At 40.0% G+C, this 288,358-nt stretch overlaps 1 protein-coding gene across 1 annotated transcript; it reads right to left on the bottom strand.

Annotated features, from left to right (window-relative positions):
- Positions 1-324: 324 nt before the first annotated feature.
- On the bottom strand, positions 325-149,663 carry ARHGAP28 (Rho GTPase activating protein 28). The gene is made up of 18 exons (XM_082667716.1): positions 149,527-149,663; positions 65,796-65,998; positions 61,368-61,585; positions 50,706-50,798; positions 43,738-43,827; positions 35,788-35,872; positions 33,617-33,759; positions 31,179-31,344; positions 30,960-31,051; positions 28,585-28,662; positions 23,592-23,754; positions 18,747-18,829; positions 15,800-15,997; positions 15,363-15,476; positions 8,380-8,436; positions 5,859-5,983; positions 2,800-2,864; positions 325-720 (listed from the first exon to the last, which is right to left on the bottom strand). The coding sequence occupies exons 1-18, from the start codon at positions 149,646-149,648 to the stop codon at positions 626-628; spliced, it is 2,190 nt and encodes a 729-aa protein (XP_082523842.1). The 5' UTR covers positions 149,649-149,663; the 3' UTR covers positions 325-625.
- Positions 149,664-288,358: the final 138,695 nt, after the last annotated feature.

The raw sequence follows: 288,358 nt of genomic DNA on the forward strand, positions 1-288,358 counted from the left end.
TGCAGACAGCCACAATACAGTACAGCATACATAACAACACAGTGGTTTTTAAATAGAAGGTTCTCCTCCTCCAATTCAGAAGCAAGTCAGAGCATAAACATTGTTTGTGTGACTCTGGAAACTGATTCTCTTTGGTAAGTAGATCTAAATTATTTTTCAGAGCAGAAATTTTTGTTATTTCTGGCATCCTTGTTCAAAAATGTCTATATATATATAACATAAGTATATAAAAAAAAGTCTTTTCCACCTCTTGTGTTTGGTAGCATTTGCTACATCAAGAAGTGCTTCTTATCCCCAGGTAGAGGACCAAATTCATTTCTGCTGTGAAGTCAAAGTATTAGAAACGATTAGAGTTCCATATTCTATATTGGCCTTTCTTCTGGAAGGATCACATCCTCTTTACTTCACTCTTATCAAAGAACCATCATGAGAAAGCTTCAGCTCAAATGGTCAACCAGTTCCTCTTCCACAATTCGTGTTGACACCAGTGGGAGACACCAGTTGGGCTGAGAAACACCAAGAGGGTTCTAGGAACAAACATGTCAAAAGCAGTCTTGTTTTTTCCCTACCAAATGTAGGACTTCTTGGCAGGTAATGCACGATAGCTGCCATCTTGGGGGGTATTTCAAACACTTGATTGGGGTTTAATCACCCATTCTGCCTGGGGATTTACATGATATACATCCAATATATAAGCCTCTGGATCCAAGCAGTGCTGTCCTAAAAGAAAGAAAAATCAGAGTATGTTTTCAAAAGTGCACACTTCCGTGCGTGTGTGTGCATGTGTGCATGTATGTGTGTTTGCAAGGCTCAAATAAGGCCAGTATAGTTCCCTCAGCCAAAAATGAATACATTTTAAAGTTTCCTAGCAAAGCCAGCCTTCCTCCCCTCTTTTCTTTGCTTCTGACTATGAAGTACTTCAAATAAATCCCATGTGACACTGGGGAGCAAACAGACACGCTAATCACAAGCAAATTGTTCCCTAGACTCACTACATCAATTAGAAAAATATGACAAGAACCTGTTTCAGGTATCAATTCATTTATATGATAATGAGCACTAATGATCATTTAGATGACAATACATATCCTCTAACGGTTTTATTGATAGAAACTTGACCAGGACTAGACACTAATATCAAGTTCATTTTAGGGAAGGTCATTTCATTTTTCCTGTGGGCAGGAGATCTGGAATTGATAACAACAAAAAGATCATTCCATGGGGGCAAATACATTTGAAAATTCTTATGTACAGTGTGTTCGAAATGTATACTAAAGTCTCAAACAAAAGTAGCAATATTTAATTGCTTGCCTGATTCATTCATTCATTTCTCAAATATTTCTTGAGTTATTACGTGCCAGGCACTATTGTACGGGCTGAGGCTACAGCAATGCATCAGACAGTCAAAAATACTTGCCCTCGGGGTGCTTACGTTCTAAAAGTGGTAAAAGGCAACTAGCAAATAAGCAAGTATGATAGAAAGTAAGTCTGATGGTGATAAGAACATGAGAGAACAAGAAATTGGAGAAGGCGCAGAAAGAGGGTCCAATCCAGGAAGGTCTCACTGAGAAGCTGATACAGCGGCCAACACCTGACAGAGGTAAGGGAGTGAGGAGGGAACCATCCAATGGAAAGCATCCAGGGCAAAAGTCAAAGCGGATGTGAAGGCCCAGGGCAAGATGTGCTGGGGACTGGATATGAAAGCTGGTGTCCAGGGGAGTCTGCACATGATGTTGAGAGATGGCAGCATCCAGGTGCCTTCAGAGCAATGAGGTGCACTAAGTTCACCATGGCAGGTAAGTGCAGACGGAAGTTCCAGTGCTCCGAGGTTGAGAGGGTGAGAAGTAACAGGCCGAAGAGACTCAGAAGGAGCAGCCTGTGAAGTGGGGGGAAAGCCAGGAGCTTAGGGGGTCCTTGAAACCAGGTGAAGAGAGTGTTTTCTTAAAGAAGGGAAAGATCAACCCAGGCAGTTGTAAAGACAAAATGAAGCACTGGATTTCACAACAGAAGAGTCCTCCGGTGACCTCGACCAAAGAGCAATTCTGAAGTGTTGAGGGGTAAAGCTTGACTGGAGTGCCTTCAAGAGAGAAGGAGAGGAAGAAACTGGAGTATATACACAAATGATCCAAGGAGTTTTTGCTATAAGTGGAGCAGAGAAATGGGAGTAGACTTGAAGGGGGTCAAGAGAGAGTTTTGTGGAGATGAGAAAAATTACAAAACTGTTTATGCAGAGAGAAATGGTGTGGTTGGGAGGGAAAAGCTGATGACAGAGGAGAGGATGGGAGACTGACCAAGCCCTCGTCCACAGGAGGGAGGCGCCGCCCTAAACAGGAGCACGGGTATTTCGTCCCAACTGTGAAGGGGGGCAAGAGGAAGGTAAGGACACAGAGGCACGTGGACGGAATTTTCTTTTTACTCCTTTCTGTCCCCCTTCAGGGGAATAGGAAGAATGAATCTGGACTGAGAGTTGAGCAGGAAGTTCAACACAAAGGATGTCGAGATGATGAAAGTGCCACAATTTCTCCTTTCGTTTGCATGAATCTCCAGACTCTCCAACTTTCAGAGTCACATTTAAAAGACGCAAAAATCTACTCCACATCGACTAAACTATTTACATTTAAATTCTGAAAATATTTTCGGAAAGTCATACTGTTCTTATGTGAGATTTAAAAAATCTGACACAGTGATTTTGATTTTCTATCTAAAGAAATTTGTAAAGTACACTTTTACAATAAGAGCAGCATATTTCTTTTAGAGTCATCAGAGAATGTAGGAGTAAAAACATTAAAGAATGCTTACCTATATTACCTCCAATTTCATATAATCTTTGGTTCTGGATCTTAATGCCTTCCGATGAACCATGACTGAGAAAAGAAGAAAGCAATATAATTTAAACCCTCCTCTGTGATCTGGGGTAAACCTGTGGATTAAATAATCATGGCAACAAACAATCATTCTGCCTTGGGTGAAATACACCACACAAATCATTATTATGACTGAAGTGATGATAAAATCTTTTTTTTTTTTTGCTTGACACAGACAAGCATCTGAGGCAGAGAGGAAGCTGGACGCCGCCAGGCTTCACGGCCACCCCAGCCCTTCCATCCACCACTGTCAGCTCCTCTTAAGAGAGGACACCTTACTGACACATCAAGGCTGGCCAAGGAGCAGCTGGATGTTTAATATTGCCTTGTCATGGGCCACATTACTGTCAGTTCAAAAGCCATCAGGTTCCATTTCTGTATTTGCCAAAAATTGAATGAGATTCTTTCCTCAGCCCATGGCACATTTCTAAGCTTGCCCAGTGCTTTGTAAACTAACGTTGACTTTGTTGCATGTCTCTGCCCTTTGTTGCATGTCTCTGCAAGTCAGAGAAAATAATTGTCCAATTTTAATCTTCCATCCCAGACTAGGCTGCCGGGGCAGAAGAGTCTGGAAAGACCATCGCTGAGCTCCTGTCCTGCCCACTAGAACTGTCAGCTTGGTTACTCAAAAAGATGGTCTTTGGCTCTCTGCTGTGAGGGAGAAGGACGTGCACCCTCTTTGTTTAATTAAACATTTTATTTGAGATAGTTGTAGATTTGCATGTGGTTATAAGAAAATATACAGACACATCCTTGTGTACTCTTTACCTAGTTTCCCCAATAGTAAAATCTTCCAATACCCTAGTGTGATGTCACAACCAGAAGCGCCACATGGATTCTGTCAAGGTACAGAACATTTCCTTCCCCACAAGACTCTTCTTGTTCTCCTTATAGCCACACCCACCTCCCTCCCCCTGTCCCCATCCTCCACCCCTTATCCCTGGATTCTACATTTCTATAAACTTGTCATTTATAGAAACGTTATATAAATGGAAACACACAGTATGGAACATTTTTGTAGTGGCTTTTTTTTTTTTCAGTCAGCATAGATCCCGGGAGATTCACCCAGGCTGCTGCATTTCTACTGCTGCGTAGCACATGTGATATGGATGGACCACGGCCTGTTTAGTCATTTACCTGTTGAAGGACATGGGTTTTTTCTTTTCCAGTTTTTGACTATTATAAATAAAGCTGCTATAAGAATTTGTGTACAGGTTTCTGTGTAAACATAATCTTCATTTCTTTGGGATAAATGCCCAGGAGTGTGAATGCCACATCACACGACAGTTGCATATTCAATTTTATAAGAAACTGTCAAACTGTTCTACAGAGTGACTAGACCATTTTACATTCCCACCACCGATGTATGAGTAATTCAGTTTTTTTGTATCTTCACCTGTACTTGGTGTTGTCATTATTATTACTTTTTAGCCATTTTCATAGGTGTTTAATATGTCATTGTGGTTTTGTATTTCCCTAATGGTTAAAAATACTGAACATCTTTCCATGTGCATATTTGTCATTTGTATATCTTCTTCTGTTCATGTCTTTTGCCCATTTTCAAATTGGATTGTTTGTTTCTGCACTGTTGAGATTTGAGTGTCCTTTATACATTCTAGATACTAGTCCTTCATTTGATATGTACTTTATAAATATTTTCTCCAAGTCTTTAGCTTGTCTTTTCATCTTTTAAACAGGGTCTTTCAGTGTACAAGTTTTCAATCTTGATGAAGTCCAATTTACCAATTTTTGTTTCATATGAGTCATACAATGTCAAGTTTAAGAAATTCTTCACTAGTCCTCTATCACAAAGGTTTTCTCCTATGTTATTTTCTAAAAGTTTTATCCAGTTGCAGAAGATCTCCTCTTCCTAAATTTGCTGAGTTTTTATCATGAATTGGTGATGGATTTTGTCAAATGCTTTTTCTGTATCATTTAACATGATCACATGATTTTTCTCCAATTGATATGATGGATTACAGTAATTGATTTTTGAATGTTAAACTAATCTTGCATACCTGAACTAAATCCCACTTGTTCTAGGTATAATTCTTTTAATATACTTCGGATTAGATTTGTTGAGGGCTTTTGTATCTAAGTTCATGACAGCTATTAGTCTGTAGTGTTTGTTTTGTATTATTTTGGTCTGGTTTTGGTATCGAGGCAATACCAGTTTCCATGATCACTCTCCTCAACCTCTGGCAATCACTCACCTACCCTGCATTTCTAAAATTTTGTCATTTCAAAAATGTTATATAAATGAAGTCTTGCAATATGTAACCTTTTTTTGCTCAACATGGCTACTCCTTTTCAATATGATTGGAAAGTTGCTTTTAAAGGATATCCATCAGTTGTACTAGAGACCATCAAACTGTACCTGCTTTATCATGGTTAGATTTAAACTAGTGCTTCTCGTCTTTTAAAAAAACCTGAGGGCAAATGTTTATCCCTGAATAAGTATGCCTGTACAAAAATTATCATGATTTATGCTCTTTAACGTGACTTAAGGCAGATATGCAAAAAATATTTTGTCAACATCACTCTGATCCTAAGGTTTATTGGTAGTAGGTTTTAGGGAGACCAACAGCTATGATGTTCACTCAACTACATAAACTCTACTTGATATAGTCATGTTAAAGCCCAGTGGAGCCTGGAATAATGATATTCCTAGAAATCTATCAAGATATCTACAAAACTAACTTGCTAATTTTTTTATTCAAATAAAAAGTAAAACCAATTGAGTAAATGAAGACACCGGGACAGAAGATACCTATTTTAGAATCCCAATTGTAGAAATTCCTTGAAAAAAAACTTTTGTTACTGATAATTCTATGGTCTACTTCTTTCTCTACTTCTGATTCTTCATTTACTGGTGAAGTCCTTAAAGTAACAGGTTCTAAGTTTTCAAAAAGGTCAAGTTTTCAAATGCCTGGAGTTTCTCATCAGATAAAAGTTCATCTTCCTGTACAGAGACTCATATTCACTTCTACTCACCTGTTCTCATATTGAAATTTCGCCAATATGTCTTTGGCTTTGGTTTGACTGTTGAGTTGAATGGCCATGGACACCTTGGAGAGAAGGGGCGCGTGGATCCTTATGACTCCCTCCGGCACGTCAGACTGCCAAGGAGGAAACATGCGGTACATTCTGTTAAACTCAATGATTACACTTAAGAGACATGAAAATCAGTGGCATTCCAAATTAGGGAAACATGTAAACATGACCAGGATTTAACCAGAATGAAACATTGCTTTCTTCCTAACAGGAGATTTACTAATGACTAAACTTAATCTGTGATTTTACTTTTGTTACAGGCTTAGGTCTCACTATAATGCCTTAAAATCATGAGGGAAGAAAACTGGGTTGTGTTCATTGCAGCACTACTTACAATAGCCAGGACATGGAAACAACCTAAGTGTCCATCGACAGATGAATGGATAAACAAGATGTGGCACATATATACAATGGAATATTATTCAGCCATAAAAAGAAACGAAATTGAGTTATTTGTAGTGAGGTGGATGGACTTAGAGTCTGTCATACAGGGTGAAGTAAGTCAGAAGGAGAAAAACAAATACCGTATGCTAACACAAATATATGGAATCTAAAAAAAAAAAATGGTTCTGATGAACCTAGGGGCAGGACAGGAATAAAGTCACAGACGTAGAGAATGGACTTGACATGGGGATAGGGAAGGGTAAGCTGGGACGAAGTGAGAGAGTGGCATGGACATATATACACTACCAAATGTAAAATAGATAGCTAGTGGGAAGCAGCTGCATAGCATAGGGAGATCAGCTCAGTACTTTGTGACCACCTAGAGGGGTGGGATAGGGAGGGTGGGAGGGAGACGCAAGAGGGAGGGGGTATGGGGATATATGTATGCATACAGCTGATTCATTTTGTTACACAGCAGAAACTAACACACCATTGTAAAAAAAATTATACTCCAATAAAGATGTTAAAAAAAAAATCTGGGTCGCAACAAAAATCTAATGTTTTTATCAGTGCATTTTCTTGAACAATGTCCTAAATAAGCCTACTTGAAGCAGAATTCTGTATTTCAATTTATTTTAAGAAGATCAACCTTCTGAAAAATTTAAGGATCTAATTGAAAAATGTGGCTTTTCAAATATCCTTTTTCTTTAGTCAGTAGCAATGAATGGTCACTCCAAATTGAATTCCAGATGGGCACCAAACTTGATCCTTCAAAGTGTCCTATTAACACTGTGAAGAATGGAGTGTGGGCAGCTGTTGGGGAAGAGTGTCCCTGCTTTCAGGTGCTCTGATTGGCTTGGGGACCTCAGAGCTCTCCTCTAAATGAAATATTCAAAGAATGGTGCTGTCTAATTAACAATAAAGTCTCTTTTGTTAGAATTGAATGGAAAATTCCTTTTGTTTCAAAATCTTGAATGTTTTAAAAATTAATTCTCTATTTGGAGATAAGCAGAAATAAATTTCTATTTGAGGATCTGGCTACTCTTCAGGTAATTGTTTTAAATCTGTGTTCTCAAGGGACAATACTGTTGGTGTAGTTTTATGTGAATTGACTCAGTATATCCCCTAGAAAAAATGTGTTATGGATTGAATTGTGTCCTCCCTCCCGCCCCCAACCAAATATGTTGAAGTCCTAAGCCCAGGACCTCAGAATATGACCTTTTTTGGAAATAGGGTCATTGCAAATGTAATTAGCTAAGACGAGGTTCAAATTGGAGCACGGCGGGCCCTTAATCCAATGTGATTGGTGTCCGTATAACAGGACACACACACACACACAAACAGGGTGAATGCCATACAAAGATGGAGGCAGAGATTGGAGTGATGCATCATCTGTAGGCTAAGGAAGGCTAAGGACTCCTGGCGTCACCCAAAGTTAAGAATGATGTCAGAAACACGTCCTCCTTTCACGACCTTCAGAAGGAACCAACTGAATCAACACCTTGATTTCGGAGTTTTAGCCTCCAGAACTGTGAGAGAGTAAATTTCTATTGTTTTAATCCACCCTGGTATTGTTACTGCAGCACTAGGAAACTACTTTTTAAGGGTCAGTTCTAACAGTACTTTTCTACTATTACCTGTGAGAAGCAGGAGAGCATGCCAGGGAATGGCAGTGAGTGGTTTAGAGCTGGGAGGGGGCAGGGAGCCCCTGGTTCACTGCAGTCAAAAGCACCCTCCCAAAACACTCCTGTGGGCATCTCACGTCCGTCCCCTGCCAGCTCCACAGAAGCCTCTTAAGATAAATTTCACACTCCTGATATCATTGAGCCAGTTATAATGATCACATTTTCCCTCTAACTTTCTAGAGTATTCACTCTTGTGAACAGAATGTCTAACCACAAATTCTGAGTCATCAATTAGTTGAGTCCTTATACATTCCTTCATGTGCTACACTGGAAATGTCAAGTTTGAAGGTGTATCATAAGCAAAATTATACACAGATGAGGTGGATATAGCCAAAGAATACTGTGTAAGGAGTTAATAATTAGGGAGGAAAGGAAATGATTTGTTTTCTTACCATTCTTCTTGTAGAGGGTGATTTTTGTAGTACCTTTGAAGTCTTGGGGCTTATAACCTAAATAAAAAACAGTTAGTCTTTAGGATTAACGTTGAGAAAACAAGCATATGCTGCTGTTGGAAGTGTAAACTGGTACAATCTTTATGGATAACATTTTGGCAATATTTATCAAATTATAAAATGCATATGCACTCTGACCCAACAATTCCACATCTATAACTTTATCCTTCAAATAGACTTCATTTGTGAGAAATGACATATGAACATGTTTATTCACCAATGCATAAACTTTAATAGCAAAATATTGGACACAATCTAGCTGTTCAGTGATACGGGAATACTTAAATAAGTTTCAGTGTGTCTATGGAATACCATGCAAAAGAAGCAAAGAAGAAGGCTGTGGACTGATGTGGAATAATCACCATGATTTCATAAGTCATTAAAGAAGATGCAGGACAGTGTTTCAAGTATGTTATCATTCATGTAAAAAAAAGGGGGAAGACCATATATTCGTATTTGCTTGTATGTCATAGTGTCTCTCTGGACATATATGTACCTGTGTGTTCCTGTGCACACACATGCTGTCATTGGTTGTCGACATTACTTGTGTTCAGGAGGGGAAGTCAGAGATGGTCAACTTTTATTCTATAGTTTTTCCCCTTCCAATATTTTGAATTTTGTAAACTGTCAATGAATTGTCTATTCCAATCAAAGTCAGGAAGTAAAAACATAGTATAGTACAACAGAACTGAAGAAAGACTATTTCTTCATCTGTAAGCGCTTGCTTTCATGGTACTTATAGCCTTTTAAAATTTTACTTAGTTCTATTTATAATTAAAACATTAAAGCAACTGACATTCATATAGCATTATACAGTTGACCCAGTGCTTTACACCCACATTATGTGAGTTGATGCTAATGACAACTCTGTGAAATAGATATCATTACTTTTTTCCCCAAATTGAAAATGTTTTTTAAAAATTTTGTTGGAGTATAGTTACTTTACAATGTTGTGTTAGTTTCTACTGTACAGCAAAGTGAATCAGCTATATGTATACCCATATCCCCTTTTTTTTTTATTTCTTCCCCATTTAGGTCACCACAGAGCATTGAGCTCCCTGTGCTATACAGTAGGTTCTCACTAGTTATCTATTTTACACATAGTATCAATAGTGTATATATGTCAATCCCAATCTTCCAATTCATCACAACCCCCCATCCCCCTTGGTATCCATACGTTTGTTCTCTGCATCTGTGTCTCTATTTCTGCTTTGTAAATAAGATCTTCTATACCAATTTTTTCATATTCCACATATATGCGTAAATATATGATATTTGTTTCTCTCTTTCTGACTTACTTCACTCTGCATGACAGAATATTGAGGCTCTGAGAAAGAATTTAATTTGCCCTGGCTCACAAAGACTGACCTGACCCCAGCTTCAGCTCCACACACATCATACTTAGGCCGTTGAAGTTTTCCAGAATGAAAATGGCAGAGTAAGGACTCCAAAAGTCTGTCCCTCCATAAAAGTAATGAACAAACTGCCAAAAACTGTCATTGTCAACTTCTTCAGAACTCTGGAAACTAACCCAAAAGTTGCAGCCTGGGGAGTGCTTACGTAAGAAAAACAGTTGAATCTTGATAAGAGTGAAATTTGTGGCATTTTAACTTACACTTTCCCATCTCAGCTCCACAGTTCAGCGACAGCCTTAAAAATAACAGCCTGCGTTCCTGGTATAGGTACTGAAGGGAGCAGAATGGACCTCATTCACAAAAAATTCTAATTATTTGTTCCCTGGAAGACTGGCTTGCCTTTAACTTGCCTAACTTGGAACTTGACCAGTGCTAAAGCGGTGTAATGTTGAAAACATTTACAGGCAAATGTTTTAATCACTGCTGCCTGATGTAGTGGGTAAGAGTTGGGCGAAAAAATAACTAACGAAAAAATCTTGGGAGGCAAGCCTAGAGAATGAGATGCTTTGGGGAATAAGGTCTTTGAACAGCTCCAACATATACCTGAGAATCTAGAAGGACATGGGCATGCCCAGGGCTGTACACATATTCAGGAAAGACCTGAAAAGAACTTAAGCTCTCACCTCTGGCTGACCTTTAAGCTCTGTCCAAACAGGAACTGAAGGTTCAGGTCAAGTTGTAAACTGCCTGGCTGAATACTGAAGGTGTGTCAAGCACACAAACACACAGAGCTCGTCTGCAAAGACTGGGAGATTTTTTTGGTTTCAGATATTTAAGATAATCTCTGTGCAAACATCAGCTAACCACTAGGCTAATGGAACAGAGACTTCAGTAGCCACACTAAACAAAGAATATAGACATAACAAAATTAGTTCAGCAGAAAAGTCATGAACACATAAATAACAGCTATAACAAGCAGCAACCAGGGGGAGGGGGAAGAATCCAAAGCTGCCACATTTTAACATTCAAAATGTCCATTCTTCAATAAAAATTATGAGACAGGCAAAAAAAATGGCAAGAAAATATGGCCCGGACTTCCCTGGTGGTACAGTGGTTAAGAATCCGCCCGCCAATGCAGGGGACACAGGTTTGAGCCCTGGTCCAGGATGATCCCACATGTCGCAGAGCAACTAAGCCCGTGTGCCACAACTACTGAGCCTGCATGCCACAACTACTGAAGCCTAGAGCCCGTGCTCCGCAACAAGAGAAGCCACTGCAATGAGAAGCCCGCACAGTGCGACAAAGAGTAGCTCCCGCTCGTCGCAACTAGAGAAAGCCCTCGTGCAGCAACGAAGACCCAACGCAGCCAAAAATAAATAAATTAAATAAATTAATTTTAAAAAAAAGAAAATATGGCCCATACACAGGAAAAAAAAAGTTAGTGTCAATAGTTTCAAAAGAAACTCCTTAAGGAAGCCTAGACATTGGACGTACTTGAAAAAGCTATTTTAAATACTTTAAAAGAACTAATGGAAACTGTGTCTAAAGAACTAAAGAAAACCATGAGACTGATATCTCACCAAATAGAGAATATCAAATAAAGAGAATACATCATAAAAAGAAACCAAAAAGAAATTATGGAGCTAAAAAAAGTCCAATTGAAATGAAAAGCCTACTACAGAGGTTCAACAGCAGATTTAAGAAAGCAGAAGAGGGAATTCCCTGGTGGTCCAGTGGTTAGGACTCTGCGCTTTCACTGTTGAGGATCTGGGTTCAATCCCTGGTCAGGAACTAAGATCCCACAAGCTGCACGATGTGGTCAAAAAAAAAGCAGAAGGAAAAAATCAGCAAATCTGAAGATAGGTCATTTGAGGTTATCCAGTCTTGAAACAGGAAGAAAAAAAAATGAAGAAAAATGAACAGAACCTAGAGGAACTGTGGAACAACACCAGCACACCAACGTACACACAGTTAGAGTTCCAGAAGGAGTAGAGAGAAAGGAACAGAAAGAACGTTTGAAGGAACAATGGCTGAAAACTCCCCAAATTTGCTGAAAGACAATGATCTATGTATCCAAATAGCTCAACAAACTCCAAATAGGATAAAATCAAAGAGATCCACACCAAGAAACATCATGATCACACTGTCAAAAGACAGACATAAAGAGAGACCCTTGAAAGCATTAAGAGAAAAATCAATTCAAGTACAAGAGCTCCTCAATAATAATAGCTGATCTCCCAGCAGAAACCATGGAAGCCAGAGGACACTGGGGTGACATATTAAAATTGTGAAAGAAAAAAAAAATACTGACAAGCAAAATTCCATCTGGCAAAACAGTCCTTAAAAAATGAAGACTGGGAGTTTGGGGTTGGTAGATGCAAACTATAACATTTAGACACTCCCTTGATAAGCAAAAGCTGAGAGAGTTCACTGCTAGCAGACCTACCTTAAGAGAAATGCTAAAGAGAGTCCTTCAAACTGAAATGAAAGGACACTAGACAGTAACTCGAATCCACATGAAGAAATAAAGAATATCAGTAAAGGAAATTACTTAGGAGAATATAAAAGGCAATATAATGTATTTTTTGTTTATAACCTCACTTTTCCCTTATCTAATGTAAAAGACAAGTACATGACAATTATAAATTTATGTCGATGGGCACACAATTTATAAAGCTGTAATATGCAGCAATAACAGCATAATGTGGGGGGACAGAAGAATATAGGTAGAAAGTTTTTATATACTTAAGGTATATTAATATGAACTAGATTGTTATAAATTAAGATGTTACTTATAATCCCCAGGGCAACCACTAAAAAGATGATTCAAAAATATATAGTAAAAAACAACAACAAAAGAATTAAAGTGGTACACAAGAAAATATCTATTTTACACAAATGAAGGCAGTAATGGAGAAACTGAGGATTAAAACATGTAAGACATATAGTCCAAAATTAAATAACTGAAGGGAAAAATAGAAAGTTCTACAATAGTTGGAGACTTCAATACTTCACTTTCAATAATGGATAGAAGAAGTAGGTAGAAGATCAGAAAGAAAACAGAAGACTTAGACAACACTATCAACCAACTAGATCTAACAGACATATATAGGACAATGACAGCAGAATCCATTCTGAAGTACACATAAAACACTGTCCAGGATAGACATATGTTGGACCACAAAACAAGTCTCAGTGAAGTTTAAAATATCAAAATAATACAAAGTATGTTACATAACCACAATGGAATAAAATTAGAAATCAGTAACAAAAGGAAACTTAGAAAATTTACAAATATGGAAATCAAACAACACATACCTAAATAACCAATGGACCTAAGGGAAATTAGAAAAGACCTTGAAATGAACAAAAATGAAACACAACACACCAAAACTTACTGGATGGAGGAGAAGTAGTCCTCAGAGGAAAATTTATAGATGTAAATGCCTATGTTAAAAAGAAAGATCTCAAATTAATAGCCTAACCTTCCGCCTTAAGAAACTAAAAAAGCCAGCTAAACTCAAAACAAGCATAAGGAAGGAAACAATACAGACCTGAGTTTTAATAAGGACTAGAGAATAACAAAAAACTAGAGAAAATAATGAAACAAAAGTTGGCTCTTCAAAAAGACCAATGAAATGGACAAACCCTTGGTTAGACTGACCAAGAAAAGAGAGAGGATTCAAATTATTCATCAAGAGTATAACTGGGGACATTACTACAAACCTTATACAAATAAAAAGGATTATAAGAGAATACTATGAACAATTTGTATTTCAACAAATTAGATAATCTAGCTAAAACAGATAAAATCCTAGAAACACACAAACTGTCAATACTAACTCAAGAAGAAATAGAAAATCTGAATAGAGCTATAACAAGTAAAGAACTTAAGTCAGTAATCCCAAAAAAAAAAAAAAAATTCCTACAGAGAAAAGTCCAGGACCAGATGGTTTCACTGGTGAATTTTACCACACATTTAAAGAAGAAGTAACACTAATCTTTCTTAAACTTTTCCAAAAAATTGAAGAGGAAGGAGCACTTCCCAACTCATTCTATAAGGCCAGTATTACCCTGATACCAAAGCCAGACAAAGACATAGCAAGAAATGAAAAACTACAGACCAGTGTCCCTTATAAAAGTTGATGCAAAAATTCTCAACAAAATACTAGAAAGTCAACATAGAGTTGCCATATGACCCAACATATGCCCAAGAGAAATGCAACACAAATGAAAAATAAGAAGTGAAATACTGATACATGCTACAACATGGATGAACCTTGAAAACATTATGCTAAGTGAAAGATGTCAGACATAACAAGCCACATACTACATGCTTCCATTTATATGAAATGTCCAGATAGGTAAATTCATAGAGCTAGAAAGTAGATAAGAATGTGTCAGGGATTGTGGGGAGGGGGTAATGGGGAGTGAATGCTTAATTGGTATGGGGTTTCTCTTGGGGGGTGGTAAAGATAGTCTGGAATTAGATAGTGGTGATGGTTGCACAACTTTGTGAATATACTAAAAGTATATACTAAATTTTATACATTTTGAAATAGTTAAAATGGTAACTTTTATATTATGTGAATTTTTTCTCAAAACAAAATTTTTTTCCCAAATTTAATGTGCTGGTTCTAGTTGATCTGAAGTCACTTTGCCTATAATCAATGAGGGAACACAGCCATTCAGCCTGTTTGTGATAAATCAATTAGCAATACTCCTACCTTACTGCCTTGGGATTTACTACTCCTTTCCCTGAATGAACTTTCCCCTCCTTTCTCCCTTCCAAATGCTACTACCCATCCTTGAAGATGCAGCTCAAATGCCACTTCCTCCGTGAAGTCTGCACACTTTCCACGTTGGAGCACATTTCTTTCTCCTCTGCATGATTCCCAGCACACTGTCTGTACGACACGTTTCACACTGAATGCATATTCATGGCTCTTGTGTACATTTCTCTACCAGATATTTCTCTACTAGATATACGTTCCTTTAAGGACAAAGTGAGTTTCCTGTATCTCTACATCCTCCTCAAGGCCAAATGCTATGCCTCACGATCATCCTCAAATTAAAGCAATAAAGATAATTCTAAAGCCTGTTTCCATTATCCATCTCCACACAGACAACTGCGCTAAGGCAAACATTCTTTGAAATGTAATGAATTTACACAAAACAACTTGAGGATTACATATTCTTTTAGTATCCAATCACTACAGAAATCTCTATCTCTACTTATTAGATATATTGACTACTGGATTGCCCTTAAATCCAGTTCACAGGGACTGAAATGTTGACTTTCAGCATTTGTAAGAATCATTTTGCCCTTAAGTAATCTTCATGACAGAGATAATTCAAAAACTTCAACTGCAAATCACATAATTCAACAAAATGTAAAGACCACAGTACTCTGTCATGAACGCAATTTCCACAGTGTTTATAGTTATAAGACTGACACTTTATGAGAATATAACAATTTTGGTTCTAAATTACAAGCTACTTTGTGCATCACTGTGAGAAATAAGAGCCTGGGTGGCCATGATATTTGTGCATTTATTTAGTTATTACCCCTCGTTCTATGGTCTTCCTCCTTAGCAGCTTTTTGACACTTGGAAGCTGTTTCTTTAACAACATCGTGGCTTCATTCATTCTTCTGACTTGAGCGATTAAGAAAGATGGAACCTGGAGAAGAAACAGAGCTTGACTAGAAGGAAAACACTTGAGTTAAACCTCCCTGGTAGAGTCTGTCTTCTGGCCACTCAGTATCCAGGAACCAGGAACTGTGGTTCTGTCCTCATAAAGATTAGGAAAATCTATGAGGATTCCTGTTTAAAGGAAAATGTGTTCGGGAGCAGCCTTAAGGAATGATAAAGATGCCACCAGCAACCTGGGATTACTGTCTCCCACCTCTCCCTGTGCCTGAGGGCAGTGCTTGCTCATGAGTCTTTACATCTCCTGGGCGCTAGCAGACATGAGAACATCCTAGTCGTCACATTGTCACTCACCTTCCACAACATCTCCTGGTACTTTAGCATCAAGCGGATGATGTGGGCAGCGGTGTTTGCTAAGAGTAATTCTTCACAGTCAGAATGTTTGCTTCTACTGAAGAAAAGATTTGGTGCCATTATAGTAGAAATGTTCCATATACTCATCCGGTTTTTTGATTCGTTGGCAATGACTTTATTGAAGAATGTCATGAGGGCCTGATAGGAAACAGCACAGTGTCACTCTAGTCATTGTAAATTAGGAAGAGGCATCACTGATTACTATCACTCATTTCCATACCCGTTCACTGGGCCTCTGGAAAATTGTCGGAGCTACAGAATGGCTGAATGTGTCACGTGTCCCCTCTAACTGCTTAAAAGTACTAATGAGAAATGTGAAGAGTTTTTTCATTTCTCTGCTTCATAAAAGTAGCTCCATTTTTATGGAATTTGTTATGTTGGGATCTCTATAAATAATAGTTTGCATTTTCTTATTTTCTTTTATCTTAAACAAGCTTGACAAATATTAAAATTAAACAGTAAACAAGGGAGAGAAAGCACTACAGCTCAAATAAACATGAAATGCAGTTTTGTCGTGAAGGTAGAAAAGTAATTCACTCTTAATTTAAGGCATTACTGTTAAAAATTATTTTGTTTCCTTGGGAATGGAAAGTCCATTGAAAAAAATGAGTTTTAAAATAAATAAGTTATGAAATAAATGTCACGGGGATATAACATACAGCATGGTGACTATAGTCAATACTACGGTATTGCATATTTGAAAGTTACAAAGAGTAAATCTTAAAAGTTCTCTCAAGAAAAAAATTTTTGTAATGGTGATGGAGGATAACAAGATTTCCTATGGTGATCATGTTGCAGCGTATACAAATATCAGAACATTATGTTGCTTACTTGAAATTAATATGTTATATGTCAATGACACCTCAATAAAAAATTTAAAAATAAAGTAAAGAAAAAAATTAAAGAATAAAAACAACAAAATAAGTATCTCATTCCTCACTTCAAAAATATCTCAGTCAAAAAGCTGAAAACTTTCACTTTTTGGGTGTCATTTTTGTACTGCTTTTCAATTTTGGAATCTTCAGCAGACCAAAGGGAAATGATTACATGCACCTGTGCTCAGCATTAAAAAAATTGAGAAAGCTTAATAAAAGTTTGGCTGAGCCACCAAAGTATAAATGCCTATCAGAACTTTCTAAAATTCACCAAGAGGGCTGAAATCCTAAAAGGAGATGCTCTTTGGTTTTCCAAGTTTGAATTCTGCTATAGTATGTGTAATGAGAAAATGGACAGCACATACTAGTGATAACAGCTAACATTTATTTGAGGGTTTACTGTGAGCCAGGCATTATTCTTAGTACTTTATATACTTCTACTCATTTTATCATCATTCCAAACCCTGTGAGGTAGGTACTATTATTGTTTTACAGATGAGGAAACTAAGATGGGGAGGGATTAAGTAGCTGTGCCCAGCGTCACTTAATTAAGTGGCAGAGCCAGGATCTGATCCAAGGAAGCCTAATTCTTGAGCCAGACATCTTGATCTCTACAACACACTAGCTTCAATCTTCATTCCAGTCACAATTCAGAATGGAAGAGGGAGGGAGAGAGAGAGAGACAGAGAGGATCTTCTGTTAGGAATGTACTAAATTCTTTGATAATTGCTACATTCTTAGTTATATGAAAGGGGAAATGACACTTTGACTCAGATATCTGATACTAGATTCATTCCTTTGGATAAAAAAAAAAAAAAAGCATTGTTCAGACAAAGCCAAACAAACAAACAAAAAAAAGCTAGTAAATTTCCAGCTTTTGAAAAATACCAAATTGTATTAAAACAGACATTCTTATGCCTTTGCCAGTCCCCATTCTTGGGTGGAGGATATAATATAATTGACATAGATGGTTTCACTTGGTAGGAGGAAAGGTCCTCACCAAACTGAAATGTCTGACAAGAGGTAGCACGAAGACTCATCTTTGTTTTCAGCATCATGTTTACTGGCCTCAAAATTATAACTCTTTCCAACTCATCCTCACCTCAATTTCATTTTAAAGATTCCAAGCACCTGGGGCTTCCCTGGTGGCGCGGTGGCTGAGAGTCCGCCTGCCGATGCAGGGGATGTGGGTTCATGCCCCGGTCCGGGAAGATCCCACATGCCGCGGAGCGGCTGGGCCCGTGATCTGGGGCTGCTGAGCCTGCGCGTCCGGAGCCTGTGCTCCGCAACGGGAGAGGCCGCAACAGTGAGAGGTCCGCATACCGCAAAAAAAAAAAAAAAAAAAAAGATTCCAAGCACTTGTTGTACTTATAACAGATTTCCTATTGTATACAGAATCATTATCAAAACAGCAACAGAAACTTTGATTTTTACAAACATAAAGCAGAGAAATGAATTTGAAATAAAAGGAGGGATATTTGGGATGGAGAACTATGGAATACAATTCTATCAAATGTTCTATTTTATATTAATGGAGAAATCACTTTTCTGAGCTTAATTTTCTTAATCTGGAAAATGGCAAGGTCCTATCAGGTGATCTGTAAACTTCTGGGATTCTATAATTCTTTAAATTGGATTATGGTAAGACATGAACATTCTAGAAATTTTATTTAAAGCAGGGGTTTCATTCACTTCTGACATTATTCCATTTAAGTCTTCCATCTTTGCTTCTTCTTCCTACTCCTAACCCTCGCCCAGTGCCTGGCACACTGTAGATGCTCAACATCTCTTAACAGGTTGAATGAACGAAACAAATGTTCAAAGAAGATTCCAGGATTCACATTCTTTCCTGGCTTCCTCAGGAGAACAGCGGTGGGAACAAGGAAAGGCAGCGGGTTTGCTGCAGGCTCAGCTGGTTGGTAAGTTGTCCTCTCAGTTTTCATTTTTCCACCTGAGCCATTTCCTCTGACCAATAAGAGTCAATGACAGACCATGAGGTCGATACAACATACCTGGGCTGTGTCCCTGTTGGCCTCAGGCAGTGCCATGATCATGAGGTGTAAGGCTTGAAACTGTACTTTGATGTGAGGCCCTCCTAACAAGAAAACAGAAATAACCACACATTTTGAACAACGCTCATGCATTCTGACAGCATTTCTTGCTAACATCTGGTGGCATACGAGGACCCTGACAGCTTTCAGTGGTAAAGACTCAGGTTTTGTGACTGACAATGTAAGTCTGTTCACTTGGACAGGAGCCTCAGTCTATCAACTCCTTTTTAGCATCCTAGGATGCCACTGTAGGGGCAGGTGGCCAACGAGATCCTCAAAATTATTCTGGATCTGTATAACATTTCTCTTTTCAAAGTACTTTCATAGATCTTTACTTTTATGCTATAAACAGTTGGTTTGAAGTTCAATTCAAGAGAAAATAAATTTTATTTCCGTACAATGAGGCAGCCAAGCATAATAATTAGGAGCAGAGATTCTAGAACCAGATTCAAATTCTGCACGTACTATTTAGTCACTGAGTGACCTTGGGCAGGCTATCTAACCCCTGTTGCTTCTATTTTATCATCCATAAAATGGGAATCGTCATCATACCTACCTCACTGGGCCATTATGAAGGTTAAATGAGCTAATGTACAGAGTGTTTACACCAGTACCTGTACATAGCTACCTCCATAGGTGTTTGCTCTTGTTATGATCAGTGACGTTTATTTTAGCTCTTAAATGGACATGAAAGGGAAGGTAACCACAGTTGGATCTTTGGAGATCCAGAAGATGGCACCAGAGAGTTGGCATTCTACTACTGTGTGTTCTCAATATTGGCTCTTTTCCCATTTTAGGGAAAGGATTTTAGGAAATCTATCCACAACTGGATAATTCACAGCCAGCTGTGCTGAAAACGTAGGGTATTCCAGAGCATCCAGGCTTTGCCTGTTCTTTCTGTATTCTCCCCAAAATAGTCTCTTGGTAGGGAGGTCCTGCAGGGAAGCATGACGTTCTGTAACCCCCGGGGAGCTCTCAAGTTGAAGGAAAATCTATCCATTTATGACTCAGTGGATAAAGGCAGTCAGCTGCCTATAGAGTTACTTAGCTTTACAGTAGTGGAAACACTCTCGTGACAAACTACTAGGTCACAGGAGGTCGTGTGCATCCGAGTTAGGAGTACATGATTATTGTGTGTAACCACGTAATGAAGGAACAGTTGGGAGGAGTATTTATAGGCTCATATCATATTGTCTCAGCACAATCCCCATGTGGATTTTTAAAAATTTATGTCAAATTTGTAAACAAAAATGACACAGGTCCAGGTTGTTTTTGAAAATGGCTAATGCACACTGATGTGAGTTTGCCTGAATAACAGGCACTAGCAGGAGTATATCTCAGTACAAAGCATTTGGGGACAGATAAGACATTATTTTAGTGCATAAATTGCAGGCTAAGGGCTGTCTATAATTTTCCAATGCAACCCAAAAAAACCTCTGGGGGGAAACAATAGATGCAGATGCAGGCTCTCTATTTCCATTAATTCCAGATAAATTACAAAGTCCCCTTTAAGATTAAAAATCTAAACTGGCAAATAATCCATTTTCATTTTGCTTAGAAAACCCAGCCCTACACTGTTTTGTGGTTAATAGTTTTGTAGTTAATTCGTTTATTGCACCCTGGTTAAGAGTCATTTTTTTCACTCCTGAGGTCATTATTTTCTCAGAAAGTTATTCAACTTTTCATGAAAGTATCTAAGGTTTGATTGATGAACTATTAGTCTTTTAATTTTATGGGCAATTTTTGGACCAAGTTTGAAAAGAGAAAAGAGAAAGTAATTACACTAGTGGAAAAGACTACATTCTCTGACCTCCGTTTTAGAGTAAATACAGGGGCAGCTTAAACACACAGATGTCCACAGTTCTTCCCTTCAGAAAATCTCATTACAACGAGAGCTTACTCCAGGTGGCAAAAAGGCCATTCTTCCCGATGGCAGCAGCCCAGAACGCTGGGCTTCCTGTGGGGTTGGCTAGTTATCAAATCAATCACGACAATATACTATTTTTCACTTTCAAAGTCATACAAATAAATGCGGATCGTCCTGTGAAACTTTTCAGGATATTTTCCAGATTCTCTCCCTTCATTGAAGTGCGCTGGCTTCAACATCTGAATAATGATATTAAGAAAAACTTAATATGATTTAATTAATATGATTTCCTTCTTAAATATGATTCTCCAAACAGGTTTTACATGGTGATTGACTCTTCCTTGTATAATTCCATAAGACCAAAAAAAGAAAAACTAAAACAAAAAAATCCTCTGTGGCACCATTTGTTTTGATGAATTGTTCAGTATATAAACTGCAGATCAAAGTGAAGTTAAGACTTCTGCAGCCTGTTTTCCAGGACAGCAAACTTTACAGAAGATCCTGTGTTTCTCTGACTTAGAAACAGAGGGAGGGAGTTCTGTTTCTGGTATGGCTGAGTAAGCTCCTACCCAATCAACCCTCCTTAAGACAACTGTACACTCTGGACAATGTACAAAAAACAACTACCTGAGGCAGTGGAGAATGAACAAAAGCAGGCAGATTTAGGAGGGCATTGGACACTTGGCATTAGGGAATGGCACAGGGAGACTGTCCAATTTCCTGGCTTTTAGTTTGAGGTCAGGCCATAGACAGTAATGGCATGAGGTGGCTGAAATTCCAAAAGAAAATCCCAATCTTTCTGGCCTGAACAAAGAGAGGGCAGGGTTCAGGAGGACCACAGACACTGGGAAGTTATGGGGAATCCCAGAAAGGGAAGGTCAAGATATAGAAGGCCCTAATTCTGGTGTAAAATCCACCCAAATGATGGCTCACCCCATAAACCATGCATATGTGGAGTAGCACAGGTAAGTATTAAATAGCAAATTGTCTGCTTAAATACAAACAAGACACAAAACTAACCAAAAAAACCCCACTCCTTGGAGAAATATTACAGAACACAGAGTTTCCAAAAAAATATTCACAAGGTTCTGGATACAGTTTAAACTTACTTGACATAAACAGTGACCCATTTTCAAGGGAAGAGATAGTCAACAGAGACCAACCCTCAGATGACCCAGATGTTGGAACTAGTTATGAAGCAGCTATCATAACTATGCTCAATGATATGAAGGTAAATATGCTTACAATGAATGAAAAGATAGGGAATGTCAGCAGATAAATAGAAAATAGTTTTAAAGTAGCAACTGGAGATTCTAGAACTGAAAATATACAATATCTGAAATAAAAAAGAATGAAGATTCGAGTCCTGGTCTGGGAAGATCCCACATGCCACAGAGCAACTGGGCCCATGAGCCACAACTACTGAGCCTGCACGTCTGGAGCTTGTGCTCCACAACAAGAGAGGCCGTGATAGTGAGAGGCCCGCACACTGCGATGAAGAGTGGCCCCTGCTTGCCACAACTAGAGAAAGCCCTTGCACAGAAACGAAGACCCAACACAGCAAAAATAAATAAATAAATAAATAAACTCCTACCCCCAACATCTTCTTTAAAAAAAAAAAATAAATAAATAAATTAAATAAAATAAAGAATGAAGAGAACTAGTTCTTTCTTTCATAAAACAAAAATACTACATCATACAAAGAAAAGAGATACTGGTCACAGCATGTCAATTAAAGCTTAGAAAAGGACTGCCTTGTCTTATATTCTTTTCTCTGAAGACACAGTGGATTATTTTATGAATCTGGTTTAGTTAAAAATTTTAAAGATTTAGAACCAACTAATTTTTAGGACAAATTTTGTCATACAACTTAGGATGTGACTATTATTTTCTCTGATTGTGATTTTAAGGATTTTATACTTCTGGTCAACCTGCAGAAGGTTGTAAACTGGCAGATACGGGCAATACTTGCTACGCTCATGTAGTGTTTTAAAATTTGAATTTGTGGCTGACATTTTCAAATGAAGAGTTTCGTCATTAAAGCCTGGATTTTGGCTTTCACTCCTGCATGGTAACCATCATCCAGAGCTGAGCAGTGGCCAACCTCTCTATATGGGATATGTCCTCTCAATCTGGCCACAGTCCCTTTCTGTCCATATAGAATCACTTACTTGGCATGCTTATACATATTTAGACTTGTGACTCCTGAATTCTTCAGGTTGGTAGTCAAAGCCCACACTATGTAGCCTCATCCTACTTTTCTAAATTTCTCTCATCACACCTTCTTCAATATTCAACCTTTAGGATGAAATTACTTTCTGACTGCCAAATACAACACACACTGTCTAGTTTCTATACTTTTTATCCAAGTACCTCAGTTAAGGTCTCATCTATGTGACTTTTTAAGTTTCAGAAACACTGTGTGATACTGTAATTTTCAGAGACAAAACACCTTCTTACTGCATGCTACATCGTCAGACCCAGGACCTCGGATTTAAAGAAGGGAGAGATCTTATATTTTTTGAAGGACTATTATACACCAGGCACTATCCTAGATGTCTTCATTCAATACCCACAACAACCCTGACAAGTAATTATTATCTGTAATTTACAGGTGCAGCAGTGAAGCTTAGAAAGGTTGACTGCATAGTTAACAGATGGTTGAGCAAGAATTCAAATCTCAAGAGCCAGGTCCTTCTGTAACCCTCGCTGCCTTTTAATGATTATAAAACCCTCTAAATCATATCAACCAGACTCAGAAATATAAACATGTGAAGAGATGACAGTTTACCATCAAACTCAATAGCTCATCAAGCAGTACCAGGAAATAGCAAATCTATACATTTATGATCACATCTGATTATGCATATTTCTTCTGCTCTGTGCCACTTTATTGACCTTGTAACTTAGTCCATTCACACTTAACTTCTTCCACCTACTTTCCATTAGAGTGATGAAAGCAGGTATATATTCCACAGGGAAGAGAGAGGTGGGTAGTTCTCTGAAAAATGCTTTCAACATTACTGCAGCTTCTCTGTGGCACATTTTCTCCCATTTAAACTTATCAGCATTAAACTTGGCATCCAGTTCTTCACGGTATTGCTGAAAATCAAGGAAAATAGTGAGTTTTACCACCTGATCCTCCCCCTTTAAAAACTGTCATTACATAAACTATTTTTGTAATTAGATTGAAAAGCTAATATCTACTAAGCTTATCTTTTTTCAACATGATTAAAGAACTGAAATGGCTATTTCTGAATATATCTTTTTAAAGTTTTCTAAAATCCTTTTAGAATAATGTTAATCTTAAAATAATTTGCCATCTATACAAATACAGAAGTTCTTTACTCAGATCATAGTTTCATTTATATGGTTTTGGCAGAACACTGCCTATGCCCACATCATAAATGCACTGCTACATTTTGACAAAGCCTCCACTTCCCCCTTTTCTTCAATGATGCCTTACTTCTGCCACCCCGTCTTCTGTTTCTAAATTAGATCAAGAATGTATGCCTCTTGGCTAGTTCACATACAGAATGAGAAATATCCCAGCAAAGGAACTTTGACCTCACTGCAACATGCACACCAATGATATCTTCCTGGAGCAGTTACAGCAAAGTTTTATGCCAAGACGTACACATGTCTTCCACATGTCTGCATGTTTGCCCAATCTTTCGTAAGGTTGGGAACACTGTGTAAATACTTTTTAAAACAATCACTAATCGTCCTTAAGTTTTACTTGAGTTATACATTTTACATTATTAATTCATTTGATGACCAGTGCCCCCCATTCTACTGCTCCCTTGAATTAGAGTTTACCAGTAATACCAGGCAGTTATAGTCAGTTTCCCAACTGACAATAACTGCTTCAAAAAGGATTCTTAAAAAAAAAGTGAAAACTCTGAAAATCCTTAAGGCCTTTGCTTTATTCTCATGAGATGCCTAAGTCTTCCAGCCTTGAACATGTAAGAGAAGCTAGAGAACGACAAGGTGAGATCTATCTTTCCTGACAGGTAGGCGGAAAAGTGATTTGGGGGAGCTCAGAGATCGGCACTGGCTGGGAAGCAGGCCAGAGATGCAGAAAGCAGTTATCGGGCTAGGGCACCATTTCTGGTGATGGATCATCGAGGACTTAACCTGGATAAGCAGTTGTAGGATAGAAAGAAGAGGTGGCATTTAAGAAACGCCTAGGAGGGAAAATTCTCAAGAATCAGTAATGGATTGAACATGAGACTCAGAGGGAGAAATAACAGTCCAGGATGATTCTCAGATCGCTAGCTGGAGTAATGGGCAGATGAAGGTGTTGTTAACAAGAAATAGAGGGGGAGGAGTAAATGTTTTCCGTCCACTGCCTGGTACCACTGCCATAAGGCAAAGGGGAAACTGTTTTGCAAGTGGGCAGGAAGTATTGGCAAGAGCAGAATAATTCAAATCCACTGCCCACAGACCTGTGCCACAGGAAGCTACCTGAAACACTAAGGTGATTCTAACCTCTCACTACTTCCCTGCCACCTAAGAGGCAACATGGCACCAGGGTCAAGGGCAGGCTCTATAACCACATTCTTTAGGTGTTTATCCTAATTCCACAACTGCCTAGTTGTACGCCTGTGAGGTTTCTTGCTCCATAAGAGGGATATTAGGGATTTCCCCAGTGATCCAGTGGTTAAGACTCCAAGCTTCCAATGCAGGGGGCGTGGGTTCGATCCCTGGTCGGGGACCTAAGATCCCACATGTCGTGTGGTGCAGCCAAAATTTTAAAAAATAAATAAATAAAATAAAGTCAAGAGCAATCATATTTTTTTTAAAAGATGGATATTAGAACAACCTCACAGAGATTAAATTGGATACTACAATGTAGAGCTCAGGGGGCAGGGCCTGCATGCAGAGAGCGCTCAGGAAATGCTGGCTGCACTTACCCTCCCCTCGTCTGGGTCTGCTACAACCTCTAGTATTATTACTACAGGAAACCCATGTGTATGTGGTGTGGATATTCTGGTAATAACAGCACCTCGTCTTTTCTAGACGGCCAGCGTGAGACAAATGGAGAAGTTTGGACCAGAGCACAGTGGAAGTAGGAGCAGAGCTGACATGTCCACGGTGGTCCTAAACATGAAGCCCTATGAACCAGGGGCTGAGTCTTCCTTGCCAGAGACGTGTACATGTTAAAAAAAAGTCATGCTTTCTGTCCACTGTTAATGAGAACACCAGGCAAGGGTCAGGAGCCATGTCCTTCAATCTCCTCTGAGCAAATATATAACCTGCTTCCAATTTTGAGGTAACTTTATAAAAATGCAAATAACCTGCTTTCAGCTTCAAAAACCAGTTCAGGAAGGGAAACCAGCAGACCAGGTAACATCACTATAAAACATTTAGAGCAGCCTCCGAATAACTGACACGAGTCAAAAAAGAAAACCGTGCATGTCAAACCAGTCTGCCTTCTTCCATGAAATATATTCCCCGGTGTTTGGCTCAAATTTCTGTCATTTTTGGAAAAGAAAATCACTGCAAACACCAAAGCATTAAATTGGTTCCAAATGATCTGAGGCCTCACATCCAGGAATGGGCTGGGCAGTTACGTGCCCCGTGCAGCTAAAACCAGCAGCGTCCCCCAGGGCTACTCCCCTGTGAGTCTAACCGGGACTTGAAAGCACAACCCAGGCTGGCTTCTTCATAATGATACCTTAGTGTTAGCGTCATCCACTTGGCACAATTTGAGGATAATTACAATGTTTTTTTTTTTTAACTTTCTTTCCCCAAGCACATTCATAGACGAAAAATTTTTTTAAAGTTTAAAGTTTGAACAAAGAAGAGAAATAAAGGCCCCTTTACTATATCACGTTACAATGCCTTTCTAACTGCAATACCCCCGTTTCTGTTCACTGGCCCGGAGTTCTTTCACATTGGCTTTCTTGGAGCTCAAACCACGAAAACATCTGGATTACATTTTTCGGACTAATAAGAGATGGAATAAATAGGCTAAAACTACATAAAACCTATTAAGGGCCAAAAGGGACTTTTACCTAAATGTGGTTCAGGAATGCATGTGCCTATTAGAACACGTTAAATGAATTATTGGCCTTTGATAAGTATTTTTCAGTCAAAGATTAGCTAAAGAAAAGCAACTTGTGCTATGATGTTAAAATTCATACACACAAGAAATGTTGTGTAATGTTGTCTCCTTTTGATTATTTTCAAAAATAGAATTTTAAGTCATATCCATTATGTTCCCCCTACACACACACACACACACACACACACACACACAGAGTCAGTAAGAATATGTGCGAATACAACTTTCCTATTATAGAGGGAGGTTTAGAGGGATGGAGTCTAATTCTGTTTAGGAAATTCATTTTCCTGACTTCATTTTGGTTCTCTGACTCTACAGATATAACCACAAAGACTTAACCAAAACTAGTAACAGCTTTTGTCCTCAGATTTAGGATACATTTATTTAGAAGTATATATAAAAACCATACCTGTGAGAACCTGAAACAAAAAGTAGATCCCATTCAGAGAGGACAAACCTTAAGGATCCACTAGGAATTTTCCTGCCTTCCAAACGAACTTGTGCCAGTATTTAGTAATTTCTACTCCCAGGGAAGTCACAGCCCCCCCAAATGTGCTGATCCCTCTGTCACTGGCAAAGTGCAGAGCACTGCTCAGGTCTCCCTTCAAAAAAGAACTGGCTGTTCATCAGCAAAAATGCAGGTAGCTGACTCCCCAGGTGCTGGCACCTTCTGACTGGCCTCAGGCCCTTCCCTGCAGGCAGCCCCAGCAGTGACAGTGCAGCGTGGGGCTGACAGGGCACAGGGAGAGAGTCCCAACTGCACCCGGTCTGACGCTCAGCCCGCCCAAGCCCACCTCCTCCCCCTTGATCCTTGAGAAGCACGGTCCCCCGATAACCATCTTCTACTCCTAACTCTGTCCCAGCACCTGCTTTCTGGAGCTTCCAATAGACACAGCCTATTTACTCTCAGTTTCCCCTTTGAAAAATATCTCGTCATACGTCTATACAAAAACTCTGAGACTTCTGATACAACTAGAATTTCCCAAAACATGTGCCCAAATGAATTAGTAAAGAGATGCTTTCCTGCCCCTACACAATTCCTTTTACTAGTTCAAACAGAACCAAGTTCACTTTTCCCTCTCCCTGAGATTTTTTTTCTCAAGGATTCATTATTGAGAACTGCTCATGTTTCCACGCCCACCCACCAGGGGAATGTACAAGGCAGGGAGGGACGCTTCATTGTGGATGCGCACCGGCACACAAAGTGGGATATCTTACTTGAAATTTATGAGAAAAGTTTTTCTTTTCTAACAATTCTTTTTTTTTTTTTTTTGCTGTACTTGAAGAGTTTCCCACCATACAGAAGTAGGAATGTAAAGGAATTCACATTGCATGGGTGGTTTTATATGTAGAAACTAACATTACCTTAAATGGAATTGGGTTTTAGAACTGCTGAGTGAGTGTTCTAGTGGTTACAGCCATTCCTACAAATTCTTATAAGGACTTCCATTAAAAGGAAAGCCAAAGAATGTTTCTAAGTTTGAAGCAATTGACAATGGAAATCAGGGATCATCTAATACTGGCTTAATGAATTCCATGACTGAGAGGAACACAAAAAAGCTAAAGTGTTTAACACAAAAAACAATGATGGGACATTTCAACTTTACCAAATTAAAGACAAGCAGCAGTTTTTGATAGTGAATTGATGTGTTCTTTCACTGTTGTTGGCTTTTTATTGTTGTTGTTTTAGTCTGAAGGAATACACAACTCAGGATCATGGAACACAGGTATTGAGGAAAGCTCTATAGGGCCAAGTGGTAGTATCAAAAAAACAACAAACAACTAGACACACCTGATGCCTGTGTGAACTCGGGTCTAGCTAGCTGAGATCTCTAACGAGGAAGAGAGAAAATGTTTGGTACCTTGACTTTGGCAGTACATCCTGAAAGTCGAAAAATCCCTTCAGATTCCAGACCCGATTCTTCAACTTTCTGAAAGAACTGGAAAGCAATGATACATTACAAAAATAAATACCTCCATATGATTACAAACATTTGAAATAATAATGATGATGAAAACAATCGATACATTACCAAGCATATATACATGCCTGGTACTTGAATGCCTAGTTAAATGTTCACACTCTCCCAGGAGGTCAACATTAGCCTCCAATTTGCAAATGAGGAAATGGAGACTTAGAGCTGTTTTCCACTTTCCCCAGGGTCAACCTCAAAAGTAATGGCACCAACTCTCTCAAGCTTGTGCTCTTAACCAAGAAACTACACTGCCACTTAACTATTTTAAGATCTGATTACTGTATCTCTTTCTGCAGATTGACCAATAAGAAAAGATCCTAAATTTACTATCATTAGTTGCACTATTCTGGCTAAGAAACTATAGGGATTCTCGAAATCTGACCAAGGGATTACATACTGTAAAGGCTTATAGGTCTCATGAGCTCTCATGGTAATGATGATGGTTTATTATTAAATAATAATAAACACTAACACTGATTGTGCACTTACTGTGTGTCAGATAATATTCTCAGCACTTTACGTACATTAACTTACTTAACCCTCAAAATAATCCTATGAGGCGGGTACTAGTGGAATCCCCATTCTACTGTTGAGGAGACTGAGGCATGGAAAGGAGAAAGGATCTGCCCACGTTCACACAGCAAGAGCAGGATCCAGAGTCTCTGCCATTTTCCCTTCATGAAATGATGGTGCCTGGAGCTAAGGTAGCTCCTGTAGGTATGAAGAGAAGTAGATATTTAGGAAGAAGAAACACGTTCATAAGAAAAGACTCTCCCACAGGAGGAGAAGAGCAATGCCTCAAGCTGTCTTAAATGAGGAGCGTAACTAGAGCTAGCACCTACTGAGATGCTAATACGAGATAAACCCAGATTTAGTTTTAACTAGCATTTACTGTGCACCTTCCATGTGCTAGGATTTTGCACCTACTTAACAATATAAATTCTTGTGTTGAATCTTCTCAGTCTTAGATTTTTATGCATTTTCTTCAGACTCTGTCCTTTCACTAGAGGACAAAGGGCATTATTCTGGTTCTAATTCAAGGAACGAAAGGAAATCTTAGAGTCACCATGGACTTGGCCTTGGATATACATACTGTGTTCCTTTTTGCATCTACCTCTTATGTGTTCTTGGGCAAGTTACCTCACCCTACGATGCCTCCGTTGCCTCACCAGTAGAAGGGAGATGATAACACCGACCTCCTGGGGCTGCTCGGTGCTGTCCAGACATGACAAGTACAGACGGCCGGGTGCAGGGGAGGTGCCCTACAGACACGCACACTGGGTGTCGCCCGCATCCTCTGGCCCCCTGGTTGCCATCCTCCCTGCTCCTATTGGCAGCCAATCAATCACCTGATTTGAGGAGCAGCTCAATTTGAGGTATTGGTAGCAAAATTAAGGAAGATAGTAAAGAGACATAGAATTGTTATTGTGAATAAAGTAAGTATGTTTCCTCACTCAGTATTTTCACATATCATTTAAAAACTGAATTGAAAATTCAACAAGATTTGTGTTTAGGGCTTGGAATTTTACTTGTGCCACCGGATGTCACTGTTGAATAAATGCATAATTAAACCAGTGTAAATTGTTGGCTATAAAAAAACGTGACACAAAAGCAAATGAGCCATTAACCAGTGATGGTCACAGAGACAACCACATATGATAGTTCAGGTAATATCAGTTTCAAAACCTCCCAAACCAAAATTCTTCTTTGTCTAAATGGATCATACCTTCTCAGTCATGCCTCAAACACCACCAGAATAAGCTGATTTTTAGACTTTATTTAGCTTTGTCTGGAAAATTCTAAACAATTATACATACACATTTAAAAACACCCGACCTGTGATATACCTCAGCAAATACTTGTATGATTAGTAAATGGACTGCTAGTCATCTCTTATACAGGACAGAATAATCAAATACACACACACACACAAACACAAACATACACACAAATAACATTTTTTAAATATTCAAAGAAATATAACTGAAGGAAGCCATGTGACAGAGCATCTGCACTCATCACCTGATGCTTTATGATCAGACAATGAAACAGGCTCCAGAAGTTCTCAGCAAGGCAGACATGCCCAAGTGTTTGTGGATGTCATGTGGATGTATGGAGGAAACCTGGAAATCACCAAGGCCCAAGTCCTAATAGGGCTTTAGTGTCTTTAAATCTAGAGGAAAATTCATTAGTGGGTTTACAAATAGCACATTGCAAGCACAGGGCTCTATTAACTCCTCCTTTATTTATATTGAACTCACTTTTTGTAACACAAGGGGAACTTTCACTCCAGCATCTTTCCTTCGGTCATTTTCCAGCAGGACTGTAAGAGGAACTCCAAAAATCCCACTGTCTTCATTATAAAATAGGCGAGAAAGAAAAAAGAATCAGAAAAGCACCGTCTTATTCCCATGTATCAAAGTGTTAAAGCCAGAAAAAGTCTTTTTGTTTTGTTTTGTTTTCAGAATAAGTCTTAATACCTCGTCCTTTTACTTTCTCCGTTTTGTTTCTTTTTAGTTGAATACGAAAGGCATCAAAAAAGGCCGTCAATTCAATCAGAGAGAGATGGCGGATTTTCTTCATGTCGTCAGCAGACAGATCTCCTGCTTCAGTTAGGCCAAATCTGGTTTTCTGAACAATAAATTTCTAAAATACATATTGAGGATATTTATTTTTTATGGCAAAGGAAAATTATTATACCTTCATTCAAATGCCACCTGGACATTCTAAATCTGTACAGCAAGACATGCTATTCATAAAAAAAATCTCTGAGGAGCATGCTGCATCACAGAAAGATTATGAATATGATTTTTAGAACATCTGCAGATCACTACTACACTAAATTGAAACAAAACAGTGATCTGAAGTATACCATAACGTCATCATCACAACTGTGATGTAAAGAATGTAGGTAATTTCTCAACTGAAACTGATTGCGCCTGCTTGCTGAGACAATAGTTATTCTACCTTAAAAATCAAATTTAGGTAATTCAGAATATTCTTAAAAAGGAAAAATGCACAGAAAGTGCCAAATAATTCTACTATCATTTTGAAGCCAATTATATTGTTATATTCTCCATTTCCACACTAGGAAACAAAATACACTAAAAGAACAAAAAAAAACCCTTCAACAGTCCAGAAATATTGTGAAGACTGTAAGAAGTAAGACCTTTAAAAAAACAAGAGATTGTTCTTGTAATAAATAACAGAAATATTACATATAAGTAATAATAATAAAATATAAGTATTATACAAGTTAATATATAATTACATAATAAGTAAAATATAAATTTTATATTTAAGTATATATATAAAATCTATAACAAATACTTTGCTCTCAGAAAACCTGGTATTGAAAGAAAATGGCTAAAGTAGAAATATACAATAGTTATTTAAATTACAAAGTTGTAAGTATACATTCTCCATAGGAGTTCCCTAAACTAGAGCTTCCTTGGGATTTTTAAAGCATCTTCCAATTCATTCATTCATTCATTCATTCATTCATTCATTCATTCAACAACTGTTCTTTGAAATTCCAAGTATTTAAAAGCTAAACAACAAAACATAGGGTGTGGTCTGAGGTATACCTTGTGCTATTAAACACTTGGTTATTTTACCTTCTTTCTGAGACCAAGGCCCCACATGACAACAATACATAACAAGAACAGCAACACAACAAGAACTGCCATCATTACTGAGCAATTATTGACACTACGTGCTATACCCTATGCAGAGCTCTTCATGGGAGGCTGCCCTGCACCCCAGGTGAGCCCAAACTCAGGAGGAGACAGACATGATGAGGAGACTGGGGGTCAGCATCCTCTCTTGGACAATTCTCTCCAAAGATTCAGAGGGACTTCCCCTGCAACCAGAGTCCCAGAGCTGGGTTCCCTCTTTTGTCCCAGAATGCCACTGTGCCCTCCGACATAGAGGCTGCATAGGGTCCAGGAGGGGTTCTGAAGATGGACACGTGTAGGTTTAAATTCTGTTTCTGCCTCCTATTAGCTGTGAAGATTTGGATATGTTACTTAGCTTGTTTGGGCCTCAGTTTCCTCAACTGTAAAATGGGAGCAATCACTAGGATGATGAGAACTAGAATACCTACTGCAGTGTCTGGCCTATAGAAGGCGCCTGGTGGGTCTTACAGTTCTTGCCCTGTCCTCTTCCCCTCCTTCACAGGAATGGTCCAGGCCACCTGGGGCAAAGCCTCTGCCTGATTCTAGATGACTCATTCCTCTAGCCCTGAAACTGCCTGAGCCCTGCTCATCATGCCGCCAGCCCTGATCAGCACAGAATATTCAGGACTCCACATCTTGAACTCTTCACAAATGCATTGAATGAGTAGCAAATAGATCAGCGTAGCATATTTCCTGTATTGGGCTTTCAGAATATAATTATCCTGGATATATATAATGAGGCTTTCAGGCTAATGAAGTATGTCGCTCTACTTTACCATCCCATAATAATATTACAAATTCTTGAAGTTATTTTTGATGAGTTTTTAGTGTCTGCCCTATAAGCTCTCACTTCTTATTGTTAATGACTGTGACTTTCTGACATGTGGCTTCTAATGCACAAGTAGGTATACAGTTACAGTTAGAACTGGCATCAACCTATAAGTAAAGTAAGGATAGAAAGTGCATGAAAGCACACAAGCCAAGTGGAAAACCTATTTCATCTATAAAGCAGTACTCAAGCATATATCCTAGCAACTCTTCCTCAACCCAGGGCTGCCAGGTACAGCCAGGCAGGCTGTGTACTGCACAACAAATAATGTCCCTGGTGTGATGCAACACTGATGCCTGGCCTCTCCCCATGCCCTTGTGCACACACAAAGAAATTTTTTTAAAAATCCTAGTCTGTCCCACAGAGAAGTCACAGGAAGCTAGTGGAATAATCATGAAAGGTTTTTACTTACAGGTAAAACATAGTCTTCTTTCTTAAAATCTGACTTCTTCAATTTATTTCTTTTTGGAGCCTCTGTAACCATTTCTGAATAAGATTCTTCAAAGGACAGCTCTTCAGCTTGTAGTGGAATGTCCTTTTCCAGATATTCATCATCTAAAGAACAGAGGATGTGGAATATTTAATATGCCATTTAATCAATCAATACCATTTACTGTAAAGTAAGCACAAAATGTTTACAAGTTAATCCATAAGCACATTAGAATGTTTACATCCAGGAAAAGCATTAGACTCACCCAGAATGATTTCAGTTAAGCAATTAATGTAGTGTCATCAGATTTCCACATGAACAAACTTCTATAATCATTATCCAAGCAAACTTTCTATTTAATCTGATGTTTTTAATTTTAGACGTTTATGTCTCATGAAAAGCATTGAAGATTAATTAGAAAGACAAAAATGAAATATTTCTATATATTCTCATGATATTAAAATTAAGTCCATCCAGACCCAACGTTGCTGCTATTGGGGAAGCAAAAGCTTAAAGCAGAGGGAGAAAGGGTGGAGGCCCCACAGGAAATTCCTGCCTACTTTCATTCCTCTTGGGTTTTTCCCAAACTGTGGAACTGTGCCTCTTAAGATTTGTTCAAATTCAGTTTGCCCTTCACTACTAGATTTGTTCAGGTGAATTAATTCTAATTCTTGTGATTTTGTATCGTTACCTGACCTTGTATGATGCACATTACAAAGCTAAATGGGTGACAAGTACTGTCCCGTATCCATGTTTCTCTCAAGTCTGAAATTAAGACAATAGATTCCTTACCAAAAACAAGTGAAATCATTTGAGTAAATCTAAATCTGATTTTTGACTAAGAGTTTGGCTTGCCATCTTGTTTCATTGCCTGGCAAAACTGTTCATATGTCATGAAAAGAATTATTTGATTACAAAAAAAAGAGCTCATCTCTTTTACCCTCTTCTATAGACAGTGACTAAATGACAACCAAACAGAACAAAAGGAACAAAAGATAGAAATGACAGAAGACCTAGTTAATCTCAATTAAAAGTTTAACAGAGAAATTTGTAAATCAACAAATTTAAAATTCTAAACAGTTATACTGAATTAAAACACAATAAATGGATACAGTAAAAACTTAGAAAATAATGAGGGCACAGTTAAGATTTTCACTCATCATACAGAGGCTTGCATGCAAATCAGAGTAAGATTGTTAAATAAAATGCTAATTTCTTAAGGACCTATGGACAGATTCTTTGGACAGTGTTGATTATACAGGCCGATACTCCAAATCACCAGACTACTCCAGGTAGACTTTTATCTTTTAGTGGTATGAGTTGAACTGAATAACAATATGGCAGCAAATAGAATGATGTGGAATAATTTACAGCAAATCCATTCTCTTCGATTTTTCTTTTTTTTTTGGAAACAGCTGTATTAAAATGTAATCCACATGCCTAGAATTCACTTATTTGAAGTGTATAGTCAACGGTTTTTAGGATATTTGCAGAGTTGTACAACCATCGATCAATTTTAGAACATTTTCATCACCCCAACTTATTTGAGTTTTGAAGCTAATGCTGCAAGTATAGGGTTCTGCTGTATCTGAGAAGACGGTGCATTACTTAGGGAAAATTTTGAGGAATCACTAAAGTGTGGCCTAAAGGGGCCTATTTCTAACAAGGAGGATTTGAGATTCCATACTGAGTCCATGCAGAGTATCCAATGCTCAAGTGGAAGAGGCCCATTTAAAAGCTAACCCTGCTACTCTGTACATCACAAGCTGCTCTGCTGCTGCATTTACTTGAGCATAATTAGAGGTTCTTGGAAGTGGTCTGCTTCCTGGTCTGCTTGATACTGTTAAGCAGATCCAGATTACCTGTGAGAGAGGCCCCAAATCAAAGACACTGCCTAAGTGAGTAGTTTCTAAATGATGCCATGGGAGTAAAGGTGGAAAAGATTCTGCTTCCCATGTGGTTCAATTAGTTTCGTCTGGTATAATAGATGGGCTGTTTGGAGGTGATGGGAGGAGAGGCCCGGGTGACAGAATCAAAAAGGGGAGAAAACACACTTACATTTTGCTTTCAGAAATTCACTTCTCACTGAATTGAGTGCCAGCACAAAAGCAAAAAGACACAGCTTGAGTTAAGTAGGAGTTTGTGTCACTCACCACTCACTGCGTTCTGCACCGACTGTCCAGGGTCTGCTGAGCCATTGGGATGAGCTGGCACATCTGGAATAGTCTCCAGGATAGACTGTGAAACAAGGGAAGACGAACACAAAACAGCTTATCATAAATACAGTCTACCCTACGTTTCAACCTGATTTATGTTCTGCTGTATATTTGAATTCTTTTCACAAAAAGCAATTCTTGATTCCATGAAGGGCTTGCATCTGATTTCCTTTTTCTCACTCAGTTCAGACCTGTACAGCTCACACAGTTTTCTCAAAAGAGAACTAAGTCAAGGTCAAAATAACCACATCTTCTTAAATGTTTGTTGTCATACAGTTCCTAACGTAAAAATTACAATGCTTGATGTCACATAGTTTGATGATTATTATATTTGTTATTCTTGATGCAGCTGGTCACACATTTTGGTCGTAAACTCTAAGTCATGACATAGCTAGATGGTTAGTAACAGGGATGCTGGAGCCAGATTGCTTGGATTCTAATCCTGGTTCTTCCACTTCGTGTGACTTCAAGCAAGTTACAGGACTCTCTATTGCTTAATCTCCTGATCTGTAAAATGAAGATGATAATAGAACATATTTCAACAAGTTATTATGAATTTTAAATGACTATAAATCACATGGAACAATATCTGGCACATAGTGAGTACTGCACGAGGGCTAGCTACTATTAATATACTCATACATTAACTTCTTTGCTAGGAAATACAGAGTGATAATAACTACCAACAATTTAAGTACGTTTTCTAGTTCAGTGTCCTCTCTTAATTAATTTCCTACTTTCTTCACTGCAATCCTGCCAAAGCACTGCACTCCCCTGCAATGTTATCAGAAGTTGAGTAATTAACTCTGTAGAGCTCTGTAGAGCTTTGTAGAACTCTAACTCAGGTTGGATGGGTACTAGTAAAAACTTACACACAAATTCTACCATTTCTACCAATATAAATTTTAACGTGGAAGTTATCAGCTGTATGTGTGAGGGTGAAAATCTGCTATTCCATCAAGAACCTTTTTTATGCTCTTCACACATAAATCTGTTCTTTTTCCCCCAGAGCCTGATGTCGCTCATATTTATTTAGCAATATGAACTGAACACCTGCTTCATGAAAGATCCTTTATTATGTACTACAAATTGCACAAGGGAATCTCGAATGCTGAGCTTTGCGTTCTCTCTTTCCTATTTTACTCCAAAGGAGATAACATATCTTATTGTGTAAACAGAATGTGAATATATTGCCAACTATTAAAACACAGATGCTCAATTATGTAATTGGTGGCTCTAAAAACTAACACTACAGATTAAAGATTACCTATACACTGAAATCCTTAAAAAGATGTGGAACACTTTTCAGTGGTTTCCTTACGTTTTTCTAGAAAGAAATGTTTTATTAAACTTTGTAATAACTCATCTATAGAAGAGAACACTCCTGAAAATTGAGAAACACTCATGTAAGGCTTGAAGCTGATGGCTTGGGATCCTTGAATGGACTAAATGTCAATTTCGTAATCCGTAAAGTGGAGAAGTGCCATCTGCTGTCTGGTTTAACTGGCCTCCAGCCAGTCTATAGTATTGAATGAGGTCCCACTTTTTGTAATATAAATTATTCTGGGACTTTCCTGGGGGAAGCAGAAACTTAAATCGTTACCCTTGCTCTTTAGTTATTTATAATGAGGAGAAGAGAGTAACATTTATGGAACATTATTAAAAGACAATCCACTCTTAAGAGCTAATTTCTACACTACTAGTGTTTACTGGAGAGTAAAGGAGAGGAAGGAGGTGCCACCCAAAAGGTTTCACTGAAGAGGCGGCTGACCTTGCACTGAAACTCAAGGAATGATGAAAAGGACTTACAAAGGCAGGGAGGAGGGCAAAGCATTCAGGCCAGACGTGGAATCATAAATTTCAGGTATGGAAATTTGAAGCATTTTGGCTTCATGAGAGGATCAAGGAGAGCCTGATTTGTCAGGAGTTGAGACAAGGTATTAGAAAAATATGAGAAATATGTTAGTCAAGAAGGTTTTGAAAGCCAGGTAGAGGTTCTCAGACTTAGACTCATAACGGTTAAAACACAACAGAACAAACAAAAGAACATTCATGTGTTAAAGCAGGGGGATGATTTGGTGAAAATGAAAAGGAAGATCGCTCTGCCAATAAAGGGACCATGAGTTTTGAAACAGGTTGAATGAAAAGGCTCAGTGCTTGGTATTCATAATTTTAAAACATCCACTTACTCATTAAACATATTAATATTAGAATCTTTAAAATATTTTCACTAGTGATTTTAATGTATTTCAAACATAAATGACACTCCCCTTTAAAACAAACTTCCCTAGCTTGTCCATAATGGATCCTACCATTTCCCTACATGCCCAACCACTAGAGTTCCCCACTGGGGCCTCAGCTGCTTTAGGAGAGGCAAAGCTTCCTAGCTACCAACGCTTGCTCTGCTGCCCAAATCCTACTGCACTGGGATTGGAGAGTAAGGGTTGAAGGATTATTATTTTAAATTCCAACATTTAGAAGGTTAGCACTATCTGCTTGAGTTCTCTTAAAACTAGACTTCGACTATCTGATATTTCTTTCACATTAAAGAAACACCATACCAAATATTTTCCGTGTTCATTACTTACAGGAGAAACTCACCGACTCAAAAGATGTTTCTGACCTTCCTGACTGGTTGCTTGGTTTTTTCTCATGGTTTCAATCTATGTGCTATAACTCTATACACTAAATCTGCCTGTGCTTCAGTCATTACAGACAATAAGGCTCCCCATATTCCTCTTCTGCATCTGAGATCAGAACTGATAAATCCACCTCTTGAATCCACTGTGCCAAATTCCCCAGAGATGAACGTAAATAAGCCACATTCACTGACAAATACGTAACCAATTTTGAAATAAAAAATAAAATAAAAATTACAAAATCTATCCAAATGTGAATTTAAAGGCATTCCGATGCCATCTATGACATCTGAAATTATAAATTAAATATTAAAGACAATGAGAGTAATAAATTCCAAAAATCCATGTGAATAGCCGAAGTATTATTCAGATTACTTCTTAACCTTAAACACAAATAATAAAGTTTAAAAATAAATGGACACCAAGGGGGGAAAGCGGCAGGAGGCTGGGGGTGGTGGTGTGATGAACTGGGCGATTGGGATTGACATGTATACACTGATGTGTATAAAATTGATGACTAATAAGAACCTGCTGTATAAAAAAATAAATAAAATAAAATTCAGGGAAAAAAAAAAGTTGCTGATGTAATGGATAAGTTCCGAGCAAATTCTTCTAAAAAGGGATATTCTGAAATTTTTGTATCTGACATTAAAATGAGTATATATTTCAAAAAAAAGAAGAAAAATGTTTATAATCCAAGAGACTAGGAAAAATTATCCAAGTATACCCAAGAATGAATGAAAAAAATTAATAAGGATTAAATAAATTAATATGATAGAAAAAGTAGGCTTAATTAATTAAAGGTAGTGACTTTAAAAAAAAATACTGCCAACACAGGCAAGTATTTACATTCTGACAGACATAAATTTTAGGAAGAAAAAAGGAGTAACAGCTACCTTCACAGAAAATTTTAAAATTATGCACCTAAACAAATGTGTGTATGTACATATATATATTTGTGTACATATGTGTTTACACACACACACCCCCCAACATATATTGAAATTTTAAATGAACTTGATGTTTTGCTAGAACAAATACACATTACCAAATTCATACAAGTTGGGATTGAAAGGAATATAATCCCTAAACCATATCCATTGAAAAATTAATCAAAGCATTAGGTCTACAGTGATGCCAGACCTTGGCATAAAATTGTATACAATAGTTTTTACAGATTATATGTGTTTACACCAAAGTTTAATAAATAGCTCCAAAATACTCAAAAAGATTCAAAGTTCTCAACATGTTTGTACCAAGATTAGCATAACTCTGGTAATAACAAAAAGAAATGATATATCATAGGCTAACCCCACTTACTAGAATAGTGGTTAAAAATGCTAAAATGGTAGCAAATCATATTCAGTAGCATAAGAAAAGAATAATATAACACAAGTAGGGTTTAACTAAGCAATGAAATTATAGTTCAACATTAGAAAAACCTATCAATGTAATTTCCTAAAGTAATTGCCTTTTAAAGAAGAAAAACAATACATTCATTTTAATAGATGATACAATCATTTGATATAACTCAATCTCTACTCCTGATAAAAGTAACTACAAGGCTCAGAAACCCAGAACAAATATTCTTCTTAATAGTGAAACTTAGAAGAATTCATGAGAAAATCAAAAATGTATCAAAAGATCTCCATAATTATTATTCAATGTTATAAGTGCTTGAGGTTGGTTCAATAAGATAAGAAAAGTAAATAAGATGAATAACTACAATCGTCCCTTGGTATTTATGGGGGATTGGTTCCAGGACCCCCAAGGACACCAAAATCCTCAAATGCTCAAGTCCCTTATACAAAACGTTGTGGCGTTTGCATATAACCTATGCATATCCTTCCATATACTTTAAATCATTTCTAGATTACTTATAACACCTAATACAATGTAAATGCTATGTAAATAGGTGCTGGTGCACAGCAAATTCAAGTTTTGCTTTTTGGAACTTTCTGGGATTTTTTTTTTTCTGAATATTTTCAACCTGCAGTTGGTTGAATCCTAGAATGCAGAACCTAAAAATAAAGAGGGCTAACTGTATTTTAAAGATTGGGCAAATAAAACTTTCAGTATTTCAGACGATGTCTGCACAAATTATAAAATCAAATGAAAAATTCTAAGAAATAAAAAAGAATTTTCAGAAAGGAAACTATAAGAGAGACTTTTGTGAGTAACAAAAATACTTTCCTTGTATATCCACAAAAACAGACAAGAAGATACCATGAAAAACCCCTATCATTTAAAATACCAATGAAAGCCATTAAGTTCCTAGTAACTAACAAATGAAAAAATGTGTAGGAAAAAATATGAGAGGAAATCATGAAATTTTACTGAAGGATAGAAGATACAAATGAATGGAAAGACACAATTTTTTCTCAGTGGGAAGATTCAATATTTTAAGATGTGAATTCTCTCCAACAATCTTTAAATTCAATGAAATTCTTAGTGGAGTACTAACAAGATTTTTATTTAATGGGTAGTGATAGCCTCAATGTAAGTTCATCTGAAAGAAAAAAACTTCTGAGAAGAGGAAAGAAAATTTTGATTCTAAACAATGATGGCAAACTTGTAACAAATTTAAATAAACAAAACATAGAGTCACAGTAATTAGGATAGATCCTGTATACGCAGAGAATTCACTTATCATAAAGGTGCAAATCAAACAAGTAAAAAAGATGAAAGAATGAAAAAACAAGATGTTGGTCAAGCCAAGGTTATCCCCTTGGAAAAGATAAAGTTAGGTTACCTACTTTATCCCATTCCACAACATAAATGCCAATAGTGAAAGTTGTCAAGAGCCTCTGGAGTCTTGGAGATAACAGTAAACAGTCAGTGAGATTTTCCCTGACAGGCCTTATAGGCATCATGGCCAGGACCCCTGAAGCCCTTGCCTCCACTGCACTGAATCACTGGAAATCCCACCATGTAGAAGAAACTGGGGAACCAAACCGGGGTGCCCATGGCTCCTTATAATCAAGAAGCAGGGAAGTCAAAAATGTGTTTATGTCACGGTGAGAAGTTCTAGAATGATTTTCAGTACAGATGCAGAAAGAGTGAAGTTGGCATCTGTGGGCTACTTTAGCAACTAACCAATTTGTTTAACATTTCAAAGTAAAGATATTATGAGTAACAAACAATCCAAAGTAAGTCACACTAGAGACAGGTTCCAATGAAATTTTTTTGAGTGTCATTACTGCTGAAACTTTTACTTATGTCATTATTGACATTCAATCAGTTTTCAGAAAAACAAAATGAAAACAAAAACGAAATCTGAGTGACTAACTTACCCCAGGAAGCTCTATCTATAACTGCCATGCAAGATCATTTTCTTTCTCTTACACTGTCAAACTTTCAAGGATCCTATCTGTAGACAACACGTGTTCAATAAAGATTTGGTGAATGAATAAATCAATGAATCAGCAAAGAATGAAGAAATAGAAAAACGTCACAAGCATTGTGGTCACAGAGCTGCCATGGAAAAGCCTAGAAAACAGGCCTACCCAACCTCCTCTTCTTTAGCAACTCAACGGTGCAAACACCATGCTTCAAGTTCTGCTTGGTGTGTGCACGGAACTACACACAGTACTTTCTTGTTGGCTTATAGAACAGGTGAGGTCAGCTAGCGGACAGACGAGAGGTCAGAGACAGAAGCTTTCTAACTACCTAACACTAACACTAACTAGAAAGTGGGGAGAACTGCTGCAGGCATGGAGCAAGACTTGCATTTTAGACCGATGACTTGCAGCCACGGCGAGGATGAGATGGAGGGTATAAGCTAAAGTCCGGGAGATCACTTAGGCGGCTGCTTCAGTAACACAGAAAGATGATGAGTTTCTGTACTAAGGAAGTAGTTGTAGGAAAAGAGGGGAGTAGACATATTCTAGAACTGTGTACAAGATAAAATCAACAGGTGTCAGAGAAGACAAGTAGAGGTGAGGCTAAGACTTGGGGCTGAGTCTTGGGCACATGGGTATCTCCAGCTGAGACTGAAAATGAAATATCCTGGGCAAGGCCTTACTTAGAAGAGGAATCCTCGGTCACGGGGTGGGGTGGGGGTGGACAGCACACCATGTAAGGTCTACTGTAGGAAACTCCTCATTTCTAGGAGTTACCAGTTTGCAAATGACTTACTTTGTTTTCATCGCTAAGTGGGGTGAACTGGAGATTATCTCTGAAGTAGAGATATTCTCACTTATTTGCATTCCAATGCATGGTCTTAAATGGGAAAGTAACAGCTGAATTTAAAGCCAGTAGGTCAGAAACTGTGGGTAACCCTTAGCCTATCGGTGCTATAACCTGTAGTGAGTGCTACTGATAAAAATCACTCACATTACTTTATGCTTCTTAAATGATCACTATGAAACAAAACAAAACAACCTCATAACCAAAAATCTAAAAACACAACAGAAAAACTCATTCACATGGGGCTAACAGCATTATCTCCCTGAACAATGGGGGTGCCCTGGGAGTGCGTTGTGCATATCAACTACCCGGTATATCAAACTCGACAACAGACAAGAAACTACTGCCCAGGAGGACGTTGAATGTGCCCCCTCCATCTGCCCATCTTGTCATGCTCTTTTGCCTTCCATCACCTTGCCAGTGGAGAACCACTACCCTATCTAACAGGGTCTCTCACTTCTGGTCCATTATGCCACACCCTGCCAGGGCTCCTGCACAGAAACACCAACTGGGGGTTCCCAGTGGAGGTGGGGCGGGGGGATGAATGACGAGAGTTTGAGACAAAGAAAAGTAGAAGTTCTACTACTCAAGGCCACGTGAGTGAATCTGTCGTAAGTGGAGGGTTTGTTTGGATGAGTCCTGAGATCCAACGCTGGATACAAAGGCAACAGTGGGGAGCCTTCAATATCAGGAGGAGGAAATTTTAATTTATCCTGCAGGTAAAAGGACTTCTGAGTTAAGATGGCAGAGTTAGGACAGATCATCTGTATGAACTCAGACAAGGGGACAAAAGTTAACAAATCGCTCCATGCTTGATGCTCCTAAAGAACACTGCATCAGTATTAATTTATGGAGTCCTCTTTCAAACTGATCTATTCATTCCTCAGTTTTGAGTCTCTTTCTTCCTAATTGTTATAAGGTTGATGGGTCTATTGGCAGCTGTGGTTTCCTCACAGTGTTAGTTCAAGTTTTTCTCATCTGTTTGAAAAAAATTCTTCTTCTTGCCTTGAATTTGCAATTTTGCCCTGACATGCAATCATCTGAGCATGTGATGACTTACCATGGAGCCACTCCTGGGAACTGCAAAACTCCCTTCTTCATCTTGGGACCCATCTGACAGGGTAGTAATGTTGAAAGATGCATCATCTGGCTAAATGGAGAAATGAAAGCACCATTCTTATTCAGGCAAATACTTTCTAACATGTTTGTGTATTCCACTATGCGTACGTATTTAGATATGTGTGGCAATACACAGAGTTATGACTGCCAGGGCATGGGCAATTGCACCAGCCCTTCAGGGCTCATCACTGCGAACCAGCTAAATGCCTGGCCCTCTGACAGACCCTGGCCCTGTGGCAGACACTGCTCTTGTCTGCCACAAATTCCATTTTCCTTAACAATATCTTGGTTTTGTTCCAGGGAGTGAGGTGTGAAACCAGAGAACTTGATTTCCAGGCTTCTTTGCAGCTAAAAGTGATCATGTGACAAGTGTGGTCAATGAGGTGTAAGTGTAATATTAAGAAGAGTGCCTCCAGAAAAGTTAAGGCTTTCCTGACCAAAAAGAGTAGGGTCAGCTGCTACATGCTCATGACAGCACTCTAGGTGACAGCCTGGAGTTGCCAGGCATCTTGCTCCAATGAGGATGATGGATGGCAGAGATGGCTGGGTCTGTGCTAAGGGGCATCACATGGCTGCCCTGTCACACTTGGACCACCCCCTCTTAAGCATCTCCACGTGGAGCAAAGCAACTCCGACTTTCCTATTACATGCAGCCAAACACAAACTTGTCTAATCTTATTTATTTTAAACAGACCCTAGGACTATCTTTCACAGTGATTAGAATTCAATAGCAATAGTACCAAATTGTTTTTTCATTTATAAAGCTTGAAGTAGATTTTTGCTTTAGTGTACAAGGGCATTACTGAAATTTAAGAAATGAATATTCTTTTCTTTACTGAAGGAAACTTATGGCAAAATCGAATATATTCGATACTTATAAAAACATACGATATTTTGTTTTTTAAAAAACTGTCACTCATCTTTCTTGACCACATTTTCTAAATTTTCTATAGATGGTATGTGTTACTTTATAAAATAAACATAGGACTCTTGGGCTTCCCTGGTGGCGCAATGGTTGAGAGTCCGCCTGCCGATGCAGGGGACACGGGTTCATGCCCCAGTCCAGGAAGATCCCACATGCCGCAGAGCGGCTGGGCCCGTGAACCATGGCCGCTGAGCCTGCGCGTCTGGAACCTGTGCTCCGCAACGGGAGAGGCCACAACAGTGAGAGGCCCACGTACCGCAAAAAAAAACATAGGACTCTTTTTTCTTTAAAGGAACAAATAGAACAAAAGATCTAGCTCAAGAAATTTAAGTCAAGATGGCAAGCTGACAATCACCTAACTCCCCTCACCCCAAATCACTAAAAATGGCAGAAAACATATATATATATATATATATATATATATATATATATATTTTAAAGAAACAGATTGTTAACAGCAATGGAAACCAGCAAAGAATTCCATAGCTGATAGAAATTTCTAGAAGAAAAGCTAATAGAATTGATTTGGTAAAATAAAAACCTCTACTTGAAAACAGCATAAAAGAAAATTTTTTAGAGAGGGAAGAGAAAAATAACAGAATGTACAAAGAGTAGGAAATCCAGTAATCAATCAAAATTAATAAAGGCTTGCATTATGATTGCAGACTTTAGGGGCCCAGGGATGGTAGTTCCACCTGAAAATGTGCTGGTGTCTTCTGCCTTGTTGAACACTTTCAGCCCTGATGGAGGCTTTGGTGGGTCATCCCACCCTCTTGCTGTGACAGGATTCTGATAGACAGGGGTACAGTGGAGGAACTGCGGAGCTGGACTTGAAAAAACATTCAGGATCCATAGTCTTGGTGAGAAGCTCTCCCTGCACTGTAAGCTTGGGGACACTTGCTGTCACCCGACAGGAGATGTGCACTTCCCTAATCAGATGGTGCTTGCACATGGGCAGGACTCCACTGCTTGTATCACTTACTGCTATGCATTCCAAAAGCTAGCATGTTCTCCACACAAGATGTTTACGTTTGGAAAATAACTGGGAAAAACTAAATTTTTGTTTCTTAGTTGATACTGAAAATAATGAAAAACAATTTACATGGTAATCTGTTATTTTTCCATATGAGCTCACCCACAAGGACCAAGCTTTAGTTGACAACATCCTCCACTTAGGATATAAGTTTAAAAAATTAGTTTCTGTTGTTGTTGTTTCTGCCTGTAGATGCTTTCTTTAAAGGATAGAATTTAGTTATTTTTGATTTATTGAATTATTCCTAGCTGAGTTTAAGGGTTATGGGTGATGGGGCTGAGGGTGGCTTGTTTGCCAACAATCTGAATTATGTTGCATCTTTACGGAAGACAAATGAGAATATACATCCTTTAAACTAAATGAATGTATTGGCGGCATTATTCATAATAGCGCAAAACTGGAAACAGTCCACATGTCCATCATCAGGTGAATAGCTACACCAATAATAGTATATTTACACAATGGATTATTGTTAGTAATAAAAGGACTAAATTTCTAATACACGCAACAAATGGATAAATCTAAAAATTATTCTGAGTGAAAGAAGCCAGACACAAGAGTGCATATTAATCTCAATAGGGTTTGCCGCTGCAGGAAAAGGAGGACAACTGACTGGAAAAGGCCTGAGAGAAATTTCTTTGGTGATGGAAATGTTTTCTATTTTGACTGACTGTAGTTATATGAGTGAAAACACTTCTTCAAACTGAATTATATACCTAAAATGCATGCACTTTAAAAAATATATATATATCAATAAAAAAGACAGAAATAATCTCATTCCTTACAAATAATATAATTCTTATCTTCAAGGGGCTATTGCTGCTATGAATCAAGAACCTACAGCTACCATAATGGGTAAATCAGAAAGAAAAAAGTTGTTCTTGGGAAATAAGAATATGTTTGCTGAAATGTACAAGGAGTAAGACAAGCTTAAAAAAAAAAAAAAACAGAATCATGACCAAGAAAAAAATTACTAATCTGGAAGATAAAGATGAAGAAATCAGAGCAAACAGACTAACAGGAGAGAAAATTTAGGAGATACTGAAATTCAATTCAAGCAAAGCAGGAACCATCTAATATGTGTTCTAGAAGGGAGAAACATAGAAAATGCAGAGAAAAAAATAACTTAAGACATAATAGAAGACAATGTCCAGAAACTGAAGAAAGAAATCAGTTCTCAGAAAGAACTCACTGAGCAGTCACCAAGATGAATGAAATAAGGGGCTGATTCTTGTGAAAGTTCAGAATTCCAGCAATAAATTCAAAATTCAAAAAAGTTGTAGAGAGGGCAAACACAAAAAGCTTATTTATAAAGGAATAAGGTTCAGGCAACCAAAGAAGAGAAAAGAAACCCAGATTGTCATGTAAGAGTGCAAGAGTAGGTCAATGAGCAATATGAGAAATGTCACTGTGCGGGTTCTCCAGGAGAGCTAAGGTTTTCTGTTAACAATGAACACTCAGTTGGCACATGTTCCTAATGGGATCCAGAGTTTGCTAACCATCTTGTAAGTTTAAGGATTAAATCCACATGTTATGGTGGCAGCATGAAAGGAAAAAGTTAGAAGTTTCGGGCTAAGGTTGGCAGTGCATTGCACTGCAGTTGTACTAGCCTTGGTTTATCCACCATTACTTGCTCATTTTGTGATTAAAACAAACTCCTACTTGTTTAAACCAAGGTTCCTTAGATTTTCTTTACTACAAAGCAAACACAGATGCAATTGATCATTTTTAACAGAAGGTATGATTGTATTTTGCAGTGAATTATAAATCAATAGCAAATGTAGCTATTTTAATTTGACTTAAGACATTGCAAATAAACTAGATGGAAAAAAACTAGATCGACTACTTCGCCTTTGAGTTAACTAACACCTCTAATGACTAATTCATTTATGTTGACTACACATAAGGAAAATGTTTCTTTTATCTATACAAGTGATTTGTAGACTAGTTTGTAAGGACTGTAGACTGGGTTGTAAGCCTTCTGTACAGGTTGTAAATCTTTTGTAAATCTTTTGTAAATGCCCAGATTTAGTGGCATTTGTGATCCAGAGTCAAGATTCAACCATGTATAATATATAGACAATAGACAATCATCTGTATTATAATAGACAATTCCTTTATTGTAAGTAGCTTATTGCAAAATAAATGTGTTGGATATTAAAGAAATCATAAAATATTATATGGACTCTTTTGTAAAGGTTTCTTGAGATAGATTATTAAGTATACAATTTGATGAGTTCTGACAAATATATAGACCTATGAAACCATCACCACAGTCAAGACAATGAACAAAACCAGCACTCCCCAAATGTCCTCATGCCCCTTTGTCATCCCTCCTTCCCTCTCCTCCTCACCAACCCCTAGGCAATCACTGATCTTCTTTCCCTCACTATAGGTTATTTACATTTTCTGTAATTTCATATAAATTGAATCTTTTTTGTCTGGCTTCTTTCACATGGCATAATTATTTTAAGATCCATCCATGCTTTGTATATCAAATGTTCATTGCTTTTTATTGCTGAGAAATATTCTATTGTATGGATATATCACAATTTGTTCATGTATTTAGCTGCAGGTAAAACTGGGTTCTTTCCAGTTTGGGGCTATTAAGCTATAAACTTCTGTGGATAAGTCTTCGTATGAATATATATTACCTATGAGTAGAACGGCTGGGTCTATATGGAAGGCATGTGCTTAATATTTTAAGAAACTACCAAATTATTTTCCAAAGTGGATGGACCATTTTACATTCCTACCAGTAATGTATGAGAGTTCCAGTTGCTCTGCATCCTTAGCACCAGTCGATACGGTCAACTTTTTAAATTTCAGCCATTCTACAGGGTATGTAGAGCTATCTCATCATGGCTTTATGTGCATTTCCATAATCACTAATGATACTGAGCACTTTTCATAAGATGATTCACCATCCAAATCTCTTTCTTGGAGAGGTGTCTATTCAAATCTTTTGCCCATTTGAAAAGATGAGAAAAGACCAAACAAAATTTTATCACTGGAAAGCTCCAACTATGTTCCTGAAACAGAAAGTTGATTTGTTTTCAAAAGTAGAGGATTTCTGTGATAAAGTCGAAGGAACTAGGACTTCCCTGGTGGCCCAGTGGCTAAGACTCTGCACTCCCAATGCAGGGGGCCTGGGTTCAATCCCTGTTCAGGGAACTGGATCCCACATACATGCCGCAACTAAGAGTTCGCATGCTGCAACTAAAAGATCCTGCATGCCGCAAAGAAGATCCCACGTGCCACAAGTAAGACCCGGCACAGCCAAATAAATAAATATACAAACAAATAAATAAATGTTATTAAAAAAAAAAAGGCGAGGGAACTAAAGCTTGGAAATACCAGCAGAGAAAAAACTGTGGATAATTTTAATATAAAAAGAAAGAGTTGGGGCTTCCCTGGTGGCGTAGTGGTTAGGAATCCACCTGCCAATGCAGGGAACATGGGTTCGAGCCGTGGTCTGGGAAGATCCCACATGCCAGGGAGCAACTAAGCCCGTGCGCCACAACTACTAAGCCTGCGCTCTAGAGCCCACGAGCCACAACTACTGAGCCTGTGAGCCACAACTACTGAGCCCATGAGCCACAACTACTGAAGCCTGCGTGCCTAGATCCTGTGCTCCACAACAAGAGGAGCCACTGCAATGAGAAACCCGCGCAACGCAATGAAGAGTAGCCCCCGCTCGCCACAACTAGAGAAAGCCTGCGCGCAGTAACAAAGACCCAACACAGACAAAAATAAATAAATAAAATAAATTAATTTTAAAAAAAGAGTTATGTATTATTTCTGTAAACAATAGGGATTATATTCTGGAATAAAATGGGAGAGTTAAGTCAATGACCAAGGCTTTCTCTCCTAAAACCTAGTAGAGTCAACAAAACATAATGAAAAAAAGAAAAAAGAATCCCAGCAACATTCACACGAGTGGTGGTCAGAGAGAAATATTCCAGGAATAATGTAAATTCTTTTCCAAAATCCACCTCCCTCCTAATCAAACGGAGACACTTTTGAAATAGACAACTACTATCTCCTCCAAATCATGAGGGAAAACAACTGAAGGTGTGAGTAACCACATCTGGGGTCAACATGAGCAGAGCCCTTGAAACTCAGTCTCTCCCCAACACCATCTCAGTAGGGAGGAGGGAACCTATTGGATTCACCATTTTGCTCTTTTCTACCTGGGAGGAAGTTAGGTGAGGGAATATGAAGATGGAAAAATTAAAGGAAAGGTAGAGTACATAAGCTCCACCAAGGGAGAGAAAAGATAGCTTAGGATAGAAGTGCAAGTAAAAACAGACGTGAGAACAGGCTCTGGCTAAACCATAAATAAAGCAATCTTTCCCGTTTGTAAACTGACAGAAGCTGGATCTTTCTCCCAACGTTTGCCTGACTTTGCCCTCCTCTGGGTAAGTGGGGAGTGGAAGTGGCTCTGGGGAAAAGCAGGGGGATGGGGAAGGGGAGGGCACTAGACACCTAGGGTGAAGAGTGTGGTCAGAACTAAGATGCCTGGTGTTCGCCCTGCACCAGGGAAGCAGTGGACAACCTGAGGACACCTACTGCTGTCCTGTGACCTGACGTCCATAGCTGGTGGAGCTGTGACTCAATGGAACCAACACTCTTATGAGAATTTTTCAAAATAAACGAAAAATGGAAAGGAACTAAATCTGTCATAAAGAAATGCCTACCATCGTTGGTTTTCTGGGTTTGTATCTGTTTTAATAGAGCATGTAGTTGTTTGTGGCTTTAACTATTAAACTCGGGTTCATTTACTGCTGAATGGCTTCCTACAAATCAAATAAAAGTAGATAGGCACGTTGACAGCTGGAGTTGTCCAGCCACCTGAATTATGTTGCGTTGTTTTGAAGTTTTGCATGATTGTCTTGAAGGAACGGCTTCTTTTTTCATCCCTAACCCCAGTTCTCCTGCTATCACTTACCAAGGAACCACTTGTTTTGATAACTCCCAGCAGCTCTTTTTCCTCCTGGGTGTCGTCCAACTGACTAGGATGGTTGTCACAGGTATCGCCTGGCTAATGAAAGAAACGAAAGTCATTTTTATCCAGGCGTATCTTTCACTATGTGATTGTTTATTCAATTATACATCACACTAGAATCTGTATAAATGCACAGCCATGTGGACATACACAGAGTTAATGACTACAGTGCAACTGGTAGCATTCACCAATTCCTCCAAAAGGATGTTGAGCCTCCTAAACGTCATGCACTGCAATAGAAATGAGTCTCAAAAGCAGACACTGCTGCCTGCCTGCCAAAACCCACTTTTCTTTTCTTCTTTAACATATGAATATCATGATCTTGCTCTAAGATGCTGCGTGTCTATCTAAAAGGACTAAGTGTGATCATGTGATGGCTCCGTCCAAAGAGATTCGAGTGAAACCCTACTTGGTAGAGCACCCAGGAAGGCTAATGTTTTCTTGTTGAAGTGCATGGAATCAGCTTCTCCCAGAACATGGGCATGGTACCTGTGATGCCCAGACATCCTGTAAGCATTAAATACTAGCCTGTATGCTGAGTGGAACAGAATGGAAAGATAAAAATTTGGTAGGTCCATGAGAGGGATATTAGTCAAACCAGCCGCAGACTTCTTATTTTGTAAGGAAAATAAACCTCTAATTGTCTAAGTCAGGAAGCTTACTGATTAAACTATGCTACTTAAAAATCAGACTTTATGACTGTATTTTGGAGTGATTTACAAATCAAAAGCAAGAGTATTCAGGGTTTTTTTTCATTTTGAAACTGGAAAAACATTAGACTGATTATCTCACAAACACATATGACTGAACCAAATATTTCATTCCCATCACTGAGTATTGGAAAAGCTCTGATTTTCACTATGCAGCAAATGGATTTGAGACTATTCTAATTGCGATGTGCTGCACTGTAGGCCTTGTGCATATGCTCTAAGATTTTTAGCAGCATTTGTGATATAATGGCATTTCCCAAAATAAGATGTAAATATTCTACTCCATGATTAAAGCAACTTTTTGCAAAATTAAGCATACTGGATATTAATGAAATAAACTTTTACACGAGAACTTAGAAACATTTTTCATTTGACTTTTCCATATTTTCTAACTTTCCCCCAATGTGTATGTATTATATTGCTATGAAGAACACACATCTCTTTGGAAGGGGAAACAATGCTGAAAAGGCAGTACAAGAAAACTTAGGTCAGGATGGAGGTCAGAGAGTGTACCACTCTCAATCACTCAGAATTAGAGAAAGGGCGTATTTTTAAGTATAGCTCCAAGGGCACTGAAAACCAACAAAGTGTTCTAATAACAGATTAAAAATTGTTAGAAATTCCTGGAAAATAAAAAATAAGTAATTTATTTCATAATTGTAAAGAAATTCTCAGCCTAAGGATAGCATAAGACAAAGAAAGGGCAAATCCACAAAAAAGCAAACAGACAAATAACCAAGCTTAGAGTGAAAACCACACAGGACAAGAAGGGGTCCCAGGGCAATGGCTAGGATAATTTATTGTAAAGTGTTTCCTTAATGGAAGGGCCCGACCGAACTCCCAACAGTTCCCTTTACATTGAACAGCAGACGGCAGCCACGTATGGACCCAAGGAAAGCACTCTGAATGAAGTGAACTACCTGCCTTGGGAAGATGCCCAGGGTTGGGACCAAAACAGACCTCAATATCAGGTCACTCTGGACCTTCATGAAAGACATGGATGGGAGAATAAAAGGAGAACATGAGTTTTGTCTGGGAATGATGTCATTTGCCACTCTCCCTTTGGCATTGAAGGTATGTGCATGCGTGTATTTGTGTGTGTACGTGTGTATGTACGTGTGTCTACATATGCACACATGCACGGACTCACCCATGTGTGCTGTTAAAATAACGTCCATTCACAGACTGCTCACATACCTTACTGCTTACACAGGACCCAAAGTCAGCCCTCTTATTCAATAAAGAGCCCTTTGGGAAAATATCTATATAATGGCAAAGAAATCATACAGCAATGACATATCCTAAAAGTTGTTAACTAGTCAATCCAGACCATCACTAAGGATCATCAGCCACTGGAGAAAAATCAACACTATAAAAAAGTCAGCTGTGGAGAAAATCAACATCCTGAAAAAAAAGTATATTGGTATACATTCTGGGAGAAAGAGATAAGTGAGGGAAGAGAAAAAGGCTTATAATGATTTAATAATTTCAGAGAGATCTGAGAGACTATTGCAATCATAAATCAGGACTAACTATAACAATAAAGGGTAAATCAGTGAAAAAAGGAGGAGTTCTTATGAATTAACAGTATGATTGCTGAATTTAAAAATCAACAGGGACCCAATTATAACCACTCATGACAAAAATGAGAATTAGGTTCCCACAAAATGATGTAGACAAAACCTGCTAGCATACAGAACAAACGGAAAACAAAGACATGGGAAATATAAGAGACAACTTAAGAGCTGTGTGAGTTTAATGTAAGAAATGAAAAGAAGAAGAGAGAAAAATGGAGATAATGAAGTAAAAGAAATAATGGGAAAAGAATGTTCAGAACTGAAAGGAAACATGTTTCAGAAACAAAAAGCTGAGTGCTGGATCATGATAAAAAAAAAAAAAAAGATTTCATATCCTGATGGCAGTTCAGGCCTCTCACAACAAAGATAAACCTAAAAGCTTCCAGAAATATAAAAATGAGAGTAGGATGCAAATAAAGGAATGATTTAGAGAGGCATCAGGCTTCTCAACATTAACACTATATGAAAAGCAAATAGATTAATATTTACAAATTTCTGAAAGAAAATGATCAACAGCCTAGCACACTGATACTAACCAGTTTAGGATTTAAGTCTTTTAGTTATTAAAATTTAGTATTCAGAGATATTTCTTGCCAGATTTGCTCAAAGGATAAAAGATGCAATCTGCTAAGAAGATGTAACAGTTTGTAATATATGTGATTATGGAAATTAGTATTTCTACTCTTCTCTGTGGTCATTCTGGCGGGCTAGCCCTCATCCTCCTCCAGGGATAAGAGCAGTACTGTTTTCTCATTCTATAAACTAGTGAGTAGTTCAGGGGTGTGTCTGGAATAAAACTTAATCATTCTTGTTCACCTCAGTGGGAGATTTCTTCATGTGTTTCGTCACCACACTTGCCTTTAACCTTTAAAAGATGACAAGACCACCAAAGAATTGAAATAAAAGGGATAGTGCTAAAAGAGAAAAGAAACAAAATAAGCACAGACTCATCATGAGAGTCCACGGCTGGATGTGGAGTGTCAATGAGGCAACAAGATCTAAAATAAGACTCACTCTTACACGTTGCCTTGACATCCGGTAAAAGTGGGAGGGCCCTAAGTGGTCTAAGCCCAAGTTCCCCTCCCACTTTGCTCCCTCAGATAAGGTCCCCTAGTAAGACAACACTTCTTACCCAGGGGGCCAGACACAGTTCTTGCTTATCCCTGAGTAGTGGGTTTCAGTTTCCTGTCCACCCATGGAATTATTCAAACAAGCCAATCCATCCTCTGTGAGAACCAAGGGGGCACTCCCCCTCTTGATACTACAAAGCTTGTTCACTCTGTTCCCAAGTGCACCCCACATGTGGCTCTGTATGGTGTGCGGTGTCCTCCCTCCCTGGGCTGTGAGAACATGTAATAAATTGCTGTTGTCTCATCTTTCCAGTGTCAGGGGTCATGTGCTGAGCCATCCCTATAACCCCAGGGTGAAGAGGAGGCAATCAAAACAGTAGGTAGAGGTAGGTGGGGTGAAAAGCTCATAGAAATCGTTCTTTGAAAACACCCCGTGTCTACTCTGACTTGCCCCTCCTCTAGCTGAGAGAAGAGGTAGTGGCTGCTGTGAAGGGGAGCAGGCGGGCAGAGAGGAACAAATGCCTGGATCAAGTGTCCTGGCTGGAAGGATGGTATAGAAGACTCCCTGAGCCGAGGGAAAAATCTTCCAACTCAACAGAAAATGTAAAGACCTCTGACTAGACAGAGTTCACACTCTTATGAGAAATGCAATGAAATTAGAAAAAAATTGAGACAAATATCTGAATACAGGATTGCTCACAGCCCCAGCTGACCACCCTCCACCTCCAGACCTTGACCTACCCTCAGGCAACAGAAGAGCAGCCAGAACACAAACTGGCCACATCCAAACCCTTGAGTAGAATTTTGGAAGGGACCAGGGGCTAGCCTGTATCGAGACAATTGCAAGATGTGGACAGAGTGCCCCACATAAAATATATGCAAGATGAAAGTAAACTGTAGAGAATCTAAACATCATCATCATCATCATCATCATCAATCAGATCAAGAATGGTACAGGGGTTACTCTTAGAACAACAAAGAATCCCTTTTCCTCTGCTAGGAAAGAAAATAAAGAGCTAAAGAGAAGGAAACACATAGAAGCATGATAGAGGAAGGTCTCTTACTGTAAATTTTCTGCTGCCATGAGTCCAGGTGGAGGAAGATGTCAGGAACCCATGTCCTTCTCAGGGTGAAGGGTCACCACTTCAGTAAGAGGACCCAGGCCTCATGCCAGGAGGTACAGATCACAGCATGAGATTCATCTCTTTCACTGAAATAGCTTCACTGACAGTTTGGAACTCAGATCATCACTCTTTGAAATTTGCACTAAACTGGGTGAGGTGGGCTCTAAATAAAACGTGTTTACCTCCTGTGCAAGATTGTGCACTTTTTCCACTTATTGTTACAGGTTCAAGATACTATAGTGCTGCGTCCCACAATATATTTACATTTAGAAAGTAACTTAAATGTCAAAATATTTCTTACAGTGACAAATTAATTTTGAAAGATTTATAGAAGGTAGCATAAAATTTTCCACTATGCACTCAGCAAAGAGAACAATAGTTTAGCTGATGACCTCCCACATGTACTGACTTCTGGCTGTGGCTGCAGCTGCAGCTGTGATTGTTTTTGTTATTGTACGTACAAGCAGGCCCCATAGAATTTGTGGATTTAACTATTTAATTATTCATTCCTGAGTCTGAGTCCCCTTTTTTCTTCATTGTTACAAGGTAAGTAGGCTTTTTTTTAAAACTTTCCAGGCTGCCTTGAATTAACCACTTCTCCTGATCCCCTTGCTCTGTCTTACCAGTTGACCATTTCTGCAGGGAACTGCTGGCATCCCTTCTTCATCTGGGTTCACATCCAAAAGAGGAGCTGGGATACAACAAAAATCATCTGGCTATTGAGAAAAATGAAAGTGCATTTTTATTCAGGCATGTTCTCCCAAGGGTAACTGCATTTAATCACGTGTTACGCATACGATGTGCACATTCATACAGACATGTTGAGACACCCACAGATATGACTGCCTATGCACTGATCACTACATTTGGCCACTTAGCAGCCAGTCCTGGGAGCTCACCACACACCAGGCCCAGTGACAGACACTGGTACGTGTGGAAGATCCTGTCAACCGCCTGCCCCAAACCCAGTCACCTGTCTTCCTTAACAGGATCCTGATTTTTTTTTTCAGGAACTTCTGTGTACAATGAAAAAATATCAACTTCCCAGGCTCTCTTGCAGCTAAGGATGATTGTATAACATTTCTAGGCAATGAGAGGTAACTGGAATTCTACCAAGTAAGATTTCTGGGAAACTGAAGTCAGAGAGATAGAGTCAGTTGGTACAAGCTCCAGGAACCACCAGGAACACGGGCATGCTGGCAGGAGTGGCCCAGCCCCCTTGGCAAGCAAAAGAATGGAGGCCACATGTGAAAGATAAAATAGAAAGATGGAAGGAAGCTGGATCTACGCTAAAGCAAAGATCAGTTTCCTCTGAAAGAGAGAAAAAACAAATTCATATTTGTATAAACTCATGATTTCTTGGGTTTTCTGGGCCATGCAGTCAAATGTATATGTGTGATATAACATTTTTTTTAAGGACTGTATGCCTATATTTATACAGTTAATTATGAGTTAGTCCCACCTTTAACTGTTTATCAATTATGAAATTAGATTGACTATTTTGCTCAATTAAATGTGTTACTGAAGGTAATAATTGATTCACATCTTCTGAATATTAGAAAAAATCTGTTTGAGCACTGAACTTCTGCTCATGATGAAATGGATTGTAGACCTTGCATTATGTATCCAAAGGGTGATTTAATATCTGTGATTTAGTGTATAAGAGCTCTACCAAAACAAGGGTTAAATATTCTATTCTTTTATGGTTAGAATTTCACTGAAAATTACATTCATTGGATATTTAATTAAATCATAAAATTTTATTTGGGCCCATAGAAATACTCATTTTTTACCTCGCTTGTCCATATTTTCTAAATTTCCATTAAAGACGCTGTATTACTTTTATAATAAGGAAAAAAACACATTTTTTGAAAGCAACCAATACTACTGAAAAATCAACGTAGGAAAATTGGATCAAGATATCACAATGCACATACCACATTCTCCTCCCCCTGCAAATCACTCAAAATGTCAAAGAGATACCTTTCTCAAAGAGTAGATCTAGAAACCACTAAACATTTCCATTAGCAGAACAGAAATTGTTGGATGCTTCTGGAAGATAAAAAGCAAGCAAGAGCGGTTTGATAAGGGTAGAGAAAAACTTCGGCCTGAAAAAAGGTATAAGAGAAAAATGTGTGGACGGTAAATGCTGATCCAGAAAAAGCACATATCCAGAGTGAAAATAAAAACAGCAGGAAGGCATCGCCCAATTCAGAAGGCAACAGCTGTTTAGAAGAACAGCAGGCAGCAGCTAAATGTAATTCCAGGATAAAACCCAAGTGTCCCCTCGGTGACAGAGTGACCACCTGCCTTGGGAGTGGTAGTGGCTGTCCTAGTATGGGTGCGGTGGTCCCGGATAGAAAGAATGTTGAATTGCACTTTATTGGGGCCTTCTAAAAGGATATAGACAGGAGTATAAAAAGGAAAGTTGGGTTTGCCTGAAAAGGAAACCAATTATGATTCTGCAGGATCTTGTTACTTTGGCATTGATACCATATTTATTTCTTAAAGTGAAGTGTGACAGTTGACGTTGCCACACTTCACCACTCACACAGGCCCAGACTCCTGTTCTGGGGGAGAGTTTTTGGGAGAAAATGGGTCTACATAACTGCATAAGAAATATATGACCACTACCTATACTAATCAATCAGTCAATCTAGTTCTCCATTAATGAATATAAATCAATATCCAAAGATTAAAGTTAAATGAACAATAGCAATGTAATGATGCCAAAAATAAACAGATGCCCCTGAAGGAAAGAGATAATTCAAGGAAAAAAGAGAACCTTGGAATTTAAGGTTTAATTTAGTACCTTCAGAGTGCTGAGAGGCTACTGCGGCTGAGAAACAGGAACAGATCACAAAATAAAGGAAACATTAGGGGAAAGGAGGGGCTTCAGTAAGTTCATAAGAGGACTATTAAAGTTTTAAAAATTAATGAAAGGTAAAAGTGTTAATACAACCAAGGCCAAATTAATGATATAAAAGATGAAGTTGAAGGGACAGCCAAGAATGTAGAGCAAACATACACAAAAACAAAGCTTGGAAAATAGGACATTTAAGAGATATTGAGATTCAATCCAAACAATGAAACAATCATCTAACAACAATCATCTAACAACAATCATCTAATATCCAGAAGGAGACAGTGAGAAAATGAAGGGAATAAATACTTGTTTTAAACATTAGAAGAAAATATGCAGAATGAACAAGATGAAGAATGAAAGAGCTCACTTGGTAGTGACCAGGATGAATTTTTTTAAAAAGGAAAACTGCTAAAATTTCAAGGTTCCAACAATAAAAAGTGAAATTCACAAAGCTTCCACATTTGTATATAAAGGAATGAAGTTGACGTAGATATTGTGCTTCCCCACAGCAATGGTGCGTGAGAGAAGATAACGGACAAATATTTTCAAAATTCTGAAGAAAAATGATTTTGAACCTGGGATTCTATATGCAAAAAATTAAGAAAAAAACATTTATTTTTAAAATTATTTATATCTTCATTTGGTGAGTATAGTGAGTCAGATTCATAATTCTAAGATTAATGCAAAATTACCTAATGCAACTTGTAATGTTAAAACTTCAAGAAAATGGAATGGAAACTTTATGTAATTGTTCTATTAATGTAGGTAAATGATGACAAAGACAGAAATAAAGAATAGAAGAGAATAAGGAAGGGAGAGTGGGGAAGAGAAGAAGGAGGAGGAGGGAGGAACTGGTATTCATGACGTCAAATTCAAATCGGAAACTTAAAAGTTTAACTTAACTTAAAAGTTTAGGTACATTTCTAAGAACCTCCAAGTCTATTTACCTGCAGAAGCAGATGCTGAAGTTTTTAGGAAAAAACAATCTTGTGGGAATGTTTATTAGGACTTACACATTGTAAATATATCATATTTTTAAAAGGCTGCCTTTATATGGCTTTTTACATTTTTGACAAAGAACAATGTGAATTTTTCAGCAGCATAATACAATGCCAGGCTTTCCCTGACTTCCAGGTGCCCCACTTCTCAGGACAGCACAAGACCTCTACTCCCTGGAATATATGGTCATTCTTTTACCTGTGACCACTTCCCCTGCCTCATTCCCCATTCTCTCTAGAACTGGGGCTTCCGCAGCAAGACTGGGGGGGTATGTGGGAGAAGAGGAAGGCAGACTGGAGGAAGAGCCCCCGGGGCTACTCCCCTTGCCCACCAAGAATGCGGCCCTCTCTCTGCCTTTGCTGGAGTTAAACACCAAACAGTTTATTGCACTTACATGTTACGGAAAAGTAAGACTCTTCATTTCATTTTATACTTAAGCCCTAATGTGTTTACGATTCCCTTCGGGGTCCAAGTGAAAGAAATGGGAGAAGCACTGCTTCTATGTGACTATAGCGCAACGTTTTGGGAAACCTAGAGAGGCTAGTTATGCATTTTCTTGAGTAACTGGAGGATTCAGGAGAAGCTATAGACCCATATTTTGCAGTTTGCTAGGGAAGAGGAAAAATATTAGTCTGAAGTAGCTGGAAACAGAAATGGGGAAAGGACGCATGTAGGCCAAGTTCTTAGGATTCTCTCAAGATGATCTGGGAGATAACTGGAAAATGACCCAGGGAATTTAAACCTGCAGGGTAAACCTTTTCTTTGATAGGCATCTTGTCCAGGACTCATGTGGCTGGAGCCCTAGCCTCAAGCTGTGGGCATCACCTTTACTCAGTTACAGCTTGAGACAATCTCACCTTCCAAGAAGACCCAGGTTTCAACTAGGCTGAAAGTTCAAACAGCGTAGAACTCAAAATGGCTTACCTTGAGTATATATCATTATATACAGCAGAGGATTCTACAACTGTGTTCATTATACTGGCTACAAGCCACATGTGACATTTTAGATTCAAATCAATTACAATTAAATACAATTAAAATTTTAGTTCCTTACTTACACTAGCTACGTTTCAAGTGCTAATGCCACATGTGATGGGGGCTTCCATATTGGACAGCACATACATAGATCATTTCCATCGCCGTAGAAAGTTCTAAAGGACAGCGCTCTTCTAGGACATTGTAAACACAAATACAAAGCTTAACTTTGTATATGTGAGCTGCCCTGGCAACACCCCGCTGTGATTAATGTATCTAAGAGAAGATTTGACTTACAGACAACCTAAACTAACTCAAATTAGAGACTGTCTTCAGTTATGCCAGCTACCCAAGATCCTTGAAGTTTTAATTTATGTCACTATTGATATTACAATTAAACAGATGAGAAACCTAAATCAAAGTGATTAACCAACTTGCCCCAGGCAACTTTACCTGTGACTGCAGCAGAATATCAAGTTCCCCTTTTCCTATATATGAATTACCCCAAAGTTCCAAGAATCCTATCCGCATAGAACCTGATATAAGAATTGCACAGAGAATGTATCCAGTAATTATCTGTTGCATCAATGACGCAATTATTTCAATGCAACACTGCAATGATGCAATAAATGGATGAATGAGTGAACTGTAAAGCAGAGCTACCAGTAAAACAACCACAGAAATAGGAGGACGTGACTCAGCCTCAGAAGTAAAACTGTGGCCGTGGAATAGCCAAGGGTACGCTGGCATTTCAACCAGCCATTTCTCAGAAAACATGTGATGCTTCCCTCATGGTTTTTTGAATCATTCTCTGGCCCATTTGATTAATGCTGCATCTTTCACTTTTCATCATTTTAATTTCTTTGAACATAAAGGGTACCCTAACCACTCTCCCATCCCCACCCCCAATTAAAACAAACTACACAGACTTGCACATAATACTTGGGCCCACTTCTCTGGGACTCCTTTGCCTGTCCACAGAGTTTCCATTCAGTGCTGAGGTTTAAGTAAAGGCTCCGTGTATCTCATCCACAAAGACTTGCTCCATTACCAAAGAAGTGATCAACTTCAAAAAAGGGAATAAATTTTGTGTGTGGGGAGACTGCTGTATGGGGAGTAAGAAATAATCACTTAAGTTTCAAATTTGCGAAATTTTGCAGTTTGCTGTCTGCTTTACTTTTCTCTTAAAGCTAAAAGATGATTGACCTTTTCTGATAATTTTTCCACATTCCCCTTCCCTCCCCTCAAGCAAACCAAACCTTTTGAGCCCTGTTCACTACTTACAGGAGATTCGCTGACTCCAAAGATGTCTCTGACATCCCTGATGGATTGCTTGTTCTTTTTTCTCATGGTTTGAGTGTAAGTATTATATCTCTTCTTCACTGCAGCTGCTTGGGTTCGAGTCAAAGTCGAGAGCAAGGCTTTGCCACCCTCCTCTTCATCACCCGAGATCAGGGTTGATAAACCTACATCTTGCAACCACTCTGCTTCAAGTTCTCCTTCTGTAAGATGAAGTTACCAAGAGAAGGTTAGAATATTCTGAGATTGGAAGCCATGCATATCTGTAAGTCTGTACACATCAGCAAGTAAGAAATAATCACTAGACAATATATTAAGACCATCCTGGACGTTGAGGACATTATGCCAAATGAAATAAGTCAGACAGAGAAAGAAAAACACCAAACACCATATGATCTCATTATACGTGGAGTTTAAAAACAAAACAAAGCAAAATGTCCAAGCTCATAAATATAGGGAACGGATTGGTGCTTACCAGAGGCCAGGGGTGGAGGGTGCGCGAAATGGGTAAAGGTGGTCAAAAGGTACAAACTTCCAGTTATAAAATAAAATAAATAAGTCATGGGGATGTCATGTACAGCATGGTAACTATAGTTGATAATGCTCTATTGCATATTTGAAAATTGTTAAGAGAGTAGGATCTTCAAAGTTCTTACCACAAGAAAAAACATTTTGTAACTATGTGTGACGATGGGTATTAACTACACTTATTTTGGTGACTGTTTCACAATGTATTCAAATATCTAATCATTATGTTTATACCTGAAACTAATATAATATTGTATATAAATTAAACCTCAAAAAACTTTAAAAGACCATTCTTTTTCCCATAGTAATTGTGGGAACGGCCTATAGGAATGAATAAAAGGTCTGTATTGTATTTTTTTAAGTAAGTCAAATTTTTAAAGTATCTTCTAGTAGAGTAAGGTTATTTGGCAGATTTGGGAAGGTAATTTTCCTTACCAGAGAGTTAAATATAAGCCATATCTGAACAGCCAATTTCAAAAAATGATAAAATATTAATATCTAAACTAAAACCATGACAGAAAAAATGTTGTTTAATGGCACACAAAAGAATTTTTTAATCACACAAATTCAGGTTCAAATCCCAACCACCATTTACTAACTGAATAACTTTGGAGAGTTGTAAGTATCTCTAGATCTTCTGTCCTCTTGGCAAAACGGAGGTAATAATCACCAAAGTATTAGGTGGCTATGAGGATTATTTTATCAATGAATTTGTGACAGATGGCAAAAATCTAGAACAGAGTATGTGTTCAATAGATATTCGTTCTCTTACTTTTCTCCTTATTTTGAACATTAGGTAATCTTTCCTTTTCTCAGAAGGCAGCTAAAAAACTTAAAATTCATCATGATGAAGATCAATCGCTATTATAAATTAGATGTGCGGAAATACTAAAGAATTCAGAATAACAACATCATGTAACAGAAAAACCACTGTACACACTATAACATTCTGGGAACTATGCTAAACAGGCATTACCTGAATAAGGTTTCTTTTAAAGAGCAGAATTGACTGGTTTGCAAGTACACTATCAAATCATCAGTCCAGAGGCGTTGGACTCTGCTTATGTTATTCTATCACTGGTACATGAACAAAAGCCTTCCCACGTGCTTTACAAGAAAATGAGAAAACTTTTTAAACTGAATAATAATGAAAATATGAAATATCAAAATTTGTGGGACGGAGTGAAGTCACAAAGGAAAAAGTAAAACTGTCTCTATTCACAAATGATCTCTTTGTTTATGTAGAAAATTCTAAGAAATCTAGTAGTAGACAACTCCTGGTAAGTCAATTTAGAAAGGTAATGAAATATAAGGTCAAGTACAAAAATCAATTGTACTGCACACCAGTTGCAAACAATTAAAAAATGAGAGAGGTGAGAGAACAAGAGAGAGAGACCCAATTAAAAGAAATAGTCAAAAGATTTCACAAAGCAAGATATATGAATGGACAATAAGCACAGGAAAAAGCGTTTGACATCATTAGTCATCGGTGAAGTATAATTACAACCACAATGAGATACCTCCACACATCCCTAGAATCATTCATGTTAATAAGTCTTAAAACATCAAATGTTGCAAGGATGTGAAGCCACTAGACTTGTCTGTCAGATACCGCTGGGAGGAGTGTGAAGTGGTACAACTACTTTGGAAAAATGCTGGCAGTTTCTTATGTAATTTCACATATTCTATGAAAAATACATATATCCAAGAGAAATAAAAATATGTCTCCACCGAAAGACTTCTACAAGATTGTTCACAGCAGCCTTATTCATAATGGCCAAAACTGCAAACAACCATTAACAGTTAAATGTATAGACAAATTATGGCATATTCATACAACAGAATACTGCTGTCATGGGTTGAATTGGGTCCCCAAAAAGATACACTGAAGTTCTAACCACCAATACAGGTGAATGTAACCTTATTTGGAAACAGGGTCTTGGCAGGTATAATTAGGATTTAAGTTGAGGTGAGGTCATACTGGAGTAGAGAGGGCCCTTGATCCGATATAGCTAGTGTCCTTATAAGAAGAGGAGGTGAGACACAGACAACAACACAGGGAGTAGGCTACGTGACTACAGAGGTAGAGAATGGCAAGTGTTGTCTACAAGCCAAGGAACAGCTAGGATTGCTGGCAACACCAGAAGCTAAGAGAAAGACATGGAACAGATTCTTCCCTACCACCTTCAGAGAGAGGAGGGCCCTGCTGACCCCTTGATTTTGGACTTCTAGTCTCCAGAACCACAAGAGAACAGATTTCTGTTGTTTTAAGCCACCTAGTTCTGTGGTACTTTGTTACAGCACCGCTAGGAAACTAATACAAACTATCCCATAATAAAAAGCAATGAAATAGTAATACACCAAATGAATCTCAAAAATATTATGTTCAGTGAAAGAAGCCAAACCCAAAACTATATGCTGCAAAAACATCAGAACCTTGGTTGTCTCTGGCTAGGGACAGCAAGTCACGGGGATGATGAGATTGGGAAAAACCATGAGGAAATTCTGAGTTGACTGAAATGTTATGTCGATTTGTGTGAGGTTACAGGGTTAGTATTTGTCAAACGTCACTGAATTGCACACTTAAGATCTAGGCATATGCTTCAAGGAAAATAATATCAGTCAAATAAATTTTGAACTCCAGTTAGTAGGTATGCTTTTTGTAGAAGTTTATGTTAGCACGCCTGAGAATGTTTTCTGTATACTCTAGGCTTGAGCAAATGAAAAAGTACATTGAGGAACAGGTTTGTCATTATTAGAGAAGGGGGTTAGAAATACAGAAAAATGGAAGACAACAAACTTTGTGGTGTTGGATTGGAATTGGAGGTTATCAGTACGAACTTATGATTTTTAATATAGATAGCTAGCTAGCTAGTAAGAAAAAAGAAGTGGAGAATAAGAGGTATTTTCCTTTATGTGTCTTTCTGGATCTGAAAAGGCAAAATGTAAGTATGTAAGGAAAAGGAATAAAAATATCCTTCTCTGATGCAGGACAGTTCCCTTGAATGGATTTTCATTAAATCTGTGGTGGGACTTTTTATTTCTAATGCTAAGTGAAATATACTAATTGTGGTACATCTGAACTATTGTTTTTCAGATCTAAGAAGGATAGGCTTGTAGAAAGGGAATAAAGAAAAAAAAGTTTTTTAAAGTTTCAGTTTATCTTGATAGTTGTCTTGAGGTTAATCACTGGCTAATGAAAACATTCTTAGATACTTGCTAAACTACCTTCAGTCTTTCTTATGCATTTACTTGTCCATAGGTAGTACCTGGAGAAGATAACCTATGCTTTTAATCTCAGGTGAGTAATTTTGTACTTTTTGACAATTACGGACAATTATACTTTTTGGGTCCTCAACCTTCTTGTCTAATTTCACTGGAAACTAGTATAATTGACATATCTGACACGGCTCTTATTTGGTGAAGTACTAGATTATCCGTTCTCTAAATACATTAATGCTAGTACATGCTTCATAGCTAAATATTTTTAATCCAGAGTTATGTTGGTAAATTTTTTTTCTGTCTGTCTCTCTCTTTTGGTAATTAATGGTCAAGTATACAAATATAAAAGCCATCAAAATGAGAATACTCAATCTGCTAGATGATTATGAATCAAGTCAACAGACGGGTACAGCATCCCTAAGTGGTGATACGTAAAGGATCAATTTGCATTGTGTTGACAGCCCTCCTTCAGGTCATGTCACCTTACACAGAAGCCACCCTGAGCCAGACCAGCAGATATAAATTGGTGGGAGCAGGCAGCTGATTTGCCAAATTCTACTGGTTCACTTGTTAAACTACTAGTGGAATGATTTCTACCTGCCAACAGAATAAGAGAGCATACAAAGAAAGACAGCACAGGGGAAGACCAATCTAGCACCTCACCATCCAGGGGCTTGGCCTCAGCTGGCGTCTGCTCTTCCTGAACTCCCAGGCTGTTCTCTTTGATACTTTCTATTTCCCGCCAGAAATCCTCCATGGAGGCGCTGTCTATGGAGGCTTGAGAGTTGGAGCGGCTGAATGCCGGGGATTGTAAGGATTCATTGGAGAGCATCCTGCTAATTCTTCGGCAGCGAGAAATGGATTTTCTGAGAAAAGAATAGTATCTGTTAACGAAAATCAGTGTCTCATGTTACAAATCACAAAATTAAATTTAGGTGTGATATCAAGGGAGAGATGGAGTTAGTGTGAAAGAGAGGTTTGAGGGAATAACCTCCAGTCTGTGGTGGCCCCGTCCTTTTCATTCTCTATAATTCATAATGACTTTGTGGCCATGTGGAAATTACCACAAAAATACTTTTTATACCTTTCACACACTCATAAAGTGGGAAGCTGTTCATGTTAGTCAAAACATATATAGTAAAAGTTAGCCCCTGTAAGTATCTAAGGTGATGTCAGAGAAGAGTGAAAAAAGCTGGCTGCTCACATCCAGTGGGGTGGGTACTATTAAGCAAACAAAATAAGCATTGGCGAGGATGTAGAGAAACTGGAACCCTTGTTCATTGTTGGTGGAAATGTAAAATGGTACAGCCTCTGTGGAAAACAGCATGGCAATCCCTCAAAAAATCTAACAGAACTACTGTGATATCCAGCAATTCCACTGACTCTACGTACAAAAGAACTGAAAGCAGAGTCTTGAAGAGATACATGTACATCCACGTTCATAACAGTGATTCACGACAGCCACAAGGCAGAAGCAACTTAAACATCCACTGACAGACCAACGGATAAGCAAAATGTGGTCTATTCATACAACGAAATATTATTGAGCCTTAAAAAGAAAGGAAATTCTGACACATGCTACAACATGGATGAGCCTTGAGGACATCAGGCTAAGTGGAATAAGCCAGTCACAGAAAAACAAATGCTGTATGATTCCACTTATGTGAGGGACCTAAAGGAGTCAAACGCCTAGAGACAGAAAGTAGAATGGTGGTTGTAAGGGTCTGCGGGGAAGGAGGCATGGCGAGTTATTGTTTAACAGGTAGAGAGTTTCAGTTTTACAAGATGAACGAGTTCTGGAGCTGGAAGGTGGAGACGGTTGCACAACAGTGTGAATGTGCTTCATGCCACTGAGTTGTAGGCTTAAAGGGGTTAATACGGTCAATTTTATGTCGCACATTGTACCAGAATTTAAAAACAAATATTTCTAAATTTAAAGATACATTTTTTAAAAGTTGGCTGTTGAGAAAATGAGCTAATGAGAGGAAATAATCCATGACATTAAACGGAAAAACTCTGTATTAGGATGGGGAAGTGGGGCACTGACTCAGTTCAGGGAGAACCAGATCACCACCAAGGGAAAGGCCCAAATGCTTAGGGGGGCAGCGAAGCTCCAGGTATCGCCACCCAGCAGGACCACTGCTAGCCTAGCAGACAACAGCTGAACAAGGCACAGAGCAGCTCCATGGGGTGCTTTCCTCGTGGGATTGCTGCGAGGACTAAGTGAGTTAGCACACGTAAAGCATTTAGGACATAAAACATCCAACAGATGTTAGTCTAAAAAACAAGAGACACAGTAGGGGAGACAGATGCCAAAATGCTGGAATTCTGAGAGAGTTTGGAGATTTACATAAAAATAAAATATTTTATGTGAGGTGGTGGATGCATTAACTAACCTTATTGTGGTAATCATATAGCAATATATACATATATCAAATCTTCAGGTCGTACTCCTGAAATTTACCCCATGTTATATGTCAATTCTATCTCAATAAAGCTGGAAAAATTTTTAAATGTTTGACTCTATGATATATGATTGACAAATATTACACTTCTTAGGAACAGAATGTTTGATTACATATAACACTTCAGTCCTCAACCAGGAAGAATGACTGAATTAGTCTATGCAGTATGATCTTCTGTTCTTATTCTTACATGATTTTTTTTTCTTTTTAGTTTTCCACTTGGAGTGTATATGCAACTCCTGTCAAAGAACTCCTCCACACTTGCTTTCTTCTCCTTGGGTCCAGGTGGAATTGAACCAAAAAGTTGAGACTACTTAACCAATGTGTGGTCAGAGCTGTTTTATCCAAAACAAGAAACCCAGATAGAAAGAGCAAGGACATAGTAATGTCCAACCGTGGCATTCTGACTCGCTTAGGACAATTCAATTTTGACATTCAGAGCAGCAGTGAATTACTACCAAACTTAGCGGTGTCCTAGAGCATATGTAAAGCACACTGATATGTATAACAGTACAAAAAGAAAGGGGAATAAGAAAAAAGTTCCATGTGCTCATATGGTCTATACCTCTAGGAATCCTAGATTTCTCAATCATCTTTAGTATAAATTTCTAGAATTTGATCACTGATCCTGAGACTGTACCAGACTGTAAGTAGTTCTAGTTTTGCAGTGAGTTAGCCAACTTATTTTTAAAACTCAGAGCATTTCAGGAAAATATTAGATATCCACTTTTATTTTTTTTATTCTTTGCTGATAAAAATAATTTTATGACGCTTTGATAATTGGGTGATGAGAGTTCTTCACTGAATTCTTTACAGTTTGACAAGACAGACACATTCTAGTGGTTGAAATACATAGGAAATCAACACAGGTCATGAAGGCAGTTACTGCTCCCTTTACTATTTTTAGGCTCTTCAGCCTTTTCTCTTTCGAAAACCACTAATGAATTCATAGAATTATAGTATATAAACATCTACTTCTGTGAAACTGTAATCAATTACCACTGCTCACACAGCCTACTGCCCTCCGTGTACCATATTCAGGAAAAAGTATATAGATGCCCAAAACTTTCTCTAGTTCCAGTTTGGGGTTTTTTTTTTAGGTTTATTCTTTGAAAATGAATGTAACTTATAAAAAATTAACAGTCTTAACAGAAGACATGGACTAAGTTTTTAAAAATTATAAGGCGGTATATTATAAGCATAAAAGTTTAAGTAATACACAATTTATAAAGCAGAAGCTGAAGGTTTCTTCCTATCTGTATCATATCATATTGTTCGATAAGCTGCTTTGCTTTCCCCACTCAAAAACATGTCATAGGGCTTCCCTGGTAGCACAGTGGTTGAGAGTCCGCCTAACGATGCAGGGGACACGGGTTCGTGCCCCAGTCCGGGAAGATCCCACATGCCGTGGAGCGGCTGGGCCCGTGAGCCATGGCCGCTGAGCTTGTGCGTCCGGAGCCTGTGCTCTGCTCTGCAATGGGAGAGGCCACAACAGTGAGAGGCCCGCATACCGCAAAAAACAAAAACAAAAACAAAAACATGTCATAGGTATCTCTTCCATGCCAATACAGAGATAACACCTCAATGGCTGCATGGAAAAGCACCATTTCTCTTAGAAATTAAGAAAACATGCAGATATACCTAAGCACTGAAAATGTTTGAAAAAGTGAAAAATTTGGGAAATAGTAAGTGAATCTTAGAAGATGAGGGGCATATATATTTAGGGCTAATAATGATCCTTTTAGTTACAGCACGGTTTCTTACTCATGCAAAGGGAATACTGGTAGAATCTCAGAGAAGAGATCTTCATAAACTTCTGCTGGGAACGGGAGGATTGGAGGTGAAATACAGGTCATGAACATCTGCGTAACACACTGGTTTCATCTGAGACAATCCACCCAAAGAATCCTTTAATTGCAATGGTCAACTATTTTTTTTGGCAAGTAAGTCAAACAGCATTTTTGGGATAAGCGCATTTGGAAGAGTTCTCACTTCTTTAGTTAGGGATCCAAATATTTCCCCCTTCACCCCAGGGTAGAGTAGGGACCGTGACCTTCCAGTCTTAAAGTATTACATAATTGTGATGCTTGGGCTCATCCACCACTTTGATGAGCCTCACAGCTTCAAACCTCACCATATTAGGATAAACAGAGCTTCAGCTTCATCAGCTGTTTGTTATTTTTTATTCCAAAACAATACCAGGAAAACACTACATGAAAAACAGAATGCAACTGTTACACAGCATTATATAGCAACTTTTGTTGGGAAAACACCATTAGGTTTGTGGGGTTTTTTTAGCCACGCCATGCGGCATGCAGGATCTTAGTTCCCGAGACCAGGGATTGAACCCGGGTCCCCTGCAGTGGAGGCACGGAGTCTTAACCACTGGACCTCCAGGGAAGTTCCAAAACACCATTAGGTTTAAAATTAGATTTAAGTGGATGATAATTACCATAAATTCAAAGTGGCATTAATAAAAAAATTTTTTAAAAAGATTTTACTATTCCATTTTCCCCTCCATAATGTTTTTAGAAATACCTTATATTTTAATGATTACTGGAGATGCTACAACTTCAGAACAATGCAAATAACGTATAAGAGTTTAATGCTCCCTCCACCCCTTATTATATTACTATTGTCATACATGTTGCTTCTTCACATGTTTACACCCCACAATGGTTATTATTTTTGTTTCTTTTAAAAAGTCAATAATCTTTTTAAAAATTAAATAAGTAGTCTTTTATGTTTATCCTTTCTGGTGCTCTTCATCCTTCCTGCATGTCCATGCATCCATAACAGATCATTCTAATCGGTTTTGAGAACCTCCTTTGGTATTTCCTCTCTTTTTCTTTAGCATTTCTTGTACTATGGATGTGCTGGCAACAAATCCCCTCATATTTCTTTCTGAATATGTCTTTAATTCACCTTCATCTTTGATGAATATATTTCCTGGGCATAGGACTCTAGGCTGGCAGATTTATTGTTGTTTTTATAATCCTTTTAAAGACAGCATTCCATTGTCTTTTGTATTCTTGATTCTGATGAAAACTCAATTATAACTCTTACTGACATGCTTCTAAATATAATGTTCTTCCTCTCTAACTGCTTTTAATAGATTTTTCCCCTTATCTTTTGATTTTAGAAGCTTAATTATAAAATGCCTAGATTGTTTTATTTGTATTTATTCTACTTAAGGTTTACTGAGCTTCTTGAATCTGTAGGTAGATGTATTTCATCACCTTTAGGGTAGTCATTCATTTTCTCTTCAAGTATTTCTTCTGTCCAACTCTCTCTCTCCTCTTCTTCTGGAACTCCAATAACACAACCAATATTGTCCCAAATGTCCTTCACGATATGTTTGTTTCCCCTCCAACCCTCACCCCTTGTACTTCAGTTTAGGGAATTTCTACTACCCTGTCTTCAGGTTCACTTTTCTTTTCTTCTATGTGCCCAGTGCTAGTTAAGACCATCCAATGAATGCTTCAATTCTGATACCATGTTTTTTCAAATCAAGAATGTCCTATTAGTTCTTTTTAAAGATTCTATCTCTCTGTTGACATTACTCATCTTTTATCCCTTTTCTCTGTCTTTTTAACATACTTATTATTGTTATTTAAAAGTTCTTGTCTCAGTGCCAACATCTGTGCTGTCAGTGCATCTGCTAATATTGATTAAAAAAAACAGCCAATTGTCTATGGATCATATTCTCCTTTTCTTTTACAAATCTCACAATTTTTTGTTGATTTTGTTTTTAAAAGAACTCTAGAAAACTGGAGTAAATAGTAATTTCCCCAAGAAGGGTAAGCTTTCTGTCTGGTAGTTGAAATGAGGTACAGATCACTTCAACCCATTTAAGGAGCTGAGGTGGGTCTGGGCTGAGTTGCAACTTTGATCAGTTTTAGGTTACCTCTGATTCCAAATGTTTTGAGGGGGTTGATCTGTCCTGTGTGTATTATAGGTCCCTCCCTCAACAGGGCTTTCGGATAAACGCCACAGGACTACAGAAATTGCTCTCTACTTTAGAGCCTAGCTGCGAGCCTCCTGTGTTGTTGGGCTCTCAGCAAAATCCCAAGGGGTAGAGTTGTCAGACTTGGAGAACTAGCTCTGCATTTGGGGCTTCGACAGATTCCAACCTTTTGTGCCAGTGCAGGCAGCCCCATGGGTGTCTCCTCTCCCCATACAGTCCTTCTGCCAAGGGAGGTGTGATCTTCTGCCCAGCAGTACACAGACTCAGGGAGAGACACACACTGAAGTGACTGCTGGGCTCTGGCCACCTAGAAAGAGCTCTTCCCTCCCTGGAACTGAGTTCCTTTAGACTTCTTTGTGTCCACAGCTCTCCATTATAAACAGCTTTAAAACATATGATTTTACATGCATCGTCTCTTCTCTAGTTGCAACAGTGAGAAAGATAATCGGCTGCAACCTAGTCTGTGTTCTAACTGGAAATGGAACTCCCACAGAACACTGTATACACATCAGATATTTTTAAAATGCTGCATCTACTAATGAACTGCTTGCTCTGTCTAACCACAAGTTCAATTGTTCTGAGTATATTCCACAGAATATTTCAAAAAAACATACTTCCTGCTATGAAATATTCTGTGGCCTTTATTATTTCTTATTTTATAAAGAATTTCACATGAAACAATTTACTATCATACACATTCCATCATTTGATTCTTACCTTAACCTCCTGAAGTAGTCCAAGCAAGTATTATACATCTCAGTATACAGTAAGGGAAACAGTTACAGAAAGTAAAGACACATTAACTTCCCACCACAATTACAATAAAATGCATATTCTTTTCTATGACCTCATAGCCCAGCATGTTCTGTCCTCAAACGTCTTATCCAGTCTCACCTTATATCACTCTCCCCTAGCACTAGCACCAGGCCTGCTAATCTTTTCTCAGTTTATCTAAAAAGTCAAGCTCTTCCTTCCCTTTCTCTTACCGTTTTTTTCTGCCTGGAACATTCTGTCTATTTCCATGGCAAGATGCTTCTCATCATTCAGCTCCTAATGTAAATGTCGCCTCCTCAGGGGATCTTTTCCCTGCCACCCTAACATAGCATTCCTCCAATTACCCACCATCTCAGCTTTCTGCATTTCCTTCTTCTCACTCATCAACAACATAACTTTATCTATTCACCTACTTCATTTTGGGGAACTATTTTCCCCACTAGAATATAGAGGAACCGTGTCTGTCTTATTTACACAGTATCTGGCCAATAGCAGGAACTCAGAAATATTTGCTGAAAGAATGACTAGGGACAGTGAAGCCAGGATATGAATTCACACGTTTTCAATTCTTTCCAAATGCTTTCCCTACAGTAATTCTTCTTAATTTCAAATGTCTCCTCAGGTATTTGCGTATCTGTGTATAGCTCTACATATTTTTATACCAGGAATATAGTATCGTGATTTAGAGAAAAACTCTGAAGACAGCTGGTCCAGATTTGAATGTGGGCTCTGCCACTTCCTAGATCTACAACCTTGAGAAAGGAATTAAACCCTTGGGCCTCCATTTCCTAATCTGTAAAATGGGAACATTAATCACATACATGCCCTGGGTTATTATGAGGATTAACTGAGTAAATATATGTAAAATGCATGGCACATAGTAATCCCATCTGTTATTACTATAATTTAACTAATTTGTTGGCATGCCTATGGCTAGGTTTAGGGTCAGACTAAAACGGGTGGTAAAATATCACAGCAGCACTAAAATTTACTAGGAATATAATGAGATAAATAAAACTGCATTTATCAGAACTCATCTCTGATCCAACCCCATTCCCAAGCCTTGTTTCTCCAACTCCCTTAGGCCAGAAGTGACCATCTGACACAATTCTGGCCAAGTCACATAAGAAAAACCCCTCTCCATAGTTTCAGTGTAATCTTTTATTTTCCTCATATAGGTGCTACCCCTTTCTCTTCCTACCTCTCCCTTACTGGAATGTAGACAAGATGACTGGTGCCTCAGCAGTCATCTTGCAACTATGAGAAAAAAGCCATGAAAATTGTAGTGATCAGCCTTGATATTATGGAGTCTCAGAAATAACATCAGATGCTGCCTATTCTCTGGACTTCCAGAAACGTGAGAAAAATAAACTCCTATTTTTAAAAACTACAGTAATCTCTGTTGCTGTTGTTATTGCTACTTGCAGTCCAAACGATTCCTAAGTGATATACCTAGAAGAAATACTTTAATAAGTCATTTGGGGTGGGGTAAGATGAGACACCATCTCCACCCCACTAAGGAGACTATTCAAGTAAGATTAGACAGTCAGTAACCTGCCTCCTAAAGGAAGGTGGGATCTAATGTAATGATTTTCCACTTTAAAGGTGACCAAATTATTCGCCTAATCCCAGTCTTGGTATGGTCTTGATCAGTACACTATGGAGTTAAACTTCATTCCTGCTAAAGATCTCCCTGCCTGAATATGCAGGGAATATATTCACACTGCTCTCAAATCAAACATATTCCAAACATTTTAGGAAGAATATATCAAAATCAAAGATTTCCCCTTCTCTTTCTGAAAGAATAAGACTGCATTCCCCACTGTCATTATCACTGAATGAGGCACAGCATGACCATCTAGAGAAATCATCTTGGACCCTGACCGCAGTGGGCCTGTGCAGCAGGGTTCTTGCAAGAGAAACCTCCGGCTCTCTGGGACAGACGCTGGGTACAGTCCCAGTAATGCTGCTGTCTGCCCTCTTCGCTTCCTGGGGAGGCCATTCAGCATGAGAAAGAAAGAGGACAAATCCCTTGTTTTCAGGCTCTGGCTTCTCAATATCTTTGGATTCTAACATGCTTATAAACAAGCTCAACTTGGATGTCTTGGAAAAAGCACTTGAAAGGCAATGGTGATAAAAAAAAGAAGCTATGGTTTCAGATTAATAGACGCAAGAACACAGAGGAGGTTCCCGCTCTTTCTCAGGCTCCCTGACTCAGTCTTTCACTATCATTCTGGCATCCTCTCCTTCGCATCCTGCCAGCCCAGTTTTCTCTTCTGTTCCTGGCCTTCCTCAGCCCTCCTAGGGGAATGAGGAGAAAGCTGATGAAGCTTTTCCTTCAAAAGGTAAACAGGTCTGCCTGAACCTCTCTGTTGGCAGAAAAAGATACAGAAAAATGTGTTTGTAGATTAAGGGGAGGCTTAAAACAGCAAACAAACCTCAGTCACTCAGCAGGGAATATCTGAAATGGTTTTGAAAGCTAGAATTCTTTTTAACCAATTGAGGTTCACAGCAGCAATTAAATCCTTATGCAGCCGTGTATCACCTCTGAGTACAGGCACTGGGCTAGAAATGGGAAAAGTGAGAATGAGGAAATAATAACTTCCAACTATTATACACTGAACTCCAGTATTTACAAAGGAGGGGGCTCAAATGGGGCCACAAGCTCTTCTGTAAGAGAATGACAGAACCTCTTCCTGGAGGTGGGAGGAGGACAGCAGGTTTTTCTGTACTTCTACTTCTTCTGCAAAGCAACTCCACATGCTTGACTTTGAAGGAACGTAACCTGTTATGTTCTGTCTACTGCTCTACCAAGAAAAGCCACTAACTAAAATCAATGCTTGTAACAGTTACCACTTAAGTATAATACATCACTTATATGGATACATGCAAACATACACATGACAAAACCAAAACAGAATGGTTCTCAAATTTCCCCTACTTTGGCTGAGGGGAGGGAGGGGTAGAGAGTGATTGCTAATGGGTGAGGGGTTTCTTTTTGGAATGATGAACATGTTCTGGAATTAGTGGTGATGGTATCACAACTTGTGAATATACTAAAAACCACTGAACTGTACACTTTAGAAGGGTGAATTTTATGTTATATAAATTATATCTCAATTTTTTAATTGTATGAGAAAAAGATCACCTTTCTTCTTTTTTTATTTTATTTTATTTTTTTTTGTGGTACGCAGGCCTCTCAGTGCTGTGGCCTCTCCCGTTGTGGAGCACAGGCTCTGGACGCGCAGGCTCAGCGGCCATGGCTCACGGGCCCAGCCGCTCCGCGGCATGTGGGATCTTCCCAGACCGGGGCACGAATGCGTGTCCCCTGCATCAGCAGGCAGACTCTCAACCACTGCGCCACCAGGGAAGCCCCACCTTTCTTTTTTTTAATTTTGATAATTACAAGTGCTTTGAAACTGACAATACAAAACCCTGGCGAGGATGTGGAGCAGGAAGAATTCTCATTCACTGCGGGTGGGAATGCAAAACGGTGCAGCCACTTTGGAAGACAGCTTGGTGGTTTCTTAAAACTAAGCACACTCTTACTGTAAATCCAGCAATCGCTCTCTCCTCAGTATTTACCCAAAGGAGTTGAAAACTTATGTTTACACAAAAAGCTGCACATGGATATTCATAGGAGTTCTATGTTCATAACTGACAAAATGTGGAAGCCACCAAGATGTCCTTTAGTAAGCAAATGGATAAACAGTGGTATATCCAGATAATGGAATATTATTCAATGCTAAAAAGAAATGAGCTGTCAAGCCATGTAAAGACATGAGAGAATCTTAAATGCATATTACTAAGTGAAAGAAGATAATCTGTGAAGACTACATACATACTGTATGATTCCAGCTACATGACATTCTGGAAAAGGCAAAACTATGAAGACAGTAAAAAGATCAGTGGTTACCAGGGCTTGGGGGCAGCAGGGTAAGTGGGAGGGGGAAAGGAAGGATGAACACGTGGAACATAGAGGATTTTTAGGGCAGTGAAACTTTTCTGTATGATACCACACGTTTGTCCAAACCCCCAGAATGTAAACTATGGACTTTGGGTGATTATGATGTGTCAATATAGGTTCATCAATTGTAACAAACGTACCACTCTGGTAGAGGGGTGTTGTTAATGGAAGAGGCTGTGCATGTGTGGGGCTGGGGGCATATGGGAAATCTCTGGTCCTTCCCCTCAATTTTGCTGTGAACCCAAAACTTCTTTAAAAAGATAAAGTCTTTTTTTTTTTTTTTCAAAGAAAAGTACTTTGGAATTTCAAAGTAAAGGCAAACTTAGGAAAATGCAAAAAAGAATCAAATTTGCAAAAATACCCAGGGGGTTAGAAAGAAAGGAAAGATACTTCTATGAAAAGCTACTGGCTGCTTTGAGCAAAGAATAACAATCACAGATGGGAAATGGTCCTATCTGCTCAAATAATAATCATCTAAACAAGAGACAGGATGAAATGCCTGCTATGTAGGCAAAGGAAATCACCGAGTGTGAATGTTTTATGTTCTGTTTTAAAACTAGTATGCAGTTTATGAGCTTGAAGTATATATTGATTTTGGTGAAGCTCAGTCAATCCCACAAGTGACTCTTGTCACATTATCCTTAAGGATAAGTTAAAATTATGAGTGGAAGACTAGTTTGGTGACACCTAATTATTGCTCAGAGGCTCATATTTTTATTTAAATTAGGAGATGCCCAGGAAAGAATCTATAAAACAGAATACGAGCAAAAAGCAGCTTTCCCTTACTCTTTAATAGAATTCTATCCTTTATCCATTCAGCGATACATGTCACTATAAGAGTCTTGGTGATCTATGTTTTGTGCTTCTGAGATTACTCTTCTCCACGTAACCTGGATAAGTAATTTTTAAAGGATGTCTTTTAATATCAAATGTAAGCTACATATTCCCTCTATTTTTCAGTACCAAATAGCAGTATATATATATATATATATATTTTTTTTTTTTTTTTGCGGTACGTGGGCCTCTCACTGCTGTGGCCTCTCCCGTTGCGGAGCACAGGCTCAACGGCCATGGCTCATGGGCCCAGCCGCTCCGCAGCATGTGGGATCCTCCTGGACTGGGGCACGAACCCGCGTCCCCCGCATCGGCCGGCGGACCCTCAACCACTGCGCCACCAGGGAAGCCCCAGTATATATTTTTATTACGTAGTTTTGAGGAGTCTGCTGTGGCTGGTATTGCTATGTCTGACTTTCAAAGTAATTAAACAGATGAGTCCCCCATTCTGATGTCTACTGAGGGTCTGCCTTTGTTTTCCAGCTACCTGTGTGCCTCTCTGGTGCTGTGATGATTTGCTGGAATGCAACCACTCAACCTCTGTTTCCTTCACATCTCTGGTCTGTATTTATTATCATTATCACCCAGCCATTAATGCTCAGCCACGCAATGTGAAAATGTTCTTCTACTGCATCCTTGTACTGTTTTTCAATTGCCTTTGTCTGTTGCCTCTCTCCAGCTCCAAAAATTCAATAATAGCAGGACAGAAGCACAAATAGGATCTCTGGGAGTCTCAGGCAGTCCCACATGGTCATTCTCATGTGGACTGAACCTTTCATGTGGCCTTAAAGAGCTCTGCGGTCCATCCCGACAAGGCTTTCCCTGAAGTGGGACTGACCTTCTTCCTCACGGGGCACTGGAATCAGCTCAGCTTTAAACTATTTGGTATAGAATCCAAAGTAGAATATAAATCCAATTTATCATATTCTGACAGGAGCTGGCCATTTGGATGAATAATTATCCAAATTGATTTCTCTTCTTTCACAATATACTTTTCCACACTGAGACTCACTCCATGATGGCTTTAATTCCACAGGGTCCATTTGAGCAATAACCATATTGTATTCCATTTGTTTTCACTGTCTAACTTTAAGACAGCTGTTTCCTAACTTCCCTACAAACAGCTTTGAATTGGAGAGCCATAACTAGGACTTCCAATGAAACAGAGGATCCTAGAATTGGAGAGCTAAGAGGGAATCTGAGAAATGCCAAATAAAACACCACGTTTTAAAGATAAGAAAACTGAAGCTCAGAGAGGTCAAGCAATTCACCCAAAATCACACAGCTAATTACTGAGAACTAGAACTGCAAACTTGGCCTCCTGATGCCTTATTCCATGCTCTTTCTCCCCTGACCACCAGTCTCCTAATTCATTTATGCTTTATTCTTCACCCACTCACCAAAATAAATAAATAAATAAAGATTCACGTTTTCACATTAGAAATTATCCTCTTTGTCCCCTTAATGTATTTCTTAAAGAGCACATGATAAAAAAAATCAAGTGGATAATATTTTTATCGTAAAATATGTTGGAAATTATGTCCCCAGTCAGTTTTCATTAAAGAACAAGAGCGCTACATGCAAAAGTGTCCCACAAAATAAAGATTTTTTAAAAAGCAAAGTTCTCTGAAAATCTGAACGTGAACTAATAAGATCGGCAAGTATAGCAGACCAAATACACCAATTATCTAAGCTGTATATAAAATATAGACAGAAAACACACATTAAAAAAACAACTGCTGGACTTCCCTGGTGGCGCAGTGGTTGAGAGTCCGCCTGCTGATGCAGGGGACGCGGGTTCGTTCCCCGGTCCGGGAAGATCCCACATGCTGCGGAGCGGCTGGGCCCGTGAGCCATGGCCACTGAGCCTGCGTGTCCGGAGCCTGTGCTCTGCAACAGGAGAGGCCACAGCAGTGAGAGGCCCGCGTACCGCAAAAAAAAAAAACAACTGCTATATATCCAATATAAAAGTAATATATTAGCACTATTAAACATAAATCACATTTTTAATTTATCCATTGCTTGGTATATTAGAATATATTAAAATTTATTGAAATAGTGTCAATAATTCATTCTATTTTAAAACCATTCAAGGTAGTAGAAGCTAAGACTCCCATTTTACTCAGCTTTCCTTGTGGCATATAGAGACAATTCCCAGGTGTCATAGCCCTAAATTCACATTTTTGTTACTGTTGCTATTGGTAATCATCATCATCACCATCATCCAATTGAAGTCATTTTAAATTAGTACTCTACCTCACCCTCTCCAATTTACTCAAAACACTGTTCATCACCAGATAAATCCCTTGAGCAAATCAAAGAGCCAGCAGTCAGAGCACTTCACACTCTCTAAATGCCATAAAAACAACTTTCGGGACTAGGGTCCTCAAAGTCCTTCTCACAGCATGACAAAGAAATGAGCTGTAAGTTTCACCGAAAGAGAATCAAATAACTAGTTTCACACTGGCTGACACTTCATGTGGTGGGGCTCTGAAGATCTCCCCGCACTGGAGATGAATGGCTTTACTAGTTCAGTATCTGACCTCTGACAGCAAATCCAGAATGGCAGGATCTACAAAGTGAAAATGCTCCAGGAATTGGCATAGAGGTTGCCTTGACTCTGGTTAAACACCTATCAGGGCTGCATAAGTTAAAACTTTGCAAGAACTGGTAAAAATTGACTCCTGAGGAAAGAACCAGGGAGCTATAACCCAAAAAATTTCCAGAGTTCAAACAAAGCCAGGAATGTGTGTATGTACATTGGTGTGTATACTAAAAATTTATCAAGTGAACTTCTGCTTTCAACCATGACAAAGTTTCAGACTTCACACCAGGCAGAGTAGGGATATGATAGAATCCGCAGGACATACAGTAGAAACCTTAGAAGTCTCATGTCGTAATAGTAAAGTTTGCCCTAGCTAGAGGCTACTCTAGAATGCACTCACCACCCCTCTGCAAAATCAACAAATAACTGTCTGCCAAAATAAAACTGTACACTCTTTAAAGAAATAGAACAAAATATACCAATATACAACCTAAAATTAACAAGTTCAAGTATCTAAGGAAAATTAAGATATATGAAGAAGGAAGAAAAAGTGACTCATAACCGGAAGAAAATCAGTCAGTAGGAAGACAGAAATAATATAATTAGCAGAAAAAAATGTTAAAACAGCTATAATAAAAATACTCAAAATACTTAAGGACCTAAAATAAAAGATGAACATAATGCAGAAAGAAGTAGAAAATATAAAAGATGAAATTTCTATACATAAATCATATAATATGTGAAATAAAACATTCACTGTGTGGAATAAATGACAGATTAGACACTGAAAAAAATCAGTGTAAAGAGGAACAAAGAAAAGGATATCAGCAAATTTCATGTTAAAAACAATACAATCCAAAAGACAGCAGAGCAGTAGCTTTAAAATACTTGAAGAAAAAACTATCAATCTAGAATTACATACTCAGTGAAAATATCTTCAAAAATTCAAGGGAAACTAAGTTTTTATTTCAGACATAAAGATTCATTAGCAGTAGAACTTTCCTGCAAGAAATGTTAATGAAAACCCTTTAAGCAGAAGGAAAATAATACCAGATGGAAATATGGATCTATGCAAAGGAATAAGGAGCATAAGAAATGGTACCTATAGGGATAAACACAAAACTTTTTAACTTATTACTTAAATCTCCTTAAAGGTTAATTGATTGTTTGAAACAAAAATAACATTTCAGGTTAATAATATTAATATATAATATAATATATAATCAAATGATAATATACATTAATTGAAGGTAGATTATGATAAGTTAAAGATTAAAATATGTAGTTAAAGCAATTGCCAAAATACACGAAGAATTAAGTAAAAAATACTTGATTTACCCAAAAGCCCCCCAAAAAGGAAAAAAAGGATAAAAAACAAAAGCACAAAAAATATATAAGAATAGTAGATTTACACCCAATCATATCACATTAAAGTGTACATGGTTTAAACCTCCCAATTAAATGCAGATTGTCAGATTAGATTAATAAGACACACACACACACACACACACACACACACACACAAAACCCAGTGTTGCCAAGGAGTCCACTTTATATGCAAAGACACAAATAGGTTAAAAGCAAACAGACAGAAAAAACACCATGCTGAAAAAAAAATCAAATGAGAGCTGAGTGGCTATATTAACATCGGAAAATTTGATTACAGAGCAAAAAATACCACTAGAAGTTAATGGAATCATTTTCTAATATCAGAAAAGTCAATCAAGAAGAAGTAAGACTCAAAAATATACAAACAGCTCATGCAGCTCAATATCAAAAAAACAAACAACCTAATCAAAACAATGGGGGAAGATGTAAATGACATTTCTCCAAAGAAGACATACAGATGGCTAAAAAGCACATGAAAAGATGCTCAACATCACTAATTATTAGAGAAATATAAATCAAAACTACAATGAGGTATCACCTCACACTGGTCAGAACGGTCATCATCACAAAATCTACAAACAATAAATGCTGAAGAGGGTGTGGAGAAAAGGGAACCCTCCTGCACTGTTGGTGGGAATGTAAATTGGTACAGCCACTATGGAGAACAGTATGGAGGTTCCTTAAAAACTGAAAATAGAGCTACCATGTGATCCAGCAATCCCACTCCCAGGCATATATCCAGAGATAGGAAAAACAGCTAATAGCATATTTAACGATGAAAGACTGAATGCTTTCCCTCTGAGATCAAGAAGATCTGGATGACTGCTCTCACCACTTTTATTCAAGATTGTACTGGAGATTCAACCAGTGCAGAAAGAAGTAGACTATATTTAAATACAGATATAATTGTCTATGTAGAAAATCCTATAGAATACAGAAAAAAAAGCTACTAAAACTAACAAGTAAGTTTAGCAAGGTCACAAGGTAAAAATCAATATCAATACACAAAAAGCAGTTGTATTTCTATGTACTAACAGTGAGCAATTAAAAATCAATATTTTAAAACAATATCTTTTATAATTGCATTAAAAATATGAACTACTTAGGAGAACAAATCTGAGAAACGATGGGCAAGCCCTGTACACTGAAAACTACAAATACTGCTGAGAGAAATTAAAGCCCTAAATAAAGGGAGAGACGTGACTTGTAAATGGATTTGAAGATTAAATACTTTAAGATGTCATTCTCCCCAAATTGATCTATAGAGTAAATGCAATCTCAATCAAAATTCCAGTCGGATTTCTTTGTAGAAATTGACAAGCTTTCTAAAGTTCATATGGAAATATAGAAAACCTAGAATAGCCAAAACAACTGTGGGAAAAGGAAATCAGAATACTCATGTTACCTAAATTCAAGACTTACAAAGCTACAGTAGGAAGCAATATAGTAGTGCCATCAAATAGATACACAGATCAATGAAACAGAACAGAGTCCAAAAATATACCCACAAACATGTTATCAATTGATTTTCAACAAAGGTGCAAAGGGATTCAGCGGGGAAAGAATAATCTTTTCAATAAGTTGTGCTGGAAAAAATAAAGAACCATAATCAAAACAAAAACAGAAACAACTTCCATCTTTACCTCTATTCTATATACAAAAATTGACTTAAAATGGGTCATAGAGCTAAAATGTAAAACCTAAAACCTTTTAAAACCTTTAGAAACCTTTACGTTTCTAGTAGAAAACATAAAGAGAAAATCCTTGTGACTTTGGGTTAGGTGAAGATTTCATAGATAGGTCACAAAAAGAAGATTTGAACACTTTACCAAAGAAGAAAATTGTACACATCATTGAGAGAAAAATGAGATGTTTTACAGACTAAGAATTGAAGTACCACTGTCTCTGATATTATCCCTGATCTTACCAGAGGAAAATTATCTGCCAGCATATGCCACTTACAATCTTGTATTACACTGACTTGAAGATAGGACTCACCTCAACTATTAGATTTTAAACTTGAAATTAGAAATTGTATCAGATTGATTTTGACATCTCTCCGTCTATCACAGGTCCTGGCATGATGCCTGCTTCATTGATGCAAGTGTTAAGTGCATAAAGATAGATGAATTGTAGGTATATATGGAAATCCTTTTGTAAGTGACTGTTTTATTGAAGAAACACGTTGCAGAAAATTATTTTATAAGTTTAATAATTTTATAATTTCTTTTTTATGTGTTCTAGAAAATTTTGAATTTCATTAAGGAAAATAAGTACCTATTTTCTTCCTCCTTCCAAATTTAAGGCTTTTCCTTTAAACTCAAGGTTGCATTAAGAAAAAAAAAAAACCAACTTGTTTTTAAAAACCATTATCTGAAGTTAATCACTATTCTCTAATTTCCTTTCTCTCACAGACCTCCAAGTTGTAGAAATCGGTTCCAGGCAGTGCCAGCTCCTAAAAGATAACAAAGCTATGCTATTATGGAAGCAAAGAGGAAACAGAAGACTGGGGAGAGGGAGGGGAAGAAATACCACACAAACTTTCATGGAAATCCAGTGTCCTTAAGTTGCAGGTATTGTCCCAGAGACAACTGCCAGGATGCTTCTGGCCTCAAATGACATTCTGAAGAAAGGCAGATGCCTCAGCTATGAGAGCTTCGGGAGAGCAGGGATCTGTGAGTTGACAGCCATCTTTTCTCTCCCAGTCTCACAGAGACAAACTCCAAAAGGCATCAAAGTGACCTAGGTTTTTCCATTTCTAAAGTCTCGCTTCAGGTGGGGCACACTGATGTCAAAGATAAAATAAAGGCCATCTGCCACAGAGCAGGACAGATTTTGAAAGTGTATACAGCTAACCACAGAAAGCCAGCCTCACATAATGCCTGAACAGAAACAAACAGGCGGGGACCAAGTAGGCCCCCCGAGTCTATTTACTTTCAATAAATATTTATCAGACATAGACATACAAACTTGTCCCCCTTCTGGTAAGCTCTGAAGCCTGCCTAGATAAACCTTATTTTATTGCCACCATCAGTTTCCAGAGCTCTGTACCAACCAGCCACCCTGGCTCATGTTTGTTTCTCATTTTCCATTTGTTATTTGTTAAATTTAACTTTTAAATTAATTTTGAATGAAACATAAAATCACAGAAGTGTGTGTGTGTGTGTGTGTGTGTGTATATATATATATATGAAAAGGAGAAGCGCAAATTGGCAGTTTTAGACTAACCCGGGATTTTGCTCCTTTAATTCCCCAAAGGTCTGATGGGACTTCGTTAAATAGGTTACTTCGCCAGTCTCATTTATAAGACCTATAGGATGTTATAATTAGGTGTTTTTGAAAAATGACAACAAAGCTGAATTTCATAGAATTCAGAGGGGAAAAAGAGAGAGAGATTAAAAAGAGGGCAGTGAATTGGTTGCTACTGAATTTCTTAGAGCCTGTGTGACCACCTAACTTTTCTGAAGAAAATGACTAACATGTCGGATAGAAAATGTTGTATTCAAATAAGTGGTTATTGATTTAGAATGAAAACGATCTGAGCATCTTTAAAGGCAGGAACAGGAAGCTTTTAGAAAAGGAGAGATTTAGCCATAAAAAAAGAATGAAATAATGTCATTTTCAGCAACATGGATGGATCTAGAGACTATCATACTAAGTGAAGTAAGACAAAGAAAGACAAATATCGTATGATATCACTTATATGTGGAATCTAAAATATGACACAAATGAACCTAGAAAACAGACTCACCAACATGGAAAACAAACATGGTTACTGAAGGGGAAAAGGGATGAGGAGGGGATAAATTGGGAGTTTGAGATTAGCAGATACAAACTACTAAATATAAAATAGATAAATAACATGGTCCTACTGTATAGCACAGGGAACTATATTCAATATCCTGCAATAAACCATAATGGAAAAGAATATGTATATACATATATAACTGAATCACTTTGCTGTACACCAGAAACTAACACATTGTAAACCAACTATACTTCAATTAAAGAAAAAAAAGAAACAAAGAAAGAAAAGGAGAGATTGATCTGTAAGGGAGGGGCCCGAGGGGACTGAGCAAGGCTGCCAAGGAGGCAGGAAGGCAGGGTTCAAGCTTAGCAAAATCCTATTTTTCTCCATCAGGTATAGAGGGAAGGGAGATGAAGAGCTGTAATGGATAAAGTATGTGTGTGTATCTCTATGTGTACGTAGATATGTGCATGGGTGTGTGCACATGCACGTGTTCAGACTGTTTCTATTTATTGAGAACCTCCTTCCAGTTAGTTCTTGCCAGTAGATCCTTGCTGGCTACCACTAGGGCATGCTGCTCTTGGTACCTGGGCTTGAGAGTTAATACTTGGAATCTCACCCTCACATATTCCATACATTTTGTTAAGCACTTCTATCCATCCACTTACCATACTATCCCCAAACACAGGAAAAGTCTGCAGGCCTTAGATATGACAGTCTGCCTTGTGCCGCACGTTATAGTTTGAATTTAGACTCCAGTGTTACACATGAAAATGTAAGGGTGTAAATGTTACTTGGCTATTGTTTAAAAATTTCCTTGGGATGCTCCAAGCAGTGGCCTGGATACCACAAGTGCTTTGGGAGGCCCAACCTCTAAATGTCTGGTCACCCTTTATGTGGATGGGAACCAGACACCTAAATGTCTCCTCTCACCTTAAAGGTCGGACTACACCCAGGTCAACCAATGAAAAGAAGGCTCAGTAAACCACACGTGGACAAAAGATAGCTTTATTGACATCCAGCCTCTCCCACTGTCGAAGTAGCCCTTGGTTGCATTCGTGCTGCAGTGGCAGAGTTGAACAGTTGCCATAGAGGTGCTAAGGACCACAAAGCTGAAAATATTTATATCTGACTTTTTATAGGAAGTGTGCTGACTCCTGGCTCAGAGCAAAAGAAAATGTGCTTTTGCTGGTGCAGGCTGCCGCTGTGTGCCACCTCAGACAGGTCTAGAGACATCCGTCCCCTCCTCCAGATTAAGAGAGCAGACTGTATGCTGAGGAGCCATGGCGCTTAGCATACCTGCCCCACTTCTTCCCCAGGAGCACAGGCTGTGTCCTCCGGGCACACTGACAAACTCTTAACACATGACTCTCCTCCCTGGACTTCAGGAAGAATGGGAGGCTCAACTAAAACTCGCTTGTGCTCTTTTCATACTCTGAGTCGGAATCTTTGTATAAAGGTCCGCTTATCTAGAGAGAAAAGTGCTCTAAATTCCACTCTTGGATTTAGAAAGTTAGTTTTTAATAATCCAAATGTGCAGAAAAATACTCTAATGGCAATCTGAGAAAATAGAATTTCAATGCTTCAGTTGATTTCTCCAGAAAGCCTGTTTAAACCTGTTTAATCTTCCTTGGTACATCTAGGAAGAACCATAACTGAAAAATTCAATCGGTCATGTGATATTAGAATTCAGAGGCTTGAATTATTCTGTTGAATGAACAAACAGCAAGATCTGGAAATAAAGACTTCAGGCCCTTAAAGTGAATCTAAAGAATGTATAAGAAAACTGAAAACCATGAATTTTTAATATCACAAGTTAGACAATGACTCCAGAACAAAATTATTGGCGCGAAGGTATGACCTTTGACAGATAGAACAGCAACACAATGTCACTGACCAGTGGAGGGTCAAGCTCCTCCTGGAAGGACTGGTTGGTTCCAAGACCCTTCTGCAATTCACAGGACCATGGCCTCATTTTCCTATTACATGCCGAAGGCCAATGAGCCAGTTTTTAAAAGTGACAATTTTTCTAGTGTTTGAAGTCAGGCAAAAACATCAAGCAAAAACCACTGCAGTTTACTTACCACGTTATGAAGGAAAAAAGGTGGCTTCTAACAAAACTTGCTAGTCTATTATGAAAGTTAGTTTGTGGGGAGGTTCCAAGGGGCTGGGAGAGGAGTATTCATCATGTGCAGTGAGATATACCATAGAAAATACAGGACCAACCAGGCAGCTATCAGAAGCAAGATCAATTTTCTGTGTATCTATTTTGCAGCACCTTAAGCCTAGGATTGCACAGTATACACATTCTCTTAAAGAGAAATATTGTTGAATTGAAGTAAGAAAACAGCTGATCAGTGTTCGTTATTTAATATTTTTATTTTTAACTGAAAATGAATAAAGAATATAATTAATTTCATCATTGTACAGAATTTACAATGTATAACCTCTCTCTCCCCTTTATACCCATTGTAGGAATGATCTAATAGAGCCTTGGGCAAGTAATCCAGGATAATCTCATATTGACGAATGCATTTGGGTGTCAAATTTTGTATTTGTATTGTGAATTATATTTTCTGATGCCCTTCCTGATTACTCATAACCTTCATGGATCTCCCTGGACAAACTGGAAGCCAGTTTAGAACCTCTCCTGATGAAAGCAAACAGAGGGTAACTTACCATCTTTTCAATGTCACTGCCCAGAAACACACTGCAGTGTTTCACAATTCACAGCATGGCTTCATGTGCAATTGAGGTGGGACAAGGAAGGAGAGTAGGGGAAGATGTTTAAACAGTTCCCTAAAAATAGACTGTAATTCTTTATTCTCTGCCACTCAGAACATAACCACCAGAGCCCTAAATTCAATTTTTTTCTTCCATACTGTTTCTACCCACCCCAAATTTGCCAGTCCCCTTTGGGCATGAAAAGATAGAAAGAAGAGGAAAAACTGAACATGAAATGAAATAGAGGTATATGTAAGAGGAACATTCATGGTCTGAATATTTAAAATAATACTTCAAAGAAATATTGAAGGAGCAAGTTTCTTCATTTGTCCTTATTTTAAGCATAAGAAGACCTTACCTACTCTCACACGCCAAGGGCTTCTATAGTCAGCCATGGTCCATACCAATTATGGACCTTATACTTTATAGCATTTTAGAGTTTCACATTTATCATGTCTCATAAGTATTCTAATTACAAAGAAACGGAACATGCAGATGTTAAGTGACTTGCCCAAGGTCACAGGACAAAGCAGAATAGTCTTTTGGGAAGAAATGAGGAAAGCTTTTACACCCAAATGATCAGTATAAAGGCCACACAAATCACCTAGAATAACTGAGGTGTTTCTTTCAGGATCCTCATTAAGTTCTGCTTAGTGTTTAAAATACAAATTTGAACCAGGTAATTATAAGCATTGGTCTGGAAGCAGATTTAAGGAACAAATTTAGTTTGTAAGTGGGCTGGAAACTGCTCGATCAGAGCCATTGCTAAGGGGAACTGCAATATTTGTATAACTAATGAATTAACCTAAGAACCTATAGCTGAGAGAGGAAGGAAGGGATTGGAAAAATTTACATAGAAACAATGGAAAAACTCTATAATTGGTTTACGGAGGGAGAACCACAGAATTCTACAGAGGTCACAATTGCTGCACCATCACGTTACTTCCCCTCCATTTCTTGCTTAGCCAGAATTCTAAAAACTAAAGAAATCTAAAGACTAAGGAGGGGCATTTGACACTGCGAACCCATGCTTCTCTCTTGGACTGCGCCACTCCATAGGGAGTGCTCTGGAATGCTGTGGGAGAGCTTTTAAACTGTCGAAACAACTAGGGGCCTTCTGGTATTTAATTGGCAGGGCCAGAATGCTAGGAGTCCTACGATGCAGTGAACAGTCCTGCACGGAGAAAGAATCGTCCTGTGTCATACGTGACTTTCAAATACCGTTCTGGACACTGACCACAGGTGAAAGGCTTGTTTGTAATCATTGCAACCTAGAGCCCGATTCAGTTTTAGACTTAAGACAAAGTATTTTTTATGTACGGAATTTTCCAGGAACACAATTATTGTGTAAGTTGAGGGAAAACTGTACTTTGTTTTGTTCGAATATTCACCCTCCTGGAAGTTCAGGTCCTGTGCAGCAACACAGAACAAGCTCATCCGGCCCAGTCTCCACGTGCAGGGCCCCCATCCACGCCAATTCTGCGCGTCAGAGCGACCATCTGACTCCTTCACAGTGTCCTCTGCCTGAGCTGTGTCCCAATGTTTACATATTGAAACACTTATTATATAAAATGCACTTTCCTTTTTTATATATATTACAGTTGGGGCATTATGTTGATTTTTAAAATTACGTGCACAAGGAGAGTATATTATCTGTAAATTTCATCTTGGGATTGATAAATGGAACAATGTATCTGATATGGTTGAAAGTCACGGCCCTAGCCATTCTTTCTTTTCTGGAAAATCTCTCATTCCCGGCTTCTGGGACAATGCTATCTCCTGGTTTTCCTGAACCCCTCCTTCCTTAGTCTACTTTACTGGCTCCTATTATACCCAACTCATAAAAGCTGCAGTGTTCCTGAGTTTCATTCCCATCCCTCTATTTTTACTGATTTATCTCTCTTGCTTACTTTGACAGCTTTGAGTAACACTTACTTGCCAAATGGCTAGACCCTGAGTTTCCCACTTCTTTTGCTGAATTTCACACCACATTTTCACTTGCCCACTGTGTACCACTTGTATTTTCTACCAGTGCAGTATCTCAAATGCAGCAAGTCCAAAACAGAACGCATTATCTTCCCGTGCAAAGTCTGCACCTCCTGTATTCCTGTTTTTCTTGGTTAAGGATGATATAATTTACCAAGTCTGCCAAATTATAGAAAACTGGAATCATTTTAGAATAATACATCATTTTTACACTTCCCGAAAGTAATTGCTCACCAAATCCAAACAAACTATTTTATATCTTGAATATTTCTAAAATCTGGAGCACAAGTTTTTGCACTTTTTCTGAAATACAATAAGTAGCATTACAGCCTTAACATTACGTATGGTTTAACTCATTTTTACTTAAGTTATATAGCCTGTAAAAATATAATTTTACACAACTTTATGCACAAAGATGTTAAATATAAGGTTATTTATGAAAATTTGGAAAAAACCAGCTAAAGGAATGGTTTGGTATTTTTATTATGCATCCATATAAAAGTGATTTTGTACCCATTAAAATTATGCTAATGGAATGTCTTTATTATAATAAGAAATGTTTTTCATAGTGTTCTATGAAAAATAAGGATCTAAAATTATCTCAACCATATAAATTATGCAGGGAAAAATGACTGGAATGAATCACTAATGGTGATTTATCCCTGGTGAAAGGATTATAGATGATCTGTATTTTCCCCTTAATGTTTTCTTCTGCTATCTTTGTGATTTTCCACCATGCGTGTTTTTCCTATAAGTAATTATTTTAAGTCCTTTTCAAGTCTTGTCAATAGTGCCTGGACCATAGTTTCATCACTTATAACAGCCTTTGCATACACTTTCCTTGCTTCCTGTATCTTTTCCCTCTGTCCATCTTTCACACTGCTTTGAGATGAATGTTTTCAAAATGTAGATTTGTCCCTGGAGTTCCCTTTCTGCTGGCTCCCCACCTGTGCAAAGGTCGAGGAGCAAACACATACACATGTCATAAAAAGATGGGAGAACCTGTCTCCCAAGTCTCTTTTTTCAGCCTCTTCCTCTGCAATTCTTCACCAACAAACAGACCTTCCACCTTTGCTTGAACAAGCCATGGACTGTGACATTTTTTGCAAGTCTGTTTTCTTCGACAAAAATGTCCTTTTTCTCTTTTGCTGCCAGGTCAAATAACACATTCATCCTTTAAGACTCTATTCAAATGCCATTACAGCCTGAAGCTTTTGCTGACAGAGATAGAGCCTCTCACACGCTCCTCCCAAATATTGTTGTGGATACTCTTCTGTTAGCATTTATCTCTTGGTATAAGAGAGGAATGGCCACAGGAGTTCCTCTTCCTGGGAAAATACTGTGTCTTAGTCACCTTTGTATTCTGAGCCCTGATACAAGGTCTGCACTCAGAAAGCATTTGATCGATGACCAAATTAATGTATGTAGCCAAAAGCTGCAGGAAGAAAATCTTCAAGCACCTCACATACTCAGATGGCTTGGAGGAGCTGAAGCCGAGTTTCTGACAAGACAAAAGGCAGAAGGAACCAGAATGTGCCAAAAGAAGAACACTAAGTTAAGTCAAGTTAGTTAGGAGGAAATGGCAGCTGGATTAATCAGTAATTGATAATGGTGGAGACTGTTAGAAAAGATGAATTAAGCTTTTACATTAAAACAATACCTTGTGCCTATGTATTTATAATAGAGAAGTCTTTAACACTTTGGTTAAAACTGTGTTTTTGAGTAGTAAAATAAAGCCACCATGGGAACATCTACGGGAAGCCGAGACACCAGATTAATACTCAAGGTACCATCACTTTGTCTGCACATCCTAACTTTTAAAATCTTAAAGCCTGGGCCACATTCCAGATCAACTGAATCAGAATCTAAGGGCCGGGGCCCAGATGTCAGTATTTTTTAAAAGCTCCCACTGTTGAGAATCACTCATTTACATGAAAACAGTTTTCCCCAACAGCAGATCATCTCCCCAGACGGAAATTAATACTTCATGATTATTTTCATTGTTAACTTTGTTCCTAAAAAGTGACAGCAAATGATACACTCAGTATCAAAGAAAGGTAAATAACAACAATTAGTTTAAATAAACTTCTTCACTCAAGGGGTGCCGATTTTTACTTTAGTTGATTTTTTTTCTATTCTCAAAATACATTTTCAATATAAAATTCAAATCTGCATAAATGATCATATTGGAATACCATACTCCAATACCATATTTTGATATTTTTATCAAATATCAAAGGAAGAAAGGCCAAAGGAAGAAAAACTGGGGAACAAAAAATTTTATGGTAAGAAACTGAGCTCGTATGGACACGGAAGCTCTGCCAGCTTTGGAGGGAGGGTCGCAGTGGGACAGCAGCTGGGACCCGGAGTTGGGAAAGGAGACTGGAGAGGTAAGCTGATTCCAACTCTCCTTCCTGAGGGCTGCTTTCCTCCTTTGGGTTCCCATATCTTTACCCTCGTTGTCACCAATTCATCCTGACTTGGGTATACTTACCCCTTATTAGACTCTGGCATGGTTAGAAAAATTCCCTGAAATTTTTCTTTAAGAATCTATGACAGGATAGTTTTTCAAAATTTATTTACTAAAAACTGAAGAAAGGAGGGGGAAAGAAAATGAAATGATTAAAGAAAAAAACAAAAACAGGAAATTTGTAATGCATAAGTATGTGACCAATAGTGACTTCATAATGCAGTTTAACTGGCATAAATTAACAATGCTAGAAATCGTTATCTTGTTCACTTGATCTCAAAACACTCTTTTGTTTAACTGACTTTTCTCTCCATTTAAAGACAAGCACCTTATTCTCAATTCTGCCCCCCTCTTAAAACTTGTCCTTATTTCAAACACTATACTATCTCTTAGTGGAGTGTTTTTCAAAAATTTTTTAACTTCCACTCATATCAAGAAATACAATTTATATCTCCACCCAACACACACATAAATCATATATGCAACAAAAACAAATTTCATGAAAGTCTCATTATGCGTGACATGCTCTGATGTATTTTCTATTCCATTCTTTCACATGCTGATAGTGACCTACCAAACTGGCTTCATAACCCTCTACTGGGTGGTGCGAGCGGCTGGAAAGCTAAGCAAAGCCTGCAGAGTCCCAGCGCAGTCTATTTAAATAGTGCTCGTACAGACACAGAAGCTTGTTTCCACATCAGACACAATAATGCTCCTTTCCCAGTTTCTCAACTCCGCCCACTTTGGGAGAATTCTTAGAACCTGCTGGTTGGCTCTGATACAGTAAGGACTATGACATACCGGGGGTGGGAGGTGTGTGAGAATAACAGAGTCACAGTCACCGCATCAACTCCCGTAAGTACTGACAGAAGTTAATCCAAGTTCCAGCTGCTTACAAGCCGGGGAAGCAGAGAGAAGGGAGCAGTACCTGCTGGTCTGGGGCCAGAGGAGGGGAAGTTGAGGCTCAAGAATCCGGAACGAAGAAGATACCTTTCCTCTATCGCTCACTTCTAGCGCCAGGAAGAGGTAGCAAAACGGCAGGTAATGTGTATGTTTTGAGTGACACACCTGGTTCTCTTGAATGAACAAATGAATGAACGGTTAAATCAATATTCATAGCTCTAAGCCAGTATTTCTTTTTTAAAATTCATACTGGTATAAAAATTGCCCCCCCCATTTTGCTTGGATCATTTGGAATCTGTGTTATTTTGTGTACATGAATTATGCAGAGTCTTGAATGGAAGAGTTGCTTACAGGTGACAAACTTGGGGGCCTAATTAGGAACTCCTATGAGAACCTTACGAAAGGGAGACTTAGATTCGTTAACAAGCACTGAAATTAATTCCAAAGACAACTTATGAGGTAATCAGTTGGTTTTTCCTCCCTGAATTTCCTTTCAGAAAAAAATCAGCTCCTTAATGCCTTTAGAGCTCTGGGTGCCCATCGGCATTTGCTGCACAGCAGCTGCCTCGATACAAACAACTCTGACTCCGCAGATTGCTGGCTGGTCCTGGGAGAGATGCTGCTATTTGTCAAGTGTGACATTAGGGTGAAGTTTGAGGACAGGGGATTACAATCAGGTATCTTTACTCAAGACTTTCAAATGTGACTACAATTAGAAAACACAAGGCCTTTCACAGGATTTTACAGAGGGACTTCCTCACATTCATCAAGTAAAGTAACTTGAATTTTGATACTTTGGCCTTTGTTTCCACCACCTTTTGTTCCTGTCTCTGTTATAGCATGTACTCTTGTTGTCTTCACACTGACTATGAACAAGTCTTCACTCTTTCACTAAATCCAGTTCAGAGCAAGGATGTGTCTGTCACCTTATTCTTCTTTGTATTCCTAAAACCTAGACGGTACCTGGAGTTGAGAATGTGTCCAATACCCAGTACATAAGCAAATAAGAAGAGGGTAAGAGGGATGTGAGCTTTGCTCTAGGATGGGGGGTAGTGGGGACGGCGGAAGCAGGGCAGGAGAAGCCAGAGGAATTGCAGGCCATCCCAGGAAACGAAGGAGATGACATTCAGAGTAGCAAGCTTCAACCCAACAGGGCTCCTGGCCACTTACTTCCTGAGAAGGAAGCTTACCTTTATAGCAAGGCTTCCCAATCCTTAAGGTGCAGATAAATCACCTAGGAATCTTGTTAAAATGAAGCTTCTGACTCAGGAAGTCTGAGTCAGAACCCTACAGTCTGATTTTCTAACAAGGCTCCCAAGGGTTCCAAATGCTGCTGGTTCAGTTTAGACACACCTCAAGTAACAAGGCAGCCTCAGGACCTGCGCTCTAAGTGTCTAACTCACGGGTTCAGTTGGGGTCCTGGGAAGAAGTAGACAGGAAATGCAAACAGTTTAATTGAGGACCCTTGACTAAGATGTGAGTAGCATTAGGGGACACCAGCAAGAGAAAATTAAGGACCTTAAGACTTGCAACTGGGAGGATGAGCCATCACTAGCCCCAAACCAAAAGGTGCAAAGGGAGGGAGAGGTTACCAGAATCAAAGAACTTTGAAGCTGGAACAGGAACTGTAGGACAGGGTCATGAAAAGAGCTGTGTTCTTGGGTATCTTGGGTAGAGGAGCAAAGGCATTTCCTAGGGCGGAAGAGGGAGAATAAATATCTGTCTCCCTCCCTTCGCAGCTTCTGATCCCCTCCCATGCCTCCCATTGGCCAGATGCAATTGGGACCTAGGGGACAAGGAGGCCTTGTTGATAAGCCCCCTAGAGCAACCCAGAGCACAGAAAGGAGAGTGGACTGGACAGCACAGGGAGCTAGCCAGCATAGGAACTCCAACCAATTTAGCAATTTACTATTTCCTGTGGTTAAAAGTAAATACTCTTAAAACACAAAGAGTCTGGACTTGTCTAAGGGAGCTACATGAAAAAAGACTGCACCAGTCTGTGTTGATTCCTTAGGCAATCTTTAGGAGGAGAAGACTCTCAAGGGGCTTGTTAAGTAGGGGCAGCTTTAGAGATAAAAGAAAAACAAGCTGACTGCCTGAGGCAAGGGCAGAAAGGAAGTGCTGGGAAGCCATTAAAAGACCAGCCCAGGAAGTGAAGAATAGAGTGGCCCCAGGATCTCTTAGAGAAACAGGACCAGCAGGTTGGCGCTGGGGGCAGGAAAGCAGAGAGCCTTCGCTTAGCTCTCAGAGGCACTTTGCCTAAAAATTTCCAACTCCTTTTTAAAATGTAGATGCAATATCATTGGTTGAATTCCAAGATTTGGAGAAGAAAGCAGACCCAAGGAAAGCTGGAAAGAGTAAGCATCATAAATGCTAGCTCCTAAAAAATTCCAACCAGAAGTCTGTTAGAGACATATGATTAAAATTGTATGTGTATGTATATATACATGTATTCTCACACACAGAGAGACACACACAGGCTTCCTCATTAGAGCTTTAATCAAGGCTCTTAGGAAAACACAAAAAAAGTGGGAAAATCAACATCCTCATATTTAGACTTTCAACATGCTAAAAGCCAGCATCTTTCACCCTAAAAGATAGTGTCACCTCATCACCCCTGAGGGATGTGCCATGCTCCTGGTCAGTGCTAAGCAGAGCAGTCCTTCCCAAGTCTGCAGGGCATTCAGAAATGGCTGCACTCCCAATGAAGTGAGAACACAGTCTGGATCTTGACTGAGGGAGATTTGGTTGCCTTTTGCCAGGATGATATGATACACTTTTTTTTTTTAATTTATTTATTATTTTTTGGCTGCGTTGGGTCTTCATCACTGCACGCAGGCTTTCTCCAGTTGCGGTGAGCAGGGGCTACTCTTCATTGTGGTGCACAGGCTTCTCACTGCAGTGGCTTCTCTGGTTGCGGAGCACGGGCTCTAGGCACGCAGGCTTCAGTAGTTGTGGCTCGCAGGCTCTAGCGCACAGGCTCAGTAGTTGTGGCACACGGACTTAGTTGCTCCGCAGCATGTGGGATCCTCCCAGACCAGGGCTCAAACCCGTGTCCCCTGCATTGGCAGGTGGATTCTTAACCACTGCGCCACCAGGGAAGCCTGATGATATGATATACTTTTGACTGATGTGTTCCCTCTTCACCACCTCCGCCCCCTTCCCTAAACCCATATTCCAAGAGATTTGGCTGGGGCAGGGCTCATTCACCACTTGCCCCAGAGGGAATTGTCAGGAGGAAAAAGAAAGAAAAGAAAACGCAATAAACAAAGATTCCAAGTTCTTGGCTCTAGTTCAAATGAGAGACAAAAATAATTTTGAAAAGAGATATGAACTGGCAGGAGAAGTTTTTTGTTTGTTGTTGTTCTTTTGTTTTGTTTTTTCTTTATTTTTTAAACCACCCCACTCTAAACTGGGACGAAGGGAAAATTTAGAGAGGAAAAAGAGCATGATAAGCAATTAGCGGCTGTGCATTCAGTATCCCATCCCCAGAATAAAGCCCCGATGTACCAGGTGGGAGTTGGGGTCATCACAGTTTTCTCTCCAAATTTGGGGAGGCTCTGGGAGGACACATGCTTCCTACCATTAAAGGCAGCGGCAGAGACATCCCCTGGGACAAGGGCAAGAAGAATTGGGATAGAGGATCCTGGTGGGCTAAGTCACATGGGGTCAGGAGTTCCCTGCCTTGCCTATGGGTACTGATTTTAGCTGAGAGACAGAAAGAGAAGGAGATTGATTGATTCTATGTCTAACAGACACTCCTGGCTTGAGGTAAGAGTCCTGATAGCAGGGGCTGCCTAGCAGATAGCCAGGTGGGAGCCACGCCTGTGCCCACGGATCCATGTCTGCATCCCAGAAGCACTGCCCCCAACTCCACTAGGGTCAAGGGGTCAGCTCTGGGCTCCAAGAAGTCAGGGGAGGGGAGGCTGAGTCCAGAACCCAAGTCCCTGACGGCCTCTATAGAGGCACTCCTTATAGCACCAGTAGGGAGGGGAACAAGGAGGATGGAGGGGAAAGATCCTGAATATTCCTGAATCTTAACCGGAAGCAAGTTACTCCAAAATTGGATGTGGCTGACTGGCTGTGGCTGTGACTAGATTAATTTTTCCTGCTATCTGTCAAAAATAGGGGATTCGAGTTAGAATACAAATTTTGTTGCCAAAATAAAGAAAATTATATTCTGTGACTGTGAAATTGATGTGCATTACAAGTGACTGATTTTTCTCAGCCTCACTGCTTAAATGTTGTATGTGAATATTCAGTCAAGGTCAAATTCTATCCAGAAAAAGCACCCCCATGGTCTCACTTGGGCCAACAATGGAGAAGCAGATTCTTGTTGGCCATCTGGCCTTCATCTTAATCTCACCTGAGATTAACTCTGATTTAGAGCTGGGATGGTCTCATAGGTCCAGTCCATGCTCTGTAAGTGGCAGCCCTGCCTGGAAGCACCTGTCTCTCCAGGTACCTGGTCCTGCCTGAGGGGTGACATGCACAGCCAAGTCCCGCTAACACATGTCACGTGGCTGCCAGCTCCCCTGATCACAGGCAGGGTCTGACTCTTCTGCTTGCCTCTCCTTCCCAACGTCTTACTGCAGCCTTGTATTCCCCCTGCAGTTTCCCAAACTATCCCAGTTCCTAAGGATCTCTTTTACGTAAGCTAGGGGCTCTGGAGTTCCCTGACAGTGACATTTTGGGTTCTCTTCTATTTACTTTTGTAGTGGGATGGTTGCATTTCTGCCAGAGGGTTGTTAGAAAGACACACATTGGCCAGAGTAATTGTGAAGCAATAAAGAAATGTCCGAGGCCTGCTCGAGTCTTGACAAATGGATTTTCATCATTAACTAAACATCTTTCCTGATAAGGAGGAAGATGATGTTTCCCTTCTTCTCTCACAACAGCGCCCCTAAACACACACACACACACACACACACACACACACACACAACAAGTTCGCACCCATGCAAGCAACAAAATTTACATATTACTGGGGAAGAGGGATAGATACTATCTCTTCCTTCAAGAGAGTCAGTCAGAAAGGACGTAAAAATGGTCAGAGTAGCCTGGGAGCCCCGAGGAGAAGTGGCCTGCCTGCATTGTTCAAAGTCCTGCAGCTACTTCCAGCAAAACCTCAGAGTTCTTCTACGACCTCCAGACTGAAAAACACAGACAGGTAACAAATTGTGCCGCTCACTCAGCACTGTGTGGGAGGGAGTTCCCAGGCCTCTCAGGCAAACAACGTTTGGTTCACATTCCCACCCTGCCACGTACCAGCTGTACAAACGTGGGGAAGACGCCTGGCCTCCTCGTGCCTCAGTTTCCATATCTGTAAACTGAGGATAACCACCTCTGCATGGAGTCTTCGTGAAGATGAATGAAGCCGCATTTGTAAAATGCCTGCACACACTCTAATTCCACTCCTACCATGGTCACCAAAACCTACGGAATTGTAGCGGTAGATGTTTTGATAGTTCAGGCACTTCGATGCTTTGGAAATTACACTACTTCTTGAAAAAGTTTGAGATGGGTTTGTCTCATGTTGATGTCTGATTTCTTCTGTTTCACAGATTAGAAAGCAGTTTTTTTTGTTTTTTTTTTTGTTTTCTGCGGTACGTGGGCCTCTCACTGTTGTGGCCTCTCCCATTGCAGAGCACAGGCTCCGGACACGCAGGCTCAGCGGCCAAGGCTCACGGGCCCAGCCGCTCCGCGGCATGTGGGATCTTCCCGGACCGGGGCACGAACCCGTGTCCCCTGCATCGGCAGGCGGACTCTCAACCACTGCGCCACCAGGGAAGCCCTGAAAGCAGTTTTTGAAGGGACTGTAACTTCTTACTGGTAAGGGATCTCCACAGACTTGCCTAATTCAAAAGGAGACTGTGCTTTAGGGTTTTTGTTTTGTCAGAAGGAGAAGGAGGAAGAGCAGAAGCAGAAGCAACAGCAGCAGAAACCAGAGATGGATCAAGTGGTAAATCCTGTAATATTTTAACTGAACGATACTGAACATTCATAGCTACTGAATAATTTGAGGCTGTCAAAAGAATGAAAGACGACTGATGCATACTATGTTATTATATAAAAGAATCTTTTGAAGTACATGTAGGCTCTGCTGGCCTCCATGATAATTATATTGCTATAATACAAAGCACTCTGTCTGGACTAGCCCTACTGCGCCTGTGGATGCCCAACACCAGCGCTGAAGGTGCCTGGTCAACCACCAGGCTCCCGAAACTGCCTCAGCAGGCGGCACTGACATGTGGTTCCTGTCTCCTTATCTCCAGGACTCCTTTTGAAGTTTATGGAAGCACTGTTTGGAATTAGCACCACAACTCATGGAACAGGAAGAAAAACAGGGTGAAAACATCTATATTATCACCTACTTATTCCAGGAGTTTCAGATAGTCAAACACCACTTCAGTACACAAATAACTGAAGTACTGTGCCTTCTGTCTTTTTAAGCAAAATAATGGACGTTTCACGTCCCAACTAGTGATTTTTGTGACGTACCAAGCTGCATTCTTGGAAAGTCTAAAACAGAGATCTGCATTTTTAGCAGGAGATATCCTTTACATATCTGGCCCCAATTTTACTACGTATTTTCATAAGAGAAAGAAAAAAGTTGAAGTCTTCATGTTCATTTGCTTAACTACATCTAACAAACAGAAAGTAACACAGACCTTCAAAGCTAACAGAGACAAGACCTGTTTACTCTGCTCACTTACAAACCCTGAGTTTGTTTGGGACCTGAGCTCTGTAAGCCTATCATTTATTCATCACTCAAGACTCCTAGCAATGAATGTCCATCTCATCAGTGCTCACATTGGTCAAATACTCCTCTCAATAGTTTTTTCCCCTTAAATAATCCACAGGCTTCTCTATCACTATGAAACAATTCCCTTTTTCTCAAAGCCTCCTTCCTTCTGTTTAGACAAGCACTTGGGGGCAATTGTTGGTGCAATCTTCTCTCTGTCAGTGGTCTTACTGCCACGTCCCACGAGGCCTTCAGAGAGAGCTGAAAGGCTTTTGCACTCTGGCAAGAAGGCGGTAAATTGCCTTCCCCCCTGTCTTTCATGTAACAATACTGCACATCTTGACTAAGCTGCCTTCAATCTCTGCTTCTGGAAAATTTCCAGGCAGGGTCTGTGTTTACGTCAGCAAGACTGATTCAAAACAACATCTCTGGGGTTTTAAACAGGCTTTGAAACACAGTCCTACACTCAACTGGGGTCAGTAGGAGGCCTTCCAGTAAATCTGTTATTTCACTTTATCATTCTACTTATTGCAGAGGGGCACTGATTTCCTTTTAGCTCATCTTATAAGCTATTTTGTTATTTTTCATAAAATTTCTGCCAGAATCTTGGCTATTAGAGCCTTGCATTATTATGCCCACTGTCTTCAGAATTCCTTATCTGTAGAGATTCTGCCTGTTTGGGTAAGCTAAGTGTTGTTGTTCTGTTTTCCATCTGTTTTGTTTTTTTTTTTAACTTTAGGATCATAAAATGAAGTCCTTCAGAGTCATATCTTGTTAAATTTGCCTTTGATTAGCACAGCTGCTCTGCAATTAATCCCTGGGCTTAGAGTTTAACAAGGGCCTTACAAAACTTGTAAAAGATGGGACGTGTACAGAGGGGTCAGGGCAGGGGGTTTGTGATTATTTGCAGAACTACAGGGGCTATCACAATGAAACTGTAGAATGTGAAACTGAAAACAATTTCTAAATATGCAAATTCCTTATTACTTGCAAGATTTAAAGTTAAAGACTTCTTATTTAGCAGTAAGTGTGAAATTATTTTCACAAACAAATGAGTACATCAAGCTATTGCCACAATCCTAGACATCGTGCCAGACATTTATCCCCTATCATGAACCTTGGTTTTTCTTACCACCCCCTGAAATCTGTGATTAAAAAAAAAAAAATTTCCCCACACTATACCCAAAAAAACAATATTGCATTTCGGTAGGCTTTCTTACTACACTCTCATCTAAAAAGAAGGCTCACTGAGGCCAAAGTAGACTTTACCTTTGATTACAAAATACACTAGTAAAACAATTTAAAAACAACAAAGAAACTATAAACACACTTGCAAAATATAAAAATGATGCTACTTAACTAAAAAAAAAAGAACACAGTAAAGCAAATGATTCTAATCCAATTTAAAGGAAATGAATTTCAAATAAGCAACAAAACTATCCTTCCTGATACTTGCACTTCCCTCTAAAAGACAATACAAAGGACAAAAAAAGGAATAAAAAGAAAATAAAAGACCAGCAAGGACCCTTGACAAAGTGGCTGTACGGATAACAATGATCTAACAATTAAACATGAAACAAGGTGAACAGATATTATGGAAGTCTTTCTGGGAAGAGCATGCACTTGTGTTTACTGAAGTAGACCCTCTGCTTGCGATTAATCAGAGGAATTTTTGGCTTCGAGTGTACACTCTATAACTCAGGCACCAATGTCTCGAAGAAGGTGCATAAGAGAGGAGCAGGCAGAGGCCAGGAAAAGATCAGAAGAAATGGACGGCGGCAGATCACACAAATCCCCAGGCCAAATGAGGGCAGGCACATGATGAGAACGCCTTCCTACCCACATGTCTTCTCTCGGACCAGGGCAAGGAACACAGCCATTTCTGGTTGGTGCCCTTTGTCCCAGCACTGAACACAAGAGGAAAGGCTGGTAGCCCCACCAAAGAAATATTTTAATGCCATTAAAGAGTGGAAGAGCTTGCTTGAGTAATGGAGTCTACCTCAGTTGATGTTTCTAAAATTAGATAATCATCTGGAAAGATTAGATGAGATAGTTGAAAGGCTCCTGCTCAAAAACAGGAACTGGAATCAAAACATCTCTAAGCCATTCCTTTTTATGCATCTATTAAGATCCCATTTTAACTAGCCTTCCCAAATTAGTAACAAGGCTTATCTACTTGCCTTCTATATTTGAGCTTTAGAAACTTACATTCATACCACAACAAAACTTTTGAAAGGTTAAAAAGTAACAGTTTACTGGCACTTAACGTTATGTACCAATAACCTACTAATAAAACTGTGAGCCCCACCCATGCATTCACCTAAAAATGGATTTAAAACAAACAAAAAAAAGCTACCGGCAAGCTTTGCTTTCTCCTTTCCTCTTTTAAGTAAAAGGAAGAACCAGTCTGCAGAAAGAAGTCTGTGGCCCAAATTATTGGTTTAGGAAACTTACCTTTCAGCAGGTTGAAAGTCTCATGGATGATATTCTTAAGGGAGAAGCACAAGACCTCTCTGTGGCCCGGTGTCCTCATGGCCCAGAGGTGGGGATGCCACCCTCCAGTCCACTTGCACCCTCACACCTGCAGAGCTCCACCTCCACCTCGGAGCAGGACCTCACCAGCTGCCTCCAGCCCTGCAGGGCCAGAGAAACAAAGGGCAGGGGAGCTTCTCATCTGAGTGGAGAACAATTCCCACCGCATGGCAGCCGTTTAAAGAGGTGGTGTCTGCAGGACGAAGGCTGCCTCAGAGCCTTCCTGTTTGTGTCCCAGCTCAAATTTTCATCCATTTCCTAAGGAAGACTGCAAAGAGTAATCAGCGCTGAGAAGGCTGAGGTTTATGAAAACCCATGCGGGGTGCAAGGGCAATTTTTAGAAACACTTTTACCCTTTCCTTCTTTCCTCCACTAAGTAGATATGAGGCTTTATTAAAAGTACTTTTAAAGTCAAAAGCAAAAGCTGTATATGTTGTGATCTGGTAAAAGTATTTCTACTCCTGAAAGATTTTTCACCTGAAATGTAGAAAGGAAAAAATTTGTCGCTGATTAATCCAATATGTATCAAGTAATTAATAATGCAGAGGAAAACCATGCAACTTTTGGTCAGAAAGCAAGGGTCTGAGTCGAAAAAACCTTTACCATTTACTAGCTTTAAATAAAGAAATGCACTCAATCCCTCTGGGCCTCAGTTTCTTTGTCCGAATAAATGAGACTAATAACGTGTGCTTTACATGTCTATTTGTGAGAACTGCATAAGATGACTGGAAGAGACCCCATACTTGGCCCCAGAAGGTCAGAGCACGCTGTCATTACATCAAGGTATCCAATTTCCCTGTGGCCATTACATAATATGAGAAATTGGTAGCTGGCAAACGAAGAGCTAATACATCTCCTCACTTCTCTCCAAAATTATACTACATATGTATTTGTTTGCTTGTGTATTAGCTGACTTCCCCACTGGCACGCAGGTTGCCAGAGGGCCAAAGACCTCATTGGTAATGCCGATTTAACAATATCCCCAGTACCAAGAACAAGTCTTCACATTTATTAACATGCAATAAATATTTGTAAAGAAAATGAATAGATAAATGCATAATTTGAGGCAAAATCAAGCACAATGCTCTACAAACAGTAAGCCTGTAACAAATACTTATTAGTGAATGTACCACCACTTTTTTTTAATAGAAAAACATCCCAGTAAAAATGCAACGTGACAGAATTTTAAGACACATTGGAACCCTGAAAAACATTTGAGATAAATATGACTGTATGTTTTGTTAGATCACCTTGTTCAAATATATTATTAAGATGGTTAATGTACAAACTTATCTCATGGATATTAGGTACGCTATCCAATATGAATTAATTCGCTGAAAAAGTTTACCTTAGTTTGTACCTAAAATCCTTCCTCAGGCCTGTCTTTGTTCAAAGTGGAAACTCTCTTTTTGCTGTTGCCCTTTAAGTCCTAGCTTGGTGGCAATGGGATTGATAAGGATTCATTTATTTTTTTTTACGAGCATTACCCAGACAAGAAGGATAAAGATGTGTGGTTCCTTGTGGCTCTTATGATCCAACTACCAATGTTTAATATAACATAACAACATGCTGGGAGACAGGAGAGTCTCAGGGATCTGAAACAACAGATTTAGTTTTGAGCCTTCACATCATTGCCTGAATCCAGTTCAGGCCACTAGAGACTAAAAATCAATCCTCTGACGGCTGCTCATTAATATCTATTATGTGTAAAGAAGAAAGCAACTATAGTGGATATTTGTTCACTTTATAAAATTACGAAGAGAGGAAAGATCCTGAATCTTATAAGATCATGTGAAACATAATTCCCTCTTCTAAGGATTTCTCTTGCTTTGCTTGAGAAATAGGACCCTCCTTCCGCGTCTCTTCTCCTTTCCTCTCTGCCCTCTCTCGGCTCCTGCTTTATAGATAGGACAAGAGCTATTCCACTACATACAGATCTTTTCACAAGCGTTAAAAGTGCCATATAAAGATTTTAAGTTGCTCGCTCTGAATGAAGTCATTTTAGTTCCAAAATATGAGGAAGCATCTCATAAACATTGAACCTGAAAGTTCTACAGCTTTTGGCCAACGAAAAAGCATCTCTGAAGAACAGAGTGATGATCAAATAAAATCAGAATTTATTACCTTTAACAAGTATCTATTCTGTTTTTCTAAGTTCAGAATTTCAGACACTGACGATATTGTTCGCTACATCCCTCCTCCTCCTTCTCTCACACAGCTCCCCCAGCGCTAGAGGCATTTTTAACTGAGCAATTTAAGATTTTAAAGAAGGTTCGAAACCGATTTTTGATAGCTTCCAGCAGCAAGCCTTTCTCACCTTGCCGGTAGCCTCCAGCCTGACAAATACCAGTCTGCCTGGGGCTTGTGAGTTCAACCTTGAGGGTTATCAGATGCGCTTAAATGCCTCCGGAACAGGTACAGCTGACACTGGGGGAGGGGACCATCCTGTAGTCAAGCTGCTTCTTCATCCAATAAAGAACTTCTTTAAGAAGAGTTCTTCAAGAAGCTCTGACATCCTCCCCTGGGGCTGCTGGTGCACCCCACTAGCTATTTGCTATAAAATAGTTTTATTGCCCTAGTAACTAACAGACTTAGTCAAGATATCACTGTGTATTTGGTTAACAAATAAAAAGATAAGTTCAAATTACTGATTACAGGGTCCTGTTATGTTATTTCTATCATTATTTGAGATCACATATCTTATTTTAATAAACATTTATCTAATGCTACAGAAAACATAAAAATCAATCTTGTAAGGAACAATAATTTATAGGCATGAGTAAAAGGAGCAAATATCATAGAATACACTATCCCAAAGTCTATCATTACGAGGTATGTACACCGGAAGACAGAACAATAATGAATATTTCCTTTCTGCCATCTGTTGTTTTATAGGACAGCAGATTTCCTGTCAGCTGACTCAAATAAGTAAAACAAAGTCACATCGAAAGATTAATCTTATTGATAAGGATGTATTTTGATGGCAAGCTAGTTCTAAGAGGTTAGGGCTATTTCTTTTCCAAAATGAGAAACAAAGAAGATAATATCTTTTCCTCCTTTCCTCCCTCTCAACTGGATGTGGGCAAGGGCTCTGCTAAATGCTTTAAGAACATACAATGTGTAAGCACAGGGTTCCCATCCTCAATCAATTCATGAACTGGTAAGAGAGGTACAGAAATATCTAGTACAAGGTAGTGTGTAGTAAAAGAGAAAGGAAAACCTCAGATCACTCAGGTCAAGAGTGCAGGGCATGGGGACTTCCCTGGTCGCGCAGTGGTTAAGAATCCGCCTGCCAATGCAGGGCACACCAGTTCAAGCCCTGGTCCGGGAAGATGCCGCGGAGCAACTAAGCACTTGCACCACAACTACTGAGCCTGCACTCTAGAGCCCGAGAGCCACAACTACTGAGGCTGCGAGCCACAACTACTGAAGCCTGCACGCCTAGAGCCTGTGCTCCGCAACAAGAGAAGTCACAGCGATGAGAAGCCCATGCACCGCAACGAAGGGCAGCCCCCGCTCACCGCAACTACAGAAAGCCCATACGCAGCAACGAAGACCCAATGCAGCCAAAAATAAATAAATTTAAAAAAAAAAAGAAAGAAAAGAGTGCAGGGCATGAAGCGAGGACACAAGTTCAATGGCTTTGCCACTTCCAAGCTGTCTGATCTTCGAGAAACTTGTTAATCCCTCTAAGCCCTGCTTTTCTCATGGATAAGATAGAGATCATACTAGTACTGCCTCCTAGGGTCCTGATGAAAATTAAATGAATTTATGAATGCCCTTAACAGAATGACTGGATTTTGGAAGTTATCAATAAATAGCACTGATGCAGAAGAAAAAAATTAGAAGAAATACTTAAATTACCCTGGACATTCAAAGGAGAAAGAAAATTCCATCCATAAATAAAATAAGAGACAGAGGATTTTGCAGCTGAGAAACTGCTCTAGGAATAGGTTGAATGTACAGGCTGTCCTTGACTTATATCCCTTCAGTGTGAAAGATGATTGAGGAAAAGTACCTGGAAAGAAAAGGGGCCACAGCCCCCTTATCTCCCAGATGCCATGCCCCCCTCTTTTCTGGAATGCCTACCCATGGTCCTGTGTGCAGTCTCAGCCTGTGCCATCCAGGGCACAGTAAATGGTCTTGGAGCCTCTTCTCTCTCCCCCCAAAATTGCTTCTCTCTCAACAACAGATACTCTCAAAGACTACCTTAATGTCTAGGAGAAGACATCTAGAATATTCATAAAAACCGAAACTTCTGTTTCTGGCCATGATGCATTAACTGGGACTGGATCAGCCTTCGTGCCTAAACAGCTGGAAACTGGATAAAATACAGGGAAAACTATTTACAGATACTAGACAAAAAGAAGCCCAAGATGTGATCCCTGAGAGAAAGGGAACAACTTAGGTGAGTCTGATGGTTAACCCAGCTTGCAGAGCAGTGAGAGGAAACCCAAGAACCTGGGTCTCACTAAGTAAAGGGGACACAGAACAGAGTTCACAGAGGCAAAGGCAGATGGAATTTTATAGGAAAAGTACTAGACAGGAAGCATCTATACTGACAAAGAGCTCAAGAAATCCACACGGGGTATCCTTGAGTTTGTTGCTGAATATTAAGTTGCACGCGGGCCGGGTCAACTTCATAACACTGGGCAAAAACAAATGAGGATCTACAAGATAAAAGATCCCCAGATCTGGCAAAGGGCTGGGAGCCATGTGAGTTTTTACCAGCCAGAATAGACAGTCTTTGCTGAGCAACTGGGGCTTTAGGTCACAACCCCAGAAGGTTCTTTAAAGTATTTGTTTAGTAGTATGGTTAAATGAAGCCTAGAGTAAAGGTTACTACAGACCTGCCCTAACAAACCTTTTAAGAGAAAGACAACAAAACTTGGCACTGAATCAAAATAATACAAAAACAAAAACAAAAAACTAAAAACAAAACACCAACCACCCCCCCACCAAATCTAGCATTCAGTAAAAAATTTACTGCACATGCAAAGAAGGAAAATGGGACATAGACTTGGAAATGACAGAGCTGAGGAATTAGCACACAAGTACAATTATAAATATGCTCAATATACTTAAGGATTTAAAAGAAAGATATGAAGAGATAAAAGGAAGATTAAAAGACAATGAGATGTTATGGAAGTGAAAGAAATATTTGAAATAAACAATATACCAGATGGGATTATCAGGACATTAATGAACTGCAGAAGAAACTAGTAAATTCAAAGACAAAACAATGTAGAGAATACCCAAATGTAAATAGAAAGAGGAAGAAAAGCCTGAAAAAATGAACAGAGCCTCAGTGACTTGTGAGACAACAAAGTAGTCTAACACATGTGTTATCACAGTCCTGGGATGCAGGTGGGAATAAAAATGATAAAAACAAATGATGGATAAAATTTTTCCAAATTTGATGAAAACTACAGACCAGAAATCCATGGAACTGAATGAACCCCAACAAAGATATACAAAGAAAACCAGAACCAAGCATATCATGAGGCAATTGCTGAAAACCAGAGATAAAGAGAAAATATCAAAGGCAGCAGAGTGGGAAAAAAAGACATTATGTACAAAAGATCAACAAGAAGAACAACTGCAAACTTCTCATTAGAAACCACACAAGCAAAAATCAGTAGAATGACATCTTTAAAGACCTGACTGGAAAAAGAAAAAGAAAGGTCAACCTAGAATTCTATATCCAGTGAAAATATCCTTCAAAAAATGAAGACTAAATAAATACTACATTACACAAACAAAAGCACAGAGAATTCATGGCCAACAGATTTGCACTACAAGAAATGTTTGAGCAAGTTTTTCAAGAAGAAAGAAAACACCAGGTGGAAACTTGGACTTACACAAAAAGTGTGGGAATTTGTAAATATGTGGGTACATACAAAATAAACTATTTCCTTATTTTTTTATTTCTTTAAAATGAAATTGACCATTTAAAACAAGATAATGTATTGTTAGGTTTCTGACATACGTAATAAATATAATGTATGACAACAATATCACAAAGGAAAGGAAGGAGAAAATGAAAGCATAAAGTCATGAAGCTCTTACATGACACATGAAGCAATATTATTTGAAGGTGGGATATGATAAGATAGAGTGGCATACTGTAAACTCTAGAGTAATGACCAAAAATAATGATCAAAGAACTATAAGAAAGAGAGGAGATAAAATGGAATACTAAAAAAATACTTAAGTCATCCCAAAAAAGGCAAGAAAAAAAAGAGAAAAGGGAAGGAGAACAGATGAGACAACTGATGGGAACATACTGCATAGCACAGGGAACTCTACCTAATACACAGTGGTAAACTAAATGGGAGGGAAGTCCAAAAGGGAGGGGTTATCTGTATGTGTATGGCTGATCCATTTTGTTGTGCAACAGAGGCTAACACAACATTGTAAAGCAACAATAATCCAATAAAAATTAATTTAAAAAAATAGAAAACATACCGCAAGACAGTAGACTAAGCACAGCCATACAAGAAACACACTTTAATTATAAAGACACAGAGTAAAAGCAAAAGGATGGACTAAGATATGCCATGCAAACAATAATTAAAAGAAAGTTTGGATGGCCATGTTAATTCAGACAAAGTAGACTTCTGTGTCAATTTGCATCCTGGGAAAGAAGATGTCAAGACTGAATCAGAAGTTCAAGAGATTTATTGGGGGAAACACTTGTGAAAGATAAAGGTAAGAGGGAATAGGATTGAGCAGGGTAAGGTCTTCAGACTTGAATGCAGATCTGACACCTGTGAAAGGAGAAAAGGAGAAAGAAGGTTTGGGTCAGAGGAGCCTGAGACTGCAGGCTCTGTGAAAGTCTTAGCCAGGCTGATGGGGAGTCCCCAGCTGAGACTGCCCATCGGAAGAGCTGGCTTTGGGCAGAAACAGTTGGGGTCAGTCATGAGCTGGCAGCACCATGGGGAGAACATAACCACAGTGGGGATATGTGGCAGATCCCCAAACTGTTGAAGCTGAGGCTGTGGGCTAAGTGTACTACTTTGGGGAAAGGAGGTCTGAAGAGCACAGCTCGATGGCTTCCACACCTTTAGAACCAGGGGTATGACCAAGGACAAGGAGGGATATTTCTTAATGATAAGAAGCAAAATTCATAAAGAGACCCTAACAATCCTACATGCACATACACTGAAACACAAGGCTTCAAAATATTTGAAGTAAAAACTCTTAGAACTGGGGCTTCCCTGGTGGCGCAGTGGTTGAGAGTCCGCCTGCCGATGCAGGGGACGCGGGTTCATGCCCCGGTCCGGGAAGATACCACATGCCGCGGAGCGGCTGGGCCCGTGAGCCATGGCCACTGAGCCTGCACGTCCGGAGCCTGTGCTCCGCGACGGGAGAGGCCGCAGCGGTGAGAGGCCCGCGTACTGCAAAAAAAAAAAAAAAAAAAAAAAAAAACCTCTTAGAACTGAAAGGATAAACAGACAAAGCCCAGTTACAGTTGAATATTTCAGCACTCCTCTCTCAGCAATACATTGAATAAGTAGACAGAAAATCAAGAAAAATACGGAAAACTTAAACAATAGCATCAACCAAATTAACTTAATGGATATTTTTAGAATACTCCCACCCAAAAGAGCAGAATATATATTCTTTTTAAGTTCACAGGAAATATCACCGAGATAAATCATATGCCAGGTCATAAAACAAATCTTGATAAATTTTAAAGGATTTAACTCATACAAAGTATGTTCTTTGACCACAAAGGAATTCATTTAGAAATCAGAAAAGAAAGATATCTAGAAAATCCCTAAATATTGAAAGTTAAAGGACACACTTTTAAAAAACCCACAGATAAGAAGAAATCTTCCAAGGGAAAGTAGAAAATATTTTTAACTGAATAATAAGAAAACTACAACATATCACTATTTGTAGGATACTGCTGAAGCAATCCTTAGAGGGAATTTTATAGCATTAAATGCTTATTGAAATAGAATAGAGGTCCATAATCAATGATCTAAGCTTCTACCTTAGGAAGCTAGTAAAAGAAGAACAAATTAAGGCCGAAATAAATCAAAGCAAAGAAATAATTAAGGTAAGAGTGAACAAAAATCAATGAAAGAAAGAGTAAACAGGTGAACAGAGAAAAATTATTTAAAAGTTAGGTTTTGGAAAAGAGGAATAAAATTGATAAATTTGTAGCTCTTTTATCAAGAAAAGAGAAGACAAAAATTACCAGTATCAGGAAGGACAAAGAGGATTGCCCCTAAAAATCCTGAAGATAGCTAATGGATAGTAATGGCATAAAATAAAAAACTATACTCCAAGAAATTAAACAACTTACATGCAATGGACGACCTCCTTGAAAGATATAAACTACTAAAACTGACAGCAGAAGAAATGGAACCTACCTATATTTATTTTGAATATTGACTGATGATTTTATACTTTCCATGTAGCAGTAATTTATTCATGGACAAAAGAAAACCAGCCTCACCAGTGTGATAACTTTAGCTTCAAAAGTCCTTACGCCAGTAAAAATTAAAATCCTGAAAGATACCTCACAGTAACAGATAAAGCAGGAAGGGGAAATAAAGGGTGAATGAATATAACTAAAGTAATAGTGAAATGGAGCAGGACGCTGTGGTCCTTCCCCCCCAGCATGTCTTCCACCTGCCTGTTGTCTGTGGAAAAACTTTAGCCAAAGAATAGGTTTAATCAGAGAAGTGAGAAAATGCAGAAACAAAGGAAAACAGTCCAACAAGACAAAATAATAATAGTTTAGTCATTAAGCACAGTCAAGGACCTTCAGTTCCTTCTCAAGGGCTATAGATAGATATATTCCGAGCCATCTCCTGGAAGTTAACTACATGATGACCAGATTGTAGCCATGACATAAGCTGCCACAATTCCGAGAACTGGCCTCAAGGAAGTGGGAACAAACCGACCCTGGAACTGAAGACTAACTGTACTTAAAACAATCAAGACGACGCTGGTCAGACCACCGATGACCAATTTCAAGATGACGGTCAGAGCTGACTGTGCTGTTTCTGCATGTAGCCCCCTCCCTCTGTCTATAAAAGCTCTTGCCCACTGGTTGACAGTGGGGAGGGAGGGGGAGTCGCCTCCCCGCCCCCCGTTGCCGGCATCCAAACTAAAGCAAACTTTCCTTTCCACCAACCTTGCCTCTTTACTGGCTTTTGAGCGGCAAGCAGCTGGACCCCACTTTCGGTTACAACAGTACTTGCATAATTAGGGCAAAATTATTATTAGCTAATACCCTTAATTACAAGGAGGTTTTAATATGAGTCTGGATCTCAACCCATCTCTTTTTTGGAATTAAAAAGTCTGGAAGTGGAACTATAGCTTCCTTGACAACACAAACGGTCCCAGAATGATTCCTAGGAACAAAAGAAGCAAGATGATTGTCAGGAGGAAGTGTGCTTTGAATCCAGGATAGCAAACAGTTCTTGTTTTACAATAAGCTGTGAACAGCCAGCTTTGACTATTAGCAGTTATGTGCCAATGATTATTAACTCAACTGCATAGTGAGGGCATTAAGTCACAGGAAGACTGTTGCTTTTATGCTGTACTTCTACTAAAACTTGATTTTATTGCCCATTTTCAACAGCTCTTGGGCTTGGGTTGTAAACAACAGCCTTTTGGTAATTCTTCTGCAAAGGATGCAGCCGGTGAGTAAAATTTAATCATATATGTATACAACAAGGAAGAACAAATAACAAAATAACACGATTCTCCATTTACAAGTCTATCAAGTTATGTGCCTTACCTAAGAAGTTATGTCTTTAATTCTAATCATTAGTGGTCATTAGTAAATGAAACAATTTTTATTTTTCTCAAGTGTTTATGTTTCTTATATTAAGAAGCCAAACAACAGTCTAGACTTTCATAGGGAGATGTGCACAATCAAGATGTCATGCCAGGCTTAATGATAGTAATAAAACACTTTAGGCATTTACTAGGTTCTGGTTAGTATTTTAAGTGCTTTACATATACTAACCAATCTCATCCTCCATACCACCCAATGAGATTGTACTATTACTTCCATCATTTTACAGATCAAGAAATGGAGGCACAGAAAGGTTAAGTAATTTGCCCGGGATTCCACAGATTGGCTTCTGATGCTGTATGGGGCACAGAGAGGTTAAGGAATTTGCCCAGGATTGCACAGCTAGGCTCTGATGCTGTAAAAACTGAAGAGTAATTCCCCAGTGCACCAGTTACTACCTCTGCTTTCACATTGCAGGAATTAACATTTTTACAAGTTTTTTTACTTCTGGAAATGACACTTTTTGTCTCTATGGTTTTAATAAGCTGAATCAGGAAAAATACAGTGTGAGGAAACATTAATTTGGTTCTGTGAGCTTCCCAGCAGCAGGTCAACTTGCTGGGATGAAGAACCTTTTCAATAATCCAGTAGCACACTCCAAGACTACAAGCACATTTGCAAACAGCATAGTAACAGCCTGTGAGAAGGTGTTATGTTGAAAGGTAAGCAAGGTAGAACGGAGACCAGCACAGCTGACCCAGAGGAAAAAGAAATCAATTCAGTCCTAAAATCAAAACTTAACGAACTTCCACATCTTGAAATGAGAAAAGGATGTGACATTGATTTATAGAACCTTGTCTTGGAAACCCATTCTGCAAGACAAGAAAAATCATACTTGCTCTAGTATCTTCTTTGTGCAGAAGACCTGGAAGGAAAATGCAATCACTGGGTGATGTTTACATGACTTGTGGAAAGGGAAAGGGGAAAAACTAAACATTTATTGAGTCCCCAGGTTGGGCCAAAAACTGTGTTATGTTGTTTCCACTTCATCTGATTAAATCTTGACAATGTACCTATAAGGTATTATTCCCATTTCTAAGGTCTAGAAAAACTGAGGACAAAAGAGATTATGTAAAGTGCCCAAGTAAATATGCAGGGAGGTCAGAAGTCCGCCTCTGATCTGTCAGATTCCGAAGCTCACACCACACCCATACCACACACTGACCCCTGTGCCTGCCCACCCCAGAGGGGCATCTTTGTAAGAGGTGTTCTACTTCTTCTGGGGGGCTAGACTGTATCATGTCAAAGGTTGAGCTCTAGGGTAAGACTCCTGGGTCTGAAGCCCAGTTATGCTGATGACTAACCATTGACAAGTTACCTGACCTTGCTGTGCCTCAATTTTCCAGCCATGGGTGACAGTACCTATATCATAGTGATGCAGTGATTATTAAAGGACTTAATATATATAAGCCCTCCTGTATATTTCCCCATAGCATTTATCACAATACACTATATATTAACCAAAAATTCAATTTATTTATTTCACTTTTCTACCCCCTAGAATGTAAGCTTCATGAGGGCAGAAATTATTATCTATTTTGTTCTGTACAATTCTGTATCCTCAGTACTGAGATGAGGGCCTGAAACTCACTAGGTTCAATAAATATTTGTTGAGTGGTGGACAAGTATAAGCCATTAATTTAGTAAAGATCAGTATTTCATTTTTGTATGAGTCTGAGCATAGAAATACATGGTGATACATGCTAGGAATAAAATAAAAGGGTCGACATATGGGTGATGATGAGGATGAGATACCAGTAAAACACGAATGCCCCTTTTCTAGAAGTTTACTAATTTTGTATGTCAAACTGGAATTTCAGTTCCTGTATTGCATCTATATTCATGGAAAGCAGAGGAAGTTATCTCTGTTTATTGGGAAATGAAAAGATACCTGGTCTTTCTAGCTTTCTCTTTGCCTGAAACTTAGGGGTTGACTCTTCATTTAACCTAAAAGTCTTTTTTTTTTTTTTTTAATCAGCAAAAGCCAATGATTGGCTTTCTAATCCTAAATTCCAAATGGGAAGAAAACTTTCCTTTCCTTAACCAGGTCTTACCAACATTCAGTGTAGCAATGAGGACACAAAAATGCTTTGAGCAGAGATGTCACCCACTCCCACTCTCTCAGGAAATTTTAAAAATCTTACTTCTCTTTCTTAGATTATTTTATTAATCAGGATATTTAAAAATTAAGATGATACAAATAATATTCATAAACTACGCTTTTTTGAAGATTCCTCATAAATACAGGTAGCCCTAAACATGCATGTCCTCTGTCACATGTGTTACAGTACACATAAGTACAGCAGGTCAGTCCATGCACTTATTAATTATTACATTCAATATGATATACAGAGAATCCTCCATAAACACTGCATTTAAAAGTTAATGCTCAGTTTTAATTTTTTGTTTCTAAAAAATAGATAAATAAATAATATTTATTTATTTATTTGTCTGCACAGGGTCTTAGTTGTGGCATGCAGGATCTTGTTGCCACCTACAGGATGCAGCATGCGGGATCTAGCTCCCCCAGCAGGGATAGAACCCAGGTCCCCTGCACTGGGAGCGCAGTCTTAACTGCTGGACCGCCAGGGAAGTCCTTCAGCTTCTTTTAAAATTACAAATCTCATTTAGCTTCCAAAACCCTACCCAGATGTTACCACCTCCAAGAAATCTTAACCAGTTTCCCTCACTACTCAGACTTAAATACCTATTTTTGGGTGCTGTTAACACCTATATACTAAATTACTTATTAGCATATGTGTCTCCCTACAAGACCGTAAACCGGAGGTCAAGACATTTATCCGTGTATGCCGGAGCCTAGAACAATACCTGGCACAAAGTAAGTATTCAATAAATGTTGAACTGAATTACTGGATATAGATTCAAGATAAATGTAGTCAATAAAACAAAGTCACAACTGAGTATTAAAAAAAAATGAACACTAGAGTTAGAGAGTCCGTGTACTTGGATGACGGCTGTATCAATTTTTTGAAAGTCACTTTGTTTTGAAGTGACTTGGAAAATATTTGAAGGTGATGGGATAATTTGCAAGCATCTTCATCTGTCCTAAGAGAAGCAAAAGGGAGAGAATTTGTGTGAAAGTCACTTTTGATGATGATCCCCTTAGAAAAGTTATATGCAACATGCCAAAAGAATTGTCTGAAATCACTGTTTTTATTTCTAACTGGAGCTCTATTTGTTTCAAGGGTTTCTCAGAATTCAGCCCAAAGGCCACTGTCCCTGGACAGCTCTCCTGTCTCCCCAGGGAGTAACATTCCTACCCCAGCCCCGCCTCCTTCGTTACATTTATTTACTCTCATATCTGCCTCTTCCACTGGACAGAAAACCTTTTGAGGGCAGAGACTGTCTTACTATCTTCATATTCCTGATATCTGGTACACATGAAGTACTGAATAAAAATTCACAAAAAAATTAAATGAATTAAAAGCTTCTTTTAATTCTGAACAAGCCTAGACAGCTCTTATTGGGGTCCTAGAATCTGGACATGAGCCTGTGTGCCAATGTTAATGGACCCTGCATTGTAGAAAGTGCCTGTGAAATTCTAGAAAACATGCCAACTTGCATTATTTTTTTTTTCTAACATCAAACAATTCGACAATAGAGCTTTTTGCCCTTCATTTCACTAGAATTATTCAGTCTTATTCTTTTACGTCTATGAGGACTTTTTCCATGGACAAATTTAATTGTGTAGAATTAGATTTTATCATCCATATCCCAAATTTCTGAAGGAAATTTATTCAAAGAATTTCAATAGAACAAAACAGCCAAGAGAGGGCCAACCAGATGTAGGGATACTGATTCGATATATAATAGTTCTTGATAATTACTTGTCTGCTTTAGTGCTTTCCCTCTCTGACCCCAATCAACAGAACTGCGAACACTGTGGGGAAAGAAGAGGGAGAAGCCGGGAGGGTGCCATGCTCACTGAGTGCCCTCAGGTGCACCCCTGCTCTTATGTGCTCTACTCAGGGCACCGGTGCTGGTCTCCCTCCGCAGCTGCAGGCCAGGCAGGACAGCTTCTGGCCACTCACCTGCCTCAGCACCAGAGCTGCTGGGAGCACCCACCAAATATCTGTGGGGCACACACTGCGCTGGACACCAGCCAACAGAATCAGGGGGTGGTAGGGAAATCCAGATAGACTCTGTGCTCCTGGAGTTTAGAGACTAGCAGAGAAGAAAACTGAACAAGTATTTGCAATAACATTGGATGGATGTCATGATAAGGTAAATACAGATCGTTCGGTGTCAAACTCTAATACTTTTCAAACTCTAAGAATATTCTACCTTGACAAATAAGAACTGAGGAAAAGAGACTGGGTCTTTTGTACATGACTGCATGTCTGGCAACGCTTTTTCCCCCATTTTCTGATCAGTAAATTTAGGATTTAAAAGTACCTCCCTCATAAAGTGAGTGACAAGTAAATGGAATGACACAAGGCAAAATGCTGTGAACAGGGCCGGGCCCACAATGAATGGACAGTGCATCTTTGCTGTGGTTATGTCACATAGAAGGGCACCTGGTCTAACCCAGCGTGTCCTAATTGAAGTGACTTCTAAGCTCAGTCTGAAGAATGGGAGGGAATTCATTGTGGATGTATCAGTTTGCTAGAGCTGCCATAACAATGTACTACAGGTTGGGTGCTTTAAACAAAGGAATTTTTCTCCCAGTTCTGGAATCTTGAAGGCCAAGATCAATGCGTCAGCAAGGTTGGTTTCATGCTGAGGCTTCTCTCCTTGGCTTGGAGATGGCCATCTTCTCCTTGTGTCTTCTTCACATGTTCTTCCTCCTGTGCCAGTGTGTGTCCTAATTGCCTCTTCTTATAAGATCAGGTTGGATTAGGGCCCACCCTAATAACCCCATTTTAACTTAATTACCTCTTTTTTAAAGGCCCTGTCTCCAAACAGTCATATTCAGGGGTACTGGGGGTCAGGGTTTCAACATATGAATTGGGGGGTTGCAATTCAGCCCATAACAATGGGAGACACAGGAAGCAGCACAGAGAAGAGGACTATTTCTAACAGAAATATCACTATTCAATAAATATTAAATATTAATATTAGGAATGTCACTATTTCTAATAATGTGTGAACTGAAACAGGATAGTGTAGCATGTTGACGAGAAACTGAATGAAATTAAACCTTTTTGTAGTATAGACTGCAAAAGAGGAATAGCAAGAGTTGAAGCTAGAAGGTGGAGACAAATCAGGCCATGTAAGGCCTCTAAGAGAGTTTAAATATAAAGCAGTTGGAGTTTACCCTAAGGGAATGGGAAACCATTGTAGAATTTCAAGCAGGACGTATATGTGGCACAGTTGAACTCCATCTGAGAGAGAAAAATCACTCTGCCTGCATTATAAGAAGGTTTTTGGAGGCAGAGTGAGTTTGAGGCAAGGTGTGTGAAATAAGACAAGTGAGAAAGGCTGATGCCTTGAGTCAGGCCATGGGGTACAAGAAGCTGATAAACTCCAGAGAGCTAATCAATGGACTCTGTGATTGATGGGGCAGGAGGGGAAAGGAGAACAATTTCCACGTAACCAGCAAATGGGCAGATAATGGTGAAGGAAGATGACAAAGTTGAAATGGACCTTTTGAATTTGAGAAACCTATGGGACTGCCATTACACCACTGGCTGTTGATAATATCTATGCTTACTAAACTCTGACTATACACCACAGAGTGTGCCAAGAAATTATGTAGATTATCACGCACCTTTCTAGAATACAGACAAGGAAGCTGGGCCTTAGTGAGATGCGTAACTTGGCCATGATGCCACATCCTTCCCACACCCTCACCACCCCTGGGGCACCACTATCTTAACCTCTGATGCCACAGATTAGTTCTGGCCACTTCTGTACAGCATATGAAGGCAATTGTACAGTGTATGCACTCTTTTGTATCTGTCCACATGCATTTTTAAAGTCTGCAATTTAACTTGAGGAAAAAAAAGAGGTTGTTACAGATGGAGACATAAGTATAATCTTATGAACTCATTTTCTTATCTTCTAAGGACTCCCGCATGGATGGATACATAGTACCTACAACATTCATATTCCCAGGTAAGATCAGTAATGTGAAATGAATCCAGAGAAGGACAAGGCCCATTGCAGTGTTGCATCCTTTAGAAGAGATTGAGCCGCAGACCCAGACTAACTGTAACAAATCCCTTCAGATGAATTAAAGATTAGGATGTAAAGTAATAGTAATGGTAAGAGAGGTTTTAAAGGGAAAGTTCTATTGTAATAGCTTAAAGTAAATTTAGATGATAATAAATGTGAAATCAACTCCAGTTTTTGCTTTATCAAAGTAATCCCTTTTTCTAGTTAGGAATCTTTCATACTGCTAAGGAATTGAAAGTGACTTTAGATAGTATTTTGAATGTGTTTTAAAAACAACAGAAATGACAATTAACTTTTTCATTAGTTTTAAAAATTCTTTTCTAAAACAATTTCATAGAAGCTGTACATTTAACTTAATATTTTACTCTCTGCTCATTATACTATATAACACTACATTGTACTTGCTGAATTCTGAGTTTGTTTCTCCCCTGGACCTAGGAATTTCTTGGTGGGGCAGGGACTACAGTCTTTTTTTTTTTTTAATAAATTTATTTATTTTATTTTTGGCTGCGTTGAGTCTTTGTTGCTGCATGCAGTCTTTATCTAGTTGCGGCAAGTGGGGGCTACTCTTTGTTGCGGTGCACGGGCTTCTCATTGCGGTGGCTTCTCTTGTTGCGGAGCACGGGCTCTAGGCGTGCAGGCTTCAGTAGTTGCAGCACGCGGGCTCAGTAGTTGTGGCTCGCGGGCTCTAGAATGCAGACTCAGTAGTTGTGGCGCACAGGCTTAGTTGCTCCACAGCACGTGGGATCTACCCGGACCAGGGCTCGAACCCATGTCCCCTGCATTGGCAGGCAGATTCTCAAGCACTGTGCCACCAGGGAAGCCCTACAGTCTTATTTTTAAGGTAAGAGGATCTTGGCTTTGATAGTTCTCTTATGAATTATACTACTTTTGCTTTCACTCACAGTATTAAAAAAAACTGTAAAAAAAAATTTGACTTGGAAGGTGAAAACAATCATATTTGCAAATTTACTGCCATCAAACTTTTAAAGTTACCCAATGTTTGTAAAGGGAGAAAAAACTTATCTGTTCACCTAACTGTTCTCCACAACAGGTCTGTTTGTTTGTTTGTTTGTACCTACATAGGTGTGCACAGTTAGGATATAAGCCCATTTCAGAGAAGAGTCCCATCATTTTTTAGCATAGTGAATTCTTTGAACTCCCACTGCACATCTTTTGATCACGTTTTTCTTAACTCCCTGAAATTCCCGATTATATCTGGATGTCCCTCTCCTACAAAAGAGTCAACATTTAGCCTAACCTTCTTGTTGAGCCAAACAAGGTTCTGATTACAATCTTAATGAACCTCCTTTTGAGAAAAGAATCAACCGCCTATGACCAATATTTTGACTGCAGGATACTCTGCCTTTAAACTCGGTGGGAAGCAGCAACTTCCAGGTGAATTGTGAGTCAAGTTGTTTTTAGCTGAGAAACTCTGCAGCTGGGTGTGAAAGCCTAGTTTCTCTGTCATATCTTTAATTTTCTCAAGGTCAGATAGATAAGGATCTGTGAAAGTATTCAAACTTTAGTTACTTTTTACTTTTCGTTTCTGCTCTTATAATTTTCCATATTCATTTCCTGTCATAGATGAGTTGTAGATTTCAGTTCCTTCACTCATTTAAGTCTGATGTCCCATAAGCATCTCTGGCTTATTTATTTATTTATTTATTTTTTATTTTTTATTTTTTTTTTTGCGGTACGCGGGCCTCTCACTATTGTGGCCCCTCCCGCTGCGGAGCACAGGCTCCGGACGCGCAGGCCCAGCGGCCATGGCCCACGGGCCCAGCCGCTCCGCGGCACGCGGGATCCCCCCGGACCAGGGCACGAACCCGTGTCCCCTGAATCGGCAGGCGGACTCTCAACCACTGCGCCACCAGGGAAGCCCCTCTGGCTTATTTAAATTACTTAAACTTGTTAGGTGCAGAGCACAAGCTCTAAATATACATGTATATGTATTTTAACTAACCAACCATGCAGGGATAACTGGGTGAAAATTAGTAACATTTTAATAATAAATTAGGCAATCACAGGAATGAAGACAAGTCATTGCAAAGGTATAAAACAAAAAAGAGTATACCCAAAGTGGGGATTTTATTGATCACCAATAAGATATTCTAAATGAGAACTAGAATTTCCTTATTCATTTCTAAGCTTTTCTTTTTGAAAAATCTGATTTGTTCCAAATTTGCCTACCAACTCTTTAATGAAACTTTCTGAAACTTTAGAAATTGTGTCTAAAAGGATTAGAGTAAGAACTAAATCCCCATCTGCCAGGATATCTGAATTTGCCTCCTTTCAAATTATACATAAGGTATCTGTGGTGAAATAAAGATTAGGAGAAAACAGTAAGCATTTAAAAGGAAAAGCCCACTCCATGCTTGCTAAGTATTAAATTTTCATTGATTTTAGCCAGCATTTTATTAAAACTTACATTTACAATGTTACATGTAAAATGAGTATTAAAAAGTCTCAATAAAAACCCATTTAATAAAGCAACAAGAGCCATATTATTTTAAAACAAATCTAAAGCAGTCCTATGTCCTTACCTGACTCTTGCTCACAATAAATCATCATTTCCTGTCTTGCCTTTCATCTTCTCTGATTAAAAACCACAACTCTCATTTATCTAAGATGATAAAAGGACAGATAATAGAGCGAAAAAGCCACAAATACCATTAATACCTCACTTTCAGGTCTGTCTACCTACAAATCTTTAACTAGCCCAACCATCCAGAAGGAAAATCGGATAATTTACATTTCCCTTTCTATCCTTTCCTGCTTCCTGGAGCAATATTAAAGGATAAGCAAGCAACAGACTCTAAAGCAAATTCTATGCCCTAAACCAAAGAAAAATAGAGTATCTTATATATGCTCTATTATACAGCATCTTATATATGCTCTAGGGATTTTAACACCTCCCCCATCCCCACTTCTCATCTGATACAATTATAGTATGTTTGCCACAGAAATTTCTTATTTTGAATCTTCTAAATAATATTCATAGCAGACCTACAATCCCATACAGTGACATGTAAAAATAATCATTCCTCAAGCTTCAGTTTCCTAAATAAACTTGAGAAATAGCTATTTAACATAGCACAACGAATGGACTTCACAGCACTTGGAAAATGGCCCTCGGAGTCAAAATTATATAGCTCTGGCATGGAACTTCTGAGGTCTACCCCTGGGGAAACCATCCTCAAAGCCTCCTGACAGGTAATCCAAGGAGCAGAACTCATTAATTTTCTTCTGGGGCAGTGCAGTGTGAAAGCCTGATATCCAGTCCTGCTTGTGTGGGGTGAACAACTCTGTGTTTAATGCTTTATTCTTTTTTTTTTTTTTTTTTTTCCAGGTTCAAGTCCCACAGTTGCCTACATCATTTATTTTTTTTTTTTTAAACATCTTTATTGGAGCATAATTGCTTTACAATGGTATGTTAGTTTCAGCTTCACAACAAAATGAATCAGTTATATATATACATATGTTCCCATATCTCTTCCCGCTTGCGTCACCCTCCCTCCCACCCTCCCTATCCCACCCCTCCAGGCGGTCACACAGCACCGAGCTGATCTCCCTGTGCTATGCGGCTGCTTCCCACTAGCTATCTACCTTACGTTTGGTAGTGTATACATGTCCATGCCTCTTTATTGCTTTGTCACCGTTTACCCTTCCCCCTCCCCATAGCCTCAAGTCCATTCTCTAGTAAGTCTGTGTCTTTATTCCTGTTTCACCCCTAGGTTTTTCATGACATTTTTTTTTTCTTAAATTCCATATATATGTGTTAGCATACGGGTCTCTTGTAGACAGCAAATATATGGGTCTTGTTTTTGTATCCATTCAGCCAATCTGTGTCTTTTGATGGGAGCATTTAGTCCATTTACATTTAAGGTAATTATCGATATGTGTGTTCCCATTCCCATTTTCTTAATTGTTTTGGGTTTGTTATTGTAGGTCTTTTCCTTCTTTTGTGTTTCTTGCCTAGAGAAGTTCCTTTAGCAGTTGTTGTAGAGCTGGTTTGGTGGTGCTGAACTCTCTCAGCTTTTGCTTGTCTCTAAAGGTTTTAATTTCTCCATCAAATCTGAATGAGATCCTTGCTGGGTAGAGTAATCTTGGTTGCAGGTTTTTCTCCTTCAACACTTTCAATATGTCCTGCCACTCCCTTCTGGCTTGCAGAGTTTCTGCTGAAAGATCAGCTGTTAACCTTATGGGGGTTCCCTTGTGTGTTATTTGTTGTTTTTCCCTTGCTGCTTTTAATATGTTTTCTTTGTATTTAATTTTTGACAGTTTGATTAATATGTGTCTTGGCGTATTTCTCCTTGGATTTATCCTGTATGGGACTCTCTGTGCTTCCTGGACTTGATTAACTATTTCCTTTCCCATATTAGGGAAGTTTTCAACTATAATCTCTTCAAATATTTTCTCAGTCCCTTTCTTTTTCTCTTCTTCTTCTGGAACCCCTATAATTCGAATGTTGGTACGTTTAATGTTGTCCCAGAGGTCTCTGAGACTGTCCTCAGTTCTTTTCATTCTTTTTTCTTTATTCTGCTCTGCAGTAGTTATTTCCACTATTTTATCTTCCAGGTCACTTATCCATTCTTCTGCCTCAGTTATTCTGCTATTGATCCCATCTAGAGTACTTTTAATTTCATTTATTGTGTTGTTCATCGTTGCTTGTTTCATCTTTAGTTCTTCTAGGTCCTTGTTAACTGATTCTTGCATTTTGTCCATTCTATTGTCCATTCTATCTCCAAGATTTCGGATCAACCTTACTATCATTATTTTGAATTCTTTTTCAGGTAGACTGCCTATTTCCTCTTCATTTGTTAGGTCTGATGGGTTTTTATCTTGCTCCTTCATCTGCGGTGTGTTTTTCTGTCTTTTCATTTTGCTTATCTTACTGTGTTTGGGGTCTCCTTTTTTGCAGGCTGAAGGTTCGTAGTTCCTGTTGTTTTTTGTGTCTGTCCCCAGTGGCTAAGGTTGGTTCAGTGGGTTGTGTAGGCTTCCTGGTGGAGGGTACTAGTGCCTGTGTTCTGGTGGATGAGGCTAGATCTTGTCTTTCTGGTGGGCAGGTCCACGTCTGGTGGTGTGTTTTGGGGTGTCTGTAGACTTATTATGATTTTGGGCCGCCTCTCTGCTAATGGGTGGGGTTGTGTTCCTGTCTTGCTAGTTGTTTGGCATAGGATGTCCAGCACTGCAGCTTGCTGGTCGTTGAGTGAAGCTGGGTGCTGGCGTTGAGATGGAGATCTCTCGGAAATTTTTGCTGTTTGATATTATGTGCAGCTGGGAGGTCTCTTGTGGATCAGTGTCCTGAAGTTGGCTCTCCCACCTCAGAGGCACAGCACTGACTCCTGGCTGCAGCACCAAGAGCCTTTCATCCACACGGCTCCTTAATTTGGGATGATTGGTTGTCCATTCAGGTATTCCACAGATGCAGGGTACATCAAGTTGATTGTGGAGCTTTAATCCGCTGCTTCTGATGCTGCTGGGAGAGATTTCCCTTTCTCTTCTTTGTTCTCACAGCTCCCAGGGGCTCAGCTTTGGATTTAGCCCCGCCTGTGCGTGTAGGTCGCCGGAGGGCGTCTGTTCTTTGCTCAGACAGGACGGGGTTAAAGGAGCCGCTGATTCGGAGGCTCTGGCTCACTCAGGCCCGGGGGTAGGGAGGGGCACGGAGTGTGGGGCGGGCCTGCGGCGGCAGAGGCCGGCAAGACGTTGCAGCCTGAGGCGGGCCTGTGCGTTCTCCCGGGGGAGTTGTCCCTGGATCCCGGGACCCTGGCAGTGGCGGGCTGCACAGGCTCCCCGGAAGGGCGTGTGGCTAGTGACCTGTGTTCGCACACAGGCCTCCCGGTGGCGGGAGCAGCGGCCCTAGCGTCTCATGTCTGTCTCTGGGCTCCGCACTTTTAGCCGCGGCTCGCGCCCGTCCCTGGAGCTCTCTCAAGCAGCGTTCTTAATCCCCTCTCCTCGTGCACCAGGAAACAGAGGGACGTAAAAGTCTCTTGCCTCTTCGGCAGTTCCAGACTTCTCCCCGGACTCTCTCCCGGCCAGCCGCGGTGCACTAACGCCCTGCAGGCTGTGTTCACGCCGCCAACCTCAGTCCTCTCCCGGCGCTCCGACAAAAGCCGGAGCCTCAGCTCCCAGTCCCGCCCGCCCCGGCGGGCGAGCAGACAAGCCTCTCGGCTGGTGAGTGCCGGTCGGCCCGATCCTCTGCGCTGGAATCTGTCCGCTTTGTCCTCCGCACCCCTGTTGCTGTGCTCTCCTCCGCGGCTCCCAAGCTCCCCCACTCCGCCTCCCGAAGCCTCCACCCGCGAAGGGGCTTCCTAGTGTGTGGACACTTTTCCTCCTTCACAGCTCTCTCCCGCTGGTGCAGGACCCGTCCCTATCCTTTTGTCTCTGTTTAGTTTTTTCTTTTGCCCTACCCAGGTACGTGGGGGGTTTCTTGCCTTTTGGGAGGTCTGAGGTCTTCTGCCAGCGTTCAGTAGATGCTCTGTAGGAGTTGTTCCATGCGTAGATGTATTTCTGGTGTATCTGTGGGGAGGAACGTGATCTCCGCGTCTTAGTCTTCCGCCATCTCTAATGCTTTATTCTACTGAACTCTGGAAACTCCCTTGACATCAGTTTCTAAAGAATTTACCAAAGTTGCTAAAAACATTGGCTATTCAGTCTGGTCCTGTATCTCTGATGTCACAGGTCCCATTAACTGGAATGATGGAGAGAAGGACATAAAGAGTGAGAGATCACGCAATTTTGGAAAATTATATGTACCCTGTCATGGCTTAATTCTTAATCCAATAGGATAGGTAGGTAGAACATCAAACACTACTTAAATTGTTCCTTTACCAAATCTGTATGAATTTTATTTCCCGAGGGTAGTAACATCATGATAGTTGTCAATCCAAACTTTGCATTAATCACCAGTATGTCCCTATAATGCCTAATTCAGATACACTCCTCCTGATATGCAATGCTGGCCAGGTTTGTCTTCTCGTTTATCTCTGACTCTGACCCATCTCTCTAGACCCATTTTACTTCTTAGGTTTTGCTCCATTTGTTTCTCTTCCCGTCCTTCCATCCTGCTCCACTCCCCATTCTCCCCTCTCTATCTCCACAAAGTACACAACAGAGCTTTCTCCTGTTTCCCAAACTTCACCACGTTAAAGAAGAGTGGCTTACTCTACTAATCAGTTTCATGTTCCCCAAAGTACTGCTATTTCCCATAAGTGATGACTATCAAACAGGTCATATTCTCTGCAAAGGGTCAGAAAGGATGTTTTATGCTAGGTGCTCCTGTGTTTAGGTTTTCAATACATTACGGTGGTAGAGGTGGAACAGGGAGAGGGGGAAGGGAAGGAGGGCAGGAAATGATGATTCAAAGGACTGTGCAAAAAAAGAACGGTGCTTCGTGGGGACATAAGAATATGAATAAGAGTAAGATTAAGAATAACAAGTTAATTCTTACACAGATCTTACTATGTGGCACTCATTGTTCTAAGGTCTTTACTTATATTGATGTCTTTAATCCTCACAATAAGTCTAGGAGATTAATTCTGTTATTATCCCCAGTGAGGAAAATGAGGGGCTGAAGGGCTAAATAACTTGCCTAAGTCAGCAGAAGAGCCAGAAATCTTGCTCTTCAACATAGATTTGCTTCTTTTAAAGCTAACAGAGGGGAGTTCCTCCCTGGCGGTCCAGTGGTTAGGACTCTGCACTCTCACTGCCAGGGCCCTGGGTTTGACCCCTGGTCGGGGAACTAAGATCCCGCAAGCCACACGGTGGGGCCAAAAATAAATAAAATGAAATAAAATAAAACAAAACAAGCCCACTAAAAGGAAAAAAAAAAGGTAACAGAGTTGATTATTTCAATACTGGAGAGGGTGAAAGTGAAACTGACTTATGACCAAAATGGTCCAGTTTCTTTGTGACCAATATATGAACCCTAATAGTTGAGACATACACTAACTTAAACTGATTTTTTTGGTGCTTATTGATAATACAGAAAAATTGCTTAAATGTTGTCCCGGAATGATATTCATTTTAGAAAACGCTGAATACATTTTAAAGTATTTGGGCTCAGGCACAGGGTGACCACATGTGCTGGTTTAGGAAAATCTCAGTTTATACCTGCTGTCCAGGCATGATTGTATAGCACCTACTTTCACTTTTAAAAGTGTCCCATTTCGGACAAGAAAGTATACAGTCATCTTACTTATGCACAACCAGTGTAATTGGCACAAGTCAAATTGCACAAAATTCACATCCAATCTCTTTACTGTATTATTTTCAGGTCATTCCTTTTAGCAGCTCCAGAAGCTATTGGTCTATGCCAACAACAACCAATGGCTGTTCATTGTCAGCATTGATTCCGTTATCTTTATGCACATTTTTTCTTGTTTCATGGTCCCATCCCCAAGCTTTCTATTCAACAAGAATCTTTCACTCAGTTTTTTCTACCTGTAAAATTAATTAGGATTACTGATTAACTCTAAAACTTCTAAAAGGCAAAATCAATACAAAACAAACACCCTCCTTCCCTACTTCAAGACATATATAATTTAAAAACTTTCTGCGCAACTAAAGCCACATAAAGTTATCTCAATAAATGTTAGTTTAAAATCATATATGCTCATAAAAGGGAGAGTTCTATTGATCTTTTTCTTCTCAAACACTTTACAGGATTTTGTACATCACCATGTGAATTTCAAATGATCTCTTATTCATCTTCTGAGAATCAACATCTGCATAAAAACTGGTAAGTGCTGCATTTGGCTTTAATAATTCTGATTCTTTAATTTCCTCATCCTAAAATCAGTTGTTTTTACCATAATGAGCTCAGTGGTGCTTTTCCCCATTTCCCTTTTTTCTGCCTCTTCCTACCTTCAAAGACTTCATTTCCCTCTAGTCCTTTTGCCAAATTACTCCCTTTCCTCCTCCAATACTTTCTTTTCTATAATAACCACTCTAGTGACACTTCTGTCCTTAAGGATTCCATTGTCACTTTTTGGAAACAAGCCACTGTTCATTATTCACTCTCTCACATTACACTTCCAGTAATGCCCCCAACTCAGCAATTGCCTTAGTAGGCCTATGCTCTCTCCATAGCGCTTTATAATTCTTCTGGAAAATTATTTACTCTTGGTCTCCTTACACAAAACCCCTGACCACCCTACCCTTGGATCAAATTATCCACTCAGACGTACAGTCTACTTGGGAAACTCAGCTGACTAATAAAGCTTCCCAGCTCCTAGGCTTCATTCACCTTATTGCTTATGAAGATCCTTGGAAAACTGACCTACAGAGAGAAGGGAGGAAATTCCTGCCCTCCATCCACAGGAGATCAGTTAATGTGCCCTGAAGCACTGGACTGCATTGTTTTACTCTTATCTTGGTCCACATAACTACAGATGTTCGAGGGTATAGTTGACCACTAGTTCTGGAAAGTGCTCCACGCCAGTGTAAATCGGCATGAGGGAGACAATAGCCTACAATGTCCTGCTTAGTGACTTCAAAGTTTTGACCATGTTCTGCAGATCTTAGTATTTAAACTTATCTTGATTTTGATACCCAACATAGAACTGTATTCATCTTTAATTTCCACTAAATGGCCTCAGCTATCCAAAGAGGTTTAATCTCACTATGATAATGACATATCATTAAAGGGTTCTCTATAAGAGTTGCTTTGGATGTGTGGTACCTTTTGGGGAGAAACTGCTATAAGGTTTGAAAATCACATTTAATAGAAAGAAGTGAATTTCATTAAAGATGTAAGGAAAGTAATTACAGCTTCAGAGTCACATGGCCAAAGGCAAATTATACATTCCATTCTATAATAATGTTTTAAATAGACATTACTTCCTAGTTACCTGTTACCTTGTTCCTTCATGAAAGTGGTCTTATTTGCGATAAGCAGATATCGTGAACAAAGGTGGAGTCATTGCAAACAGAGAATCAATTGTATCACATATTTTAGAGCGATGAGGTGACACTTAAGCACATGTTCGCCAACACATAGACCAAAATTTGACCAAATCTTAATCATGAAAAACGAGCATGTCTCTGTATGTCAGCTTTACAATTACACTCCTATAGGAATTTCGGTAATCTCTTTGTCTTTTATGGACAGGGACAATATTTACTAAGACAAAAATCGGTATGCTTGGGGTGAAATGTTTCAAGATGAAACTCAACTAGAGTCAGACACACGCAGAAGCCACAGCTCTGGGAAGACCATCAGAATTCAAACTTTAAAACAACAGCAAAAAGAAGACACCTCAAAGCATTCAATTCCATTTCTCTAAATGTCATCCTTTCAATTATCTTAACAATACCCATATTACTAAGAATAATTTTTAAAGGTCAGTCTCTAACTAAACCTCATACTGTGTGAGGTTTTATATATTATTCCTTCCAACTATGGACTGCACTTATTGAATGAGCTGGAACTTTACTGTGTGATACAGACTAAATCATATGATTGCATTATCCCCATGAATCACAAATACAGATGGGGACAGAGAGGAAAAAAATATAGTTGATTTCAGTTTGGTCTCACTGAAAACACGATACTTGTTCTTACTGTCCCTTTACATTAGAGAGAATAGGAATGTCTAAAAAATTTTTTGAAAGGCTAATTTGAAGATTTGTTTTTAATTAGACACAAGCAGTGGCTCTCATGTCGAATTATTTTTTTTACTTTAACCTTTTACAATTGCAATATTGTACTGAAAGTAAGAAGAAATATTTAATAGTCTCTTTCAAGGACACTTTCCTTAAAAAAAAAATTTAAAAACACTACAAAATCAGCCCTCAGGTACCATTTCACACTGGCACCTAGGTATCCCAAGGCTCTTATTTCACTGTGCCCTCCCAAATTATAGCCTAGACTCACAATCACTTGACTAAGTGATACTTCTGTAAGACACAAAAGCTACTGATTTATTGAGACGCTTGAGGCTCTATTTTTACTTCATCACACTCCTATGTATAGTGTTTATAGCAACAATAGAAAAAAATCATCCTCAATCAGTGAGTCAAAGACTAAATCACATAGAATGATTATGAGCATATAAAGTGGGAAAAATAAATGCATAACTTGGTGGGATGATACTGAGGCATTTCTTAGAAGACTACTCTCTGCATTCCTGAATTGTGACCAAGATGATAACGAAGTGTGGAGAGGAACAAGTGACCTCATTGTCACCTGTCCGTGCTCTTTAGCTGAGGAGGCAGAGCCTGTGTATCACACGGCAATTACCACACAGCAATTCCAGCTAAGAACTGACCTTGCACCAGATGAGAAGCATCCCGAGCCCAGCTCACAGAGTCCCTTCTGTTTAGACATGGTTCTCGTTGTACAGAGGCTGGAGTGAATTCAGCAACTGGTTTTGTCGAGCCTGGAACCTATGCTACGCCGCACGAGGTCTGTGTTAACTGAAGACACAAATGGTCTCAGATGTAGACAGAAAAGACTGTGAGAGACGGAGTTAGAGACAGGATCAAACAAAAGCTCGAATTTGAAAGTTAAGCTCTAAGTCCTTGGTTTACTTGTGATGCCAGTGATACAATCAGAATAGATAAGGAGGTCTGTTTTGCTTCATTGTTTGAATTTGGGTCTGAGGACCCAATAAGTTATGATAATGTTCACATTCTTTTGCAACAGTTCCAGAAACTGTGGTTGTTAAATTCAGTAGGGGAAAGAATTCCATTTGGCTCCACTCATGCTTTCCTCCCAGAGTAGACATGAGGATTAATAAAAGCATGTCTGAGTAGAAATCTTATTAGTCTACCAAGGGTGAATGGGCATTGGCGGATTCGTAAAGGGAGCTAAAATTAAATTCTTAATACAATTTAACGTCAATTAAATGCATGTAATGAGAATGGCCACCCTGAAAATTAATCTATTTAATAGTTAAAGTATAATCAAATTGGTCTGTTCTACAAACATAGCTCTCCTTCCTTTCTAATTAAACACTACTTTATGAAGTTGGACTTCCCAGACACCTGGAATTTTTTAAAAAGATTTGTAGGCATGTCTTCAAAACGAGAGGGACTTTGCTACTTCTTATAATAGAAAAATTGGTTTCTTGTCTTAGCAATTGTCAATTAACTTCATAACCCTAGAGAATTTCAAGGAAAGGAAATCAAACTAAAATCAGAAAGGAAAATTACATAGCAAATACCATAGTTTACACCATCACAGAGACAGCACTGCTGTATTCTGTGATCTATGAAGCTGCTGCCGCTGCTCTTACTGGGCCTGGCAGTGCCACCTCCAGATTTGACACCCCAGTAGAGAACCAGTAGATACTTCAGACACCCCAGTAAAGTATGTGTGTGCCCACCGGTTTGAGGCTTCTTGTTGACCCAGTTGGCACGGCTCATTTTGCCTTTCTATGCCCCAGTCCCTACAATCTCAATTTCTATGTATATTCCTCATGGCCATTATTTTCCAGTCTTTAAAATTATATCCTCTAATATCCTCTGAATCATCCCTGGCTACTGAGTCCTAAATTAGATGCTGCATTTTAACAGGAGACACATTATCTCTGAGAACGACTGTCTCAAATGAGGTCAGGGACACTCTAGTTTTACAGTCTGAAAAACAAAAGCATTTCCCTTTTCTGTTACCTGCCAGGGATTTTTTTCTTTACAAGAGAGAAAATCTGACAAAGTGAAAGCATAAGCAACTGACCATGTGGAACCTGACCCTGATTAGCATTTCCCTGTGTTTCTTCAGTGTTTCATTTTCTCTTTCTTATTGTAAGAAACTGTCTTCTACAATAAATTTTAACCAGAGTTGATTAGTTTGTTTTCTAGTTTTGGAAAAAAAAATCATACATGGCCCCCTTCCCTCCATTTCACAGACATTTATGGAGCATGTTGCTGGACACTGAGATCATAAAGACACGCCGTGGCTCCAGCTCTTAGGGGGCTGCGAGCAGTGGAGTACAGGGGGCAGCTACAGAGAAGTCACATCAGCATTATCATCAAGAATAATAACTTGAGGGCAGCAGTAGGCCCAGGGTTCACTGGGAGCACAAAGGAGAGAAACTGGACATAGACTGGAAGAGAAGAGGAAAAGGTATTAGGGCAGGTTTTCTAGACAACAGAAGCTGTGGTCCAATCCCCAGGGATGACAGGACTTAACCAGGTGAGGACTGGGGAGAAGGCTCTCCCAGCAAAGGAAGGAGGATGTGCAGAAAGGGCTCTTGGGACCTCAAATATGCTATAAACTGCCTGATGAACAGGCTATATATGTAATCAAGGCAGGATATAAAACGCTGTATAAGGAGAAATATCTGTCCAGTCCAGAAATCTGTTGGACAATGCTGCCAGGCAGGGAATGTTTGTAGGCAACAGGAGTATTTGTTTGGCTGCTACCTTTTTAACTTTCCTATGAAGATATGCTACAAATTTGCAACTCATGACTTCAGCTCACCTTTCTTGAATCTATTTTCAGTGTGGTACGGCTACTGAATAGATAATGTGCAAACAGACCAGATCAGTTGTTTGCTCTGATTAACTTTCAGCTCAAACATTTTTTTCCTCGTGTTACGATTATATTGGTCAGAGATGTACCAGAAGCTTTAACTCCAATCGCAGAAATGCTTCACTTACAAAAGCAAACACTTTCCTCTCTGTCTTGGCACACAAGACTAGGGACTGGTGGTCTCATGTGCAGATCACACACCTGCACAGGGATCCAAGGAAAGCACTAGAAACACCAAGCAAACTCCCATTCAGGACACTGAACTTGGACTGTGGGTATGAGGGTAAAAAAAAAAGCGGGGTGGATTAATTTACCTTGTCTTCCTATTAGAAAACAATTATACAATTTCCCACCCCTCATGTGTGAAATACTGAAAGGCTTTTGTTTCCTCTACACCTTCTTCGAGAATGGTTAAAACTCAGTACCTTCTTGTGCCCTGATCTCGTTAAATGTTGACTGCCAACATTTTTCACTTCTGAGAACAGAAACATCCTATTCATACAGGTATTATCGCATAAGCCCAAGGCACCCCTGCTTCTGCCCTATTGGCTTTCTCACATCAGCCAGAAATGCCCAAGCCCAGACGCTGGCCATCACAGCAATGCCACCCAGAAGTGTCCTAATTGTGGGGAGACACACAGAACAGCAGGCATTCTATCCGTTTTTATATTGAATTTGTCCAGCAGTCATTCAAAGCTCAACTCAAGTCCTAGGGAAACACTCTGAATACTATTAAGTATACTCTCCAGGTATATGAAATGGTCCTGATAACTGTAAATGTAAAGATACCCTGGATAGAAAAAAAAGAGAGGAAATATCTCTTGACCAATATCTTCTCAACCTGCGGTCCACGAATCACCTGAAAATGCATGCAAACTTGTACAGCATACATATGTGTACTTTTCATAAAGGTCTAAGGCTTTTAGTAGATTCTCGAAGCATTCTATGACTTGAAAAAGCTAAGAACTACATGATAAAAAGTAAGTAACTCTTCCCATTTCAGTATGTAAAAATACAACTCAGGTGCACAAGCTAGAAGTATCAAGGAAACATAAAATATATCACTTTTTGCCTTCATTTGTATATCTTTGAGCAATGAATACCAAATTAAAAGATAGTATTTGCTACACATGCTGTCTGTGAAAAGTTACCTTGCTTCAATAGTTCATCAAATAATTTTGACAATACATTTTGTAATTTGGCTTTAAAAAAATTCACCCTAACACCAGAAAAAAAAGATATTCTGGATGTAAAATAGTTCCCCAAAGTAGGTATTGATACAGTAAATGGTTCGTTTAATTGAATACTTGCTAAATTTGAGGTCCAATCACACTTGGGTATGTGGAGAATTCTATTCTAGGAGTAGCATAATTCCAGGAAGATGGAAAACCTGTAACTGAATCTCCTTCACCACTTTCCAAAAACAAATAGGGGTGCATTCCAAACACCAGCAGCCACAGGCTTAACTGCAGCTGACCAAGTTTGAGATGACCTACAAAATCTGCTCTGTTATTAGTAACATTCCTGCCTTCATGGAATTACCAAAATGCATGTGGGGGTCAGGGTTTCATTAGTGTTGAATTAGTCTTCTCCCCCATCTGCCCTGTATCCCTCTGGGGCACAACACTAGGAAAATTCTGTCATCCACAATACCCAGCTGTGTCACCCCACTGCAAGCCAAGTTAATGGGAATAAAAGCTATGCTAAATGTGAAGTCTGAAGATGGGACTTTGGCTGAACCACTAGGATTCCAGCATATGTTTGCGATTATCATTAAGCCACTTACTCCCAAGATATAAGCTACTTTGTATTGGTTATTTGACTGGGGGAGTAGAGTAGGGGGGTGGGTAATAAAGTTCTAAAAGAATTACTTTTATGCTTCAGTCTGATTCTTTCAAAACAAATTCTCATTAATTTTTAAAGAAATGTACAGAGTTTAAGACATCCTCCCAAGGTGAGGTACTCTCATTAATTTATTTTCATTGGTTTGGCTGTGACAGTTAATATCTCTTTGACAATTCACTCATTGAGCCAATCCCATCCCACAAATAAAATCTTGCAAATATTTTTATAGACGTTACCACTACTTCCCTCACACATTTCTCAGTACATCCAAGCTGAATTGAGCCCCCTTGTATACCCTCTCTTTGCTGCACACCCTACCCATACACCAGGATACCCACATCACCCAGTATGTCCACGTGCCCAACTAAAACACCACTCCTCTAGGAAGCAAAGTCTGTGTTCTCTCCAGAGGCATGAAGCTAAATAAGACATGGTTCCCAATGGTCTCAGGCTCCCTTAACAGCCCCTCAACCACGGAAACTCCATCCTGTTTAGCTGTGATCATTCACAGTGCCCCCAGGGAAGATACTCAAAAGATATGTGCTAAGAAAGAAATTCAAAGAAAGAATAAATGGATGAATGAACTGAATGACAGAGAATCTAGAGGTCTCTATTTTCTCAGTTAAATTTTTATTTTTTTCACAAACTTACAATGTTAGAACTATTATTTGGACAAAGCATTCAATATACTGGTTTTTTAAATCAGTTAACCTATTTGCTAAATGTATAACCCTCATTCTTTCTTAGCCAACCCTTGGTTTGGTTTCCGGAATACTACCACTGAATTCTTAATTTTTTTTTTCTCTCTCTCTCTCAGTCTTTCATTCCTTTAAAATATGTGAGCTAAGACAGTTTCCCCAAATGTCAGTCTGATAGTATATTTGAGGTAATGTGACTCATATCCATCACAAACTGAACAGGGCAGAGAACACTAGCTAAAGACCTGGGGTTCTGAATAGTCTGGGATCTTCTTCCACTGACTCCTTGTGACCTTGAAAAGTCACCACTCTGAGACTCAATGTCCTAGCTGAAAGGTGAGAGGTTGTTACTAATACAACCCCCAGTTCCTTTCAGCTTTATGTATTCTAGAGAATAAATTCTCTGTATCTTGCTATTATAGGCTTACAAGTTTCATGAGTAGGCAGATCAGGAAGCTGTCTACATTAGGGGACTGAGTTCTAGGGCCCACAGGCCACATCCAGCCCACTGCCCATTTTTGTAAATAAAGTTTTATTATAGTACAGTCATGTCTATCGGTTTCTCAATTGCTGCTTTCATGCTAATGATGGTGAAGTTACAACAGAGACTGTATGGCCAGCAAAGCCCAAAATACTGGTCTTTTGTAGGAAAACATAGCCAATCTCAGTTCTACAAGATGTGCATTGAGGATTGTGACTTCCTACCAAAAGATCTTGCCTCTCTTCCTTGAATAAGACCTGGAATTTCACCATTAGAAGTTACAAAACGTATATATGCTTTGGAAAGGCAAAATGCCTCAAGTGTTAAGCAGATAGTCCCCTAGTAGTAATCAAATGATCCCTATCTGAGACAGCAAAGGAAAATGGAAGGGTCCAGGCAAGCCAAAGCAAATTGAGCAGGCACCAAAGACAAATTTGCTTACTTCCCAATTTTGCCTGGGTCCACCATGGAGAGATGAGTCTCTACATTTTGATACTGTGATGGGTTTTCATCTAAACCTGCTCCCTCACCTAGCCCCTCTTTTATGTAACAGCAAATGCCTATGGGACAGCTGGATGACAATCAGGTATGACAATAAAATAAAACCACCAAAGGGTCTAAATACATTTTTCCCACTTTCAGGCTCTGAGGAAATGATGTGTTTGAATCTCAAAAGCCATTACTCTGAGGAAATGAAGGCAGACACAAAACAATATATACTGTAATGTTCTGTTCATATGACTTCCAAGAATAGGCAATACTAAGGTATGGTGATAGAAGTCAGAAACTGGCAGGAAGTAAAAGGGGCATGAAGGACATTTTCAGAGTGAAGGAAATGTTCTGCATCTTATTTTGGATGGCAGTTACACGGGTTAAAAATCAACTAGCTGAATCCTTAACTGTGCATTTTACTCTATAATAAGTATATCTCAACTTTAAAATGTATTAAGTGACTATTGTCACTAAATAAAGGCTTTTTTTGTTTGGGGATATGTCTTCAGAAATCTTGAAGATCTTTAGGATCATTGTCATTATATAAATTTCCCCCCATAGGAATGGTGAAGAGGGTGAGCGGAAGGGAAGGTGGTTCTTGGCCTCTGTGCCCATTTCCCTCACAGGCACATTCTTGCAATATGTCATCGGATATCTCAGTTTGGGAACCTAGTCTTTCACAAAAACTCAAAAGCAGAAAATGAGGAAATAGTTGAAACAGATTTGTCTCCTTAAATTGTATGTATGTGTTGTTGGACTATTAAAAAACACAGAGAAAATATACAACAACACACTCACATGTTTCTTGGAAGTCTCTGCTTTACTTAATTTGCATTAAATTTATTATAATATTGTGCCAAATAGAAGTATTAAATCTAGCACATATGATATTGAATATGAATAAAAATGTAAATATTTACATATAATGAATAAATATGTAAATACTGCATATAATAAATAGATATGTAAATAAATGAATATGTAAATAAATAAAAATGTAACTTTCAAAACATTGTTATTAATAATGCTCTTTTAAATCTGAACAAAAAACAAGGAAGTGCCATGGCATTCTTCAACAGTATCTAGCATTCCTATTAACTGGGCTACTACAGTCTACAATCATCTGAGAAATAAAAATCAGTTCTGCTTATCGGACAGGCTATATTTTTCAAAGAAAAGCTGAAAGACAAATAAATACCTTACTGATATATTAATCTGACTTTGGTAGCTTGTTTGAAATGTACCAAACTCTACTTAAGAGTAATCAAAGTACTAAATTAGGCAACAATACATGCTTACTGCACAGACAGCATAAGTACCCAAGAGATCATTTAAATTGGCAGAGTTAAATGAGAAGGGAAAAAGTGTTATTACAAAATTAGTACAGGTCTGAACCCATGTTTTGGTTAAAAAATCTAGAATTATCTAATTACCTTCATTTCCAACTTAACAATTGAGAAAAAGAGAATTTACGTGTTAGAAGGGATCTAGAGGTCAGCTAATGGAAGCCCTTCATTATTCTAATGAAGAAACTGGGCATGTAACTGAGTTCAGTCTGACCTTCATCGTTTTACCCAAAATGCACAGTAAGTGGTCTCTCCCCTCGCTGGCTGGTCTCATATTACGTGGCCTCAGGACACCAGCAACTGTGGCTACAATCTCTGTCCCTTTTCCTCAGACTGGTTCTTCTGCCAAAAACTCTTCCCACTCTTATTCTTCCTACTAAGTCATGCTCATTCTTTAAGGCTTAATCTAGTTATGACTCCTCCCAGATGCTTCCCTTGACCCCTTTCTCGCCCACATCAATTTGAGCCCCGAGTGTTAGTTACACCTTCTCTGTTTTCCCAGAGCACCTCATGCGTTTTTCCTCAATCATTCTTTCAACCATTCAAATACTGAGTGCCTGCTCTGGGCCAGTGGGCTAACGCTGGGGAGACAGAGAGAGAGAGAGAGAGACACTTCCTTTGTACCCTCAAGGAGCTGCACTTCAGATGCAGCTGAAACGCCTGTTAACAGTCCATCCATTCTCACTGAAGGACTATTAAACCATTTTTGCAGCCCCAGAACCTGACAGAGTGTATGGCATACAGAGGCTCAATAGATGGCTGTTCAATTTCACTTTTATTGTAAAAATCAGGAGTTCAAGTTCTTCTTCTTTTAATGAATAAAATTACCCTCGAGCAAAATTTAATCTTTAAAACAATGGAGGGTATATTTACCTTCTATTAATTATCCATACTGCTCTCAGTTTTATGTGTCATGGCATGTTCGTTTACAATTGTTGCCAGTTTTGATTTTTATTAATCATTCTTTACTTCAAAGCATATTACCAAGAATTTATGTTATCCTATGACTAAAGTTTAATTTATCAGATTCTGGGAAAGCAGGTAGTATGCAAGGTCAGAACAGTATATTCTCCAACACAACACCAATCCAAGATTTCTAATACTTCCAGGGTCAAAAATAATAGCAATTATGAAACTATCATCATATATTTAAAAGGAATATTACCTTCACCATTATTTAATGAATAAATTGTTAATTTACTCAAAAAGCATATATGTACCTGTCACTGAATTAGGCCAGGGACACGGAGATGAATGAGACATGGTCCAGGGCATCAACAAACTCCAGGTCAGCTATGTAAGTACTACCATAAGTAGTGGGTAAGTGCAATACTAGAAGAATGTAGAGGTAGAGGAGGCACAAAGGTGGAAGTGACCAACACGGCTTGAGGAGGAAGCAGTCAGGGAAGACCTCACAAAGGAAGTGATGCTTCTCAACCCAAGAAGAGGCCACATTTCCACAAATCAGCCCCCACTGTGTTTACTCAGCAACAGTTTGTTAAGACTCTGCTGAGTGCCAGGCCCTTTAATGGGGGGGGCGGGGGGGGAAGGTAGTGAAGGATTCAGCAATGAAGAAGACAGACAATGCTCCTGTTCCAGAAGTGCTTAAGCACTACTGTGGGGCTAGTGATAAAGATTCATCCTAAATGCAAAAATGTTATCAAAGGATTATAAATAGGAGACTAAATGTGTTTAAATCTTGCATTTTAGAAATGCTAGGTTTCCTTCTTGACGTTTAGCTAATTTTCAGCTCTTTGTGCTAAGTTTTAAAAGCTCCCCCCTTTGGTCTCTTCACCTTCCCATAAGCTAAGCTTCTACAACAGGTTCCACTTGCTGCCTCTATTTCCTTACCTTACACTCACTCTTCAACCTGCAGCAAACAGGCTTCCACCTCTCACTTCCATTAAACCCATGCTCGCAAAGATCTTCATTGTTATCCACACTACAAATCCGGGGGACAATTTTTAGTCTTGACCTTATTGGTCACTTAGCTATCTTGATATGGTTGTCCACTCATTCTGAACCTAATGCCTTGGCTTCCAGAATGCCCCGTTCTGGGTCTTCATCAGAGGCTCCCAAAGCTCTGCTTTTCCCTAACTGGCACTGCTTCTCGGGTTTCCATCTGTGCTCCACTGCTGTCTCTATAGAGACTCTATTCTCTATTCTCTCCTGCCAGATCTCATCCAGTCCCAGTTTTCACTACCTCTCAAATGCTGAAGATTCCCACGAATAAATAGCTTAGAAGTCTTGGCCTTGATCTCCTTCCCAAGCTTCCAACTTGTATAGCCAGCTATCAGCTGGGTATATACACTGAGCTCAAAATTTCACAGGCTAAACTTCTCCCATCCACAATCTGCTCATCCACCAGAATTCTCAATTTCAGTTAATAACACTAAAACAAAAACTCAAGATTTTTTTCCTGGTCCCCGGTATGCATTTAATTACCAAATCATACTAACTCCATTGCTTGTTGTCCCAAAGACTCCATTACTTCCTTCCATCCATATTCGAACGACCCTAGTCTAGGCTCTCATCATCTTTACTTGGACAAGGGCATTAGCCTTCCAGATAGTCACGATGCGCCTTAAAGCCACCTGTTTTACTCCAGAGAAAAAAAGACACTGGGGGATCCTGGAACAGAAGGAGCAAACAGTTACAAGATCACAATTTTGATTTTGTGGACTTTAATCCAATAGCTCTGAAACCAGATTAAAATAGTAATGATCTAAATCGGGTATGAGCAGGGTGGGGTTGGAGAGTGGAAGAGACAGAAGAGAGAATAAATCAGTGTAAAATTTGATTAACTGAAGAGAGTTCCTCCTTAAGACCCATTAAAAAGCCCTCTGAGTGCAAAGTACTTCCATGAATACTAAAGAGAACTGGTGCTAATTTTTTTAACTCCCACAATAAGAACTTTTTTAAGAGTCTGGATAAGAGAAGTATCATGTTTGTTTAGGATAAGTATAATTGAAATCAGCTTCACTTGGGCTTCTTCTAAGCAATGACTCATGTTGTTTTAGCTGGTGTTGACTCACTGCCCCACAAAGGATGACACAGCTCTAAACAAGCAGAGCAGGGCCTGCTTTTTCCAATTACATGCTTCCAGCAACTGAAGAGGTGGGAGTCCTCTGGAGTGGAGCCTTCTGCAACTAAGCACAATTTTGACTTTACAAAAACAGTTGCCAAGTCGACCTTGTAATCACTGAGCTTTGTAAATGAGGAGGAGAGAAGTTAAGTTGTGGTATGTTAAAAATCACAGGGGCCAGGCATCCTCTGTTTTTTCAAAACAGAATCTACGGAAACTTACAGTCAGCTCTTTTCCCATTTAATTGCTTACTCTATTGAGGTCAGCAAATGTTTTTCTTTAAGATGCCAATGAAAAGTCACAGCAAGTGTGTTTTCCAGACTCTCCAAGTTACGTTTGGTGAGATAACGTGCAAGGGGAGTTGTAATAGTGTTTGAAAGGAAGCTAAGGAAATGTCGTTCTCATTAACAGTCACCACCTTTTCTCCAGTCCTAGACCTTTAATGTTCTCCCATCTGCAAGCCAGTTTTCCCCTCCTCCATGTTTTCCTTGCTGGTGGCCTGACTGCTCCCAGAACACATTGGTCCATGCTGTGGGCCTCAGTAGGTGCCGTGGTAATGCAAGCAGGTGATGAGGGGTCAGCAGAACAAATTCAGAGCCTGGCTCAACAAGTTGGTTATTCCTTGTGAGGTTTTCGACAAGACACTTTTCCATACTTTGCTTCCCAGCTGTACGACAGAGATTAGTCCTCACTCATTACTGGTCTTTCATGATGTTTAGTTCCTATTAGTAATACACTCTGAACAAGTTGGCTAGTTAAAAATAGTTAGAGAAGACTTCTAATGACATGGCAGTTGGCAGAGAAGTCCAGACCACACTGTTTAGGTATAACTAAAATAACTGTCCAGCCTCTGTAGTTACAGTGTTCTAAAAAACAAAGCTATCAAAATGAATACCTCGGAAAATGAACACAAGTGCCTGGAGGCCACTCTGATTCTGACCTCTCCGGAAGATTCAAGTCCAGACTACAATGGGCCCTGAGTTTGTTTCCTAAACAGAAATCCTTGAAGCCCAATTTAGGTTCAGCATTATCCATGGCTCCAAGGTCACTGAGGGATAGGGACTGTGCTCAGGCTGATGGGAGACCAGGGATGGCTCGGGGTCCGGACTGGATTGCACAACCTATCTTAACTTATCCTAAGTTTCTGAGTAACATTTTGAACAGAACTGTTCCTCACAAAGGCATGGTCCAGGACCTGCTTGTCCCTTGGTTGGCTTCAAAATCAAGATAAGGTGAAAATGATTGAATATTAGGAGACAGGAGAGGAAAACTCCATTAATTCTCATGGAGCATTGCTTCTCAACCTGCATTAAGAACTGTTATGTTATAAATCACATGGAAGGAACAAAGTGAAAAATATGTTTTTAACCATAGAAATCTATCTTAGTAGTTAAAGAAAATGATTAATAAAACTAACATGAAAAATTCTAAGAACATGAACCTAAGGGTTAGAGGATTAAAAATTGCCCTCCCTTCCTTCTGCCTAAAAAAGAGCCCTAAGGAAGATTTCCTATAACTTATTGCTTGGATCTCACTTTTCTGGTCAAGTTGAATGACTTCTGTAGCACATTTTGTCTTTTTTTTTTTTTTTTTTTGCGGTACGCGGGCCTCTCACTGCTGTGGTCTCTCCCGTTGCAGAGCACAGGCTCTGGACACGCAGGCTCAGCGGCCATGGCTCACGGGCCCAGCCGCTCCGCGGCATGTGGGATCTTCCCGGACCGGGGCACGAACCCGCATCCCCTGCATCGGCAGGCGGACTCTCAACCACTGTGCCACCAGGGAAGCCCTGTCTATTTTAAAATATAGTTACCTAAATAAGACTGCAAGATGGTCAAGTATATAGCTTTTAAATTTTAAAAAATCCTATTATTTTACTTCAAGTGGCAACAAAATTTCTCAAACTATTTATATCCATTCATATTTAACTCGCTCCATGCTCATTCCATTAACACAGAATAGACATGACTGCAAAAGGAAAGACTAAATCAAAACTGAGTATAATATCTACTATGTGAAAGTTAGTATTGCTGGTTGCTAGGCAGGGATATGATAATACTGTCCCTGCTCTCAATAAACTTATAACCAAATTGCGGCAGAAAAAGACTAAATCCACGATATACTAAATAATGTTTCAAGATTTAAATAACGGGTTAAAAGCACCAGTTTTAGAAGGGCTGTCATTATCCTGCTGTGTGATCTTGGGTTATTTCTCTGTGCCTCAGATTCCTCCCATGTCACTGGATTGTGGTGAGGATTAAATGAGATAGTGCATGTCAGGCTCAGTAAGCTATCAATAAAACCTGGCACCTTTTTTTTTTAAAGAATTGACACCACAGGACTGTGCGTGATGAATTACCAACGGATCATTATTGTTATGGTAGGTAAAAACCCTTCTGGCTACTATTGTGAAGGAAGTCTTCAGAAAGGAGGTCTAGTCCTTACTTCTTTAGCTACATTTATCCTCTTGTGTTTTCCCTTTACAGCGCAGCCACTTAAATATGGGTTTAGTCCCAACCACTGACCTGTTAACTTTGGCTACTATGTGAATTTTTCAGTATGGTAATGAAGGCAGGGAAAAGTGGGGAGGAAAGAGATCAAATATCATATTATCAGTTATAATGTCATTTTAGTATGTTTAACATTTTTTCTAAACACCTGTCAGGTTTCTCTACAGCTCTATAAAAATATAAATCCATTGATGGGCCTTTGTATAAAGCCAAAGGCACTGTCCAGTGTTTTCTAAACTGATTTTCATAAATGAATACTGAACAGGAAACTTCAAAGGAATTCTTGTCCCTATACATTACAGATGTACAAAAGCAAATTTTGTGTCTGACCACAAAATTTAACATAGGAATAAAGATTTATCTCTTATACGTAAAAGATAATCAGCACCACAACTTAGAATTATTAAAATAGTACAAGGGTATCTCAAGTGTTTCACAATTTAAAACTACTACATACTACTCTGTCTTTGGTTTCCAGTTTCTCCTTCTCCTTCCTGTCTTTGGTATTGTGTGTTTGTGTGCAGTCATCATCTATTCATCGAAGGGATCAGAAATGGAATGCATAGGTTTAATTAGTTTTTAAGAGTAACATGAGACACCACAGCTGGTTCTGAACTTGATATTAGCATATGTCCTCCCACACTTGGAATTACTTGGCACTTAATGCCTGTCAAATGGATAGTTTTACCTATAATATTCATTTATTGAAGACTGATATAACACATTTGATACTCAAAGAATGTGTCATAAACCACAGATATTTAGGAAGATGATATATAGTAAAACAATCTACTATTTTCTTTAGTTCCCACTTTAGGCACTTTTGGACACAATATTAATATTTTGATGCACATCCTCTAATAATCACAAAGCAATGGATACGTGAAATTCCCCATTACAAAGAACAACACATTATACAAAACTCACTAACTCAAGTAACCAGAACATAGCAAGAAACTGAAAGCAAACAAGCAAACCAAAAAATTCTCAAGGAAACTGAAATAAATGCTATCAAAACCTTTTGTTAGATTATACATTTTAGTTCTTTGAGCAGCATTTTCTTTACAACAGTTCCAACAAGCTTGATTATCTAATCAAAAGTAAATTACAAAGCATGTTAAAAATAGCAATATTAGAAAGAACAAAAGTACTGCTAAAGGCTTTAAGGTCTGCCTGAAAAGAAGGAAAACAACAATGATAATAAATAATATTTAAATTATATAATCAATAAAACAATACACCAATATAGGTTATTTACTTTTTTTTTTAACATCTTTATTGGAGTATAATTGCTTTACAGTGGTGTGTTAGTTTCTGCTGTATAACAAAGTGAATCAGCTATACGAGTATACATATATCCCCATATCCCCTCCCTCTTGCGTCTCCCTCCCTCCCACCCTCCCTATCTCACCCCCCTAGGTGGTCACAAAGCACGGAGCTGATCTCCCTGTGCTGTGCAGTGGCTTCCCACTAGCTAGCTATTTTACATTTGGTAGTGTATATATGTCCATGCCACTCTCAGGCTATTTACTAGTAAAGCAAAACATCCACATCTCAATCAGTGCCTGTACTACAGCGCACTGTAATTCTTACTGACTTGATGATAGTCGTTTAGAAAAGGTTCTTTTCTGCACTAAAGATAGATTTGACTTCATATATTCATCCAAAGAGGCTTAAAAACAAAATGAAGTCTACTGTTTAAGTGGATAAACTTTATTTCCAAAATTTTCTTCTGAGGAACATTTTACTCCCTTCATTTGCTTTTCTATATAACATTCTACTTCTAATCTTTGCTAGAACTGATATCTAGAGACCACAGATTGAGAAAACAGAGAACGGATATGACTTCAAAAGTGAAATAGTTTGGTTTTAGGATGCAGTAAGAAGAAATTTTGATTATATGCAAATTAGAATGTTTGCTTTAGTTATGATACATTTGTAAATGTTTAAGTAACATCTCTGGAACACTGGTAAGGGGAAAATGTTTCCCATCAGATGCAAGCATAGTACCAAGAAAACAGAAGGACAGCCTCAGTAACAAGTGCCAGGCAAAGTGGGACCTAATAACCACCCTCTCTGAACACAGCATTTAATTTAGCAACTTTCTGATTATTTTTTCTATTAAGCCTGTAATAAAATTTTGCTTTCAAAAAATCATAGATTTTTAAAATTAGGGAATTTATCTTTATAGGTTTCATGAACTCAGACCAGATAAAACTAAGCCATTTTATTGTATTTTGTGGCAAAACTGTGAAAAAACCAGTAGGTTAGATTACATTTGGTTGACTTTTTAAAGGCAGAAAAAGCCACAAATAATAAAATTAGAGAGAATACTGAATGTGGATTTTATAGTACGTAAAATAAGTCAAATGTAGGAGGACTGAGAAAAACTGAAAATCACTATTAAGAACATCACTGTAATAAATATTACTGGCAAGATCTGTAGATGGATGTGAAAATCAGAGGAGGAAAGTTTGAGGAGAAACAGGATGTTAGCACAGTCAAAACGTATCTCTCCCAAGATGTTTATTAATTACATAGGGAAACCTGGCAGACAACACCTTAACCAGGTGTTCAGAGCTAACATCAATATTAACGAGACAGCGACATCGTGAACCCCCCAAATGATGCACTGAAAGGCCTGACATCATTCTGTGGAATTCTCACCCAAAACACATAACTTCAATCCAGTCATGAGAAGACACAAGACCCATCCAAACTGAGGGGTTTCCTACAAAACAACCAACTGGTACTCCAAAAGTGCCAAGTCACAAAAGACAACAGACTGTCATGGATTGTAGGAGGTTTGGGAGTCATGACTAAATCAAATGTGGGATCCCGGATTCAATTCTACAACAGAAAAATTCCAATTCTAATGGAAAAACTGGTGAAATCAGAATAAAGTCTATAGTTTAGTTAATAGCACTGTAGCAGTGTTAATTTTTTGGTTTTGATAATAGAACACAGTTCTGCAAGATATTAATCTTAGGGAAGGTTAGGGAAGCTGGAGAAGGTTACATGGGAACTTACTGAACCACTTCTGCAAATTTTCGGAAGCCTAAAATTACATCAAAATGAAAAGTTAAGGGCAAGTTATCATTTTCAACCACATGAAAATGATTCTACAACACTCTAAGTTCCCTGAATTTTTTCGGATACATTAAGGATTAATGATCAGGGGGAAATGAGCAGGTTAAAAATGGACAGAGCAACTGGCCAAATGTTAAGCCAAATGACATGATCAAAGGAAATGTGCCAGATGTTTTCCAACAGCTCTACATATGGAGGCACCTACAATCAGCAGGGACCCCACTGTAAAAAGAAACCAGAGCCACCAACTCTGGTTTCAGCTATCACATAAAGAACGACCTATAAATACCTCATTCTCTCCTAAGAATCCTATTTCCATTACTCTTTTTGAATCCTCTAGAAAAGTATACCTACTATGTCCCAGAATTTGGTGTACCTGTGTATATGTTTGTAAGCTCACACAGACCTACATTAATGCTTAACTGAACAAGAGTTGGCACCTTGAAATAAACGTCTTTCTAATTAATTAATTTCAATCTAGGAATGTACCACTAAATATGTGGTACATTCCTGGATTTTTTTTTTTTTAGCCCAGGTCAACAAACTTTTATTGCCATTTCTGGCTCCCCCAGCCCCAGCAAGATCCCTGCTTACATGGTAGAAATACTGAGCTCTGGTGCAGAGGAATAGGGGGTGTTACCTCTCTTTCTCTGCACACTGCCAAGGTTAAAAAAAAGAAACCCACTTACTGGAGAGGGAAGGCCATACAGGGTTGGAGTTCAAGGGCAGGTATGGCTCGGTCCCACCTCTGCTGGCTGCAGAATATAGAGACCACGGTTCCAAACATTTTTTAAAGGAGGGGGGAAGTTGCCAACTCTAGTCTTTTCCACAAACAAAATATTTACTTTCTATTCATCACTAATTCCATTTTAATCAAATCATTCCCATTATAATGAACAGTTATGCTATTAGGAAACAATATGCCCTTGACAAAAGTTTTAACATTGCTATAGAATTAGAATTCCTAGGATAACCTCGGGAGCTTCTATATTTGTTTTTCAGGAACAGTTGGCTCTTTTCCTCCTCTATTTTTGTCCTCTTTCAGGAAGTTTATGGTATATTGAGATAAACATCAGAAATACTCATAGCCATTTTATACTATACCTTCACTAAAAAATGTTGTATATGTTACTTGTATATAACTTAGGAAATCTTTGAAAAACAAGATTTCTAGCTTCATCTTCAGCTACCTTTCATTTTGTAAGTGAAATCATTTTGAACATATGTTAACATTTCACTCTCGATTCTGAATAAGGGTCTAGGAGCTTAGCTTCTCTAAAAATCACATGATTCTAAAGATAATTCCAACCATTTGTTTCAACAGAACTGAGAATTTGTAATCCTTCGTTCTCTTTTATCCTTACAACAGAATGCAAATATAGAATGTTTGTGAAATAAGGAATTGCTTTCCCTCCTCGCAACAAATGCTTAGTACTCCTGAGTCTCTTCCCTGAATGAGTAAGTTTGGGGGATAGGTACCAAAAATGTTCTATTCCTCTTTACGTCAACAGCTGTGATTAAAAGCGGTAACAGTAATAATGCAGCTAACAATTATCAGGTGCTTCCTTGGTGTCGGATGCTAGTCTAAGCAGCTGAAGCAGGCTGCCCAAGGTCACATGGTAGGAAACGGTGTAAGTGATGAACAGCGTCTGGCAGTCTGACCCCAAGCCTGAGTAACTGGCAAGTACACTTTATACTGGCTACTCACTTTAATAAAATAAAATGGGCAGGTCCCAAAAGAAATTACAATGGACACCCAGCTTCAGTGTTGAAGAGTAACAGGGACAGGTGTGTAATGGAGCCCATGGAAGCCTCAGTTGCTGGATCCTTTGGGGGTTTTGTTTGTTTGTTTGTTTTTAATGGGAAGCTGACGTCCAGATTTATATCTGAAGCTTCTTGATTTTGAAATGTTGCCACTTATTTCAAGCTTTTTTCTAAAAATCCTATTGGTCTGAAAGGTCAAGGGCTACATTCTCAAGGCAGGCTCTTCATCTCATTTCTCTTTGTATCACTAATGCCTATTGCGTTTCTGGCACATAGTAGGTACAAATACGTTGACATACTGTTAAAAATCCTTCCATTTTATCTTGGCCATTTGGTAGGAATTCATTAATTTATTGAGCTACTACAGTGGGCAGACACTACTCTGGGCACTTGGGATACAATAGTGAAGAAAAGAGAATAGTAAAGAGAGAGAGAGAGAGACTATATTTTAGTGGAAAAAATAGGCCAAAAAAAAAAAATCAAAAGCACATAAAGTTAGATGAAGTATGTGGGCTTGGAAAATAAGGAGATGGCTTGCTTTGAAATGAAACTATGCTACTCAGAGCTAAAGAAAGATGATACTTAGAAAGTCAGATACAACAGCCCATGCTTCCTAGTGCCATACTGGTCACTACTCCACAAATACATTACACATACGTAAGCAATTTAAAGGAAAGGGTATTCTTGAAAGAGAGAGTGCTCTCTTCATAAGTGAAACAATACAATCTTGCTCCTTGGCTTGAAAGGGAGTATTGATCAGTAGTTAGTGAGTCAAAGGTTAATAACTCAGGCCTGATTACTTCTGTTACCAGACGCATGATTGATAGTGTCCTCAGGCTCCCTGTAAATACAGGAACCTCTTTTTGATCGCTGTTACTGAGAACCAAGGAATTAAGCTCTTCTCTCACAATTTAGTTGTAGGGGGCGGGGGTCGTCTATCTCCTGCATCAGAGGGTGAGTAGCACGAAGGCTCCCATACAGAGGGTACAGGGCAGTCACCAAAAATGCAAACTTGGAGCAACATAAATCTAATTGGTAATGTATGGTAAAACACTATGATAGGCAACTCTTTTGCTCTCGTATATTATTATTCCACGAGACCACATGCTGAGTTAATGGAACTTCTCCAGTTTGCTATGGAAAGGGATATAATTTCGGATTGCCCAAATGGCACAATCTGGCTCTTGCTCCCAGACAGCTGCAGGGAGCTACAGACAGGACAGCTACACCAGGACCATCTAAAAATGCACAAACCTGGCCCCCACTTCTCACCAAATCACGTATATCTATTTAGTTACTCATAATAGGAGTAACTATAGTCAAGGATCATGTTTAGAAAAGAAAACACTCCAAAGACAAATGCAAGTTTGTACCTTCAAGTAGCCTTTAAAATAATGTGCACAGCTCTTAAAACCGGAAGAAAAATGTTATTTTCTCATTGTCTGTATATAAAAATTAGATATCACTCATGCTGCTCTTTTAGGAAGAAACAATATTTTCTTTGTTAGCCAAGCCCAACACAGATCTCATGCCAATGCAGTTTGCTCTTCGCATGGATGCTAGCCAAGAGGATATTTCTTGAAATAAAGTCACAATCTGTTGAAAGCCTTGCAAGTCAATTAAATTAGGAAACAAGTAATCTTTATCACATAACTAAAGATAAAAGTATGAGGAAAAAATGACTGAAAATAAACATGCAAAAAGCACACTACTCAAATCTCCCCACTCGTAAAGAAAACCATTTGTCAATGGATCCATTGCAGATAGTCACATTTAAACAAATAATACTTCTCCTAAATATGTGTCAGATATCAAATCATCTCACTTAGTGGAATATTTTTGTCCACAGAAGGAAACTTCCTAACGGTCTAACATTTTCGTTTAGTTAATAGAAGTCTCATTGGCCTTGATCTTGCATCAAATAGATGAACACTGATAGATTGACTAACATGAATTAATTAACATAGATATTAAATCTAAAATGCACATAGTGAGAAGCCTTCAAACCTCTTTTGATCCAAAGGAAAATTATAATTGCATTTATAGACAGAGTCAACATTAGCAATAATAGTGACACCAATGTATACAATTGGAAGGTTTTTTTAAATCTAGAAATAAAATTGTTTTTAAAAGTCTACTGAGATTTCCTTTTTGGAGACTCTCCAGCTGCGCTTTAGCTCCTGTGAAATGCAGTTACTAAATACATTCTCGATAGTGTCTGAGAATTAAGATAATATATTTTACTTTTTTTAAATTTTCCCCTTCTGTTTCATTTTAAAATTTTTTTTTAATTCTCCAATAGCTCAGTAGGTGAATTTGGCAGACATCAGGCATATGCCTATTATCAGCAAGTTGTACCAAGAATGCAACTCCGCTGCTGACCTCTCCTAGCCATCGTCTTTAGCCATTGCCGGCTGAGACTTCCCATCAAGGACAAATACAAAGAACGGGAGGCTCACTCATCCAGTCCTCCAAAACTTGAAACAACAATCAAGCGACGGTGGTCCTACGCTCCGTCGGAAAACCCAGCTGCATATGAACCCCCCACCCCCACCCCAGCCCAGGAGACCTCTGCCCCTTCGGCGCGGTGGGTTACCTGCTGCCTGGGTGGCTGGCGGCGGCCCGGGGCGCGCAGCGCGGCTCGGAGCTGGGCGGCTGGGGGCGCGCGTACGAGTGGTAGGCGGTCAGCACCACGCCGCCCGAGTCCTCTACTTCCATCGTCAGCCGCGCATGTCTCCGCTCCGGCCCGAGAACAAAGGCGGGGACCAGCATGGGCCAGCGCACCGGACCGGTCACCGGCGGGGAGGCGCGGCCCGTCCGGCTCCCAGGGCAGAGGGGCTCCTCCCGCCGCTGGGCTGTCAGGGGCGCGGGCAGGCCGCCCCGCCCGCCGGCCGCCGATTAGCCCGGATTCAAATACACGCCCACCAGGCCCCCTGGGGTGGGGTGGGGCGGGGAGGGCGAGGCGGGGCGTCGGGGTGCAGGCGGCCGAGGACGGGGGAAGTGGGGTGTGGGATCCCTGCGTCTAGAAAACTGGAAACCCGCCGCGATGCTTAGGGGCTCGGGCTGGCTGCTCTAGTAAAGTTTTGCTTGCTTTGTTTCTTTTCCTGTTCCTTTTCTCAACCCCCAGCCCCACCCCTTCAAACGGGAGGCTTGTCCCATGGCTAGGAACATTTCCTGCTGGGCAGCCCGAAGTCAGAGAAAGAAAGGGCGCCTGGGGAGCCCCGGCTGAGAAGCAGAGGGGCCGGCTCCAACGTGCGCGGGCTGGCGAGGAAAGGAAGAAGAGGCGACGCCGTCTCATTGAAAGCCTCCACATCAAAAACTGAAGAACCGGGTCACGTTGCTGTTTACTTAGTCCAGTTCCAGTCAACGTGATTTCCTTGCGGGCAGGTAATGCCCTCTTACGACAAGCAGGACACTTCCCTCCCTCACCCTCGGTGCCCCAACCATCAGGGTCTTACCTCACTCCCACATCCCTTTCGTCCTCCCCATGCCGCTCAAATTCACATCCTGCTTTCAGCTGGCCTGCAAATTAGACTTGATCGCTCTGGGAAGAGAGCCTGTTATTCCCAGAGGGCTTTATTGAGGGAGGATCTGGGGTCTGGCAGGGAGGTGGATAAAAGGGGGCATAGTCAGACATCTGGGGTCTGAAGTACGTCTTTACCTCCATCAGACTAACAGCACATATGGAAAGAACATTCTTTTAGCCAATGAAAAAGAGAAGCAGTAGAATGCTACATAGAGGCCCACCCCGACAAGGCATTCTACCTTCTGCCTCTTACGCTCAGCTGGGAGCAGGCGGACTGGAAGGAGAACTGAGTTCACCCCTCGCTGAGGGGTGACCTGGATCCTGCTATTAACATCTCAGAATCTGTTTCTGTATCTGTGAAACGGGGAGAATAATATTCTTCTCGTGGGGTCAAAAGCATCAAGTACATGCTAGCTCTCAAGAAATGTTGATTCCCTCTGCTGCTTCCTTCACATTCATCAAGAAAGGAGACATTTGTTTTCACTGCACTTCCAGAGATTGGGAAAGCAAAAAAAAAAAAAAAAAAAAAAATTCATCCAAAATGCTTTTTAGAAAATGTTTTGTTGACTAAAAGGGTGGGATAATAATAACATTTACTAAAATACTTACTCGCTGTGTGTTGGATCCTATACATTAGCTCTTTAAACAACTCTGTAAGGTAGGTAGTATTATTATCTCAATTTTCTGAATAAACAAACTTGGGAAGCATCAGTGTATGGATTGGGCACAAAGAATGCTTCATTCTCCAAAAATTGCAGCTACAAAGAGGCATCTGTTTACCGACTGTGTTCAATGCCAAATACATTGAAACTAAGAGAATACTTTCTTAAAATATGAAATAAAGAAATAGTATAAGTATTGATACACGTCCAGAATGCCTCATCTAAAGCCTTGGAATGGGATATGTTTTAGAATTTATAAATATTTTTTACTTTTAAAAGGTAATTTGGTGCATGCACCATTTAACATAGAACACCTCCTGTCCAGTGCGATTTGGGACAGAACCCTGTATTCAAATATATTATTCCTTCAGCAAATAAATGGACCCTAAGTGGGATAAATAAAGTCTGTTAATACCCTTACATTTATGAAGGTCAGGTTTGTCACCACACAAGTTTTGACACTAAACTTTTAAAAACGTGTAATTTTACAGCTTTTTGAATTTTGGAATCACCATAAGGAATTATAGTAGTGGAACCTTTTCTGGGCATGGAATTTCTCCTTGGCATTTTCTGTTTGTTTGTTTCTGAACTACAGACTCACAATTTTAAACACCTGCAGGGTACTTCCTTGAAAATATTTTTTCCATAACTCATGTGCGATGTTGCAGAGCTCTCCCTCATGCCAGCTGCAGCGGCTCTCCGCTTTCTCTTGAGTATTCATATTTTAGACACCCTGGAGTCCCTTGGGGTCCTCGCTCCAAACAGTGATCACATCTGTCATTTTTTTCTCATTCTTTCAATTCTATTCCCACCACCACTGTCCTTGTTCTAGCGTCACCGTCTCTTTCCTGGGTGACAGTGAGCTTCCCTGGACACAGGTTACCTTCAATCACCTTCCTCTTCAACCCTCCCCGACATTCAAAGTGCTGGGAAAGTGATTTTCCTAAAACATAGGACCTCCCCTTTTCAAAAACCCTCAGTTGTAACCCACTTGCTACAAAATTAAGTCCAAGTTCCTTAGAATAGGTTCTCATTAATCTGTTTTGGTCACCTACTACTTTTTTACTCCCAAGTCTCCATGGCCCACTTACACCAGCCTGTCTTGCATTCTTACCTTTGCCTTTGCTCTTCTCTGTCCTTTCCTGTCTGGAAATCCTCAAAACCCCCTACCTACCCCCACGAAGCCTTCTCAGGTGTTCCAAACCAAAGGAACCCCTCCTTCTGCCCTCCTGAGGAAACTGCTCTTTCTCCTGCAGTGGGGACCACCCCACTCTGCCCTACAGTGAAAGCACAGTCAGCCAGAGCCCTGTGTGCGCTGAGCTCACGCCTGGCTCCTGTGCACTCATCACACGGGGCTAACAGGGCAGAGTGGTGTTTCCCACCAAGCCCAGATGTGGCCACAAAATCTCAGAATGGAGCCCACAGCAGCAAGGTAGATTTGAGATGAAACTATGCTAGGATTGTATTACTATTTTCCAAAACATTAGTGTCTTTTCCTAAGTTGTAAGCTATTGAAAGTGCTAGTGTCACATTTTTATCTTTACATCCCAGAGCCCATGTTTTGCAGAGTTGGCACTCAGTAAGGAATCTTGTTGAGTGAATATATGAGTCAATGAATGACACAGTGAATGAGATAGCCCTCTTGAGTGCGATAGTTGCAATTATCAGGGTAGCCAAGGAATTATTATAAATGATTCATTTATAATAATTCTCTATGGCACTGCAAACTAATAAAAAGTTTCACATGTATGTATTAATATTTTTTGAGTGTGGATATACGCTGTTGACTTAATAAACGACAACTCTTTAAGCATTCGTGAGTTTTCAAGTTTCATAAATGTGGTAGAGAGCATGTATTAGATTTTATAGAATACACTGTACAAGATATTCACCTTTTGCCCTTCAGATCCACTTGCCACCCTCATGCCCCGGCTTGGTGCCAGTGGCTCACTTTATGGTCTGCATCTGTGAGCTCTCTTGCCTCTGGCTTCAGATAGGGTGCGATCAAAGAGAGGCTCCAGCAGAAGATCTAGAGGGAGATGGAAAAACCAGGTTGGGTATTTATTTCCCAGGCTTCTTCTCTATTTTGCTGCCAGCTGGTTCCTTCTACCCAAGGCCAGAGCTCCTAACTGCAGCCTTCTCCCATGCTGCTCTCTCTGGATTCCCGTAACTCTACCTCCATCTGGCCCTTCATGCCTAGGGGTGGTAACAGCTTCTGCTTCATCACGTAATCCCTCCTTCTGCCCTCCTGCAACATCCCTGTTGTTCCTTCACCCCACCCACACCTTTACAGACAGTCCTTTTAATAAACTCTGCTCATTCACCTGGGCTGAGTACCCCATCCCTTCCTGCCAAGACCCTGGCTGATAGGTAGCCCCTTGAGATCTGGGCAGTACCCTGTGAGCAAAAGCATTAGCACATCTGCAGTCAACTGTGCGAGGACTCACACTATGAGGGATAGGTACACACGATAAATAAACTCATGTCAGTTCAGGTGCTGTGTCGCCAAATAAGTTCAGGTCTGAAAGAGTTTTACAGTCAAATGAGTTCAGAAAAGGCTTCCACAGCCACATAGCACAGGGAGATCAGCTCGGTGCTTTGTGACCGCCTGGAGGGGTGGGATGGGGAGGGTGGGAGGGAGGGAGACACAAAAGGGAAGAGATATGGAACATATGTATATGTATAACTGGCTCGCTTTGTTGTGAAGCAGAAACTAACACACCATTGTAAGGCAATTATACTCCGATAAAGATGTAAAAAAAAAAGAAAAAGCTTCCAGATTTGAGAGCTTTTTGGATTTCGGAATTACAGATATGGGATTGTGGACCTGGTAGCATTTGCTTACATTTTGTGGCTTGCTGGGAACCACTGGGCTGGGGGATGACAGCCCAAGACTGTGACCGCTGACTCGGCGGTGAACAGGGACCCTGGGAAAGATTCTCCATCTGGGAACTGGGCTGATAGATTGCCCTTATGGTAGACAGTAGACATTCAGTGCACAGAAATAGCATTTTCAGTTTACTTAGACTAGGGGCAACAGTAGAGGGAAAATTCTCGTTTGCTGCACTGCACCGCTCTGGTGGTCACTGCAGTGCCCAGCAGTGGACTGAGAACAGGAGACCTGGGTGTCAGCACCAACTCTGCCACAACAGAACACCCGGACCTGAGCAAGCTTGAACTGCAGACCTGTTTCCTCACATGTAAGAGAAACAAAACAGCCCACATTTACTGAGTACTTACCATGTGCCTGGTTCTGTTCTAGGCATCAGAACACCAATCATGAAACACTCACAGCAGCCTACTGAGATAAATATTGTTAGCATCTTCATTTTACAGTTGAAGAAACTGGCTTTAGTAACTTGCCCAAGGTCACCCAGGCTAGGACATACCAAAGCTAGGGTTCAAACCCAAGGAGTCTGGCTCCCTGAATCCAGGCTCGTAAGTATTATAGTTCTCTTTCATAAAACGTTTGTTGAGATTCAAAGCCCATTCCTCCTTTATAATATAATGAGATGGGTAGGATTTATGCTTCTTTGTGGCAACTTTCCATAAACCTGTTTAAAACATTGGAGGATAGATATCACTAGCATATAATAATGACAATGAAAATGTAATAAATGAAGAAGGAATTACACGTATTTTCAATGCACAATAATAAGGAGTTCAAAGTTTATGTTTTATTTATATATATATATATGTGTGTGTGTATATATATATATATATATATATATATATATATATACACACACATATAGGTATATGCAGTTCACTAACTGCTCTAAGAATGTGTTGAAGGTTAATTCAGTATTTCATTCTGCCTTGTAAATTTGTCAGTGGAATCACATATATAAGGTATTAAAGGGTAGTGACATACGTGATCTACAGGTGCACAAAGACTCTGCACTTTCCAAATAAACAGAGGAGGCAGAGTGGTAGACCAAAGAGGGTCAGACAGAGTTGAGTTTGAGTTTGAATTCTGAATTTGCTACCTACTCTCTGTGTTAATTTTTCCCTGTTTTAATTTCTTAATTTGAAAAGTGGGGTATCTCCTCCAAGAGTTGAAGAGCATCTTGAGAACACCAGTCATGGTGCTAAACATATCATAGATGCTCAGCACATGTGGGTTCCTTTCTCTCTTGTTCACTATCCCCTGTCCCCTGTCCTCTACCTCAGCCTTTACAGAAGCATCATTTGAGTTCTACCTTCAAGACTAAACAACCTGATCTTCAGAATTCCAAAGGTGTTTCAGAACCTATACTGAGGGATGAGTCAGACTTAATTCACATAATGAAGCTTACCTGAGAAAGCCTAACAAACTCTGGGACCCAAGTGTAAGTGACACGGCAGTAAGTATTATGTAGTATGTAGATATTCCAGCATATTCAACCCCACCAGGAAAGGCAAGAAAACAGGGCATTTATGCAAAAGCTTAACATGGACAAAAGAAAAGTGTCTCTTGTGGCTTTGGCTGCTTATCTGCTAGGATAATGGTTTAGGACCAGAAAAGGAAAACAGCTGTAGCTGCAGGAGTCTTTGTAGCCGCTGCCTGCCATCCTCTCAGCAAGAGGGTTTGAAGTTTCATAGTTACCGGCCCTATCTTGCAAGAAATGAAGGCACAGTTCTTACCTACCTAGAGAAACATGTGCATTCTGTCAAACTCCACCTTACATACATTCACCACTTCCCCCAAATGCTCTAGAAAGACTGGGTAAAATTAGGGGGAATTAATGCAAAATTTCATTTATGTAAAGAGAAAATACTTTAATGAAACAACTATTTTAAAAGTATTTAGAAAGTAATGAGTAAATTCTTCATCATTGAGTCAGCTGATAAATCTTGAATTTCTACCCTGAAATAGTTTTTAAAACTTACTGGCACTAATTAAATTATACAAATTTATTTTCTGAGTGCTCTCAAGAGGACACAGAATTTTTAGACTACTCTGATTTTCCTATTGTTCTCTTAGCATAAAGATTAAAAGATCTTTAAAAAGATTTTAGGGCCTATTTTCCTTCAGTAATTGTTCTGAGTTCTATGATCAGTTTGGTAATCAGGTTAAGCAGACTATGTCACCATGAGAGCCTGTCAGCCAGGTCAAGACTTGTGTTTTTTATGTGATGGACATAACTGAGCCACTAAGTGACATAACTGAGTGACTTAGGTGACTTTTACAAATAAACTGAATCATTATTGATTGGAAATGAATCACTACTAATAGAGCCAGGCAGACTGGTGGAAGGGAACAGACATGAAGTTACTGTCCAAAAAGATCTGCATTATGGAATACTTTCTACAGTGCCATGCTTTGCAGTTATACAAAGGCTATATCCATCCATCCATCCATCCACCCTAAGAACCTACAATCATCATTAGCACCTATAATGCTAAGCACTAAGAATATAAAAATGATTAAGAGTTTGAAAGCACAGTCCCTGCAAGGGGTAGAGGCGGGGGATGGAGAGTAGGTCATCACAGAACCCAGAGGAGGTAATGCTAGAGATAGGTCTTAAAAGATAAATAACAATCGGCCAGCTCAGGAGTAGGTGAGTGCAGTTGCAGGGGATGAGAAAAAGAGCAATTCCAGAGAGATAATAGACTGAATAAGAGGCCCAAAGAAAAGAAACAATTTGGCACATACAGGAAAGCAACTTTAGTTTAGCTTTGCTGGAGAATAAAGTGTAAAGGAGAGAAGGCTAGAGATGAAGCTAAATTACAGAGGCCAGGCACTGGGGGGATCTGAATGCTGAGTGAGAAGTTCAAATGGGAAATCCACTGTAGGTTCCCAACAGCACAGAATCAAGGTCTACTTGTGCTTGTAGATGGTCCTTCCTGGGTTCTGCGCAGTGTGGTCTTAACTCTTCTGAGTTACATCTCCTGTGCTTCCCAGCCTCCTTTAGAGAAGAGTATACACTGAAGCCTGGGAAAGAAGAAAGCCAATTATAAATGTCCAGATGCTAAGCTCCAGATAGAATCCTAAGACAAAGTCCAGATGGATTTCAAACAGTTGTTGAGAAGAACTTTAATAAATTATGTAAGTGCCTGAGAGGGGAAGCTGAGGAAAGGGATCTATCAACCCCCTCTCTATGTTACTAGCTCAATCTTAGTGATAAGCTACCTGATTCATTCAGTCACCCTGGGCAGTACAGATCACCTGACCTGGAAAGTGATGGAATAAGGATACTAGGTTTCCACTGAGTTGGCGAAGAAAGAACACAACAGTGAGATGCTTAGGGAGAGATGTGGCATGTAGGGCTACCAACAGGGAGGGAAGATTTATTATGAGAGTTCTTTGGTTGCAAACCACAAAAACATTTCTGATTCTGAAACAAGGAAGAATGTTTTAGAAGGGTCATGGGAATATCACAGGATTGTGAAGGTCAAGCTGAAAACAAGACTTGGGGCAGGAATGAGAACATAATCTTGCCAGAATACAGTCTTGCCTCGGTGCTTCTTATAAAATTAACCAATTTTAACTTTTCTCCCATCCTTGCTTCATTCTTCTCAGGATACAGACTTCCAGAACATTGCATCAGATTGTCTGTGCTTCAGCTGCATGCTTACCTTCCACTTGGCAGTCCTTGGGTGTTAAAAGTAATGGTCTGGTGACATGGCCTTCAGGGACCCCGTTGCCTTCTGTAAGGGTCATGGGTGGTAAAAATATCCAATAGCTGAGAAAGGAAGGGGTTTCACAGAGTGAGATAAAGAAAGAACACACCTGCCCATTGTGCAGTTTTGTCTAGATGTGGCAAAGGTTGGGAGGGGGGTCTTATTTCCTGAAGTTTACAATCAAATGGACCTGTGATTTTGTGATGAGAATAGCAAGGTTCAAATCCATATTGACAAGTCAGTCCTCAAATAGGTCCCAAATTACATCATTCATTAAGATTTACATGACCTGAACTGAGTCACCTGAATCCATAGAAGAATAATTGAAAGTATAATTTTAAAGTAAGTTAATCATGGATGGTTAAAGGATGGTAGAAAGAAAGCAGTGTTTGAAGCAGGACAGACATGCCAGTACACCCTATTTCTTCCATTTAGTGCCATAAGACTATAAGCCTTTATTTAATCTCTTTGGTATCTGATTTTTCTCATCTGTAAAATGAGATAGCATTTAACATACAGCATTGTTGGCCAGGATTTAGAAAGGATAACTTGTAGGATCACTGCATACATAATGTTCAATAAACATAGGTTCCTTTTATTATGCTATGCTTCCAAGACACTGTTATTTTTCCTTCTACTTTGTTAGCAGTACCTATTTGAGCTTCCAAGGGAATTCAATAAACTCTAGCCACCATTGCTAGTCTTATAGCAAAGACATTTCAATATACTCCAAAGACTATAAATATTTCTTCAGAAAGGGTCATGACCGTAACAGAGCCATCCTTTGAAACTGAGCAGGCATAGGCAGATAGTGAGAACTTGATGTTTGTTTATCAGTTGAAACATTATTCAGTGATGTACCTAGTTATTATTATCATCCAGTTCAAAAAATTCACAGAAAGCCTGACTGCCTTGGCATCACTAGGCCAGAATACTGGCATGGCCTCTGAAGAGGAAGTCTTGACTCACAGCACTGGCATTCCGGATCAGTCATTTCTGGTTGGGCTCTCAGAAGGCTGCTAGCAGACTTAGTATAGCATCTGGTACAAAGTAGGCTTATATAACTACTTAATGAATAAGAAGCCCTGGTCTACTCAATCCTTGCTTTCTACATCTGCAAATATAAGGTGAAATTACAGGACTGCTACCTTACTGTGCCTTTCCCAAAAGAGTGGGAGGACTCGAAAGTCTTAGGACAGCAGTGCAATGGACCACAAAAGTAGAGAATGGGATGCTGTGTAACTTATCCCCTGCAGTTGTGGGATGCAGCCCTGTTAGAATGGCTTTAAGACAGGCGGGTCAGGCTAAATTAAATAATAGTTGTAGTAATAAAACTTGTGTTGAAGGGAGAGGACAGTTCTGATCTCTGCTCTGTCACCTGCCAGCCATGAGATGATATGCATACACAATACTTATTCATATTTCTTCCTGAGCCCTTCCTTTCAGGAATCACCCTAAGTGCCTTCATACAAGGAACTCTCCTCAGGCCTTGTGGTTTGGATTGAGCATACCTAGCCCTCCTTCCTCACTCCCCTGGGACCTCTGCCAGATCTTCATAACAAGAATTTTTTCATTCTCTGTAAGGATAGTGCAGCCCTGCAGTTGCAAATAGCCATCTTACTACCACAAAGCTTCTCTGATATATCTTGAAGCCAAGGAGAAGCAGAGATGCTGGGGTGATTTTGAACCTCTTTCCTAGGCACGTCTGAAGCAAATACTACTGCCTTTTCTTGTGCAGCTTAAGCTAGTGTGAGTTGGGTTCTTATCACTTGCAACCACAGAATAAGAACAGCCAGCATTCACGTGGCATTTAGTAAATGCCACGTGTTACGTTAGGCACTTGACTCTCAGTTTCATGTGGTAGCACTATTATTATCATCCTCTCCATTTTGAGAGGGGAAATGGGAGCCCAGAGAGGTTAACTCATCCAAGGTCACAGATCTAGAAAGAGATACAGTTGGGATTCAACCCAGGTAATCTGGCACCAGGGTCTAGAAACTTAGCAACATCACCATGCTGCCTCTTAACTGCCCAAACAAATATTGTGAACTTGGGCAAGGAATTCACCATCTCTAAGCCTCCAACATAAGGAGCAAATAAACAACATTTTATCAGAGTGGGCTCTCAGTAAATAGTAGTGATTGTAGTGCTTGCAATTATTCACTACTTCATTCCATTTCCTTCATTCTGAGTGGTGCTTGGTGGGTGGGAATAAACGAGTTTATTACAAAACAGCTTTGAGGATTTGGGGAAAAAGTTGGGTTCTAAGAATCATGATAGTCTGTTCCCTAAAAGCAAGTAACAGTTTTGTTCATTTCCACAGCGAAAGAATGGACCATCAGTTTGGACCTGATGACTTGATTGTATCTGTCCCTGTTGCCATCACATGTAGGAATAAATGGTCACTTGAGGCCTGGCTATTTTTTAAAAATCCTCTCAAAGTGACTGAAAAGAGGCTGAAGATGATGAGATACTTGAGAAAGAATTATTATACACTTAACCGCAGTGCTTCAAAGGTTTAGAATCCCTTTGTTCTGAATTCATTTCAACGTGCTAATGGTGGAAAGGGGTATATTTCCTAAAGTAGATGAAGTCCTGTTATCTACAGATCACAAATCTGATCCAAATGAAATATAATTCTAAAGGTAATTTGATTAGTAGCAATTTACCTTCAGGTAACTGCAGTCATTTAGAGTCTGCTTCTTTTATGATTTTCCCTCCCTGCAGCTTCCCCATTCTTATTTGAATCTGTTTTCTGCAGACAAAGGACAAACTAGCCACTTCCCTCTTCTTGGCTGGTTTGCTCCCCCAGGTCCCCCTGGAGAAGAGAACTGTGCTCATTTCTGGGTACTGTCACTTGGCTGTGGGTTTTAAAGGGAAAAATCACCCCGATTTATCTCACTAAATATAAATTAAACATGTTTATAAATATATACCTTTCTGCTATATGCCAGACACCATTCTGGGTTCTGAGGATACAAATATAGTAAAATAACACTATGAAATTTATTCATATGTTTTCTTTTTTGTATTTCCTAATATGATGTTCTTCCTATACAGCCAGAGGTTTCAAATGCTTTAGTGTGGATTCTCCACAGGTGAATCTGGAATAGACAAAAGTGCGACATGGTCTCAAGGCGAGTGGATGACACACAGAGATCAGAATTGTCCTCTCCCTTCAACACAAGTTTTATTACTACAACTATTGTTTAATTTAGCCTTACGCTCCTGTCTTCAAAGCTATTGTAACTGGGCTGCATCACACAACTCTAGGGGTATAAGTTACACAGCATCTTATTCTCTACTTTTGAGGCCCAATGGCACTGCTCTCCTATGCTTTTGAGTTCTCCTATTTTTTAGAAGAAGTCACAGTGAAATAACAGTCCTGTAATTCCATTTTACATTTGCAGATGTAGAGACTGATAGAGGTTGTTATAGCTGGAAGAGAGAAATGGCTAACGCTTTACTTTGACTTTCAAGACTGGCTCTTGAAGGATGTTCTAGATATATTAGTCAAGAGAACTAGGCTTCCATGACTAGAGCTTGGCACTTGAGTTTCCTAAATTCTAAAAACTCCCCATTAATCTGAAAAACCAAAGTTTGGGAGACTGAATGTGGAGATTTTTAAAGCTACAGACTGTGATGTCAAGAGAAGGGCAGCACTGCTTCCACACAGAGGGGACTTGAAAACTCCATGGCTTGGGAGAGATGTCAAAGAGAGAAGAGAATTATACTCAAGAGGAACTATCCAGTCTGCCCTTTCCTGGGTTAAATCTCTGGGATGCAGGGTATCATGAGAGATAGGCTTGAGTACTAGAGGATGGAGAAGATTACGTGCCATCCCCACCTGAAAGTCTGGGATGAGGCAGTCCTGCAGAGAACCTGAGATGACCCACGCCTCCCAGAAGCTATCACGGAGGGCATGGGGGAGATCAGTAATCTCCCATGTTCCCCAGTAAGTACTGACTAGCAAGCTCTCAGAGGAATCATTATAGCTGAGATGAAAAGACCTTATGGCAGAGGGCCTCAGGGTTGACGGCCCAATCTGGGGAACAAAGAGTAGGTCTAGCCAGGCCACAGGAGGTCTGCAGGGCCAGCGAGATCTAAGATGGGTTCCTAAGGAGCATGGGGGAAATGTCAGAGCTCCCGACAAGCATTGCCTTTGTGGACAGAGTGAATAAGGAGTTCCTCCAGCAGTGGGGGCAATATGGACAGCCACGCCGGCCCCTTAACCGAAGAGTAAAGCAGATGATCAAAGTCTAGAGGACAGCACAAAACCCCTACAATGTTACATAAAGCCTCCTGTACCCAGACACAATCTCAGGATCAAGCAGAAGGAGAAGGAGAACCAGGGTTCCATCACCACAGAGAAGAACCGTGATGGGAAGCTGTGGCGTGAATTGACTGAGCTTAAATTCTGAATTTAGTAATTTCCTAATAAAGACTTCTTTCAGTCGGAAGATACTGAATGTCTTTGAAGTGACAGAATAGAACTAAGTTGAGTAAAGGTAGACTTTTTGTACCTCTGACTCGTGACTGTATTTGAAATGTAAAACCCACTGTATGAAGATGAATGAGATAAAATTCCTGCCTCAAGAACTTTATAATCTAGGGGTGTGTTATAAGGTGAGGTATTGAACCCAGGAGTTTTCTGCCCTATAATTTTGCATATGATTGATGTTGACATTTTATGAATAAATACATTTCATGCCTTAATTTTGCATATGATTGATGTTGACATTTTATGAATAAATACATTTCATGCTTATAAATTGGGCCTGGGGGGGTGGCTAAAGTGAGAATAGAAAAAGGCTATAGGGCCAGAAGAGCTAACGTTCTACTGCAGAAATATGATGCCAATTGAGAAAAACAATTGGATGAAAGCCCGCTAAAGGACAATCTAAGTGATCACTAGGTTGAGGAAGATGCTCTATGGAAAGAAATATTAATATGATAAACTAGTCAGGAAATGCAAACGCTGAGAAGGAACAGAAATGAAGTCTATCAGTTTTTTAAAAAATATTGAAATCATCATAAACCATTATTCAATCTCACTCCAAAAAAAATTTTAAAAATGAGGTAGATAGCTCCAAGGAAGGTCTGATTTATACTGGCAATTTTCTTGACCCAATAAATCCCACATGATATCAGAAGTGACAAGATTCCAGGTACTTTGTATTTTATGTGCTAGGGAGGTGGGCAAAGTTCATACAGTATGTTTACTGGTGTTGCCCAGGAAATGTCCCAGCTATGGAGGATCTGTTTTCAGAACAGACCCCAGTCAAGAAGGGATTTTCCTCCAAAGCACCTTAAAATTAGACACTGAGAAAACCCAGATGCGATGTAGAAGAATGCTTATTCCCCAGTGAAATCCCAGGCACAGAGACACCGTCCACATGGAGGAGGCTTGGGAAAGGCTCAAAGAGCTGCAGCCTTGCCTGCACTCCTAGGTCAGACAAGAGAAATCTTACAATTTAGGGTAGGGTTTGTCAAAAAGGTAAAAAAATGGCTTTACTTTGTACCCAAGATTTTGAAGGAAGCAGCAGACATCTTATGACAGAACGGATTTTGAATTATGGCAACAACTGGGGGCATGTAGCAGAAGAGGTGGCTGGAGCCAGCAAGGCCATTTAATCACAATAGATAAAGCACTGTCATCAATTTCTTGGCAAGGAAGAAACAGACACTTGTATAAAAACACATTCCGCTTCCTTTATAGTTACTTTTACATGTTCTAAATTGTAAGAGGTCTTATTACAGAGTATGGGTATAGTCATTCTCAACAAATGCTTTTGATGTTTCCATAAAAATCTAAGTTAAATATGCCCGTCTGCATGGATCCTGACTGGTTATTAAAGTCAAGATTCTGGTAAGGAGTGGCAAGGACTTTTATTTTTTTGATGAGCATGCTAAATGGGCTATGCTTACTTATGCTTTTACAGCTCCTATGCTCTAAGATCTTTCCAAGGTGTACAATCTCGTGGTGGTTTTGAATCTCTTGCGTATCTCAGCTGGGAGATGTGATTCTCTCCATGCACTCCTTTCTAAGTCAGCATATAAAGTCCCCATACTTGTGTCAGTGATGTGCTGCAGTTGATTTGTACTGGCTCATAAAAGATGATTATTAAGATTTTAGGAATTCTGTGAGCCAGTTTTTAGACACAGCTGTTATTACATAAACTTACAGTTAAATAAATCATATTTAAAACAAAGGTAAGAAATACTTTCTAATTATTTTATTACACTTTACTATTTTTTATGCCTTTGAGGCTACTTACATGTACTGTTCCTGTATAGTGGAAATAAAATATAATGGTGTATTTGATACACCATTTGTATTTGAGATACTGAGAATCTCTTCCCAGTTCTCCTTTCAGTGACATTATGTCTGCTGTGTGAAAGTGGCCTTGGTGAGGGGTATTTACACCAAGGGAATTAGCAAACTACTATAAATGAGGGCTTGATTGTTTGTTGATTGCCTAGAATGTAAAAAAATGAAGGTGGAAGTGTTTATGATATAGATTAATCCTAAAATTATGCAGTATCCATAGCCATTCCATTGTAAATAACACAAATAAATGAAGAAATATCCTTCCAGTATTCAAAAACTATTTTCTGATTCAGCAAAATGACTCATGTCATCTACAAAAGAGTGACATTCCAACCTATGTCTTGATTGTTTCTCTGTTGTCTTGTTGGTTAACATAAATGCAAATATCAGTCAACATTCATGTCCAAACTACACTCATTCATCAGTTGTTACCAAAGGTTACCAAGAGATACATGGGTTAAGCAAAAAAAAAAAAAAAAAACAATAAAAGCATTTTATAAGAATCAGTGGCTGTATGGAGCTTAAAATAAAGGGCACAGTTATATTTATTATTATTTATAAATTGTGTGGTACAAATCTTATATATAAAATTTATAATAAGCTTATTTATAGAACAAGTACATTCTTTTCCAGAGAGACAATTGTCACTTATCAGCACACCATTACATGTGCCTCTCTCTCATCTAGGAAAAGTGAGCGATTCGTTCAATTTTTTTTTTTTGTTAGTTTTGTTTTTACTCTTAGAGAAGACAGTTATCTCTCTTTAGTGAGAAATGTCCAATTTTATATCTCTACCTTTTGGCCCTTTGTTGTTTTCTACAGTGTCACAAGGAGCTTGGCTTAAGGGCTACTACAAGGAAAGAGAAGGCAATAATTACCTTTCTATTTTCTTTACAATTAAAATTTTATTACAGTTTAAGGATGAATATGTACACACCACATTATCTGTGCTATTCAAACGTAGTCCAAAAAGTATTAGTGTGGCTTTGAAATTATTTTTATGAGTTTGAAAAGGATTTAAGTTTGTGGTGTTAGAAAGAAAATAACAGCTTATTTACTTATTACTTTTTAAGAAAATGGTATGTGCAGTGGTTAAAGGCATGGACCTGAGAATCAGAATACATGCATTTTAAACCCAAATTTGCAAACTGCCAACTCTGCTATCTGTTTAGATAGCCTCTCTGTACTTTAGTTTCCCCATCTATTCAATAAACATTAGAACAGAATCTACTGCATAGGGTTGTTGTGATAATTAGATGAATTGATATGTGTAAAGCACTTCACAGTGCCCGGCACACAGTAGAAAGTTTGCCATTTTCATTACCACTACTATTACTACAATTGTGGCTGCAACACAAAGTAGTCAAATCATTGACTTACAGATACTAAAGTAAACTGTACAAAGAGTACCTGATCTTAGATTCACTCTGGTGCAGAAAAATTGACTTACCAATGATCACACAACTTTTAGTGTTAGAACCCAAAGCAGGTGCCACATCTCCTGATAATCTGTTCTCTTGTTAAGCTAAATGGTTTCTTTACGAGCTATACTTGAGGATTTATCTTAACTCGTTAACTAGTCAATTTTTTTTTTTTTTTTTTTTTTTGCGGTACGCGGGCCTCTCACTGCTGTGGCCTCTCCCGTTGTGGAGCACAGGCTCTGGATGCGCAGGCTCAGCGGCCATGGCTCACAGGCCCAGCTGCTCCGCGGCATGTGGGATCTTCCCGGACTGGGGCATGAACCCGTGTCCCCTGCATCGGCAGGTGGACTCTCAACCACTGTGCCACCAGGGAAGCCCTAACTAGTCAATTTTGAAGAGCTATATGGTTCTTTATGAAAAAGAATGCTTTTGTCTAAGTGTATTAGGATGCTTTACAGCTGCACTGTCCAATATGGTAGCCACATGTGATCACTAAGCATTTGATTTGTGACTAGGGTGTTTGAGAAGTGCTGTAAGTATAAAGCACACACCGGATTTTGAAGACTTCATATGAAAATAAAATGTAAAATGATCATTAATAATTTTTACACGGGTTAAAAGTTTAAATTACAATATTTTGAATACATTGGGAAAAATAAAGTATATTATTAAAAATAATTTCACCTGTTTCGTTTTACTTAATGTGGCTTCTAGAAAACTTAAAATTATATATATGTCTCTCAAGTGTGGCTTGTATTAGATTTATATTGGACAGTCCTATATAAGATTACTCTTCATGTCTGAACTTGAAAGCTGAAAATATTGCTTTGTTTAATAAACCAGGAAGTGTTCTCTACCTTAGTTCAGCACATTATTATCCACCCAGTCATCCAAGCCAGAAATCTAAGGAGTATTGTTGATTCTTCCCTCTTCCTCTACCCCATACATAGTAATGGTTGAATCATTTTCAAATCTATGCCAATGTCACCATTCCTTCTACCAGTGCAGTCCTCACTATTCCTTATATGGACATTGCAATAGTCTTCACACCACTCTCCCTGACCACCAGTCTTGGCTCCCCAAAGCCCACCTCCTACATTGTCAGATCACGCCACTCTCCTGAGCATGGTCCTTCTATTGGTCCCTATTATCGTGTTCACTAATGGCACATCCACCACCACCATCACCCCCTGCCCTCTGCCCCGTGGCCTGGACACTGCTTACCTGTCTCATCTCCTTTTACATGCTATATTAGAATTGATATGAAGAAATTCTTAAGTATGTACATTTTGTTAGGTATTGGGTTGTGGTGGGTGTGTGGGGAGTGGAGGAGAAGGGAGAGGAAGATCTGGGCAATGGTATGAAATGATCACTTATATTTATAAACATTAATTTTTTGAATGAAATAAAAAACACAGATTCAACATCTAACTGGATGTCCTGGCCAATGCGTTAAAACAAGAGGGGAGAGCAATCTATACAGTTTTATCAAACACATCTTAATGATAATTCCTCCCATTTCCTCAGGACTGTGACCTCCTTAAATGAAATCATGTATGAAAAGAGTTTAATATAGTGACTGGGACATAGTATTCATAAGCACTTTCTATCCCTTTGCTCAAATCTCACATCTACCAAGCATACCTCCCCCCGAATCATCATTAAGTCATTAGGTAAAAGCCCAGGAGGTGAAATACAAGCTTCCAAAAATATACATAGTTTAAGCAAGGATCACTTTCCAGGTCACAAAACCACTAATTACTGAGGAACTTAAACGTATGTTATCACATAGAACAACCTTATTTGTTGAGGATAGTGAAGAGAGAAAAAAAAGAGCCCAGCAAGCAAAGTGAGAAATAATTGGGAAAAAAGGGAAAACATGTTTCATGCCTGCTTCTTTACTGAAAAATTAAACAAACAAGAAAAAAGAAATAATGTGAAGGACCAAGTTATTTATCTCTATATTTCAAAAAGCATATACCATAATGTATGGAGCTACCTTAGAGAATCTCAGTTAGCATTAACCTGAAACTTTCATCTTGTTGATAGGTGATTTGCTTCAGGCTAACATTCTCAATAAGTATCCTGCTCAATAACTATCTTCGTTCTGTCTAGTGAATTCTAAAAATTAAAAAGTAATTATATAAATGACTTAAACACTTATGTAAACCAATAATTATGGAAACATCATTGGCTCCATGATGAAAGTTACCATCTTTAATAATTCTTAGACTTTTTTCTTTGGAGATGTAGAGTCACTTTTTTTAAGATTATAAGAATTTTTTTATAGTCATTACCCTTGTGACTTAAAAATATCTGTATTCAGGGCTTCCCTGGTGGCGCATTGGTTGAGAATCCGCCTGCCGATGCAGGGGACACGGGTTCGTGCCCTGGTCCGGGAGGATCCCGCGTGCTGCGGAGCGGCTGGGCCCGTGGGCCATGGCCGCTGGGCCTGCGCATCCAGAGCCTGTGCTCCGCAATGGGAGAGGCCGCAACAGTGAGAGGCCCGCGTACCGCAAAAATATATATATATATATATATTTGTATTCAGACTGTTGGATTATTTGAAATACATAATTAATATTTATTTGTACTGTTACCAAAATGAAGATGCATCCACACAATTGAACTTCTCTATTATTTATTATTTAGCAGTTGGTCAAAAACAAACATTCTGATAGGTTCTGTTGTGAAGTTGCCTTTATTTGTATAGAATCTGCAAGTCTGAAGAATATTTAGAATCTGTCTAATCCACCTTCAGACCCAATTTAGGAATCCCAATCATCAAGAGGTTTTCCCTTTTGCTCTCAGATCTAATTCTTCAGACTTGTTTTTTTTTTTTTTTTTTTGCGGTACACAGGCCTCTCACTGTTGTGGCCTCTCCCATTGCGGAGAGGCATGTGGGATCTTCCCGGACCGGGGCACAAACCCGCATCCCCTGCCATCGGCAGGCGGACTCTCAACCACTGCGCCACCAGGGAAGCCCCATCAGACTTTTATATAATGCTTGGGAAGCCTTTAAGCTTTCTGTAAGTTCAACTACCAAAATGACAAGGCTGACTAATTACCACACTAAGAGGCTGATTTCCAATGTCAAAATTCCCCACTTTCAGAGAATTCCAGCACAGGGTGGTGCTCGCTTGTAACTGGATTAAGATTACCCAAGTTTCTGGAAGACTTTGCTTGTCCTGCTCCCACTTGGGCAAGGCAAAATGAGATCAGCATTCTTTTCTGATTTTTACAATTCATGTTTTTCAATATAAAAGGTCAAAAGGATTCTGATCTAAAATTTACAAACTATTTTTGTAAAATTACATAGTGGTGATTGCCACACTAGAAGTCTCAGCTCTTTGAGGATGCTAAAATAAAGAGACTGTGTTGCTTTGAATTTTTTCCTATACTTCCTAAACTCTTCTGTGTTTCTAACATCCCATCTCCCCATCTGCTCTCCAATCCCAATCTTAATTCAGGGAAAGGCAAACCATGGCACATGGGCCAAATCCAGATCGCCACCTGTTTTTGTGGATAAAATTCTTTGGAACACAGCCATGCTCATTTGTTTCCATATTGTCTATGGCTGCTCTCTTGCTAAAACAGGAGAACTGAGTAATTGTGACACAGATCATATGGTCTCGGCAAGCCTAAAGTATTACAATCTGGCCCTTTAAGAAAACATTTCTTGACCTTTGTTCCGGCAGGATCACTGAGTCAGTCCTCTCATACCTTTTTCCTCACAACACATATGTGGATGAACAAGTCAAGGGAACTATTCCACTTTTTCATAAACATGGCATGTACTTTCATGTCATGCAAATGTTCTGTTTTCTAGGAATACCTTCCTTCTTCACCTTAACTTTGTTGTGTTCCTGCTTATCCTTAAAAACCCCATCTCTGGTGTCACTTCACTTGCAATTCTTTTCTTGACTATCCCATGAAATAAACTATTTTGTATCATCTTATTCTGTAAATGCATTTGTCAGACCTTATCTTTTAAGAATACTTTTGTGTCCACAAGTAAATCAATAAATTCATTTGGAGAGAACCGATTTCTTTACCATATTATCTTACCATACACATTCATAGTATCCATTTATTCAATTCTTCTTAAGAGTTGTTTTGATTCTTCTTCTAGTAATAGCACTTTGATGCAGAGAGAGTCTCTCATTAAACTTTGCATTTAATTGCCTCCAAATCCCCAATCCAAGACATCCCACCACTTCCCAGCTGGCCCAAAGCACAGTGCCTGGCTTACAGTGTAAGATAAATTCTAAAAGGATCAGAGATCAAATGTAAAAAATGAAATTACACAAGTACTTAAAAAATTGGGTGAATTCCTTTATAATTTGGTAGTGATAAAAAACTCCATAACTATAACTCAAAATTTAGAAGGAATAAGAGAAAACATTGGTAAACGTGATTACATAAAATCTTAAAATTAAAGACTTTATAGATAGGAAAGGTACCATAAGTAAACCAAAATGAAAAACTGAGAGAGAAATATTTGCAATTTCTATCACAGGAAAAGGGGTATTATGAATATAAAAAGATTTTCTAAACATAGAGAAGAAATAATCCAACGCCCTATTGAAAAATGAGCTAAAGATATTAACAAATTACAAAAAATGCAAATAATTCTTATATAAAAAATGCTCAACCTCATTCATAATAGAAAATGCAAATTAAGCTAGAGTCAGATATTTCTCACCTAATAAATTGACAACAATACAAAATCTGAAATACGTTCATAAAACCTTGGGGAAAAGGGATTCGGATGTTGCTGGTAGGAACTGAAAATGGTACAACCCTTATGGAGGAGAATTTGGCAATTCCCAGCAACACTACACAGGCATTTATTTTCTAACTCACCAGTTTCATGTATAAAGATCTAACCAAAGAAACACTGGCAAAAATACTGAAAGACATATGTAGAAGTCTATTGTTTATGCCACTGTTTGTAACAGAAAAGACAGGAGCAACCTGAATGTTCATCAATAGCAGACTGATTGAGACCACAATGGAGAACTACACAGTTTTAATAAGGAAGGAGGGATACCTGTATATACTACTGTGGAGAGATTTCCATGATATACTGTTAACTGAAAACAGCAAAGTAGAGAAAAGTACATATGGCATGTGTGTATAGCATTCTTTAAGAAATGTGGACAGGGTATGAATATATACATTTGCGTATACTTTTTTTTAAAAGGCAGATAGCCATTTTAAGTGAAGACAGAGTAAGGGAGACCAAATTTAATCTCATATCTAGGAAACTGAGCAAATATGTCAATATGAAGTGATACTTTTCAGACACTGGAGAACTGGCAGCTCAGGAGTTTTATCCCTAAGAGAAAGGAAACAAGGCAAACACTGGAGGCAGCTTCCAGGTCACAGTTCAGGGAAAGGGAATCCAAACATAGCCTGGTGATTTTGATGAATTGAAGAAATAGAGATTGGAGTTTAGAGAGGCAAAGGCAGCTAGAATTTGTGAGCCAGAATACCAGAGAAGTAGCTTCATAGAGAAGCAGCCCAAAGACTTTCAGAGGGGTTCACCCCTATCCTTGGCTGAGTATTGATGTGCAAATACATAAGAAGAATTTACCCAAAGTGCCCCCGCAAAAAAAAAAAAAATTACTGGAAAGGAACAAGGAAATGTCCCTAGCAGTTCACAGAGGACCAGGAAAAGTTCATGTTTACACTAGCCAAACTGGAAAACCTTACAGTATGTTGAGAATCAGGTAGAATCTACAGAGGGTATTGCTTTATTAGAGGGACAAAATTAGTCCTAAACTAAGGGTTGTTTACACCTACCCTAAAAAAAACCTTAAAAGTAAATACGAGGGCTTCCCTGGTGGCACAGTGGTTGAGAGTCCGCCTGCCGATGCAGGGGACATGGGTTCGTGCCCTGGTCCGTGAAGATCCCACATGCCGCGGAGCAGCTAGGCCTGTGAGCCATGGCCACTGAGCCTGTGCATCCAGAGCCTGTGGTCCGCAACGGGAGAAGCCACAACAGTGAGAGGCCCGCGTACCACAAAAAAAAAAAAATAGTAAATACGAAAGAGGACTAATTGGTTCTAAGTAAATTAGCTAAACATCAGAGCAAAATATAAACATCTTGAAAGGAATATAACAAAATCCAGCAACCAACAGCATAAAATACACAATTTCTGGCATATAATCAATAATTATGAAACACAAAAAAGCAGCAGCAAAATACGAAAAATAACCAGGATAAAAGTAAATCAATGCAAACAGAGCCAGAGACGACAGAGATACTGGAATCAGTAGATGAATCCATTAAAACAACCATTATAAATATATTCCCGATGTTCAAGAAGATAGTGGATAACATGACAACAAAGAAGAGAAATTTGAAGATATAAAAATGACCCAAATAAAACTTCTGAAGATGAAAATTACAAAGGCTGAAATTTAAAATACATTGAATGAGAATAAAAGCAGATTAGACACTGCAGAAGAAAAGACCAGTGATTAATTATAGGATTCATCCAAAATGAAACTCAGAAAAAATACTGAAAATTAATACAGCATCAGTGACCTTGGGAGTAATATTATGTGCAATTGGTGTTCAAGAAAAGGGGCCTGGAGGACAGAAAAAAATATTCCACATTTACTGAAAACTATGAATCTATAGATCCAATATGTTCAAGGAAACTCAAAGGCAAAAGAAACACAAAGAAAGCCACATCCACACCCATCTTAATCAAGCTTCTGAAAACCAGTAATAAGGAGAAAAATCTCAAAATCAGCCAGAGAAAAAGGGCACATTACATAATGAGGAACAAGTATAATAATAATGGTATACTTTTCATGAGACACTATTCAAGCAATGAGACCATAGTTAGACATCTCTACAGTATTTAAAGAAAAAAGAAAACTTGTCAACCTAGATTTCTTTACCAAAATATCTATAAAAATGGAAGGATAACAAGTTCTTTTCCAGAAAAATAAAAGTTTAAAATATTTATCTCTAATAGACCTATACCATGAAATGTTAATAAATTTTCTCAGGCAGAAGAGAAAAATGACAACAGATAAAAAAATTAAATCAACAACAACAAAATGAAGAGTACCAAAATATGCAGGAAGTCATAAAATGTATTTTTCTCATTTTTAAACTCTTTAATAAATAACTGACTCTTTAAAGCAAAAAAATAATAACGTATTGAAAGATGAAATAGTAGTATAATTCTTCTATTTCAGTAGTTATAATACTGCTTGAAGATAGACTATAAGTTAAAAATGATTTATTGTGAACCTCAGTAAAATCTCTAAAAAATAAAAGTAAAAGAGGCATGGTTAATAAATCAATACCAGAAACAAATTGAAATCATTAAGAAAAAGAAAACTTAGTTAATACAAAGGAAGGCAAGAAAGGAGAAAAAAAATAACAGAGCAGAAGAGACAAATAGTGATTAAGTAGTATGATAGTAGACTTAACCCTATCCATACAGATAATTACATTAAATGTAAATGAACTAAACAGACAATTAAAAGGTAGAGATTATCAGATTGGCAAACATATGTTGCCACATTTTAAATATAAAGACACAGATAGTTTAAAGCTTACAAGATGGAAAGAGCATAATGTTCAAGTACAAATCAAAAGAAAACTAGAGTGGCTGTCAGACAGAGTATGCTGTAGGGCAAGGAATATTTCCTAGGAATAAAAAGGAATAGTTCACAACGATATAAAGATGAATTCATCAACAGCACATAATTTTAAATGTGTATGCACCCAATAACAGAGTTTCAAAATACACAAAGCCAAACTTAAAGAACTGAAAGGAGAAATAGACAAGTCCACAATTATAGTTGGGGAATGAATCACTTTTCTCTCAGTAACTGATAGAACAAGAATACAGAAATCAATAAGGAGGGAAAACACTTTAATAACACTGCCAACCAACCTGACATTTGTAGAATACTGCCCTCAACAACAGGAGGAAACACATTTTTCTGAAAGTGTACATGGAACAGTCACCAACACAAAACATATGCTGACCTATAAAACAAGTAACAATGTATGTGAAAGGACTAAACTCATACAAAACATGTCCTCTGACCACACTGAATTAAATTGACTCAGTAACAGAAAGGTATCTGTCAAATCACCAGATGTTTATAAATTAAACACTTTCAAATAACCCAAAGGGCTAAGAAGAAATCACAAGGGAAAATGGAAAACATTTTTTTTTACCATTTTCATCTATTGAATTAGCAAGTAATATTACAAAATTTATAATACTGATATTATCAAAACTAGAGGAACTAGCATCCTCATATGCTACTAGTGGGAGTATAAATTGATAATACATTTCTGAAAACAAGTATGTGTATATTTACATATCCTTACATATGAATACAATAAACCAATATATTAAATACATCAAAAGCCTTAAAATTTACTGGAAAACATTTTAAACTGAATGAAATGAAAAACACAACATATCAAATTTGTGGTATACATATAAAGTTGTAATTATAGGGAAATTTAGAGCATTAAATGCTTATAATGAAAAGAAAAAAAAATCTTGAATCAATGATCTAAACTTTCACCTCATAAAATTAGAAAAAGAAAATTAAATACAAAATAAGCAGAAGACAGAAAATAATAAAAGAGTAGAAATAAATAAAAATAAAAACGAGGCAAAAAATAGTGACAAATAAATGAAAACAAAAGCTGGTTCTTTTGGAAAAGGTCAACAAAGTTGACCTTGTAGCCAGATTCACCAGAATAAAAAAGAGCAAATAAAAATACCCATATAAGGAACAAATGAGGGAATGGAATACCATTACAGATCCTACAAGTATGGAAATGATAATAAAAGAATATCAGGAATGATTTCATGTAAATAAACTTGATAATTTATAACAAAATGGACACATTCCTTGTAAGATAAAAAACTATGAAAGCTCATTCAAGAAGCAGTAGATAACCTAATTAACCATATATCAATTAAAGATATTAAATTCATAGTTAAAAACTCCTTTACATAGAAAACCTCAGACCCAGATATTTTCATAAATAAGTTCTACCAAACATTTAAGGAAAAATACTGCTAACTTAAAACAAACTTATTCATAAAATGAAAGAAGAGGAAAAACTTCTCAGTATTTTTTTATGAGGTCTGCTTTCCCATAAAAGCAAAACCAGAAAAAGACATTACAAGACAATTATATACTGATTTCCCTCATGAACATAGAAATAAAAATCCTTAACAAATTAAATCCAGCAATTTATAAAAAGGATAACACATCCCTACTACATGAAGTTCATTCCAGGAATGTAAAGTTGGCTTAACATTTAAAAATAATTCAGTGTAGGGCTTCCCTGGTGGCGCAGTGGTTGAGAGTCCGCCTGCCGGTGCAGGGGACATGGGTTCATGCCCCGGTCCGGGAGGATCCCACATGCCGCAGAGCGGCTGGGCCCGTGAGCCATGGCCACTGAGCCTGTGCGTCCGGAGCCTGTGCTCCACAACGGGAGAGGCCACAGCAGTGAGAGGCCCGCGTACCGCAAAAAAAAAAAAAAAAAAATTCAGTGTAACTCAATATACTGAAAAAGAAAAATCATATGATCGTCTCAGTAGACACATATAAAGTAGTTGACAATATTCAACTCCCATTCATGACAAAGGTTCTCAGTAAAATAGAAACAGAGGGAAAACCCCTCAACCCTATAAAGGGCATTTATGAAAAACCTACAGGTACCTTCATTAATTAATGGTGAAAGACTAATTGCTTTACCCCTAAAATCAGAAATGAGACAGGGATGCCTGCTCTCACAACTTCTATTCAACATTATATTAGAGTTCCTAGACAGTGGAATAAGAGAAGAAAAAGAAATTAAAGGCATAGACTGGAAAGGAAGAAATAAAAGTATCTTTATTTATAGACAACATGACTGTCAAATAGAAAATTCTAATGAATCTACCAAAAAAAGTTACTAGAATTAATAAGCGACTATAGCAAGGTTGCAGGATACAAGGTCAATATATAGTATCTACTGTGTTTATATATAAGTAACATTTGGAAAAAGAGTTTTAAAAAGAATTATCTTTTATAATAGCATCAAAAATATTAATTATTTAGGGATAAATTTAACAAAATATGTGTTAGGCATGTAAACTGAAAACTTAAAATTACTGCTGAGAGAAATTTTAAAATACATATATAAATGTAGAAATATACTATATTCATGAAGACTCAGTATTGGTAAATGTCAATTCTCCCCAAAATGACTTATAGAGTCAATGCAATTCCAATCACAAGTCAAGTAAGCTTTTGCAGAATAGACATGCTGATTTTACAATTTATATGGCAAAGGTAAGGCCTAGAATAGTCAAACATTTCTAAAAAATAATGAAGTTGAAGGACTTATGCAACCTGCTTATGGTGAGTGAAAGAAGCCAGACATGAAAGACTATACATTGTATGATTCCATTTTTAAATTTTAATTTTTTATACAATTTTTAAAGGTTACTTTCCATTTACAGTTATTACAAAATATTGGCTATATTCCCTATGTTGTACAATACATCCTTGAGCCTACCTTACACCCAACAGTTTGTAACTCCCACTCCCCAACCTGTATATTGCCCCCCACCCACACTGTTAACCACTAGTTTGTTCTCTATATGTGAGTCTACTTTTTTCTGTTATATTCACTAGTTTGTCATATTTTTAGATTCCACATATAAGTGATATCATACAGTATTTATCTTTCTCTCTGACTTATTTCACTTAGCATAACACCCTCCAACTCCATCCATGTTGCTGCAAATAGCAAAACTTCATTTTTTTCTATCCTGAGTGGTATTCCATTGTATATATATATACCACATCTTCTTTATCGATTCATCTGTTGTTGGATACTTAGGTTGTTTCCATATCTTGGCAATTGTAAATAATGCTGCTATGAACATTGGGGTGCATGTATCTTTTAGAATTAGTGTGTTTGGTTTTTTTCAGATATATAACCACGAATAGAATTGCTGGGTCATATGGTAGTTCTATTTTTAGTTTTTTGAGAAACCTCCATACTGTTTTCCACAGTGGCTGCACCAATTTACATTCCCAACCGTGTAAAAGGGTTCCCTTTTCTCCACATTCTCGCCAACATTGGTTATTTGTGTTCTTTTTGATGATAGCCATTCTGACAGGTATGAGGTGATATCTCATTGTGGTTTTGATTTGCATTTCCCTGATGATTAGCAATGTTGAGCATATTTTCATATGCCTGTTGGCCATCTGCATTTCCTCTTTGGAAAAGTGTCTATTCAGCTCTTCTACCCATTTTTAAATTGTGTTGTTTGTTTCATAGGATTCCATTTATATAAAATTCTAGAAAAGACAAATTATAGTGACAGAAAGCACATCAATGGTTGTCACGGACCAGAGGGAGGAAAAAGGGAATAACTGCAAAGAGGAACAAAGAAACTTTTTGAGGTGAAGGAAAATAGTCTATATCTTGTGCATACTGGTGTTTACATGTGATTCAGTGTGTAGCGGTGTTACATTCTTTGGAAGGCATCAAGTGATAAAAATAAAATTAGCTAATTTTGTTTACCATGAAAGCTATTTTTAAAAGAAAGAAAAATTATTTTAAAATGTAGTTATATATAGGAAGAAAGAGGAAACAGAAGGTACAGAGATGGAAGCTAGATTCATTGCATATACCTTATTTGGTATATATACCTATTTCACATAATTACAAAAGAAAATTATACAAGCAATCCCTAAAAATTTAATGTACAATAAAACAAGCTAACCTAATCTGCATTCACTCAAAAGCATAATTCTCTTTGGGGAACTATTCCATGTGACCCTATAACACAGTGATTTGACTATACACTCCTAGTGGGATATGCTAGCAGGACAAAAAAAAAATTTATTTTTAGTAATCATATTGTTGATGGCAGTGTTATCACACTAGAAGCTATCTGTAACTACTGAGCCTTACCAAAAATGGACTCAGGAGTCAACCTGATAACCCCTCACTTGCCAAAGATGAAACAATATCAATATTATTTTGTTATCAATAAGGATAAAAACTGCAGAGCACTGAAACACATCAAATATCTTTAAATCAATGAATTGCAAAAATTTCACAAGTGTTTATAGTATATTTTAAAAAATTAATATTTATTCTGCCTTTTATTATAGGAACTCTACCTGAGGGAAATAAAAAAGTCAATAAGGGAATCTTTTCTTATAGGAGTACTCCAACTAATAATTAAGGAGGAAATAATATAATTAAAATTCCACCTCTTTATGACATATAGTGATATAATGAATCTAAGACATTGATCATCAGTGGCTACTAACATCCAACAAAGAGAAAAACTAGACATTGTATTTTTAGGTAAAGGTAAACAATACCACCTATGAAATATTCTTGCCAAAAATAAAAACAAACAAACAAAAAACTAACCTATACCTGATCAATCTAGACCTAACTATCAATGCAATGGATAGAAGAATATGTTAAATGACACCATGGAGATGCAATCAATGATACACTGACCAAGGGAAATTCTATGGGACAAACCTGATTTCTTTAATAAGTAAGAAATTTTAAAAAAAGGAAATAGTGGGGAAATGATAATATAAGGAATTACCATTGATTTGAAGGGGTATGGTATTGTGATAACACTTAAGAAATAGTGTTTGTTTTAGAGATACATGAAGAAATATTTATAGACCAATTTATATGGTGTCTGGGATTTGCATCAAAATAATATGGAGGTGAAAGGGATATAGGTAAGTTGTAGAGGAAGCAAAATTAGTTATGGATTGATAATTGTTGAAAGGTAGATGAAATTCTTCATTATACTATTCTATTTAGTGCATCTTTGAGACTTCCCATAATAAAAAAAAAAGCTAAAAGATACTTGCTATCATAATATAGTAGACTAACAGTTAAATACGAAGAAGATAACTGAGAATGATTTTTAAATGCTTTTTGGAAGCCATCTTATACCTGGTATTTATAGAATAAATTCTTTAAATAGTGTCATAAGTAGCAAATCAGACTTTCAGATTCAGGTATTTGAAGAATAATATTTAAAAGACAGATCACAATTGTTTATGAAACTAAGATGACATGTAGAATGAAATTAGATTTTTAACTTGAAAATAGAAACATTAAAAACTTAGAAAGATACCAAACAACTTTTTTAAAAGCCAGTCATTAATCTTGCTATTTCCAAAATAAGCCTTATTTTCTTACAATATTGTAGAAAAGAAAGCACTGATCAGGTTGCAGTTACAAGTGAGGCAAAATATCAAAGCTGAGTCTAGTAAGTATTATTGTGTTCTTATGAGGTGCTCCACTGTTACAAGAATATGTTCTAGAATGAGTATATTAAACTGAGTTTTGCTAAGGGAAATAAACTGAAGTGAATTAACATAGGCATTTGAAACCCAACCTAAGGAATCAGGTCTATCTTACTGTCATGGGTAGCTGATGCAATCTTCATCCTTCTTGATCATCATGGATTCTGGAGCTGCATATTCCCAGTCAGCCCTATTACCCCATTAAATTCAGCAGAGTGAGGGATTTTGCTAATATTATACCAGATTAGAACCACCAATTTAATGTCAAAACTAATATTAATCCTTTGTTTAACCTACCATACTTCTCTAACTTGCTGATTGATTTTCCTTATAATACTGTAGTACTGTATTGTGCTGTCAGCTATTTTTCAGGAATAGTTGTTTTTCTCACACCCACCTTCCTACCACATATCCACACATACCAATAACATCACAGGACTTCAGGGGAAGTACTGCTTGATGCCTCAATTCACTTTGAGTCACAAAAGCAGAAATGAAATGTTCTCCTACTACTGCCTCTCATTCAGAGTTTCCCCCTCATTCCAAGCAATATTCAGAAACCTCAAGCAACAAGGGTCAGTAGCATTTGGCCCTTGTCTGAGACCTGATCTAGGGAATGTAAAGAGCTCTTCAGAATAAATGGGCTTAGGTATTTTCATAATCTCTCACTGACCAGACCCCAAAACAAGATTCAGAGTTCTTCAAAAGGACTCACATGAATGTAGTTATTTAATACTTATCCAAAGAAATGTACCGCTGAAATGCCACCAAAAATACTTTTATTGTTAAATTATGAGAAGAATCTTACTTAACACTTATTTTAACCTACTATAAGCTAGGCACTCTTCTCATTATTTTATAAATACTAATTTAACATCATAAACCTATAAAGTAGCTACTATAGGCTACCACGTAATGAAACACCACAGTTTTATTAAAAAAGAAACTAAGGTACAGAGATAGTAAATAGTTTATCCTAGGTCACACACCTAGTACGTAGCAGAGGTGGGATTTGAACCCAGGTTGGGGCTGCTTAACTATTATACTCTGCCACCTCTCTATTAAACACCTCTGATGCTTCAGCTATGCTACAGCTCACAATATAAACTCCCTTTCTCTATATAGCTAAATGCCATATTTTAAACATATCAATCAACTTAAGCTTATGTCAGTTTAAAAAGTATCTTTGAACATGTTCTTAAAATCTACATAAAAGACAGTCTTCAGAGTAAGGGTCAAGAGAAAGTTAAGAATAAGTAAACTGAACTAAATATACAATTCCTAATGGTTCATGGATGGACCCTTAACTGTTCATTTACTGAAAAAATACAGGGGGTAAAAGAAAATTTTCTCAATCTGCTACATATTATAATGGCAAAGATTCATCAACTAAAAAAAAATGTTGCAAGTTTATTGGCTTTTTTCTTTCAATAAGGTAAGTTCATCTCATTTTATGTGCTGGAAGCTTACCTATTCACAATATAGCACACAAGCTGGCTCCTGGAAGATTATAGGAGCACTGCTTGTGGACAGAATTTTGGAGGTACACAGATGGAAACATAAGCCCACTTCCAGTAGATGCCCATAGGAGACACGTGAAAGCCAGGGAACACGCCATAGCAGAAATTTTGTAAAATGTAACCTATGGTCTACACACTTGAAGACATAATGTGAGAGACAAAGTTATATTGCTATATAATTTATTCCTGTGGTTAGCCTATTTTACAATTATTTTGAGAAAATGGCCCAATGACAGGGACAATATCTTGTACTTTGTAGCTGAACTATACTTGTTCTATCAACTGCACTCCCTACCCTTGATAACTAGCACTGCCTAAAAATAAAAATATATTAAAGTTAATTTAAACTTAAGGCATTAGTGATATGAGTATTCTTGTGCTGGATGGAAGTATCCAATGAAAAAATGTCTTTGCAAGTCCTATTCATGTAGATGTTATAAGAATAATGGAAGAGGTGAACAAAATTCCATAAGCCATTAAGACAGATATAGAGTATCCCAAAGCGAAGGAGAAATTCTCTTGATCTTGGGAAATGAAAAAAGGGAATTTAAATTTTCTTATAAGGAGACCTTAGAGCAAGAGGGGAAATTTTAAGCAGTGGAGGGAAAAAAATCCATTGAGGGCTATAGACAACCAACAATTTAATCAACATTTTAAGAAAGAGAAATAGAAAATCAATTCTCCTGCTCTTAAGACAAAAACATAATAAAAACGTACTTCAGTTCAGTATTCAGGCTAGACAAGGGGAAAAGATGACAAAACCTAGGAGCAAGAAAAGATCAACACCTCAGACTTACTCTAATTATCATTTCTATTATGATAGCAACCATATGTGGTAATTTTCTTGAATCATTCCAGTTTCAAATATTCTGAACTATTGTTCGGATACATTCATTCGTATTTAACGCATGTTCTGACTCTTGGTTTGGAAAATGTCGTCATCAAGCCTACTCGTACCCAGTCCTCAGGTTCACTCCTGCTGTGGTCCCAGTTCCTCTCCCCATCGACCAGTAGCTGGACACCCTTTGGCTCCCCTATCATTTTCCTCTCAACCACCACCACACTCAGACAACCCCCAGCTCCAATCTGTTTGGGCTCCATAACCTTACCTTCCTTCTCGCTGTGATAGCCAGGATTCCCACCCTGACCAGCCTTCAGACTTCCAGCCCTGAACTGCTCTCCAGGCTATCAATCCAATCCCAACCTCCACCTCAAATGAACAAAATTAGTTTGCTTGCCTCTGTGCCTTGAACTCCCTAATATCCTCTGGCAGCTTTTTGGCCACAAGGTCCCCTTCCACAAACCTCAACAAAAAAAACCGTATTTTAGGTACTTACCTTTAGGTATTTACTTTTGGTCCTCCGACTAAGTTTAGTTCCTCCCTCTGAAAGGTTCTCTCACAGTGCCGTTAAGATGAAGAAATAGTGATGGGAAAATCAGCTCGAGTTCTCAAATATTTACTGAGCATCCACTGTATGTGCCAGGCTAGCATTGCATTCTTCATTAGCTGGTAGGGGATGGAAGTGACATACCCCAATGAATAAGACCTCCTTTGTTCTCAAAATCCTTAGAATTGAATGCGTAAGGGACAGGGGTGAAAACATATCTAGGATAATAAGGGTGATTCTTAAGTGAGATAATCTAGCTTCATCAGCATAATGAATTTTGGAGGGAAAGGATGAACTAGGGAAATATGCTTGCCTCTCTCGGTTGTGAGCACAAAAGGCAAGCAATTGTTTCTGACCCGAAGACTGGGAAAGTCTTTGTGGTGAAAATGGCTTTTAGACTAGCCTGGAAGGGTAAGTAGGTTTTCAGTAGTGGGCAGTGAGAGAAAGGACACGAGAATGTCCTTGGTGTGCCTGCCTATGCTGTTGCCTCCTAGACTCTATCTGGCTGCTCTCACTCATTTTCCAGTGGGGAAATGTATTACTTTGATAAGGCTGCTGAAACAAAGTATGACAAACCGAGTGACTTAAACAACAGAAATTTATTGTCTCAAGGTTCTGGAGGCCAGAAGTCCTAGGTCAAGGTTCTTAGCAGTGTTGGTTCCCCCTGAGGGCTGTGAGGGAGAATCTGTTCATGCCTCTTGCCTAGGTTCTGGTGGTTTGGTAGCCAACTTGTCATTCTTTGGCTTACAGAATCACTACCCTGATCTCTACCTTCATCTTCACATGTTTTATTTTTCTCTGTGTATTTGTCATTCTTCAAATTTCCCCTTTTTATAAAAACACCAGTCACTGCACTAAGTATGGTATTAATATATATACACATTTAGAAATGGACAGCTATAACGTAATGAAATGGATTCTTCTGTATTGTTTGTGAAAATCACTCTATATTTACTATGCATACTGTGTGGATAAATTAGAAAGATTTCTTGTAGCACAAAGGTATTTTCATATTTACAGATTTTTGTTTGGTGGAATATTGGTCTTTTGTAAATTCTTCACCTCAAATCTCACAGCACCTTGAAGAAACATCTCAAGTTTCATGTTTTTAGATTCTCTGTATCTGAACAGACAAGAAAGGCACATTTTATGCCTACAGATTTCAAGTCACAAATGACTTGTTTTCTTCCCATGAGAGGTAAATGAACAAAAGGAACAGATAATGCATTACAGTAAAAACAGGATCCAAATAAAAATATTAGAGAGCTTGGCTCTTGAACAAGCGATAAAAAGTTTAATGCCATCTACTCTTACTGTAAGTTCCGTTAAGAGGATACTCAGTTTAAAAAGGAGGAAAGCAAGAGAGGGTATTTTCATCTTTCCATTTTGGTAACAGGAGTTGTATTGAAAAGGAGTCATACTGGTAATAATACTTTAGATTTTCATAGTGCTTTAGAATTTTCAAAGTGTTCTCACATATTCTATTTCATTCTATTTCATTTGACTACAACAACCCTGTTTGGTGGGCAAAATAAGGGCATGACCTCCATTTTACAGATAAAGACATTGAGAGAGTTTAAGGGGTCTCCCATTGTGACCCAGCTAATAAATAATAAGAAACACAAAGAATGTTTCCAAACCTTCAGAACAGCTTTTTGTTAGCTTTTGGGAACACTACCCTTTGGGAACAGCATGCAGCTTCTCAACGTCAAAACTGAATTGACTTATGAAGCTCTTCACCAAGAATCTGCTGCAAAAGATGTTCAGGCCAAATGTTTATTAGCTGTTTCAGGCCAAAATGTTCATTAGCTGTTAATCAGAGTGTTCCTGATAGAGCTATGTATTATTTCATTAATGGCTGCCAAACATCACATGCGAACAATGAGCTACAGAAAACATAAACACAAGACCGTATCATTCGTCCAAGGTATTAAAAGATAATTTAATTTATTCATTGATTCAACAAACGAGTTGAATGTTGAGCAACTACTATGTGCTATACATTGGGCTACAATATGAGCCAAAGTGAAATCCTCCCACCTTCGTGGAGCTTACTGTTTGTCATGTGTCTAGTGTGCGTGTGTGTGTGGGGGGGGGGAAGTACACATAACTACACAATTATAAAATGTGAAGTGTACTACGAAAGAAAATTGTGGCAGAAAGATCTCTTTTAAGCAGATAGACTGGAATAATCAGGAAAGCCCTTTCTGAGGAAGTGATGTATGAGCTGAGATTCAAAGTATGCAGATGAGTTAAGAAGGACAAATGGTGTGGTGGAGGAGGGTATAGTAAAGAGCAAAGAGATAGCAAGCAGAAGAAAGAGAGTGTGCAGCAATGGACTCGAACTGGGATAGAGCATAGCACATCTTAGAATATGGAAGAATTGTCTATAATAGTCACCTCTACTTTCTCACCTGTTTCTCTCTTTAACACTCTTCAGCCAGGTTCCCATCTCCACCACTCCACTCACACTATTCTTAAGGTCAGCAAAGATCACCATATTATAAATCCAACAGGCACTTCTCTGTCATCTCATTCAATCTCTCACTAGCATTCAAATTGCTAATCATACCCCCTCCCTCTTTAAAAAGCTGGTAACAATCTCTGGGTTCACCGTCTCAGTCTTCTTTGCTGGCTTTTCTTCTTCTGCTTGACTTTTCAATATTGGAGCCATAGGGTTGGATCCTAAGCACCTTCCTTTTCTCTATCTACATCTTTAAGACATTGTCACCCAGTCCCATGGCCTTAATCCCACTATGTTGTCAATCTCAAATACATACCTCTAGACCTGGCCTTTCTACTGAGATTCAGATTCATATGTAATTGCCTTATGTCTCCACTTGTATACCAAATCGGCCTCTCAAACTTACGGAAAAAAAGCGGATTCCCATTCCCTCCAACCTGCTCATCTTCTAGTCTTCTCCATCTTAGTAAATGAGTGGTTCACCCCTCATTCTTCTCTTCCCCTTACTCTACCCCCATGTAAATATATTAACAAGTCTCTATCTCCAAAATACATCCTATAATCATTCACTTCTCTCCACCTTTATTACCATCACCCTAATCTGACTAACCAAGCCCAGACAAGTTCACATATTCCCTAACTAGTCTCCCTACAGCCACTCCTTCCCTCTTTAAATCCAAGTCCACCATGGCAAACAGAACGTTCCTTTTAAAATGCAATTCAGATCACTTCACTGCCTTTCTTGAACTCCTCCAGGGGCTCTCCCTTTCACTTGGAATAAAATCCAAACTCCTTAAGCTAGCCTACAAGCCTTTCATAATCTGGCCCAAGCCCACCTCTTTAACCTCATCTCCTTCCACACTTTTTATCTTTCTTCCACACTGTGGTAGGCAGAATAATGCCTCCCTCCCCAAGATATCCACATCCTAACCCCTGGAACCTGTGAATATGTTACCTTAAATGGCTAAAGGGAACTGCGACTGCAGATGAAATTAAGGTTGCTAATCAACTGACCTTGAAATGGGAGGATTATCCTTGATTATCTGGGAGGTCCAATGTAATCAGAAGGGTTCTTAAAAGTAGAATAGGGAGGCAGAAGACTCAGAGTCAGAGAATAAGATATGACTACAGCAGCAAGGTCATCAACATGATGCAGCATGGGAAAGACTCAATCCACGTTGCTTTGAAGATGGAGGCAGAGGGTCATGGGCCAAGGGGTGTGGGCAGCTTCTAGAGGCTGGAAAATGCAAAGAAATGTATTCTCCCCTAGAGCCTCTAGAAAGGACTACAGTCCTGTTGATACCTTCATTTTAGCCCAAAGAGACCCATTTCACACTTCTGACTTCCAGGACTGTGAAGAATGTAAATTTGTTTTGTTTTAAGCCGCTAAATTTGTGGTAATTTTTACACAGTAATAGAAAACTAATATACTACCTCACAATGAACCAGACATACTAGCCTATTCCATGAACAAACTTGTCTCTGCCTCAGAGCTTTTATTTTTATGGTCATCACTACGTGGAATGCTATGTCCCCACATATTAACACGGCTGACCTGGCTCCTTCTTGTCATTTTGAACTCAACTTCACAGAGTGGTCTTCCTTGACCACTTCTAAGTAGCTAGTCATCACTTTCTTTCTATCACATTATGTTTCATTTTCTTTGTAGCATTTTTACCATCTGAAATTATCTCTGAAAGTTATTGTAGCCTAATTCCCTACTGTAGACTATATTTTTTGTGAGCAGAGGACCCCTGCCCTTGTTCACCACTGTATCCTTGGTCCCTGAGCAGTATCTGGCACAAGGTACATGCTTAGTCATAAATGTTAACCACTGAATAAATGATACCCACTACAGGTGAAGAATAAAGGGTACTGGAGAGAAGGGTGTGAGAAAAGGCTGGAGAAGTGGACAGAGGCAGATCACATGGTATCTCAGAGTCCTTGTTAAGAACGCTGAGCTTTACCTTAAGAACACTAAGAAGCCATGGAAAAACTGTAAGCAGGGGAGTAATGTATTTATATTTCTGATTTTAAAAGATTATTTGGTGACAGACTGGAATGAGAGCAATGGTTTATGTGAATGTAAGGAGAAGAGATATGAAGAATGCTATTGGGTAGACTAGGCGAAAAATGATGGTAAACTTGGACTAGGGTAGTAGCAGTGAAAAAGCTAATGTATTAGAGATATAATTTGGAATTTAAATGAACAAGACTAGGTGACAGATTGGGACATAAGGAGTCCAAATGAATAGAGCTCAAGAATGACTTTCAGATTTATATTCTAAGCAACTTAGAAGACTACAGTGCCAATTTCTAAGATGGGAAAACTGAAGAAGGATCAGGCCTGAGTGTGTATACTGTGGGGGAGAAGATTGGAAGCTCAGTTTCGTCTGTGTTATATTTGAGTTGTCCTCAAGGCATTAAAGTGGTGACATCATATGTACAGCTAAATGTTGAGCCAGGAATTCAGATTAGAAGCAATGTGTTTTGAAGCTAGAAACAGTCAAAGCCATGGGACTGGATGAAATAATAATCTAGGGAGAAAGCATAAAGAAAGAGCATTCAGAGCACTGCAAGTTCTCCTGTTCTGAGAAGCCTTACCAGTGTTCCTCATTGCAACCAGAAAGCTGACCACAGTCAGGCTGGGAAGATGCCTGTTTGTACTTTGAAAATTCACTCAGTCCATTCAAACTACCATGGGTGGGATTCCCTCTTTTCCACTCCTCGTTGCAGATTTAGGTAAAGAAGGAGCAGGCAAAGGAGACTGACAAAGGGCAGTTAAGGAGATTGAGGGAAACCTGGAGAACTTCATTTCATACGATCTATAATGATACCCCAAGTTAAAAGAACAGAGGAAAACAGTGATTTGCGTGGGATAAACGACTCCTTCCTTAGCAGAGCATTATGAAACCAAAGCCTCCCATCTTACCTAAATTCTCACACTGGATGGAAATTTAGGGAGTATGTGTCTCAGGGACACACAATGCCAGATGCAACTAGTTTTCCTATAACAATATTATCAAAAGGGTGATTTGTCAAAGGATCTGTCTCTCCGGGTGTGTGTTACAGGCGGCAGCCAAACTCAAGCACCCTGATCCATTTCACCGTGGAGGTCAGATGGCACCTCCCAATTCTGTAATCCAGAGGTTCTCAAAGTGGGGACCCCGGGGTTCCCAAGACCCCTTCAGGCAGGCTGCAAAGCCAAAACTATTTTCACAATAATACCAAGATGTTATTTACAGACTAGATGACATGTGATATCACAAGAGACTGAATGTTGAAAGAGACAGAATACATTAAAGAGATTCACAAAAATGTAACACAATGCCATGCTTTCTTTGTTTTGTAGACAGTTACTTTACACGAACATGTTAACGTGTAAGGGTTTCATTACTGTGTTTTAAATAAATTGAAATTTTAAAACTTCCCCATTTTAATTTCTGACAGTAAATATTAACAGATAAAAACCCAGATGAACAGAACCTCTTCGGGGTCCTCAGTAAATGTTAGCTGTGTGAAGAAATCCTGAACCAAAGTTTGAGAGGCACTGTCCTAAAAGGCCACCAGAATGGTTCTGAAAACAGGGACAAAGGACAGCAGGCTCCCCATCCCCTCCCTCTGACCCGCAAAGCCTCATCTGTGCGGGAACTTCAGGACGCTCTCTCCCAAAGCCACGGGTTTGGCTCCCTGACCCCGGGTCTCACCTGGAAGCCTCGCCGCCTCGAGCCCCGGCTCAGCCCGGGTCCAGCGCGTGCACGCCTCCCGGTCACTGTCACGGGGCCGTGGGTGTCATTTACCCGCGGAAGGGACGGTGCAAATAACAGGGAGGAGGAAATACGTGGGGGACCGGCCGGAGGCCGCGCGGGGACCGGGCCGGAGTGGCCGGGGCCTGGGCCCCCTCCGCGGCCGGGCCGCCCCCTCGGACGGGCCGCTCCCGGCCTCGGGTCTCGGGAGTCCCAGGAGCCGCCGTTCTTCGTCAGAGGCCCGGCGCTCGCCCGCCTTGGACTCCTGATGGAATATTCGGCCCCACCGGCTTGGGCAGTTTCATGGTTCTCTGGGGCCCTTTCCTCTCCTTAGACCGGGAAACTCGGGGCGAAGTCCTTCACATCATTGTCCGTCGTCATCGTCGTCGTCTTCGTCGTCGTCTGGGTCAACGTGGTGAGGAGTACGCGACACCCCGAGGCGCTGTTAGCGTTGCCCCTCAGGGCCTCAGACTCTCGAGTCTGCGCAGTAGAGGCCAAGCGATCTCCCTCCAACACACGCCCGTTCTTGCGTCTGGGAGCAGGGGCGGGGCGTCTTCGGGGGGCGGGGCAGCCTCGAAAGAAGGCGGGGTCAGCAGGTTAGGTTTTGCCTAGCATTGGTAAGCTTTGGTTGATAAGAACTGGGAGTATATTTTTCTTTTGCTTCTGTTTATAGAGGGTGGAAATGTGTTTTAAGAATTAAAAACACTCTAAGGAGTATATATAAATAATAGTTTGAAAGAGCAGAGCCAGCCTACCCCACCTAAGGAGGACTGTGCAGAGGGAGCACTGATGCAGAGAGAAATTAAGATCATATTGACCAGTTTTGCATTCGAGGAGTCAACCAACCTTTGATTTAAAATATTTGGGAAAAAAATTCCAGAAAGTTCCAAAAAGCAAAATTTGAATTTGTGGAGCACCGGTAACTACTTACATAGTACTTACAACTATTTGCATAACATTTACATTGTATTAGTATTATAAGTAATCTAGAGAGATTTTAAATATATGGGAGGAAGGACATGCATAGGTTATGTAGGTTATGTGCACATACTATGCCATGTAACATAAGGGACTTGAGCATCTGGGGAGTTTGGTATCTGAGGGGGTCCTGGAACCAACCCCCCATCTGTGTACCGAGGCACAACTGTACTTAGCTCAGCCTCTGCCAGCAAACCCTGACAATTGTCAGAGGCCATTCTGGTGCCCACTGTCTGTCAACATCTGAGTGAGCACCCACCTTCTCCTGTCCTGAGATACCACAGAGCAGTGTGTGGCCCAGCAGGAAAGATTCCTGTCTGTACTTAGAGACTTTTCTCCATCCTTGGACCACCATGGGTGGAACACTGAACACCCCAGTGGCAGTGGTGGTGTGAAAGGGAAAGTCCTGACCACCTGGACATGGTTGAGAGTTAAAGGACCAGCTCAAGATTTACACCCCTCTCCATCCCCAAGTCCAATAGTGGTGAAACCCCCTCCTTCTTGGTGGGGGGGGAGGGGGTTTGAATCCAGAAGGTCATGACCAAGAGGACTTGATCACAGGCCAAGGAATGACTTTTAAGTTCAAAGGAGCTAGTCAGGGTCGGGCTGAGTAGCAGGTTCTGAGAACTTGAGCTTAAAAGGGAGTGGAAACCTTCACTAACTCTCAGAGCAAAAGGTGCTCTGTCTCACAAACTCCAAACACTAGGCTATAATAGCCTCTCTATCTCCACTCTTGACACTGACTACTAGATATTTTCTATGTATATCTGAGTCTTCCAATTAAAAAAGAAGTCTTTCTTCTTGCAACTTAGCTTTCCAATATCCAGTCTGGACTGTCTAACCATTATAATTTTTTTACATAATTTGTGATGCCAAAGTAGGGTAAGCTCAACAAACCATGCTGACTAAATTCAGAAGAACAATAAGCAAATTAACAAATTACAGTTCTGATCCTTCTATTGCTAAATCTAATGATTTTTGTGTAAACAGGACTATTTGATAGATGTATATACCTTAAAATACATTCAATTTCTGGCTCCCCAGAGTGAGATCCATCTATCTATCTATCTGTCTATCTATCTATCTATCTATCTATCTATCTGTCTATCTGTCTATCTATCTGTCTATCTGTCTATCTGTCTGTCTATCTGTCTATCTGTCTGTCTGTCTATCTGTCTATCATTGGATAGGTAACAGAGCTACAGATTTAGAAGCAGGTGCCTTGGTAGAAATTCAAATTTTCATGTACCAAATGTTCGTGGTCACTTGTAGTGCTAATCATTGCTGGATATTTTACATTGAAAAACGTTACCCATTTCAAACAATGACCTTCACACTGAAAATGCAAACCCTAGTTAGAAACCCCTGAGCCAGCTAATGTAAAGCTTTATGTATGTGTTTAAGATCAAGGCAAATTACAATACACATAGTTTTAATGCACGGGAAATGTGAAGAAAATAGCATAAGAATCTCTGAAATGCATTCCTAAAACTACAAAGGATTTGGCAACCATTAGAAGAACTGCATCCTGGCAACTACTCTTCAGAAGCTTGGCAAGCCTGAAAAGTTGACCAACACTCAATGTCCAACAACAATTGAGTGAAGTCAGACTGTGTATTATGTTCAGTTCTGTTCAACATTTTCTGCGCTGTTGTATTTGAGAATGTAATAAGGGATGTAGAAAGCTGTGTCACAATATATATTTTGACATCTGGGAGACTCGTTCACCTTACCAGATTACAAACATTATCATGTATCATTGACAAGGACACAGAAATTTTAGGACGTGGATGGATGACTGTGTTCTAAAGCACAGAAGCCAAAGAAGCAAGCAATTTATCACTTGCTGCTTTGCAGAGTCAGCAAAGCACAGGGGCTGGCAGTGAGCCTTGAGGAGCCTGAGATCAAATACCAGTTTACACAAGGGAAATATTGTACCAAGTCCATGAGTCTTCTTAGAAAATGAGAACTGTCACTGGGTTCTGCCTCTTAGGTTAAACATTATCCAGTAATGATTGATGCAGAAGGAGAGAACTGAATTGAGAGGGAGGAAGGTGAGAAGTATGTGCACCAGAAGAAAAAGAAGCATTCTTATTATGTAGAGATTGACAGAAGTGACAATCACATGGCTCCCAGGTAGAAACTTAAGGCAAGTAACATGATGGTTAAGTATCAGGGCTCGGGAGTACTGGGTTTGAATCCTGGCTTTGTCAAGTCACAACTTTACAAATTGGGCAAGTGAATTTCAAACCTATTTAATGGGGATGATAATGATGGTATCATAAAGAATTAAGGAATATATAGAATGGGTAAACAACAAGGTCCTACTGTATAGCACAAGGAACTATATTCAATATCCTATGATAAACCATAGTGGAAAAGAATATAAAAAAGAATGTATATATATATGTATAACTGAATCACTTTGCTGTACAGCAGAAATTAACACAACTTTGTAAATCAGCTGTACTTCAATTTTAAAAAAAGAATTAAAATAAGGAGATGCATGGTCAAGAGGGTCTTTGGCATGGAGTGGCAGGAGAAGGCCAGCAGGAGTGAAGCTCTAGGCTAAGCCCGTCGACAAGTATTGAACTATGCTCTCATCTCAGCCCTGTGATGGGCCAGACATGAAAGGGACACTGTTGCAACACAGACTGTGGTTGTAATGAAGCAGAAGCGACGTGACCACCGGCAGGTGAGCATGAGAGACTTCTGGAAGATTCACTCGAACACAGACCCAAACACAGTTCAAGTTGTCATAGGTTATTTGGACTCCACGAGGGAAAGAATGCTGACTTTACATGATTATTACAGTCTTCACCACACAGATTTCCCAGGGCATAGTGCACAGAACCTGGCACCGAGTCAGGAGCCCTAAACTCTTCTCAGCTCCCCAAGTCTTTAGCTCATTTGATTTTAAGCACTGCGTTGACCCTCTCTGCTTCTCAGCCAATATGTGAAGGTAATAGATTTTTGACTGCTTGCCTAACACGTTTTGTTAAGAATATAGAGAGAATGATTTGCAAGCATTTTCAGGGGAAAACAAATTTAAGATATAGGAAAGGGGCTATAATTCTAAAGTTTAGTATGAGATCATTAAATTTTCTTTGTGGATAAAGAAGATGTGGTACATATATGCAATGGAATGTTACTCAGCCATCAAAAAGAATGAAATAATGCCATTTGCAGCAACATGGATGGACCTAGAGATTATCATACTAAGTGAAGTAAGTCAGAAGAAAGACAGGGCTTCCCTGGTTGAGAATCTGCCTGCCAATGTAGGGGACACAGGTTCGATCCCTTGTCCGGGAAGATCCCACATGTTGCGGAGCAACTAAGCCCGTGCGCCACAACTACTGAGCCTGTGCTCTAGAGCCCACGAGCCACAGCTACTGAGCCCACGTGCCACAACTACTGAAGGCTGTGTGCCTAGAGCCCGTGCTCTGCAACAGGAGAAGCCACTGCAGTGAGAAGCCCATGCACCGCAACAAAGAGTAGCTCCGCTCACTGCAATGAAGACCCAACACAGCAAAAAAGAAAAAAAGGAGAAAGACAAATACCATATGATATCTCTTATTTGTGGAATCTAATATATAACACAAATCAACATATCTACGAAACAGAAACAGACTCATAGACATGAAGAACAGACTTGCGGTTGCCAAGGGGAAGGGGAGGATAGGGGAGGGATGGATTGGGAATTTAGGATTAGCAGAGGCAAACTATTATATATAGGATGGATAAACAGCAAGGTCCTCCTGTATAGCACAGGGAACTATATTCAATATCTTGTGATAAACCATAATGGAAAAGAATATGAAAAAGAATATGTATACGTATAACTGAGTCACTTTGCTGTACAGAAGAAATTAACACAATGTTGTAAATCAACTATACCTCAATAAAATTTTTATAAAATTAAAAAATATATATTCTTTGAATTGAACTGAATGGTTCACTGTGGTCACAATTGATGGCTATGCATAACATACACATATATGAATAGAATGTACATAAATATGCAACCTGAGCTCTGTATTTACAAACAGGTGACCTGGGATTCAGTCCCAGTTCTGACACTAACTAGCTCTGTAACTTTAAACAAGTTAGTTAACCCTTCTTCTCTTTTGTTTTCTCCAGATGAAGAACACAGATAATAAATTCCCAACAGCATTATTTTGAGAATCAAACACACTTGAATGAAGAGTTTACGATTTCCTCTGAAAAATACAATGTTTGTAATTGGGATCAATAAGACATTTTAAATTTTCAATTGTGGTAAAATACACATAACATAAAATTCACCATCTTCACCATTTCTAAATGTATATATACAGTTGTAGTGTTATGTACATTCACACTACGGTACAACCAATTTCTAGAACTTTTTCACCTTGCAAAATCGAGGCTCTATACCCCTTAAATAACAACTCCCCACCCAGTTCCTGGCAACCACCATTCTATCAGGTTGGCCAAAAAGTTTAAACACAAATGAATTTTTTGGCCAAACCAATACTTTCTGTCTTTATGAACTGACTACTCTAAGTACTTATAAGTGGAATCATACAATATTTGTCTTTTCATGACTGGTTTATTTCACTTAGCATAATGTCCTCGAGTTTCATTCATGTCGTAGCCTGTTAGAATTTCCTTCCTTTTTAAGGCTGAATAATATTCCTCTATAGGATATTAACATGAATAATGTTCCTTCTTTTGGGTGCTCATTATTTGTAATTCTTGGTCTTCCTTCTGGAGATATTTTAAGCTTCAATCTCTACCAATGTGTATTATCTTTCTATGTGGTTCATTTATCACAACTAGCATGATAAACTCATTCCTTTCACATCAAATTCTATTCTGCTTTCTTCTGAGAACATCTGGTTTATTAAAAAAAAAAATGAAGAGCGTGACAGTAACTATAATAGGCCAGTGCTGTACCTACTTGACACAAAAAGCATTTCAACAAATTCCACGTGATTAATAATAGTCTCTCAATTTAGCTGTGCCGAGAGAAACTGCAATGATTTGGTGTGTCCGTCACTATCCTCAAAGAAAAGCCATTTTTCACAAGACCTATCATGTCCATTATTATAATTGATAATGTGGTCTAATGCTAAAGTTTAGTGTTGCTGATTCTGCAGGGAGAGAAGTTTGCCTAAGCTAGAAAGCACCTACTTTATATAATTTTTTGCAACCGCTTATTAAAGGAAAATTACCCAAACACACATACATTTATTTATAGGATACAGTACTCCATAGAGATTGGTTACTGAGTATTTTATTTCACGGGTTTAAAAAAAATTATCTTACTTTTCCCCTTCATTAGTGAAAATACTTTTATGTAGCTTTTTATCTTACTACAGAGAGAGAATTTAAAGCCAATCTCAGATATTTCTAAGTCACTTCTCAGAGTTGTTTGGATTTTTATTCCAAATAAGGAAACGGTAGTTTTTCTTTCTCAGCTTTTATTTGCATGCAATTTGACTCGTTTTCTCAAACATGAAATGTTTCAGCACACAGAGGATGAAATGAATTTGATATGACTATCCAGGAACTTCCAGAGAGAAGTTGGGACCTTTTGTATGTCTTGGCTTATCGTTTCCCACTGCAATGTTCTCTCTCAGTCTGAGCCAATAATTTTCTCTGTGTATTTCAGCAAACTGGTGTGCATGGTGTGACACACAGCATTGATCACAGTCTGAAAGGAATTGCTTCTCATTCATGCATAGTTTATCCTGTGTGTTGAGCTTGAGCGGGGGATGATAAGGTCCCTGAGGGTGGGGTGCCCAAGATCATTCCCTCCAGCCTCAGCCGCATTCACCCTCTTGGTAGCTGCTTTGTTTTGAGGTTACACCTATAAAATGGTGCAACACTTCGGTTTATCCAACGTTGACTTTACCTCCTCTAAATATTGGTTAATTTTTATATGCCAATCACTATCACATATTCTCTACATAAATTATTGTTAACTAAATTCTGGTTGATGTACCACTGAATTTAAGACTAGACGGAAACTGAATAACTCAGTCTCAATGGAATCAAATTTGACATGATACCATCATATCACCTAGGAAAATAAGAGTTAGATAACTTTACTGTAATCTACTCCACTTTCATACTTAAACAAAAGATATTTCTCATTTCTTCAAAGTAGTTATTTCCAATTTAACTTGGAAATGAAATATTCATTTATATCCTAGGAAAGACTGACTAACCAGATAATATCATAATTATGGAAAGGAAAATAGTAGGAGTAATGGAATATTCAAGAAAAATGTGGACTTAAAGAATGCAGGGGTATAAGAAATACAGAGAAGAGAAAATGGCCCATCAGACTTTAATCATTTTTTTTTCTTACTTTCAATTTTATCTTTTGGGGAAAAAATCTTTATTAAGGATATAATACAATCACCAATGATTCTACATCAATTTGCTTATGACTTCCGTAGGACATAGAACAATGATTATGAGCTATGACTTTGGGGTCAGACAGACCTGAATTTGAATCTCAGCTTTACTACTTAGTAGCTGTCTTATATTGGGAAAGATACTTAAATTTTATGGTTCTCAGGTTTCCAGTCTAAAAATTGGAACTGACTAATTCCACTCCCTGTCTCACAGGATTTGTGTGTGTGCTAAATGAAATAATGCTTGTATATACTTAGCAGAATGTCTGTACATAGTCAGTGTTCAATAAAGTTTAGCTGCGGTTGATGAAATTATTCTGATGACAATGATTGTCCATAATGAGCTTAAGAGTTCCTACTCCAGTTCCTTAAAAAACTAAAAATAGAACTACCATATGACCCAGCAATCCCACTACTGGGCATATACCCTGAGAAAAGCATAATTCAAAAAGAGTCATGTACCACAGTGTTCATTGCAGCTTTATGTACAATAGCCAGGACATGGAAGCAGCTTAAGTGTCCATCGACAGATGAGTGGATAAAGAAGATGTGGCACATATATACAATGGAATATTACTCAGCCATAAAAAGAAACGAAACTGAGTTATTTGTAGTGAGGTGGTTGGACCTAGAGTCTGTCATACAGAGTGAAGTAAGTCAGAAGGAGAAAAAGAAATACTGTATGCTAACACATATATATGGAATCAAAAAAAAAAAAGGTTATGAAGAACCTATGGGCAGGACAGGAATAAAGACGCAGATGTAGAGAATGGACTTGAGGGCACAGGGAGGGGGAAGGGTAAGCTGGGATGAAGTGAGAGAGTGGCATGGACATATATACACTACCAAATGTAAAATAGATAGCTAGTGGGAAGCAGCTGCATCGCACAGGGAGATCAGCTCAGCGCTTTGTGACCACCTAGAGGGGTGGGATAGGGAGGGGATATGGGGATATATGTATATGTATAGCTGATTCACTTTGTTATAAAGCAGAAACTAACACACTTATAAAGCAGAAAGTAACACACCATTGTAAAGCAATTATACTCCAATAAAGATGTTAAAAAAAAAAAAGAGTTCCTACTCCAAATATTTTTGGCTAGATGCAGAGAATCAAACTTTTGATGCAATTATTAAAAGCCACATCATTACTTTTTGATTTGTGAGAAATGTTCAGAGACCAGAACTTCCTAATGCAGGATTTAAAGAAATTGAATGAGAGGAATAAGAACTCTTTGCTAAAACAAAATTGTTGTAGTAGAAACATTGAAGACTATTCCCACTATAAATGATTCTAACTGGCAACCTCATAAACTTTAATGTTCTAGACAAAAATTTTCAGGGAAGTCTTTTCACTATTTTCAGTTTGGGACCTGCAGCTTTCAATTTGATATATAAGATGACTAATGCCACTAGGAGGTGGGATTTGACAAAGGGTTTTCTGGATTCTAAAGAAAGATAATACTTCTATTCATGGAGAGTGAAAATATATCTTGAGTGGGCAAAACCTACCTGCCTGAAGGTTGAAGGCCAAATTAGGTAATTACATTTTTTTTTTTTAACTGTGACATATAACTTACATACAGAACAATGCAAAAACAAGTAATCACCACCCAGGTCAAGAGATGTAATTACTACCAAGGAAACCTCAGATCAAGAAAGACAACATTGTCAGAACGCCAGAAGCCAAAACTACTAGCCTCATTTTCATTGTTTCCAGCAAGAGGGTTGATTGAAATAATCTAGCTGGCCGTTTGCAGAAACGGAAGGTCTGGGTGACTTTTAGAGACTTCTTTTCATCTTACCTTTCAATAATCAGCTCAAAAGTAGAGGTCAACATGAGGTCAGCATGTCCTGTATAGGTCTCTAATGTCATAGCAGGGGGCTACTGTAAGTTGGAGGTCAAGGACCTCCACTGGGCATTAGGCAAAACTCAGCTGACCTGAAGGAATGGAAAAAAACTAGAAAAATTCTTATATAACACTCATGAGTATCTCCCATGATAAAGTCTAGTCACGTAAAGGAATTACTGGTGGCTTCCTCTTTCACTGAAACTGCGCAATATTTATTGCATCTCCTTCCCTCTCATCTCCTCTCCTTTGCCTCACCAGATCTCACCCACTCACTCACTTAGCAATTCTTTGGGGAGCTCCAGAGACTTTAGTGACTTTTACTTTTAAATTTCAAATTCCCTTATAAACAAAGACCCCTTTTCCTATTGATTTTGTCCCAGTTTTCTGGAAGCTCTAAATGATTCTTGGCTTCTCTACATCAGTCTCAGAGTAATCACTTTCTTTTCCCTTTGGAGCTTCTTAAAACAAATCAGCATAATTGTGTCTACTTACCCCTTTAGTATAAAGCCTTCATTCTAGTATTTAAAACCACTCAGTGGTCTCAGAAAAGTTTTCTTCACATTTTTGTTCACTCTTTATTTTTAAAGCAAGTAAAAGCAAGCAATACAAATATTTGATTTATTTTTATTGACAAGAAGACCCAGAGAAAAGAAAACCCTTTCTTCCTGAGAGGTAAAAGTCTATCTGACCACAACATTACTCTTCAAACATAATTCCTTAAAATATAAGACTCTTTCTTAGGAGACAAGCACACTCAAAGCCATCATTATTCAGCTGAACTGTGTCAGATGAAATGCATCTTTTTACTTCTCTCCAAGGTCAATATAATACCACATACAAAAGGAAAATTATATCCATGTACACAAAAAAAGGGCTTTTCAGAGGGAAACTTGAAACATTAGATGCTCTGTTTCTCACTGTAAATATGTATTCTCTACTCTGGAAAGGGCCACATGGATCTTTGCAGTAGTTGCTTAAGGTGATAGACGATGATCAATGTCAGTTCCACTTTCCATGAAAAAAGAAAAATCACTGCTCAGGTATAACCAAGGGTTTCCAGCCCATACAAGGAATTTTCTGAGTGTTTCCCATAAGATAAGTAGCCAGATTTACAAGGGTACAAGGATGTTCACCACAACATTTCATTTTTAAAATAATAAATCCTGGAAGCAATCTAAAACTTCATTAATACAGAATTGGTTAAATAAACTGTGGTCTGGCTATATATTAGAATACTATGTAACCCTTTGACAGATGATGTATATCTACATTCATAGACAGGGAAAGATCTATATGACACCTTGATTTAAAAGCAGATTATGAAACAATACATATAATTCACTTTATTTGAAATTGCATACTCATGTATATGTATGTACGTGTATAGAGAGACGGTCCCCTAAAGGTTTAGAATGCCTAACTCTGAGTGGTGTGATTAGGAGTAATGTTTACTTTCTTCAGAGTGTTTTGAACTTGCTCAAGGTTAAAATTACCCGATTTTTCCGTGACATGGATTTCACCAAAATAAAAAGCCAGGAGTATATATTATAATTAAAATCAGAAGAAAAGTGAAATTACCTTTATTTTGGAAAAGAATTATCTGGCTAATTGATTTAGTTCTTCATTCTGTTTCAAAAGTAGCAATTGGCTAGAAAATGAGGCATAGAGATTTAGTGAAAGAATCACCTTCAGTGTGGACTACGTACAATATCTCAGAGACATTCCTATACTCCAGTTTTCCCAGGAATATTTTATAGCAGATTTTAATCTGGGGCATTTTCAAATTTACCCTACATGTAAAAATCAAATGATAATGAAATAGCTAATTATTACTTGGTATTTCTATAATATTTCTCTGTTGTAGCCTTTAGCAGAAACTGAGTATTAAAAATGTGAAAAGCACTTTGAGTTTTTGCCCTCTTGATTCTTCTATGAAAATATTTTGGAAGACTGCCACGCATGTGTTCAACACATGTTTTATACTAGAAATGTTTTGCCCTAATCACAAACTGATGGAATAACCATGATAATTTGTGTTCTTTTGTTCACATGCTTCAATGTTTTGTTCATTTGTTTGAAATATGTGCTTTGTTTTTAGCTAAAATCAGGTTCATGTGCTGAGAAATAAAAGCTGTGTATTTCCATAGCCATATTCTTGTAACATGAGCTCTGTAAAAGATCTTAGAAATACGTTAATAATCGCTTGGCATCAAGTGAAAAGAAAACTATAACGGGATATGTTTTCATAGGAAGAACATTTGATTTTGGTCAAACTCATGTCAAAGAAGAATTAGAATTAATTTTAGCCTTGGTATGACTAAGATATGGACAACCAGATTATCTTAATAGTAAACACATTTTCACATTCAGAATTGCTTACTCTTAGGCACAGAGTTTTCGTTTCAAACACTGTAGCCTCATACAGCAGATCCATCATGTATCCAAAAACCTCAACTGTCCAAATCACCAATGAGAATCGAAGGCGAAAAAGAAAAATGCTCCTGAGCATTAAAATAGAAATGGTCCTCACTTAGAGCTCTACAAAAGATTGAGAACCTCAAATTCAGAAAGACCTTTAAAACTCCAACTGAAAGTAACATGAAGTAGCGATTGTTGACATTATGATAGCCCAAGAGGAAACAGCAAAGCTATAAAGCAAGCATGATCAGAAAACTGAAGTCTGGGGCCAATTCCCATTGGATCAGTGTACTTTCTAAGGGGAGTAGTGCTGATGGCAAAGTACAGTAATGGATGTCTTAATGACATTTATTATTTGCTCCCCAAATCCACATCTTCCAGCTGTGCTTTGTGTATTGGGGCCACCTACGGCTCTCAGTGCTTTTGTGGATTGGCTGTGAGTTGCCACTTGTGAAGTGTATGGGCAGCAATTCTAGGTATTCAGAGGAGAGAAGGTTCATCCATTTATCTACCCTCCTCGGTTATCCCGGTTTTATTCTCATTGCTTGTATTTATATGAGTTAATAGGATGGAAATAAAGAACACAATTTCAGTGCACAGTGCCTTACAAGTGAAAATATGGCTAAAACAATGATATATTTTGGCCTGGAGCATTTTCGTATTTATACTGGGAGACATTTCTAGGTTTCTTGTGGAAAAAAATTGCTCACGTAGGATGTAATCAGCTTTTAAATATAGCTCACAAAATTATACGGTGATTTTGCAAGTGTGCTATTAGGTTCCACTAAAAGAAAGATGATTTGGATGAGTTTGTTTTCTAATGAGCAAAAGCATAGAAAGATCAACAAAAAGAATCAGGGATCCTGTCTGGACTTGGCAAACAAGGGTTTTTTCTTTGCAATCACAGAAAAGTAGAGATAAAGACTATTATAACCAGCACCACACCTTAAACCCCACAGACAGGGGGATGTGACTCTACACCTCAGCCCTCACTGCATTAGCCACAGAAAATGAAACAGGGGTAACTTCGAGCTGGCAAAGTAACGCTTATAAAAAGTTAGGCAGCATTCACAAGGGACAGTCTTTTCTTGAGAGACTTTTTTTTAAAAAACACAATTTTTTTTTTTTAACCAAAAAAAAATTTTAGTTAAAAATTCATTTTGTGGGGTTGAAATTTTATAATGGAAACGTTTAGCACTTGCTTTTCTTCTGCTGCAGGGGAGGGGATGCTGCATTTTTCTTCTTAAAGTAGTTGGGAATTTATAGCAAGGGCTAATGAAAGCAATCTTTCTCACTTTGCTTTTGTATGGATTGCATAACCCTGGATTAAGTGATTAAGTGCAATGCCCTCTCTTGCTAAGAGGTGAAGAAACATGGGTTTCACGTGCCTGGGTTTTTGTATCTAGGATTAGGCTGCACCTCATAATAGCCTTGATTGAAATCATATTATATTATTAATTTTGTTTTGGAGTGAAAGTACTACATTTTGGATACTGAGACGTTCTTATAGAAAGTAAGATATTGATGAGACAAAGAGCATCCTCCCTCATACAGAGCAGGCAGGCGGGAGTGCTGAGAAAGTCTTACATCCTCAGAGCACGCTAGATAGAAGGTAGGTGGCCACGTGTTCCCTGAACATACCTGCTTCCCTCTTTCTTTCCGTCATTTAGGCTGTCTTCTCTCCCCAGCCGGGGACCACTGGGGCTATGAGCACACTGAGAGGACACAGAGGTTTGTAGCAGGCACTTAGACCTGATGTGAATATTGTCACTGGGGAATTCTATGGGGGACCAGAGAGGACAGACAGGGAAGGACAAAAAAAGACTAGTAGGCAACAGGCAAAGAGTGAGACAGTTGACCTTTCTGTGCATTCTGTTACACAGATATTAATGGTGCTGAATATCAATCAAAGGTTATCAAAAGTACTTCTAAAGTTCTTGATGCAAAAGCTAATTCCAGATCCAATAATTAGCATCTATTTGGAAATTTTATTTACACTGTTCTTTGTCAAGTGTGCTGTTTCCTGCTTCAATAGTCAGGAAAATGTTAGTAAAGACTTGCAATAATTCCCTGAATTAATTTTTTTAACACTTACATTTCCCAGAAGAAAATTAGCCTTCCTGGTACACAGGTCCCAACTCCCTGGGCTATAGTTCATTCCTCCTTCTCCTTCTTCAGGTCTTTCCACTTGGATGCCACCTGCTCAAGGAAGCATTTCCTGAAACTCCAGGTCTGGATTCGAGACCACCAGCACGTTCCCTTAGCGCCCTTCACTTCTCCTGTCTGAGCCCTTAGCAGGCTGTTTAGGTCTGTACTATGACCTTGATTCTCTGCTAGACTCTAAGCTCCATGAGGACAGGCAAGTGATAGCTATGCACATGGGCTTTGCCGTGAATGCTACGCGCCAAGTGTTATTCTGAGTGCTTTACGTAGACGAACGCCATCTAATCTTCATAACCACCCCACAGGAGACAGGGGCAGAGAGAGGTTATCTATCCCAAGGTCACGCAGCCAGTAAGTGGCAGATCCATAATTTGAACCTCGGCAGTTATCTGCAGAGACCATGCTCTTTATCATGATAAGGTGTTGCCTCTTAAATCAGAGTCTTGGGTTCTAGAACAAAGTCACTGCTTACTAGCTATTGGACCTGGGGTCATTTCTTGCCCTGAATGAAACTATTTTCTCATCTGAAACATGGGAACAAATAACAGTATTGGCTTCAAGAAGTGAGAGGATTCAATGAGATAATGCATCTATAGATAGTAGATAACGCATTCAGCACAGGACTTGACATGTAATAAATGCTCAATAATTATTTGTCTGCTGCCTTTTTATCCTTATTATTATTCTCCTTCTGTTCCTCCTCTTTCTTTCTTTCCCTTTTTCTTCTTTTTACTCTTCAGAATTGTGTCTTCAGCTCTGAGCAGATGACAGACACATGGACAGCAATAGACAACTCATAAAAGCAGGGGTAAAGGAATGGATAAGTGAACAGAGGAATGGAATAGCAGGCGAAATTTCCTTGAAACCAATTTGCAACAATCTGCCACGTGCCTTAGTCATACATTTTCCTCTTCGGCAGACTGAGGGTGATCTGGCTGTGACATCTGCAACCCTGGACAGGGTTGGCCTGTCAGGAACTGGACCTCTTCTCCCTCACAGCAGCAAACTGCTGAAGGGCAGAGGCTTCCTAGGTTAAAAATGTGCACCTTGGTTAAAAGAGGATGAGTCGCTGGGCTGTCTTAGAACCAGAAAGTTGGTACTCAAGGTCCATTTGTAAGAGCTTTGGAAATGCCTGTAATACCAAGAGGTACTATTTAGTCCCAAATTCTAAATTATTAAGTATTCAAAAAGTTTTCAAACAATCTCAAGAATTCACATTAAATTGACACTATGATACATCAAAATTTTGCTGAATTAAGCTAAGAGAAGCATCCCGCAAGACCATTACTACAACATTATGTTGTGGAATATTAATTTAAACAACAATAATGAAAATAGTTATTGTGATATTTGCTTACATTTATATAAAATCTTTACTGTTTTGGAGTTCATGGCTCCAAAACAGTGTCCACATTCTAAGCCGCCAGATTTTATGGGGCTAAAGGTGATTAATGGACATTCCTTGCCTTACACACCCAAAGGTTAAACGTAAGCCAGAAACCGACACCAAATGTAGTTCAGGCCTTCCTGAATCAAAGGAATCCAAATCTGTATGGAGACCCAGGGTATTTTAGGAGAGTGCCTCCCCAGATTGTTTTCTTTGTCCATGTGGAACATTTAGAACCATAGGCAGAGACCCACCTTCAGCACTAGGTGCTTTCTGCCTTTATATGGTTCTCATTGCTGCCCTCCTTGACAGAGTTAATGGGCCCAAAGAAGTGAATTCCCCATTTCAACTCAATTCCTTGGCATTGTACATTTGTCTATTCCTTTCAGAAGAGTTCACTCGCCTTAATCAAATTTGGTATATAACTGAAGGAATTGAAGATCTACCTTAAGTTTTAGTTGATCTTTGATTTTCTGGCTCTATCCAGTGCCTTGGAAAATTGAAGGCAAGAGAACTTCTGGAAAAAAAGAAAAGAAAAAGCCAACGGGATTCAGTCTCAAACAGATCAGGTTCGTGAAAATTCCTGTCTGTTTTCCACAGAGGATTTTAGGGTAAATATCTCTGCCATTATAAGGTTCTTATATATTTACCAGAAATCTGTACCACTATCTAATGAAACTTAAGCAATTTCTGAAGTCTCCATAAGTATGTAGGGATTTTAAATGTTTATCTGTTTATTTATAGAAAAGAAAACTTAATTGATTAAATTTAGATTAATTAAATAAATCAGGACTGATGACTTACATTTTAATTATTGAAGGTTCATGTCACCATGGGCCAGGCCTATGCTAAGTTTCATAACATACTTTAAAAATGAAGTATAAATAAAAATAATAAGTTTCAGGAAAGTGAAAACACTTTATCAAAGGCCTACTCTAAAAAGTGGCTAGTTACAAAATACAAAGTCTTATTGTTCTATTGTTAAGAACAGACCAGTCTCCTAGAAAAGGAAAGATTCCCATTATGTTGTACATCTGAGACTAATATAGTGTTATATGTCAGTTATATCTCAACTAAAAAAGAAAGAAAAAAAAGATTCCTAAAATTGGAGGTATATCACGGGGAAAAAATTTATAGGATAAAACCTCTCCATGGTACATAAGATGTGTGCAAAACTTCTGTTTATGATAAATGATGTTTAAAGGGGAGTGCTAGTGAGTGAATAAAAACAAAATAACTTTAAGCCAACTCATTCAAATAATACTACATCTGTTACTGAATGCGCACAGCATGTCTGAGGCTGGAAATCTGAGCTCTGGACCACGTGTAGCAAAAACTCCTGAACAAGAAGAAACATGGCTGCAAAGTGCACAAAGGTCAGACCTCCAGCCATGTCTAGAAACAATCTGCATGTACACACTCACACACACACACACACACACACACACACACTTTTCATTTTATGACTTTATAGCATTTGGTGTTCCTTAATCTCAATTTCCTTAATTCCTATCTGTTATCCCTCTCTTAATTCACATCCGTTCTCTTAAGGGTCTATGTATTTATTTGAATATTTTTCTATGTCCTTTTAATCTGGGACTTGATCTGTGCCATAACTGGACTCTTTCTCTCTTTGCAAATTCTGTCCAATGGGCCCAGATGTCCAGTGTTGCCATTACTCCAACCTCCTGCTCAATGAGGGATTCCTGGCTTACTTTTTTTTCCCTAAAGGACGCTGGGCTTTGGCTTTGTGGGTTAGAGAAGTGGGAAGTCTGCAAGTCTCCGCTGGAAAGTCCTGGTCTGTGTGTCCACCTTCCCCGGTCTCTCTTCTACTCTGGTAGGTCTGTTTGTGACACACACACCACATACACATACACACACACGCACACATGCGCACACACCACAATGCAGACACACACACGTCAGTTTCCTACTCAGCAGCATCAAACTCGGACGCACCGTCCTATTCCTTCTGCCCATAAAAAGGAACTTCAACATTTTTACGTACACCTGGTATTTGTAACATCTGCAAAGAAATAACAAGGGTGTTCAACATGTAGAATTCCGAGTCTTAATTACCCTTGCAGAGATGACTGTCCCTAAAATCCCAACACCAGGCCTTTAAGGAAGCAGCTGGCAGCTTTTCCTTCCTCTGGGAAAGGGCTGCGGTTCACTGCTCTGACTTCTTCTGAATCCTTGTCTTCACTCACGAGGGCAGAAAAGTTAAAACAGAGGTTGCAAAATGGCAACCTACCAGCCAAGTCTGGCCTTCGGATACATTTGGAATGGCCTACTCAGAGGTTTAAAGACAGTTTTTAGTTAGGTTAACGTTTCCAAATGAGGACATTTGACTGAAAAATCTGGATATCTGTGTCTTTTACAGAAGTAGACGGTCTTACAACCCTGGGACCATGTTCCTTCTTGGCAACAATTGGCAAGGGGCCACACGGTGGCTCATGGAAAACATGAGATGCAACTCCTGTGCTAGCACAGCCTCAGCAATTCACGGTCTCTTAACATCCATCCCACGACAATCTGTGGCCTGACCCCCCTGACCCCTAGAGGCATGGGAGTTCTTCCTCTGATGGAGATGGTTTAAACCTGGTTGTGAACTGATTTGAGAGAAACAAACAAACAGAACCTTACATGAATCACAAGTGGTGGAAGGTGTTAGTGGTGAAGGTAGAGACTTTTGACAACATGGAATCAAAGACCCACACTGAACAAATTGCTCCTTCGTGGGGTAAATTCTGTCAAAATTTGCTGATACAACGAAGACAGAAAATTGGGGGCAACAAAATATGAGAGGGAGACTGCCTTGTTCTAAGTCCTAATTCCTTTCCTTTCTGGGCTCTCAGCCTCACCTGCACACGGATATCTCCTTGTGACCCAGAACTTGGGAAGAATGAAGGATGCCACCTACAGGTCTGACCCAGGAAAGCTTCCTCCACAATCTTCCCTGCAACCTAAATGGACAGAGGACACCAAGGACAGAAAGTGGGTAGAAGATGGAAGGGCTCTGGGAACCTCCCCAGGCCCACCCGCACCCCCCTCAATCCCACTGCACATTGACATGTGGCTTGAGTGAGAAATGAGTATCTGTTTTTCACCAAGATGCTGAGATCTTGGGAGTAGAGAAAACTATCAAGATGAGACCTAATTCTGCTTAAGAATAGTGTCCGAAACCCATGACCCCCTAGAGGGATACACAATTCCAAGTTAGAACTCTTTATAATTTAGCACTGTCGAAACGATAGGAGTTTTAACATTCTGGTTTACATTAACCTTAAACTAGGGATTTATTGTTCTAACCACAAATTTCCTCTTTTCTGTAGTGCGGAGACAACTACATGGAGGGTTTCTAAGGATTTAGCAATTTGTTGAGATAATTAGGAATGATGAAGAGATGGCATAATAACTAGCTCGTTACTTTGGACTTTTTTTTTCTCTACTTGTTATGGGTCGTTTGTGATATAGCAATTTAGTATATAGAACACTTCGATGTTAATGATCTTATTTCCTGGGGATTCGCCCATAACAAGAAAGTTGGTTCCTAAGTGGTTCCAGCTCACGAAATGAGTCTTGACATAGTAGAGAACTGAGCCCTGTAAGATGGTGAGTTTCGGTCCTGAGAAAGGCTGACTGTATCACAGGGTGACAACCCCAGTGTCTAATTCCACCCCAGGGCACAATCCATGGAGTCCTGTAGATCACAGTCTATTCGAAGGAAGTCCTATAAGAAATTTATTTTAACACGTATACTCTGCCTCTTTGAATAAAATGAGGAAGATTAAAAAAACATATATAAGAAAGTTAATGGAAGAGGGAGAGATAATCAAGGCTGTGAATGAAAAATGTTGCCTGCCATATCAATAAACAAAGGATGTTGCCGCCATCAGCCACTGCAGGCCCCTGACGGTGAGCCCTGTGGGAACTCAGGATGCGAAAGAACAGGATACAGGCCCTAGATAGCTAAGGTGCGTATCAAAGGAATGGTTTCAATGAGCCCAGACTCTTGCATCTTCCCATAGGTGGAAAAGCTCTAAATTCCTTCCTCTGGAAGTTGGCTTAGGCTCTGCAGAGAGGCCCTACCCTGGAAAGCCACTCTCCCGATCAACAGCACCACCTAAGTGAAAGAATAAAAGTTTGCTTTACCATGGAAAACCTCAAGATGTAAGTTTGAAAGATACACGGCCCAAGTTTGCTGTTTCACAACAGATAAGTCAGGAGCCTGATTAGACACATGTAATTAAAGGCATTTTAAATCTAAGCTTTATTTGAGCACCATTCCATAAAGGAGGCTACTTACAGGAAACTGGGTGTCAGATTTCACGTCATTTGCTCTTTAAAGAATGAAGTTAGATCAGCAAAGATGGAAACACACGAGCTGTTGCAAAATCACTTTGTCGGATAACGTTCAATTGGACACCCTCGCCGCTGCAAACCACCACCATCCTTATCAAATAGCCTCAGCTTTCTGCTACGTAGCATCTTCCGGATTCTATGTTTGCAAAGAAGGCACTCAGGGGCCTAATCCTGACTGGCTGCTTGTGACAGTTTTCCTCTTGGGCGATCTGCCACCATGTCTGTATTTTGATCATCTGACCTATCTTTGTGTACTGAACGCTTCCTCCCCCTTCCTCATCAGCTCCAGTCGTCAGTTCCTACAAACAACCTTGTTCTGACTACTTTTCTCCTCTCCCTCTTTGGGCAGAGCAGAACAGCATGCTTAGTCCAACAACTTTCCACCCAGTGTTCTCTGTCAAAGCCCATCTAGGCCAAGGGCTCTGTGCTTGGTCTCCACTAGGCCTCCCCTGGCCCTCACCTCAAAGCAGAATGAGCACTATTGCCAGCGGGGTCTTTCCTGTTTCCAACGATCATGATTCAGCCTATACTAACAAGATCTTTGCCTAGGAATTCTGTAAAAAGGACCAAAGGGACTAAGTGAGAAATAAAAACGACTAAAATAATCTCACGGAATAAAGTATACACAGTTCAAACCTACAGTTACTTCCAAACAAAACCTGTTGTGTGATGTGGGTCTGGTACTGCCTTTTGCCAAAACACTCCATCCATTAAGTGCAGCAAAGGGAATTTGGCGTCAGAGTTTTAGCCAGACTTCCCTCTGTGTTGTCGACTTTACCCCACTTGGTTCCTACTCCCCGCGGATAAGCACATGGTTTGGGGCTGCCTAGCGACTCTGGGGGTCCTTCATCTCTCTCAAGCTGTGATTTCTCAGTGTTCAGGCTTGCAGTACAGGCACTTCATTGACCACTCCTATAGTTTTAGCTTTCTAAGACTCTACAAGGGATTACACAAGTCCCTGGAAATCTCAACGTTAATTGCATTTGTTTCCACCAGATTACTCTCAGTAACACAGCTAGAGCTGTGCGTTACCCAAGGATAGATTCTCTACTTTCAGGCTGGATTCTGCTGTAAAAACTCCTTTGGTCCTCACACATTCTGAGTAAAGTACATGGCTACCAAAGGTACAAACTTCCTGTTACAGGATAAATAAATCCGGGGGATGTGATGTACAGCATGGTGTCTACAGTTAACAATACTGTATGGTATATTTGAAAGTTGCTAAGTGAGTAGATCTGAAAAGCTCTCATACAAGGGGAAAATATATTTGTAACTATGTGTGGTGATGGATGTTAACTAAATTTATTGTGGGGACCATGTTGTAATATATACACATATCAAATCATTATTTGATTTATACCTAAACTAGTACTAAACTAAACTAAAACTAATACAATGTTATATGTCTATTATATCTCAATTAAAAATGCATTAATTTAAAAAAAGAAAGAGGAGGACTTGTAACAAATGATGATAATACGTAAGTTCCTGATGACCAATAAAAAAATTAAATGTAATAAATACTTGTAAAAATGTAAATAAAAACATGCTCATCAATCTTAAAACAGAACGACAGCACAGCTCCTTGGTCCTAACATTTTCTGAGTCCCACTGTCAGAAACAGTCCCTTGGCAACCCAAGCTCTTGCTACTTCATCATTTCCCACCCAGGCTCTTCGTGCCTCCGTGTAATTCCATCACTGTGTGAACCAGGAAATCTGCTCCTGGCTACATGGTGATGTATTCGTGGCTATGGTTTCAAATTCCAAATTCGAATTTTGAATTTCAATTTGTGGCTATGGTTTCAAATTCAAGAGCATCCAGGGCGTTAGGAGCCTGGGAGCCACGTGGAATCACGTGGTTCCACGTGGCTCCCAGGCTCCTAACGCCCTGGATGCTCTTGACGTTGCCCCACCTTCTGTTCTCTTTTCTTTCCTAAAATCATAGTGACTCCTTCAAAAATGCTAAGAAACAAAATGTGAGTATCAAAAAGGTTGCATGTTCTAAATTGTAAAACACTGGAGTGGGGATCTTTTAGAAACTACGTAACATGATCCTCCAGTGTCCTTTTTCTAAATTAAATTACTTCTCCAAAGAGCATGCCAAACACATGCGATTTGACAACTTAATTTGAGCGCTATCATTTCAATGCAAAATGCTGTAGCTTTTTTTAACTGAGTGATTATTGGTTAAATTATTAGGTGTGACTTCATATTTTGCCACCAAGTACTCTTTCTAAGGAAAATGTGTGTATGATCATGCCTCTTGGTAATAATCTTTTTAACAGGCAGCAAAGCGATCAGAAACTAGGCCATGTCACGGCCCGAAATGAGATATGGCCTGGTCAAAATCTCTACATTGGGAATCTGTTTAACCCAAGTTCCTAAAACTCAGAACCTAAGGCAAAGCTCTTGTGCCAGTGTTCTACCTGTAGGAGTGTAATCTTGGGGCAGCAAGTAAGAGGGAAAGAAGAAAGTGAGGCAGGGAAGGAGGGAAAGCAGAGGTAAAGTGGTACATGACCGAGCTGTCCAGAGCTTCTCAAGGAAACACAACTACTGCTCTGTTGTGTGGGGCACAGACAAGATGCTGTTTGAAGCCCCTTTGTCCCACTGGGGATAAGAAGGGTAAACATTTTATGGGCAGGCTTCTCCTCAACTCTAGACCACCCCAATGAGGACCTATCTTCCCCACACTTTTGGTTGGGGGGCACAGTCCCTCCAGGAGCTGCCGGACACCAGCTCTTCCAGGGGTCCAGGCAACTGTCACAGGAGCAGAGGAGGGAATGGGTATCCTTCACCTCTGGCCATGTGACTTTGTACTCTGGTTCCTGCATCTGTGGATCCACAGAAGAGAAGAAAGAGTAATTTCCCAACTGTCCCAGTGTGAAGACACAGGACTGGAAGGTGTCTCAGCCTTGGAGAGACGTAAGCTTGTGTCTTGTAGCCCTGGAAGGTCGAGGATGCTCTGGTCCAACATCCTCATTTTCCACATGGGAAACTGTCACAGAGAAGGGCCTCTGTCTTTTAGTTCTATCTTATAACACTTACAGTTGGCAAAGAACTTTCATACTCATCATCTCATTTGACCCTTTCTTTCCACAGCCCTCAAGGGACACATCAGATACTATTACCTGCACCTGACAGTCCTAAGAAATGGAATCTCTACATCTGGACTCTGAAGCTAAGGCTCTTTCTATTACGCTTCACGTCCAATTTTTCTTGCATCCCCTTCAGTTCAAGGAGGCATGGCTTTCGAAGGCATTCTAATCAACTCTCACTTTGTTGTCTGAGAAGCCCTGTGATTTCTCATCTGTTAACCCACCCAGTACCTAGTGGCTAATAAGTATTTCAGACAATATTGTTTGATCCATGTTCCCCTGCAGGAATTCAGGGAGGCTGGCTCAGGTGTTAGCTCCACAGGACAGATTGTGAAGGAAGGAATATGTACAATTATTGGCACAAGTTACAAGACTGTTGACAATGACTGGTTCAAGACAGGATACCAAGAATCAGAGTTGGAGGATCATATCTGGAGCTCAAATGCACCCTCCGATCCAGCAAGGCCAGAGGAAGATTTAGTGGCTAGAGGACAGAGCTAAAGGTTTGTGGAAGAAAAGACCAAGGAATATGGGGTTGAGAAAAAGGAAGCGGGCAGAGATCTGGGTAAATAACTAAGATGAGATGGTGGCAGGTTTTTGAGTTGCTCAGGAATGAACAGCATGCCTGAGCTGAGCTCATTTGAAAAGCCAGCGACAGAACCAAAATAATGCATTTTCTGCTGCCTACTGGAAAATTCCAAATCTGATAATTATTTACTGTTTACTTTGGCTACCTACTTCAGGGCTCAACCCTTAAAATGCTTACATTCTGTAAAGAAATATAAACTGTGTACATATTGCTGAATCACAAGAGGGTATGAGATAAGTATCACATGAGTAATATAAACAACATAGTCTAGTTATTCAGAGGGATAAGAAAGCTGAACTTTGAATTTGAAACCATAGGTTTTTGAAGAGCAGAGCATCATGCATTGTGAAGATTTACCTGGAGGCAGAATATAAAACAGATCAGAGATGAAGTGACTGAGACACAGAAATCAGTGAGGAGACTGTGGTAAGAGTCCACACAGGAGCAAGAAGGTTTAGTGTAAGTCATGGTAATAAATATATTTTGAACTTATGCATTTAAGTTTCTCTCTTTAGATTTTTTTCTTTAAGACATAGTATCAAAGATAAAGTACATAAAATGTTTTTCTTTTCCATTATGGTTTATTACAGGATATTGAATATAGTTCTGTGTGCTATACAATAAGACCTTGTTGTTTATCCATTCTATATATAATAGTTTGCATCTGCTAGTCCTAAAGACCCATCCGTCCCTCCCCTGACCACCCTCCTCCTTGGCAACCACAAGTCTGTTCTCTGTGTCTGTGAGTCTATTTCTGTTTCATAGATAGGTTCATTTGTGTCATATTTTAGATTCCACATGTAGGTGATACCATATGGTATTTGTCTTTCTCTTTCTGACTTACTTCACTTAGTATGATAATCTCTAGGTTCATCCATGTTGCTGCAAATGGCATTATTTCTCTTTTTTATGGCTGAGTTGTATTCCCTTGTATATATGTACCACATCTTTATCCATTCATTTGTTGATGGACATTTAGGTTGTTTCCATGTCTTGGGTATTGTAAATAGTGCTGCTATGAACGTAGGGGTGCATGTAAAAGATAAAGTACATTTAACTCATGAAGTCCATACTCCCCTGAATGTCCTTTGAGCCGTCTCTATTTAAACACTGGATTAGCTTTGTTCACAGGATCTGGAAGTGAGAAGGTAGGTGCTAAATATGAACAATTATTATTGGAGAAGATAGTATGGTAACATAGCTGTGCCTACATGAGTTTTGGAGCCAGACACACCTGAGTTCAGATTTATTTGCCAGTTTGTAACCTTGGGCAAATCGCTTTCAAGTTCTCTAAACCTCCATTCCTTATCTATAACGTGGGAATAGTGGTATTTCCCTGGTGGTGATAAGGTAGGATTTAAATGAGGCTGCACATTTGCTATCTCTCTAGACAGCCAACACTCTGGAAATATAACCTATTGTTACTTCAGGACTGTTACAATCATAATGGTACCATTGGCAGACTATCTGAACTACATGTATCCTGATCTTGCTACACAGTTGAAGTTGTCATAAAAACAGACACTGCATCCATCTATTTCATGTTGTGAATACTAGTTTTAAACTATAGTATGTTCCTCATTTTTATACTTGAAGTTAAAACTTGGCAACTCGATTTAACATAGGTATCAATGCAAAGTAATGTTTAAATCCACACTATATTTCTTCGTACAAAGCTCTAACACTTAAGAAAATAGTTTGGAAATACCAGGTACAAAAGTAGATGCTTACATTCGTATCTTACTGAAGCACTTTCTTCCATGTGTGTCTGTGTGTACACGTGTAAATGCACATAGTTTTAATGATTAGATCTAAGAGTTGCCTGACAATAATTAGACCTCAGAGAATGTGGAAGAGGATTACCTGTTTCTCCTTTGGTTTCATGTGACTAAGCATGAAACCTTTGATGTAGCATTTAGGCTTTGAGGGAGGAGGGGGACACATAAAAGTCAAGAGAGACAGAGGCTTGGGAACAGAGTTGTTGGGACGTGGCTGGTGTTTTGGTCTCTGACCCGAGACAACTGAAGAGAATAGGCAGCTAACACAGGTCAGTTGTCACACTGGGTGTTCCACTGCCCTTCTTTAGGGGACATTTATTCATCATTCCTCTTCTTTCTCTGTCCCCAAACCTGGCTCTAAATGTCAGTGCCTGTATGGACACAAAGACTCTCAGATTAATATCCATCTGAGACTACTAAACTGCTTATTTTTGCAAGACAGTGTTAGGATCCATCCAGGAAACAGACAAACAAAAATTACCTACAAGAATCTACAGTTTCTTAACAAATATCAAAGTCCCCTCTTCTCTGCAAAGAATGAGGAAAAACTCCAACATTTAAAAATAAATTGTACGACAAACTAGTGAATATAACAAAGAAGAAGCAGACTCACAAATATGGAGAACAAACTAGTGGTTACCAGTGGGGAGGTGGGGAGAGGGGCAATTTAGGGGTGGGAGAGGGGAGGCACAGACTACTGGGTATAAGATAAGCTCGAGGATGTATTGTACAATACAGGGAATATAGCCAATAATTTATTTATTTATTTATTTTTGGCTGCATTGGGTCTTCATTGCTGCGTGTGGGCTTTCTCTAGTTGCGGCGAGCAGGGGCTACTCTTCACTGTGGTGCGCGGGCTTCTCACTGTGGTGGCTTCTCTTGCTGCGGAGCACGGGCTCTAGGTGCGCGGGCTCAGTTCTTGTGGCTCACGGGCTCTAGACTGCAGGCTCAGTAGTTGTGGCGCACAGGCTCAGTTGCTCTGCAGCATGTGGGACCTTCCTGGGCCAGGGCTCGAACCCGTGTCCCCTGCATTGGCAGGCGGATTCTTAACCACTGCGCCACCAGGGAAGTCCATAGCCAATATTTTGTAATGACTGTAAATGGAAGGTAACCTTTAAAATTGTATTAAAAAAATTAAACAATTTAAAAAATTGGACCAACTAATCACTACACCCTGTAATTCTGAAGTAATGCTAGCATAAATGATATCTGCTACATGTGAAATATCATATGAAAATACCTGGGACTTATTTTGCCAACATCTCAGGGACTGTTAATATTACAGCGGTTTGTCATCCTCATTCCAATGTGAATAAAATGATTGATTTTAGTTTGACATTAGCAAAAATAAAGTTATTTTTCCCCACCCGCAAACAAATAAATCAATCAATAAAAATAAGCCAAGGGAAACCTCAAATAGGATGTTAAACATGTTGGTTTCCAGCCCCAGTCCCACCCCCGCCTGGGTAAGTATCTTCCAGATCCGTAGGCTCCAGCTTGAGGAGTCGGTACAGAGAAGGACAAAGAAAGGAACACCTGGCTTATTCAACGGTTCACTGAACACCAGGGATGAAGTTTAATGATCTGTGACTCCACCAGGCGCAGACCACCTAGTCGCATGCCTTTGATTAGCTTGGCCTGGAGAAATCACCTCCTGAACCCTGAGTAGATGTGGCAGACAGACATGTAAACATCACCCAAAGCAGCAAAGTCATAGGCATTAACCTTTAACAAATATTTATTGAATATCTGGCAGCCTCAATTCTCTTATTCCAGGAGGAGCTGGCAAACTAAAGGAGGGAGACACGCATGTGACCAACCACAGTTTATTTTCACAAGCGCTACACGGAAGAACAAAGAACCTGGAGAACACATTTTAAAAAAAAAGCAATATATTCTTCCTGTAGAGTTGAAGGAGCCTGGAAGAACTCTCACAAGTGGTGACATTCAAGAAAGGCCTTAGGAAGTAAAGAAAGCCACCCAGCAAAGCAAGGGGAGGCGGACATTGGATGTGAGAGTAGGAACAGGACACGTTATGACAGCAAGTAGCTCATGATGCATCCGTGGATGGAACATGACACACGGAGGTTTAGAGGGGATTAAAAGGTGACATCGTAGTCATGTTCTGGAGGAATCTGAATGCCATATTAAGAAATTTGGGCTTTATTCTGTGAGTATTATGCAATTGTTGAATCATTCTTTCAAACAATATTTTAGAGGAACTACTATGTGCTAGGTCCTGTGTTAGCATCTGAAAATTAAAAAATAAAAGGAATCTGAAAGCCATGTTAAAAAAAAATGGGGGCTTTATTCTGAGTATAATGAAATCATTGAATCACTCAATCAAACAAGATTTTAAATGACCTACTATGTGCTAGGTACTGTGTTCGTTTCTGAAAATTAAAAGAAAGAGGACAGTCTTCTCTCCAGGGGCCCACAGACTAGCAGGGAGAAAGGCGGCCAAACAATCCCAACACAGTAAGTTAAATACTAAGAAGAAGGAACACTGGGGAATTGCAGAGACAAGAGTAAGTCTGCCTAAAACATAAGGAATCATAACATCCACAATTACTACTTAGCTGGCTTTTTTTATAAGTGCTGGGAACAGTTGTGCTCTATACCCGCTGTGTTCACTGAATCCCAACGACCACGGGAGGTAGGTTCTCTTGTATTATTACCCCTGTTCTACGGATGCTGAAACCCAAACAGCTGGAGTTGCCAGCTCACATGGCTGGTGGGCAGCAGGGGTAGGATTTGAAGCTGGCAGTCTGGCACTAAACCCGAATGTTTAACAACTTCACTATTTTCTCTCTTAAGGAAAAACGTAATTTGATATGATGATCAGAGGGTACAACTTGAGAATGCAGAGACCTGCCAGGCAAGGCTGGTGGGAGGAGCCGGGATCCCGGGGTCCAGACGTGGAGGCCAGTCCTGGCTCCAATCAGCATCTGTCAATCAAACCCAAAGGGCATACTGGGGGACAGTCCCTCTTCTAACTTGATGCTTACAGGTTTTCAAGGTCCTGATTGCTGTCATTTGGGAACCATATCAATACGAAGCCTACTTACGTCTCCCACATCTCAGGAGGGAATCAGGGAGTTAAGACGTTGTCTGCGACTCGAGCCAAGCCCAGGTGTCACCGCGGAGATGCTGTGCATAGCTGCGGCAGCTCAGTCCACATCCACGGCGTCCACACCTGCGCCCCTCCACCCGCTGGCTTCACCTGCTCTGCAGCGGATAGACGCATGTAGAAACACCCCACTTCAGGCCCTTCGGGTGGGGAAATCCTGCTGGGTTTGCACAGGCGCCCTCACTGCTCTTTGCCAGGACCACCTCCAGATAAACTCCCTGCACCCAGCCTCATCTCAGGCCCCGCTCTTGGGAGACCCAAACTAAGACAATTTCTTTACATCCTGTTGAATCTCCTCCTTTCAGAGCGTCTTTCATTACCCCCACAAGGGTCTCTGCCACAGTAGCCAGTAAAGGGAGGCTAAGGTGTTACTGACTCACACAAAAAATGATGTTGTCCTTAAACAGAGTAAGGAGAAACCTTTGGTGGCTTGTTGGTACCGGTGGGGATAATTGCGGATGTACTTCCCTAATTTCCCCTCACACTCAAGATTTCTATACCTAAAAGAAGGGGAAGGAAATGGAGACTATTACTTCATTTGCTATAACCTGACATGTCTGTAACTAGAGTACAAATCCCACCCCACCCTGACCTCCTGGAGGCCCAGAGAGGTGGCCTCCATCAGCTTTGAGGATCTAAATATCTGGCAAAATCTGTACTCCTAATGCCTTTTTTCCCAGACATGTATGTTTTCCTTCCTTCTTTCCCCCCTTGCTTCCTTTTTATCATTTCTTCTTTCCCTCCCTCTCTCTCCCTCCTTCTTTCTCCCTGTAACCCCAGGCTTAACTCCTCCAAATCCCAGGATCCTTAGAGGGTGTGTGTGTGTGTGTGTGTGTGTGTGTGTGTGTGTGTGTGTGTGTGTGTGTGTGTGTGTATTTAAGGAGAGGAACCAGGCAGTTAGTGGGGAATCTCAGAGCCCAGGGAACTCGCTTGAGCTCTTTGATCCTCGCTTCCTGGTTTATAAAATCAGGATGGAGGGAGAATCAGAAGAGATGACCTCTAAGAATGCTTATGAAATTCGATGACTTGAGCAAAACTCAACAGTGAAATAAAGCTGCTTCCAAAGTAATAATAAGGGAACACGAACATCTCAAAGAACAGAAGTAAATTGTCATCTGCTGAGTGTGAAAGAGACTTGGAGGTGGGGGTGAGTAATCGGCAGAGCTTTCCAAAGAAAAGCTCCAAAGCGAAAAGCGACAGTCCCCCAAATACTCGGCGAAGTCCCTGAAATGACACCACCTACCTCTTTCAGGACCTATCCTACATCCTACAAGGGTCTTCCTCCTCATTAGCTATCAGTTCATTCCGCAGATGTGCTAAGTGATGATGCCAGGGAGGTTTATCTCTAACGAGGAACACTTAGACATCAAAAAAACTTTAAGATCAGAAGAAATAACGAGCTAATGGAGTGAATCCAGGTGTGGTGACAAGCATGAGACAGACGCTTGAGGGAGAGCAAGGAATCTTCACAGCACCATTAAATTTACGTCCTGTGCAGGGCTCCTAATCTGTCAACTTGTGACAAGACCCCTGCAGTCACTGCAGTCAGTGCTCTGCATGATGAGGTGGGGCATCAGAAAACAGATTATTTAATTAGCCAATACCTGCGTTTACCCACGAAAACCTCAAGGGTTTCATGGGAAGACAAACATATTATTTCAAAATTAACTCTGAAGCTTGCAAATGAAAGCAGCCTGCTATCTTCCTGCATCGGGGGCGGAGATGGTTGAGCCCACATCAGGAGCCCATGGCTGGGAAATGGACCGTTGAAGACCTTCACTCTTCACAGGGCAGTGATGGTGGATAATGCCTCACTCACTCTGAGACCTCACAGCCCAGGTGCCTCCAGCACCAGCAATTCACATCAATTCATGTGGTCCCAGTAAAGCTGACCAGGGCACTAAAAAATAATAAAACCTCATTATAAAGATAGGAGAAATACAGTGATGTCCAGGTAGTTGCTTCAGCACAAAATAAAAATGTGTTTAGGGGCTTCCCTGGTGGCACAGTGGTTGAGAGTCCGCCTGCCAATGCAGGGGACACGGGTTCGTGCCCCGGTCTGGGAAGATCCCACATGCTGCGGAGCAGCTGGGCCCGTGAGCCATGGCCGCTGAGCCTGCGTGTCCAGAGCCTGTGCTCCGCAACGGGAGAGGCCACAACAGTGAGAGGCCTGTGTACCGCAAAAAAAAAAAAAAAAAAAAAAAAAAAAGTGTGTTTAGTTTGATGGCCTTAAGGTGGACACAAAAGAGATCTACATCCCTTCCATTGTTTGGTCACCCCAAACATGATCGTTTACTGGGGGAAAATGTTGCATTGAAAAGCCTCCTTATTTTTTTTTTCATGTTTAAAGAAGGAAAAAAAGATACAGAAGGAAATTCCGTTTCAAATAGTCACAGGAATAAGTATCAGTTAGCTGTGGCTGAATAACAAACAATCTCAGAAATTAGTGACTTAAAAGAACAACCATTTATTTAGCTCATGATGCTGTGAGTCAGCAATTTGGGCTCATCTGGGCTGCTCTGGCCTTGACTGGGCTCACTTGTGTGTCTGGGGGCAGCTGGCTTCTAGGGGCTTGCTGGCTGTCAGCTGGGCAGGCAGAGGCAGTAGCAGAATACCTGGCAGACGTGTAAGGAGGGGGAGGAGCTGCGTCCATTTTTACAACCTAAAGCAGATACTATACTATGCCTAGACACAAAATAAATATACTGAAGGTGGAAAAGAAAAGAGAAGCTTGGGCATTATGGCTACTTCGTTATTACCGTTCTACTGCAACAGAATCAATTCCAAGATAAGCTTTCTGTAGTTTATTTTAACATCCTCAAGTCACCTTCGTGTATAATAGTATATAAAATTATATATAATAAGCATAGGATATTATGTAAAAATCATAATTTTAGCTTGTTTTGTTTGCCTTCTGTCTATGATTTTTTACCTTACCACTATCTTTCAGTCACCTTCACCTAGAGTCACAGTTGGACCATCACTGGAGAGAAAAGAAGGATCACATTAAAGACTAACCTTCCTAATAGCAATGGAGTTATTCACTTACTGCTCAGAAAACAGAAACAATTTTCCCAGAGTTAGTTACAAGTGGAAACAGTACTGGAACCCCAATTTCTTGAGTGTTGGTTCAATACTCTATTCTTTAAACCACGCTGATTGCCTGGAATGATTTTTATGAAATAAGTCTATTGATTTACTTATTTTACTCAGATGGCCAGAGTGCTCACAGACTTAGTATACTGCCTGGAAAAGTTCTCTGCTGGAATAAACAAGACCAGACAATAGATCAGGACCATCTTACTGAGCTTGGAGTTGCTATGGCTACTTGCTGTTTCCAGCTGGCTTTCATCCCTCCCCTTTGCAGCTGGCTGGTAATTCTCAGGGAGGGATGGGGGCACTGCAGGTGGCCGCAGTGCTCATGCCTCTTCTCTGCTGGCAGTAGCACTTAGGATTAGTTCAGGCTGCATAAAAGAGAAAACCCCAAATAACAGTTGTATAAGCATGGTTCTCTTTTATAACTGTTCTCACACCATGAAAGTTGAGTTAGGCAAACAGGGCCAGGTAGGCAGCTCCACAAATTCCTCAGGGCCCCTGGTTTCTTCTTTCTGTTTCTAACTGCATCTTTTGCTTAGTACTTCTGTCCTCAAGAGCATCATAGGACTGCTGAAGCTTCACCATCACATCTACTGTCCAAGCAGTGAGAAGGCAGAAGAGAGGAAGGAAAAAGTGGAACAGCTCCCTCTAACACTCTCCCTGTACATCACATCCAAAAATCCATCTTACTTCTGTTGGCCAGTGCTCATTACAAAGCTGTACTTTGTTACAAGGAAATCTGGGAAATACAGTCTTTTACTTGGACACATTGCCAGCATGAATAAAAGAAGGGTCTTCTTACAAAGCAAGAAAAAGAGACTGGGTATTGAGCAGGTACCTGTCACTCTCCCACACTTGCCCACTGGAGATAGCCAGGCTTTGATGAAATAAAATGTTTTGGTTTTCTTTTTCCCCCTGAAAACAACATTTCTCTCCTCCTGATTGTGAAGGGCCCCTGTACTTTGTAGCAGGAGGTCAGAATTTGTATCCAGTGACAGGGCCAAAATCTCTGACAAAAGATGCCAACGTGGGGCTTCCCTGGTGGCGCAGTGGTTGAGAGTCCGCCTGCCGGTGCAGGGGACACGGGTCCGTGCCCCAGTCCGGGAAGATCCCACGTGGCGCGGAGCGGCTGGGCCCGTGAGCCATGGCCGCTGAGCCTGCGCGTCCGGAGCCTGTGCTCCGCAACGGGAGAGGCTACAACAGTGAGAGGCCCGCGTACCGCAAAAAAAAAAAATGATGGCAACATGGCGCTTCCCTGGTGGCACAGAGGTTATAAGAATCTGCCTGCCAATGCAGGGACATGGGTTCGAGCCCTGGCCCGGGAAGATCCCACGTGCCTGGAGCAACTAGGCCCGTGCGCCACAACTACTGAAGCCTGCGTGCCACAACTACTGAAGCCTGCGCACCTAGAGCCCATGCTCCGCAACAAGAGAAGCCACCAAAATGAGAAGCCCTAGCACCGCAACGAAGAGTAGATCCCGCTCACCGCAACTAGAGAAAACCTGCACACAGTAATGAAGACCCAACACAACCAAAAATAAATAAATAAATAAATTTTAAAAATCTATTAAAAAAAAGATACATTTGAGCTCATGAAATTTATTTAGCACTGAACTTTTAAAAGTAAATTTTGGTTCATATTAAATAAGAATGTTAGTGAAGAAATCAATGAAAAATGTTAAATTAGTCATCAGAAAATGCAGACTCAAACAAAAAACATTGACAATAATAAGCAATAAGAAAGACTGGTTATCAATAGTTGCTCCAGTGGAGCAACTGGAACTCATATAGATCACAAATGAGAATGTAAAGGGTAGAGCCTTTTTGGAAAATTGGCAAGTTTTAGAAATTTAAACCCACTCTTAGCTGTACTACCCTGCAATTCTACTCTGATGCATTCACTCCAAAGAACTGAAAACATATGGCAACACAAAAGTCTGAACACCAGTGTTCATAGCAATATTATTCATAACAGCTCTAAGTTGAAAACAATCCAATGCCCATTAGCAGGTGAGTGGATAAGCACACTGTAGTGTAACCATGCAATGGAATACTACTCAGCACTAAAAATGAATGAACTGCTGAGATATGCAGCACTGATCAGCCTCAAAATGTTAAAAATATGCTAAGCAGAAGAAGCCACACACAAAGAGTACATACTGTATTATTCTATTTATAGGATATTCTGGAAAAGGGAAAATTAGAGGGAGAGGAAACAGATCAGTTGTTACAATGAGCCAGGGGTTGAAGAAACTGATGCTCAAAGAGAACATGTGTGACAGAACTGTCCCAAATCCTCACCAGGTGGCGGTTATACGGATTTATGATTTGTCAAAACTTATTGAAGTGGCTGCATTTATTGTATGTAAATTATATCTCAATAAAGTTGATTTTGTAAAGGGCATCAGGATACACCTTGGAAGCAGTTACCCATTTGCCTCCAGAGACCCTGATGTGAGGAAGCCTTCTGTGTCCACCAGAGGGACACAGAGAACCCTACTAGTTCGGGGGCCTGGACTGCTCAGGGTGAGTTGAACCCCGTCTTCAACAGGAGCTGGAAGCAATGCAGGTAATACCCGAGTGTCTTAAGTGTGTACTTGACAGTGGTTAATGGAACAAAAAATGCTTTGGCTAATATAATGGGAAATTAACCAGCATCTGCCTGATAGTTAATTTCTGAGTAGGTCCTATCTAAAGGGCTATGTGCAGGATTATAGCTGCCTCTAAATTGTATCTAGTACGTTATTAATAGCAAGATTGTAAAATTTTAGGCATAGAAGTGACTATTTGAAACAAGGTATATATAAGTGAGCTCAGCTCAGTGGCCAAGATGGCTCTCCAGACTTAATAAGACCCACCTCATGTAACCTGCTCACTCCTAGATCCTGGGGTAGTATCAGCTTCCGGAAAAGTCCCTGGAGATATTAGCTGTCTGTTTTAAACCACTGCAACTGTCTTAGCATACATACTTAGGAGATAAGTAAAATCTATTTTACTGTTGGAATGCAGACAAGTTTGTGATATAAGTTAAGAGCAATAATTATGACAACATGGATACGGGAATGGAAATTATCTTCACAAATGTGTAGTTTTGATTCATTAAAGCAGCATTTTTGTAGGTCCTACATTTCACTGGGTCCTACGAGGTCAAATACATTTGGGAAATGCTACACTTTCTGATCTTGGAGATCCATCAAGAATACTTGTTCATTAAAGGAGTTTAAAAGCACTGTATTTTAAAACTGAAGACAATATTTCCCAAACTTTCAGGACCAAGTCTTCCTTTTCTCCCTTACCTTTTGCTTTCCACATAGGATGTTCTAAAATTTCGTGGAATGTCCTTCAGGAAACACTACATAAAATGAAGAAATGATTTAATTGCTACAGATGCACTTCCCAAAGGTCACTGGTATTGGTGTCACATGTGTGAAGTGATGACATCCTGAGATGGCTTTTAGGTACATGTTTTGTCTTAATTCAGATGAAAATAAGGTCTGGACACATATCAAAATAAAAAACTTAGTTTCTACATTTAGGGTGAATTTTACACAGTATAAACTTCCAATTTATATTCATAATTTGTCCATTTGCAGATGCAAAATTTGGTACCAAAATGATCACGGACAAAAGCAGTCTGATGCTGGCAAAATAAACCACTCTGGGTACAATTAGCCACCTGGTGTTTAGTAGATGCAGTCAACTAACTAGCTTGCCTACAAGCAGAGACTGGAATTATTTCACTGTTTCTTCCCTGATATCATTTGTGGAGGAAATTTTTTGTGACATAATTTTAGGGGCAAAAATAGAAATAATAGAAAAATGTCTGAACCTTCCCAAAAGTTCCTATTTTAGAATAATTTCTTAGAGACCGACACAAACTTGTTTGACTCAGCCATTTTTAAAGATTTCGGAAGTTCAGATAACACAGCCACCCTACCTGCTTGTTCCGTAATTTTGATTTTTCTTTACCAGAAGAATATAAGGTTTCTCCTTTGTTACCTGAAAGGGTTAGATATTTAATCTTGTCAAGAGATATTTAGGTGTCATTTCGTGATTTCTTTTTGTGTGTGTCTTTAATTTTAAGATCAGCTCTTTATAACCATCAGTTGACACTTCTCAGTGGTTTTGGAAAAAACATGTACATCAAGTCAATGAAAAAACTATGCTGCGATCACCTGAATATGAATATTTAATATAAGCTCAAGTGTCATAAACCTCAGTGCATTTTTCTTTCTTAGATCAAGATGCATCTATATTTATAGAACCAAAATTAAAATGGCCAAAATTTGCTTTCCAGAGTTACAGGCAACTGGACATATATGTTTCTGGTGGCTGTCCTGGGCCTGAGCCAGGTATAACCTTGTATTTGGTAGTTTATCAAGTAATGATTAGAAACATTAATATTGAAAAAATTGACTTTGTGATTGTGACTAACACTAGGCAATATTACAGATCTCAGACCACTCTGATTAGAAGGAGTCAATTTAATGAGAAAAGAATAAAAAGACAAAGAGTTAGGAAGACCTTAGTATTCCTTAGTATTGGGTTGGCCAAAAAGTTCATTGGGGTTTTTCCATAAGAGGTTACGGAAAAAACCCGAATGAGCTTTTTAGCCAATCCAATACTAGGTTTCATTAGCTTGATACTAAAGAACATACACCTTATCATTTGTGTATGGAAATAACATTGAACCTGTTTAGTGTACCAGGGAATGTATAGGAATTTACTTAGATTTTCCATAAAAACATATCAGACATAAAGACAACACTAAAGTTTATGGACATTTCTTCCTAATCATTTAGGATAGCTAGGAAGACCATATCATTTTGAATGCTACCAAAGTATGACTAGAAGGAAGAAAGGCAGGGAGAGAGAGAGGGAGGGAGGGAGGAAGGGAGGGAGGGAGGGAGGAAGGGAGGAAGGAAGGAAGGAAAGAAGGAAGGAAGGAAGGAAGGGAAAATTGGAGATTTGGATTTCTCAGGTAACAAGAATTTTCCTTGTTATCACAAGGATTTTCTAAGGGGATCATTAATTTTAAAAATGCTCACTACATTGCCCCTGCTGAAGTTTGTTAATGGTATAACTCAATGACAATTTTGGTGGCAGTGTTTGTAAAATGATATGTGATATGCTTCACGTTAGTTGTTGACTCTACCCGACTGCTCAGAAGGATGACCCAGGAGGCTTTGAAAGGACACAAAGACCTAGGCCACACTCCAGAGTAACTAAACCCTAATCTCGGAGATTCCCCCCCGTGATTCTGTATCCAGATGACTAGAGACCCACCAGACTACAATTCTCACGATTAAAGAATTCTTCCATGTGGTCTCATGAATACTAACTAATAATTATTTATGTCTATTTGAGATACTTTTCATTAGAACAAACTAATACACATTTTTAAAATAAATGATGTGCTTGGGTTGATCACAGGGGAAAATCTTAAAATACCCCAGTGATTGCCCTCATCAGTTTGCACTTCATTAATTCTCAAAAGAATCGAAATGTATATGTAAATCGATGTAAATTATATACCCTTTTAATTAGCATCTTGAGGTTCTTTTGGCAAATTTCTCTTAAGCTGTAGCTATGAAGCTCTAAATTCTAAAACTGGCTGCAGAAGGAAGATACTTTCCAATTAAGATGTTTTCTCTTAACTAAGTAATTAAGTAGCTCAGTTGATTTTAACAGCCTTTGAGTAAGGAAAGAGAAAAATGGTAATGTCCTCAGTAGGGAATAATATGTTCATGCAGGAAAAGAATTCACAAGAATTCACAAAGATGAGAGGACAATAAATGGAAATGATTCCTTAAGTATGAGTGCTCTGGACTATGCCATCACTTCAAGCTATGAGGAAGTTTTGGCATCTCCATGTATTTGACAGTAATCCAAAGTGGTTCATTCTAATGTAGAATGTACCATTTCATTTAGATCTACAGAGACCGACAAAAAAATTGGAAATAAAATGTATTCTTTAGAATGTCTTCTTTTTTATACTAAATAAATAACGGACAAAATGTATTTGTAGAGTGTGTTCATTTAACTTTGCCTTTGAATCACTTAAAAGGGTACAGAATTATTGCAGATATTGTCTATCACGCTTGAGGCTTTTCTCCAGTTTCTGTCTTCCTTTCTGGATCATATTTGCCCCTACTACATTGGGAAACTATAAAGGCTCAGATAACCAACTGCAGGTTCAACTATTTTGCAGTGTTATTTATCAACTGAAAATAATCTTAGGCCCAAAACTCTTGATACCAAAAATCACTTTTAATTTGCCAGTTTAATTTCTGGGATGATTTATCCACTCAAAATGTTCTATGAAGGCTTGTGAATTAATTAAATAGCCCATCTGGTAGAAATCCCAGAGTTCAGAGGACACAGTTAATTCAAGCTTCAAAGAATATAAAAATAAGATAAACAAAAGGAAATAGAAAATAAATGAACATAAAATGATGCCATATTTTCCTCCTATAAACTTGTCATGGTTCTCTTCAAATGTCACTTGGTGTTTTTTTCATATTTAAGATGAAAAGATAAGACAAAAGCAGAAAATACGCTCAAGTAGTTAATATTAAAACGTTTCAATGACGTTTAAAAGTGGAAGATTGCACTCATAGAATGCTGATGTGGCAGAGTTTATAAACATGTGCCTCAAGACAGAAAGACATATGTTCAATTAACAAGTCTTCCTTCGTTGTTTGGTTCTTTGGTTTTGTTTCATCCTGAAAGCTTAGGAAAGGAGACAAAAATATTTATGAAGGGAAACAGATTTTACCCAAAAATCCCTGAACGATATTTATCATATTAAGATATGTCCTCGAGTAAAAAGCCAAGTAGGCAAATTGGAGGCATTACGAATAAGTTTATCAGATTTGAGAATTAGAGCCAAGGTTTCCTATTCAAGATGGTGGACAGAACACTCACATCCCTGTGGCTGCCCACCAAAGTCCCTCTGAAATTACAATAAATATATTTTTTAAACTATGCAACCATAAGTGTATCATCAGTGGCCCAGAAATATTAAGGACTATACGGAAGGTGGAAGAGAATGGAATAAAATTTATAGCAGAGGAAAAAGAGAAAACTGTAGCTGAAGAAATAACACACTACGAAGAAGAATCAGATCTTTGAGGAAAACTGAGAACAAGTAATACACTAAGGTGAACACAAAATTGTCACCAGTATTTCAGAGAAGTTCTAATCCAGAGGCTATTAGGATAAAAATTGGAGAAGCGTTTATTTGCTTACTTATTCATTCACCAATTTGCCATACATGTATTATTTCTGCCTACCATTGCCAGGCACTATTCTAGGTGCTGGGGGTATAGCACTATCCACAACAGATAAAGCCCCCTGCCCTCCTGGAACTTACAGGAGGGCACACAGGAAATCAATCAGATATTATATGTCATAAGTAAATGAAATAATATGGAGAATAATAAAGCAGAGAATGGTGGAAGGGAGGGAACAAGAGGGTTGGGATCTTAAACAGAAGGTGTCTTAGTCTGTTTGGGCTAATATAACAAAATACCATCAGCTGTTGGCTTATCAACAACAAATATTTATTTCTCACAGTTCTGGAGGCTGAGAAGCCCAAAATCAAGGTACAGGAAAACTATGGGTCTGGTGAGACCTGCTGCCTGGTTCACAGATAGCCTCTTGCTATAAGCACACGTGGTGTTAGTGGGAGGAAGTTCTCCTGAGCCTCTTGTATAAGAACACTAATCCCATTCCTGAGGGCTCCACCCTCATGGCCTAACCTCCCCCCAAATGTCTCACCTCCAAATACCATTAGACTGGGGACTTCGTCTCAACATATGAATTTTGGGAGGGACTCAACTGTTTAGTCCATAACAGAGGGGTCAGGAAAGGCTTTGCTGAGATCTGAATGAGTTGAGGAAGGAAGTTACATGTATAATCTGGGGGAGGAGTGTCCCAGGGCATGAGAAAGAACAAGAGCAAATGCCCTGGGGCAACAGTGTGGGAGGGGGTGACAAGTAGAAGAGTTGACAGAAGAAGTGGTAGAAGTCCAGGTAAAGTAAGACTTTGTAGACCATGGTAAAGACTTTAAATTTTACTCTGAATGAGATGGAAAGCCATTGTAGTATTTTAAGCAGAGGAATGAAATGATGGGAACACATTTTAAAGAGACCACTTGTATGTGAAGAACAAACTCTGGAGAGAGGGAGGGCAAGGGATATAAGTTATTCCAGTTGAGGGATGATGATGGCTTAGGTCTGGACATTACCAGGAAAGTCGATGAGAAGTAACTAGTTTCTGATTGGGTCGAGGTTTTAATGAAGTTTGCCTGGAAATAAAAAAAATACTGTTGCCTAAAATACATGGATACATACATCAGTGGATGTGCTGGATTTAAAACTTGGACAAAACTAAAGAGGAAAATTATTAATCTGGAAGGCAAAGTTAAGGAAATATAATATTGAACAGAAAACAAGGAGATTAATAATTAAAGTTATAAGCCATGAAAGATAGATGCAGGGCATCCAAATATTTCCAATAAGAGTTCCAGCTGTGAAGAAAAGAAAAAATGGAAGAGAATAAGTAAAGAAGTAACAGAAGGAAAATCCTTGGAGATGAAAAAAAAAAAAGAGAGACAAGAGTCTTCAGACTGGAATCACCAAATAACAAGGCTAATGAAAAGAACAACTAATACCTTGGGGATAGAGAACTCTAGAAAGCCAAGTCTCCAAAACGGACTGAGAAGAGAATAGCACCAATCTTCTAATTAGAAACACTAAATGCCAGACATAAACAAAACCATTTATTTGAAGTTCTGAGGAAAAAATATCTTTACAAAATAACTGGATAGGATTAATAGAAGATTAGACACTGCAAAAGAAAAGGTCAATAAACTTGAAGGAATAGTAATAGAAACTACCTAAAATGAGACCCAGAGATTAGGGAAAATTCTTAAAAAAAAAAAAAAAATGAGGAGAGACTCAGTGATTTATGAGACAACATGCCAGAAAACAGGATTACAAAAAACTGGCATTGTAACCATTCCTCATTTTCAGAAAGTGTAAATTAATGGTAATGATAAGTCATAGTCTCCGTGAGAAGATTACAGAGATGATGAAAATAAAACATCTGTGCAAAGAAGGCACTCAGATTTTTTTCTTTCTTTCTGATGCAGTTTTCCTATAGGGAAAAACTGGAGGTCATACAAAACAAAGTTGGGCTTTTGGTCACTTTGATCGACAGTGTTCAGAGTTGCTCTTTTTACAGGGCTTTGTCAGCTCCAGTATGAGACTTTCTTCAACCATGAGCAGCAACAAAACTGCCCCAGTAACAGAGAAAATGGAAGCAGTTTAAGTGGGAATTTAGCAGCACTAAAGACAGGCGTCGAATTTTCATCATGGCTTCTTTAATCACAGTGATTTTGGTTACAGGGGTCATCCTGCTAAATCGATATTAATAATAACACTTGTCATATCTTTTTTTTCTCTAGAGCAAAAATTAAGTAGAGCTAAATCTATTGAAGGATTTTGAGAAAACTGATATATGAGCACGATTCTCAGTATCATATTTATCAGGAATTAGTTCCAAAGATGAAAGACCACTCACTGCCCAGCTCACAATCTGCTTCAAGACAGATTTTCCAAGCATTTTATTGAAAGGAAAAACAATACAGCAAATTGAATTTGACCTTAAGACCAAGTCATTTCAAAAGTTGGTTTACTTGAATTACCATAGTTAAAAGCTTGCTCTCACACTGAGACCTCTTCCACCGCACTTTACATTCCACACAGGTCAAATAAATAGCACTTCCCATGGATCACCACAGTACCCCACAACAGGCTGGCTAGGACAGAACATCCAGAGCCTGTCAGAATGACAACAAACACTGTGTGTTCGTCCCAACACGCCGGGGAAGAACAACTGCTCCCAAGGTCATTTCTCATTGCTGATTAAATATATATTTAAGCTATTTTAAAGAAAAGATTTTCTGCACATGATTTTTAATTAAAAACGGAACTCAAGTGATAAAACCCGGGCATCCTGACAACTGAGTAAATCAGAGGATGCAGCCTAGAACCTCCAAAAGGACCCATCTCATCAGGGCAATTTGATAGAATGTTTGAAGCAAAGGGATGTTGCATTTCAAACTGTTCAACTGTAGCAGATGGAGTTCAGAAAAAATGCTATGAAATCCCCTGGTCACAGAGCAGCGCTAATAAGATTTCAAACGACTTACCCTAGCACCTCTCCATCTATTTTTCTCCAGCAGCACTCATGGTAACGATGTCACTAGAAACCCCTGATGTCCTTAGTTACCTCTGCCATGCAAATCTCCTAGCTGTTGGAAGATTGTGGAAGGGGTATGCTGAGGTCAGTTGGAATATTTGCTGATATTACGTCTCATGTTACTAGATTCCCAACCTTCCAATCAATGAGCCAGGGCAGAAAATCTCAGACAGGGCAGTGCGCTTCTAAATTCTCATGTGAGTGCCTGCCCTACCCGAATTTTCCACAAGGAGGTCAACAGGAATTGGAGGGATTAATTCCTGATACATTCCCAAATAAATGAATACTTGAATGTCTTGGAAGAGGGGGCTTGCAAACGCATTCTACTTTAGTGCAGATTTTTTTCCCTTTCTTTTTTTCTTCTTTATTTCTTGTTCGTTTCTTTGGCTGGTCAGTTGGTTGAAAACTGCTTGTCCCTTCCGTGGCACTGAGTTTCAGGGCACAGTTATAATAGGTATGCTTTTCATTTTTACACATATAAAATCATAATATTGAATTTGTTTATATTGAATATATTCTTCTTTTTAAATATTGGATGCAAATTTGATGTTATACTTTTATATTATATTCATATCAATTTCAGAAAAGATAGCTCAAGAAATTTTCTTGATAGTTGACAGATACATTGAAGATAAGCTTTATTTTTACATTTGTCAAAAAAAAAAAAAAACCACCAAACCGCCTTCTAAAAATGAGAAACCTTGATGTAATCCATTCCTCATTTACTGGTGGCTTACAGAGCGTGTCACCTGAGAAGGTACCAGCACCGACTTGGGAATCTAACCAGAGCTTGAACCCCGTGATGATGGTACTAGTTCACAGAGAGAGCTGAGAGTAATAATTGAGAGAGCATATGGGCCTGACATCTGTGGGTAAACAGAGGTGAGCAAGGCTTAAAACTCAGCTCTAAATAGAAAGAAAGATGACTTGAACGTGTACCAAGCCTGAAGCATGAGCTAGAAATGGTCTTTTGACTAAAATCTCAAAATTCTTGTGTTTTCTTGCCCTTGGCTTTTTGGTCTGTACACAGAAAAATGTTCAGTTATTTGCAGTTTCTTATTCCTTAGACTCTTGATAATTAAAGTTTTATATATCTGTCTGCAAAGACAGACATCAAGTTCACTGCTGCACAATGTTTCATTTGACGGCTGTGTGTTTACGAACATCAAAAGCATGTCTTTGATGCCTGCTTCAGTCTAGATGGATGTGTGGTCAGACATAGCTGTCCCCAGCTCTTCAGAAGGGTGGGGTAGCTGAAGTGGAGCTCAGAAAATCACTGGATTTGGAGACTCCCCAAATTAAAGTAATAAGCATGTTGGGATTCAAGTGTGAAGTGAAGTAAGAGATTTGTCTGAGAAAATTTAACACCCTATGATATCTATAATCCTGCGATTTGGTACCATTTCATTTTTCAATTTAATAAGGAAGAGATGAACTTTCAGTTTCAAGTCGAATAAAAAGATTTTAAAAACCAGACTGTATCCTGAAACTGTCTGTGAGCTTGACCAGAACTGCTGGTTCCAAGCACTGTAGTTGAAGTTCTGACAGAGTTGCTGTGATGAACTTCCATTGTTAGCTTTACAATTTTATTCTAGAGACATGCTAGGGCCAAAACCTGACAGACAGGTTCCCATTTCTGTGTAAGTGGAAAACTTGAACAGAAAACGGCCAGCCATGATTTTGTACACACTTTGCAGTTTCTTTGTTTCTATCTAGGAAGACTGGGATGTTTGCATTTTCATGTAGGCAGGCATCCTCTGTTCTTCGGTTCAGGATTTTGATGGATTCGCTCAGTTTCGAGTCCACTCTGTTGCTAAGGATGTTAATCTATGATATTAAGCCCTCCCAGAATTCCTTTGGTAAGAATTCATAGGGCTTTTGCTTTTTAAAAATATATTTATTTATTTATTTATTTTGGCTGTGCTGGGTCTTAGTTGTGGTACACAGGATCTTCATTACGGCATGTGGGATCTTTAGTTGTGGCATGTGGGCTTCTTAGTTGCGGCATGCACGCAGGATCTAGTTCCACGACCAGGCATCGAACCTGGGGCCCCTGCATTGGGAGTGTGGAGTCTTACCCACTGGACCAGCAGGGAAGTCCCAAGGCTTTTGCTTTAAAATAATTTCTGATCAAATTATTTTCTTTTCTTTGCTTACTCCTTCCTACTTTGTTGAAGCTAAAAAGGAATGAGTTTGGACTGTTTATTATTTTTTATTTCAGCCTCTGCCCCATTTATGCAAACTGGCCCTCCTCAGCCTTTTCTTTTTTCTAGTTTTTCCCTAAGAAAAATGAAGCACATCATGCCAAGAGAAATATTTTCTTCCCCAAGCATCTTCCAAGAAACCGTTTTTGTTCCAAGTTCCTAAATTGTACTTCAGAATCTCAAGAAGCCTTCACATTTGATCTCACTCTTACATTTGGAAACCTTAGTACCTTTATCTTTGCCGAAACAGCAGTTTCCAAACGTCAAACACAGTTTATCCCATTTTAAGTAAAGAATTTCAACTTAATGTACTTTTTCAAATCTTTATATCTTTTGGCCAAAACTGTAGCTCTCTTGAATAGTTCCTAGATGTAAGTAAGCCTTTTCACAGGTTTGTCATGTCATAGTTGACCCCAAAGGACTCCATCTCCACCCTCCCCATCTTTTTATTTAGTTAGTTGAAATCACAGCCTCTAGGATTCCATGAAGTTGTTAACATTTGCTACTGGTGTGTGTTTGCCACATGATATCAAATGTTACGATCGTCAACAGAAAACTTCACAACCTTGGAAAGGTTTGCAAATCCAGGTGCGGTTTTTAAAATGCAAAAGGAGGCTAAACTCATGGATCCTTCTAGAAGGACATAACCTTCTCCACCTCCAACTCGGGTTCTCCTTGCTTGGCTAGCCACGGCATGAACTCCTCACAGAGAAAGGGCAGATTAAAAAGAGAAGATTGAAGAAAAGAAAAAAAGGGATGGCGGCCAAACAGGCAACTGTCCAAGGTATGAGATAACAGCTAGGAAAGGGTAGAGCTCTAACTTTTAGAACTAATCACTCCTTGTTCTCATTTATATATTGCTCAGTCTTTGTTTTGAGCCCTGAAGAGGTTAAGACAGAGACATGAGATGAATATTTTCTTAAGCGGCTCTGTACTTTGGGTGATATTCACCAGCGTGTTCTCACGCAGCCCAGACTCTGCTCTCTGCCTCCGCCATCACTGTCACACGGCAGGAATGCGACGGGACCTGGTTGTCTATGCCAATGTCATTGCAGGTGCCATAGCTAAAGGATGTCCCTTTAAATTTATGCCCATTAAAGTAAATTTGCACATTTAAGTGGACTGCTAGCCTAGAAGGGCAGACTTCTCTGATGGTTGACATTTCCGGGGTTGAGCTCACAGGCTCTGGGTCCCGTCTTGGTTTCCTTTAGTGTGTGTGTCTCAAATTAATTTACATGTACCTCTGGGATATGAAGCAATCCACAGGATAAATGGCATCAATTTTCCTCAAATGTGTGGGAGGGTGGAGGAGAAATGAAGGCAATACAACTTATAACTTAAAATGCATTTATAATAAAAAAAACAATGGTTATATTTTCAAGTGGGATGCAAAATCCCCACTCTATATAATAGAACACAAGGCTACAAAGATCTTAACATTTAGGGGGCCTGCAAACCTCAGAAGCATTAAGTCTCTTCTGTTGGGTAGGTGGCTTCAATAAACACATTTCAGAGACACTGACTTAAATCAGCACTGCCAAGTGCCCATATTTAGTTTTACATATTTACCAGTGGGCTGCAGGTTACATAAGCTTTTTGTTTTTTTTTTAAAAAAGGTAGTAATCACAAAAAGGAGACGAGTCTTAGGATTCAAACTCCCTTAAGTTAGGAAAAATAGTAAAGGAAGAAAGGAATTCCCAGATTTGTAAAATTAAAATCAAGGGCAGGTCCAGTGTCAGGGATGCTTGGATGCAGACATCAACCAGTCTCCAGTGACATCGTTTTCTCTCTCCCTCTCATCTTTGTTCATATGCTCACCATATGCTCATCTTTAGAAATGGAAAGGCCAGTTCTACACAAAGCACAATAGACTGTGCAGTCTATGTACAGGGAGGGTAGAGGGGGCAGTCACGATGGGTTCAGAAAAGGTGGGACTAGATGCTGTCTGGTAAAAACTGCGTTTGTCCACTAAGATTCTTTTTCAAAAGCATGTTTCTCCTAAGAGCTCTGAGTATCTCCCGTGAAGTAAAGGTCATTGCTTGGCTTGAGAACACTGGATTTTTTGCAGGATGGAACTAACATTTGTCTACCACCTACTATTTCAATCTTTGAGATAATCTTTGGTAGACATTATTAAACCCCATTTTACAGATGAAGAAACTGAGGCTCATGGAGATGACAGGTGGTATTTAAAAAATAATGACCACAGTAGCAGTTCCATTGCCACTTCCCAGAACCAGGGTGGACCATAGTAACCTGGAGTTTGGGAAGAAACTGCAGACTCATCAATGGAGGAAGAAAACAGAAGTGGTCCAAGGTACTTGGGCAGTCAGAGCGGGCCTGCCAGTGAGTTAGCCTCCTGGGGACACATTTCCTCTCTCACTGCATACCAGAAAGTTCTCATGGGTCCGTACTCGACCTGCCCCCAAATGAGTAAAGTTCTTGAAGAGTTAAGTAGTTATTAATCATCTGGATATTAGGATAGATTGAGTTAATCAGCTCTTTTTCTCCTGACACCGGGATGAATTTAGTGGATGCTGAGACATGGACCACTCCAGTGTGAGGGGATAGTGTGGGTCACCCTGGGGGAGGACAGGTCTGGGGGAGGGGCTGTTCTATAGGACTCAGGCTCTGGAGACTGGGGGGGGGAGGACAGAGGCAGGTGATAATCAGCTCAGAAACAGAAGTGGATCCCAATGATAAACTTCGGGGATTCTCACCTTTTGAGCAGAGTTGGCCCTGATGCAGTAAACTGCACAGAAGTGGAGGCGTCCCAATATTCTGTGACACCCCATGTGCTAAAACCCCCCTCTTCTATCCTTTATTCACAGGCCCAGAAACTTGAGTGACAAGGCCTAGTTCCCAGAAATTCAGCAATACGTAGTTTAGCTAGGCCCTGGCTACCACACGTAGCATAATGTGTGGGAGTCGTGCTGATACTTTAGCATGCAGCCTCTTCATTCTTTGTCTTCTCCTGGTTTCCTTAACTCTCTCCCCATTCTTCAGAAAGCACTACCCTCTCTGGCACACCAGTCCAAACTGGTGAACACAGGATGTGAGGTAGCGTTCAAGGTGACAGGACAGGTCGGGGAGGAACAGAAGGCGGCCAGCTCGCTTCCCAGGAGACCCCAGCCTGTGTCTCATTGGTCAAATACCTCTTGGAGTCCACACTGGGCAAAAACATTCATTCCTGTCCACCTATTTTACTAAGGTAACTAACTTCCAAGGTTTTGCTTTTCTATGTGCTCATGTCCGCTGGTATTGAGTCACACAGAGAATCCAGGAGGCTGGGATGGGAGCTCCACGCCGGAGGTGGTGATGTCTCCAATGAGGCCAGTGAATAAGAGAGAGGGAGCCACCTAGAACCTCGGGGAGGGGTCGGGGGAAGAGTTGTTGGAAAAATAGACCTTTGAGGCTAATTGTGGTGTAAAAAGAAAAATATATACCCGCAAATCCCGAGAGCCGCTCCAATGAAATGAATTTTTTTCCTTTTTATACAGTTTCTGGTGGTCTCTGCTCTATTTTTATCACATTATTTTACTTAATTGGTTATGTTAAAATAGTTCATAATACTTTTTGTCGAAATGCATTATTGTAAATGGTTTACTGCATTCTCTTGTGGTCTTGGGACCAATTTCTTTCTTTGGGGACCTCGTTGTTGAAATTAAAAGTCAATTGAAAATATGACCCAATTTACAATGATTTATACTCAATTTCTTAAGAAATTTGTGTAAAGTAAGGTGGCCAAGAGATGACTGGGCTTTCCCCTCTGCCCCTCCTCCCCCCAATCTCACACAGGTTTGTGGGTGCCACCTGGTACCCGCAGGTGCAGGCTCTGCCCCTGGGCAGCCTGGCAGGTCTCTTAAGTGGTGTGAGATGAGAGGCACTGGGATTCAGGGGTAACTCGTGTGACCCTAATTCCTCCCCTAATGATACCCAATTCCTGGGAATTTCAGTCAATCCTCTTAAAAAGAAAAAGAAAAGAATTAAATATATATATTTCGGACATACATGGACCCTGGTGTCATCGGACAAATATGGTTTGTGTTTCATTGTGTTTCAGATCCACGACTTTGTTGCAGAGATTTGGGCGGTTTGCCTAATCTCTCGGGGTCTCCCAGGAAGGAAATAAACACTCGGGTTTAGATGGGACCCAGTGGTGGCTCTCACTAGGCTTTTGGTGAATAGCTGCAGCCTCCTCTAGATATGAAAGTACAGAAGTTTATCGGGCTCACTTTCACCTGCCTTTACAGAATAATATACTATCCAGTGGAAGCTGGGGGAGAAAATGTGGGGAGGGAAGGCAACTGGTTGAAAGGCAAAAAAGGATTCAGAAAAAGGTTGCTGAGGCAACTATCTCAGGGGTAAAACTTGAGCTGAAACTTCTATAAAAAGATAGGAATAGTAGTTAACTTTCCTTGAGCATCGACCATGCCGACACTTTCTACAGCAGTTTGCTGATTCCTCACAGAAGCCCTAGAAGACAGATGACGTCACCACCATCCCAGCTTTCCCGATGGGGAGCTAACATGTTTGAAACCAGCTGCTAAGAAGTGAGGCTGTGAATTCAAAGCAGATAATCAGAAGCCAGAGCTCCTGCGTGACCGCTATGCTGCACGATGACTGGCCACCACGAATGGCTATGACTCTTGAATCTCTCCATGACTAGTGGGCCCAGTGGCAGGAGACATTTTTGCCTGTTTCCAGTAACATCTGGGAACTGACCTACCGATGTCAGGAAAGGGGAGGGGAAGTGGGGAGAGGAGAGGAGGACAAGGCCAGAACTGCAGAAGGGAGAGCCTGCAGAGACCAGGCCCACCTGGGGCCCTGCAGGAGCAGGAGGGGTGGGCTCCGGGGGTGGGAGGGGCGGGCTCCGGGGGTGGGGGGGGAGGGGTCACGTCAGCTCGGTGGCCCGGATTCAGGCAGAGTTCCTGCAGGCTTGCACAAGGGAAGGAGGGGAAGCCTCCATCAGTCAGAAGTCCTTCCACAGTGGAAATGTAAGCAGCCTCAGATTTCCTCCTGGCCCCTCCAGTGTTTTCTCAGCACAGACAGCCAATTTTAGCTGTTAAGGAAAATTTATTTTTTTATGGAAGGACTTAGATTCTTACTCTTTCTAAAAGGTTTTCGTTCATTTTCCCTGATGTTCCTGAACACCCTTAGCCTTTATTTCATACAAAACTCACCCTCTCGCATACATGTGAAATTAAAATCATTATAACAGGTTCTATAGGGATGTCTTGTTTGTTTTTATGTAAATTACAGAAAGCACTGGGATGGCGCATTATTTTGTTATAATGTATAAAAGTAATCAAATCATATAACAAAGATGTTAAAAAAATAAAGGAAAAACTCACCCATAATTTCAGGTTATTAAAAAAAAAAGACTGTTTTGGGCTTCCCTGGTGGCGCAGTGGTTAAGAATCCGTCTGCCGATGCAGGGACACGGGTTCGAGCCCCGGTCCGGGAAGATCCCACATGCCGCGGAGCAACTAGGCCCGTGAGCCACAACTACTGAGCCTGCGCGTCTGGAGCCTGTGCTCCGCAACAAGAGAGGCCGCGATAGAGAGAGGCCCGCGTACCGCGATGAAGAGTGTCCCCCGCTTGCCACAACTAGAGAAAGCCCTCGCACAGAAACGAAGACCCAACACAACCAAAAATAAATAAAATAAATTTTTTTTAAAAAAAGTCCCTCTTAAAAACTGCCAAAATATACACCCTAATGAACACTGCCTTTCAAAATGAACCTGAAAAATAAAACAATTACAGTGTTTAAAAAAAAAAAAGACTGTTTTAACTTCGGTCTTTTCCTTCCAGTCTATTTTTTCATATGCATGTCCTCATAGTATTTGCACAATTTCTCACCCTCCTTTTTTCACTTATTATTTTGAAGGTATGCTTCCATTTGGGCATGTCGTCCTCTTGTCATCATCTTAAGTTGCTTAATATACCATTAAGTAAGGACAGCATATTTTTCTTAACTATTCTATTACTGGAAATTAAGTGGTGAGGCAAATTTTGATTCATAAGACTTCTGGCACAAAAGAAGACGTGATGACCTTAAGGCAGAATGCAAACAATTCTCTCTTAGCTATAGTAGCTAGCTGGTATAGGAACGTTTTTTGAAAATAAAACTGTAGAATAGTTCTATAGTAACTACTGGTTTTCATTAATATGTTACTAGAAATGATAGCAGCTAGTATTTATCCATCACCTCCTATGTGCCAGGCAGCAGTCTGCGTGCTTTACGATATTAGCTAGTTGATTTCATCCACATCCTATGGAGGGAAGGGGCTATTTGTAGCCCCATTCCATTGATGACCCCACTGAGACACAGAAGGATCCTCGGTTGGTTGAATCTGTGGATGCAAAACCCGCGGATATGGAGGGCCAATCGCATTCACTGTACTTTGCCATTTTATGTGAGGGACTTGAGCATCCTTGGAGTTTGGTGTCTGCGGAGTCCAATACCCCGCGAACACCAGGGGATGACTGTATTTGAGCAAGTTTATACAGCTAGTAAATGGCAGGGTGGGGCTCAGACCTATGCTGCTTGGATCCACAGTTTGTGTTCTTAACCACCATAAATGCATGTTGAGTGATGGACTGCCAATGCATTGTTGCAAACAAGGCCACGTCTCAGACATCATGTGAGGTTTGCACTTCTTGCAGGCTGGCCTTACGGAAAACTGTGAGTGGATGAAGTTTGTCTTAACTCTAGAAAACGTTCTGAATTCTCTCTCCCTTTTTGGCAGCTCGCCTCAGGTTTTCACAAGCTTCACATTCCCAAATGCCCCATTCTGACTTTCGCAGGCCTGGCAAGCCCTCCCTGCCTTCGCAGGCCAGCTCTGTGGGAGGCCTTGAATCTTCCCTTTTCTTCCTTAACACTTCACCACTAACCCCCTCTTCCCCTAGCAAAGCGTATCTGTCCCGTAGCTCACTACCCGCCCCCGCTTCTGGGGTCCTGCTGGGTAACCTGACTGCCAGAATCAAACTTAAGTTCTATGGCTGGTTAACAGCCTAAGGTGTCTTTCCTCCCAAGTGGCATCTCAGTGCCTGTGGCTTACAGGGATGGTATTTTGGACGTGTGACTCTTTCGTGCCATTCAGTGGGAAACTCAGTCCATCTTTCAATGACTCGCCTCTCTTGATGGACTTTCCAGCAACTTGTTCTGCTCTCTTACAGCTGAAAAAGTTACGGAGAAAATAAAGACGATGGATTAGACAATTCCACAGAGTCACAGGAGGAGTTAAAAGGGTGGGCGACAGGGGACGTGGATATTTATCTAGAGAAAATGAGAGTCACTTTAATATGCATTTCCACTGTGTTCCACTGAGAGCAAGCAGCAGAGGCTTACACTGTGGCCTTGTTTGTCCATCCACGCCTGTGTCCCCTTAAAGCACCTACTTTGTCTTCAGAGCACTCAGTAGGCTGCCAAACTCTGACGGGAGGGTCGAATCAGACATCAAGGGAGGTTTCCTGGAAAAGGCTTAAACTCCTTGAAGCCATCATTCAAGGAAAGTATGAGCTCTTTTTCCCTAGAGCTTAAGACGATGCATTTCTCTGAAATGATTTCATTGTGGTTATTCCTGATGGTAAGTGACTGCTCTAGAAGTTTGCCTACAGCCTCTTCTGGTCCTGAGATCAGACAGTTCTGGACTGATAGGAGCAAAGATTCTAGACGGATAGGAGCAAAGACCTAGAAGATCTGATAGCAAAGCAAAAATGCTTTCCCAGGCAGCCCTCGTGCATCACTCCCCTGGTGCTTTGATCTAGTGCTGAAGGGGAGGGGTTCTCATAGGGAAGGGCCTCGCCCCAACAGAGCACCGCATGATTGAAGCTCACCTCATTTATGTTCAGACCCTCCACACTTTCAAGGGTAGCTGTGGCCTTGGGATGGGCCAGCCTCTTCTTGGAATTGCCCATGGCCTGGGTCATCGTTCTGTTCCTTCATCGGGTCATGACTATCTTTCACTTTCAACAGAGAAATGAAGTGTATGAAATGTGATCATTGTCTGTAACATGCGAACTAGCGTAGGAGAAATCGCCAGGGCTTCCCCTTTATTCCAGCCAGTTGGCCTTTTGCTGGTTCTTTTCCTAAGGTCTCTTGCTCAGGCTGGAATGCTTTCCCCTGGCTGGTTCTCCAGAGAACTGGCTTCTTTTCCCTCGGGTTTGGGCTTAGCTATAGGAGCCTCGAAGTAGTGATCCCTGACTTTGTGATCTAAAGGAGCACTGACGTCTGACAGTACCCGGTTCCTTTCCTTTTTAGTACCTCCCTCACTTTGAAACTAATGGACTAATTTTGCATATGTGCATATGCATATACATACATTTGTACATACCTTGCACATATATGTTTGCCAACATTTTATTGGTCTCCTGCACTAGACTGAAAGCAGAAAATACATGTGTCTGTTTCATATCCAGAGAAAAGCACAAAGTAGGATCCCTCTGTATATTCACTGAATGAGTGAATGAATATTCATAAACCCTCACTGGGGAGCAGGTGAAGCTCCATGGTCTAAACTTGTGCTGTTCAATATGGCAGCCACCGGCCATAGGTGACTCTTGGCACCTGAGATGGGGCTCCTCCAAACTGAAATGCACTGTTAAGTGTAAAATACCCCTGGACTTCAAAGACATAGTAACAAAAGGTGTGTAAAATAGCTCATTACTAATTTTTAGATCAATTACATATATAAATAACATCTTGGATATATTGGGTTAAATGAAATGAATAGAAAATAAAATAGAATATACTATTAAAACTAGTCACACTTGTTCTTTTTACTTCCTTCAAAGTGGCTACTAGAAAACAGAAAATCATGTGTGTGGCTTGCACTGTATTTCTATTGGCCAGTGCTGGTCTATACCTTTGTGAAAACAATCATGAAATCAGTGTGTAACCTCTAAATGGTGTTTTAATCAATTAAAAGAGTAACTTCTTCCCACATTGACCGGTGGAGATTCTAGTCCTGGATCTGCCAATAATTTGCTGGGAGATGGGTGCTGAGTGTCCTTCCTGAGGGGCCCAGTTCCCTCAGGTGGCGATGCATCCTTTCGGTACCAACAGAACAGTAGATCATTGGGCCATTATTTGCCCATTTTGGATTAAGACAGCAGAGAGATCTCCCTGTGGGATTGGTATATTTTATAACCCCCTGCTCCCTTTTCCTCACCTTGTCCTTCACATGCCCCCTGCAAGCTGTGCTGTAATCAAAGTCAGACATAAATGTCAACAAAACCTGTTTTCCTGGACTCGATGTAACCAAAATCCATGCAAGTAATAATTTGTTAATCAGACACAAAGAGGTCAGTTTAGCTGAATTTCCAGAGCTGTCTTAGTGGAAGCTGCTGATTTTCCTGCACGTGTTGGCAGACAAAAGGCTCCGCCAGGGATCCTGGCACGTGGCATTTTGCCCCATCTGGCTGTGTGAGCTCCAAGGAGGAGCGCGGTCCAGAGTGGCTCCGTCCTGTCGGAGGTATTACGGATCGATGCCAGCATCCCTGCTGCGTGGATTCAAACTGGGCTAAGTTACTCGGAAAATTCAGGTTGGTGTGTTTTTGTTTTAGACTCAGTGCTTATCTGGTAAAATCGGAGGGAGATGGGTGAGGGAATTTTATAGTGATTCACATATACTCATAGATTCCTTTGCCAGAATCACGTTTTTAAAATATAGTTTTGATCACGTCCATTGCCTGGGGGAAAAAGAGACTGCGCCATCCTCTCCTCTCCTGTGTGGCGGTCAGCAGAGGCTTTTACCTGGACCCCTGCCCTCCCTACTTTGCCCCTTTGCATGTGTTTCTGGTTTTGCCTAGAGGTCCCTCCTGCTTCCACTGCTGAAATCCTGTTCATCCTCCAGTGCCCAGTTCAAGTATCAGCTCCTCTTCTGGGTCTTCTTGATTCTCCAGACAGGAAGTGAAATGCTGCTAATGTGTGCTCTCATGGGAGAAGCCAAGAATGAACAGGTATTGATTGTTGGTTATCCATCAGGCACTATTTTCACTTTACAGCTATTATCAGATATAATTTCCAAAACGACCCCATGAAGTAGGTAGCGAATGAGGACGTCGAGGCACAAAGAGATGAAATACCTTCTCCAGGTTACCCTGTTAGTAAGCGTCAGGCTCAGGATTAGAATCCAGAGAGTCTGTGCTCTTAACCACCACTCTCTCTCAGGATATCTTGATAAGGCATGTATCGCCTTTTCCCCCTAGATTATGGGATTTTTGAGGGGCTGGACTGTGCCCACCCCTGCTTTCAGGTGTAATTCCAGGATTCAGGACGACAAACATGAGGCAAGACATCACCAGACTTTATCCAACTCTTTCCCAGCAGAGATCTCTGGTCAACCACAGGCTCTCTCTCCTGCTGACCTTTAATTTAATCGCAGAATCCTTCTCAACAAAACCACTAGTCATTGATTGGAGTTGGTGCACTAAATGAAGTATATTTGCCATCACTGGCTGGTGTAAGTGAAGCCTTTGGAGGAATCCACTCACATAAGTAATCACCACAAGGATTGGAGCAGACCCCGCCATGCTCCGCCCACGTATCCTTGACCTTACAGACTCAGTGTACACTTGCTGAACTTCCAGCTGCAAGCACCTGGATTTCTTTGCCTAAGAGTCTTCTATAACTAAAGGAAGCCACTTTGCCACCTCCATACGAAAGTCTAGAAATGCTGGGAATTAACAATAAATGGCTGCAGGGCTGGTGGGAATTGGTGTATAAATATCTCAACTCCCTCAGCCCTCAGAAGTAATTCCTTCTTAAACAGCTGTCACGTCCATGACTGTGGATTTACAATGGTAATTTGCTTGATAATGAAACTTCGTTTGTTTCTTTTCCTTTTCCATCTTACTTCTCTGCTCCTCTGCTGGTGTTTCCTGGAATCACTTCCCAAATGAACTACTTGCAATCTAATGGTGATCTTTGGGTTGGCGTCTGGGGGGACCAAAACTAAGACAAAGGCTATTTCAAAAGTCTAAGGAATGAAGTCACTGTCATAGTCTGAATTAGGCTCAATGTTTATTGAGAGATTAAGTCCTTCTGATGACAGCTCATGAGTAGGGCTGGGTGGCATGGGAAGGTGAGAAGAGAATGGGGCTGAAGAAAAGGACAAGGAAAGGAGAAGGAGTTTGTTCGAGAATTTAGTTCTGCTGGAGGTTCAGGAACATGGGAAGCAGTTGGAGCTGTGCAGAGGAGAAATACATGGAAAGATGGGAAGCCTGCCACTAAAATATTGCCTCCTGGGAAACCATGAAATCTGATTGAAACAGACATCCAAATGGGATCTTTTTGTACTATGCCCCTTTCTTCTTGAGGAATTTGCATATTCCCTAACAGACAGGTATATAGTGTCTTGAAAAATGTTAAGTAAACCATTGCACAATGCCTTTAGTTTTGAAAAGTAAGAACCCTATTTTCTCATGTCCTTTGGAAATCTAATTGAATATTCCTTGTGAAAAATTGTTTGAGGATAATCACTTAAAATACATTGCTACCAGCCATGCTCCTAATGTTTTCTTGTCATTATTTACCTGTGTGGAAAGCACATAGATCATCGTGATGGCCCTATAGCTGCCAAGTGAAAGGATATTAAGATTATTTTGATTCATTATGTTGAATGTGCTTTCATCTTTACTGTAAAAGAAATTACTTAGACTCAAATGATTACTCAAAAGTCACTGAATCTTTTGACATAAAAATGGTAAAATCTTTTGAAAATAGAAGATATAGTAAGACCAAGAATAAAGTGAGTTCAAAAATCAGTTGCCATTTTTTCACAGAACTAGAACAAAAAATTTCTCAATTTGTATGGAAACACAAAAGACCCCGAATAGCCAAAGCAAACTTGAGAATGAAAAACGGAGCTGGAGGAATCAGGCTCCCTGACTTCAGACTATACTACAAAGCTACAGTATTCAAGACAGTATGGTACTGGCACATAAACAGAAAGATAGATCAATGGAACAGAATAGAAAGCCCAGAGATAAACCCACGCACATATGGTCATCTTATCTTTGATAAAGGAGGCAGGAATGTACAGTGGAGAAAGGACAGCCTCTTCAATAAGTGGTGCTGGGAAAACTGGACAGGTACATGTAAAAGTATGAGATTAGATCACTCCCTAACACCATACACAAAATAAGCTCAAAGTGGATTAAAGACCTAAAGGTAAGGCCAGAAACTATAAACTCTTAGAGGAAAACACAGGCAGAACACTCTATGACATAAATCACAGCAAGATCCTTTTTGACCCACCTCCTAGAGAAATGGAAATAAAAACAAAAATAAACAAATGAGACCTAATGAAACTTCAAAGCTTTTGCACAGCAAAGGAAACCATAAACAAGACCAAAAGACAACCCTCAGAATGGGAGAAAATATTTGCAAATGAAGCAACTGACAAAGGATTAATTTCCAAAATTTACAAGCAGCTCATGCAGCTCAATAACAAAAAAACAAACAACCCAATCCAAAAATGGGCAGAAGACCTAAATAGACATTTCTCCAAAGAAGATATACAGACTGCCAACAAACACGTGAAAGAATGCTCAACATCATTAATCATTAGAGAAATGCAAATCAAAACTACAATGAGATATCATCTCACACCAGTCAGAATGGCCATCATCAAAAAATCTAGAAACAATAAATGCTGGAGAGGGTGTGGAGAAAAGGGAACCCTCTTGCACTGCTGGTGGGAATGTGAATTGGTACAGCCACTATGGAGAACAGTATGGAGGTTCCTTAAAAAACTACAAATAGAACTACCATATGACCCAGCAATCCCACTACTGGGCATATACCCTGAGAAAACCAAAATTCAAAAAGAGTCATGTACCAAAATGTTCATTGCAGCTCTATCTACAATAGCCCGGAGATGGAAACAACTTAAGTGCCCATCATCGGATGAATGGGTAAAGAAGATGTGGCACATATATGCAATGGAATATTACTCAGCCATAAAAAGAAATGAAATTGAGCTATTTGTAATGAGGTGGATAGACCTAGAGTGTGTCATACAGAGTGAAGTAAGTCAGAAAGAGAAAGACAACACATATATATGGAATTTAAGAAAAAAAAATGTCATGAAGAACCTAGGGTAGGACAGGAATAAAGACATAGACCTACTAGAGAATGGACTTGAGGATATGGGGAGGGGGAAGGGTAAGCTATGACAAAGCGAGAGAGAGGCATGGACATATACACACTACCAAACGTAAAACAGATAGCTAGTGGGAAGCAGCCGCATAGCACGGGGAGATCAGCTCGGTGCTTTGTGACCACCTAGTGGGGTGGGATATATATAGTGGTCCCGATCGCATGTCTTATTGCACGTACAGAGCAAGTAGCTCCACGATCATCCCTGTAACTTCTAAAATGAATGCAGTCTGCACAATGGAAGAGCTTGTCAGATGTTTGAAATGAATTCTGTAAGCTGCCGGTTCCCTTTCGTATGCTCTCATGTGGCTGCCCCAGAGTGGTCAGATACGGCTACAATGACCAATCTCCGCTTCTCTGGGGGCTTTCAAGGGGAGCACGGGCTTTCAAATCACACAGACCTGGAGTCAGGCTGGGTCTTGCACTTGCCGCAAGCAAAAGAAAAGTGTCCTTTAGCCCTTTAAAAAAAGTCTGTAGAAAAAAAATGTAGTCTTACTAGTTCCCTTGGGTTTGCCCTTTCTGGAGTGCCTGCCTTAGGACCAGGGGTCCTGTTCCCTGCCTTTGGAGTATGGTTCAGAATAGTTTCACTGACCTAAAAATGCTGCATGTTCTGTCACTCCTCCTTCCCCCTGAAACTCAGGCAATCACTGCTCTTTTTTGCTCTCTCCATAGTTTTGCCTTTTCCAGAGTGTCACATAGTTGGACTCATACGATATGGAGCCTTTTCTTACTAGCTTCACTTGGCAATATGAATTTAAGCTCTCCATTTCTTTTCATAGCTTAATATCTCATTTCTTTTTAATCACTGAATAATTTGTTGGTCTATTCACCTATGGAAGGTCATCTTGGTTTCTCCCAATTTGGGGAGATGAATAAAGCTGCTATAAATATTTGTGTGCAGGTTCACGTGTGACATGATTTTTCAACGTCATTGGATAAACACCTACAAGCACCATTGCTGGATCCTATGTTAAGAAAATGTTTAGCTTTGTAAGCAGCTACCAAGCTGTCTTCCAAAGTGGCTGCACCATTTTGCATTCCCACCAGCACTGAATGAGAGTTCCTCCTGACCCACATTCCCCTCAACATTTGGTGTTGTCAGTGTTCTGGATTTCTGCCATTCTAATAGTTGTGTAGTGCTGTCTCAGTGTTGTTTTAATTTGCATTTCCCCGATAACATGTGATGTGAAGCATCTTGCCATCTGTATGTCTTCTTTGGTGAGGCAGCCAGAGGTCTTTGCCCATTTTCTAATTTAGGTGTTTGCCTTCCTTTTGTTAAGTTTTGCATATTTTGGATATAGTTTGTCTTCTTGTTCTTTTAACAGTGTCTTTCACAGGGTGGTTTTTATTTTTTATTAGTTTTGAATTTTATTTGATTTATTTTTTATACAGCAGGTTCTTATTAGTTATCAATTTTATACATATCAGTGTATACATGTCAATCCCAATCTCCCAATTCATCACGCCACCACCCCCCGACCCTCGCCACTTTCCCCCACTTGGTGTCCCTACGTTTGTTCTCTACATCTGTGTCTCTATTTCTCACAGGGCAGTTTTAAATATTAATGAAGTCCAGGTTATCAATTCTTTCTTTCAGAAATTGTGCTTTTGGTATTGTGCCTTAAAAAGTTATCACCAAACCCAAGATCACCTAAATTTTCTCTTATGTTATGCTATACAAGTTTTACAGTTTTGTGTTTTATATTTAGGTCCATGATCCACTTTGAGTTAATTTTTGAGAAAGGTGTAAGGTCTGTGTCTAGATTCCCCCCAACATTTTTTTTTTTTTTGGTATGTGGATGTCCAGTTGTCCCAGCACCATTTGTTGAAAGGACTTTTCTTTCTCCATTGAATTGCTTTTGCTCTTTTGTCAAACATCAGCTGACTGTATTTGTGTGGGTCTAATTCTGGGCTATGTTGAACCTTCTTCTCCTGTCATGCAGGGAAATGACAGTTTGGCAAGATTCCATATCTTTTTACCAATTTTTGTTTTTTTAAATGATCTCTTCTCAGTAGATATTTAATTCTGTTTTTGTTTGTTTTAAAGTCCCTCTCTTCCACCGCCCCCCTGCCTCCCCACTGAGTTTAAGGCCTTGGGAAAGAACTTAGTTTATTTTATACTTGTTTCCTCATCTACGGAATGAGAATGGATTGTTCAAGCCTCATGGGGTTACCTTGGGTGTTAAATGACAAGATATATCTAAAGTTCTTGCAAAATCGATGCTGGATAAACAGTAGTAATTTAAATTCACATCATGATAGAGAATGAGTCAGCCTACATTCTACTCAGTACTGACGTTTCATACTTAATTTGAGGATAAAATGGCATGTATCAAATCACGTCACAATACTCAAATTGTATTAGATTCTCAGCAGATGTTTATTAAATTTAAATCGAACTGTGGTCAAACATTTTATCCAGGTATTTCCTTTCCCATCAGAATGCTGAGGAACTCCCTGCAGCAAACTTGCTTAGTGTAGTTAGTGACAATGAATGCTTGTGTTAGGCCTATACATGCATTAGAGAGAGCCGGGTGCAGGTTTTCATACTATTCCTGACATCTCATGTCCCATCACTATGAAGATCTGAAGTCACATGTCAGTGCCAGGACTGCTCCACCCATTCTGACTCCATATTAGATTTGTTTCTTTTACTTTAACCTTTGTGCTCTGTTGCCTGTGCTTAGTCTTGCTGGCTCTGCACCTTTTGTAAAAGAATGTTGCCTATAGCCTGAAATATACAGGAGAGCCCATTCTCAAGGCTCTGACCTTTAAGTGTATAACACTTTTCCATTCATGTAAAGATAAAAAGTTGCAGAACAGAGAATAACATTTGTCTCCTCAGAGGTTTACAGGAACATCTTGACCTGACCTACTTGGACAGCTGCAAGAACACAGGATTCCGACACCAAGAAGTCTGCAACAGCCAGCCATGCCCCTCCCTCACCTGGCCTTTAAAAATGCTTTGCTGAAACCCTTTGGGGATTTCGAGGGTTTGGGGACATGAGCCACCCGTCCTCCTTGCATGGTCCTGCAATAAACCTTTCTCTGTTCCAAACTCCAACGTTTCGGTATTGCTTGGCCTCACTGTGTGTTGGGCACAAGAACTCGCATTCGGTAACATTCCTAGTGGTGAGACTGCACATGTCAGCACTCTGCTAATCTCTGATTCTCCGTACCCTTGGTTTCTCATTCCAGCTCCTAGGAAGTGTTTTTAGGCACCCTATTAGCGAACTCTCTTCGTCTTTCTCCTTATCTCTGTTTCAGAGCACAGCTTCTTATTGTGCAGGGAACTAGCATCCATCCTGGGTGCTTACAGGGAACTCGGGGAAACCTTATAAATTGATGGTCAAGAACAGAGGCTCTGCGGTCTGACAGCCTCCATCCCCACCCCAGCTCTGCCTCAGTGGCTGTGTGACCTTGCGCGAGAGAGCTGACCTCTTGAGGTCTCTGTGTCTTCCTTTGCAAATTGAAGATTCTAGTCACAGCGCCTTTCCCATGGGGTCGTTGAGGATTAGAGGGGTTTCCTGTGAGCAGAGTGCTTACTGCAGCTCCTGAGAGCTCAGTAACCATTACTGCCCTTAAGGGAAAGTAAGGAAAGGGCCGGTAAGTGACACTGTGACCCTTTCAGATCGCAGCGCCCCCAAACTCCCACCAGCCACACAAACGTCAACAGTATTTGTACATACCAGACAGATGGCAGAGTTTTACGAACTTGTTAACATTTTGAGCTAAAAGGGGTTAAAAGATTTCAGTGTCCAGTGCTTCCATCTTGAAAGAGAGTGGAGGCCGAGATGCTAATGGCCAGGAAGATCACACAGTGGCTGGGACGAAGCTGTGGCTCAGCCGGCACCCACGTTAAAGCACAGCTGTTCCACGTCCCACCCCCGGACAGCTGAGTCCACACCCAGCCGGCAGCAGCCTCATCATTACTCAAGCCCCGTGAAGTCCGAGGCACAATTATTCCTGCTCTCCCTGTGATCCTAAGTGCTTCATACTGGCCCCAGTCGTATTGTTTACTCTCTTCTGGTGTCGGTTTCACCACTAGAATCTTCTTCAAGACAGGATGATTCCTCAATCCTTTGTGTCACCAGCCCCGTGCAGGCACAAGAAAAAAAGGTTAATACGTAGTTGTGAAACAAATGGCACTATACTCACAATCTGCTTAAAATCTGACCGGAGGGGTGGAAGGAAGACAGCAATCTGTGACCCAACAAGGAACTCAAAGAACCAACGGCCCAGGGCCTTCAGGAGGTGTCGGCTGAATGCTAGCTCCATGGAGGCCTCAGTCATCCACGGGTGGTGGCTCTCCTCCTCTCCTTGTCTCTTTGTCATTCCGGTGTTGGCACTGAGCCCTCGGGAACTGCTGTCCTTGTCACCTCTGGATGTGGCGGAAACAAGCGCATCTGGTTAAGCCCTCAGCTGTCAGGTGGCCGAGCAGCTGCTGCATAGGAGGCCGGCCAGGAAGTGCCTGGGCCTCACAGGAATGCTATGTATTTAAGTGGCCTTCTCCCTGCCAGTCTTTCTCATGGTCCACATAAGAATATGACGCTGCTTGTTGCTGATTCTCCTGGTGATCATTTTGGGGGGTTCGGGACATCTCAGTTACCCAACCAGGTGAGGGAGCGGGGGGGCTTCTGGTAGTGACACTCCTGGGCTAGTGGAAGGAATCCCAAGGCCATCCCTGCCATGGCCGCATCCCAGCAGGGCTGCTTCTCACCCGTACAACTGTTCTGCTTAATGTTTCCATCTTATATTTACTTCCCTTTCCCAACCCCATCCCCTTAGTCTTTTGATCAGAGGAAACCACTGCAACATCATCAAAATATTTTTAAAGGCCTCATGAAAGAACAACTTTGGTTTGTCCTCGGTGACTTTGAGGTAACAGAATCTTGAGAGAAACCAATAGTATGTCTCAGTAGATAGGAAGAGAAAACAGCCCTGGAGGAAAAACACTGATTAGAAACCAAGCAGTTGCAGTAATTCTGGAAAACAATGGGGGTATTGTTAACACAATGAGCAGTTAAAATGTAAATGTCAGGTTGCCTCCTTAATCCCCTTGCAGAGCCTGGTTGAATAAACAAAATTGAAAAGTTGAAATTATTTTCCCCTTTGAAATCAGAGCTTGAAAGGTAGCCAACAGAAAAGTCCAGAATTCATGGAGAAACGTATAGAGTATCTCCATTTATCAACCAAATCTGCTGTCCAAAACAGAGATTGGGCCGTATCTACAGTAACTTCAGACGCTGTTTTCTTTTCTCTGTAGTATGTAGACAAAAAGCTTTTGATGGTGCCAGTTTTGGAGCTCTGGCTTTCCCAAGCTTCCACACCAGGCAGGTGGTGTGGATCAATTTGAGAACGTCCATATGCTGTATATTCAGGCACGGAGGAAGTTACCAAGCTTTTTTTTTTTTTTTCCCCCATACTGTAGCAAATTTCAAATGATCCTGTGGCTCAATCTTTAGATGTATTCGTACTTTCAAATTCTTGTTTCTTTTGTATTCTCTGAAGAAGCTAATAGGCTCAGATTAAGTACTCACTACACATCAGCTGTCTTTCTATGCCCCTGGATGCCTTTGGACATGGTTATAGTTATTGGAAGAAGGCTGAGATTTATTCAGAGGTTGCTCACTGCAGTGAGGAAGAGTTGGTGCAATCTTTTTGCATCTTCAGGGACTGAGCCTCATCTATTGTTTAGACCCTGATGCCTAACACAATGCCTTGTCCTGAGGAGGCACTCACTGACCGCAAAGATACAGAGACTTCTCTTCCCTGCTGATAGGGGATGGCAGAATGGGTTACACTCCTGAGTAATTAATAAGACGTAAATCCTCACACCTAGGTGTTCACCCGCCTATGGGAGTAACTTTGGGCAACTCATTCAAAACTTTCTAAGCTGGAGTTTCCCAATCCGTAAATTGAGAACGCTAAAACCCAACTTACAGGGTTATTATGAGAGGTAAAGGAAGGCAAGGTTTACAAAGCTGCTGGTACACAGTAAGTGCTCAATAAATAGACTTTCTCTTCCCTTGCATTCTATCTGGTGATTCCTTTCCATCCTCAGTTTCACTTGCGTTTTGGTGATTGTCGCTTTTCCTGTTAGAGCTTTAAAACGCCAGCTGTCCCAGTGACTATGGCTCCTCTGCAGTACACAGATTGATGAGGCTTCGGACGGCTCAGAGGGAAGTTCTCGAAGCCAAGAGATGCAGTTACTCAGATTTTAGTATGCCATGTTTACAAAGCGTTGTACTTTTTTATGTTAACTTGTCATTCAGAAATGCTTTTTTTAATAGGAAGACAAGATTCTGGCCAACTCAAACTACCATGTTATGATTTCCACGTGCCAAATCTATTTTCTAACTACAGTTCTGATATTTTAAAAATAAATCTTGCTCTCAGGAAATTTGTGCTTTGGAGATTTCAGAGAACTAGAAAATGCAGATGAAGTGTGGGTGAGGACTGCAAACCCAGCGGCATGGCTTCGCCCCCTCTGTGATGCTGGAAGGATGTCCCCTGAGGTGTCCACCAGGTGACCACCATGCTGTCACTCTCAGGGGTATTAGCTCATTCCAAGGAAGTTTCTTTAATTCCCAACCTTTAGCTGGAAAATATGACAAGCAGCTTCTGGAGACTCCTCATTATATTTTATAAATTATGTTGTTATTCAGTTATTCAAAATTCCTTAGAAACCTCAACCGATATAATAGTAACCATCTAACAGAAAACTTGATGGGTTGAAAATAACTAATGAATTTTTGTTTTGCCTTAAGGGAATGTTGGGCTGAACTGCAGGCAGGTGAGGTATTTGTGCAGGCTTCTACAGTTTTCCTTTTCAGTGCTTCTCCGAGGAAATGTCTGTGTGGAAAAGAAAGCTACCAATATGCCATGCCTAGTAGCCATCTCTAAGGATGGACAGGAAACTAGCCTGTCCCCTCAATGTGTTCTGAAGGGACATGTCATTATTGACATATTTGTATAAGTATGATCCTATTTTATTTAGCATATATGTTTGATGTTTAAAAGTATATAGTGCCTTTGGCAGTGGTTGAGAATCTGCCTGCTAATACAGGGGACACGGGTTCGAGCCCTGGTCTGGGAAGATCCCACATACCGCAGAGCAACTAGGCCCGTGAGCCACAACTACTGAGCCTGCGCGTCTGGAGCCTGTGCTCCACAACAAGAGAGGCCGTGATAGTGAGAGGCAGCGCACCGCGATGAAGAATGGCCCCCGCTTGCCACAACTAGAGAAGCCCTCGCACAGAAACGGAGACCCAACACAGCAAAAATAAATAAATTAATTAATAAACTCCTACCCCCAACATCTAAAAAAACAAAAGATCCTTTAAAAAAAAAAGTATATAGTGCCTTTTGTTTGACTCCTTCTTCTTTAAAGGACTATCGTTACTCTTACATATTATCTGGTGTCTATCAGCTCTCTAAAAAATACAAATCCTCAAAAACTCTTTCTTAAGTGACATTGACAAACCGACACTTGAAGTTTTCAGGATTGTCCCAGAACTCTGGCTGAAGGGTATTTCACAGCTGGAGTTGTAAAACTATTTACTTTCAACTGCTATACAGTATATGTTAATAGTTCTATTTTTCTGGCATTTCAGATGCTGATAAAAAAGATGTAGGTCTCACAAGTCCTTGTGGAGTTTTACGAGTTGCGCAAACCAGGCTGTGTTACTATTTTCGCTGTGAATGCCAAAACATTCACGAGGAAAGTCCAATAAGGTTTGTTTTACAAGGGACTCACACATGTCTCGGATTCATCAGTCTTGGGAGCTTATCAGCGCACATCAGAAAATATTCCCTAGTGGGTACTAATAACCATCTAACGGTGCCTACGGCCCATGACGTGGTAATGTTCATGGTGCGGTATTAGAATAATGTTCAGTGAACAGCCAGATGCATGACGTTTAATTAGCTGGAGAACAAACTTTCCAAGCTCTAAACAACTTAATTATTTGCTGGCTATCAGTGCTTTGCAAGCAATACGCCTTCCAGGGAGAACGTGCAGGTAATGGTAATGACAATAAAAATAGACCCTGAGGGGGCTTCCCTGGTGGTGCAGTGGTTGAGAGTCCGCCTGCCGATGCAGGGGACACGGGTTCGTGCCCCGGTCTGGGAAGATTCCACATGCCGCGGAGCGGCTGGGCCCGTGAGCCATGGCCGCTGAGCCTGCGCGTCTGGAGCCTGTGCTCCGCAACAGGAGAGGCCACAACAGTGAGAGGCCTGCGTACCACAAAAAAAAAAAAATAATAAAAGAAATAGCCCTTGAGAATTTCTGGAACATTAAACGTCCCATCCTGAGCAATGGCTCCCTGCCCCTTGCTCCCATAGCCCCACTCCTGCCCTCAGCTGTGTCCTGTGGAGGTGCACCTGGTCTGGCCGCTGTTCACTCCACAGTGAATGGAGGGTCCCGCGCCATTCACTCCACAGAAGCTTATGGAGCATCTTCCCTGTGCCGGCTCCCTGGTCCCTGACCCCGTGGACTGGATAGTGCATTGCTGGTCCCCTCAGGTCATCCCGCCTGAGAGCTGCGTCCATGACCAGGTCTGAAGGATGCCGCAGGTCTCTGGTGGTCAAACGGAGAACGGGTGGTCTTGCATTGCTGTTTGGAGCCTGAAACCCCTTTTACTGCACGGTTGTGTCCCCTCCCAGCTTCCCAGCTGGCAGACCAGGCCGGAGCCAAGAGAGGTTGGCATGGCCTCCCGTCCCAGGGATCCTGGCTGCCTCCCCTTTTCCAGCTCAGGCCCAGCTTCCGCCCCTCTAACCCTGAGCTGCCCTGGACGCAGGGCCCTGTCCAAGATGGGTCGGCTCACTGTGGGCCTTTGCCGCCTCACTTACAGCAGCTTAGTGACTCGCTTCTTTCATACAGCTCTCAGTACAATGGTTTGCAGCTCTCGGAGGAAATACTCTGCAGTGTGCTCAAAGGCCGATGACGTGTAACTGGGTTCTCCCAGCCTGTAGGCATTTTATACCAATTCGAACAAGCAAAAGGCTCCTCTCCAAGTGGACAAATTAGAAACATGTGCCCCATTTGGGACAAATGCCACCTCCTGGAAACACAGCCAGGCTAGCATCCCGGGCTGGGCTTCACCCACACCTTCCCCAGCGAAGCACCTGCACCCCACGGTGGCAGTGCTGGCTTCTCTCGCTGGACAGACTGGGTTCTCTCAGCCTCAGCAGGCCCCTCTTCATCAGGCCCGCACTCACCCCACAAGACCACTCCCATCCCGTCTCAGCTTCCACATCACACGTCACCCTTCCCGGGGGCTCTGCCTGACGTGCGGTCCTGGCTCTAGCAAGCTCCCAGCGGCGTCCCGTGCTTTCCGCTGCCGCAGCCCTCCGCATGTTCTCCTGCAGCGGTGGTCTGTTTGCAGGTTTGTCTCACACTTGCAACAGTGACCTTGTGAAAACCAGGACCTTATTTTATTTAATTTTGATCCTGTTTCCTGGCTGTGCCTCACTCTCAGCTGATGAGCTTTGCTTCTGATTTGAAAAAGTGGAAGGAATTAGAGCAGAACCTCTGCGTGCTTCTAGGCCCAAATCCACCACCCACCTGCATCTGTACCGGGCCCTCCGCCTTCTCTCCTGATAGATGACGGGATGGCCCGCGTGCTTACCTGGGGCCCTGCCCTCTCAACTACTCCAGGGTAATCATTCCCCTAACTGCCCCCATCTCATGAATCATCGTTTTCTCTCGATACTGCAGTATCCTCAACAGACTAAGAGTGTGCTGTAATGCCTCACTCATCTTAAAAAAATCTCTCTCCAACTACTGCCTAATTTCTCAGTTCCATTTCACAGCAAAGTTGCTTTAAAGAGTTGTCACTGAAGCGAGAGAGTGGCATTGACATATATACGCTACCAAATGTAAAATAGATAGCTAGTGGGAAGCAGCCGCATAGCACAGGGAGATCAGCTCGTGCTTTGTGACCACTTAGAGGGGTGGGATAAGGAGGGTGGGGGAGAGACGCAAGAGGGAGGGGGTATGGGGATATATGTATATGTATAGCTGATTCACTTTGTTATAAAGCAGAAACTAACACACCATTGTAAAGCAATTATACTCCAATAAAGATGTTAAAAAAAAAAAAAAAAGAGGTGTCAGTATTCTGCCTATACTTCTACCCTTTCCATCCTTTCTTGAACCAACTCTAACCAGGACCCACCCCTCCACTGACACTGCTCTTACTGAGGCCGCTGGTGGCCTCCACGGTGCCAAGTCCAATGGTCCATTCTCAATCTTCATTTATTGATCTTCCAGCAGGATTGGTTGTTTGGAGGTGATGAACCTCCTTCTTGAAACACTTTGTTCACTGGACTTCCAGACACTCTCTCATCTCCTGTCCTCCCTGGCTGGACACTACTTCTCAGACACCTGTTGGATCCTCCCAACTTCCAAACACTGGAGCCTAGGGCTCAGTCTGCAGTGTTCTCCTCTGTCTACACTCATGCCCTCGATGACCTTGTGCAGCCTCAGGAATTTAAATCTAAACTATAAGCAGGTGATTCTCTAATTTTTCTCTCAAGCACAGACCTCGCCTCTGAATTCTGGAGTTATAAACTCAAAGGCTTACTCAGTACCTTCACTGGGACTTCTAACAGGCACCTCTAACTTAACATGTTCAAAATTAAACTTGTGTGTGTGTGTGTGTGTGTGTGTGTGTGTGTGTGTGTGTGTGTGTGTGTGTGTGTGTTTTAACCCCAAACCAGTTCTTCCTGAATTCTCCCATCTCCATAACTGGTACCTCTCTCTGTGTTTCCAGTGTTTGGTCCAAAAACACCATAGGCTCCTCTCACACCTCACCTTGAATTCATCAACAGTCCTGTTGGCTCTTTCTTCAAAGTACAACCAGAATCTGGAGATTTCTCGTCAATTTCACCACTCCCTCTCAGGAGCCACGGTTCTATTTCACTGAGACCCTTTTTACTCAGAGTGTGGTGTGTGGCCCAGCAGCACCAATTCACCCGGGTGCTTGTTAGAAATGCAGAGTGCCAGCCTCACCTCAGACGAAATGAACCGGAACTGCATTTTATCTGCTGCCTAAGGAGTCCGTCTGCACATAAAAGTTAGAGATGCTCTGATCTAGACTACTGCAACAGTCTAATTGTCTCTTTTCTTCTATCCTTGCCCCTCTTAATTCTATGTTTCATCCAGCAGTCAGAACAATCTTTTAAAAATATGTCAGGGGATGTCACTCGTTTGCCCCAAGCCCTGCAGTGGCTTTCCCTCTCACTCAGGGCTAGAAGCAAATGTCCTCACTATGGTCCAGAAGCTTACTTTGATCTGAGCTTCCCTCCCCCAATTCTCTTCTGACCTCATCTCCTTCCACTCTCTCTGACCACTCCAGCTACAGTGGTCTGCATGTTGTTCCACTGACAACAACTGAACCTCAGGATCTCTGCATCTGCTGCCTGGACCCCTCTCCCCAGATGTGGGCAACTTGTTCCTTCATTCAGATCTCTGCCACCTAATAGGACAGGCCATCTATGTTCAGTAAAATAGCATCCCTCCATCATCCTTTCTCCCTTTCCCTGCCTTATATTCTTGCTTATTTCTTCATGTCATACACTTACTTGTTTATTGTCTGTCTCTCCACAGTAGAATGTAAGTCCCAGGAGGCCAGGGACTTTTGCTGTGGCATCACCTGCTGTGGGAGTCGTGCGTGGCCCAGTGTAGGTGCTCCTTAAACAGTCACTGGATGAATGGATGGATCTCCAGTTTTTTGTCAGATATTGGGTTCACCTTCTAAGACTAATGATATTTGCTGAGTGCCTGGGGTTTCTTAGGTAAAGTGCCTGAGAAGGCCAGGGCTTAGGGAAGCCTTAGAAAGGAAGGATTTCCTTGGCACTTCCGGTTCATCAGTTGATACACTGACCGCGTGCCCTCCCTCAGTGGTTTGACGGCTGGAGTCAGAGAACGGAGACTGAGGCTGTTTGGGGCTGGGACATTCATGCCACGTGACATTGGCCAGACTGGCTGGAGGCTTTGCTCCTGGAAATGTGGTGAAAACCCTGCCCAGGTCCAGTCCCGGATTTCTCAAGCGCTGACCTCACCACTTGGCTGACTTTCCTTTCATTTTAAGATCACCTATAGGTTTGCATTCAGAGCCTCCAACTGAGCTGTTGTGATCAACAGTGAAGATGAAAGTCTGAGCCAACCTGCACCGGAAGGGAAGTGACAGCAGAAGGGAAGGCGGGTGAGAGCGCTGGGCTGACCTGGAAGGCTGGCTATAGCACTGGGCTGCCCGAGATCGCCAGTAACCGGAGGAGACAGCTGGACAGTAAATAACCCCCAGGTCTGTGGCATCCGAAGAGCCAGGCACAACCTCTTTGCCCTGCAGACACACAAAGGACCAATGTCAAAGACGCCCTTAAGAAGCTTAACAAGGAACTGCATCAGAAAAGCATCATAATCTTCAATGTTTATTAACGCAGGGGGAGTAAATGCTGAAGAGGATTGCATTTAACCAGGCAGAGATATTTGGCAGACTTACCCAACAGTAGTTGAGTTCCTCTTTGGAGGCAAGTTGCTTTTTTTTAACATAAAATTGTTTTCCCTAGTGTTTGTAACAAGCTGGTTTCAATAGCACATTGCTATTCTCAACTACCTTGTGAGTTTCTTAGAGTCACACAGCACTACTGCTGGAAAAGATATACTTTCCAGCACTACTGCTGGAAAGGAATACTTTGGGAAGTATTCTTGCCCAAACCCACTGTAGTTTTGTAGATAAGGTAAGAGAAGTTCAGCGAAATGAAGCAACTTCCTCTGGGGCTGTAAGCAGCGTGCTGGGAATGGCACTCCCATTGATTCACTAGCCCACCTGCCACCCCAGTGATGAAGCCACCCCTAGACACCCCCACTAAGCATCCTTGCACCACAGCCAAGGCCAGAGTAAAGTCTTCCGCACCTGCCACCTCCCCTCACCACGGGCATCTGCAGCCCTGACACTCAGAGCCCTGACCGTGCCTTGGCCCGAGGCCCACACTGCCCTCCTTTCCTGGCTCTTTGTCTGAGCACAAAGCCTGGAGTTCAATCCCCGCCTCCCCCAGCTTTGCCCTGAGAAAACAGCTGCATGTGTCAGTTTCCTCCCCTGAAAAATGGGGGCTAATGCTCTCACCTCGTAGGGTTGCTGTGACCTCCACAAGAAACTGAGAGAATTTCCTATAACCTTGCAGATAAATACCAAGTAGGCCCTCCCCTCCCCCATCAATCCCACTTCTTCATTGTCCTGCCTTTGGCCTTTATTAAGTAAGAAGTGCCTCTGATAAAAAAACTCACAGCCCCTGTTGGACTTTGAGCAAGGTGCAAATGAGTGGAAAAGCTTAATATGTTCACATAGCCAGCAGCTGTTTGGACCCTTTAGAAGAGAGAGTTGGCTCTTAATCCCAAAGCCGGAAAGCGAGAGGTTCTGAGCTGCGTCTGGCCTTGCTGGTCACTGACCACCGTCTAAAGGAGACAACGCTGGCCAACTCCACCTCTGAATCTCCCTCTCCCCTCCGTGTCCACGGTGACAAACGGCATGTGAGTGTCTCTCCTCCACACCTCCCTGTCCATTCCTTCCTGCACAGTGGTCAGGGAAAATGGTCAGACTTAAAAATGGGTAAAAATGATTACTGGGTACAGTAATCAGTAATCTGGGTGCAGAAATGCAGTCATTTTCTGCAGAGAAACGGAACCAATAATGATACACGCACACACACACACACACACACACACACATATATCCTACTGGATAAATTATATATGATACAAATTACACATAAATTATACAAATATAATAAAGAATTGGATTCTGCAATTACGGACACTGAGAAGTCCCAGGGTCTGCAGTCGGCAGGCCAGCCGGAGACCCAGGAAGAGCTGATGTTCAGCTGAAGTCCCAGCTCAGGGCAGTCAAACAGGAAGGGGTTTCTCTGATTCAGCCTTTTTGTTCTATTGGTTCTGCACTGGGCCTCACAAACCCCTGTAGGTGGCGCTGGCGATGGAATTTGCCTTATTAGCGGAGAAGGGTCTTTTCTGGTCGGTCTCTCAGCTTCCAGACTCTTCTGTCCCTGCAAGCACACTTGAGGGTTCCAGACATTTCTGAATCTGAACTCCGGGTAGGTAAAGCTCAGGCTGTGCTCGGACCCCAGTCTGAATATGAACATTTCATGCAGTGGACGGAGGGGTGTCACCTGCCATTTACTACTTTGTGAAGGTGGAACCAGCCCCCTGAGCTTGGAGCCCAGACTCTGCCGTTTACCATCTTGGGCAATTTTCTTAGACTCTCTGTACATAGAACAGAATGTAAAATGATACTTCATAGGGCTTTGCCTGCAGCGTAATAAGCCTTCAATAAATGTCAGCTAGTTTTATGCATTTATTGAGCATTTATAAGAATTTAGATGTATGTGTGAATCTGCATGGATTAAACTGATTGGAATTGGAGGAACCCTTGTAGGAACTGAGAAAACCTGACCAGCTTAAAGGCATTTGTATCCAACATTTTATATGAGAACACTGAGGGGCCAAAATCAAATATTACAGAATGTTGTGGGCCATGTTTTGCCCATAGGCCACCATATAAATGAACATGATTACTCTTTGGAAAAATGGTTTCATGTTAGCGTTTCTTAGCCTGTTATATCAGAATGATAATGAACTAAGGTACAGCCCCTGAATTGATCATTCTGAACAACAGAAAAGGCAATACACCCAATAGCATCCTGAAAAAGTTTCCAGGATTTGAGGAAACTAAATCTATAATACTTAGCGTTTTTAATAATGCATAATACAGATTTTGAATTTCTAGCACCAATACTTTTTTTTAACTTTTTATGTTATATTGGAGTACAGTTGATTAACAATGTTGTGATAGTTTCAGTTGTACAGCGAAGTGATTCGGTTATATACTGAATAATAGATACATGTATAGAATATATACATGTATCTAGTATTTTTCAAATTCTTTTCCCAATTAGGTTGTTACAGAATATTGAACAGAGTTCCCTGTGCTATACAATAGGTCCTTGTTGGTAATTTATTTTAAATATAGCTGTGTGTACAAGTCAATCCAAACTACCTAACTATCCCTCTCCACCACCCTCCCCCCACCCCCGTCACCATATGTTCGTTCTCTAAGTCTGTGAGTCTGTGTCTGTTTTGTAAATAAGTTCATTTGTATCATTTTTTTTATATTCCACATATAAGCGATATCATATGATATTTGTCTTTCTCTGTCTGACTTCACTCAGTATGACCATCTCTAGGTCCATCCATGTTGCTACAAATGGCATTATTTCATTATTTTTAATGGCTGAGTAATATTCCATTGTATATATGTACCACATCTTCTTTATTCAACGAATACTTTTTTTTTTTTAAAGGGAGTTCTTATTTTGAAACTAGTGGCCTCTAGTGAATGATATTGTTTAGCTAACCGTGATAAACAGCAGGCACAAGCCAGAGGAAAATAATCCACACCCAGAATCTTTGGGCTGTTGGTCTGTCTTCCTGAGCTCCCCACCTAAAACCCACCCCTAGCCAGGTGCATATCCACAAACTGCACAGAGCGTTTCTGCTCTGATTAATCGCAGATTCTCTCTGCTCTTATTTACACCAACCCTAGTTCCTTTTCCTGACTTCCCAGCCACGTATGGTTGTACTATGTGGGTTCCACCCTTTTTGTACTTCTTCATCTACCCTTGGCTCACTAGTATTTGCAATCCCCATATCAACATTCCCCAAAGCCACACTTATGACACATACATGAGATCTGTCTTGTCAATGCAAAAGAGCGTAACTCAGATGAACACGATTCGGGGGGTGCCAATCATCGCCCTGACATATATCACATCAGACACACTGGCCATTAGGTTCTGCAACCAGCCATCTGGTAACCATACACTCACAACTTTATCACAAGTCCAAATAGATGTTATGAAACATTAGGGTTTTCTAGGCTACAAATATTTTAAACTGAGAGGGTTTGTCAGCTGATGCCAGATTGTTGATTTTCAAACAATATCATTTTAAATAAAGATCTCTTTCTTAACATAAGCATAAGGAATGTATGGTAGATAAGATAGAGGATGAAACACAAAGTAGATTATCTTTGAGGGATGTTTCAGTTCCCACAGGATATAATGGAAATTCCTGAAACTTCCAGGGAAAGAGATAAAACAATGTGCTCTGTACTTGGATGGACAGGATGCTAATGCTTTCTCTTCCGGAACACACCTCCCTAAGGAAACAGAGGCACATGGTGATTGGTTGATTTTTTACCTAAGTTTCTAACTCGCATTTTACGCACATGGAGCTCTGGGAGTTCAGATTTGTTTGGCTACCTATTTGTAGAGGAAATCCCCTTTCCTGAAGATGGGCCTTTAAACGGCCTTGAGGACTCTCTTTAGCTGCTCCAAAGCTGTATCATCACAGCCCTGTGTTTGTATACACTGCACACACACGCACACACCCAGAGACACGGAGAAGCAGGGGCTACCTTGGACTTAGGCTGGGAGATTGTAAAAGGTATCCGTTACCAGGTTCCCAGCACCTGCTTGTTGAACAAATGAAGGAATGCACAGTATGATAATGTTGCACGGCTGGACATGGGACACTGCAAAACACGAGTGTGAGCACCCAGGATTCCAAGAAGAGGGTGACCTTGCGGGTGGCAGGGACTGGATTCACTTACTTTCTGTCTGTAGGACACCTCGCAGACAGAGGACGCAGTGAGTTAGTCACCCCAGTATATTTCCTGCGTGGGGTGAATGGTTCCTCTCCATCCCTTTGCTCCACCCTCTTCCACAGCCTCCACTTTCACTGGCCACAAGCACCTGGGCTTCTGGAAGTTTCCGGAGGCCGTCTTGTTCCTGGCACACACTGGGTGCTTGTGGGGCACCCCGTGCTGAGCAGCATTCAGCACACCACTGACATTTAGAAACAGAAGCAGAGAACGTCCCCCGTTACACTCATCTGTGAGCACCAACCCCTCTCACTGTATCTCCTCTAATGTGAGGGCAGAAAAAGAGATGCTTGTGGGGTTAACAAGATAAGATCCAACAAAAAACAGTCACAGTAAACATCCAGTTATGGTTGGAGAACACTGTCCATTTAGAAAGTGTTTATATACATATGTACACCAACAGTACAGAGAATCCTTTGCAGTAGAGGCATCGGTTTGTACTTTTCTATTTTAATTGAATGCATTTGAACTCTTCAGCTTTAAAAATCAAAGTCCTCACAGACTTAGAGAATGAACTTATGGTCACTGGGAGGAAGGGTTGGGGGAGGGTGGGAGGGATAGACTGAGAGTTAGGGATTGACATGTACACACTGCTATATTTAAAATGGATAACCAACAAGGACCTACTGTATAGCACAGGGAACTCTGCTCAATATTCTGTAATAATCTAAATGGGAAAAGAATTTGCAAAAGAATAGATACATGTATATGTATAACTGAATCACTTTGTTGTACACCTGAAACGATCACAACATTGTTAATCAACTATGCTCCCATATAAAATAAAAACTAAAAAAAAAATCGGAGTCCAGTTAAACAGTCTTTAACTGCTAAGGAAAAACACCAAGTGTAGCTTCTCACAGCCCAACCATGAAGTCACATTAGGAGCCAAGATAATGTGCAGAAAATACAGTAGAATCCCCTTCTATTTGGAATTCCGTTCACGCTTACACGATAATAACCCTGTTCTTTTTATATATATATAAATTTATTTATTTACTTTTGGCTGCATTGGGTCTTCATTGCTGCACACGGTCTTTCTCTAGTTGCGGTGAGCAGGGGCTACTCTTCATTGTGGTGCTTGGGCTTCTCATGCGGTGGCTTCTCTTGTTGCAGAGCACGGGCTCTAGGCATACAGGCTCCAGTAGATGTGGCACATGGGCTCAGGAGTTGTGGCTCATGGGCTCAGTAGTTGTGGCTCGCAGGCTCTAGAGCGCAGGCTCAGTAGTAGTGGCGCACAGGCTTAGTTGCTCTGCGGCATGTGGGATCTTCCCAGACCAGGGTCCAAACCCATGTCCCCTGCATTGGCAGGTGGATTCTCAAACACTGCGCCACCAGGGAAGCCCTAACCGTGTTCTTTTCTTCTGGCTTGTGAGTGCTCCCTTTGTGTGAAGCAATGTCTACAGTACTGAGTCGACAGTCCCAAGAACCCTCTGCCTTCCTGCACCATCACTCTCCTCTGTGTGTTCAGTGCCAAAGCTGCTTTTATGGATTCACTCACACTCTTCACATCTGCCAAGAGGTGGATTCTGGAATGACGGCATTTCCAGCAGTACTATTTACTCAGAAAGTGACTAATGATAGTGTTTTCTCAGTTTGAGACTGGTTCCCTCTGATTTCTTATCAAATTCCCATAGGTGGTGAGCAGCTGAGGCTGAGTAAGTGCAGAGTCCTAGGACAGACACAAATTCCCTGAGCATCAAAGAAGGATTAAAATGTCAGACCCATGTAACAAAGCACTTTAAAGAAAAGACAGAAAGTAGAGAAAAGAAAAAGATTAAATAATAGAAAAGGATAATAAAAGGAGATAAAATTTGTGATGTTACCCTGAGTTTGGCGGATTTTTAATTAAGAAATTGAAGGTGGACTCTTTGCAAGGTGTACAAAAGAGAGAGAAGGGGCAAGCCACAGAGCTAGTAAACATGATACTAGCACCAAACTAAACACCTGACTCCCAGGGAAATACCCCTCCTCACCCACAGCTGAGAACAAAGGAATATTATTATTAGCATCGTCACCAACATCAGTTGATAATATTTGCTGAGTTGTCACTAAGTGCCAAGTGCTATATAAGCCCTTTGCAGGTCATGTGATTTAGCCAGCAACGCTGTAAAGTTTTTACTAGTATTGAAACCAAGCAGGACCCTGTGGACTCCTGGGCACAGAAGCCTTTCTGTGTCTCCCATTTCTTGTTTGTAGGGAATAGATTTCAGCCCCCATGACCTTCCCTGAGTTCCAAAGGGCAGACTCGAACAGTTGCTAATCAGGGAAGGGAGGGGATGCAGAGACAAGGGAGGAGCAGTTAAGAAACAATAGTGCAGCCTTGGGGCGGGTCCTGGTTCTGCCTCAAGGGATACACATGACAATATCTTTAAGCTCTTCTGCAGAACTAAAACTCCAAATGGAAGATGTACCAGAGAGAAGGTCATAGTATGATAACCACGAAGCTCATCAGGAGATCACCTGACGCCAGATTCAAGGAGTGCCGGCCCTGCACACACCCTGATCTTTATCAGCAACCCTGCCCCCAAACCATTGCTGTAAAACTCCTCACCAAATCCTCCTGGGCTGGAATGCAGTTTTTGAGGCCCAAGCCCGCTGTTTCCCCCTTTTCCTGGAAAAGCAATAAAGCTCTTCTTTTCTACTTCACCCAAAACTCTGTCTCCAAGATTCTATTTAGCACTGGTTCACAGAGGCCAAGTTTTCAGCATTGGTATTACGAGTCCCACTCTCAGATGGGGAGGCTGAGGGCTTAACCAACTTGCCCATCACCAAACCTCTAAGGCAGAGCCTGTACACCTGCCAGGTTGGTCTGACACCTAACTCCATCTTTTTAACCAAAACAAAGAACAATCAAATGACAAGGACAGCAACACACAGAGAAGCAGGAATCTGGGGCATTTTCTCTGCCTTCTCTGGGTATCCCAGTCCATACTATACTGGCCTGGTGCTTTTTTTTTCTCTCCTGGAGAGCTGGTTAGCACCACTGCCTGAAGCCTTGGGTGGTGGTATCCACAAACAGCCGGAGTGTTTGAATGAATTCACTTCTGTTCTGTTTATTGTTTCACTTCTGGGGAAACTAAACATCTCAAGCAATTAAATTTTCACACCATCGTTTATTTTTTTAAGATTTTTATTGAAGATAAACTTATATTTGAACCAAAACCCAAGTGATATTTACAGTCTGGGTGCTAGGATGGATATCTCTACCTTCTCAGGAAATATGCCAGTGATTTTCTATACTATATACCACACTCCTCTCAGGTATCATGAAAGGGTAGCCTTCTTAAAAGAAATAGTCTCTTTTAAAGCTTTCATTGTGACACAAACAGCAAACTGTCTGTTTTGACTGAGTTTTGACTGCTCAGTTAGCACATTAAATGATTTCTTCACTAAGCCAGCATACACGTGCTGAATACCACTCTACACCAGGGCCCCTGTGGTGGGCTGGGCATAGAAAGTTCTTCATCTGAAGGATTTTTCAGTGTAGCAGTTGGGAGACTTACAACTCAATGTGCTAAGTGCTATAATCGAGGTCTGTACAAGGGACTCTGGGAGACTAACTCAGGGTGGGCAAGTCACGGGAAGGCTTTTCAGATGAGGTGATGTTGGAATTCCCAGAAGAGTGAACAGAAAGAAGACAGGCATGGAAAGGGGGAAAAAATAAAATGTGATTAAAGACTGAGTAGGCAGCGTGCTGAACTGCAGATGGTAGTCATAGCTACTCCAGGAATGATAAATTGGGTCGTAGAGAGGAGAAACTGGGGACCCAGAAAGAAATGCCTTCTCAATCTGTGATGACGAGAGATGCTTTTGTAGCGGTGTGCAGGGCAGATGGAAGGAAAGAGAGGGAAGGACCAGATTGTGGATACTGAAATATTCCAGGGAACCAATATGCATCTAGACTAAAGAGGGTGGATCTGGGGGAGACTTGGGCAGCGGGAATAGACAACTTTGATGGTTCACTTGACAGGAGGTGGGGATGAAGGAGGAAGTGTGGGTAGAAGGAGCCCAGGCTTTCGGGCTCTTACCATCCATGACTTCAGCCATCCAGCTGTAACTGTGTCCTATGAACAAGCATGTGCCAATCTCACCCCGTGACCTGGAGCATCAGACAGCAATAGGATGGGCTGCAATAGGTTCCCCTTCATTTGGTGTTAGGGCCTATGACCCTTCCTGCAGCTGGCACATTGCTTGCTACATAATATACTCTCAGTAACTCCTTATTGAGTGAGGACGAAAGAGGAATCAAGGCTGCTTCTGGGGTTCTGAACAGAGAGGTTCAGTAAAGACACAGAGCTATGTTATTTTGTCAGCAGACACACTGGGTTTCTGTAAAAGTTGTATGTGGAAGGAATACTGACATGGTCCCTGGAATATTGTTCCAACTGGTGATTTCTTCTGTTTCGTCTGATGTAGTTCCTCACCATAGTAAGGAACCATCCTAGCATTTGCCCCAGCAAAACTGGCCTGTTTATAGTTGTGAACAACAACAAAACCCCTATTTCTAGAAGTGGCCAAATAATGGGGCTTCTCACCATTGATGTGGGAAGAAGCTTAGAAATTTCAAACATGGTTTGTGGCTCTAAAATTGCCCATAGATTATGGAAGAGGATGGGTAAAAACTTGTACGACCTCTGAAGTCGTCCAGTGGTGGACACTGCCCTTCTTACTTGGGTGTTGCATGTTGAACTCAGAAAGCATGGAGCCATTTGTGCTGGGAGGTACTATCATGCCTCTGCTTCCAGCCAGTCTGCTGAGTAGCTGCATTTCCAAAGGAGCAGCTCATTCCCCAAAACTAAATGATTTTCAGGAGGTGTGGAGGAAAGATCAAAGCCTTAGGAAATGGAGGAACATAAAATAAAATCTACAATACAGGCGAAAGCTGTGTGGACTGCTTCATCATTTCTAGCCAGTTCTCCCCAAAGCCTCCGCACTGTGATTTCCATGAAACACTCCTATGCTCTTAAAGACAGACTAGCCTGAAAGTTTAAACAGGCTTTGTCTCCTTCTCATCCCGTCACACGAAGCCACATGTACGGGGCTTTTGTTTTGAAATCATACTGGTTCTTAAGGGTAAGAAAATAAACAAAAGAGTGGTTTTCCCAGTGCATTTTAAAGGCATTTATCAGAACCTCAGTGATAAATCTTCTTTTATTTGAAGAGATATCAACTGACAGTCATCCTTCTGAAACATAGTATCCTGATGGACAGAAAGCCAAGTGAACCCACACGGTAAATTTGTAGCCCTGGCCTTTTCTGTGTTAAATTTCTCCTCTCAGTCCATTCATCAAATGTAAATTTAATGGTCTGGAAATGTTGGCAGGCTTTCTAAATTTTTCTTTGCATGGTATTAAACCAAGACTCATTTATTCGTGTCCTAGACTATATTACAAGCTTCCTGGCAGTGAATCGCTCTTATTTACGATCAGATGCTTAATGATTTCATGTTAAATAGCTTTCATAGTCCAACAGATTGGGAGGAAATTGTACTTTAGTCTATTCTAACCCCTGTCTCTCTCTTCTTTGAGAATTTCTCCCTGACATTTGAGGTAAGTGTTTCTATGATTTATAATTCATATTATTTTAGCCCCAATTCCCATTCAAAACTTCTAAAACTGCATAACCTTACTCTTACTCGGGGTTAAATTGCAGATTTCCTTCCTGCTTGATACTGGAAACAAGGTTCAAAATATCTGGCCTTGGGACACCGGAGCATCTTTGAAAAAAATTATTTTTAAATAAAGAGCCAGTTTTGTATATCTACTTTCATATACTTCCTCTTTGGACAGAAATCTTTTACTAAAAAAAAAAAAAAATCGTCTTCAGATTTTCTTATTTAAATGGAAAAATAAGGATCAAGTAAGGATTTTTATTCAGTAATTTCTGCCTTTGGTAATAAAATCTCAGGCAAATTAAGTGACCACATAAAAGGAAAGGAATGTGTAAGTGGCTAAGAGTCTGCATCTTAGGGAGAATAATTGATATGCCAATTAAGGAGTTGTCCAACCAACTAGTTCTAAAGACAATGCGAAACCAATGCACCCAAGGACATCCTATCCTGTTTGTTCCATCCTATTCTTCATTGCCACTCAGAGTCGTCCCAGCCTCCCCGCCGCCGCCCAACACACAAGGTGTGATCAGAAGTAAGTCCTCCTGTACGGTCCTGGAAAGTGAATCTGAAAACAACCCGAGTTTTCATCTCCTTAGGGCTTCCTTGGAAGGTGTCACCACTCTCTCCTAGTATCAAATAGAAATAAAGAGCTTCAAAATAATTATTTCAAAACGATTTGGGTTTTCAAGTTCATTTCTTCCCCTCACAATCATGTTCTGCAGTGTAATGATAATATGGGAGATTTTCAGGAAAGATTAAGCTTGGGAATTTGTACCGTTTTGGAATTTTCATAAAGAGAACAGTACTCAAAATAGAGATTTGCTTTTCCCGTAGATAATCTGCTAAAATTTTCTAAGGACAACTTTCTTCTTCTTTTCAAGGAATTAAATTGCAGCAGAATCACCTTTCAGAAGGACTGAAATTGAGTGTGTTGCCATTTTCTTGCCTAGATAAAGTCTTCTCACTTCTCCAAGTGCCCAGGATGCCACCCCCTGCTTCTGCCAGTCACGTGATCCCCTCACCATCTCTCACAGAGCTTCTGCTTGCCAGGGTTTACACAGGCTCACTTGCCTGAGCCTGTAGGAGGAAAAGTATACACATCACATCTAGCCAAGTCAAAACCAACTGGCTTTCTCTGGCTGACCACTAGCTTCTAACATCCTTTATTCCTTAAAACCAGTTCACTTTCTTTTTTGTTTTATTTTTGAATTTTATTTTATTTATGTTTTATACAGCAGGTTCTTATTAGTTATCTATTTTATACATATTAGTGTATACATGTCAATCCCAATCTCCCAGTTCATCACACCATCACCACCACCCCTGCCGCTTTCCCCCCTTGGTGTCCATATGTTTGTTCTCTACATCTGTGTCTCTATTTCTGCCCGGCAAACCGGTTCATCTGTACCATTTTTCTAGATTCCACAAATATGCGTTAATATACGATATTTGTTTTTCTCTTTCTGACTTACTTCATTTTGTATGACAGTCTCTAGGTTCATCCATGTCTCGACAAATGACCCAATTTTGTTCCTTTTTATGGCTGAGTAATATTCCGTTGTATATATGTATCACATCTTCTTTATCCATTCATCTGTCGATGGGCATTTAGGTTGCTTCCATGTTCTGGCCATTGTAAATAGTGCTGCAATGAACATTGGGGTGCATGTGCCTTTTTGAATTATGGTTTTCTCAGGGTATATGCCCAGTAGTGGGACTGCTGGGTCATATGGTAGTTCTATGTTTAGTTTTTTAAGGAACCTTGATACTGTTCGCCATAGTGGCTGTATCAATTTACATTCCCAACAGTGCAAGAGGGTTCCCTTTTTTCCAGACCCTCTCCAGCATTTGTTGTTTGTAGATTTTCTGATGATGCCCATTCTAACTGGTGTGAGGTGATACTTCACTGTAGTTTTGATTTGTATTTCTCTAATAATTAGTGATGTTGAGAAGCTTTTCATGTGCTTCTTGGCCATCTGTATGTCTTCTTTGGAAAAATGTCTATTTAGGTCTTCTGCCCATTTTTGGATTGGGTTGTTTGTTTTTTTTAATATTGAGCAGCATGAGCTGTTTATATATTTTGGAGATTAATCCTTTGTCCATTGCTTCATTTGCAAATATTTTCTCCCATTCTGAGGGTTGTCTTTTCGTCTTGATTGTAGTTTCCTTTGCTTTTCAAAAGTTTTTAGGTTTCATTAGGTCCCATTTGTTTATTTTTGTTTTTATATCCATTACTGTAGGAGGTGGATCAAAAAAGATCTTGCTGTGATTTATATCAAAGAGTGTTCTTCCTATGTTTTCCTCTAAGAGTTTTATAGTTTCCAGTCTTACATTTAAGTCTCTAATCCATTTTGAGTTTATTTTTGTGTATGGTGTTAGGGAGTGTTCTAATTTCATTCTTTTACATGTAGCTGTCCAGTTTTCCCAGCACCACTTATTGAAGAGACTGTCTTTTCTCCATTGTATACCCTTGCCTCCTTTGTCATAGATTAGTTGACCATATGTGTGTGGTTTATCTCTGGGCTTTCTAACCTGTTCCATTGATCTGTATTTCTCTTTTTGTGCCAGTACCATATTGTCTTGATTACTGTAGCTTTGTCGTATAGTCTGAAGTCAGGGAGTCTAGTTCCTCCAGCTCCGTTTTTTTTCCTGCAAGACTGCTTTTGCTATTCGGGGATTTTTGTGCCTCCATACAAATTTTAAGATTTTTTTGTTCTAGTTTTGCAAAAGATGCCACTGGTAGTTTGATAGGGATTGCATTGAATCTGTAGGTTGCTTTGGGTAGTATGGTCATTTTCACAATATTGATTCTTCCAATCCAAGAACATGGTATATCCCTCCATCTGTTTGTGTCATCTTTAATTTCTTTCATCAGTGTCTTATAGTATGCTGAGTACAGGTCTTTTACATCCTTAGGTAGGTTGAGTCCTAGGTATTTTATTCTTTTTGTTGCAGTGGTAAATGGGAGTGTTTCCTTAATATCTCTTTCAGATTTTTCATCATTAGTGTATAGGAATGCAAGAAATTTCTGTGCATTAATTTTGTATCCTGCAACTTGACCAAATTCATTGATTAGCTCTAGTAGTTTTCTGGTGGCATCTTTAGGATTCTCTATGTATAGTACCATGTCATCTGCAAACAGTAACAGTTTTACTTCTTCTTTTCCAATTTGTATTCCTTTTACTTCTTTTTCTTCTCTGATTGCCATGGCTAGGACTTCCAAAACTATGTTGAATAATAGTGGCGAGAGTGGACATCCTTGTCTTGTTCCTGATCTTAGAGGAAATGGTTTCAGTTTTTCACCATTGAGAGTGATGTTTGCTGTGGGTTTGTCATATATGGCCTTTGTTATGTTGAGGTAGGTTCCCTCTATGCCCATTTTCTGGAGTGTTTTTATCATAAATGGGTGTTGAATTTTGTCAGAAGCTTTTTCTGCATCTATTGAGATGATCATATGGTTCTTATTCTTCAGTTTGTTAATATGGCGTATCACATTGATTTATTTGCGTATATTGAAGAATCCTTGCATCCCTGGGATAAATCCCACTTAATCATGGTGTATGATCCTTTTAATGTGTTGTTGGATTCTGTTTGCTAGTGTTTTGGGGGGATTTTTGCATCTATATTCATCAGTGATATTGCTCTGTAATTTTCTTTTTTTGTAGTATCTTTGTCTGGTTTTGATATCAGGGTGATGGTGGCCTCATAGAATAAGTTTGGGAGTGTTCCTTCCTCTGCAATTTTTTGGAAGAGTTTGAGAAGGATGGGTGTTAGCTCTTCTCTAAATGCTTGACAGAATTCACCTATGAAGCCATTTGGTCCTGGCCTTTTGTTTGCTGGAAGATTTTTAATCACAGTTTCAATTTCATTACTTGTGATTGGTCTGTTCACATTTTTTATTTCTTCTTGGTTCAGTCTTGGAAGGTTATACCTTTCTAAGAATTTTTCCATTTCTTCCAGGTTGTCCATTTTATTGGCACAAAGTTGCTTGTAGTAGTCTCTTATAATGCTTTGTATTTCTGCGTTGTCCATTGTAACTCCTCCTTTTTCATTTCTAATTTTATTGATTTGAGTCCTCTCCCTCTTTTTCTCTCTTTTTTTTTTTACTTGGGGATGCACCCTGCTGGTAAAAATGTTTTGAGCATCTCCAATACATGTGTATTTATGTATAAGCTATAAATATTTATTAGTTTCTGAATTATTATGTGTATTTTTAAGGATATATGGAAATTGAACTTAAAAAGTATTAAAATAACCATAAATAGAAGTTCTAAAATTTTCTTTCTTGCACTCCTGCTGGGATCTAGGCAGCTGACTCTGCAGACCACTGGATGGTGGGTGGTGGTTGGTGGGTGGTGATCCCAGAACCCGGAGGTGATGGAGATGATGTGGGGACGTGGCACGTGACTGCAGACTGAAAGGAGGCAGAAGCACGCTAACTGAGACTGGGTTTTGGGACTTGCCTGCATCTGGATTCACTCCGAGTCACTTGTGATAATCCCAATTCCCACTAAGCACAGCGGTGTCACGCATCAGAATGACTAACGGCCGAACTAATAACAAATCTCTAAGTTATCCATTTTTCAGAATTGTTTCCACAGAAGTGAAAGAAGGTGGGAGAATATCACAGTCCTCAACTCTGTCTACTAGAAACACACAGTTCCCCCAGCTCTTCCTAAGACACGATGTAAAATGAGAGTGTTAGCACATGGCCCGGTCATTACTGGCAACTGCAAATCACATTGTACGAATCACCCCCATCTCATTGAAGAAGTACCCTGACCCTGCAATAGATGAAGATTGTGAACTTTCAGAAATTTATTCATCTGGGAATTTTAGACAAAACATTTGAAGAGATCTATTCTGTTTTCATTAACATTATGAAAAAAATCATTAAAATATCAGTTTGGGTTTTTTTTAAAAAACAACAACAAACTTACAGAGCTTTACTAGTTAAATGTTGAGGCATTTGTTTGCAGTTGGTTAGAAAGAAGACATTATCATACATCTCCTTGTCTTTATTCCCTCTAATATCACCTAAGATCTCTACAAGATGAGGCAGAGATGTGCTCAGGCAAAGGTTTACTTCAAACAGAAATGTGGAGGGAACTGCTGGCTGCAGAGAAAGATCAAAGGGAGAGAGCTGTTTCGTTTGCCAGACATTCGTATGTTCCCTCATTCATCAGGTGTCTACTGAATTCCTAAACTGTGTCAGGCAGTCAGGGTGCAGAGCAGAGAGATGTCCCCCTATCTTCACTGAATGGACAGGCCAGTGGGAGAGGCAGCTAAACTAGCAGGGGGTTAGTTCCCTGTAAGAGGACCTTACTCACGGGAATGCCCAGGGCGCCATGTGGGCCCAGAGAAGCCTGTGAAACCCACAGCATTTGGACAATCCTCCACTCTGGCCGCCTGGGTTGAATTCTAAAAAATATAATAAAGTTGTGAAAGAAGAAAATAATAAACATTTACCCAGCAAGTGCTGTGTGCCAAAGACTCTGCTACAGGTTTTTTTTTTTTTTTTTTTTGGCTGTGTTGGATCTTTGTTGCCGCACGCAGGCTTTCTCTAGTTGCGGTGCGCAGGCTTCTCATTGCGGTGGCTTCTCTTGTTGTGGAGCGTGGGCTCTAGGCGCGTGGACTTCAGTAGCTGTGGCTTAGGGGCTTAGTTGCTCCTTGGCATGTGGGATCTTCCAAGACCAGGGCTCGAACCCGTGTCTCCTGCATTGGCAGGCGGATTCTTAACCAGTGCGCCACCAGGGAAGCCCTCTGCTACAGCGTTAATGAATATAGTTTCTTGACGGGAGTATAATGAGGGAAAACATGAGGGAAGTCCTGAAAGCCAGACTTCTTGAATTCATACCCAACTGCAGCGTTTACTAGCTAGCTATATTAGGGTAAGGTAGCTCACCTCTCTAAATGTCAATTTCTCTGTATGTTAAAGGGGATAATAATAGCCTTTATCTCAGAGGTAAATGCTATAGTTATGAGGAATAAACCAGATAATCTAGGTAAAGCAATAGGACTATGTCTGACACAGCAGATGTTCAGTAAATGTTAGCTATTACGTAACTGTTAATAATCCCAATGACCCATGAACTAGCTGTTATTATTATTTTTTCTCCATTTTATAGATGTAGGAACTAAGGCCTAGAGAGCCTTAGTAACTTGCAATGTTGCTACCATGATGTGGAAGCCAGGCTGTGTGTGGTCTGGCAAGCAGAAACACTGGCCCAGGAAAAGGAGCGAAAATGTTAAAAACATAGTGATTCAGGGAAGAAGGGAGGAGAGGATGCTTCCAGAGGAACATCTACTGCACTTATTTCAGAAGGAGGAGGTCAGCGCTGTAGAGTGTCCAAAAGAAGTAGATTGGAGATATTTTTCATTATGTGGATGTTAATAGATTATATGAATAGATGATCTACATGGGTAGATAAGAGGCATTACCTTGGAATTTCAGAATTTTAAGTGGATTTTGGTTTTATCTACAAATCAAATAGAAAGGGGGGAAGGGGAAGAGACTTAAGACTTGCAGCTGGGAGAGGCCAGAGTTGCAAGGTGTTAGGATTAAAAAGTTAATACGTAGTGTATACTGAGGTTTCGTTTTGCTTTTCCCATTGGTTTTGTTGCCATTTGACGTTTAATTATAAAGAGTGTATTACATGCTACTCTGCTTTGCCATACCAAAACATTTTCTTTTTTGTTTATAAAACACTGGTTCCTAGAATTTCTTCCTGTCTAGTCCTAAGGCTCAATTTTCTATACTCGGATGCTATACCCGAAACTGCAGTTTCAATTCAGTACTAGTGATGGTGACCAGGAAAATAACATAACCTGAGAGAACCGAGCCCCAGTAACCCCTTTTACTAGTTGCCGCTAACAGGAAGGAGACATCTACAGGAGCTGCTTCTGGAATGAGTACCACCTTCTCCGTAAAAGGCCCTTCTCTATCCCTTCTAGAAGGTCTTCTGCTATGCAGACATTCCTGTTCACTGTTTCAATCCTACTAGTTCATTTATCAAACAGGAAAAACAAGACAAGCACATAATGAAACGCTAAATGTTATTCGTCTTCTGTTTCCAATGATAGAAATAGCAACAATAAATCATCACTTCCCTTCATGTTTTCACTAACTCACATTTCCTACTAAGACTCAGAGTGAGAAACAGCAAGGTTTGGCGAACAATGCTGAAGTGTGATGTCACTGTGTGGTCCTAACCATTTTCTCTAAGAAAGCAGACTTTAGGCATTATTTTGATTCCATTAATGACCGCTCAAGATAAGGAGATTTTCCATAGGTCTTGGATGCCCTCTTTCCTCACTCAGAGGACTTTTAAACCTGGGAGAGGTTGTAAACCTTTGTAAACAGGTTTACAAAGGTTGCCTTTGTAAAAAAAATGAGTAGCTTCGAGGGCCCCAAGGCATAATCTCAAATGAATGATAAATAAAGAGAAATTCTGCTCACAATTTTCCCAACACAAATGAAATAGAATGAGTATTTCTTGGGCCTATAATTGCAACAGCTCAAACTTTACAAATCGTTTCTGCCAGATTTCAAAGGTGTTCAGAAAAAATTTTACTATGTCATAAGAAATATATGTATCACTTACTTTTATGAATATTGTAAATAAAACCACTAAACATGACAACAGGTGAACAGAAAGTGCATGCAAACTAATTGGAAGATAAGCTAATGAATAACCTTTCTTTTTGTGTTAAGAATGTATCTATATGGGACTTCCCTGGTGACGCAGTGGTTAAGAATCTGCCTGTCAATGCAGGGGACACGGGTTCGAGCCCTGGTCCGGGAAGATCCCACATGCTGCCGAGCAACTAAGCTCGTGCGCCACAACTGCGCTCTAGAGCCTGTGAGCCACAACTACTGAGCCCATGTGCCACAACTACTGAAGCCCCCGTGCCTGGAGCCAGTTCTCTGCAACAGAGAAGCCACCGCAGTGAGAAGCCCACGTCCTGCAACGAAGAGTAGCCCCTGCTCGCTGCAACTAGAGAAAGCCCGTGCGCAGCAACGAAGACCCAATGCAGCCAAAAATAAATAAATAAATAAATAAATAAATTTATATATTAAAAAAAAAAGAATATCTGTATGGATTATTTGGGGCTTTTTGCTATTGAGTTGTATGAGTTCCTTACATATTTTAGATATTAACCCCTTATCGGATATATGGCTTGCAAATGATGTCTCCCATTCCGTAGCTTGCCTTTTCATTTTGTTGCCTGTTTCCTTTGCTGTGCAGAAGCTTTTAGTCTGATGTAGTCTCATTTGTTTATTTTTATTTTTATTACCTGTGCTTTTAGTATTATATCCAAAAAAGTCATTGCCAAGACCAACGTCAAGGAGATTTTTCCCTATGTTTTCTTTCAGGAGTTTTTTGGTTTCAGGTCTTACATCTTAAGTTTTTAATCCATTTCAAATAAATTTTTGTGTATGGTGTAAGATAGGTGTCCAATTTCATTTTTTTTTTTGCATGTGGATATTCATTTTTCCCAACACCATTATTGAAAACAAACAGTTCAATTTAAAAATGGGCAAAGTACCTGAATAGACAGTTTTCCAAAGAAAATATACAAATGGGCAACAGGTACATGAAAAGGTGCTCAAGATCACTAATCATCAAGGACAGGAAAATCTAAACCACAAATGAGATATCATCCTACACCCTTGAGAATGGCTATAATCAAAAAAACCCCCAAAAAACAAAAAACAAGAGATAACAAATGTTGGTGAGGACATGGAAAAGAAGGAACTCTTGTGCACCACTGGTGGGAATATAAACTGGTGCAGCCATTATGGAAAACACTATGGGGGTTCCTCAAAAAATTAAAAATAGAGTTACCATATGATCCAGCAATCCTACTTCTAGATATATAACTGAAAGAAACAAAATCAGTATCTCAAAGAAATATCTGCACTCCCATGTCACTGCAGCATTATTCATAATACCTAAGATATGGAAACAACCTAAGTGTCTGTCAGTGGGTGAATGGATAAAGAAAATATAATGGAATATTATTCAGCCATAAAAAAGAAGGAAATCCTGCCATTTGCAACAACACATGATGGATGAAGCTGGAGGGCATGATGCTAAGTGAAATAAGCCAGACAGAGAAACACAGATGCTTTATGGTATCACTTATATGTAAAATCTAAAAAAAAAAAAAAAAAAAAAAGGAAGAAAAAAAGAAAAAGTCAAGCTCACAGAAACTGAGAGTAAAATGGTGGTTGCCAGGGGCTGGTGGATGAATGGGAAGATGCTAGTCAAAAGGTGCAAACTTACAGTTTTAAGATGAATAAGCTCTAAGAATCTAATGTATAGCATGGTGATAGCAGTTAATGTTACTGTGTTAAATACTTGAAATTTGGTAACAGAGTAGATATTAAGCATTCTCACCACACAGAAAAGGGTAACTATTTGAGGTGATGGACGTGTTAATTAACTTGATTATGGTAATAATGTCACAATGTATACGTGTATCAAATCATCACATAGTACACCTTAAATATATACGATTTTGTCAGTTATATCTCAATAAAGCTGCGGAGGGTGGGGAAGGGATGTATGTATATGGTCTTAAGATCTGAAAATAAATAAAGAAAAGGTAAGATCATTTAAAGTGCTTTTGGCCTGCCTCCTAACCCTCAGCAGAAATAAAAATATTTCTTAAAAGACCGTGGATGCCCACTGTGCTACTTGTGGTCTCTTTTTCTATACTGGCCTCTTGGGGAGAAAATGCTGGGTAAGATGAAGTGTTCCGACACCCCATTGTGTGAGTGTGTGCAACTGCTCCTTAAGGCAGGAATTGAAGGCTTTAAGGGAATCACAGGGAGATTTTAGAGAGACTGACAATGACACTGAACGCTGCCTCTACATCACCCCCGAATCAAACAACCTTCTTGGGTGCAGGTAGTGTTGTTTCTGTTCATCCTTCTCTCTCCCTCTTTCCCTTCCACCCTCCAGGCAGAACAACTTAGCATTTGCTCGATGGCTTGTACGTCTGTCAACTTTTCTTGGAGGAAGGAAGTGAGAAAAATCAGTTTGCTACCCCTAAATCTCCAACGGACGTTCCGATCGTTGTAGGTATTTGCCCAGCTTCACATGAAGTATCAACAACCTGCAGTGAAGGCCGCTAGGAGATTATAATGGAGAAGATGGCTTAAACTCTTTGGGAAACCAGGAGGATCTAAGGTAGAAAATAGTCAGATAACCATAGGAAGTATCAATATTTAAAGTGCCGGGTCTGTAAGCATTTCTGAGACCCTATTTTATCAAATCCTCAAGGCCTCCTTCATCTGGTTTCACCACCTGTCTTGGGAGAGCAGGGCAGGGAACAAGGATGGGTTCCAGGACTGACCAGGAACATGTGATCGTGCACACCTTCCAGCTGCTGTCCTTCCTCACATGGCTCATTCCTGGCAGGAACTGGTCTTTCCTCCACTTCTCTTGTCCCTTCAATGTACTGGGTTGGTCAAAAAGTTTGTTTGGGTTTTTCTGTAAGATGTTCATCTCTACCCTCACTTCAACCTTCTCTTGAGCCACTCTGATTCTCCAGGAACACACATAAGGGTAACACAGGGCAAGAAAAGATAAAAATGCTGAGACAACTACTGTTTTGGGAGAGGGATGGGGGGCTGTGGAGAGAGAGTCATGTGACCCAGGACGCTGCAATGAACAGGGAATCTGTTTTTTTGTGCAGAAGCCAAGACTTGGATTCGCTAAAGTCTGCAGAGGTTTGGGGGCTCGTGTGTGGATTTACAAAGTAACATCTACGTTTGCCACATACGTTTTCTAAGTAAATGCCACCTAAGAAGTAGCCCCATTTTGCTGGGGGCATCCCAGAAAGCACAGCCTGACTCCAAGCCTTGAGGCTGGCATTTATTCAGGAAATGATCCCAGGGAGTGGAGGTGAGGGGCAGGGGAGTGAAGACGGGAAGGAGAGAAAAGCTGACACAAGGTGTCTGCAGGGCTCAACCCACCGGACTTTCTGAGGAGCCTCATAAGTCGTGCCATAGAGCGGTCCCCCAGAGGACAAACGGAAAGTGATGACCCTCAGTTCCCATCCCCCACTGGTCAAACACGGCCCTCTGGTTGTTGACTCCCCTGCACTGCCCAGCAGGTGCCCAGAGACATCAGCAGAGAAACCCCAGGGCAGGAAGCAAGAGGCGTAGTCAGTGGACCCTTGGCCAGGAGCTGGAGGGTTCCATCTGCTCCAAGCTGGTCAGTACCTCTGTGGAGCTGGTCACTTAAGCTGTGGCTACAGTTGAAGGGGTGGTGGGAGGGCCCAGAGGATTGCTGGGCACACAGGAGGGACCCACAGGGCAAGAGAGTCCATTGTTATAGGACAAGAATGAAAGGGCAGCGCAAACGTTCTTAGTTACACTTACAGTCTAGAATTGCTGGTAACTGCCTTTGCTTTTCCTTTCACAGCCGAAAAATACGCATAACATATAACGTTCTTAGGTATGTGTTTGATATATGAAATTTTGACTAAGATTTCATGAATGTATGTGGCATTGAGATGGTATCTCTAACACTCCTTCCATGCCTCACGCAGTGTGTTGGACATGGGTTGAAGGGAGATTGACCCCATCCTCCATGCCAGAGGGGGGCCCTGATTATTTCAGCTCAGTCAAGGTCATCTCAGAGTCCTTTTCATAAGGATTGGTTCCAGGAATTCAAGCTGAAGCCCATCCGTACATGACATTCCCACTGTGTATGACCTGATTTGTCCTAGAGGTTCCAGAAGGCTCTTCCCTGGGATGTTGTAGCATATAAGGACTGCCACACCGAGTTCTGCCTCCCAAGTGAAGCCAGCCTAGGGCAGGACCAGGATGAGGGACAGCTAAAAACACACAGCCCCTGGAGCAACCCTACCCTGAAGCCATCCCATCTTGCACTTCCAGTTCAGTGAATACCTTTCCTTGTCATTTAAGCCATTTTAAATCAAAAGGATCTTAACTGACACTTGGACAGTCTGAGTCTCCCTGACTTTTTTTTTTTTTTTTTTTTTTTGTGGTACACAGGTCTCTCACTGTTGTGGCCTCTCCTGTTGCAGAGCACAGGCTCCGGATGCGCAGGCTCAGCGGCCATGGCTCACGGGCCCAGCCGCTCCGCGGCATGTGGGATCTTCCCGGACCGGGGCACGAACCCGTGTCCGCTGCATCGGCAGGCGGACTCTCAACCACTGCGCCACCAGGGAAGCCCTCCCTGACTTCTAATCAATGATTTAACCCCACAGGAAAATTTTAATTCCAGAGGAGGGAAAGGTGTCCTTCTCCTGGACAAGGGTAGGCTTCTCCCTCTGAGTTCACTTATTGACTTATCTGCAGCTGCACTGGTTTGGTGAGGGAGACATAACCTCTTTGTGTTGCCCCATTCAGAACTCTTTGTCACCATTTTTTCCTTCTGAAGCATTTTGACCAACTAAGCTGGCATTTGCCTTAAAAATATATTTCATCCATTACCTGTACAATGAGACAGAGTTGATAGGAAAGAATTCAAGGCATTTTCCAAGTTGGGGCCTGGGGTGGGGTGCCTGGAACTCAGAATTATTATTTTTTTAAGTCTAGGTTACATAGTACAAGGAATATTGAATTGTTAACAAAATTCCTGTCACGTGAATATTTCATACCCTTAAGGATTTCGTTTCTTGGCCCTATTTTGTAGTAGTCTCCTAAAGACTCTGCCCTTAACGTGCGGGGTGTTCTTTAGAATAGAGAGAGTGGAGGGCAGATGAAGTAAAGCTTTACAGGCAGGTCCCTGGGGTCAGGCATGGCTTTCTCTGCTTCAGAGGATTATGCTGTCAAAAGCCCTTCTGTGGCATCATGTCCCTGGAGTGACTCATTCACTGCAGCCTACAGCACATCCATTAGAAGTGGAGCCAGGGCCCTTTCTGTAGGACATCTACGAGGGCGACAAACCTATTACATGTTTAAATGTCCGTGGCAAGAAAAATTCCCAATCTGTCAAATGTTCAGACAGGGTTGCTGTCTGGCCTTCCTGTTGCTGCGGAAATCGCTGAGTGAAATATGACCTCTGACTTCACATCTTTGTATGATGATTTACTGGGTAATTCAAGGCACCTTTGTCTCTGACTCAGAAAACCTAATGAAGTAGGAGGAGTTGCTGCCAGTTTTCTGAAACTCACAAAAGAAGGGTTATAAATATTCACTTTCTATCAATTCATATTTAATGTCTCATCTAAATTAAAACCAATTTATTATAAGGGCCTAAAAAACTATTTCAAATTATACTTTCTGATCTAATCCTCTTCTGGCCTGCTGCGTGAATGAATTTTGACTGTCACAAATACATAATCTGTTATTTAAAAAAGATCCTAAACTTTTTAGATGCAACACCAAAGGCATGATCCATGAAAGAAATAATTGATAAGCCAGATTTCATTAAAATTTAAAACTTCTACTCTGTGAAAGACACTGTCAAGAGAATGAGAAGATAAGCCACAGACTGGAAGAAAATACTTGCAAGGACATATCTGATAAAGGATTATTATCCAAAATACACAAAGAACTCATAAAACACAACAATAAGGAAATGAACAACTTGATGGGAAAATGGGCAAAAGACCTGAACAGACATCTCAACAAAGAAGATACACAGGTGGCAAATAATCATATGAAAAGATGCTCTACTCATATGTCATCAGGGAAATGCAAATTAAAACAACGGTGAGATACCCTTTCATGCCTATTAGAGTGACCAAAATCCGGAACACTGACACCACCAAATGCAGTGAGAATGTGGAGCAACAGGAACTCTCATTCATTGTTGATGGGAATGCAAATGGTGCAGCCACTCTGGAATACAATTTAGCATTTTCTTACAAAACTAAGCATACCCTTGCCCTACGATCCAGTAATCTTGCCCCTTGTATTTACCCAGCTGAGTTGAAAATTATGTCCACACAAAAGCCTGCACGTGGATATTTATAGCAACGTCATTCATAATTGCCAAAACCAGGAAGCAACTAAGATGTCCTTTAGTAGGTGAATGGATAAATATCCCTTAGTACATCCAGACAACGGAACATTATTCAGCACTAAAAAGAAATGAGCCATCAAGCCGTGAAAAGCCATGGAGAAACTTTCAATACATACTGCTAGTAGAAGAAATCAACCTGAAAAGGCTGCAAACTATAACATTCCAACTATGTGACATTCTGGAAAAGGCAGAACTATGGAGATAATGAAAAGATCATCGGTTGCCAGGGGTAAGGGCAGGTGGGGAGGAATCAACAGGTGGAGCACAGAGGATTTTCAGAGCAATGAAAATACTCTGTGTGATACTATAATTGCAGATACACGTCATTTTACATTTGTCCAAACTCACTGAGTGTACAACATTAAGAATGGTCCCTCCTACTAGAGAATGGACTTGAGGATATGGGGAGGGGAAGGGTAAGCTGTGACAAAGTGAGACAGAGGCATGGACATATATACACTACCAAACCTAAGGTAGATAGCTAGTGGGAAGCAGCCGCATAGCACAGGGAGATCAGCTCAGTGCTTTGTGACCGCCTGGAGGGGTGGGATAGGGAGGGTGGGAGGGAGGGAGACGCAAGAGGGAAGAGATATGGGGACATATGTGTATGTATAACTGATTCACTTTGTTATACAGCAGAAACTAACACAATATTGTAAAGCAATTATACTCCAATAAAGATGTAAAAAAACAAAACAAACGACAACAACAACAAAAGAATGGTCCCTAATGTAAACTATGGACTTTGGGTGATAATGTGTGTCAATGTAGGCTCATTGACTGTAACTAATGCACCGATCTGGAGGGAGATGTTGATAATGTGGGAGGCTGTGCCTGAGTGGGGGGAAGGGGCGTATGGGAAATCTCTGTCTCTTCCCCTCAATCCTGGCTGTGAACCTAAAACTGCTCTAAAAAAATAAAGTCTATTTAAAAGGAAAAAGAAAGATCCTAAGTCTAAAGCAAGTGTATAAGGCACCAATGCTCCCACATAGTCGACTTATTATTTTACTTTTCTCAGAGAAAAAAGAAAAAAAGGTAGATGACTAGTGATCCAAAGAGGAGAGATTTTAAGGTTTCTGTTTTCAATGTAATCAGTAGGATTATTACTCCGAAATAACAATTGATAAATTATAAGGATATTTTAAGGTGTCCAACAAACGTGAGTTTTAAAGAACATGTATTCCCCTGCATCTCTGGGGTGTAGGAGTGCCAACGCTAGCTGTGAGTCAGCACCAGGTCCCAGCCCACCTGCTTCCAGAATCACGGAGGAGGGCAAGAGAGTCATCTTCTCTGAGCCTCTGAGCCTTTCTTTACTTAGGGAATGAAGATGATAGTACCCTTAAGATTGTTGAAGGAATTAACTGAGATAATAGTAAATGTTAATTTCCTTTCCCACTTCTCATTTCTTACAAACACTTCAAAAGAAAGAAAATTGAGGTTTCTTGATTTTCAAGGTTTCATGCAATTCATACCGTGCCCTTATATCATGTTCCCCTAGCAAGCTGTGATCCACGAACAGAGGATTATTGTAGAATTATAAGTCACCAGCTGGGTCGACTTGATTTTGAGATGTTTTCTAAGACAATCAACCGGCTGCCCAAATTAGGTATGTGTAGACCAAACTTTGTGTTTTGCAAACAAGGATGCTGGAGACTAAACAGGATATGGGAGGATTGCCTTTCTTAGTCTTGATTATATTTCTTTTAACATTTTATCATTACAAAGACTGCTTTTTAAAGGAAGTTTTGTCACCAACCAACTATATAACTTGTAAATTTTAAAGTGTTCTAAAAAAAGTTTTAAAGCAAAGGCCAGAACATGTTGCTTGGAATAATAATCAGATATTGGGCTGGAATTATTGCTTCTGTTTCCTCTCCTCTTTCCAGGCACTGGCTCACGCTCTTGGCTTTGTTCAACTTGAGTTTCACTTTGAGTGTTTTTGTGACTTTGTCTGGAAACGGCATGAAACAGGCATATCTGCAGAGGATTCAAAGCCTTCTTCTAAGGTAAAAGAGTTAAAGTACTCTTAATGAGTCACCTATCAGGAGACTGTGACCCTCGGTATCAATGCCAATGGGCCAAGTAGTTAAGACCATAGCATCTGAGTCAGATGTAAAGCCTCCAGTGGTTTGGGGCAGGTTACCTAAACTTTCCAGAAAACAGAGCTAGTAATATTGCCTAATTCACCATGTTGTTACGGGAACTAAGCAAAGAAATGTACATGAAATGCCTGATACATTGGCTAGAACGTGAAGAGGCCTCATTACGTGTCAGTCTATGACTACCTATGGATGGAGGTATTGCCTATCTGTCAGGTTCCCTGGGTGGATTTATGACAGTCAGGCTGGGGTTGCAGCTGTAGAAAATTCCAAGCACAGTTCTTTGCTACCTGATTTCTTTCGGAGTTAATACCCCTTATGGACAGAAACTTCAGAAGCTTGTTGGAGAAATATTCTATCTGGCTGTTCTGGGCTGTGTTCAGAGAACATCTGGGAGTCTTGGAAGCTGGGCAGACTCTCCCAAAAGCAAAAGTTTGAAAACAATATAGGACGACATGGAGGAGAAAGGGGCTTCTTCCATGTGGGCAAAATGAGACAGTAGTGACAGTCATGAGTCAGATTTAAACAAGTCATCAGGTCCACCCAATTTTGATGTTTTTATGACAATTTCTAATTCTGAACTTTGGAAAAGAATATCCTGGGTTCCAGGAATGAGCCTCGTTCTGCCGGTTCGAATGGGCCTTTCCTTCAGTGTTTCCCATTCAGAAACAATAGAGATCCCCAATGAGATAAGATGAAGCCACCCGAGAAGGTCTGAGAAGGTGCCTCTTTGTGAAGCAGGTTGGTGCAAGTTCCATTGTTCTAACTGTGCAGGCAGAAGAAAGCACTGAGATACAGTTGTGTTTATTTTCACTCTTGCCAAATAGGATCACAATGATATGCTGCAATGTCAGTACTTGATCCTCCTTGTGGATTAAGGGAAAGGTGACTTTCACTTTCTTTCTCAGTCTCTTTGAAGCCTCAGTTTCCTTCTTCTACCAGAGATACCAAACGTGGGTAAATCATAGTCTGGAAAGACTGCCATTGCCTTCAGTGGCATTGTGCAGCCCCAGTAGATGGTGTTAATGGGAGCGTTTAGACTTACTCGATGAAGGAGAAGTTTTTATGTTTTGATGGCTTTTGTGCCTCTAAAGAAAATCCATTATAGACACTCTTCAATGAACTCTTCTAGCCCATATAGCAGTCCTTACATGTGACAAAATTGTCTTCACAAAATGAAGGAGTTTAGTGAGCTATAGGCTTTCTGAATGGTAAGGTGGTGATAAAGGAACAGCATTGAATGCGGGTCAAGTGAGCCAGGATTTAATTTCCTCTGTGCCATTTAATAGTCTTAGATGCTCTTCTTACTCAGGTCAACTCCATCTCTGTGGTTCACAGTTTACTCATTTGCAAAATCAAGAGTAGAATAAATTGAGTTCTATAATTATATGATTTTTATAGACTCTGGATAAACAACTTTTTAAAAATTGACTTCTAGACTTAGGAATGCATTTTGCATTTACTGAAATTCATAATCCAAGCAATAAAATAAGGAAAAAGACTTTTCTAAGACAGTAGTAACCAGTTTTCATTTCCTTTTTATTTATTTATTTATCTGCTGTACGTGGGCCTCTCACTGCTGTGGCCTCTCCCGTTGCGGAGCACAGGCTCCGGACGCGCAGGCTCAGCGGCCATGGCTCACGGGCCCAGCCGCTCCGCGGCATGTGGGATCCTCCCAGACCGGGGCACGAACCCGTGTCCCCTGCATCGGCAGGCGGACTCTCAACCACTGCGCCACCAGGGAAGCCCTCATTTCCTTTTTATATTTGCAACTAGTTGAGGCAGAAAGTTCTGTGTATTATTGTGTGGGCATACAGCTGGTAACGGATTTGAGATGAAAATCAATCTCTTTTAAGAAAATTCTCCTTATAACATTTTATGTACATTTATACCGTCTTTCACTCGAGATCCAACTCTGAATAAACACTGTGGTCTCAGCCAAGGATGAGCAAAGCCAGCATTAGTCATCACTGTCTTATTTCGCCCACATGGAAGAAGCCCGCACCCTTTCTCCTCCATGTCACTCTATATTGTTTTCAAACTTTTGCTTTTGGGAGAGTCTGCTCAGCTTCTAAGACGTCCAAACGATCTCTGAGTACAGCGCAGAACAGCCAGATAGAATATTTTTCCAACAAGCTTCTGAGGTTTCTGTCCGTAAGGGGTATTGACTCCAAAAGAAATCAGATAACAAAGAATTGTGCTTGGAATTTTTTACAGCTGCAACCCCAGCCTGACGGTCATAAATCCACCCAGGGAACCTGACAGATAGGCAATACCTCCATCCATAGGTAGTCATAGACTGACACGTAATGAGGCCTCTTCACGTTCTAGCCAATGTATCAGGCATTTCATGTACCTTTTCTTGCTTAGGAGAACTCTGGAATCTTAGGTCTCATTAAGAGTCCTCAAGTGGTGAGGGGCGGGCAGGGATGGATTGGGAGTTTGGGATTTACAGATGCAAACTATTCTATTTACGATGTATAAACAACAAGGTCCTACCACATAACACAGGGAACTATAACTATATTCAGTATCCTGTGATAAACCGCAATGGAAAAGAATATGAAAAAGTTATATATATATATATATGTATGTATGACTGAATCACTTTGCTGTACAACAGAAATTAACACAACATTGTAAATCAACTATACTTCAATTTAAAAAAAAAAACAGTCCTTGGTTATTCACACACACACATACTAGACTTTATCTCTGAGTTAGAATGCTGACCTCAACCCTCTCTTGCAGTTTTACCACCTGAATTTCATTGGGCTGACTGTTTTGCTTCTGTTCCCTCTGCCAGAAAATTATTGAGCAGTGATGATGATTTTAGGTAACAATAAAGAGCCTTGTATCTCTCTAATTTCAAAAATGCCAAAGCTTTTTCTTCCATCGGGGAAAACTATTCCCAACAGCCTACTTCCAAAATTTCTTTTTAGTGTCACCTTAAGTATCCCTGTGGATGGAATTTCTGCTGCTCCTGTATAGAAACCTGCTCAATCTGTTACCTAATTTTTTTCTAATGACTGAAAGGGAAGATACCAGGACCATGAGGCAATAGATTAGTTGTTTAGAGTAGAATGTAACTCTGTTGATGGTACACAATTTTTTTAAAAAATTGTTTATTTTATTTATTTATTTTTGGCTGCATTGGGTCTTCGTTTCTGCGCGCAGGCTTTCTCTAGTTGCCGTGCGCGGGCTTCTCATTGCGGTGGCTTCTCTTGTTGCGGAGCATGGGCTCTAGGCACGTGGGCTTCAGTAGTTGTGGTACGCAGGCTCAGTAGTTGTGGCCCACGGGCTCTAGAGTGCAGGCTCACTAGTTGTGGTGCACGGGCTTAGCTGCCCCGTGGCATGTGCGATCTTCCTGGACCAGGGATCACACCCGTGTCCCCTGCATTGGCAGGAGGATTCTTAACCACTGTGCCACCAGGGAAGCCCCAGTACACAACTTTTGATAAGCTATGCGAGGGTTTAAACCAAACACTCCCTTATGTTTGTGTAACAGTATTTATCATCTCTGCGACTTCTTTCTCAAGTTAAAGGTTGTTGCCTTATGTAGGAGAATAGCTAAATTTTCAGCATACTTGGAAACATTTTGCTTGTCTTGTTTGTTTACATGACTAAGTTGAGTACTGACTTTGCATGACATTCTCTTGATTAAAAATGACTAGTTCAACTGGTTGTATTACAAGGATGAAACTTGTAAACACAATGCATAAATTCATGAGAAATGTGCATATTTTCATGTGAAACTTAAACCAAATAAGCTTTAAAATATTTTAGTGCTGATTTTTCTTTTACAAAATTAAGAAACAGCCTGCCCTTCAGCACAGTTTGAAAGTTAACCCCCCTCTCAACAGGATAAAAACCCGATTTGCTTATCAAATGGGACAGAACTTATTTGGGGCTGGGGGCCATGGTTCTTAGCACATCACTGAGTTTTGGAATCAGAAACAATCCCCCCCACATGAGTGCTTTAACCCTCAGGGAAGTCTTGATGAGGATGTGGTGTCTGTACAACCTTGAGTGATGGAATAAGGCTGACGACACCATTTGACCAAAGGTTGGATTCGTAACATGCATCTGGTTCTGCCCCAGCCGGCCTTCATTCTCACTGGTCTTGCTTTCACTGGCTTTTTATTCTCACATCAGAAGGGGGCAAGTTCACTCCCCGCCCCCCTCCAAAACTATTCTTGAGAGATAGCACAAAACCCCATTTCCATTCCAACAAGGCATATGTCTTTTTGCTTCTCTCTGTAGGAAAGGAGGTTAAAATATTTTTCCAGACACATTAAATGGTGTGACTTGCAAATGGTTCCACTGTTCCATTTACATAATCTATGAAACATTCACAGCATTTGTATCTCAAGGGAAAACAGTAATTCAATTGTGCTAAAATTTCCATCAGGGCATTAGATAATAAGCTAACAATTTTCTTATTGCTTTTTACTTATTAGCAGAAAAATGTGTCAGAAAAACTCAGTGAACATACAACAAAATAATTGTCACAACTGTAATGCTTAATAAATACAATGTCTTATCCTTTAATGCAATTATAAAAATTTGAATTAACTCTATAATTTTGTTGAGCTTACAGGTGGTATTTTGAATGACTTATGTAAACCAACAGATACCAAAAATTGTAAATTAAAGCACATGAAATCTTTACAAGCACATTTTCTGTATAATCTTTTGTTTCATATCATGATTTCCAAGAGCTTTGCTGCAGGCCTCTTTCCTGGGCAAAATTCTCTCCAGTTTGTGTGCTGAGATTGTGTGCTGGAAATTTATTAAGAAGAGTCCCCAAGATCAACACTGTGGGGGAAATGAAGGCTTGGGCAGAGGAAGGAGTTGAACTGTGATGTTAGTGCAAAAAAGGCGGAAAATGTGAGTCTCTCCTACAGGAAGCCCTGGAGCGAAGACAGCACTGTCCTACCTTGAAGCAAGGACACCAGAACATTATATGCTCCCTCTCCTGCCCCACACCCTCCCAGCTCGTCCTGTAGACCTACAGAGGGGGCTTGTCTTTGCATAAGA

This window comes from Grampus griseus (assembly GCF_964374135.1).
Source record: "Grampus griseus genome assembly, chromosome: 12".
In the NCBI taxonomy this organism is placed as follows: domain Eukaryota; kingdom Metazoa; phylum Chordata; class Mammalia; order Artiodactyla; family Delphinidae; genus Grampus; species Grampus griseus.

Excerpts from the sequence above, each read along its gene's own strand:
- ARHGAP28 (XM_082667716.1), bottom strand. The coding sequence starts at position 149,648 with ATGGAAGTAGAGGACTCGGGCGGCGTGGTGCTGACCGCCTACCACTCG. Across the intron at positions 33,760-35,787 it reads GGTGCAGAACGCAGTGAGTG|ATGATGAATATCTGGAAAAG; the intron begins GTGAGTGACACA and ends TCTGTTCTTTAG. Across the intron at positions 5,984-8,379 it reads CACCCTCTACAAGAAGAATG|TCTGACGTGCCGGAGGGAGT; the intron begins GTAAGAAAACAA and ends CCTCCTTGGCAG.